Below are 278,499 nucleotides of genomic sequence, written 5' to 3'. Positions count from 1 at the left end.
AAGAAAAAAAAGGTATTTTCTGTATTGAACAACTTAGTGAGTTCCTTTGTACTGTTTTATGTTACAAAATTTTAGAAAATCAATCTGCTCATAGGTTATTTCTTATGTTGTTTCCGTGATTAATTAAAGAAAGATTTTAACAATGCATTTGGGATTGTGCTGTGAAATATATGAGTGATGTCCTCAGCCATGCCGGTCAAAACAACTGCGGTGCCTGCGTTCACCTGAACACATACCGAGAAAAAACTAAGTTTGATTTGACAATTTTTTGTGGTAAAAATCTTGGTAATCATCACCCAGTCAACTCGTCTGCAATTCTTTAAACTTATTTGTGCCCGCATGTTATGAACAATAAACATTGGATAACCTCTTGGTTCGTTCCAATATTTTAAATATAAGTGTGTGTGCATTTCCCGCAATTGGAATTTAAATACAGGGTAGTAAGTAATTAAGTGAATTGCTTTTGAAATGTAAAAGGCAGTTTTTTATTGAAGATGCCTTTAGTGTTATCTTTGTGCTCATTGTGAAAACGTATCACAAAGCGGGGATTTGTCCTGATTTTTGTTTCATTGCTTAGTTTTATTTAAAACGCAGTGTAATCATGTATTTCACGTTTAACTGTTGCTTTAAAAGAGACAAAGAGAGGTGTTTACGTAAAGAGATATGTTCTTTATTTCACATCATTACGAAAATTTTGTTTTTGCATGAATGCTTCACATATTTATCGTTTTATTCCACCAATGCAGTTAATTGTCAGGAAATAAATGTTATTGCACATTGTTTAATGATAGCTAACTGTGAGTTTTGTGAGTCATTTCAATTTTCAACAATATATTTTGCATGCTACCAAGCGTGGCCTTTACATGAGAGGAAAACCTGAGACCGAGTAAGATTTTCGGTAATTTTAGTCTTTTAGATATTGGACACTAACAAGCTTGAACACTGGCAATTTTCAATCAAACGGCGTATTTTGTTTTGTATTATTTTTAGTCTGGTTTTAATGCGTGTTGTTAATGTAAACACACAACGTTCCGAGAAGTTAATATTTCACTTCGGTCACATTTTATCTGTTTTATTCTTCACACAAAATACATTTTGCACAGTTAATCAAATCCAATTAAACAAATTTCGGGTCACATGCAATCTTAAGATAATAGTTCAAGCATAATAATTCATCTTCTTCTTTGCATTGAACTGATCCAATTCGCCGTTAGACACCTAAACCAGAAGGAAAAAAATTCACAGGCATTTAAGTGTAATTCTGCTTTTTCTGCCATATTTACCACAATTTCCACATGTTTTCTTGCATACTGGCAGAGCGAAAGGATTTATGTTGCACTTGGCTATCGTACATCTGCGAAAAATTGTTTTGTGTATGCATTTGCAAACAACATTACAAAAAAATGGGTCATTGTTATTTTTGATTGTGTTGTCTGGCGACTTTTTATTCAAACAGCTTATTCAATCTAAAATGTGGGTTAAAGTTTATTTTGATTTTCTGGTTGCCGACATATATGCTAAAGCGAAATTATGTGGATAAATATGCGTGGCTTAATGTACCCGAGTGGCCGACCAAGATATGTGTGCAGAAAATCAATGAAGTGGCGAGAAACAAAAATATGGGTTTGATTACGTTCTGACAAAAGGCTTGGGTACATAAAAATTGTATTGATTAACATTAAAAAACACATATTTACTTACCCACTAGCGATATCTTGGCAAACTTCTCTACTGGCAGTAGTGGTTGGATTTTCTGAGTATGATATGTAAACATTTGATAAGTTTCGGTGAGCAACTCGTAGTTTGTATGTGTTAATTAATACACGTAGAAGTTATTCATCCTGGGGCATGTAAGGGCAGGATCGCACCATTGCGAATACTCTTACTGAGGTATCTCAGCTCTCGAATTTAATCCATTTGGTTTGCTGGAATCAAAGCCATTGCCCGGCCAGTCTGTACGGCTGTTCGCCTAATTCGCCCTGTGCTGGGGATCAAAGCTCAATCTCTATTCGACTTGTCGGGTAATGGCTTTGGTCCAGCTAAGCATGATTGCGGTATTTATTGTAGATCCTATGTCACCCTGCTTTTTCTGCCATACTTACCACAATTTCCACATGTCCTCCTGCATACTGGCAGAGCGAAAGGATTTATGTTGCACTTGGCTATCGTACATCTGCGAAAAATTGTTTTATGTGTGGATTTGCAAACAACATTGGAAAAATTCGGGTCATTGTTATTTTTGATTGCCCTGTTTGTTTTCCAGTATGTATACAGTCTGGTGACTTTTGCACGAAGAGTTTTTTTTTAACCTAAAAAGTGAGTATAACTAAGATAAGTTACAGGGTTTTTTGCAATTTTTCTGTTCCTGTAGCGATTTTGTGTTGCGGCTTATATATTATGTTGGTTAAATATAATAAAAGCATATAAAAATATAAAAAAAAGTATTTACTTACCCACTAGCGATATCTTGGCAAACTTCTCTATTGGCAGTAGTGGTTGGTTTTTCTAAGTAAGCTGTGCACAAAATGACGGTGGTGAGTTAAAGCTACCACAGCGCTTTTTAAACGCACAAGAGATATTTTCACACCTGTGCAGGAATATTTTGTATTTAACTGGAAGAGATCTTGAGTGGAGAAACCGTCTCGTTGAGCGACCACACTCTGATTCGTTCTAAAATCGCAAACGTGATTAAATCAACTTTCAACATAGCTTTCTTTCAGCTGTCGAAAAGAAATAAGACTTCGACAGCTTTGGGCTACAACAGCTTCAGTAATACTTGTTAATTCCAGCAATCAGAAAACAATAATATGCTCACGCTTTGACTACAATTGTCGGCCCCTCTTTGTTGCTAAAGTAATTGCCACCGTACTGCATCACCGAGCTGAAATCATAAGGCGAACCGTAGGAATTCCATTGTTCCCTGAGCATGACATAACCAAAGCTTAACGAATGACCTGCGTGTTGACAACAAAGTAAGTTGGACCACAAGTAATAATATGGCGATGGTATTTCGACTTGCCTGGTTTCATATTCTCCCAAATTATTCTCACGTAATCGTCCCTGTCCGGGCGATTATGCTCATGCAGGAAACCAAGTGCGTGCATTATTTCATGCAAAGTATTTCCAATCTTATTATTGCAAGCGGCCGAGAGGAAGACCTAATGCAAATATTTTAGCTTACTAGAATTTTTACTACCATACTATAAAATTCAATCTTTTTTTGTCCATATATAAATAAAATCACTTCATTACATCGCTATGATGATGGTTTGTGTTGAGGTTTTGAATGGCATTACAGAGATCAGTGCGCGTGTAAAAATTTAGCATAACAATCATTTAATTTTTAAATTTAATACAGTCACTTCGTGTCAACTACCAAACCATTCATTACTTTTTGTTTGCCTCCAACCATTCCGACTGTCGCTGAGCATTTGCTGTTGTCCTCAAATTCGATGTAGTTCACTTCCGTCGTCCTAGGCACGAATCTAATGCAGGTTTTGTTGTGGTATTCCTCGATTCCTTTCATGATCATGTTGTAATTTTGGCTACCTGATAATGAAAATATGTTTCAAAAGTATATCTACACTTCGTTCCAATTAACACCTGCATGTAAAGCAACTTACCGTTGGAAATTGACGAGTGAAAGATATATGGTACCCATGCTTCTCCATTAACTATTGGCCACTCGTGCTCTGAAGACGCAAAGTTTGCCCTGTTTTCTTTGCTCAGATGGTCGGGAATCAACCCAAATCGACGAAAGGTAGAATCATACGTTTCATCTTCAAGGAAAATAAATTTGTATGGGTAGTAGTTCGTTAAGTGTAAAGTGTACATGAACAACATGGAGCCAATAACATGATTTGGGTGAAGTAAAGTGTATGTCAACAATCTGGAGTCAATAGTATGAATTTATGTAAGATGCAGATAGATGGCCACATTTTCGCCCTATATATCTCATAAATAGACGATCTTACCGACCAAACCATCACTCCACTTTGTGGACTTTACAGTCACTGTCATCCATGGGTGAAAATAGTGGCCGTCTGTCCGCAGCTCACGTAATCAATGTAATTAGCGAATAATTTTTTTTAGCAGCCATTTACTGTTTTTCGAAAACCACAAATGTCAATGACAGTCAATATAACATTTCACTCACCAGTAACCAATATATCACTTTCAAATATCCCATTTCGCTTGCACTTTTCGCACAGAAGACAGCCACGTTCATCCTTCTGGTAACCCAACGGGCACGGCTTACTACATTTTGCATTGGTGAGGCAGGCCACTAGTATCATACCACAGGCAATATGAGGTTATGTCTCAATATGTTTCTCTCGTGTTTAATTATGGTCGCGTTACCTTTCTCAGTGCTATTACCACCAATGTTCGATGATTCACCATTTCTTTTGATCGTGTTGGCTGAAAAACGTCAAATAGTGTTAGGGCTCAAGTTGTGGTGAGGTATCGAGACATAGGTATGAATGAAAAACAGACGGAATCGTGCTCGCAAAACCGTCGCTTTCGCATTACTGTGAAGTGAGCACGATTTATAGTAAGCCTGATTTCCAAAAGTTTCATGAACACAGCGAAAAGTACATCTCGAACATAACATTATCCTTTTACTCATCAAATATTGTTATTAATCTACAGTTAGATGTTCTCTGGTTGTCAAAACATTTCTTCTTTAAGCATCTTACCTACGGTTTGTGCAACCAAGTACAGTCCCACAACCGAAATCCACTTGTTCATCTTGTCTTCTTCTCCGTCTGTGTATGCTTGCTTCTAACATGGCAACTGCTGGTATCTTTATACTACAAAAACTTTGCGTCTAGTTTAGCATTTACATTGAAGCTTGTACAAACAATCAGATGTCTGCATAAGTATGTTATGATTTTAACTAGCATTTTTAATTATTCACGCGAAACGTCTTCGGACGCCGGTTCGCACTGCTGCATATAAGGTGCATAATTGCTACCAGCGATAAACCCCAAGACCTGTACGGCATATAACTAACAGAAACGATAACTCCGTTGTTTGTTGTTGCAAAATTTATCCCAGATTAATGAGTTGGTTATTATCTATTTGCTCGCCATAAAAATGCTACTGATTGTATTTGAAGGGTTATTGCTGGAAACTTAAAACACACGACATTATCAAATGCACAGAATATTCATATTGCTGTTTAAATGATGTGAGGCCGGTGCCTGATTTCTACATGATTTGAAAAATCTTGTCGGTCTAACTAACATTTCGATGTCATTGATCGATTTGTTATCAATTGAACCGAAATTTGCCTGTGTACAAGTAACCTACTTTTTTCGTGTTGAAATTTCCTGCTAAAATTATTGCACAACTGCAGTTTAATACAAAAATAACGTCTTCCTGTTACGCCTACAGAATCATCCACCCTTGTATACATATATTACAGATTGTAGGGTAGTGGGCGCTTCTTTATAGTTTAAAAGCGAAGCTGTTAGAAACGATGCCTTATTTTACCATAGTAACTACTCTGCGGGTAAAGAACACAACTTGTCGAGGCTTAAACTGTTGGGTTACTTTTCCCGATGGCTAACATTGCCAGAAAAATTCACTCTTTTTCATTCCATTAATTTGCCCTGTGCTGAATTGTGAAAGGGGCCCGACATATTGCGCTTTCTAAGAGTAAAGGTAAAACACTTTAAACACAGCAACGAATTTGTCAACTTTTTTGAAGCTTGTGAAGGAATTAATGAAGCGATGACCGTTTACTTCTTGAATCCTGAACATTTGCCAAATTATTAAGGTGGCCTGAATTGTTGGTCAGTCCAAAGGCATGTGCCCTGTTTGTCTGATGGTTAATCCAACCATTATTCTACCTACTCAGCTATACAATAGTTAACTGGTGCTGCATCATCACTTTCATACAGATTCTTTATCGGCTTGTCAAATTCAATCCTGTGGCCTTCTGATACCCTTTGCAATCAACTGTTACACTTTCGACGTTTAATTCACAGAATGGGACTATTGATCAAGTGTTCAAGTGTATCTGTTTATTGTATAAATAAGCATGACAAACACATAAGGATAAATCACGAAGTTAACAGTTAATGTCATCTTCTTAGGGAAGATTTGGATCCCTGGGATAAAATAGACGAATTTTTGTCGGGTTCAAATTCTAATTCTCTGTTGATCCGGATGCTAAAGGTGGTAAACGTTGGTTTGTTGTTGATAAAACTACACATTTTTCTTTTTACCTTGGCAGAATTTGGCTATGATGACTAACAAACTTTACATGTCTTCCTGCACGAGATCTTGACGTGATTAAAGTTGCACCAGGTAATAAAAGATGGACAAGTACTGCATTGAAAAACGGCTATCATTGATTTGTAAACATGCAGAATATATGTGCCTCTTACGGGTCTATGTCGGTGCATGCAGTGGTTGCAGTTTGTGCCGCTGTGGTTGTAGTTTGAGCTACAGTGGTGGTCGTTCGATTTCGAAAGTATGCTGCACAAAAACAAATATTTTTTTTGCCTTGAAAAGTCTTTGACTACGGAACGCGTTACCTGTGCAGCCATATTTTGCATTGATCTGATGGAGGTCTTCAGACGAAAAGCCATTTCGTTGGGCCACTACAGACTGGTTTCTTCTACAAATGTATACTGGTTCTTGATTAGCGGTCAAGATAACCAAGACATGGGCGCTCCGCAACCATTTTTTCACTTTCGAAATTTGGCGTCAAACATTTGCTATAGAATTACACAGATATATCTGGGTATCTGGATTAGTTGGCGAATCGTTCAACTGTTGCAAAGTCCAAAAAAATACAACAAGTTATTTGCAACGTTTTCAAAAAATCAAAAAATCTACGGTTGTTTTAACATCACGGTACACCTGGCTTTGTCTTGCAGTATACCAGTTCCTTAAAACAAACCTTTGTGTGTCCTTATAGGAGTTTATGAACACTTATATATATCGAATGTTTTATGAGACAGCAAAACGTTCTACAAAGACTGGTCAAAAAATTGTGACTGCTGCGTTAGAATTTACCGATTTGATGATGTTTAACAATCGTTTTTGACCTTAAATTTCTCGAAAGTATGTAAGATTCTCGAAATTTAATGACTTGCATGTTCGTACTTAAAACTGTACTTAAAAGAGTCACCTATTGCGAATTTAGTCCTAATATTCTTACAAGGCATCCACGATAGTAGGCAAGTGAGTTATATTCTTGCTGAAGTAATATCCACCGTAGTGCATCACCGACCCTACGTCATAAGGCGAACCATACGAATTCCAAACGCTCGGCGACATCTTTTGAAAGTTTACCGCTAGTCCTGCATGATGCCAACAATTTCAGTCGAACCACATGTAACCGATAAAATAAACACACAAACTGCGCATAACCTGCTTGTATATTGTTCCAAAGGATTCGTACGTAGTTATCTCTGTCCGGACGTGACTGTTCGTGCCAGAAACCGAGTGCGTGCATCAGCTCATGTAAGACTATACCAATCTTTTCACAGCCCGGCGAAATCAAAACCTGTTAACACAATTGGTATTATGTAAAAAAAATGTCATTTATCTCGTTCCGTTGTGCCAGTTTTGTATATGTTTTTTGAAAGTATTTGGTAACTTCATCTTTTTTGATGTAATTCAAAAAATTTTATAATATCCGTTACATTAATCAGATAATTCTCGATAAAACCCATTACTTTTTGTTTTCCTCCAACCATTCCAATCAACGATGAGCATTCGTTAATACCGCTGGTAAACTCAATATAGTTTAGTTCAGTCGTCCTTTGAACGAATCTGATACAGGTTTTATTATGATACTCCTCGATAGCTCTCATGATAACGTTGTGTTTCCGGCTACCTGAAAATGGAAATTTATATATTTGTATGCTTTTATCAATGCATATTCCTCTTCCTTGCGAATACGCCTTTTAGTGGCTCTAGGGCAGCTTACCTATTGGGATTAAGCTGTCAAAAGTGTATGGAACTGCAACACTGTTGAATGATGGCCAATCTTTTGTGGAATTCGAACTTCCCCTGTTTGTTTTAGCCGGGTTAAAGCTTTGCCCTTTATACTGTCGCTCAAGGTCGCCGTAAGTTCTTCCTGTAAGAGCATGACAATCTATATTTTTAAAGCATGATGGTGTATCGTACGGTCTAGGAAGCTTCAATTGCCCCTACCAAATAAGTTCGTCCTATACGTAATAAAGAAGTTGATTACAAATTATTTGTACTATATGTAATGAAATCATTTGCTACTTCTATTTAATGCTTTTGGTCATCTTTGGATAACGTCGTCAGAAGACACGTCATATCATAGTTTACTTGCCATCAATCCTGATATCAGATTCAAAGATTCCTTCCGTCTCGCACTCGCACATAGGGCAGCCACGTTTATCTTTTTTGTAATCCAAGAGGCAAACCTTAGTGCATTCTGGAGTGGTGGGACACTCTACTTACAAACAGCGGAAATAACATGAGTTTATGTTGTGCATTTGTATGCCTTGATAGTGACTTCTTACCATTCTCTGTTGCAATGCCGTTGGCTTCGTTCGCTGCGGCCACAGCAGTACTGATCTTGTAAGCTATAAAACCACTAGATAATTTTAGTTGCAAAGTTTCAGGCAAGGATTAGAACAAAAACACTAGACAAGTCGAATAGGAGTTCCCTGGGCAACGTTGCGCATTTTTTGTTAGAATTCGAGCCCATTGCGTAATTGTGGTCTCGGTGACTAATTTATAGAAATGTAGATGCACCCCTGTAGTGACGTCACATTCGCTCTCCTTTCTTAAGTTAAAAAAAAACCGAAATTGCTATGACCGTGTGACATGGACTTTAGGACAGTGACTTTCAACCATTTTGTCCTGGAGGTTTGTCCCCTTTGGTTACGTCAGGTTACACGCGGGCCCCTTTAGTTTATAGAAAATCCACCGAGTGGCATGTCAATGATTCAGTACAAGACAACAGCTTGCTGCTGCAAATGATTCTGTTTCCATTGGAATTCAGAAGAAAAACGTGGAATTTTAATTACGTAACACGCATCTTCTAAATTTACCGAGGATCCCCTAACAAAACTCTGGGGACCCCAGGGGTCCGCCTACCACTAGATGAGAACAACTAATTTAAGAAGCCAGTACCTCGTTGCTCTTTGAATGAATAATTAATTAGATTGTTATAAACGATTTATTTCAACACATACTATCTTAACACATACTATCTTACTGATGTTAAAACAACTTGCACTCGGTATACTTGACTTAAGAATCTTACCTGTGGCTTGTGCAACCAGACACAGTCCTACCACCGCAATCCACTTGTTCTCCATGTCTTTGTTTCCAGTTGGTTTGTGACATTACCGCCTTCCTATGACGAGCTTTATACACCCAAACTTCACGTTTGCTTTGTCATTTGCATAGAGGTTTATAGTAACATACATCTTCTGCATAAGTATGTTGGTATTTGAACCTGATTAGCATTTTAAATGCTTCGAGCAAAACATCGGTACTTCTAAAAATCACAACAACAATATTAAAGCCCAGTTGCTTTTGAAGTTTAGGCGTTTTTTTTAAGACATTTTATCATCAAACGACACTAATTCTGAAGTTCTTACCACAAAGCAGAAACTAATCACGCAATTATAATGATTTTAGGCCAATGCCTGCTTTTAAATATCTACACAAGCATCAGTACATTTCAACAAAGTTACAATATATCTTTTGTGCATTGGTTTGTTCCTATTCACGATGTATGATTTTATCATATTTGCGTGGTGGGGTGTTTTAAATACAAACCTCGACGTGAGTTTTAAAAGTTCGTTCCAACAATTTAAATAGAAGTTTGTTGTTGTTTTTCTGTAGTCCTGGACAAGTATTTTAAATACTTCTTGAAGTCATTTTAATGTAATGTTTAAAACCTGTTTGGTAATTAGGTTTACTGCCATTGCAGCCGTGCTGGATAAAAGCCAACTTTTTCCGAGTCGGAATCGGAGTGAGACACTCACATACTGGGTTAGTCTGGACACATTGCGGCCACGATACACTGACATTCAAGCTCTCCTTTATGTCGTAAAATGCGCTTGGCCTAAAGTTTCCTACAAGATTTCCGTTATGTTGCTGATTACTTTTGTCAATTTTTTTGGGTGAAAAATTCTTCTGTTTGAATGTGGCTCTTTGATACTGGACATTACTGTTATTTGTTTACACAGCATTTTAAATATATTGACAAAAAGAGCCATAATAATCATAGAGCACTGACTATTGGGTCTCGAAACAGTGTGTACACCTGTCTGCAGCCTAAATGATTATTATGGCTGTGAGTATTATGTATAATTTACGTGAAACCCGAGACATATTATGTTCAACGGTGTTTCATCTCTGGTGTTTGGTACGTATAGTTGGGTACTCAGCGGCTCGACGATTGGCCGGAAGATAAGTGAAAATCTCTGTGCCCGCTTTTGGTTTGAAACAGTGGCTCTTGAAGTTTGTGTCTTGGCAGACCCTTTAAGATTAGGTCAGAGTAGTCGTGAACCCCTTGAGATCTTTTATAATTTCGAAATATATGCTTCCATTAGGCTTACTGGCATTGTAGCCAAGCTCAATCAGCCACTTTTTGACGACAAGTCAAAACGAGATCGGAAACATCAAGGCTGTTTCAGCTTGGATGCTATATGCTTTCGTGCGTAATAATTTCGATACGGTAGCTGTGATCGCCTAGAAGCTAGACCTGCGCAGTGCGGCGATGCTGTCTGATCACGCGAAAGCATGGAACTCTTGCCGCCACCTAGATTAAAGTGCGGGGCTGAAGTCACAATGCGCATATCTCAGTGAAAATGACTCTTTTTTGCATGTTGGTGTCCCAGACATCGAAACTGCGGTACGCGAATTCCACACTAAAATTCCGGACATCAGGAAAAACGCATGTTAAACGTATTTCCAAGCACACATGAAAAATATTTTGAAGTAATGTTGCAAAAGCAACCCAAAGCTTACGTCGTTGGTTTGTGCACCTAATTTTAAACAGTGTGCTCAGTCTGCAGCTCAATAAAAGTTTTGTTTTTGCTTTCCCCCACAGCATAGAGAATTACCTTTTCGAAAACATTTTTTTCTTGAAGCAGAAATTTAGGCAAAATCAAATCACTTCTATTTTGCACGCAAAGTTGCTACGCGTATGAACGATAGACTTGATACATAAAATGGCATGGACAACGACAAAACCATATAACGGTTGATAATCTAGACTATAGTGGTTCTCACCCGCCGGTCCGCCTCAACTTTCCTGCCGGTCCGGCATATACATTACAATTTCATATCTCAATTCCAAATGCAAGATGCTGCCTTGCAGAAACTTCATTATAACAGCGTTTAACAGGTATGATATCAAACAGACAGCATTAAATTGAATTTTTCATACTTCTTTTGAATTGCATATTTTTGTCGTAATTACATTTTGGGTTGATTTTGAAAGTCCACCGGTCCGCAAAATTTGTTTTGAAAGTTTACCGGTCCGCAAACTTTAAAGGTTGAGAACCACTGGTCTATAGACAATATTTAAAAAGCAGCAACACGGGATAAACTAACACATATCTTCTCAGTTCAAAGGTCACCCTGATGACTCGGCCTTGTGTGGATATTATTATGGGGGATGTTAATAAAAAGTGACAACGCTAATTTTCCCATTGAAACCAACAAGAACTATGTTGTTATTCAATATATCGTGTTTTATTTTTATGGCTATAGATCAGGTTGCACACAGTGAGGACTTCACAGCATGTCGCAGCGGGATGGGTTTTTCCGCTTTGCGCATGTTTTGTTTTTGCATCGTCGCTTTTTCTTACACTGTTCTAAAGCAGGATTTTTTGAAACTTATGGTCGCTAGTCTGCATGTGGCCACCAATAAAACTTTTGCGTCGCGAAACAAATTGGCTTCTTATGGGTACAACTGTGTATTTCACGCTATTGTTTGTCATGAATCACGTAGAAATAATTAGAATGGGCACAGAACAAAAATTAAGTCCTGTTCTATATAAGTTGTCATAACGGCATGCTCTTATAGACTGTTCCTTTACTTGCAAAACGAATTCACTGCTTACCAAACATATACAGAGGTAGTCATATGTTGAACCTCAATACACTTAATACCTTTTCACGCGATTTTGAAGTTGTTTTGGAAACAAATATTTATAACAGTTTCGTTTCCTTCATCATACATTACACTTCTGACGATGAAAATTTTTTATTATCTTTTATCTATTACATCGCATCTGTTTAATCAACACGAATAATGACTATATGTGAAAAGTAAGGTTAGATATTTTCTGCTTCTGTGTACGATTAGAACCAATTTTCTTTCTGACACCTAAAAATGAGTCAAATATGTTAGGTCCGTATATTTGCAAAATACATTTTAATTAAGTCAGACTACACTAAAAGCTACTATTTAATAAAAATCATGTACAAAAAGATTTATTATAAATAAGCATGTAATATTTACAATAAACAATATAAAGAAATATTCCTTTACTTACGGTTATTAGCAAAGTTTGCATGTCTTTCCGCAAAATTGTCGTATAATATTGGGATATTCGCACAAACTTGTAAATCGGTAGCAAAGCCTACATTCAAAAGTGGAGATTATAATTTATTTTTGCCAAAACCGGACTACGCAAGTTGGATTTTTGAGAAAAAATGTAGATTTCTTTCTAAGTCAACAAGGCAAATTTAGTTGAAGTAAATCTTACAGGCTGATGTCTTTGCATGGTGCTGGAGTTGGTGCTGCAGTGGTGGTAGTACGATTGCCCAAGTGAGCTGCATAAAACACATTCCGTTATGGTTAAAAAATGCCAAACATACCAAATGCACGCTTAAGATTTTTACCTGTGCAGCCGTACATTGCATTGATTTCATAAATGTCTTCCGTCGAAAAACCATCTCGTTGGACAACTATAGGTTTTTTGGTACTGCAAAAAATATAAGCAGTGTCTAACAACATCATAATTTATCGCCTGGTCATTGGATCAGTAACAACAACCTAAAGATTTAGGGCCGTTTCGATGAGTTTTTTTTGTCTAGAGTATTCAAAATTATCTACTTGAAAAGAACACTTGATATGTTGTTTATATTCACACCAAACAGCTTCGAACAGGCGATAACTTATATTCTTACAACTTATCCACGATAGTAGGCATGTGAGTTCTATTCTTGCTTAAGTAATATCCACCGTAGTGCATCACCGACCCTACGTCATAAGGAGAACCATGAGAATTCCATTTGCGCCACGACATCGTTTCGAAGTTTTTCCATTGGTCTGCATTTTTCTATTGATTTCAATTAAAAAAGCAGCAGCAGGTAAAACAATACACAAACTTAACATCACCTGCTGGTATATTGTTCCAAAGGATAAATAAATTGTCTGTGCTATCCGGACGTGCCTGCTCGTGCCAAAATCCAAGCGCATGCATCAGTTCGTGCAAGCTTGTGCCAATCTTTTTGTTACATAGAGGAGAAAGCCAAACCTGTTCGTGCAAATGAATTACGCCAATTTACTCAAATTGTAATGAGCAACAAAACACAGCGTTTAATCGGCAATAGAATAGAAATAAATTGCCGTAATGACCGACAAAACTTTTCTTTCAGTGACTAAAGGTATTGCGCATTGCCCATAACTGACAATCCTGTTTAGTAGGCAAATAATTTTAGTTACAAGTTGTAATTCATTACATTTTGTTTGCCTCCAGCCATTCCAACCATCGATTGGCAAACGTCAGTACTGATAAATTCGACATAGTTTGTTTCAGTCTTCCTGTTTACGAATCTAACGCATGTTTTACTGTGGAATTCGTCGATTGCTTTCATGATCATGTTGTATGTCTGGCTTCCTAAATGATCAAATATATTTCAAAATTGCATTAGTTACATTTGTCCTTGCCCTGAGTTCATCAACAGAAAGTGAAAGACTTCTCACCTCTTGGGATTGAGGAATTAAAGGTGTAAGGTACCAGAACTTCACCATTCACTTTTGGCCAGCGCCCTTGAGAGGGCTTGCTGCCTCCTCCTGGCACGATATTGTGTCCATACAGATCAACAAAGGAATTATAAGTTCGACCTAAATAAACGTTGGATGAAGGTTATATGATAAGTACACGCAACAACAGTCAATTGAAGCTACACCAAGTACTTTTTTAATGTTAACTGACTTTCGTCTTACCTTTACGTGATTCTTAAATATTATGGTGAACTTACTGTCAATGAATATATCACTTTCAAAGACCCCTTCTCTCTTACACACACACAAAGGACAACCACGTTCGTCTTTCTTGTTAGCCAATGGACACGTCTTAACACATTCAGGAGTGCCAGTGCAATCAACTTACAAAAGGTGAAACGTTATGGGTTTATGTTGCACATATATTATTTTTTGACTTACTTCCCAAAGTGCCATCACTGGTGACTTCGTTTGAGGGACTGATCGTGAAAGCTGTAAAAAAAATCTGAGGTTATAAATGCCACAGTGAGACAAAATAATTTACATGAAAGATTTCTGAGTAATTTTTGTCCAGCTTTTGTTTAAATCTGAGAAATTTTTGTATGAATCAGCTCTGAATATTAGTTCAGAAACGTACCATCGGCGATACTGATAGATCTATAAGTAAACCAACTACGACTTCTAAAAAATGTATTTCCTTTTTTAAACTTTACATCTTGACCTTACCTATGGTTTGAACAACCAAACACAGTCCTACCACCGCAATCCACTTGTTCGCCATGTCTTTGTTTCCAGTTGATTTGTGACATGACCACCTTCCTATGACGAGCTTTATACACCCAAACTTCACGATTGCTTTGTCATTTGCATTAAGGTTTGTAGTAACATATATCTTCTGCATAAGGAAGTTGGCATTTGAACCTGATTAGCATTTTAAATGATCCGCGCAAAACATCCGTACTTCTCGAAATTTCAAACCCAGCTGCTTTTCTATTTTATGCGTGATATGAAGAAAGAACCGCAATTTAATACATCACCAAACGACATTAATTCTAATGTTCTGATCACAAAGCAGAAACTAATCATGTAATTATAATGATTTTCTGCAATTGTACATTTACACAAACATCAATACATTTGAACAAAGTTACATTAATATTTTTCGTGCATTGGTTTGTTCCAATCGACGATGACTTTATCTTGTTTGCGTTGTGGGTGTTTTAAATACAAACCTCGACGTGCATTTTAAAAGTTCGTTCCAACAATTTAAATAGAAGTTTGTTATTGTTTTCCTGTAGCCGTGACCAGGTGTTTTAAACACATCTTGAAACAATTTTAATGTAGTATTTAAAACCTGTTTGGTATTTGAAACCAAACTGGATCAAAGTCACTTTTTTCACGACAAGTTGAAGTGCGCCAATTATCAAGCCCCAGTGTGGTTTATAATATTTTTGTCACGATACATTGGCATGTAAGGTCACAAATCAACAGGAGAACTTCACGTTTTATGTCGTAAAATACGCATGGGCTAAAGTATCCTGAAAGATTTACGTTATGTTGCTGATTAGTTTTGTGGGATTTTTGGTGCAAAAACTCGTTTCTGAATGTGTCTCTTTGTCACTGGACTTGTTTCTCAATTGTTTACAAAGCATGGCATTACTTCTGCTTTGTTTACACAGCATTTTTAAATATAATTGCATGGTGACTCTATGGTGAGTACCACACCATATTTGACATCATCATTGGTATCGCAAGTCCCCTAGTGGTTTGAAGCAAGGTTACCACATCAAGTGGTTTGAAGCAAGGTTGCTACATCAAGTGGTTTGAAGCAAGGTTACCGCATCAAGTGGTTTGAAGCAAGATTATCACCGTCTGTCGCAGGATCGCATCCAGTTGCCCTGGGAGGTGAAGGGTTGCAACAGGCCGAACCTATAACGTTAGATGGCCTCCCGGCCGTGCTGCATGGCCAAAGCAAAACTCATTAAAAACCCAAAGATGACGTGTTGGTGTGTAATATTCATGTATATTCAATCTTCTATAAATTTAATGTAATAGACGTATGGTTGCGCTGTTAATATGAAGTTATGTACACATGTCGCAACGGATGCGTTTTTTTTCACCTTGCGTATGTATGCTGGATTTTTTAAAACTTGGGTCGCTAGTCTGCATGTGGTCACAACTGTAGCTTTTACGACGCGAAACAAATTGGCTTCTTATAGTTACAATTGTGTATTTCATGCTATTGTTTGTCACGAATCACGTAGAAATAATTAGAATGGGCACAGAACAAAAAAGAAGTCCTGTTCTATATGGGTTGTTATAACGGCATGCTCTTATAGACCGTTCCTTCACGTGTAAAACGAATCCACTGCTTACCAAACATATATAGGCATAGCCATGTGTTGAAACTCAATATATTTAACAGCTTTGCACACGACTTTGAAGGTTTTTTGGAAGCAAATATTGCAAGCAATTTTCTCCCCCTAATCACACATTTCAAAAAAGGTTCTTTCTTTATTATCTTTATCTATTACATCACATTTATTTACGAATAAAGGCTATATGTTAAAATTAAGGTCACAGCTGTTATGCTTCTGGGTATGAATAGGCACAATTTCCATCTGACACCTAAAAATGAGTCAAATGTGTTACAAGCGGGAATATGCAAAATACATTTAGTCAAATTAGAAAAGAAAAAAAAGGAAAAAAACAACCAACTAATAAAAAACCACAATGAAGACTTAAAAAACAAAAAAAAGTCTGTACTTACGTTATCAGCAAAATTTACACGTCTGTTTGCAAAGTATCTCCATTAATGGGCGGTTAGATTTGCACAAGTGTGAAAGTGCAATGCAGGATCTGCATTCAACGGTGAAAATTGTAATTTACTTTTGCTAAAATTTGAGCTGCTGTGTCAGGTGTATTTTTAAGAAGGAATACATTTATTGCCAAAAAAATACTTTCAAGTCAATAAGACAAATGTAGTTAAATCTAACCTTTTTTTCAAAAAGTCGTTGCATGGTGCTGATGGAGTTGGTGCTGCAGTGGTGGTAGTGGTGGTAGTGGTGGCAGTGGTGGTAGTGGTGGTAGTGCGATTTCCCAAGTAAGCTGTATAAAACATATTCTGTCACGGTTAAAAAATGCCAAGCATATCAAATGCACGCGTGAGGTTTGTACCTGTGCAGCCGTACATTGCATTGATCTGATAAAGATCTTCTGTCGTAAAACCTTCTCGTTGGGCAACTACTGGTTTTCTGGTTCTAAGTCATATATTAAAGATTTGACAAAGATCACTTCAGTTTGCTTTGACAAAGTTTACGTTCAATTAATTCAATTAAAAAAAAAGGACAAACAAACGATTTGTAACAAGATTGCAGTTGCAGACATCCCGGTGACCTTCCATGTCTAGGGCATTGAAAATTAGCTACTTGTAAAGAATATTGAATATGTTGTCTATATTCGCACCATCAGCGTGAATAGCCTTTGAACATGCGATACTTTATAGTCTTACAACTTATTCATGATAGTAGGCAAGTGAGTTCTATTCTTGCTGAAGTAATATCCACCGTAGTGCATCACAGACTCGACGTCATAAGACGAACCATAAGAATTCCATTTGCTGGACGACATTATTTTGAAGTTTTGCTTTCCGCCTGCATGTAGCCAATAATTTCAGTTGAAACAAAAGCAACCAGTAAAATAATTCATAAACTTCACACCACCTGCTTTGATGTTTTTCCAAAGTATTTTAACAAATTTATTTCTATCAGGTCGAGATTGTTCGTGCCAAAATCCAAGCGCATGCATCAGTTCGTGCAAACTTGTGCCAATCTTTATGGCACATCCTGGAGATATCCATACCTGTTTATACATCTCCATTACGACGATTTACTCAAAACTGTCAGGTGCAACGCAATAGATTGTTGACGAAAAAACTTTTCTCATAATCATTTTGGGAAGGAATTGGGGATGTAACTATTAATCCTGTTAAATTGGAAAACAATTTTACCTACAATTTGTACGTAATTACGTTTTGTTTGCCTCCAACCATTCCAATCATCGATTTGCAAACTTTATCCTTGATAAACTCGATATAGTTCGTTTCATTGGTCCTGTTTACAAATCGAATGCAGGTTTTATTATGGTACTCGTCGATTGCTTTCATGGCCATGTTGTATATGCGTCTTCCTAACATATTAAATATGCTTTAAAATTGCATTAGTTACGTTTGTCCTTGCCCTGAGTTCATTAACTGAAAGTAAAATATTCTCACCTCTTGGAACAGAGGAGTTAAAGGTGTAGGGTACAAGAACTTCACCATTCACTTTTGGCCAACGCCCCTGTGAGGGCTTGCTGCCTGCTCTGTTTCTTTTGGTCACGTTGTCCTGAGCATATTGACTCACAAGGGCTTCATAGGTTCGGTCTACATAGATAGGTAGGGTTTAAATGTCCAGTAGGCGCAATAAGCAGTTATAAGAAGTCAGTTTACATTATTTAACTTACTTTTTATCTTACTTCTACATGATCTTTGTAAACGCAGTAATATTTCATGCAATGGCATGATTGGCAGGACCGCCCCACTGCGCAAGTCCTTGCTTGCCGATCACAGCTAACGTATCGCGATCATGAGGTTTGCAGGCTTGGCAGCCCAGGCATTGCCGCCTAGTTGGATCAGCCACGTTTTTCTTTCAGGCCCGAGCAAGATTTAAAAAATCATCTCCCGGTGAGGTTTGAACTCAAGACCCTGCTAACCAGGCCCAACGCTCTACCAACCGAGCTACAGGAGCTCAGTGGTTTCACGAGGTATATTGTACATCAAGGAACACAGGTGCGCAAGCGCACAACTTGCCAGGCAACCTTCACATATGCATAGGGAATCTCTACCACCGTATCAGATCACGCAGTAATATTTCATGCAATGGCACATACCCCGTAAAACCACTGAGCTCCTGTAGCTCGGTTGGTAGAGGGTTGGGTCTGGTTAGCCCAGGGTCGAGAGTTCAAACCTCATCGGGAGCTTGATTTTCAAATCTTGCTCCGGCTTGTCAGGAAAAAGTGGTTGATCCAGCTAGGCTGCAATGCCTGGGCTGCCAAGCATGCAAACCTCATAATCTATGTAAATACATTTTTCAGTTTCTTTATAAATACTATGGTGAACTTACTGTCAACGAAAATATCACTTTCAAACACCCCCTCTGTCTCACACTCGCACAAAGGACAACCACGTTCGTCTTTCTTGTTACCCAATAGACACGTTTTATTACATGCTGGTGTGCCAGTGCAATCAACTTGCAAAAAGTGAAACGTTAGAGACTTATGTTGTACAATGACGAATCGTTTTACTTACTACTACCCGAGGTGCCATCACTGGTGACTTCGTTTGAGGGACTGATCGTGAAAGCTGTAAAAACATCTGAGGTTATAAATGATAGATCTATAAGTAAACCAACTACTGATAGATTTATAAGTAAACCAACTACTGACAGATCTGAATAAGTTGACCAACTACGATTCCCTAAAAATTGTATTTCCTTTCTTAACCCAAACGATTGCATTTAGTTAATTTTACATCTTGACCTTACCTATGGTTTGTACAACCAAACAAAGTCCTACAAACGAAATCCACTTGTTCATATTGTCTTATTTTCTTTTTCGTCGGTGTGGTTTGTTTGTCACACGTCCGCTGTGTTAGTTGCGATCTTTATACCCTTAAAAACTGTACGTAGCAAACAATTTTATGCATAAGTTTGTTTGGGTTTGAAACTGTTTAGCATTTTAAATTCTCCACGCCGAACGACGGTGGTCATTTTCATGTAATGTCAGGTGCATATAATTGTCTGGTGTGCTTATTTAAATGTCTAAAGGATGATTCTGACAACCACGGGAACAACATAATGTCCACTGACAGCGTGAAAAATTAGATTATTTAAGGGTAATACAAAGAAGTAGTAACATTAACTGTCATTGAGTATTTGTGTTATTATAACGGTTTTGGGCGTTGGTGTGTTCAAACATCGATACATGATAAATTATGTGCAAATATCATTGCATATCTTTCATTTGAATCATGTTCAGTGCAGTATTTGTTTGTGATTTTCTGTATTTTTTGGCCTATACACCAACATGCCTCAAGTGTGTTCGTACAATAAATTGTTTAAAAGGTCGCCACATTCAGGAATTTATTGTATTTGCGTTGTGGGTGTTTGTTAAATGCAGACAATCTCGTTGCCCGTTCCATTAATTCAAATTAAAGTGTCCGTTTTCATGCAATCTACTCTTTTAATTACTGGGTATAAGTAACTTAAATGATTGCTTTTGAAATGTTTACAGACTGTTTTTGTGGAAAATGTTGTAAGTCTGTGCTGGGTTTGTGTGCAATGTGTAAATGTATTACAAGGCGGTGGTGGAGTTTTTTTTTATTTTATAAATTTGTGTTTCAATGTTTAAATCTATTTAAAGCGCAATGTTACGATGTTCTTCACTTTACAATGCCGTATATTTTTTTCAGTTTGTAATACTTGGTTAATGGTGAAGTACGAAAATAATTACTGCTTTGTGACGATATCATATGTTCTGTAACAACGTAAACTTCCACCTTAATTTGCAACTTGTATAATGTAACGAAGTTTATTTCCTCCACGTCACCGTACACTTTGTTAGTTATTCTTATTGTTTGTATTTCGTTGTTTTCACCTTTCTTCCTGGCACCTTGTAATTTCACTATTTTTCTTTCGTTGGCACCACTTTATTTATTATATTGTTTTACCCACGCATATTGCTTTTAAGTATCGCACTTCACTTAATTTCATCACACTATTTTATTACCTTCGTCTCCCCTCCCTTTCATATTATTTCACGCTCGGTTTATTTTTGTGTGCCCCGGATGTGCCGCGTGTCGGGAAGGCGTATCCTGATTGGTTGGGGTTTTTGCGCGAACGATTTCTCTAAAACCTGAGGAGTCTTCTTCTTGGCGTCGCGTTGTTAACATCTCTGGTACAGAGTTGTGTGTGAATTGTCGGTATCTTTGCCAGTTACGTTTTTTTTGTTTTTAGGAGGCAGCTTTGTGAAAAGTACCGAATTAGGTAGAATGGTTAATTGGGGGTTAACATCGTCACCTAAAAAAATCTAACCGCCGAATTGCAAAGCTGCCGAAATAATTCGACAACAATAGCCTGCGCCGATTTGGATGGAATATGTCAGTAGGATGTAATATGAATTCCCAGTTTGTGGCTCCCTCGTGCCAAATTGTGTATTAACTAGTCATTCTTCCCATTCTTCATGTCGTGACTACTTCAATACATACGCGCTCGTTCTTGACTTGCTAAAGGCTAATGGCAAAGATTGTCATATGATGACGTCATGGGACAAGCAAGAGCGACTTTATCTCTCCTGACTCACGTTCTATCCAATCTTTTTGTGGCAAACGAGAAAGCCCCAAGTGTTTTTGTTGTGAGCCAATCATATGTGATTTCAAGCTCGGCTCCAAGGATTTTGCACCTAAGTGTTGTAGTTTTGAGCACCTAACATCATGTGGCGTCCTATTTCAACCCATCAACATCCAGCGCGGCTGACTGCGATTCTACGACAGAAAATGATTCTGCGTTGGGAAAACACCATCAGGCGGGTGCCAGGTTCATGTCATTCTTCGTGGCCGTTGTTGTCCTTCGTAGTTTTATAAGCAAAATAAAATTAATTTGCTTTGTTGTATTCATAGTTTTTTCGCGATGTTGTCTCTATAACACCAGGTGGTCGCCCGGCCGTTCTGGCCAAAGCAAAACGAATTGAAACGTAAAGATGATGCGATTATGTGAAATATTCATTTATATTCAATATTCTGCAAAAACAGAAGTCCCTACCAAATTACAACTTTCACACTTGCTGTATATCTGGGCAATATTAAAAAGCTGCAGCACGGGATAAACTAACACATATATTCAAGGTTCAAAGGTCACGCCGACGACTCGTCTCCAACATCACTTTTATAACTTAGGCCTCGTTAGGATGTTATTATGGGGGTTGTTAATGTAAAGTTACAACATCAATTTTCCCCATTGAAACCAGTAAGAACTATGCTGTTATTTAATATATTGTGAATTATTTTAATGGCTATGGATCAGGTTGCACACAGTGTAAACTTCACAGCATGTGGCAGCGGGATGCGTTTTTCCACTTTGCGTATGTTTTGTTATGCATCGTGGCATTTTTTTACTCTGTTTTAAGCTGGAGGTTTTGAAACTTGGGGTCGCTTGTCTGCATGTGGTCACCAATATAACTCTTGCGTCGCGAAACAAATTGGCTTTTTCTATTACATCACATTTATTTACGAATAAAGGCTATATGTTAAAATTTAGGTCACAACTGTTTTTAGGTCACAAAAATTTAGGCTTCTGGGTATGAATAGGCATAATTTTCCATCTGACACCTAAAAATGAGTCAAATGTGTTACGAGCGGGAATATGCAAAATACATTTAGTCAAATTAGAAATGGAAAAAAAGGGAAAAAAACACCAACTAATAAAAAAACCACCGTATAAAGACTTAAAAAACAAAAAAGTCTGTACTTACGTTATCAGCAAAATTTACACGTCTTGCTGCAATCAAACCTCATCGTTTCGGGGGATTCAACGCACAAAGGTTCATAAATCGCGCAAACATGACTGTATTAAAGGGTGGAGATTATAAATTATTTTGGCGAAAAAAAACGGACTATGTAAGTTTATTTTTGAAATAGTAAGTACGTAATTAAGTATGTACGACAACATTAGTTATAGTAAATCTTACGGGTCGTAATCAAAGCATGCGCTTTGAGCTGGTGGTCCAAGGGTGGTAGTAGTGGTAGTTGTGGTAGTGGTGGTAGTTGTGGTAGTGGTGGTAGTGCGATTTCCCAAGTGAGCTGCATAAAACACATTCTTTTATGGTTAAAAATGCTAAGCTACCAAACGTTTGAGGTTTGTACCTGTGCAGCCGTACATTGCATTGATCTGATAAATGTCTTCTGTCGAAAAACCATCTTCTTGGGCAACTACAGGTTTTCCGGTTCTGACGAATATACCGAGTATTTAAGAAAAATTACTTTAGGGGTTTCTTTAATAAAGTTTCTGTTCAATTATATCATTGGATTAACAACAACAACAAGATTTGTAACAAGATAACGTTACAGATATTTCGATGGCGTTACATGTCTAGGACATTCAAATTTATCTACTAGTAAAGATAATTTAATATATTTTCCATATTTACACCAAATATAGCCTTTAAACAGGCGATGACATATATTCTTACAATCTATTCACGATAGTAGGCAAGTGAGTTTTGTTTTTGCTGAAGTAATATCCACCGTACTGCATCACCGACCCTACGTCATAAGACGAACCATAAGAATTCCATTTGCGCCACAGCAATTTTGAGAAGTTTGGCCTTTTGCCTGCATGTAGCCAATAATTTCAGTTAAACCTAGACCAACCGGTAAAATAATTCATAAACTTCACACCACCTGCTTTGATGTTTTTCCAAACTATTTTAACAAATTTATTTCTATCAGGTCGAGATTGTTCGTGCCAAAATCCAAGCGCATGCATCAGTTCGTGCAAACTTGTGCCAATCTCTATGTCACATCCTGGAGATATCCATACCTGTTTATACATCTCCATTACGACAATTTACTCAAACTGTCAAGTGACACGGCGTTTTGTCGTCAAAAAAGAAAGAAAAAATTATTATGTTCACCAATAAAACTTTCCTTTTAATCACTTGGAAGGAATTGGGGATGTAACTAAAAATCCTATAAAATCGACAAATAATTTGAGTTACAAGTTGTCTGTCATTACATTTTGTTTGCCTCCAGCCATTCCAACCATCGATTGGCAAATCCCAGCCGGGCTACTGATGAACTCTATATAGTTTAGTTCAGTCGTTCTGTTCACGAATCTAACGCAGGTTTTATTATGGTACTCGTTGATTGCTTTCATGATCATGTTGAAGGCCCGACTTCCTAAAATAGAAAATTTATTAAAAATTAATTACATTTTTTCTTACCCTGAGTTCATCAACAGAAAGTTAAAGACTTCTTACCGACTGGAATAGAGCAGTCAAAGGTGTAAGGTACCAGAACTTCATCATTCACTTTTGGCCAGCGCCCCTGTGAGGGCTTGCTACCTGCTCTCTTTGTCATGATCTCATTGTCCTGGACATATTGACTCACAAGGGATTCATAGGTTCGGTCTACATATATAGGTGGGGTTTAAATGACCAGTTGGCGCAAGAAGCAGTTACATGAAGTCAGTTTACATTGTTTAACTTACTTCTATCTTACTTCTACATGATCTTTGTGAACACATTTTTCAGTTTGTTTATAAATATTATAGTGAACTTACTGTCAACAAAAATATCACTTTCAAAGACCCCCTCTGTCTCACACTCGCACAAAGGACAACCACGTTCGTCATTCTTGTAACCCAATAGACACGTCTTATTGCATGCTGGAGTGCCAGTGCAATCAACTGGCAAAAAGTGAAACGTTATGGGTTTATGTTGTACAATTACAATCGTTTTACTTACTGATTCCCGAGGTGCCATCACTGGTGACATCGTTGTTTGAGGGACTAATCGTGAAAGCTGCAAAAACAAGTGATTTTATGGTGCCACAAAATAATTTACACACACGTAATTTTGACCCGATCTAAAGGAATTCCCGTGTGATATTTTTCTCATGCGATCAATGCTAAAAGTTAATATAGAAACAAACTTCAGTAAACCAGTTACGATTCCCTAAAAAACGTATTTCCTTTCTTAAACCAAACGATTGCATTTTGTAAACTTTACAACTTGACCTTACCTATGGTTTGAACAACCAAACACAGGCCTACAAACGAAATCAACTTGTTCATCTTGTCTTCTTCCTTGTCGGTGTGGTTTGTTTGTCACACGTCTACTGTGTTAGTTGCGATCTTTATACCCTCAAAAACTATACGTGTACTTTGGCATTTACATTGAGCTTTGTAGAAGCAAGCAATATTCTGCATAAGTTTGTTTGGGTTTGAAACTGTTTAGCATTTTAAATTCTCCCCGCCGAATAACGGTAGTCATCTTAATGTAATGCCAGGTGTATATAATTGTCTGTTGTGCTTATTAAAATGTACTGACAACCACAGAAACAACATAATGTCAACTGACTGTGTGAAAAATTTGACGATTTTCGGGTAATACAAAGAAATAGTGACAATAATTAAAATTCGAAACATGATGAAAATTATGTGTAAGTATCATTGCAGGCGTATCTTTCATTTGAAATCGTGTTTAGTACAGTATTGCTTGTGATTTTCTGTCGTTTGTGGTCCATACACCAACATGCCTCAAGGGTTCTAAAACCACAAGTTGTTAAAAAGGTCGCCACATTCAGGAAATTATCGTGTTTGCGTTGTTGGCGTTTATTAAATGCAGACAATCTCGTTGTCCGTTCCATTAATTTAAATTTAAGTGTGTGTTTTCATGCAATCTACTCAAACAATTTAATTGATTGCTTTTGAAATGTTTACAGACTGTATTTTGTGGAAATTGTTGTAAGCCTGTGCTGGGTTTGTGTGCAATTTAAAGCGCAATGTAATGATGTGCTTCACTTTACAATGCCGTATTTTGTTGTAGTTTGTATCACTTGGTTAAGGGACGAAAAGTACGAAATATAAGTACGAAAATAATTACTGATTTGGGACGATATCATATGTTTTGTCACAACGTACACAATTTATTCCACCCTAATTTGCAGCTTGTATAGCCTGCGCGGATTTGAATGAAATCGGTATCAGTATAGCATGTACAACAAATTGCCCGTATGTGGCTCACTCGTGCCTAGTTGTGTATACAAAAGCTCTGGTCATACTTTCCCAATCTTCCTGTCGGACTACTTTAAATATAGGCACCGGTTGTTGACATGCTAAGGACTAGTTGCAAAGGTTGTCATATGATGACGTCATAGGATGGGTGACAACGACTTTATCTCTCCTGACGTCCTATCGCTACCCATCACTACCCAGTGCGGCTAGCTGCGATCCTTCGACAGACGATGATTCTGCGTTGGGAAATTACGATCACGTGGGCGCCATAGGTTCATGCCATTCTTCGCGCCTGTTGTTCGCCGTAGTAATTTTTTAGGCAAATTAAATTAATTTGCTTACATGTATTCTGGATAGCTACATATTTTGTCCATCAAACAGGAATCTAACGATATGCTATAAATCTTTATTGGATATAATTTTATTATATTTTTTCACAAAAACATACCAATCATTCGTTTTTAACGGCAAAATTAAATACTCTTTGTTCCATTTAAATACTGTTTACCACACATAATGCAAAATGACGGTTTCGTGCACCTAGAACAAGCCGACAGTTGATGTAATCCAATTCACTTTCTTTGACACCTGAAAGGTAATTGATGTTGTCGTGATATTGTTGCAAGTCATTTATAGCTTTGTGTCTTTTCATTGCGTTCTCTACGTAGGTAATTACGCGAAAAAGGACATATTTTATCTCACAACGTATATAAGTTATTGCTTCGAGCCCCAAGAATGTAAGGTCCCCGAAAAACAACTAGGCTTAATTTTGCAAGCATTTCTGTCGGTGTTGGCATTCTACAATCCACTCAATCATACGAACCTGTGCATAAACACCAGGCCTCTCCGTTTGTGCGCATCCATATCCCCACGAAACAACACCTACAAGGTAGTGTTTGCCACCAACGACCTGCTCCAAAGGCCCGCCGCTGTCTCCCTGAAGGACACACGAATGCGATGAGTTTAAAGTATATGAAATTTACTTGAAGGCACACAGGAAAAGTTTAAGCAAATGCCATTTAGCATAAAACACAATTTGGAAGCAACATATAAATAAGGTAGGTTCGCAGGCATAGCAGCCAAGGCGTTGCAGCCAAGCTAGATCAGCCACTTTTTCTGACAGGTGGAACGATCCTATTTTATCATGCAAAGTTATGAAAGATTTCTGCGTTATAAACAAGGTGTGAGACATTCAAAAGTGTTAGAAAATACATTTGAGTATATTTCGTACATGGCAGGCGTCCTTTCCGCCTTGTTGATAACCAGCACAGAACATGTTTGCATTCACGGCGTTGAAGGCGTGTTCGTTCTTGAAGAACCACTTGTTGCAAACCTTTCGATTGATGATACGCACTTTGGTTTCTTGAAGGGTTTTTGGGTAAGCGCTGTTCCCTGCATCATTACCAATACATTTCTTGTTCAATAACTTGTTGTAAATGTAAATAGGTTACGGAAGGAATGTTACGATTTCTATTTCTCAAAATTTGAAAAGGGAAGCAGGAATTTTTACTGGGAGATAAAATAGTTTATTTTGGACATAGCAAAGTCCTTTGATTGGAAATGTTGAAGCACCCAATGATAAATGAGAATGAAAAACGCATTGTAAGTTTTTTATTCCGAAAACAAGATTGAAATCAAAAAGTATGGTTTTATAGTCTATTTTACACTGATGTTTTAATGCAACTAAGATATTATTTTAGTTCAATAAAAATGTTTTTATCATTAAATAGTAATTTTTACCGATTGTTCCCCACCCACTGACGACAGCGTATGATCCGATCACAGGCATCACGTTCGCTTTCGGCAGGCAGATTGGTTTAATGTAGTCGTTGAAGTCGACAGCGGCCCGGAGCTGAACGTAAATAGAAAAACATTTTGTTAAATTTTACGTGAACTAATAAACTTAGTGGTCAGGAAATCTCTAATTTGGAAAGTAAAAACGCTCAGTAACCAGTTTTTGCCAATTTTATGCAAATTACTATTTATCACGATCTAGTGGTCAGGAAATTTGTAAAATATTGCACTATTTTAGTCAAAAATTTGTTACCTAAACACTTACATCCAAAACTTTAAGCATACGTTTACAGAAATTGATCAACACAACCTAATTTTCTTATGTCTGGCGTACATTGTAAATGCACAGACACTCATATACAAAGTGCCCTGATTTCAGGGCATACTGCTTCACAGCCTACGATTTGTAGGACGCGAAAGATGGTTTCAAATTTGAACACTTTTTTAAATTGTGAATCCTCAAGCTGTAAGTGCGACAATTGTTTTTGCCTACAAAGTTTGAAACCAAAACTTATACCTCTATAAGCGCAAAGTCGTTGTTAAAAGATCGGCTATCGTAATCCGGGTGTATTGTGCCATTAAGAAACTCAACGCGCTTCTGACCCTCGTCGTACACGTCCTGGGAGAAGTGGTGCTTGCCAAGATAAGCGAAATACTGATCAATCATCTTGTAGTGTGCTCTATTGGAACAAATATTTAGTATTTATCTCCTGAAATCCGCCTCTTTTTAACGCCACTTGTTGCGCGTGACACAGGTGGAAACGTCACATTTACAATTACAATACAAAATAATCTCGTGTCAAAACGCAATTATTTTTTTTCGTTTTCTGTATTAGAACTGATGATGCTTTTTAACGAAAGGTGTTTTCTTTAAATTAAAACTGCGTTTTGTCACGAGGTTATTTTAAAATGTAATTTATATTGGAACAAAAGCATATTACACACAGTTGTATAATAGTTACAGTAAAAGCCAGTACTCAAAATGTATCTATGAATGTTACCTGGAAAAGCAATGGGCTGCTGTGATAATAAATCTCATAGAAATAAGAGAACCGCCACAAATCGATTTTCCCTGTGGGTTGTGAATATTTGCAATCCAAGGTCTCGATTTGTAAAGCGATTGGACACCTGTACGAAATTGTTTAAAATTAAAACCGGTATCATGCCATCTGCAATAGTCTTTAGTAGTAGAAGATTTGTGCTATTTCGAATGTGAGAGCATTAAAGCAAAAAGTGGTGTTACGATTTGCTGGCTCCTCACCTCCCACAATTCGCTTTGAAGGCGAAACAACTGGAACACCGCATTGATCACTGATGCCTGCACAAAAAATCGGTTCATGAACGCATATTTTACATCAACTTTGACATAAACAAAAAGAAATTTCAGGATAGAAAGAACCATGTTTAGCTCTCGTGAACAAGTTTAAGCTTGATGTCGTAACACACCACAATATCCGCATGACTTTCTGCAGAATTTCCTCGCAACTTCTGGCTTGTTGTTGCATTCTGTTGCAGTTATTGGGCACCTGCAGAAAAACCACATCAAATCTTAAATTGTAATCCTGAATCATTTCCTTTGTGTATTGTTAATCTGCGCAGTTGCTTTTTTGAGCAAAACACACATGATTTGATTTGATTCTAGCATCTCATGGTGGTCTTCTGCCAACGTTTAGGTCGGGTCGTTTTGAACGACTAACGTCGAGACTCTTCGAAGGGTTTGCCACATGTAATTTGTGCGCCGCGAAACAAGTTGACTTTTATGGTAATAATTCTGTTGTTCACGCTTTTAATTGTTTGATTGGAAATTTCTCAAAATGGTGTCGCATAGAATTTGCAATTGCTTTCAACTGACTTTTTTGTTTTGCTATAACGGTAGCTAAAATATGTCAATATACTGACATTTATTAAAAAGTATTTTCTGTAGCTTTAACGTGGACTAAGTAGTATTGGTATACGCATGACCACTTACTTTTCGGATAAATCTTGACATGTAGGTGAACTGAGAGTCGGGCTGCAAACCTCACACGTTTTATTGCAGTATATGTTCATGTAGTAAGGAAGGCTTTTGCAGTACTTTTTCCAAGCCGGGCAATCCCTTTATCATGAAATACGCGAAAAAAAAAGTTTAGTAACTTCAGGCCTTGGTGCAGTTAAACACGAAAGGGTGAAATATGTTTTATTTCCAAATAATTAATCTTTTAGACGTTTCGGTTGTAATTGCAGTCACTCTTCATATGAAAGCTTACTTGTATTGGTCGATACATTTCTCGACTGCAACACATAAAAAAAGAAATAAGCAAAGTGTAATGTGTAAGCCAGAGTGTTCTTACATATGGCGATCTTGCTCTTCGCGCTTGTGCAGTAACGACAAGTTTTTGGACACAGATGTGTTCTGACGTACGCAGTACTTTCACAATATCCTCTCTCTTGATACAAGTGGCACCTTAATAAGGCAAGGTTTGTATGAGGAAAGCTCTAATATTATTTCTATATAGGATTACCAAAACAGACAATGTGTTGTCGATATCCATTCATATTAAGACACAAGCAATTCAATGCAAATTACTTTAATTCCACAGGAAAGTTCTGTCAAAATGTCGCTTTCATGTATTAATGGTGTTTGATTCAATATGAACCTGTGGCGCTCTTCTTGCATTCAACTTACACTGTTGAATTGTCGACACATGGTCCAGTAAATGGAGTTTGAGTGGTAGTCGCAGTTTCCGTTGTGGTTGTGATTTTTTCCTTTTTACTTTTGCAATACTCACAAGTCTTGGGGCACAAATGTGTTTTGACGTATGGAGTGGTTTCGCAATGTCCTTTCTCGAGATACAACTCACACCTTTCAAAAAAACAAAACTGCCACCAGTTGTGTTTGTGGCACAAAACTGTCACCAGAGAAATCAGCGTTGGTACTTTGACGTATTAAAAGAAAAAGAAGAACTCTCATAGTGGGTTTTTGTTGCCATATTTTTCCATATTGACTTACACGGTGGAATTGTCTATGCATGGTCCAGCAAATGGTGTTGTGGTTTCAATCTTCTCCTGTTCGCTCGTGCAGTATTTACACGACTTTGGACATAGGGTTGTTTTGATGTATGGATTTTTGCAATACTCTAAATGAAGCTGACACCTTAAAAATGTGACAAGTTTTAAGAGTCTGGCAAAAAAACAACGCTTTTCCACAATCTTGCACGCCAAGTATTTATCATACCGTGATAGGTTCTTTCTACATATACATCATGCAATAACTTACACATTCGATTGGTCGACGCATGGCTCAACGAATGGTGTTGCAGTGCTAGTCGTAGTTACAGGCAGTGAATTAACGGTCTCGGTTTCATTTTTGAGATATGCTTCACAGAAAACAAGTTAAAGAAACGTTACCATTGACAACATGCCTCCTGAATTGCAAATTTTTTTTCTTACCCGTACAGCCATACTTTTTGTTAATCTGGTAGAGATCTTGAGTTGAAAACCCATCTCGTTGGCCCACGGTTGGTTCGTTCGTGCTAATATAAAAGTACGGTTAATCGTCCTTTTTAAATTTTTATCAGTTTTAAATCTAGGAATTATTTTATTCAAAATTAGTTTACGTCATACGTGGGACGAGTAAATATTGTGGTCGCATAGAATTTGCAATTACTTTCAACTGTCTTTTTCTGCGATAAAGGTAACGGAAATTATTTTTTACATCATATGTGGGACGAGTAACCCAGTAAACTTTGATTGAATGAACATAACCCCACGTGGGTTAAGCAGGAATATAATCTGGTACGTCACAAAGTTGACGAGCCCCAGAGTAGGTTTTGTATAGTATATGTTGTAACTTCTCCCCAAACAGCAGCATTACAATTTATTCACGATCGTCGGTAAAATCCCACTTCGTTTGCTGAAGTAATATCCACCGTAGTGCATCACCGACCCGAAATCATACGGCGAACCGTAGGATTTCCAGGCTTCGTGAGACTGTTTCTCGAAGTTGCTCTTAAAATCTGCGTATTTTTGCAAACGTAATTTTCTTGAATCTCTAAAACTGCTGACTTCATACTTGGATCAATGTTATTCCACAACACTTTCACGTGGTCGTCCCGATCCCCACGTGACTGTTCATGCCAGAAACCTAGGGCGTGCATCAGTTCGTGCAAGGTGGTGCCAATCTTTACATCGCATCCTTGTGAAATCCACACCTGAACAACCAAAAACGATTGCACAGCAGACACAACGATTTATTCATTGTGTCAATTTTTTTCCAAACAAACTACAGTTCAGTTAAACACGCTGAATGTGCACCAACTATCAGGTAATCTCAGTGGTTACGTAGTAAATTGAACAGTCTATAATAATCACATTGAAATGCTAATCAATTAGCTCTATCGTAAACCCTTACCCCTTGTTTGCCACCAATCATTCCAATGTACGACTGACAGCCGGACGTGCTGATAAATTCAATGTAATTCGACTCAGTCGTCCTGTTCACTAATCTGATGCAGGTTTTATCTTGATATTCCTTGATCGCTCTCATAATCATGTTGTAAGTGTCACTACCTGGAAACAACGTTAAACGCAACGCATAACATATTGAACCATCATAAGTTGGTGCGTTTTGTGCATTTGCAGTTGGTACGAACTGCACACATGTAACTGGTATATAAAAATGCAAACTTTAGCGTCATATATTACCTGAGGTAAAAGTTTGTTTTGTTGACGAAGCAAGAATATGTAAGTGAAGTTGTTATGTACATAAGGATTAATTCAGATTTTTAAGGTGGCTCGAGATTGATATGTATCTTTTATATTCAAATAAATATCCCCTCTTTGAATATGCTTCCACGTTTTAGTCATCCACCTTTCCCACAGAAGGGAAACGGACGTGAAGAAGCGGCGGAAGCTGATTTAACGAAATGCTAATTTTGATTGTCCTGCATGATTCATGCCATGTATAGTTACAATGCGCAATTTAGTAAACCAACACGTTAAACTCCTGCAAAAACCGCTGTTTGGTGTAAGCGCGCTTGGAATTCGATTTATAAGAAACATACTTGTCCACTTTGGAATTCACCAACATAACTTAATAAGCACACCGTCTTTTTGGTATGTACTCACCCGTACATTCCTAACAAAGGAAAATCAAGTATCCTACCTTTTGCAATTGACCGGTGAAAGGTGTACGGAACCTTGACTTCACCATTAACTAATGGCCACTGGTGATCTAAGGACGCCATGCCTCCCCTGCTGGTTTTGTTCTGGTTTTCACACTTCACGCCATACTGACGTAAGAGACTACCGTAGGACCGAGCTAAAAACCAATCCAGTTATGCAAATAATAACGCACGCATTCGAGACATTTTGGTTACACGAAATGATTTGTTTCCCTTTACTGAACCCAATTGGGAATAAAATGGAATCAGTATAAATATACAAACATGACACAACACGCAGACATGCCTTTAATCATTTTTTTCGTTACTCGCGTTGTTTTAACTACTTACATAGTGTTTTACTATTTATTGTGAAGCATGCGGGTCCACTTTGACATTTTTATTCGTGCAATCGGGGACATTTTTATTCGTGTTTGCCAAAATCGTTGAAGTGTTAACTTACTGTCCACCACTATATCACTTTCAAAGACCCCCTCTGTCTCGCATTCTTCGCACAGAGGACAACCACGTTCGTCTTTTTTGTAACCCAACGGACATTTCATAAGACACTCTTCAATGCTTGGGCAATCCACTGTCATGTTGATATCCCTGCCAGTTTCCCTATCTGAAACTACATTGGTGCAGGTTACAATAGAGCATCTGTGGTTAAGTCGTTGTTTTCTTGCCTGTTTGATCGTTTTGGTCAACATATTTTCTATCTGTTGTTAAACGTGAACCAAAATCTCCTGGAACAGCTGAAACAATTGAGCATAAATTGTAAACAGTTCAGTGGAAAGCAAATTGAAACAAATAGATTTGTCTGATTAGCAACCAGGGGCTATATATGGAATATAACAAATAAAATATCGTGGGTATCGATAAAACCACGGAGGTTAAGTTGAGCACCCACAACACTAGAGAATAAACACGAACTGGACAGTGGATTGGCTAAAACATTCCCAAACGTTATTTTCCAAATTACGTCTTATGTTGATCCAGCCATACCGCTCAAAGTAGCTTTTTACGTATGGTCATCCACCAGACTTGGCCAAGTGATATAGTTTGTGGCTAAAATCATTTATGTACACTTGATTTTTCTTATCTTACCTAAACTTTTGACAGTCGCTACCAACAGTCCAATGGTTAGGAGCCACCCGATCATGGTTTCCTTTAAAAATTGCTTTTCTGTCAATAAATGGTCGCTGATGGAACTGGAGAGGTAGATGCCCGTATAAATTTAGTCTGTTGTCCCTCGGTATACCTTGTCGACCGCTCCTTAAATTTGGAACCTACTTTGCAATTCACATTGAGGCCGGCAAAGCAAAACATCACTTTTGCCTTATCATGCTTATTTTTGCATAGAATTTGCATTACAAAACTGGTATTTCCAAGTGCAAAGATGTTAATATTTAGATAATGCTTAGGAACACAACTCACGGGTTTTCTCATAATTCTGAGTATAAATAGACTGGCCCATATTGTTATTAACACTGTCATGTTAAAATAAGACGTTTCGAAAAAAACTTATGTCATCATCAGTTTGACTGACGCGATTGGTGTAGCTCCATCATTATAAGGAGCTGACCTGACCGACGTCACAGATAAGGCTCGCGCGGGTGGTGACGTCATTTTGCTATCGGCCACACACCACTAAGAGGCGGAAAATGCGCAGTAAGCGACGCAAAACGCAAAATACACAATAAACGGCATAAAACGCAACAAACACATTACACATTAAATAAAAATAGTGGTGCAGAAGTGCCGTCCACGTTGAGTTGTGGTTGTTGCTGTTGTATGGACAGCGACTCCATCAGCAGGAGACGGTACCTGTCTCTCGCCAGCGCAAGGATTTGTGGCTCACTAAACTTAACTGTGACGTTAAACTGTGACGTCGGTCAGGTCAGCTCCTTATAATGATGGAGCTACACCAATCGCGTCAGTCAAACTGATGATGACATAAGTTTTTGTCGAAACGTCTTATTTTAACATGACAGTGTTAATAACAATATGGGCCAGTCTATTTATACTTAGATAATGCTGTTCTGGTGAAACCTACATTTTGTATGCGCCCTGTAAGTCTTACTGGTGTTTAGTGCTGAGTTTCGACAACTGTATACTTTGTGTATTGTGTGTCCTCCTGTTTCTCTTATAAAGGTATTTTTTGTTCTTTGCAGAAGTATCCCTTTTTCCGACCGCATAAATCAGCAAGTCTTTCAACCCAAACGTAGAAAACGTTTTTCTCACAGCAACACGCACTCTTGTTTCGCAGTTTCCATAGATTATTATTCCAAAATAACTAAAAAAAATCACTACGCAAGAGTAAAAAGAACGGGCAGAAATAAATACACATATCATAAATAGCGAGACGGCGACGCGCTTCAGATTTACATACAGAGGGTACGCGCTGCATATATATTGCACTTCAATCAGTTTGGCTGGAAAGTCGCCTACAGGAGGACAGCATATGATGTAAAATTTTCAAAAAAACTACTCGGGCGCTCTTTGTCCATCTCTCCGGTTTCCTCACTGTTGCGTAACACCGTTTATAAAGTCAATCACTGCGGAAACCTGGACAAGAAAAAAGTGCTTTAATCAGGGTAAAAGAAAACAATAATCCTGCTAGGAACGATTACAAGAAAAAATAAACCATTGTTGGTGAGACTTCTTAATAAGTGAATAAATTTATTAAATATAAGCTTCTCGAAACTATTTGGGACACACAAGTCGTTGAATTCTTACAGGAAAGGCGTGCAGGACCGTTTCGACTAACTTTCAGCACTGACGTTAATTTAGGACTTGAAGGATGGGAAACTTTTAGGATAGTAAAAACGGTTTAGGACTTGAACCATAGCAAAAGAAGGATAGCAAATAAACAAAACAATTTGCTGCTTATAAATAAATTAATATAACAATAATGTCGATAGGAATCTTACCTTGGTATAGACACCGGGTTTTCTTTCTGCGGCGCAACCGTAACCCCAAGAAACTACACCAATAAGGTAGTGAGCGTTTCCTCGTTTTTGCACAAGAGGACCGCCGCTGTCACCCTGCAAAAGATATTTGTGTTTATAAATTCTCTGTGAATGGCTATGTGCTCGTTTTCAAATGTCTGGTTTATTGATGGAGACTCAGTTATGCGTCGAGGTTTTGCCGTGTTACTAAACGTGTTTCATCAACACAAAGTTTCAACTTTCCCAAACTAGAAAAAGCGAAAACTTTAGACGTAAAACGATGGTAAAAGAAAACAGTTTACTCAGAAACCCATTCAATGTTTTTAGATGCATCTTTCCGTTGATACTTAAACGGAGAGAGTTTATATTGTTCTGTCATGAAGTTTGTTCACTTCTCTATGAAAAACATACAAATACAAACCTGGCAAGCGTCTTTCTCGCCTTGCGCATACCCAGCACAGAACATGTTGTCGGTCACCTCTGTACGTCGGTTAACAGAAAACAGCCACTGGTTACACGTGACTGTGTTTATAATCTCAACGTCCACTTGAAGGAGCTTGCTGTTGTCCTGTGTGGCCGCTGTTAACAAAAGGTTGCAGTTTGATGTTAAGGTCGAAAGACTACGGAAAAGCAAACGTTACATAAATTCCAATCAAGAATGTTTTTTTCCTAATTTTAATCGGAAACTTATTTATTGAGGGAAAATGCAACGAAGCTATCAGGCTTCCTTAGGCTTGTTTACGCTGACTTAACTTGCTATTTCTCGCCGAAAATATCGTTTGACGTATATTTTAAAATAAATAGATAGTTTAAAAGTAAAAATAATCTATTAGTGTACGTGTTTTCTCAGAAAAAGGCTATATATCTTACACTTGGTGTCGCCCCATCCAGTAACGAGGGCAATGGTTCCTGGGCTCGGCTCTTCACCACTTGAGGGCAGGCAAACGGGGCGAATGTAATCGGTGTACGTCACATCCTCGGTAAGCTGAAGAACAAAATAGGTTATTTTTATTTTTATTTCCGCAAAAACACAATTTTGTGACGTGTATTTACAACATTTTGAGCCGACACAAAAGTTTTAAGTTTCTGCTGGCCTCACCTCAATGACAGCAATGTCGTTGTCGCTGTTGGCATGAACGTAATTCGGATGAATGGTGATTTTCTTGAAGTTAACGCGCTTCTGCCCGGCATCGACTACATCTTTGGAAAGTTGAAATTTGCCGAGGAAAGCGAAATATCGGTTCGCTGTTGGAGTGGAAGTCCTGGTGGATAAGTGAGTATTGCTATTCTGATAACATGTTGTCTGATTTATAGTGACTACGGAGGGCACTTTGCAAAAAAAGCAAAATGTAAATTATTGAGTTGTTGCCAGGCATATTGTGTTTCAAATGATCTGTTCGTTTAAACGTATACCTTTATTCACTGATGCTTTGCCTGCTATTTAACAAGGTTTCATCAGCGAAGTTAGATAACAGGCAGAACAGCCGTGAATAAAAGTATACGTTTAATTGTACCAGAAGAACAGATTAATTGAAATGAAATAGAAAGTGTTGAAATATTAACCAGCGCCCTGTGGCACTATGAAAATCTTACCCTCCAAAGCAATGTGCAGCTGTAACGATATACTTCTTGGAAATCAAAGCTCCTCCACACAAATCGTAACCGTTGGCAAACCGGATGCTGGCAATCCAGGGGCTTGCTTGATATCTAGCTTCCACACCTATAGAATATCACATAAATGTTGTTTTTCGAGGCTAAAATATGGTGTTTAACCAAGAAAACAAACCTCCAACAATTCTGTAGCTAAGAGCGACGGTGGGGATTCCGCATTCGCCGTGGTAGGCTTCTACAAACAGAAAGAAATTAGCAATGAAATCGTTGCTATCAACATATTATCTTCCATCTTGGAGCTTTGGCAATATCGTTAACGGTAGAAATGAATTGAAGTATGAATATCAATCTTACTTTGTGTCGTAGCGACCTGTGATGTGGACGTGGTTGCAACTCCTCCACCACATAAGTTGCAAGCAGCCTTGCAATTCTTTTGCATGTAACTGACGTATTGCTTTTCGCAGTACCCGTAGCTCTTCCAAGCATTACAACTAGACGAATAGTGACAAATTGGGAAACTTGTTCAGGCTTTGCGATGTAACTTAAAACTACTGAGCATAACTTCGTGTTTCAGTTCAAAAAGCAACGGGATGTGGGAAGATCTTACTTTTTGTTCTTGTCCGAGCACGCGGCAGCAGTGGTGGCTTGTGTACTGCAAAGACCGCAGGTTGCGTTGCAATTCTTCGCCATGAAGCTCACGTGCGTGTGTTCGCAGAATTCTTGACTTTTCCAGTACTGGCAAGACTGTAGTCTATTTTTGAAAAGCAAAAAACAAATATAAATATGCAAGTACAAACAAAATCGTTACTTTTGTGATATTTAAATTTGCTGCAAACAGTTTTCAATTACAGTTTTAGCTTCCTCATTAAATATTCTACGTAACACTCTTCAACATCTGTATTTGAAGGTGGGTATGAGCTGTGGGGTTCTATCTAACTTACTTGTAAACATCCACGCATTTTTTCCCGGTAGACGGATGCGTCACGACATTTCCTGAAACACAATAGAGAACTGCATTACATGGGCCTTGTGAAAATGTCGCTCTAAAGTACCACCAAAATATAGGACATCTTTGAGTATTGTAAAAAGGTTTTACCTAAAGCGTAAATTTAACACCTGTAAAATTATTGTGCAAAAAGTCTAAAAATTTGTCCACTCCCTGCTCTACAGTCTCACTCACAAATTTGTATAAAAGAACGTAATACCCATTTATCGATCACAAATAATTTGTACCTGTGGTTGTGGGAGCAGTAGTGGTAGTGACCACGTTGTTGCAATGGCCACACGATAGTTTGCAGTGCTTCGTCATATAGGACTGATATTTGTCTGTGCAGTGGCCTTTCTTCTTCCACGCCTCGCAATACCTGCGACGTATAGCACGGTTAGATGAATTCCAACGCATTTTTTCTATAATTCTGCTTGTATTCAGGACTTATTTGTAAACGTAGAGGCACCGATCAGTGTTTTTCATCAAACCCCGTGTCCCCAAAGTAAACCTTTTTTATCCGACTCCAGTTGGTTTCACGTTTGCCGATAGATTTTACTTGAATGAAGCAATGAAGCTAAAGTTCAGCGCGTCTCTAATTCAAGATGTTACAAGTTGCCAAAAGAGTTTAAGTTAATGCATTGTTAACATACTGGCTGTTGTCCCCACAAACTCCAGAAGCCACGGTAGTAGTGGTGGTTGTAGAGGCAGCTGCGGTGGTAGTGGTAGTAGTGGTGGTTGGAGTGGTGGTAGAAGTCGTAGTAGCTGTTAAAAATAAAATAAAATTAAAATATGACTCGCAAAAGAAGCCTGGACATTTGGTTGATTTGTACCTTTTGATGTGGTCTGTGAACCAGTGCATGTTCCGCACGATCGGCGGCAGAAATAGTCTTTCACGTAGGTAGAAGTGGCGCAGAGCCCGCTTGTAACGTAACTCGCACAACTGTATAGAAAAAGAAATGTTTGATAACTGCGACCATAACTTTTTCGAGGTAAATTTAGCTTCAAATCAAGCGCATTATGAAAACTTGCACTTACTAAATAACTCTTGTTTATGTCTAAATAGAGCTCAAATTTCTATCCTCTTAGTACATGCCAAATACTATTCTCAGAACAAATATATTTCGTCGAAAATTCTTTCAATAACTTACGATCCACGGTCGCTACATCCTCCTGCTGCAGTGGTTGTTGTGGTGGCTGCTGTGGTTGTTGTTGTACTAGACGGCTTAACTCCTTGATACCCTAAACAATTCCTTGCAATTTAGTCTTATTGCCAAATGGGAAAGTGTTGCAAAGACGAGGGATCTCTGTAAGTTTGATTTAAACCAAATCTGGGTGACTTGCGCGTGTATTACATTCGTTCATGTCCTTAAATAAATGCTAATATGTTTGTTTTGTCGGTTTAACCTAACTTACAACCATAAACTTTAGTCATATTTTTAGCCTTTGCAGCTGTCCCTCAACAGCAACTACATAGTACCAGGCAACACTGCCAAACAAAAAAACTCACCGGTACACTGATACTTGTTGTTTACTTGGACCAAATCCTGTTCGGAGAAACCGTTTCTCTGGGACACCACTGGTTGGCCGGTGCTAAACACAAGACAAGTGATTTTAAGTTTCGTGGTATAACCTTACCGCAACCCGGAAAAATGAGCCACTGTGACAACATTTGTTAATAGAGTTCGCATATAACTGTAGGTGGAACCCAGCTGCACAACAGAAATCCCTTCGTTTTAAGGTTAGCAATGAAATTTGTTTGTCCCATTTGTTATTCGTGGCCCCATCAGGCTGGTATGGCGCATCGGCTGCACCCCCTCTTATGGAGTCTCACCGCAACGCGTTTATCACATGATTTTACTTGCGAAAACTAATCTTACAAAACTGACCTAAATAATGTGTTGCGTGTTTACGCTTTGGATTGGCACTCACCTTCTCGAAACAATAGTTGGCAATACGTTCCATTGAGTAGAGAAAAAGTATCCCCCATAATGCATGACAGAGCCCAAATCGTATGCGGAGCCGAAAGCGTCCCACACGTCGGTAGATTGTTTCTGAAAGTTGCTGTCGAAGCCTGCAGTGTAAAAGTCGAGGTTTGAATAAATGCCACCCACTGATTTGCTTGATGATATCGATGAATCGAAAGCAGCAAAGGCGCGTTTACATAAAATAATAATCTCGGTACATATGAACAAAAATTTGATCACTTGCATTCTTATCCATGCAATAGTTTATGCCGCCAACAATTTATAGGAGCCATAAAAATACTAAGCAAGGCATAAGAACGCGCATCCAACAGATCAGAGGTCAAGTAGAGTTTCTAAATTACCTTCTTTGATGTTGTCCCATTTGATTTCAACGTACTGGTCGCGGTCAGCTCTGGACTGTTCGTGCCAGAACCCAAGAGCGTGCATTATTTCGTGAATGATTGTTCCGATTTTGCGGTCGCACCCTTCACCGATCCACACCTAAGCCAACATCGTGGGTTGCAAAGTAACGAATTTTCAAATAGATCCAAATAAAATAATATTTAGTTTCATAACATTGAGTTATTATCAAAATAAGTTAGTGTACAACGCCAACTAGAGGGTTAGATTCTGGAAGAATTAAGGAACCAGTTTTCTTTCGTTGTACCAATTTTTTCACTAATTATCACGTTAACGAATTTCCAATATCTCCAAACTTTATATTACATTATCGTTGTTGGCGTGTAATAATTGTGGCCTACACACTTCGGTACACCGCGATATTGCGCCATAACTTACCGGTTGTTTATTTCCAATCATGCCCACGTAAGACTGGCAACCAGAGGTACTGAGGAACTCTATGTAGTTGGTTTGGGTCGTTCTTGCCACGAATCGGATACAGGTATAGGTGTGGTACTGATTAATGGCGGTCAAGATGTTTTGTCTTTTGCTCTCATCTGAGGAAAAAGAAATGGATGTTACTGTGGCATGAGCTGAACATCTAGCGTTTCTCGTCGCTGTTTTGTAAGTCGTTTTTAGCCCGTGTTATTGAATTTAGTATTTGTCCAACCATTCAAAACTTCAGATGGGAAAGGATCCATTTCATCTACTTTTTACATTGATTACACAAGGATTTCTGAAATGAGTGAATCGTGCAGCAATGTATTTTCCTACATGCACGATGCTTAAAAATATCTAGAACATCCACGCCACAGTACAACCATTTGATACAGCACCAATACGTTGTTATCCCCAATGTTTTTATGGTGATTATGATGATGACGTAGGCAAGTGACGGCGTATGATTCGATGCATTTACGCAGGGGTGACAACTCGACTTCTCTGCAACTCTGTGTCACGTGTTTTCGAAGGTCTCTATGACTCACAAATCGCCTTACTCGCCCTTACAAGGCTGGAGGTACGCGTCACAGTTCTGTTTCCAGGTTTACGCCACTGGCACTGTTGTACGTATGACACACATATTCGCAGCAGTGTCCTCAATTGGCGACATGATTGCGATTTTTTTTATCAGGCCAAAACACAAATCTACGTCACTATCTTATATGTCTCAGTGTCACGCATAAAAATCTTGGCCTTTTGTGACAATTTATTATATTGGTAGCCGAAAATACAGTTTTTAGAAGCAATAAAAGACAGGTGCTTACCCACGGAAGATGCGAATACGTAGGGTACTTCAGGGGAACCACCGACGTTTGGCCATTGTCGTGAAGTATCTTTCATTCCTCCTCGGGTTTCCTTCTTTTCGTTCTCACACTGGGCGCCAAATTGTTTCTTCAGGTCACCATAGGTTCGTTCTGAAGTAAATACCCAAGTTAAGTCACATGTTACATCGTTAGAATAACTTTCCGCAATGACGGGATACGCATTGACGATTTTAAGGCCCTTTGAAAACGCGCCATTAAAGAATACTTTTCGATATTTAAAATAAGAAAAATTGTTGTTAAGATAGTCCAAGTGAGAAACATTGAATGGTTGCATCTCATCGGTATACTGATGCTCACAAAAACCCCTTTGTTAAAAAGAGGCAAAACGTACCGTCCACAACAATGTCGCTTTCGTACGTTCCCTTCTCCAAGCAATTATCGCAATCCGGGCATCCCATGGCATCTTTTTTGTAGCCGAGAGGGCATTTGTTCATGCACGCCTTGGGGCTGGAACATTGGTCAGGAACTCGTGTCTGTCGCTCAGTGTTGCCTCCTGGAGCATAACGAAATTAGGTAAAACGACGAATTATAACTTCAGTTGTATTATTTGAGGAAACGTTTATCTAAGAAAGCGTTTCCTGTTCAGAAAAATATGCCAGCTTACGGATTATTTCGTTGATGACGTAGATGTCATCTGCATCCGCATCTACGGGCGGTGGTGGTTCGGATAAAATTGGAGATCCTTAAAAAAATTCGAATATGATATTGTAAAAATTTAAAAATGAAGAAGTTCACAATCAATTTGTGAAGAGCATGCAATGTTGTCATTCGTTGTGCAAAAGTATGATTTCAGTAATATATTTGTGCCACTTTTTACAATAATATTTTATCTAAAAAAATGAACGAAGATGAGGCAAAAATTATTATTAAAGCGTTTGTTTAATAACAACATATACACCTTGAACCACTTCATTATAACAAGTCCGCTTACGTGTTTGTGTTAAATTATATTCGACGTAAAATTGACGAAGATATCAAACTAAACTTACCGAAAGTGGCAGCAATGCAGAACGCCCCAATTAAAAACAGGACTCCGTGCATATTATCTTCTTCTTGTTTCCGTATGTTCAAAGCAGGTAAAATCACAACAATTTTTATAGAATTATTAACTTCCTTTTCGTCTGTGTGCAAGTGCGGAGTCTTAGCTCGAACTGTTGGTCACTGGTCGTGCGAGCTCAGATATATACGCCAAACACGTGCATTGACGTCACATGCATGCTCGCTTATTTGGAGCGTGTACCTGATATCTAATAAAGGGACGCGCGTTCAAGAGTTCAATGAAGTGCCTGTGGATATTTTAAGACACGCCTTTTCCGGGGTTTTCGGAAACAAACTTCGCTCCACTTTTAGGTTATATTTGATCTCATTTACTGGCATGCTTATTTTGTTGCTGTACCCAAACTGAACGCGCTAAACGCGAGTCTTTAACCTAAATACAAGGTCGGGAGTCTTATGTTAAAGTTTACAATTGTTTTCATACATAGAATTGCAAGGATGTTAAACAAATAAACCGCACTTACATTTTAACAAGTTACATTGTATTTTACCGTTTAGGGGTTCGCCGCGAAGAATGGAGAAATCGAAAACGTTTACCAAGTTGGGTTCTGACTATTTTTAAAAGACCCCACCGCAAAAGGCATGCAGAGCGAGTTTTGCAGGGCATTGTGCTAAAAGACTCGTTAAGGCGAGTCTAAATTTACCATTACTCCAAGAAAGCGCATACAACTCACACCAGTACCTGTTTAAAGACTAGCGTGACGGTGCCGGTTGCAAAACAACAACAGTCCAGTGATTTCATAGCGGTCATTTCACCAAGGAAACGATTTCATACGTTATATGTCGATTGCTAAGCGCTGAGTGATTTGATTAACTGCGCGTCATTCGGGAATTGCCTTTCAGCTGTATCTACTGCTTGTTGGTTCCAAATAACACTTTGTTACAAGGATGATTTTTTTGTCTAAAGTGGTTTTGTTTGGGGTTGAGCTTATTTATTCAGATAATGCCAAGATGCTCACACCGGTTGCTTGAACATTTAGACATTGTTACAAATGATTTGCGCAATTTAGCAGAACAAATAATGTTCAGCCCTTTATTTAAAATTGTGACATTTTATCGTAAAGGGACTTTTCATTTTCCGAATCAATTGCAATGACATAGATTGACACGAACGACTACTATTAAATCTGCATAAATTCGTCATGCGCGGGATCACAATTACGTCCACGAAACTTTCCGCATGTAACGTTGTAATTGACAAAACTGAGACATACGGATATAAATCGCATACTTACGTACATACAACCAGCGCTGTGAGCAGTAAAATGGGCCAAATGATGTTGAAATGAATTAAAAGTAAACGCTCCCTAGCCATTTTGGGGAAAGTCTATAAAAACTCAACCTACAAAGTATTGGCCATAGTCGCGCTGAGAAACAATTAATTCAACACATTTTAATGTTCCATATCGCGTGTGACATACAGAGTAATGCGTTGCTCACGTCATGATAGCTGTGATTCATACAGCACCGATGTGATCATTTTTCATCGTGTTTATTGGGTTCAGTTAGGCGTTACTGGCGCTTTCTAAAACGCAGTCACGGTGTTTTCCACCATCAGCTTTCCTTCCGTATTTGCAGGAAAGAAAAATGCACCAAAAGCCCGGAGAACCGGAGAGCTCCTTTGTCACGTGACGCGTCCCTAATAGGCCCAGGCTTCCGGCCGAATTAAATCTTCGTGACACACGCCAATGCCCTGTGACGTCACAATCAGGCTTTGTGACGTGAAACACGCAGGTTGCAGGGGTTCGTTGACACCGCTCTGAACTATGGGGAGCGGAAAACCAAAGTAACCGAGCAGAAACTAGGGGAAGTGTTCCTGAAATAGTCCGAGCACGAATAATTTCCTCGAATAGATGTAATTTAGATGATAGTAAGCCCTTAAATGACGAAAAGCGTGGTCTTAGGCGGTTGCACAATGCTTGTCACCTTTAATGCAAAAGCAAATCGCATTCGACCGACAAATTTATTAACAAAATGTTTTTTTAAAAGAACAGTAAACCAAAGACTGTTTGATTCTAGTTGAATAAGCGACACTAATGATGTCAAAAGTATAGGGACATGTATATACAAGCCGCATATCAAACAAACACCTTGTTGCAAAACAACACCGAGTTTTTCTGTAAACAACTTTGATCGATCGATGCCTCATTCTTCAATGATTTTGATAGAGAGTAACATTGCGGTATTAACTTTTCTTCGTGATGTTCGCTTGCAAGGTGTGTCTATAGCAAGTCACGTGACACTTTAACTCCTGCGTGTGCGCTTTGCAAAAGGTTGTCTGCGGCGCCAAGTGTTTCTTTGTAAGAGAGCGCACTTGTCCGTTACCGGCGGCGGAAATCAGTAATTACAGGGTTTAAACCGCATGCACTATTGTCTTTGGCAATGATCAGCGTTTATTGGTAAGACAAAAACGTTAACTGTGATTTGAACAGCATTTGCACAAAAGCTGTACATGCTAATATATCAGATCAATATCCCTTAGCCAGTAAGTTGGACCAGCGCTGATGTGAAATGCAAAATCTTCCAAAAAAGCATTTTCGCCTCATCATAATGACTCAGAAATCTCACTGCCTACTCGGCGAATCAAATATGGCAAAACCTTTCAACAATACTAAGTATTAAAAGTTTTTTTGAAACCGCAATTACAGGAATTGGAAATCAGAACTGTTCTAAGAAGCTCAAAACAAAAACGAAACACAAACCCATGAATTCCACCTATTGTTAAGTTAAACTTTCTGCAATTTATCTATCAGAACAAACCAAAATTTACTTTTCGTCTCGTCTGAACTGAACAAACGACCTTCTACTTCCCTGTGTAACACGCACAGGCGGAAAGTTTGGGCATTTTTCCCAGTATAAGCATGTGACAAAGCCTTGTGATATATCTTTAATAATGACTCAAAACACGATTTCTCGCACCTGGCTCCACTTCGAGTTCCTTTAGACAAGCAACAATCTCACAGCGTCATACGAGGAACCGTGTCATTTTTCGAGGGACTCGATTTGCCCAGTCCATGCGGCCTTTTTTGGCCGCCAACACCGGGACTTTATATTTTTGCGCAAGACAAGTTTGTACCGCGAGCATCCCATGCACATCCCGAATTCGCCGAAGCATCCTGCATTCGATTGCACAAACTTCTGCAAAAGTTTTTGGAAGCGGTCTACGGAGTCTATATTCTGCATCACCATGTTTTGTGTGTCGATTTTAAAGTCTATGATACACGGGTTGCCTAAACACGTTTTAAAGAGATGCCGTTTTTAGATCCTTGTTCCCTTATACGTTCACTGCTCACTCGTTAGGTGCACGATCGCGCGAATGCCGGGAACTAAAAGCTTCTGCGCCGAATTTCAAATGTTCTGAACAATATGAACCAAACAAAACGCGTTGTTTTTTTAATTTTGATACAACATGACGCGTAAAGTGCTTTACATTACAAACAGTCAAGCTTGGTGATAAAAAATCTGCGTAACTATACCAGAAAGAGTTTAAAATTAAAATCATATACCAGACCTTCATAGAAGTTCCACCCGATTTGCCCCTGCAATAACGTAATGATACAGACAAGAATGCTGCTCAACTTTACAACACTGCATTAGCTATTCGTTGACAAACAACTGCACACAAAACCCTGCACGCACGCTCTACATCGTCAACGCAACAAACCGGTACAAAAGTAGTTAACCTCAAAACCCAAAAGAAATGCCTATTTTCGACCCAAACATCAGCCTATAATAGCCTTTCCTGCCATTCTCGTCAGACACAATGGACACACGGCACTGCTGGACAACTACATTATAACCACTAATTCCCGCCGCACCTGAAATAAAGGCGCCTGGTGTCAAAACGGATTGTACTGTGTGGCCCATTACTGACCCATTAATAAAGCGCTTGAAGGGAAAAAAGGCGTATTTTGCGGTTGTGCGAGGCGTTCAACTTACATTGTCAGGTGCGCGCTTGCAGAAAACAGGATTCTATATTTAAAAGTTCAATTTCCGCTAACGATTTCTACTCAATTCTCAAAGCCAATTGTTCTATTTAAAACTTCACTTACACCGCGTCAACGTGTTGGAGAAAACAAATGACGATTTCAAAATTATTATGCTGTGAACATCGCAGTCGAAGCGCAAGCTCATCTTTTGCACCTTTCTACTCATTTTAAGGTGAACGCCCTTCAGAAGGAAACGCGCCGAGCATTTCCTGTACATTAGTGACGTCACATCTTCGCCATGCACACGGTCATCTCCCCTGCATAATCGTTTGTGTTTCCGTATAACCTTGTATGTATGTTGGCGCGTCGTCGCTCATTACAATTCCGAACAGACTTTTACCACAACAAATCTCTTTGTCGCTGTTGCTGCGCAACGTGTTGTGTATAGGTCGCCTCTAGGCCGTCTCAAAGCACAAACGTTTCGAGACAGAATGTTGGCTCACTATATAGGTTTCTTAAGTTTTCCGGTCCCAATCGCAATAAAATTTCTATTCAGCAAGTCACTAAAAATTGAATTACTGTCAAGTACGAAGAGTAGCGAGTTGGGAAGCCTGGAAGTTTAATGATATTTTCACTTCCAGGCTTCGAATTGTCAAATAATTGTTATCAAAATGTGAACAGGTAACTTTTTCGAAGGAATAAAACTTCTAAAATGAATGTGCAACGTATGCATTTGTGAAATTTAGGCATTTTCTCAAATATCCTACCATTCTCATCACTTCCCTCCTCCAAATCATTGCCCAGTGTTAGCTAAGAAACTGCTGCTACACAGAATACAACACCGACACCAAAACTGTCAAAATTATGTTGATTAATTTAAACAGTGCATTTCCCCTGACCAGCAAATAGTGACACGTAATTATGATGGTATCCGTCGCAAACACTATATGACGAAGGTGAAACAGCTCAATCGATTTCCGGTTAACCGGTTATTATGATGGTAGGCAATACGTTAGGTAAACTGTGATGTTTGTTACTGGAACAATTTACACACGAGAAAGAAATAATCTTAACGTAACCGCACTGATCAAGGTTATCAGGGTTTGTTGCGTCATCCTATTGATCACGAGGTAATAAAAACAGACTATGTGTTAATAAACGTGTCAAATGTAGCCTGTTTATTATGACCAGTTGTTGATAATTCTGGTTTTGATGCGCGATGCTTACATTGCAGTCATCGGCGGGGACAATTTTCTAGTTGTGTAAGGCATCAGACCTCGTTCGTCAGTTTAAACTCTCACGCCAGTTCTCCGTAACATAATGTCCGTATTTTTTCGCGGTTTACAGCAACTTGTTATAATTGTTGCGCCTTCCAATTTTTTACCAATCACGTGACGCATGTCGTTTTCCCCTTTTTATCATTTTGTGTGATGTTGTGTGACATACGTATAATTTGCGAGACACTAACGAAGTCTCGACGTATGACAGACGAAACGTTTGTTGCATAAACACTCATCTAATTTAATGAAATGTCCAATTTTCCGTTAATTTTACTATGCTTTCTTATGACCTGGCCATTCTAGGAACCTACTGGAACAAACGCGCGCAAATTATTGAATTAGGTGGGAAAACTGTACCATGGAGTAAAATGGAGTGAAATAATTGGTAGTAACATTGAAGGAGCTCTGTTTGCATATACGTGGAAAGAAATCTCCATTTATAATTAAAAGAATGTAAACTATACACTTAATTGGGATATACCTGTAGCATCGAACATAAAAATATTACGAAGAGTACCATTCCACGTCATGCAATGAAACAATGACATTGTGTTGGAACGCAAAGGATGTCGACGCCACATTTCGTAGCGGAAGTCCCAAAGTGCGCTTAGCAAAACACGTGTTAGCTTGTCACCAAATTCTGAATGATATTCTATGTTGACAAGTTGCGCTTCACAGAAATTGACCAACGTGAGTAGGTCACGAGCTTTTCTCCTTTATGGGTTATGTGGCAAGTGAGATGAAAGTCCACAATCAGCCCTTCCGACAATTGCCAGAAATAACAAGCTTGTAATAAATCTGGTTTCAACGTTTTTAAATAGACTCAGCAAAACATAATTCCAACAAAAAATCCGAACGGAATCTCAAAAAGTAATTCTTGGTTATTCACGTTTGTTTTGGTCGCCATTGCCAATATCGCTAAATAAGGTTTGATTTACATGTAAGAAATATTATATGGATACTGATAAGTAGCCTGATCATTTCTTGCTGGTAATGTCACGGCACAATGTAGCAACCGATACAATACAGGTTTGGGCTAATTTTAGTTGGCCGTCAAGGCTTTTACCTTTGACATATGTAGGCCGTCTAATATCAGATGCTCACTATATTTGAACGCATTCGTGTCGTAGTGTCTGGATTTCAAATGTTTACGCAGCATAGGTCAAAATATACATTGCGTTTTGCCAGAACAACTGCTTTATGACCACAAGGAAGCAAGGGCATCATGTATTTCGGATTAATAGGTACACGAGATGACGACGCACTTAAAGTCGGACATTGTAACTTAACAGCAAATTTGTGCGCTTGCCAATAAGCATCCACACAAAGTGATGGAGCAAAGAGAACACAGGCATTACTTCACGCCGCTGGCTCGTTTGCCAACAGCTGACATTCGCCGTTTCTATTTTCAACCCTGCCCTCTGCGTATGACGTCACCGGGCAAACAATTTGAGCATCCGTTCAAATGGCAAACCGCGTTTAATGGAAACGATACGAGTGTTCTGTTAAATTAGCAGCAACAAAATTTTGCCATTGTTTTAGTCTTGATTAAAAGATATTCAAAAATCATTACATATTGTTGCTAAATAGAGCAGCTGTCTATCTTTTAGGTGTTGTTTTAAACGCCTGGTGAACATAATGGGCGTCTGGCATTTGTCATCGTAATCAGCAAGGAAGTGATTGCAACGACCAGGCGGCGCGAGGTCTTTTCTTAAGTTGATAAACTTGCCTCCCGAGCAGTTCTCTGCCATACAACGTATTGCTGTGGACCAAACAAGAACTTGTCAGATGTAAGTCGGTGTTTCCAAACTGAGAATGCGCGTATTTTTCTTTTGGCCTTGGACTAGATTTGGTTGAAGGTGGAAGTTCGTTTTGATGTTATTTTTGATGAGAATGAGGTTATCTACGAACTCGGAAAGGTCATAAACAAATTTATGCGATGAATATTACGGAGAAACAGTAGGTTCACTGGTATCGCAGCCAAGCTATTACGGAGAAACGTACGCATAAAGTACAGAAAAGGCTTTTGTGTTTGGGTAACTGAAAAATAAATGCAAATGGGCGACGACGCCGTTGGCTTCTGTGCAAACGTTCTGCAGTGTTTTCCCAGTGCCAACATTACAGAAACCTTGCCTTTTTTTGCTTAACCCAGGTAATGGTGTTGGACGTGTCAAGTTCAAAACAGTTCTTACGTAATCATCGCAGCTGCTTTAGTCCATACGGAGCCAATCGCGTCATCACCTCAGTTACGTGGCTGTCAGTCACTGGGTAACTAATTTGTGACATGTGTAAAGTCGATGGATGGGAACACGCATGCTATCTTCGCATAGAATGGAAATCCCATCGGGGCTGCAACGTTCGTCGACTAAATTCCAGCTTTTAGTGAGCGAGATACATTGCAATTTATATTGTACTTTTTCTGTAGTTAAGTACAGGTATTGGTCGGTAGTTATTTATTCGAACGGTGATACAATACTTCGCTTACTAAGTGATGGTTTGATTCGACACGTTTAAATTTGCATATAAGAAGAAACTGGTAATTAAAGAGTAAAGGAAGTTGAGGCAATTAAGCGCTGGGTAAAATTGGCGTAACGAGTATGCATTGCGATACGACGATTTTCTTTAAAACTGCCATTGCTGTCAGTGGTTCTCATTGTCACGTCCAATGCCAGTCTTTGTTAATTTCGGATTAAGACGCTTCGAAAGTTTGAAGATTGCCAAAAAAGCATAAAACGAACATGTTTTTGCACCAAGTATACAACGCTTGCTTTATCATTTTAAGGTGTTATAGGCGAATGCTCAGTAAAATAGTGCGTAAAGATTAAATTCGAGTGAAAAAAAACTTTCTGGTTCCACAATGCCGTCCAAGTACCCCGAGGAAGATTTGTATCGCTATGGAAAAGACGATTACGAATTCTCCACCCGTACCAACACGTCACGTGACTTCGCCCGCCAACGGAGGTATGTGGTAGTTTGTGGTGAAATGTGGAAAGTTGTTGAATCCATTTCCAAGACGTTTGAATTCAATTACTGTAATTATTGGAAGCAACATAAATGGCACATTGTCAAACGTGACTATAATATTAATAGTCTTTGTTTTCGCAAATATTTTGTCGTAATTACCTGGAAATTGCCCATAATGGCCGTGGCGATTGTATTTGCCATCAAATTATTGAACAAAGGCTTCAAGGTGTTCCTTATAACTTTAACTTTCAGTGATTAAACTTGTAATTGGTTTAATGTGCTTTGGGAGCAATTAAACTTTTGTGAAAGACTCTTTTATTTAAAATGGTGTTGGGATTTATGATTTGCAGGTTCGGACACGAAGATTGGGACAAAATAATGTCGCAAGTGAGCACACCTCTCAGAGTGAACCAAATTGATCCGGTGCCAAGCAGGAAACTTTCGCCATACGGAGTAAGTCCTTTGTCCGATATCAAAACTGCCTGTCTGTTGTAGTAATTAGTTGAATGCACTAGGGTATTCCGATGTTCATGGGTTGAACATTGGCTTATTGTAACATAAATGGTAATGTTGTTTTCATTGAGCCATTAATTGTGTCGCCAAACACTCAAAACATACGCCTGGGACCGATATTTACACAGCGTTGGTGGTTTTCACTCAACTATACCCTGGCACACGCCGTAGGAACTTAGCTCCAATGGTCACCGCACGCCTTTTGATCCCCAGGGGACTTATAATATTTCCTGCCTTGTTCATGCAACAAAACTCGCATGTGTTCGTTGTAGAATTGCTCATCGAACAGCGATTCGCCGGTGCTCGACCACAATCGCTCGATGCATCGTCACCGTGACCTCAGCACCCCAGTTCGTCACGCTTTGACCTACATGGATGAGTTGGACACCGAAGAGGATTACGGCATGCCGTTGCCACCGCAACCGCGACGCCACAAACGCCATTATGACGTTGGCTACGGCTCAAAACCGTTACCCCAGTACAAGCCCTCGCCTTACAAGTGGGATGAGGATTATGAACATGCCGCGTCATCGTCACGGGCGATGACGTCACGAAGAAACGACATCGACTCTCCACTGCATGACGATTGGTGTGAAGACAAGAAACAAAGGAAAAGGGAGATAACGGATTACACCATGCCTGTGTCGAAAAGGTTTGTCACATGATTTTACATGATCTTAATGGTAAAGGAATACAATACTTCGCTTACTAAATTTTACCATCATTCATTTTTCTGAAAATAGCTGCATTTTTAGACCTCCGCAAGGTGGCGTAGCAGAGGAAGAGGACGCTATCCAGGATGTTGCGTCATACATTGCCAAAAGAAAACAGTTTGCAGTGGAGGACGACGACGACTTGCAGCAACTGACACATCGGAAGTATCAGTAAGTAAAACCTGACAGGAAAATAAATCGTCAGTTTGTGAATTACATCAAGTCTAAACATGATTTATACCAAACCCGCGAATGTAAAGCAAACTTAGTGGAATTTTTACAGAAAATGTTAAATTGGTGTGTTTGTTGGCAGGTACCGGACACGTGGTGACGCTGCACTCGACGAAGAACCGCGTACATATCGGTCACGTGACGACCTGCATCACGCGCCAATGTTCATGATGAAGTTGCGAAGTCACGTCATCTGGGAGAAGGTGAGACTCATAACTATATTCATTTTCATTGGGTTAGAGAGGTGGAGCATAAAAGACACTTTTCATGTAGTTCACTGGGACTTTATTGTACACATGTTTCACAAAGTTGAACTTAAATCTATGTTTCCTCATATTTTTACAGATGTACGTGAAGTTCACTTGCACCATCCGGGGAACTCCCCCGCCCAAGGTCACGTGGTATCACGACATGATTCCGATTGAGCCGATGTTAATGGAACCTGGAAAAGTGAAGATCTCCAACCAGTACGGTGTCTACACACTGGAAATATTCAAGTAACCACCATTGTTTCACTCTCTATGTTATAAATTGGTTCTTTTCTTGAAATCGACATTTAAATGAAGGAACCAAAGTCACCTTGTAAATGTCGATGAACTTATGATTTCCAGGGGAATAACATGTATAATAAGCTGAATGACAACATGTCTAACATCCTTGTGCACAGGGCCACCTTGGAAGACTCTGGCACGTACCGCATATCGGCCCAAAACCACAAGGGGGAGATCTCGAGCTACGCAACGCTGCTGGTGCGTCGCTATGACGACGGCAAGGTCGGTTACTATGACATCAAGTCTGGATACAACATCAGGAAGCCAACCGATTACCCCGACGTCGAGAAGCTCAATGTACCAGGTTAGTGTCTGAGTGACGTCACCATTGCGCATGCGCAAATCGCTTCGAGCGACCCATCTCGCATCGCTTGTGTCACGCGACCTTTTTATGGTTAATCTTGGAATTAGATTAGACGCTTTGCATGATGGTCACAGAATCAAAACAAGGTATATTGTGGAACCCGAGTTAATTTATTTTTTATCAATAAATTTAGGAGCAGACATTGGTTGAGAGTTCAGGAATTAGATTTGAATTAAGCCTTGCTCAGCACATTGCACAGAAAGCTCTAAAATTTTTGTTTATTTTCGATGTCGTTCCTGGTAAGACTTGCCAGCTTTAGCTTGAAAGGATCTTGCAGCTCCACATATGTGCTGTGAGGAAAACTTAAGTCAGATTACAAATATAACACAGACTTACAGTTAGTTTTGACAGTTGAAAAGCTGCTTATTTAAAATCTTCATGTCTCTGCACACACTCCATGTACTCTTCATCATCATATTCATCATTCATGTGATCTCGCCCTGCAACACGGTAAGTGATTTTCATGTGACCATAATTTCATTTCATGGGCATGTATGTGTGTGAATGATCTTTAACATGCCGCTTTTTTTCCAGAGGCAAGCGAAAACGGGAAAGAACATGACATTGATGAGGTACGAGCTGACGTAAGTCATGCGTCATCGAAATCTGTGACGTTCAACGTGGCCGAGCCGGAGATTGGGGAAAAGAAAGCCGACGTTACTCATACGTCACAAGCTGTGACGTACAAAGGGGCGAGTGCAGAAAAGGCGCAGGGAAAGTTCGAGAGCGTTCTAGAGTTACGAATTCCCGCCAAAACCGAGACGCACAATTACGTCATAGTCAAAGAAAATGTCATCAATCCAATTCGTTCAAGCCGCAACCAATCAGATACCGAGGAAGTTGATTCCGTGGCGGTAAGAAAAGGGCTGAGTATTGGCAAAGGTAAAATCGATGATATCAGTCAGTGCCTTTCCGAAATTTTATCTAATGACGTCACAACAAAACGCAACAATGACGTCACTGAGAATGTGGTAAGCGAAGAAGTTATCTCGAAGACCGAGAGAACGAGAATGGAAGAGGTTGAAGCAGAAAATCAAGTATCGTAGAAAACAGAGCCCCAACTCGGGTGGAAGCGAGATGGTTTGAAAAGAACTCGAAGAATTCGTTTATTGCCGATATTGACGATCGTCTGCCGTGTTTAATTTTCTTGTCATAAATATTATTATTTTCAGTTGTAATGTGTGGGATTGTGTCACATATTTTCACGCTTCTGTTGTTTTTTTGTTGTTTCAACGTGTTGTTTATGGAAAGAAAAGGCTTGGAAAGATGGTGTTTATGTTAGTTTAAAACAGTCTACAGCTAATAGGCGCTTGTTGTCCAAACAAAACGTCTGGGAGTAATCAATTCCTGTATTTCCTTAAATTCCAATATATCGATATTGTTGTAAATATGAGAAACGCTTTGGCTTTGCAAACCACATGGGTTAAGTGCCACGAAATTCTGTTTAAACCCGGGGTTTCAACAATATTAGGTTATCCACGATTTGTCAGCCGACTCTACAACAAGAAAGTGACAGAAGGTGGCGCTGTTGTGATGACGTGTGAAGTAAGTGGAAGGCCTTCACCCGAGGTGTTTTGGACTCTCAACGGTAAGTTCTTGTTCACCATTTAACCTTCTAGGGTTCAATACACTTGTATCGTTTTTTAAATTTTATTTGTATGATTTAGAAAAAATAAATTATATTATTACTGATAGTATTTTGCATCAAAAACAGTGGGATTCCTAGATGTATTTAAAAGGAAATGAAACTTTTCCATTATCAGAGCGTAAAAGTTAATGGGTGAAAAGTGTTCAGTCTTTCTCCATTAGTAACTGAATTTTATGTGTTAAGTGCAAGGGCAAGTTTTAAAGCTGGAATTATTCTCATCACTGTTAAAAAAACTAAATCTTTACTACCTCGTTCCTGACTAAACTAACAACTTATTTTTAGGTCGTAACCTTGACAACAAGATCAACCACGTCCAGACAGAATTCGATGGGAAAGTTGCTTCGCTTACAATCCTTAAGGCTTACACAGATGACGAGGGTAGGTTGGAACAGATCAAATTAAAATTAAACAGGAATTCTGGGCTAATGTTGCGCTCCCGCGTATCTTAAACTTAAGAACCAGTAAGTTATCATAACACGGCAAGGAAAAATACCCTAGATTGCCAAGAAATAATTTGAAAAGGTGAGAAAAAGTTTTTCATCTACTGGTGTGTGTTTAATCTGCAATTTTTTAAGATGCTTATTTAGCGAAACATGTATTCTTGAAAATAAATGCGTTGACATCAGGCTATTTGATGTTGTAACTTAATCTCATGCATCATAAGCGAGGTTTTGGAAACTTAAAAGTGAACTAAACGTTGTAGGAGAGTATGTCTGTCGGGCTTACAACTCATGTGGTGCATCGACGTCACGTTGCTTCTTAAGTGTGCTTGGAGCCAACGCACCTCCTTCAGCCCCGACTGACGTGCAATTTGGTGACGTCACTCGTAATTACGTGGTTCTGAGCTGGAAACCTCCAGGTTATCGTGGACATTTCGGTGGAGCACCAGTAGAGGGATATTGGATTGAAAAGTAAGTTGTTTTCTAGAATATTGGCTGTTTTTCGACTGGTTTCTGCGTAACATTCTTTTATAATGTACTGGTTTCGTTAATGCTTGCAGCACCCTGCCTTCAACATCAGATTTCTTTTGACAAATTATTCCATAGTGCGAATAAAGATCATCCTTTCTCAATTCTAATCCAGCTTTTTGCCAGGGTCGAGGCTGGTTCGAACATTTGGAAACGAGCTACTTCCAAACCAGTGGCTCTTACCAAAACCCCTGTGGCCGATCTGACCGAAGGTAGCGCCTACTTCTTTAGAATTCGTGCCTACAACCGATGGGGAAAAGGCCCATCTTCACTCCCTGTGGGACCGGTGGCCATGCGGGACCCTGGAACCCCACGACTTGACGTCGGTAAGTCCATTTACATATAAAGACAAAAACTACTATCAGGTTTATTTTTGTATTTTTGGAAGAGCGTCGTTTTATTGTTTTTTGGTCACTATAATTAAAACAGGGGTTGTCTAATAATGGCACAAGAGACATCCCAAAGATTTTGGTGTCTGTTCTACTTCTTACTTACATTTTGACTTCTGTTTGCTTCCATTCAGAACTAATGGACTTGGTCTCACCGGAAACTGACGACATTCTTGTTGAAGAAGAAGACGCCAGTGATGTACCAGGTAATATGCAAAACGAATTTAAAAAATACTAATGTTTTTATTTTTAATAATACGATAAAATTTATTTGTTTATTGTTGTTTTTCTGAAAAAAATGTTTTTTTTGAAACGAATAAATTTGTAAAGTCACATTAATATGTTGCGTTGAAGGCATTCCTACCGACACACAGGCAACACTCACACCAAGCGGAGACTGTGTTTGCGTTCAGTGGGTGGCACCAGAGAGCAACGATGCAGACGGTTACCACATCGAATACAGTGACGCAGAATGCTTTGACTGGCGACGCGTAACCAGTGACCCGTTGCAAACCACTGATCCGTATCCAGTCATGGGTCTGCAAAATGGAAAAAGTTACAAGTAAACAACACACATTTTTATAGCCAAGTTTCACAAAGTTTCTTTCGACTTACCTTCAAAACCTGTATAGGACACGAGCGTTTATTGAGTAAATACTGCTACGTATAAAAGTACACATTAATAACAATATGCTTGTAATTATGAGGCAGATTTGTATCACTTGACTCTTCAATAAGGAAACTGCCAGTTTGTCGCTTCGCGACATTTTGTTGTAAAACACCCCCATATACATACTTTATCACCGCAGAATGTTCCGCTATGAAGTTTTATGAATTCAACTATAAAGGACTCGTTTCATGAAAGCCACCTTAAGCTACATAACTCGATTCCAAACTACTATTCTAGGTTCCGCGTGTTGGCTGTAAACGGAGCTGGTGCAAGCGAACCAAGCGATTTGACCGAGGCCGTGACCATAAGCTCGACTGAGAAAGACAACTTCTCGCAGTTGAACGATCAGGAAGAGGTTGATTTTGTGAAGGCAGGGTCCGAGGAATGTTTCCAACAGGAAAAAGTCGAGACTAGACGCAAAGAGAACGTAAAGCACAGAGGAGCTCCTACGCCACCTAGGGAAGTCGAAGCATTAAAGGTATGAAAGGAATGGGAGTTCCTGACGCTTTTAATTTCAGTTCTATATGTGGATAATTGTCCTTCGGAACTTTTGGTGAAGTTTCCATAAACTAAGAGAAGCCAATTCGACTCGTTATAAACCTGTCAACCACGATTTTATAATGCAAAGCCAGATGTATTGCCCACAATATAAGAAAATGATTCAAACTTTGATGGCACTTCTTTAGTTGACCATAGTGGCATGTATTCAGGTGCAAGCGTAAAAAATGTCGCTCTAGTTAATGTATTTTGCTATTTATTATGTTGTTTGTGTTATTATGCAGGCAACTCGTGAGTTTATTGAGGTTGGCTGGATCCCACCAGCGCACTCTGGTGGCGAACAAGTTCGCTATTACGTCGAATATCTGTTGCTTGGCTCTGATGTATGGACTGCCGCCAACCACACACCAGTCAGGTGAGAATCGTATAGCCTCAATCTCATGTGAAAAATATTTCGTAAATTTATAATATTTTTAATGATTATTCAAGGCTGAATAATCCTGCCTTACTTGGTTTAAACGGTTTTGTCGACGGAATTTGCATTATATTTTATTTAATTTTCCTGTTATCGTTGTATCTTTGTACACATGTATTTAGCATTCAAGTATTGTTAAGTTCCAACAAACATACACAAATTTCTTTGGAATCGTAACTTTTCTGTTAAATGTAAACAAATATTATACATTACTATGATTTTAGCTCATAGGTGAATCATCCGAGTTATTTTACAGATACACCCGATATCCGGTTGGAGGTCTTTCCTCTGGTGAAAGATATATGTTCAGGGTGAGAGCTGTTAATAGCAACGGAACAAGTCCGTTTTCAGAACCCAGCGAAGCTGTTCTTGCAAGCGACGGAATTAGTAAGTCTTTCTAAGAAACAATAATTCTAATGTAACAGTCGTTTGCCCAAGAATGCAATGAATTTTATACAACTAGTAATGTTCCCGGTTCCAAATTTTCCGGATAATTTTCATCAAATCCGGCCGGGTAATTTTAATCCGACAGTTTGCTTGCCCCAATTGAAAATTGTATTTTTCCAAGGTGGCAAATATTTGACATCTGAAAGTGTGATTTGTTAATACCTTATCACTAATAAGAGTAAGGCGTATACAACTCTGCGACCACAAAGTATTTATTTTACTTACCCTGTAATTCTGTCACTCCTCACTGCTTATTTTTAAAACCACTTAATTTTAGAACCCCCAAACTGGTGGGGAGGTGTGCAAGGGTTGTTCCGCGTGGCTGACGACAACGGCAAGCCATGCGTGACAAAGAACTCGATCAAAGTTTGTTGGGAGGCACCGAAAAGTGATGGAGGTTCGAACATTACTGGTTATTTCCTGGAGAGGTAAGATGGACATTAAGGATTACTTGAAATGATTGTCGTAAATGCCAACAATTATCATCGTACACTTCTTGTCGGATTTTACTGCTTAGATTTTAGTACCTACTAACTACTTTCGCGTGCGCTATCTGTGGTGTATGCATACACACTACATGTACGTGTGTGTGGGAGAATAACACAAAACCTTTATTTTCATTTCTTTCATTTTTGGCGAATGCTAGAAAAAAACATAAACAGCATTTGAGTTGAACTTTAGCACATTGCAGTTGCAAGTATTGTGACTGTGATTTTCATTCAAATTTTGATCACGTTTCTGCCTTTTATTCGCTATAACATAATCTCTTTTCCTACCAACCTTTTACTTTAACCCTACCATCTGTTTCTCTCTCTTTCCTCGTGCCTGCAGTCGTCCAGCCGGAGGAAAGTTTAAGCCTGTGAACAACAAAGCTCTCACACAGCGCCATTTTACTGTGGGTGATTTAAACCCTGGGGAATTTTTCGAGTTCCGGGTTCGAGCTTGCAACATTGCCGGCTTCGGGGAGTGGAAAATGTTACCCGGGGAAATTCAAGCCAAGGAACCAGGTCTGAGGAACTTTTCCGTCGACTATTCCTTCCCTTTTCTCATTTGAAATAAGAAGCTTTAGGTTTCGTGTGAAGTTTTATTAGGTGGTTTCTCCTTTTCTATTCAGTTGATTTAAACTTGCTGTACTTTCGCTTTACAAACAAGTTCCTCGAAGCAGACTGTTACAAAATAAGGGTTAGATATTTATTAAAACCTCCAACTTACTGATTGAGAACATTGCTGTCCAATATTTACTAATTACAATTTTTGTGTGTATAAATGAAGTGATTCTGTTTACAGATCGCCCTAACGAACCAACCGATGTCACCATCGTTAAGCTTACTGAAGATTACGTGGATTTGACGTGGAAAAAACCTTCGAACATGGGATACGGCGAGTTTCTTGGCTATCTTGTCGAACGGTAGGAATGTTTCCGTTTGTCTAAGATACTATTAGATGTAAGCAAGCTATAATCCCTTTTTAATACGTCCTAATTCACCAACCATTAAAACTTTGCAACATGTTTTATGCCGTTTGCTTTTGCTCATACTTGTTGTCTCTTAATTATTATTCCAATAAACGTTGGTTTCCAATAAACACTTTAGAAACTAAGTGCCAGAAGAGCAATTCTGATTAATTATTATTGTTTCTTCGTTTGCTTTCAGTTTTTGTCTCTTTAAATCGTACCACTAACTACTCCTATATCCGTCATAAAATCGCATCAACTCAAAACCCTTACGAATTTACAGACGCAAGGAAAATTCGGAACACTGGCTTCCGTGTAACAAACTCCCTGAACAAGTGAAGCAGGAAAAGTACACTGTTGGAGGTCTGGTCAGAGGTAATGTGGCCTTATTTGTACAAATATGGAATTGAAGATTATTGGCACTATTAGCATAATGAATCCATTACATCGCTGATATGAAGCTCGAATTAAAAAGCACATAACTTACCACATTGTTTCCATCAACAAGATTTCAATATTGTATCATTACTTTCACTTTTGTCTTTTTAGGTCAAACCTACTTCTTTCGAGTGCGAGCTGTCAATCAAATTGGGGAGGGAGTGCCCTCGCTCCAATCATGTTACGTCACGCCCGGAGAACCGTGGGGTAAGATTTTTGGTTGTTTGTTTTATCTTAAGCAAATTTACCGACTAAACGTGGTGCAATCTTAAGATGACGTCAACGAACGTCAGGAGTTGATCCGGGAAATAGCGAGGAAGAAAAGAGAAGCGGAGTTGGAGAGGATTCGACTCCTGGAGGAGAAGGAACGAAAAGAAGGTAAAGGGCCTTTTTTACTTTTACTTAAAATAAACAAAGTATAAATTTGTCCTAAACCATCCCAATTAAAAATCTAATCATAAATAATGCTGATATTGTTTTTTCGATTAAGACCATTTTTGCCAATTTGTTTGAAGTAAGATCAATATGCGAGGCTTAATCCACATTTACAGATATATAAACCAATTAAAACCTTCCTACTTTCTAATAGTCATCTCAATCCATTTTTTCCAGCATTCGTGTTTAAGATAGAGGACTGCTTCACGCAAGTTGGAGGAAAAGGTTTTTTCGAATGCAAAGTAAAAGATCCCAAGACCAAAGTCACTTGGTTCTTCGGCAACAACAGAGAGGTGGGTTTGTGTTTGACATCAGTCAACATTTTTACGCTTTAAAATCCTTAGTTCTATGTCGATTGCTTTGTTATGTATTGACGTGCATCCAAACCAACGTGGAAATTAAGCATGCATTTGTTTTCTGCTATAGTTATAGTTCACTAAATCTTTGTGAACTAAGTATTAGAAACGAACGTACCAAGGCGGTTGTGAACCTACAGTACTTTCAATATTTCATGATATAATTTTGTGCAGACTCAAGTCACCCCCACTGGCAAATATGACATCATCAGCGTGGGAACAATCCGCTCTCTCATAATAAACGACTGTCAAGCTGATGATGTCCAGGTTGTTCACTGCGTGGCGCTATACAACGGGTGCACCGCCACTGCGGACCTTGTGGTCGGAGATAGTGAGTTTGGACGTTCTTTCAAACACATTTAAAGCTTTTGTGAAAAGGAATTTTGCTTTTCAATGACAAATATTCCAATGAAGTCATTAGATTAAAATAAAATAAAACTGAGACATTCTAAATTTATCGAAATCATACTTTACTAGAAATTTTGTTTGAGGTCAAAAATTACCTTTAAACCCCTGTGTGATGACATTAAGGTTTGATTTGTGATGTGTTTTCTATACATTGTAACATATGTTTTTGCAGTGGAGCCGGCTCATTTCGTTCGCACTCCAAAGGATGTTCGAATAAGAACAGGAGAGACAGCTGTTTTCGACTGCGTCTTCACCAAGCAACATGTTAAGGTAAAATAAGAACGCCCCACTCGGAATCCACAAAAATCCACGAAGATATTTGTTAGATGATTTTCCTATAAAGAATATTACACTAATATAAAGAATAAATGTCAAAGTCTGACAATACAACACGTACAGAATCAGCACAAAATGGAATACAAACTGGCGAAGTTCCATCCCCTTATATAAGACATATTTCAACACATCACTGTTGCAAATGATCAAAATTCTTCATACGTTTTTTATTGCTCCAGATCGAATGGTTCAAAAATGATTTGCCGCTGGATATGAACGAACCCCGTTACGAGTTTGTCACACAAGGTGGCGCCCGTTCTCTCATTATACATGACGTCACTTCTGATGACATAGCCATGTACCACCTGACGGGTCTCGGTGGATCCTACACTGCTAATCTAGTTGTGGATGGTGGTAAGCCAGTTTGTCCTTGTCACCCTTGTAGGAGTGTTGTTTGTATTTTCTTTCTTAAAGCAGGTTGCATGTAGGAATGCATGTGAGATTATTTAGGATTTATTCATGTTTTTCTGGTGATAACAATCAAAAAAGGTCATGTTTACTGCACGTTTAGGTTGTTTTTCACTTATGTTTTCTTGCCTGGACAAGTTTCAAACAACTTTCATCTTTAGTTCTTCCTGTGAAATTCAACGAAAAGCTTCGCGACACCGAGCTCAATTATGACGTCACTATGGCGACATTCGAGTGTCTCGCCGAACCCTCCCCGCTCTTCGATGGGCGCATACCCCCGTGTCAGTGGTACCATGGCAACGAGCTTATTGACTCCGGAGACGAACGATACGAGCTTGTATCGGTCGGAAATAAACACTCCCTCAAGGTAGACATTTTCCACTTTTGACAAATAAAACTTTTGAACCCCTGTTTTCTTTATGGCCAACTAAGACTTTGTAACAGACTTTCTAACAATTCCCGCAAATAATCCTCGAACAAACGACTAAGGATTACTTGCAGGCATTATCCCAATTTTGAAGTTAAAATTGAGACAGTTAAAGGTTTACGCACCAGGGTTACGGAAAGAATATTTTTCCCCTAGGCCGTGAAGGCAAGGGAGGTCTAGATTATAAATGGTTTGCTGGTCGACAAGGCTTTGTGGCTAGAAGGTTGCCATACATCACTTACCAGACGAAAAGATTTAAACGTTTTTCTTGTTGACGTTCTTGCATGGTATTCCTTACTCGCGGTTTCGTTCAAAAGGACGAGGAGAACATTGTTCCGAAAATTTAAACTCAATGTTTGCTCGCAGATCATTAAGCCGACCTTTGAAGATAACGGCCCGATCACGTGCATCGTGGGTGGAGGAAAAACTCTCTGCAACATCCACGTTGAAAGTAAAAAACGAAATAAAAAGATAATTGCAAATGAAAGTTATTTGCTGCACAGTGCCAACGAATCACTTTTTAGAAAAAATACATTGTCACAATATGGCACGAAGTAGCGTAAACGACAGATGATCGATCAATGTGAAAAGTTATCTAATTTGTGTGTTTATTTTAGAACCTCCACCACCGCCGCCTAAACCCGCCAAAGCCGAGGATTACAGTGAGTCTTGCTTTACAACTTTGATAATGTTTTGGAATCACGAGCTGAATTTCAGCGCTTTAGCCAGGCGATAGCTTTGGGCTTTATGTGTAGCAACAGTAAATTAAGATTCTTTGTATCTTTGTTGAATCATTTTACGAAATATAAAAAAAAATTGTTCCGTTCTGCAAATGTAAGACCGTAGGGGGCAGTTTTCAAAAAGTACGAATTTTCGCTTCAAAACAATAATTTAAAAAACGTAACACGGTTTTTAGTTCTTTTCTCATACTGTAAAGCTTTTTAGATACAGTTTTCAAATGCTTTTTCGTTTAACCCGTCATATTAACTTATCTTGTGTGTTTCTCCAGTCATCAACTTTCAGCAAGGTCTTCGCGCCGAAGCACTTTCTAATGCCGTTCGACTTTTCTGCGTTGTCACGAAACTGAGTAACGATGCACACATTATCTGGTATCACAACAACAACGAGATCCCGGTTGATGATGAACAGTACAAGGTACCTTAGCCAGAGTATCACATTTTGGCAAAATTTGTTTGACTTATGCCAATAATTATTATGATGTTTGTAGCAAAAAACAACTGTGTGTACTTACATCTGTTTTACGTCATAGTGTTACAATGATGTGGAAACCGGTTTGGTTTCTTTGCTAATCTCACCAATATCACGTGAGCATGCTGGAGGAAAGTTCACTTGCGAGTTCATAACCCCACTCTCGACCTTTGACACCAAGGTCAACTTTGAGTTCGACGATGACGGTGGGTTTAGTTATATTGGTTTAAATGATTGATAAAAATATTCGAAAAGAATACAAACCTTAGAGCGAAATGTTCGTGAGGGTCAGTGCGACTAACAGTCACAGCCGTACTGGCCAAGATTACTCTGTATATGTTTTCAATATAGGGCAAAGAATATAAGTTGTCATTTTTCGATTCCAAGAGTTTCCCCTTTTCCAAAGTGTCGGTCAGTAGACCAGTAAATGTAGTGAGGACTTATTAGAATCGCTAAATTGGTGAAATTTGGGTGTGTTTCATCCTAAGTTTGTGAAGTTGCGTTTACGCATCTATATATTCAACCACCAGAGTTTGAAAAGATTATGTCGGAAGCTGCTCGACTTCTTCAAGAAGAGGAGGATGAACGGAAAGGGAGGCAGGAGGAGAGGAAAAGGAAGAAAGAGGAACGACTTCGTGGTGATCACGATAATGTACGTACACCCCTTGTATATTACAACTATCCGAAAACTAAAGTTTGGAGAATAATCATCAGGTGTGCCACATACTAAAAAACAAAGAGCCGACAGTTCTGCATTATATTTTAATAAACCTCGCCAGAGCGAGGTAGAAAAATTCGAAAAGACTCATTGAAATGTTCCTCCCCACGGAAATCTTTAGTAAAAGGCGAAAGATTTATGCGTGTGAAGAGAAACCAGAGTGAACTCTTCAAATACGCGACTCGAACCTATCAAAAAAATATTATTTCCTGTTCGTGGTCTTCGAAAACGTTGGATGAACGTTTTCGAATTAGACCAAATTTTAAAGGGGTGGTAACTTTTCAGGCAACGGTGACAGACACACCATTGGCTAAATCTGAGCCAATCGCCATTGAGGAGGGTGTACAGTATGACGTCACAAACGACGGAATGCTTAAATTTATGGTCAAGGTAAGATCTTCGCTTGAGCAAGGTTATTTCGATAATGCCGTTGAGATGTTTTTTTCCGTTGTGTTTTGTGCCTAACTGGATACTTTCCCGGATTTTCTAAATACTGGAAAAATATTCCTTGAGAAATATTTTTTGAAATTATTGCTACAAATAACCCCTGCATAAAATGGCAGCATTTGTATTTCGTCTTTCCATTGAGCTTTAAATTTTGATACTATCGAAGGTAAATTCCGTTGGCGAGCAATCCGAAGTGACGTGGTTAAAAGACAGCATGCCGATCGACGACGAGCGTTACGTCATGGTCAGTGATGACGTCAGCGTGACTCTTTTGATCAAGGTTCGCTATATTTTCTTTTTGTCTGTGGTCACAAGCAATGCGATTATTAACATTTGATCTTTGTTTCAAGGAACCTTGCGCCGATGACGCCGGAACCTTTACTTGTCAAATTAAATCCGACCAATCACAAGCCGAAGCTAGTGCTGACGTCACCGGAAAAGGTGTGATAACTATTTGTAATAAGTTCGAAAACAGGCCGCATGGTAATCGTACGCACTGAAAATAGTTCATTGTTCGAACAACTTGATGCAGCAATATATCAGCTCTGTTGGTCTCTTGACTTGCGTTATTAACTATAATTAAATTGTCTCTCGAAATTGTAATCACTTTACTCAGCATCATGCCAAGCAACGGCGTTGGAAAATGTCAGGGCATTTAGTGAAATCCAAAAACAAATGTGCAAATCCCATGACGGAAAACCTCAAGAACGAACTTTGAGGTTGATCGCTCGTATTATATTGTACAGTGTTCAAGCAACTTCTGCTTAAAAGTGCCGACATTCGAACCTCTCTCCCAAATGACGTCACAAAAGACCACGATGCCGTTATAGAACCAGAACAATCGGGAGAAATAATGGAAGAGGCGGAGATTCTCGAGCGAGATGACGACGACTTGGAAGTCCCGGTGAGTTTCATTACTAAAAATAAAAAACGAGCGATCAAAAAGTTGTCGGGTCTTGGTTTTTGAACGCGAAAATTTACATGAAATTTGCTGTGGTGGTAGATCTGATGTTAATGCTTTAGGGCAGTGCTTCCCAAACTTTTTCAGTTCGCGACCCACTTTTAATGCAAGTTTTATTGTGCGACCCACAATAAGATATGACCAAACGTGATCTAATAGAAAACTGTAACATTTAGAAATGCTTCGCGACCCACTGGTTGGGAAGCACTGCTTTAGGGTATGCAGGTCCTTCAAATTGACGCGGTGGCAATGAAACATGTTTTGTTATCTAATTACCATGTTATCTCTTTGTATAATTAAGTGCGTTTTTTTCTGCAAGTACCAACGTGTTGTTATTTAGGTTGCCAACACTTCCGACGACCAAGTTGTGACACCTGATGACGCAGGAAACGACTGTGACGTCACAGAGGATGAATAGGTTGTTTGTCATAAAGTTACATGCGTAAATCAAGTGAAAAAATGTTACAATTACCTTTTGGTGTTTAATTACTGTATACAAGCTTTTGTGTTATCTGATTACCCAATAAAATTGAGACCTGCTGTAAACATTGAATACCAATAGCAGACAATGCAGGTAAATTGACAGATTGTTAACCTCGCCAGAGCGAGGTAGAAAAATTCGCAAAGACTCATTGAAATGTTCCTCCCCACGGAAATCTTTAGTAAAAGGCGAAAGATTTATGCGTGTGAAGAGAAACCAGAGTAACAGCAGGGGGGTATCAGAAATTCTCCAATGACGCAGTACTCACCTTCCGTTTGTGGTGCCCACGCCGGTCATAAGGGCAATAAGGGGTCATAATATCAATACACGTGATCTGATGCGGCCATTCGTTAGGACTTGTTGACATTTGTTCTTGGTCAGTTACAACCAAGTCATTTGCCATGTGAATCACGGCGCATCGGCGTTCTCAAGGCCCAACGTCGGTACCACGTAAACACACTGTGACGTCATAAGGCAAACACAACAGGCACTTGTTGACGCTCCACGCATGAATGACTAGGGAGGACAAGGCTGGCCTTCAGGTCAGAGGGCGTTTTAGCAATTTTATTGAGTGGGTTCGACTAAACGCATGCAAATGGTGCTGTTGGCAGGAAACCATGTCACGTGATGTCGACCCTGACGCGCAATGTGATACGTGACGTCACACTTGAGTAGACACAGTTCTGTTCACTCGAACCTTACGGGATTAGCGCCCGCATTAAGTCATCCGTCGCCTTAAACTACATGTTTAATGCTTGTATTTCAGTCCAGTACCGCGATTCGATGTAAACTTGAACTAATGCCCTGCTGGGTTTTGTTTCGCGCAATTTAGCACTGAAAACACGCACCGACGAACTGTTCAAACAATAAACACTTATTCGACCAACGCCATACTTCAAACCTCCGCGTTACTGAATAAATACTCAAGGGCCAGAGCAAGCATCGTCGTCGCATATTAATTTACGTCATCAAGCTAAAACGGGGCATGCCACAGATGCCTCGGCGAAACCGTAGTTAACCTTTTGTGAGACCTATTGTATGGAGGCCTTTACGCATTCCCGCCCATGAATGTCTTCGCCATGCAAACTATTGTCAGAGTTGCAATAGTAGCTGCTCATTGGACCGTTTGGGGCAATGGTTGCCGATTACCTAACAAAGACCACAGAGCTGCGGTTTGCCTTTCCTCGGGGCGCTCTGCAAACGTACAGCAGTCAGTCCGCCTGCTTGTAGCAGTAATGCACTGGCGACAAGGGTTTTTTCTGCAGCCGCTACTGATTTGCTTCAAAGCGGCGCCACCCGCTTTTTCGCAAGCTGTCGCAAAGCATTTGCGTCCACAACAGCGACGACACTGCTCCAGGGCTTGAGATTGTGTTGTTGACAAAATGCAAGTTTCTAAACTTGCTCGAAACAGGAACAGCGTTTAGAAAAAGGATCTAAGATTATGCTTTCAGTTGAAAATACAGGAAAGTTACCGAGTCAGAAACTTTTGTAGTAGCTTATGTTAAAATCAATATTAAAATACTTGCAGGGCGGCAGCAGCAGATGAGTTCAGTCGTCGCTTATGTTGCAAAACCCGAGCGATGGTATAAGTGCTCGTGGCTTCCGCATATTCTGCAAACGTATGCAATCATGCGTCAAAGTGTTTGACCGTTGTCGTGTCACGTACTACCTACCTGTCAGTCATCCCTCGCTTCGAGCTGCCAATATGTTGAAATCAATAACCATGTTTTTCATGGCCCTCAGACAAACAGCAAAACGTTTATGAGAATAGATAGCGGAGTACACTCAGGATCGGAGAAAACGGCATTGCATTCCATGCGAATTTTCCTTCAGGTTTGCGACAGGTCAGGGCCAACGAACATTTTCTGCGATTGATTTTTGCATTAATTTAAAAGTATTTTTGCGTCTGAACGTTGACTCGTCCACGTTAAAATCTTGGTGGACTCTCTTGGGGACGGTTTTAATGAAGAAAACCCGACGCAGGGCATTAATTTCGCATCTGCTCGTGTTCTGGGAGGGAAACGTTTGTGCCGTAATACGCTTGTCAAGGGTTAAAAATTCTCCTGCGCACTAATAATGCCTTTAAAATATTACATTTATTGTTTTATTTTATGCGCTTCGTTAGTCTGTCGATTTTGGGGAAAACTCTTTGTATTTTGCCGCAAAGTAAATTTTGGCACGCCCTGTAAGCTGTACCAAGCCGTCTGGATGATGGTCTGTGGTTTATATTGCTCTCAGCCTAGGGAGGTTTCAGCTTGTGTGCGTCGGTTGAGCTACAACCTAAGCGCTTTGAGTTTATCATCTGATTGAAGACAGACCAAGGGCATTTCCACAAAGTTTTTCAAAAGGAAAAGGGCAGTGAGTTTGTTACGTACATTGATTAGCTGTAGTCTCGAGGCAAGACTGATTGTGAGCGTTCGAAATTTCTTCATATATATATGGAAACCTAGTGTTCTGCGAAGAGCCTTTATTTGTCCGTTGGATCTGCAGCAATAGTCACAACGTTAATGATAATGTTACTTTGAAACTATGCACAAACCCTAACAGCAGCCAGGTTATTGTATATTGTAAATCATAAACCTTTGTCCAAACAGCACAGCAATGGCCTAAGTTAATCAAATACTTCCAGTTTACAACTTACACGTTCGGGTATGGCGCGATTGTTACATGGGCAAACACACCTGTGGTTAAATTTTACTTAATACAGTGCTCAAAGGCGTGGCTACTCTTGATGACAAGTTTGGTTTGCTCAGCTTCAAAAGAACAAAACACGCAGTTCACCTGTGTCTGCTCGTGCGTGACGGGCTTCGTTCCGCTTCGTCAGACTTGTCAGGGAGACAGTGCGCAAATCCTCACTGTATTGGATTCGTTGAAAGTGATTGCAAGGCTCTTTAATTGGCATTGTAAAAAGGTTTATCTTTATTTAGTTTTGTAAAACGGTGGTTTGCCATTTTGACAATTCCTTGTTAGAAATTTCGAAAAGTTTTCGCACTTTTGTAGAGCCAAGTTTAGCGAGGTTAATTATGCAACCCACATTTTCCAAGCTGCTATACGTTTCATGAGTGCGTTGTCTTGGGTGCAAACATCAAAACGCTTACATCAGGGGCTCAATCACTACAGATATAATCCCATTACTTGATGCAGGAAGCTTGTTCACTGTCACTGTTAGGTTGGTTGAAGCAGTCCACGGAAGTTACAAAACATCAGGGGAGATTTCCGCCGAGTTGCTTTAAGGCATAAATATGCTGTGGATAAAAAAATTGTAAATTCATTTCATCTTACAGTGTGTGCTTGGTTACAGTCGAGATGCTTTTGTACGGGCATAAACATAATAAAAGTTAAATGCATTCCACATACGTACACCGTGTTGCTTACCCTATGGGAAAAGCTAACGAATGTTGCGTTTTACTGTACAAGTACTGTTAACTATGAGTTTTTTCTCACTTGTTACAGAAACTGTAAATGACGTCATTATTTTGAAATGCCGTGGGTTTCGTTGTTATATATCCCAAGGCCTTGGCGGTTTGCGAGAAATGTCACACGCAAAAAGCTGCCTTTAGTTTTATTTTGGCCAGGCGTACTCTGACAGATATTTGATAATGGACGTTATATATAAACGTGGCTACGTAATGATGCAGTGAAAGGGAAGTGACCAACCAGTTCCTGACATTTGTCAATAAAAGGTATAAGTTCCTGCTGCGACGTTTGCTTTTTTCTGTTTAAATAAACCTACCATCACTACATGTTGCCATTGGGTGGTCGTTGTTGGTTATAATTTTCATTACATTGGTAATAGACAGATGAGGCTGCAAAAATGCCTGCGCATAGCTTGTTTTGACGATATAATGTTATGGGAGTAACAACATAGCGGTATACGTTGCAGAATAACTGTCGGCTTTGAAATGGATGGGCACGTTTTTTTGTAGAAGGCATTATTTTAAAGGTTTCAAAGAAAGGGTTTAGTCATCAGTTCAAAATAGCTCGATTTTTAGGAACTGATATTTGGACGGCCCCAATTTCTATTTCTGTCGATAAAGAAATACAAGTTCCGCAACTAGGGACGTTATATGTTCAGTTATATTACTTGGGTCTCGGGTGGGTTCTACATGCAGTACACTGTCATAATTTTGGATGGCTTGTTTGCTTGTAAGACAAACGTTTGCAGGTTAACTGCAACCAAAAAGTTATTGCAGGACATGTTAGGGAAAGGAATTAATTCAAAACAGTAAGTTGGACTTTGGTTGCCAGACAGTTGTCTCCTTTGTGTATTTTCAGACTCAGAAAATAATTCCTTAATTAAAAGGTATTTACTTTCAAGCTTAGATTGAACGTGACGAGCGTATTTGTAATGACGCCGATGCAGTCATGCATGAAGTCAAGACAAGGGTTCTCATACAATGAACAGTGCTGGTTAACGCCTTATCACGGTTTGGCACCACAAATATATGCGCCTTTTTGCCAGAGACAGTCCCATTTGCATTTATACTCCGACGCTCGGAAGCACAGACCGACGGTTGTGACGTCACATGCTTCTCTGTGATATCATAGGCCTGGGCCGGCGCAAAAGAGCGGAAACGCTGCTTAGGCTCAACGACTAGCAGTTCATTCATAGGACGGTATGTTGCGGTGTTTGGTGCGCTGTTCTTGTTTGACTGTAGTCGGTAAGGTTGCAGTGGGTGGTTGCTTGGTAATGCAATGTGTTTACGGGGGCGCTTTTCCAAGCTAACTCAATGTTGTTGCCTCTGACAGGTCGTTTAAATTTGTGTAATTGCAGTGCACTATGCTGAAGAAGTCAGCATTTATCGCAAGGTTAAGGTTAGTATGATTAATATGTTGTATTGTTGTTTTTATAATAATCACATTTTGTGAGTTAGTGGAATGATTTACGTAACACAGGAGTTGCCGACTGCCTGTGTGTGTGTGTGTGTACGGTGATCTTGCTTTGTATATTTGCACTGTCTTTTTTGTATGGGATTGTGTTTACGTCACAAATATGTACTTGTCACTGATAGTGTCGTAATAACTCGTGCCTGTCTAGTTGTTCTCCTGGTTAGAAGATACGGCTGACTATTTTGGTCCGATGAATACACGTTTGACGTTCATATTACGAACAGAACAGTGCAAGTCCCTGTTTAGAAGCGTTAAAAATAGTTGTATCCCAAGGTGACTGGAGGGATAACATTTACTGAACTATAAAATGGCGATTGATTGATTGCTATATAAGTTATGTTGCCTATACTACATAGCACTAAATGTAGATACACCATTCGATTCGCAGCATATGATTATGTATGTGAAGTTTCAAACAAGGTTTTTTGTTGGCATTATTAAAAATGCTAGTGTTGTGTATACTGGCGCACTACGTGGTTGCATTTCTTACAACAATTTTACCCTAAAAGTGTTTTTTTTGCATGGAACCGATACTATTCGTTAGTGACACGAAACAATAGTATTCTGCCACACAATATCGGTGCGTTCCCAGAGGCCCAAACAAACAGAGTAATCTTTTGTTTTATTACAGAGGCAAGAAAAAGAAACCTGATAACAATGAGAACGTGGTGACCCTGAGTGTGACACCCAAGGATCCAGAGCTGCAGAGCCAGCCACTTGGTTAGTGCAATACCCCTCATTTGAACTGCCTTAACTACCAGGCAGTTAATGACAATACACGCGTAGTCGTAATTACCGCGTGTACACGAGTTACGATGTTTTGTCGTTAGTTTGACAAACCGCTGACCACGTATATCCGGTCGCTGATGAAATGTGGCCATTAGATACAATAGTTTATTTTGTTCCTGCCGCTGCCTCGTGTTGGGTAACCCTGCGTTTTAAGCAATACATGAGCGATTGTTTTGTCCCATACTGTACATCTTGAAAACCAAATTTAATGAAAATTTTCGATTAGGGCAGGCCTTTCACCTAAAAAAATTCTTAAAAATAATTGTATTTTAGGTGCAACGCGAAGGCGTGGTCTTTTTGTACTTAAAGTCTGTCATTAGCTCACAGTCAAATTTTCAGGCCGCGACTGAAACACTGAGTTTGTTGCAACATCCTTTCGTTTAAGTGGAAATGTTGGTAAAGCAGCACGTAAAGTCAATAACGTTGTCGGGACGTGTTAGACTGAAACCATACATAGATTGGCTAATTGTGTTGCGCCGAACTAATGAAGTACTCGTCGTTGAATTCACAAGAAAGCTAAGTTGCACAAATTTAGCCCTCAGACAATTTTGACCGTTCCCATGTTGGTTTAATTTAAGTTTTTATACAAATATCGTTAAGAAAAAGCAAAACTCTAATTAGATTCGTATTTATCTGTGTTCATTAAATCGCATTTAAACGTTTTTGTTGCAAACACAAATTTGACTTGGTGTACATTTTCCTGCAGGCAATTCGCGCAATTCGTCGCAAGCCTCTTTTACGCCCAGCACCGATGACGTCAGCGACCCTAAGCCCAGCGATGTTAGCGAGCGGGAAATCCCCCAAATATTGACCGACGAGGAGGAAGACGTGGGGAGTTCCCCTCCCCGACCCGAGAATACGTGCGTCGACTCCAAAGATTTAATGGAGAATTTTGTGACGAAGCACGCTGACGAAGATCGACTGTTTAGAGCACAGTTTGAGGTAAATGTGACGTTTTCTGTGGCTCAGCTGTATTTCCAACGTCACCCCCACGTTTATGCTGGCCTCGACACTTGTTTGGGCGTATGTTGTCCAGGAGACACACACTTTAACGGACGGTTGTTTGTAATTGTCCAATCCACAGCTTTACCACCACACAATCATTGAGAAAAAGCTTGACTCGGAATCTGTGTTTACGATATGTAGTTTGTTGCGCCAGCCATTGTTAAAAGACCGCACTTGGAAATTTCGGTTTTAAATGTTTATTGTTTTGTTGTGTGATTTGGGATATTTATTCCCTTCAAGACTACACATAATTTGATTCGTAACTGCGCAGAGTCGATAACATCTGCTGATATAATTGTTGGGCATATTATACACACCAGGATTTTAGTTGTTTAATAAGGGTTGTTTGGTTAGTTGCTTAGAGAAAACAAATCCACGTTAACTTGATATAGCCGGCAACAGTACGGGGGTAGAAACCTCTACTGTTCAGGTAACTGCCCTAATATGGAGCTAAAACTCACAACCGTGCCTTTAAAAACAGACCTAGGCAAATTTATGTCAACGTATTCCATTGTTTTAATCCACATCCACTTCCTCCTTTTGTATTTCAGATGATGCCTCCAATTGTTACGTCACTGAAGCCGAAATGCGACTACGCCAAACGACCTGAGTTGAAAGACAAAAACCGTTATAGAAATATTGTTACCTGTAAGTATTCTTAATATTCTTAAACTTTGAGTGGTTGTCGAACAACCTTTTAATGACGTAACAGGCGACGACAGCCGCGTCATTCTGTCTAAGACGGAAGATGACGAGCATTCAGATTACATCAACGCGTCCTTTATCGACGTAAGTTAACGTACGCACCATAAAATAATGCCACATTTGGACTAACTTTGTCAGACAAAAACCTTGTTCAGTCATAGGCCTCAAAACTATTGCATCACATTGCTTGGTACTATATATCATGCATAAAATGTCCAGTCTTCTCATGTAAGTTTGATAAAACATTTAAAAAATGATTCAAGCTTTAGAGATTTTACAATGCAATTTTCCAAAGCAATACAAGCAGTGTTTCCCAAAATTTTTCTCGTCCAATCTTCAAATCAAAATCACAATATCACAGGGTTACAAGGCGCCGCGAAAGTTTATTGCTGCCCAAGGACCCAAGGACAACACGGTGAATGACTTCTGGAGGTTGATATGGGAACAACGTTGTTACGTCATTGTTATGATTACCGAACTTTGGGAACTCGGACGAGTAAGTCACGTGATCGGTTAGACATGAACTGTTTGGAATATGCTTGTTAGTTTAGTAAGAAATTGAACCTAGTGTCTTTGCCATTCCTGTGGCAATTGCACACCATGTTGTGTACGCTTTAGGTGAGAACACTTCTGATGCATAAACACTTATTTCCAAACACTTTTTAGCAGTACACCATATGGTACCGGCGTCAATTAAGAGCAAAATGTTTGTTTTTAACTTCTTTAGTTTGGTCAATACCGCATACCGTCGCCCTTCCAAGGAGGACAGGTAACACCCCTCCTCAGTTAGTCTGTACCTGGGGTTGTCAAAACGGGGAGGGGTCCCGTGCCCCCCCTCAAATAAACCCCAATCGTTGTGACCAACTTTTATGTTGCCTTTTGAGTCTGTAATCGTCGTGGGTTTGAGCGCTTGCCGTGTAGTTATTGTTTTTGTTTACGTCATCCATTTACGTTCGCCTGCGTGACGTCACGGTTATTTTGGCCATTACGTCTAGCGGCGCGTTGACGTCATACGTGTGCTCGAAAACTTTTTTGTTGATTGACTTTCACTTAGTACTGATTGATATTTTCAATTTGTAACAAGCTCAGTTGTTAAACAGGATGGGGTTAAAATGTACAAAAATATAACCAACTGGAATATAACTATAAACTGCAATGTTTTCACTGTCCATGTGTCAGCGTGTAGGTAAATCATACACAAAAACAAACATTGCACTAAACGCTATTTTTTTCTGCAAGGCATCCACGCTTGAATTTTGCCTGTGTATTATGTTCGGTATGCGCATGCGCAGAAATTTACGTTTTGCAACGATTCGCAGAAAAAGTGCGATCAGTACTGGCCGACAGAGGGCACCACGGAGTATGGAAGGGTGCGCGTCGAAAGTGAATCTCTCCACGATTATGGAAGCTTCACTAAAAGGTTACTCAAGGTCACACACAGCGACGCACCGGATGAGGTATGTTCCAGTCAATACCATCAGGTTAACTTTTCGATCAACTAATGTTATAGGACAAATACTCTGTGGACCCGGATAGTTTTCTTGTGGTCACTCAATGCCAGCTGAGTGTTGTGTTGTAGTTTGATTGTCGTTTTGCATTGCACTGGACAGCTGTATTTCAGACAAAGTGTTATTTTGTTGCGGGAAATCTGCCCAATACACTCTTGTGACAGTTTGTACAAATGAAAAATTTGGTATAGATATAGATAAAGCTTATTTGGCTGCGATTATAAGTTGCGTGACCTTGGAAAGCTGTTTTATTCATGTTGAATGCGCTACGCTGTTATGCTTTGATGATAAATAGGCCCGTTTGCGATGTACCTAATACTATTTTGTTGAAATTTCAGTCCCGCACAGTGTCGCACTTTCAGTACCGGGCGTGGCCAGACCATGGGGCCCCGAAAACAACATCTGAAATATTTCGGTTTCGAAATGCGAGCCTGGAGGCGCAACCGGATTTGGACCTTGCTGGCCCCATCCTTGTACACTGCAGGTATTGCATGGTCACCAACTGTGACAGCATTTTGGGGGAAAATGGTTTTAGCTGCAGCTTTGATACTTGTTTTTGCAGCGTTGTGACATTCCAAAGCGTTGTTGCATACTACAAAATTAATTATTTTAATACGTTTCTGTGCTACTGAAACCAATAGGGAATTTTTTTTTCATTCGTATTTCCCCCAAACTTTTGAGTGAACGGTAGGCTATCTAACTGAGCACTGACTACAATCGCAGCGCTGGCGTTGGGCGAACTGGAACTTACATCGCCCTCGACATCCTTCTCAACCAACTTAAAGAGGAAGGAAAGACGGACGTCTTCAACCTGATAGTGGAACTTCGATTGAAAAGAACCGAAATGGTTCAAAGCTTGGTAAGTGTTCCTGTATACCAGAGATGTAGGTCGGGCCGGATTTTTGCGTCTGGTTTAATCTCAAGTTAAAAACAAATCTAGCCTGACATTAATTTCGCTTAACTTCTTCTTAAAATCTTGTATTTTTGTATTTTGTAAGCCTCTAAAATGCTGGGTCCCTCTTGCAACCCCGATACATATACGCATTATGCCAAACTAATATTATTTTTGTTTCATATTTGATGCTAATGCATTAGAATATACGTTACAACGTTTATACATTTTCTCCACAGCCCTTTATCATCCAGCTTTTACACACACTACTTATCATTTATATGGTGTTGACTGTTTTACTCATTCCAGGACCAATACGTTCTGCTTCACAAACTTGTTGCCGAGTTTCACATGTACGGAGTTACAGACTTGACTGTTGAAGAGTTCAAACAAAGGATTAAAGAAATGGTGGAGTAAGCACAAATGTTTTTTTTTGTGAACTGTCACGTATACTGCGCAACTTAATTCTGAATTCTAACCTGGAACATCATTTGGCATTTTTCCGAGTATAGTTACTTCTAATACATTTATTTACTGTGATAAAGTGTTAATTACCCCATGCAAACGTCATCATGGTGTTATTATTAATCTTTTCCAAATCCAGGTCGGTGTTTTTGAACATTTAATTTTGTGTACATTTAAGCAAAACGCACCATGCAAAGAGGCATCAACCAACCTCTGTAACCAATTTTCCTTTGATTTTCAGGACTAATGAAGAAAGTGGTGAATCAGGATTCGAATCCCAATTCGAATTGCTTTCCAACTCCAATTCGATGAACGGCAGAACCGGTTCGGGTGGTTTAGAAAAGAACAAAGCCAAAAACCGGGACCAGGACGTGGTTCCATGTACATGACTATTTTTGTTGCTTTGACAACCGACACCAAAAATGCGTTTTCCTTTAAAGTCCGATAACAAATCGTGAACTTACTGACTCACGTGTTTTTGTTGCACGAAATTTTCGCATTTAAAAGTGCATTTTAAGAAATCTTTTGAATTTGAAAACTTTTCGGTAAACTGAAAAAGTATGTCTTACAAAGTTGTTCAAATGATTCTCGTTAATTGTTGATTCCCTGTGTCTTGAAATAACAGTAGAAAACCCATCTAATGCCATTCATTAAAAGTAACTTTAATCTCAACAGACGACCACAGCAAAGTATTCGTGGGAATGCGACCAACGGAACAACTACCTTTATACGTGAACGCCTCAATTCTTCAGGTAACTTGCTAAACTTTGCTGTACCTTGTTAATAGCGTTGGCACTGTACGTAACAATTGCTTTGATTTGCCAGGGCTATGACGTCAAACGTCAGCTCATAGCTGCTCAGTCGCCTATGGCGGAAACAGCAGAAGATTTTTGGCGTGTCGTCATGGACAATAACGTCACGTGCGTCGTCATGACGACTCCTACAAATGTCGGCGAAACGGTAGATTATTAAGCTGTCAGTAAATATCCTTCTGTTAATGTAACAGACACTTGGTACATTAACTGACATCGCAGCCAAGAGCATTGCATCTAGCTAAATAAAAGCCACTTTTTGTGAACCTATATGATCTATAACCATACGATAGCTGTGATCGTAAGTAAGGGCACTCGAATTGGTGCGTTCCTGCCTTGTAATGCGATGGCGTGTTGCACTTCTACATATGGTTCGTAAGGTTATCTCGAACTTATAAATACATTTGGATATTTTTTTAGAAGCTGTGTCATCCCTACTACCCCGAGTCGGGTTCACTTGAGGTCGGCGAGTTAACCGTGCGGAACGATGCAGCACGTGACCACGACGGCTTCCACGAATGTTCATTAACCGTGACAAGCAGCGAGCGTGACGCTGTAAGATATTTATCGTTATGGTTTAGAAAATTACTTTTCTAGACAAATATTTTGATCATTGGCAGAAATCCCAGACCATAACTCACTTGCGCCTCCCAGCGTGGGAAGACGCTGACGTCCTTTGTCCGGCGGGTGGCGCAAGTTTAATCTCGGTTCTTGAGATGGCGACGCGAAAGGTCGATGAAAAACGTCTGGAGGGCAGTAAACCGAGATTGTTGGTCCACTGCAGGTGATGCTACTGTCAATACTGAAACTATTTAACAAATAAACTGTTTCCAAGCTAAAAGAATATGATTCCATGCACATTACAAAGTATATTATGACCAAAAACACCAGTTTTATCAAAATCCAACAACGTGTACAAGAGTGCAACTTTTCATATGATAAAACCATTTGCACAAAGCCGTGCCAGTCTCTGTTTATTTCACCATAGTTTTATAATGTTTTGTAAATACAACTGTCCATGACAATTCTGTTCAAGCTGCTGGTTAGATTGATTATATAAGATCCTTTAAAAATCCAAACCAAACGTTAAGTTTTAATACAGTGACGGAGCGGGCCGCACTGGAATTTTCATCTGCCTTTTAAACCTGATCGAACGATTTCAACGTGAGGAGAGGATCGATGTCTTCCGAAGCGTCAAAGATGCCAGGGATTACAGACCAAAGATGATAAGGACACATGTACGTTGCTTTATAAACGTAGACTACCCTGTTAAAACCTTTGCACCTCACACTATATGTCTTATCACGTTATATGATTTTGAATGGTGCGGGACATTTCCCTTTTCTCCATAAAAATTGTGAAATTGCATATTTTTATCTTGCAGGCGCAGCTAAAGATTTGCTATGAGGTTTTAATGCAGTACATAGATTCAAGACATGAAGAGGACTGAAGAAAAATGTCACCAACACAACTCATTTTGTCACAACGATCTATGCAGTCCATGAGTCTACGCAATGCACATGTGTTACAATCTCTTGGTACTGTTGCAGTTGGTCTAAAGCCTTACCAATAATTTAAATTCGAAGGCTTTCAGTAGCAATCTATTTTTCGACTGTATTTTGGTTTGTTGCTGTCGCTGGAAATGCTAGCTTTGACGCTGTCATCGAAGAGATATTATGCGTGTAGTTATTTCGAAGCAAAATGTTTTAAAGTTTGAGCTGTCCACGAAGCTCGTTTCTTGTTCTTTCAGCATTATCAGCGTATTATCCAGCTCTATCGTTTTGTAAACTGGTCTATTGTCATTTCTTCACCTTTACAAATTCTCACCGCCTGTGCATTAGTGGTGGTCGTTATTTTTTTGCAAATACAATCCTTTATTCCGTAGTACTGCAGGCGATGATGGAACGAAAGTCGTGATGTATAGTTGTAATAAAATACATTTTACTACTAAGTTTGAGTTTAATAAATTAAGTTTCTGCTGCGATTACTGATAACATAACCAAATGCGGTGTCGTCACCTGCTTATGTTCAGTTTGCTAGCATGCTGCAGTACTGCTCTAGTTCCAAACAACACGCAATTACAAACTATGCCTTTTCTGTTCATTCAGTTTAATATCAAGTCTTCCAGGGTAGCAGCCACAGAGAAACAAGTTGGCCAGTTGTTGGGCAACTCAAACCCCCTTTTTATATATAAACTGCTTCGGTCCGGATTACGCGAAAATGTTCCACGCTGGTTCGCGGATTTGTTTTGTTTTGGTTGCTGATTGTTCAATGGTATTTCTCATGTACTTGTTGTAATGGACATTGAAGATGGCGAAACTGCTCCTGGTGGTAGCAGCCAGATATTTTGCTTGCGTTGGGTAAAGCGTGAAGCTGCCAAATTGGTTCCCGATAAAATTCAGCTTTCTAAAGATGAAGTACAACAAGCAATTGAAGAGGGAAGGTAAAATGCAAATTGTTAGCATTGTTTTAGGCACATTATTTTTCACCAAAGATTGAAGGGAAAACTGTTGTGTGAATGATAAGATGTGAAAGTATTGTCAGATTAGTTGCTGTTGATTGTCTTAATCTGTTCAATATGCATTTCATTTAAGTTTAAAATTGGCATCATAGTTTTGTTAACTAGGTTAATGATAAAATTTAATGGAAAACTTGGTGAAATTTATTATTTCAGCCCATTAATTTTTTATAGTTCCAAACTCAAGCAAGACCCAGATGAATCAGAATCTGATGACAGTGATGAGAGCGAAGCAGAATCACAAAATGTGTGACTTTCTTGTGTGCACAGTTGAAATATTACACCTGCTATGCCAGATTGAAAAATTTGTTTTTTGCGCGGAGGATTTTGTTTTGGGGATCGTTAATTGTGCAGACGATCACAACGTTTTTTTGTATGTTAATGCATTAGCTAATTAATATTGCGCGGATTATCGGTAAAAGAGGATTTATTGACATTTTTTGCAGTCTGGCTGCTATGTAGGTCTATCTTAAACCAATACAAAATCGCTTTTTATGTGTAGATCAAAACAGAAGAGGAAGATTATGATGATTTAAAGGAGTTTGATTTGGACAACTATGACGATGAAGAAGGTTGGTGATTTGTTTTTGCTTTCATTGGGCACTTAATGCAATTCGGGTCTAGTGTACAATTGTGCATAAGTATTCTCTAAATGCTGTGCCATACAACACCAAATGGTCTAATGTGAGAATCACTGTTAAATCAGGGTAGGTGCGTTTTTTCACATGTATCATAGCTCAGTGATGTTACCCAACTGGATCTACATTTGTGGTTTCTATCATATGTAGAACATCATTGTACACTAGACGCAGAACCTACAGGTGCATTTCATCACTGAGATCTAACTGTTAATGAATTTTATTAGATGTTAGCAATGAACCTGGTCTGTCAAGCCTGATTGTCTTTTCAAACAATGACGACGACCCATATCTAAAAAAAAACAAGGATGCTTCTGATGAGGTTTGTTCTCATGTACAGTTGCATATGTTTTTTACAACTGTTTTGTCCGCAGTCTGAAAATGAACTTGTCGAGAAGGAGGCATTGAAATTAAACAAAGGTGACAACCTTCTTGTATGTGGAAGATGCGAAAGGGATTGCAGCTTGCTTGAAATACATGGTGGGGTATTATTTGGGTTTGAAGGAATCTAATGCAAAAAAACTGTTGTGACAGCCTTTGTGCATTAACTAACATCATTACCCATTAATATTTATTGTTTAAAAGATGATGATTACATATGTTTACAAATCATGCGTACAAAAATGTCTGTAATGGCATGATAACAGTGATATGTGTCTTTCAACTTTGGCTTGCAATAGTTTTTGGTAATTTAACAAGCAGATGGAATTAATATTATACATGCTTTTATGTCCTTACAGTGTATAACAAGGACACACATGATTTCTATGTTCATCATGACATTCCTCTATCTAGTGCCCCCTTGTGTATGGAATGGATGGATTTTGATGCAGGAGCAGAAACAGAAGAAACCAACACAGGTTTATACCAGGCTGCATTTTCCATTTTATTTCTTCTTTATCTGTGATTTATGTATTTACAAGGAAACTTTGTTGCTATTGGAAACATTAATTCCTTGATTGAGGTTTGGGACATTGATGTTCTGAACACAATAGAGCCAGCATTTACACTTGGAGTGAAACTGGTGAGGTTCAAACTTTGAACTTCAAAGTGTTTTTCATGTAAAGTTGTTCTATTTAAAATTTTAATTTTAACAGCGAAGACAGCGGAAGATGAAGCCATCTGTATCTTGCCATTCAGATGCAGTGATGGATCTGGCATGGAACCCTTTAGCCAGGTATTGTCATATACCATTAAATAATGAACTGTTCATTGCCGTAGTTGGAAAATGTTATCACCACTTGCAGAAATTAATAAGATTAGATAATGCAACAAATTTAATCGGGCAAAAAGTGTCACAAAAAGTATTTTGGGGTCTTTTAAACTGTGAATTGCTTCTCTGGCTAAAGAGATGCTAAATAACTCTACATAGTGATGAATATTTAGTTGTGTCAATTTTAGGGGAATGATGTTTTATTGTTTGAGTTCTGCTGTGCAACGAACACTGTCTGATAACTTATGAGCAATGGCTGTACCTTTTCTCCATCTCTATATAATTTACTGTCTGTGGAGTGAAATATTAAAACATAAAAAAAAACTCTATGACTCTTTGAAAGATGATCTTTTAATAAAAATTTCGTCTAGGTTTCTTGTGGTAACACTTATCAGCGCGCAGACACGATACATTTAACAAACAAATCAACGTAAAATGATCACATTTAAACACCAGCTAAAATCACACATATTATTTTTGTGTTGTTTTAGACACGTTCTGGCAAGCTCGTCCGCCGACCGCACGGTGGCGCTTTGGGACCTGCGCGCGGGAACGCAGTCGCGTGTTTTTCGTGACCATCGCGAAAAGGTACGTTACGCGATATGACGTCATGATGTTATAGCGCTGATCAGGTATCCGTTGAAGGTGATGTAGTTGCCATGGTTACTGAACACAGCGTAGCCAGGTGCGTTGTAGCTGCGTAGCCACACGGTGTCGCCTTGGCGCAGTTTGAGCATGACGTTCTGGCTTTGCATCTCACGCCGGTTCGATTTGTTGTCGTTGTATACGAGTATCTGCGGGAAAAAAGCCACGAAATTTGATTACGTTAAAAAGTTTTCGTACTTTCTACTTTGCACGTATGGGTTAGTAATTTGGAGTCAGTTTAAATATGTAGTCTCCATTGTAGCAAGAAATTCCAATGGATGACAAAATGTCGCCTTGAAGTTAAGCAAATGTTGCCGTAATTTGTAACACCGCAGTACAAAATACAAATATGAACTTTAAAACCAACGACATCACAAAGTTGAATGCAATAATTTTCCTAATTTTTCGCACGATAGCGCCACCCATCACCTGAAAAGTGTTCTCGTTCTTCATGAGGGCAACGGACAGGGTCTTGCGCGGGTATTTTCCCACCGTGAAAGCGAAATAATAAATGCCGCTTGATGGCGCCTCGAACTGGTTTCGCTCGCGGGAAAACCCCTCTCCCTCGTTGACGAACACGCGATCGAAGGCGATCCTGCCGCGGTTTCGTATTGCGCGGCCTTTTCGGGAGTCGTGGAAGTCGTTTTGTTCCCCGCCGATAAAACTGGTTGTCGAGGCCACGGAAAAAGCTATCACTCCGCTTTGGGGGGTTTCCCCTCGAACTGCGTGACGCCTGGCCTTGGTTTTGCCCTTTCCACGATTTCTATTCAATCCACGCCGTCCTTGAAAGAAGAGTGAGTTGCCACGATACAAACTTAACGATTAAAATAGGATTTCGTTTTAAGTGTTCATACAACTACGTTTCTAAATCAAAACTATAGTAAGGTTTTCTGAAATGAAATTTCAGCGTTACCTTTCGCATGACACCGACTACCAATAACTTTATTTTTACGATTTACACTAATAAAAACTGTCCAACGATGCAAAGTTTTTGAATATTTTGAAGTTTATGTTTTTAAATAATTGTCAACAATTTGTAAGTTCAAAAGTGGATTGATCTGACTTTATTAATTTCCCAAGACAAACATTACATACCCGTGACGTCACCGGCGCCTGTCTTGTCGTGTTGTTTTCTGTGATCATGCACCAGTATATATGTAATTCTATAAAGACGTGTAAACAGGTTAAATGTAATTCTAGAAGAATATAACGGTGAAATTTCAGGAGAGAAAACCGTAACCATGTGTACCCATTCACTGCATTCATTGCTCATATAAACTTTAATCGTTGTCATCTATTCAAATATTAAGCAAAACAAGTTGGTTTGGTAAAAAATGACAATTGATAATCAATTTATGGGGCTGACTACAATCGACCAGCGATGTTAACGGTTGACTTGCCACGTTATAGCCATAAAAGCACTTGCTTCCGTAGGGATAATTAACGTATGATTGTAGTGAAATAGCATTGGGGTCGATGGAATTTTTGGGATAATTGGTTTAAATTGTTGATCTACATTCGCACAGCTGTCTGTAACCTTATAAGGAAAACGTCACTGATCCTGCGTGATATTAACCTCAATTCCAAAGTATTGAATTATCGCTTGACCTTGCTATTAAAAACCCTTTTTCACGTGAAACCCATACGCATCCAAATAAGGTCGGCATAACGAGGAACCAGCTGCGGTTCGCAACCACTCTCTTCTGCCCGACCTGCCACGAAAAGCATGCGGTTTATGCCCGAACCTCAGCGCCCGCCGAAAATTTCGCTGCTGTCTGGACGCACAAAGCCGGCGGCACGTTCCAAACCGTCTCGGGCTGAACGTGTTTCGATGTTTGCAGATCAAACCACAGAAGTCGCGCTTGTGCTCGCCTTGCGTTGTCGCACCCCAAATACGTGATGTCCGACCAAGGCTTTTCAATGTTTGCGCGTGCGTTTATCGCTATTACAGCGAGGATTTGGAATACTCATAACGAACGGCGTAACTTACCTCACTTATCACATGCAAAAATGTTGGAATCATTGTTGGAAAGTGAATTTGTAGCACTTTTTTAATTATAAATGCTGAAATCTTATCAAAATTACTGTTCGCATAGGGAAAGCTTTCTCGGAGGTTGTTAAAAGTTTCTTTAACGCAAAAAATCTTGGAAAGAACCGCATGGTGCTGTGTTGTCTGCAACGGTTTCCGGTTTCTTGGTCGTGACGGCCGTTAGGTTTTATCGTACGATTTTTATGTGTCGTAAAGTCGCTTTACGGTAACCCCAAAAACTATTTTCAAACTTTATGGTAAGGTATCCCGCAGTGCACCACGTACACACACGGCTGTGGTACAGTATTACTATATTTTATTGTGCAGAAATGGGGTGTACTTAGCCATGTTTAAAATATTATTTTAATATTATTTGGAATTTAAGGGGTGATTGGTATCGGTTGACTGTGTTAAGTGGCCACATAATTGGCGATAGGTTTTTGAAAATCAAAATCAAAAACAAAAATATAGGCATATTTACTATACTTCCAAAGCTATATTCTATCAGAAGTCTATGTTGCAGTGGCAGAACGTATATGTGTTGGAAGAGGGGTTACAATCATGTGAAAACTTTTCTGACATTGTTGACCATTGTGGTACTGCACGTGTCCCAATGCTACAAAACGTTAAAGAAAGTTTGCGCATTCCTTTAAAAGTTAGCGGCACTTGAAACCCAATTTTAACGTCTTTGTTGCTGTGGAACAATACAGCGGTCGGCAATACCGCCCAGGCGGTTTGAAGCAACTTACAAACGCGCCGCTAATTACCACTAAACCCAACCTCTGTTGGGCAATCCATCAAAAAAACGCTCGAGCACGACCCGCAGTCTCACAGCCCACCGCGAGTTTAAATCCCCACGAAGTTCGAAGGAAAAGAGATGATCTTATCGCCCGAAGTCGCAACGTTCCAAGCAGCTGTGGTTCTACCTCTACCTCCAGTTAAAAGTTTACGAACAGAAGTGGTTCAATACCGGGATTTTGTGCGTATAAATGTCAAGGCTCTGTTTTCGCAGAATCACAGCGCGTTTGTGTTGCAGTTTAAGAGCATTGTTTAACGCAGGCAAAGTTAACTTTCACTGTCATTACCTGTCTCCTTGGTCTAAATAATATTCCCTCGTCTTGGCGTTTCGCTTCCGTTCGTGAAACCGCACTGTTTCCATCATTTCGACGCCGTCCGTAATATTGACGGCAAATACATCTGTTTTCCGCTTTCTTTTCACTGTGAAGGTGTAAAAGCCGTCGTGTGGCACCGCAAAGCTTCCACAGACTTTGGTACGCGCAGTATGGACGAGTTTGGTTTTAAATACATCTCCATCCGCCACATCCATTGCAAGCGCAAGTCCGATGTGTTTTCCAGGCTTTGAAAAATTTTTGCGGGAAGTCCTTAGCGCGGCAGATTGACTCTCGGTTTTCCGAAGTTCGCTTGCAAGTGTTATTGACATGATAGTTATCACAGTTAAACACTGACACATGCGCTTTAAGGCCATTGTCAAACCAAATGCTACGCCGTCCAGCTGTTGTGATCACTTGTAAAAAGAAGGTAATATTGGTAAATAAACATCTTATCCACAACTTAAAAGTTCATTGCGGATGCTGCCAGACATATTTATTACATCTGTTCTGTTAAATATAGTTGTGTATTTCAACATTTCGGTTGCTATGCAGCAGAATGTGGCACATCGAAACGTTGAAACTGTTTGCCAGAAGAGCCGTCTCATAGTTCTAATTTAATAGCGTTACAGGAAAATGTAACGGTAAAACTACTCACTTGTCACAGAAAGTGTTGGGTTAGTCATTAGCTTTGTTTGGCAAACTTGCGACAATGTTGCGAATGCGTGAGATAAGTTAACATGTTTGATTTACCACCAAGTCTGCCAAAGACACACAGGTGCTGAACAAAGTTAAAAATCGTATTCCTCACTCAGTTTTCCCACACACACATGAATTGCTTGAAATGAATGTCTGTTTGTTAACTGTACACGCTTGTTCTACGTGAAAACTTAACCATTCTGTCTCAAAACCTTCGACTTGTGCCACAAGATACACACGAGTCAACACTGTTTATGAGCGACCTTTCAATACGCCATGAACCAAGCCGTAAGTGGGCGACCTCTTCATCAAAAAAACTCATCTCACTGTCAAGACTCCGACACTGCGTTCTCAATACGAGGCGGGCCACTATTTACAAGTGCTGAGCCGAACCTTCATCAAAATTCCGCGCGCTGTCGTAATACACATACGCCGAAGAGATTTACTGTTTCTTGTGTTTGCGTACGCAGCACAAGCGAGTCGGGCCAGTCCTAATTCAAACCATACCCGGCGCCCAATTTCTCATGCTTAGACCCCGCAGACGAAGTTGGCCGATATATTTGTGAGTTATTGCGTTTCGCTGCCGGCGCCCCGTCGATTACAGGGTGCGTCCGCGCAATTGAAGTCAAGTTTGATTTTTGCTGGCGCTTTGTTAGCGAATATATTCCATCGATCAAGATCTCTTGTGTTTCGAATAAGTCGTTTGTCTCCTTTAAAAATTTAAAAATGTTTATAACACCAACAACTTCTCTTATGTGCATATATTTTTGTTTATCTGTGCACAAAACGAGCACAGGTTTCTGCCCAAGTACTTTTGCCTTGCAAGAGAAAGCGACCATAAAAATAGTTTTTTTTTTGTTAAGTGCTATTGATTTGTGTGAACTTCTTCATAAATTCCACAATCCGAGAACTAAACGATGCATGTGACCACCCTGGGAACTTATCATACACTTCAGTGATTTCGAATTTCCGTGGTGCGGGTAACTTCTCATTAACCATACTTTCCTTTGTGTTAGAAATTCTTTCCGCCCACACAACTATAAAGCGATTACGTGTTGGTGGATTGCCAACGTTGCTCCGGTTAGAACGAGTTAAATCAAGGTCGTTTGTCAGTACAAATCCCATTTTTCGGTCTTGCCTGCGCTGTGTCATTTACGTCATAACATTCGCGGACACTTGTTTTTTTCGCTCCTGTTTGTGTGCTAATTTTAGATTCATTGACAATTCCTGATAGAAGAAACATGTTTTCATGAGATTACGAAGGAAAGTCGTAGCAGCGCGATGCGGGATTGATATTAACTAACCAAGGCAAATATAATTAAAAGCCAAATGATTGTACGCGTATCACATTTCTATCAGCTACCGCTGTTCTGTGCTCTCTCTTAAACTCCACTCCACTCTAAGATCTCCCTACTTTCCTCGTTACAAATTACCCTCATACATAACTTTCCGAAACTACCTTTATTGCAAGCCACTAATACGAGTGTTGAAATAAGCTAGTACCAGCATCCCTAAGCACTCCTTCCCTTTCGCTGCGAGTAACATCCAACTCGACTACCCGCCAACATCACGTCGCGTGTTTGTCCTATTATTGCGTAACCCCCAACCGGTCTCTCGCGGTGAGAATTGTGACGTCGACGCCATTGTGATGCATGTGCCGTTGACCCGGTTTTGGTGGAGTCTCTCTGTGAGGTGGTCCAACCTCCTCTGTGGATGGTGTTTAGTGGTGTCGTGTTTGATGAAGATGCTTTTGTATGGTTTGTTTATTTTTAGGTAGCCAAGTTCATGCAGTTGGTATGTCATTTTTTTGTATTTTCTGCTGTTTTAACTCCTTCCATACAATGCTACATAACGTTGCACCACCTTCACGGTTTTTCATCAAAAGGTTTTTGGTTTTACGGATGAAATTACATGAAAGTTGTTACACGTGTAGTTGAGTGTAGTCAGGATTTCGTTCCGTTCAAATTGTGTGACGTGATACAATTTCACTGCTATTGAGTCCTTGTTGACATTTGTCTGCCGTCGAAGTGCCGTGTATTGGAATACAGTATCGATCACTTGGCAAATACATGTTTACCACTGCTTGTTACACATACCGAGCTTCCGTTGTACAGTGCACGAATTTGTTTCAACGCAGGGCGACAAAGATTTGAGGTTGCGAAACAGCAATTTATTACAAGCAAATGCCGCCATGATGAAAAGCAGCGCTTTCCAAATATTACAATCCGCTCCAATACAGGATTTAGGGTTTTAAGACGTGTCACAAATCCTACATTTCCTTTATTTGTGGTATAATTTTCTGCAATTACACCCAGTTGACCAAAGTTTCCGCTAAACTTAGCTATTAAATTTCACTCCAATAGACTTATTGCACCTAAAGTCCGGAGATCTGGTATGGATTAAACTGAAGGTCAACAGTTTTTAATTCTCTTTACAATATTTTGAGGCGAAGCAGAAAGTCAGACATAAACAGTTGGTTTAGGGGATTTCAGGGATTACGCTCACAACGATTAAGGGGCAAGTTGCAACAAATCCTCGACCATCTAACAATTATTTGCGCACTTTGAATTTTTAGTGCTAGTTAGTCATAGTGGCAGTTTTAAAGCCGTACCATAAGCGCGTTTAAGTCGGCGAAAAGAAGTAACGAACACAAGATTATGTGATGCCTCTTACTTGTTTCCATAGTCTTGCGTATAGTCATAGGTTTTTATTTAAACTGTATAGATTAGGGAGATTTGCTTGGCGCTATTGTTTTGACGCAATTCACTGTTTTCTGTAAAAAACTGCTTTCCCCACACCCGCAAGCACCATTAAAACGTGCACCCAATGTCTTTAGCAACTGTTTCAATATGCATTACAACCTATCCCTGGCGAAGATTGTGAGTTTTTAGAAGTGCGACAAAATCTACAAATGTACAAAATCTACTTCCGCCAGTCAAATAACTTTACGCAAAACAAAACATTCAAAACCTCCGGAAAACACCTTTTTATGACGTGGCTCCGATCAAGTGGAATCCCAAAACACAAAGAAACTTTTAAAGGGATCCGATCCCTCCTTTTGTTGACAAGTTGTTGGCCGCACGAAAACATACCTCTCATCTTATCTTGACTCAAATTGTGACGCCACAAAGGGTTATTGTCAAACTCACGTCTGAAAGTTTATATTTGCGTCTGAATGTGGTTTATTCGCGATGGGAGAGGACTTACTCACACCAAAACTGTGTCACTGATTACTAAGAAGGCCAGACCACAGGCAAAACGCAACTTACCATCAAAAGCGGACTTGTAAATTGCGTCTTGTTTGGCCCAAGGGCGCTTATATTCTGTTGTTACTTTGTAAAACGTGCCCAGACCTGTCCAGTGTTACGCATGAAACACCGCAGTTGAATTTTTGCACAGTACGTATTTCAGCTAAGTTGTTAGAACGCAATACCCATGCTTCTTAACCGTAGTTGCGGATCGCTCACGTTTAAATGTTTGTTTTTCGCAAGCGTTTAACGTAAAAGCGACGACCAGTTTCAGCCACCATGCTTGTAGCCATTTGTTATTGGTTGATCAGAATAGTTGTTTGTTTACGTTTCGGTGTGCTTGACATATTTAGGATTTGACCATTGTTTTTTACGACGATCTTCTCTCCCTGAATCCGCGCTACAGTTTCGAAAGACGAAACAAGTCAAGACCCAGGCAGACAAAGTTTACATAACCCTGCCGGATTGACGGTAAATTTTACGACGCCATTACGTGTCCGTCGAGCATGTGACCTCTTGGGTACCCACTGAGCCCACTCACATTAAATTCCTCACATAACCGGATCATTCCAGAACGCCCTACCCTTGCCACACCCTTTAACAATTGTGACGTCACAATCACAGGCGGGTCTGACGTTTGTGCGGTTCGCGGGAGTCAGCGTTTGGCGCAAAAATGGACTCGGGGGCGGTTTGAACTTATCGGTGAAATGTTGGAGGCACAGAATTGGCAACTGAACTGTTCCGTTGTCCTACTACTGGACAGGCGACGTGGGGCCATGAGCAAACCGAAAAAAAAACGACTAAATACTTGTGTGGAGAATAGACGTATTGTTCTTGAAACTTGACGAATGTCAAAGCCGGGTGAAAAACCACAAAATTGTTGATGTGTGTACTTATAAGTTCTTTTTTTGAAAAGAACAACCATGAGGTTCAGTAGCAGTAGAAGCCAAACGCTTGACAATGTTTTAATCACGGCATATTTTTTTCGGGTACGTACTTGGTATTTTTGATAAATGTGTCGTTTGGCTTGAATTGAATTCAGAAAAACTCGGTACACTTTATAACAAAGCACCCGCCTTTCTTATTCAAACAAAACGAATCCTACCTGTCAGCAATATCTGTTACTTGAAATAGAAGTTTGTCCTATTGGGTTTGTAAATGTTGAGCTCTCCGTTTGTTGGTTTGCATCATAAAACGCGATAAACCAGATGTTCGCGAAATAAACTAGAAGTTACACACGAGGCAACGGAAGCTATTTCTTTTATCTCCTAGTTCAAACGATAAAACGTGTTTGCGTTGCAATTACCGACGTGCTCACTACTTAGTTACATCACAGAACGGTTCTGTTGCGTCACACTTGGTGTTTGTTGCAGGTGCAGAGCATCGAGTGGAGACCGGGCGAGGTCACGTGCCTGCTCAGCGGAGCGTGCGACGGGTAAGTCATGTGACATTAGTATTATTCACGTCATTTTCTTCACAGTAACCAACAAGCACTGAAACCAGTTTATACTGTTAAGTGGAGTAAAGTTTATTTTGGTGAAAAGTTAAATAGAAATGTGACAGGAAGTGGATTGTTGGTTTCGGTCGAGCCCAAAATGCGTTGAAAGATTTTAGGGCGCTACCGGCGCACGCCATCAAAGCTCTGTCGACACGGTCAATTTGTTGACCCGTCATATACTGTCCTCCACCAATATGCAATGTCTGATATGTGTGTTTGGGGCAAAGCGGACATGCAGGAATTTGGTAAAGCTCGGTTTACGTTACTGGTAAGGAACAAAATCAGTGCAATAATCTTCTGTTGACACCAATCCCTGTATTACGCCCTGAACACAAAATAATTAAGATCCATTATGGGGATTTGTGCATCCGCCATGACACAAGTACGATGTAATGCTTAGAATAAATGCACATATCGTACACCCTAAAAACGAATGTTGAAAAACGTCGTGTAAGTCTACATTCATAAACCACATAACCATGTCTGTCAGCATTCGTTTCGGTAGTTTGTGCTTTTTAATTTCTAACAGCGGTATACCTTCATATTTGTGTAGTGACTGATACAGCAAGTTACCCAGACCAGCAAACACGCCGACGAATGAACTATTTAAAGCCAGACGCGAGAACAAGTTGACTCTATCCCTTTCCAATGTCGTTGATACAGCGTAAAGTGTGAATAATGGGGTCAGCAAGCTTTTGAACCTATTCCAGTTTACAAAATGTTAATGACTTCTCGTGCCCACACACACACGCAAACCAAAATACCTTTTTTATCACCATTGTGTCGCGTTGCCCTAATTATTTAGATTTTATTTTGATTGGCGTTTAAATGATTTTAATATATAAAAAATGAGACTAATAAATAGCACCCAGTTTTTAAAGTTCTTCCCTGACTGAACAAATCCCGGACATATAGAAAAGTATTGAAGTATGAACTCATAAACCACTTATACCATATATAACCATCTCGCGTGTCATTAGTTTCCAACCCAAGATGGAAATACTTCGACAAAGCACCATAAAATGTTGATAAACCGGTGTATATCAACTTTCACCTGATCGCAAATTCACAAAATGTGCTTCTGTAAAACTACCCTCCCGAAACAATGCTATACCTCCAGCATAGCAATGTCAATCATAAGTCTTCTACGCTGACCCATATCGTCTCACCTGCCGCAATACCTCTGCACCAAATACTTGCTAGTGGCCACAAAAAGTTGTCTTCTCCGTCGCGTCTTCGCACCAGACGCGGTTTTTCGTTTGTCGGGATGTAAAAATGCGGAAAAATGAGAACGGATCGTGCAGACTCGCCGGCACGCGTCTAGACCTTCAATAAACCAAAAACCTCCGTCGCTTTACCCACTTTCGCCTCGCTGGTGCAAAAGGAGGTCGATTGACTGCATTTCGCCATTCTGCAAACGACTGGTGTGGTTGTGCGGAAAGCTGAAACTGCGAATGTTTGAAGACAGTCGCTGATAAATTGTCATGAAATGGAGAATGTCAGTCGACTTTGGCGGCGGTCGGCGCTTTGAAAGATCATTTTGTGTTCCATTCATGTACACTTTCTATGTCGTTTGTGGGTAGTGAACCATCTTAAGGTGTTTGTATGTCTCAGGTAAATGCAGTTCTTGGTATCCCGGGAAACATTGATGTTAATCTTTGAGAATAAACAGCACAAAAAATGCAAAACAAAGAACGCTTGCAAATCTGCACACCGTCCTCTAACGTTGATCCCGAAGTTAATGTTGGATAAACACTTTGTAACTAATACCCATGCGCGTTTAGCATGGAAAAATAAATTTAAACCAATTCAGTCTTCAATTAAAATCATTTCTTTAGGTTTCAATAAATCTGTTCTGCTTTTTTTTCACATTCGCGTTGCCAAAACTCACGCAGTGAAACATCGTTTTTGGGTATTTTGTTAAACAGCGTAACGTATGCGCTTCTTTCGTTTTATTGACAATGAGAATGATATCAAGTCGGCCTAAATCCATGGTTTTTGGAAGTCGGCCTAAATCCATGGTTTTTGGAAGTCGGCCTAAATCCATGGTTTTTGGATGTGGTCACACAATCTCCATTTCAATCTCGTACCACGTGGGTCGTTGCCTCCAACTCAGAATAACTTTCATCGGAAACGTTGCCTGGAGTTGAGGAAGGGGTTGGTTGTTAACAGACGGTTGCGGAAACCTGACGATGATACAAAAGTGTAAGAAATGTTGGCCAATTGTGTCCGGGAGAAACGTATTATTGATGTATGACATTTCTTTCATGACGATAAGCGGTTTTAGCTCTATTAATTCCAATTGTTTCCGATGGAAATCCTGTTATAGTTCAATTAACATGCGTTTGCAGGATTTGATTCTGTTGGAAAAGGAACTGGATTGCATTCTTATACGACCTGTAACACATTTAAAGCATTTTACCAGTGACGTAACGTGGCATTTGTTCTTTTTTGTGAAAATGGGAAAGTAGACTTTTACGTAGATCGTTAAAGCAAAGTTTTAGGGCGACACAAACTCAGTTTAAAGGTGGTGAAGTTGATGTAACTCGATCAGCCGCAACCGGCACGCGCCAAAGTAACCGATCCCAGTATAACCAAACCTCAGGTCCTCGACAACTCGTGTAGTTTCACCTTGAGGTTGACCTCGCCACGCATCACTACACAGAGGCGCGGTACACGGACAGTTACCTTCATCCCAGGGTAAACAGGGCTGTGGGCGTCGTTTTTTAGGTTAATACCTTTGCGAACTTGCGGCACTTGCGCTTATGGGCGACGGAGGAATTTATGGCAATGTCTGACTTGGTGCAGCACGTGACGTCATGCTTCTTTTTCCAGTGTATCAAAACAATTGCTGAGGTTGTGACGGTTCATATGTGGCGTCTCCTCTGCAAATATAAACATTTTTGAATTTATTTTTTTTCTCTGCTCCTTGGTTCTTAAAGAACAGCATGGTTTCGAAATTTCGCTAATATGGTTGTGTCGCCAAATGGTGCAAGGTGCGTTGCATTTTTACGACCATGGTGGTCTGCATTATTGTAGCGATAAGTTCACGTTAAAGTCCGTGAAGATCAAGTTAATTGAAAGAGAATTTTCCGTAAACATCATGAAAAACTGACACGAAAGTAGATCAGGACATTTTCAATGAATATTAATTTTTTTTATGAACAAACTAATGTTTGTACATGAGATTAATAACAAATGTATGCAATGCCTTTACTTTTTCACCGGTGCCCAAACTTTTCACACAAAAAAAATATTGTTTAATTCGTTGTTAGTTGAGGGTATATAGCGTATTCTCAGCTGAAACACGACGAGTTCAGACTTTGACCCCAAGAAGCAGCCTTGTGTAAACCGGTCGTACAACTCTCGAAGGCTGCCTGTCTAATCACTGTTAATCATGGTGAGCTCCGAGCAATTAAAACATGGAAACCGGATCAAGTGTATTGACACACGCGAGGCCCCTGTGAGAGTCGGTCGACCAACAGTGTTGTTTAACATGATGTAAATCACTAACTGAAAAAACCCTTGGTGTTTTTGAGCCAGTTTAATGAAGATGGAGGGTGTTTTAAGTTGACAGATTTGGTTCGTTTTCACTGTGACATATTGGTTTGTTTGTAAAAATATCTTGTTTTGTTGGACTGTCTCGTTGAAACGAATCTGTTTAACTTAAGAAATTTACAAATTGGCATACACCGCGTGTTATAAGCTTTTAACTGCAATCACTGCACATTTTACCATCGATACCACATGTATAATGTAAATTATAAAAAGTTGGCAGTAATCCACATATTGGGGTTTAAAACTAAAGGGGGTGGGTTATTAGAGAAATGTTCATTTTACTCTTGTATATGTCACATTTTGTCAATAAAACGAAACTTCTGTGTGGTCTAACAACAAAGCATAAAGGTTGGCCGCTTTCGTTTTCGTTTGGATAAAAATAGTCACTCGTACCCACGGTTTGTTTTACAAATACCCCAACTTTGGCCCTTTTGGCTCAAACCAACTTCATGTTGTTGCAACAAACAGGGTGTGCATTTCGGGAGCGTGCATTCTGTATGCACAGCTGATCACGCATCCGGTATTATACCTGCTTGCTATCTTAACAACATTCCTAAACCTTGAAACGTTTTAGCGATAATCGGCCTAATCCCCTTTGCGGGCTAACGTGCACTGATGCAAGGAGCAGTTAAACTTTTAAAACCAACATTTGCAACCCGTAATTCACTTTCAGCTCCTAATTGACCGTTGTGCATTTTGTTTTTCCCGACTGTAGAAAAGTCAGGAACGTCCAAATTAACAATGCGTTGTACCATAAATTAAGTGACCTATTCTGGTTTAGTAATACCTTCTGTTTCGTTCCTTTGGTGAAGGTATAGATTTCATTACATTATTTTTCTCTATGAGAATGTCCTCTTCGTAAAAGCAATCGGTTCACAATGACTATTTGCTGTTGAATTTAAACGCAAGAGAAAGCACGTGGCCATCATTAGAAACCGCATATCGGTATAAAAACTGGGTTATGTAGGAGCAAGTTCAATGTGTTGCGCAGCTTTAAGATTTTCTGTAACTATTCGTTAAACCATTTAAGTGGCGCAAATGCATCGATTTGTTTATTGAGCCCCAGCTGCAGATGTCCCGCGATTGTGGGGCATGAAAACGGTTAACAAGAAGTTGCTTTCTCGATCTCCGCGTATCTTTCATCTGTTTACGTAAAGCGAAACGTTTAATGTGTGTTCGGCGCATTTGGAGAAAAAACGTTTTTATAAAAGCGACGTCTGCTTCTGGTTGGGCTGGTTTTGTGGAATGTCGGCGGTTTTTTCTTGCAGGATTGGTTAATTGAAGTGGCTGTTTTGACTGCCTACGTTCAGTTACGAAACCCGCATATACTTTTGGTTAATTTGCATCCAAGATGTCAAAACCTGAACAACGGTCATGGAGCAGGATTGTGAAAGATTACTTGTCGGCTAGACTGGGCGTTCTTCCCACACTCAATACATTGGGTTGGAAATGAGAGAATATATTGCAAAATGTTACTTCCTTCAATGCCGTTCCGACCATGCTGCTCTTGGATGTCCTGAAGATTCCTCGTAATGTTTTGAACTCTTTTTATCGCAGACGCGTTCTTTTGCTCGATGCAAGAAGTGAAGAAACGGCAACAGTTAAATGGAAAATAGACGGAGAAGTGGAGAGACTGGCTTGGAATCCACAACAAACCACATACTTTGCAGTGAGTATGACCTTAGTTTGACCCAAGCATATTGCGTCACAAAACAAGAGATTTTCCTTAATGTAAACCGAGGCCAAACCCTGAAGTCACGTCAATAGTTCAACAAATGAGCATAAGCGTTATCCGAAGAGAAAACTACCTGCTTTCAAAGAAAAGGCCAGAAAAATCCCGTTAATGTATGGCGGAAGTATTGCATAACACTAATTGAATTGTTGCAGCAAAAAACACACGGACGCTTTAGCGATAAACTGCTTTGGATTTTGCAAATTTCCAATTACACTAGGATGTCACAATTTGAGTAGGATGCTTACTCGTATTGGGATTCGGCCGAATCCTAAAAACTGATGTTAACCCTAACGAATTTAGATCCGTCTATCACAATATTCTCAAGCTTAAACCTGAATTACTTACAGGGCAGCAGCGACAGTGGAACGATCTATTACTTTGACGCACGGAGGCCAAAAACCCACTTAATGAGTTGGCAAGCACACGATATGGCCATCCCATCCCTTACCATGTCGTCCGGTCTGCTCTTCAGCGCCTCCAGCGACGGGTCGTTAAAGACTTGGAGGATTGATGGGAATAATCACAATTATACTTCACTGCTGGAAAAAGATTTAAAAATGGTGGGCTTGTTTGACACAGTTATGTTATAGTTAATAAGACAAAGGCTTGTTAAGTGCGTTTTTTTGTGTTAAAAAATTCAACTGTACAGCACGAAAGCAATACTTTACAAACTGTTTTTTTTTTGTTAACAAGCGCAACGTAACGGTCAGTTCAAATGCTTAACGGCAACAAGGTCTCAATTCCAAATGGTTACAAAATTTTCAGGGCATGGTTCATTGCTTTCATGCAAACCCCGACGTCAAAGGAATGCTTGCGATTGGTGGAGAAAAGGGCGGGGTCAGGTTATGGAATGGCCACTCCCACGAAGAAGGTTAGAATCGGTGCAAAATGTATATAAAGGCTAAATAAATGGGCATTACCCGTAACTTTGGTGAACGCGACCACGTTCATTATTTTTGTATTTCAAGAAGTATTGGTACAAGCATATATGTGAAATCACTGGCGGATAATTCAGTCGTTAATTGGTGTCCGTTCGTTTATTTCCAGTATTAAATTTTAACAACTTTTCCAAAGTATCAAAGCATCTGATGGAAAACAGCGACGAAGTTGAGGAGCCGAGGCAACAAGTTTTTGACGTCATTGAGACGAAACCAAAAGTTACAAAACCGAAAACGAAGAAAAAGAAATTGACGAACAATGTTGCGCGGGCAGAATCCATGCAGGTCCCGAAGCCTCCCACGCCAAAGTCGATACGTCATAAAACGAAAGACAAGAGACGTTTAATCTCGAAGAAGCAGAAGTTAAAAGCCCTTTTGGCGGACAACTAAAAATTCATCATGTTTTCTTTGTATTTCTCATTTTGCCTTTAAAATGAAACTGGCAAAGAAATGAATCATAATAATATGAAACATGCGTTGCAAATTGTTGGGGAGTGCAGTAGTTTTTTTACAGTAAATTTCGAGGCTGTTAGTAACGAAACAAGCATACAGTTTGGTAGTGGTTTGAGTTGATAAACAATATTGCAACATGAAAATAAGGTAGGGTTATGAATTTGCATGATGCCTGGGACAGAGACAGCAAACGTTATTTCTGGTATCTCAATGACACAAAACCCGCACTGCTGCTGCTCCAGAAACTTATACTCCAAAAAATTAGTCTAAATTCCCCTTTGTCTTCACTACTCGGTCACCAAACAGAGAAGTAGTAAAAGTTTATTAAAACATCACCCACTGCCAGTTATTTTAATCGGACTTTGTCTTTAGCTACAATAAACTTGGGGTTCTTGCTGACTTTTTTCAGAAATAAAGCTTTCAAGTCGTTTTCGGATTTTACACGACTGTCTGTCTCATATGTGGAGTACTCCGCCAAAACCTGTGACACAAGAAACACGTGAAAATTTTCATACATGTTTGTTGCTGTATTTTTCCATCAATACCTTTTTGCGCAGCTTTTTGATGGACATTTCAAGGTCAGAGGTGTTCTTGAGACAAGCGCGAATTGTTTTGTTCCAGGGAAATTTTTTTGCACTTACTGTTTCTTCCACTCCATTTTCATCTGATCAAGGATTACATTTTTAAAAAGCATTGAGGAAAAGATAATTAAGAACTATGGTAAATGTTAGTGCACAAAAATGCAACTAATGTTGTAACAATATGATGTTAAATATGATTTTTAGAAAATTCCAGATTTTAAATTCACCTGGTTCAGCACACAGTTTTTTTGAATCAAACATCTCTTCTGAGTCAGCATTCTTCCTCTTCTTCCCTTTCTTTTTCTCTGCTGGCTTGTCTACCTTGACATTCTCTATAACAACGTTGTTTGATAATTCATAAATTGGAAGCAAAAATTAATGGAAGCAGTATACTTGCAGATGAAGCTTCTATTTTGGTGCAAAAAGTGGAGTTAATAACTTAGAATAAAAAAGCCAAAGCTAAGATTAACAGCATCTCAGCTTTGGCTTTTTTATTTAAAGCTTCTATTTTCTAAGCAAGTTTAAACTGTGGGTCGCAAAATACATTTGCTTATATCTGTGCAGTGGTTTAGCTTTCAGGTGTTTATATTTCACACAAAATTGGTAGTGTATGGGATATATACCCATTAATGAGCCAACACTTTAATTTAAAAATGGGATCAGAAAAAAGTTAAAGAAGCTCTGATATAAATGCACTGACCTGGTTGTTTTTCAAGCACTTGGGGTTTATTTGCTGATGAAAATAATTCCCACACTTCTTCAGTTAACTTTGTGTCATATACCCTTAAACTGTTCTTTAAAAAATTCTGAAAAAGACTTTGAATGTTTTATATATGGACGTTAAGGGGGTCTCATAAAGACTAACATGTACCAAAAATTTGCCCCTTTTTCTTGGAATGTTGCTGTAATCTTGGAGTTTCGAGAGTAGGTCTTTCACTTTGGGATTGTTTGAACTACAATCGCTGGATGCCTCTTCAATCTTTTCGGACAAAATCATTTTTAGAAGCCAGAGTCAACACACATAAATATTGCTTTTTTCTTTACCTTCTTCATCCAATCTTGCTGTTTCACTTCTCCTTTATTGGGTTTTGCTTTGAAACCAGCTGCGGAATATTTCTCCGCCTCTGATATACAGCTTGTGTGTTTCTTATAGTCATCACCCCTGGAAAAAATACCATTTGTGGTTTACTACCCAAAACCATTGCATTAGTGGCCACACGAATTACACAACACAAATTACCAGAAGTCTTTAGAACAGTCAATGCAAGTCAATGATTCGCAACTTCGGCAGAAGCTGACATGTTTCTCGACTTTGTTTTTCTTCAAAGATTCTCCACAACCATTGCAAGTAAAAAATACCATCGTTACATGAATTGTATGAAAACAATGCAAAAGTACAAACAAAACGTGTTACTTTCACAAATTAAATGGGACAGCACCATTTGGGACAAAAATCTAACTATATTTTTTCCTATATTCGAGAGTACAAATGTTAGGAATGTCACTTTTACTGTGCTAAGTGTACCTCCAGCATTATTTTAACATGTTTTTGACCTATTTTGCAAAAAAACTATTTTGTATTTTTGTGAGCAAAAATTTATGTCAGTAACCTTATCTGCTCCTGGTGGTCCGGAATACGCTTTGCCGGGAAATTGAGTCTAAACACAGAGCAAGTCTAAGCGGTTAGTGGTGATATGAGTTTCTGTTGTACGAATTTTTAGTTTTTTTCCGGTGAAATGGCGACTCCAGTTCCCATACACTGGAACTCTGAAACTGAAGTTATTCTTTTTTATGCCATGCGTGGACAAAAGCCAGTCGGTATGTATGTAAAACACATTGTTTAATAATTAGCAACAGCACTATTCCCTATACTATTGATATGTACGTAGTACATACGTGTCTTGCCTGTATTGTTTTCTTTGAAAAGATGTATTAATGTGAATAAAAGTTATTTTTGTGCTTGAAAAATGGGCACTGTTTTTTTTTTATTTTTTTTACCCTTGGCTTCAATTGTAATTACAGCAATTTCAAATGTGGTATTAAAGTTTATAGCTAATGGCTAAACATTAATGTCATCTTCTAATATTTTTAAATGGTTATGTACAATATTGTGAAAAAAAAACTGCTTTGATTCGTGAAATTGAAAAAGATTTCTTTTAGGTATAAACAAACATTTTCATATGATGTGCATTCATCGCAAATTTTGTGAATCCCTTGGACAGACAGTGTCAAGTGATCAACTATGGGAGCATCTTGGAACTATGTATAACCTTAAAGCTCTTGTACGTAATAAAACAATAGCAAACTAGTTTTTTCCCTGTAATTTTTTTCTATGCAGGAGGAAATTTTTTGGCCATTATTTTTATTGGCATTGTAGCGACCTAAGGTGTGCAGAACGAAACACTGCCGTTTATCTGACTCCTAAGACTATTAAAAACATCTGCCAAAGAAAACCTTTGTGACAAATAAGCTTCGACTACCTGAGTTTTTTAAATTTGTGACACTAAAACTTTAAACTTACCTTTAAATATTTAAAACAAGATTTTGTGCATGATATAAATTACTATTTTCTGGTTCTTAAAATCATATAGTGCTTTATACACTTTGTAATGTTTGCAAACATTGCATTATACTTTTTGTCAGGATGAATCCGAGGTGACACCATTCAAAAACACACGATCAGAGTTTAAACTTCCACCAGAAATACTGAATTGCAAAAAAATGCAAAACATTGATGACAATGCTGCAGAGGAGGACGGTATGTTTTTCAAAGTTTGAACCCTTGCAGTTTTGTAACAACTTCACAGAAATATGCATAAAAATTGAAAAACAATTTTTTTTTCGTACCAAGGTAATTATTAGAAAACAGGAAAATATATTGATACAAATTATATTTAGTGTCCCATCAATGGTGGGTGAGTATACTAATTACTATTTGTAAATAAATCAGGCACACCAGCCACAAAACCAACGTCCAAATCAAATCGCAAACGATCAAGACAATCAGGCACCAACTCTCAAAACCCTTCTAGTCCTGCTGTTCCAACTGTAAAGCGACGAAGACAATAAAGACATTGTTGCAGGACCATCTTAACTCTTGTTTGTCTAATTGTGCATTTTGAGACAAAAAAGGTTCATAAATACTTTATTGCAAAAAATTTTGTGGCAAATCAGAGAATGGTGAGACTAAGAGCAAGGTAACACGTTGTATGTTGGTTGTTGTGGACATGCCACAGGATTATGCCAATGGCAAACATATTTTCGCGAAAAGTCAAATATGGGGTTTATGTGAAATGTTACCATTTTTTCAATACATTGTGTATGAATTTCATGCAGTTCCAGTACTCAGGAACTACCTAACTTTTCGTTTTGTTTCATCATTGGGGCAAATAATTTTTCCAGGAATAAATTATCTATTGCAGGACCCATCATGGGCAATTTGTCATTTTCTGCAACACCGTACATTTTCTTAAGCACCAACTGAGCAGCATCTGCCTCTGCCAGTTCTATAGATTCTCCAGCAGCCTCTGTTAACAATTCCTTGCCAGAGAACAGAGCTATGAAAAAAACTGGTGTAACGGTTCCAACGCCAGATTGTCTTACCAGCCTTGCTTCAGGAGCTGGTTTTCCCTGCTTTTCAAGTTCTGCAGTCAGAGTTTGCATCGAGTCTGCAGGCCTCCAAATGGAAAATATGCGTTTGTTAATTAAACCTGGAATAATGAAATCCAGTATAAACTTCCCTGCAGCAATTTGTCCACCTTCACCCCGTGCAATTGCCTCAATGGTGGCAATAAATGATTTAACCAATACACCTCTTTTTGGTGGGTAAGGTCGACACTGAATGAAATCTCTATAACCAAGGTGGAAAGCAATATGTTCGAGCTGTTCTTCACCACAGAGAAATTCCAAAATACCCTGTTTTCCCTCCTCAGGTAGTTTTTCAAAAGATAAATTCAAGTAGTGTTTCACAAATGCAGTCATGAACATTCGTCCTTTTTTGCTCATTTCACTATAATTTACAACATCATCTCTGTTTGGCAGTGGTTGTGTGAAAACTGCTCTTAGATCTTTATCCGAAACATCAATCTGTAGTCGTAATCTAAAAAAAGTGAAGCACAAAAATCTGATAATTTAGAGTGTTTTGGGGGCTTTATAATCACACAAATTTTAACAGTTTTGTGTTTTCTCTATGGCATTAGCTGAAATAGTGCTGTCAACTTCTTGGACATCCATAAAAGTTATCCATAAATGCTTGAATCATTTTTTTTAAATTGAAAAGCTTATTTTACACTGTGGATTTTTTCATTGGGTATGTTATCCGAATAAAATTTCAATACTGTGCAGGATTCATCCTTTCTAGGTTCCAAGTGAAAATTCACAATAATACTCACTTAAATGCGGAGAGTTCAGCTTCATAATTCCAATTTTCTCTTGCTGATCTTGGTTGTGGTCTTTCCCTAACTTCCAGCTTTTTTTTGTAGTCCATGGTCAAATACCAATGCTTTCGCCAGCGAGGAAGTCTTAGTCCATCCTTATTATATGGCTTTATATTCGGGTTACCGGGTTGGACAGCATAATTACGAGAAGTAAGGGCAAATATTTGATTGCAAATTGGTTGCTGCAATCTTCTCAGGAAGTTCATGGTAAGCATCACGACTTATTTTTAGATTTTTTTTCTGATGGGTTTTTGAAGCCAGAACAACAGACTTGCTCAATGCTTTTATACTTTTCACAGCACTTGATTAGATTCTCTATTTCTTGTTGACATTTACTTTCTTGATAATTGTTTCCTGAAATGACAGAGTTAATAACACAGAGTTATATTATGCCAAAAAAGAACATTTTTATCTTAATTTTTTTTATTGCCAATCCATGCAGAAATGTAAATTACAAACTTTTCAATCTACTAGTTTTGGTGGTGAATACTTGGGACTTGCTCTACTGCTTATGGACATTATTTAAGTGTATTATAAAGGTTAATAATTTTTCTTTAAAAAAAATGTTTTTATTTTGCATTTGCTTTATAAAGCTCACATGCGATCCATGAAAGCTAAAAATATATTTATTAAATATATATATTAAAAACAATATATTTTTTAAATATTTTGGTGCCCACAGTTTTAACAAGTTTACATTTTATATTAGGCCTACGACTTGAAACAAAACTACTTACTCTGAAGGCAATCTTGTATTCTGCAGGCATAGGTTAAGCAAGGTTCGGTCTTCGGCATAACACAAACAATCTAACAGACGTTTGTAAAAAAATCAAAACTTTCCCAATAAGTGCACATGGTCGGAGCAGGTTGCATTTATTTGTCCGACAAATTAATTTCCAAATTGCAAGGAATTGAAAAGAAGGAGAAAACTTTACTTTACCAATATTTTTTGTGATAAAACTCTGAATAAAAGTTTGTTTTTTCGTTACGTGATACCACAATATTTACACAAATTAGGAACTAAACAAATATCCTGGAATGCGCATGTAATCAAAAACATAAAATCATATATCCACGTAAAACATATTTTTTGAGCTTTTAAATATATCAACAAATATATTTTTTGAATATCCTTTTTATTCTTGTAATCATAAGCATTATATTTCAAATTCTAATCGAGTAAACTACGTGGAATAAACAATATTCACGACAATCTGCGGTCTGGATGTGAGTAAACGTTGAAATTGTTGTTGGTTTCTGTTAGTTATTTGTGCAATGTTTGAGTTTTGTCAATCGTGAGCAACGAGTAAAACTTATATACCTACAGTTTATATTTCGTAAGTTTTTATGACGCCGAACACGCGATGCCGCGATACGTTACGCACGAATGACCACGTTGTCCCAACAACCAATGAAACTTGGTAATAATGTCCTAATTACATTTGTTGCAGGTGTGCAGTTTTACCCACCTTAATAAATTTTGATCACTATTTAGGTGGTAGTAGATGTGTTGTCTAGAATCTTAACATCCATTCATTCAAACTGTCAACAGTTTCGTTTTTGCTTTTATCGAAAAAAAAGAAAGCATGAGATCATGTTTTAACTTTAAGCCGATTTTAAGGTGCAAACAAGGTTCTGGAGTAGTTTTTGCTGAGTTACCATGATGAAGCCGAAGAAACCCCCGATGAATTTGGATGACACAGAAGATGAGGAAGATGATGCAATGTTTGAAGAGGAAGAGGCAAGAATGAAAGCTGCACAGCTGGAAAAAGAACTGGAAGAACAAAACAAATTTGACTGTCTGTGTGATGGTTAGTTGTTAGCTTATTGTAATAAGACTTTTGGAACAATTTTTACCCATTTAATTTGGTTTATCTATATAATTACTTGCTGGTCAACAACTACCTTGAATATTACAATAAAAAGCTTCATAGCATTTTTATGTCTAGAAACCTATGTGATAGTTTTTGTGATGTACATTGCATGTTTTTTGCAATAAAATGATTGTCTTGTGTGCAGGTGTGATGAATTGCTTATCTCTGGTCGATACATCTTTCAATGAACTGCTTGAACTTAAAGATGAACTTCTGCAACATGATTTACCACCAAGTTTACAAGTTGCAATCACTCTGAGCATGGGAAAGATGTTTCGAATGTAATTTTGGTTGGAAGTTGATAATGGTTTCAACATTCCAACAATAAGCAGTTTGAAATTATTGCAGGATAACAGATTTGCACACACCGATTCAAGAGTTAACCAGGTTGGTAAATATATATTCGATTCCATGGGAGCAAAGGAGTGAAGCATTAAAGAAGCTTCACAATGGTAAGTGCATTGTCTTTTTGTCTGCAGACTTACTCAATGATGTTTCAATTGATGTTGTGAACACGATTTTTTTTTACCAATTAAATAGTCCTGCAACATTTTTCGCACATAGTTTTGATAGGATAGAATTAAAAATTGTACTTTGTGTAATTTGATTTATGCATTTATCTAACTTCAGTTAACATCTTTTATCCCAAGTTCATTTACTATTGTGAGAAAAAAAAACATAGTATTGGAGCCATTCCGTTTAGCCATATGCGCTCCCCAGTGGTTCATCTCTGTTGTTCGGTACTCAGTATAGGGCACCCAACAGATAGACGTTGACCGAAAGGTACCACAAAGTGGAAATTAGTGTTCACATTAGTGTAAAAGCTAGCACAATGCCATTGTCAACAGCTGCACTGATGAGACCGTACAGGTCAAAACAGTGCATGTACACACCCTGTCTACAGCTCTCCGAAATGCTGTATGTTCCACAGATTATGAAAGCAAGCAAAGGCAGCTGAATATTGCAATACGTAGACTTCAGTTAATTGATGCTCACACAAAACGACTTGACATGGAAAAGAAAGTAATGAACTGGGAAAAAGCATTTGCAAAGGTGAGTTTCAGAATTCAATTAAAATCCAAGCATTGGATGCATATTTCTATGTTTGTTTCATTTATTTCTGAAGGTGACAAGTGCAAAGTCTCATGGCCGTCGGTGGAAGTTTATGATTGAGGCATTTAAAAAGAAAATTCAGCAAGGGTAAGACTGCATGCACTGGGTGATTTCATGCTTACTGATATTCCACAGGTTTGGTGATATAATGTAAAATGCTGAAGGTTTCTTCTCATTGTGTATCAATAAGGAGTTGTTTTGATTTTTGTGGTGTACTAAAATAGGAAATGTGTTATTAATTGTGTATGCGCTTACTCTTGCAGGGTCAACTTGAGTGAATTAGATGTGGAACTCAGCGATGATGAAGATGATATTGATCAAGGTAAATTTACTTGACATAAACAATCATTCAAAATTGGATGTTCTATAAACATTGGTTGCATAACAATTGCACAGGCGAAGATGACAACATGGAACAAGATGATGGAGTGTCTGAAAAGCAGAGATTTATGCTTTCTGTCATTGCAGCATCACCACCCGCTGAGGAAGATGGTATAAATTATATCTGTGTTGGCTGTGATTACCTTTGTACCTTCTACAATATTTTGTCAGTGTAAATGACATTTTTTATTTGAGATAAAACTACAGCGGAATAAAATCTTTTGTCTACATAGGAACTCCACAAGCTGGTTCAGATATAGGGAGTGAGGGTGATGGTGTTCCCTCTGAAATATCAGACAGCACCGCTAATGTAGAAGACACATCCCCTGACATTAAGGTACAACCTATTGTCAACTTACAATACTTAATTTATATTAAACTTTTTGCTTTGTTCTGTTTTAGCAGAGAAGAGGTGTAAGCTTCAGGCCAAGAGCTGAAGAGGTGCATGATGTTGCCGTTGAGATGAAGCCTGATATGGAAGATAGAGCCATGTGGACCCATGAACCAGAGTACGACACACAACTTGCTGTAAGGTTATTCAGACCTTTGTCATTGAAAGGTGAGTTGAACAAAAATATTGTTTTACTACATTTATCTAAAATAATTGCTTCGTACACAATATGCCATTTTCTAATTTTTAATTTGCATGCATATATATAGCTGAAGGATTTGGCTGTTCCAATATATTTAGTTCCTATATATATGTAGTCCTTTTTCTGTTTTGTTGTTCAGACGATGATGGGTCAAATGTTTCATGTACTATCAGTTATGCTGGCATCAACACAAAAACCTCAGCACTGCCATTTGCAAATGTTACTACATCTCAGAATGATGAAACTCAGGCAGCAGTTGATGAATCAGAAGTCGTAAGTTTTAGTTAATCTTACATAAATGTCAATGTACCCTGGCAAGTTGTGCACTTGGTAAACCCTGCAACTTGACCACCAAGCCTCTCTAAAGGCAACCTGACCGAACAAAAGCTCCTTTAGCACAGTCTATTGAGTAGTGTTTCAGAATACCTAGTGAGTTTAACCTCATTGTGAGTTTAACCATCATGATGTAAGTGGTTTGGTCCAGGTTGGGTATGATACCGAATAAAACTTTTCTATTTTGTAAACCCTGGCGCACGGGGTTTGCAAAATTTTTGTAGAAAAATCTTATGAAGCCATTCTGTGTACAGGGTGAAGCAAAATTGAAAGTAAAAGGAAAAGCTGGCAGAAGGAAGTCCATTGGCTTCGCAAGTGGTCCAGCCAGCCCACCAGGTGATATTCCAATACCACAACACATCAAATCCTCAACTATGTTTCATAGAGATTACAGGGCTCATTTTCTTTTGCAACCTTGCTAGTTTTTGTATACTATCCCTGGTATATAGTTGTTTTTGTTAATATAATTGGATATGGTTATGAAACAATCATTGAAATTTACCTTACCAAAGACATGTTGTTTAGCCATGTCAAGTCCATCAAAGAGTATGCTCAAGTCAAAGCCGAGCAGCATTTTGAAGAAAGCAAAGACCGGTGATGAGGAACAAGAGCCAGAGAAGGAGAAAATAAATCGTCAAAAGTTTGAGGAGGTGACGTTCGATGTACCTCCGAACTCATCTGAACCAGTAAGCTACTTGTTGCAGATTATATTCTCACATGAATTATCCCTACCTAGTAATACTGAGATAATTTTATTATGAAATATTAACCTTCAAAATATATTGTTCTTATACAAAACGTTTTTTTGTCATTTCAGGTCAGGATTGCTCTGCACCAAGGAGAGCAAGATAAGATGGTTGCCATGGTGACAGTAACATGGGATGATTTGATAAATAAGGTAGATGAAAAAACTTCATTTTGCAAAATTATTCTCATTTTGCTTCATCTGTGCAAAGAATTGACTCAAAATTTTTTTTTCTTGCACATTGCAGTGTTGTACATTTCCCACAAAATATTTCTATGGCTATATTTTTCAGGATTTTGTCAATAAAATAATTGATGCCAAAGCAGAGGCCGAAAAACCAAACAGTTCTGGAGGTGAAAGCAAGGAAAAGGAAACCGAAGAGAACGATGAACGACCAGACAGTCCTCCAGAAGATCTGGATAAGTTTAAGGAGTTTGAAGATAAGTTATCAGACCAGGAACTAATGATGGTTGAACTACAAGGAATTAAACTTGGCATAGGTAGGTGGCCTGATCAAAAAGTTGGAGAATTGCAGTGTTATGTTTTGGTATTATTTTTACACACATTGTGACCTATATCATTGACAGCGGTTAATTTTCGTGCGTTCTGTCGATTTTCTGCCGTCCTTTAGTGATAACAAAATGTTGTGGTGATTTTTTTTTTGCAGGTGGTCACAGTCATGGTGTTATCGGTCAGCTACCACTGCTGTTTTATTGGGTAAAACGTGAAAAGCCAAGAGTTCTCAATGCTGACGTCAACACGGTTGGTGTAAGAGAGCTTATCTTGGAAATTACAGGTTTGACTCTCAATAATTCTTACCTAAGCCATGCACTAATCGTAGCTATTGTTTCATTTCATCCAATTTCAGTAAACTTTCAGCTAATCATTTTTTATTTGTGGACGTTCGTATGTCATGTGATTTGACATACTGTGGTCGTTCGTATGTCATGTGATTTGACAGGGCTTATCTTTTTAAACTACCGTTTGTAATGTCCCTAATAGCAATACAAGTAATGGTTGACTTGTGTGAAGGTGTTGATATTGACAACGTAACTAAGGAACAACTCGTTGAAATGTTGGGACGGGAATACCACGATGTTTCGACCTCTGCTATGTCCTTCGTGTCATCCTCTTCAAATAAATCAGTAAGGCTCTTTTCACCACTTTTTTTGGGCCTGCCAAAGGTTGTTACTGAAACATTGTAAACTATCAAAAAGATTTATGCACAAAAGCTGTGGAGATTCCGTTTGATTAAACTGTGCCGGAATTAAGTTTGCCTTTTTGGCATAGCAGAAAGTAAATACATATAGTCAGTAAACAAACAAAACACCTGTTCGTCTATAAATTCCTTAATACCAAAGCGTTATTAAAAAACGTAAAAATATGCATTTAATCCTATTCATTCTCAGGGGTACATACCGCTGGAGGAGCTAGAGGTCATTAGGGAGCAGCACGATCTGGAGGTGAAAAACATACAAGACGAGTACGAAGCTAAAGTGCAGCAGTTGCTCGCAGAGGTTGGGAAACTGCAAGCTACACAACCTGTTCAGGTTCACACACACTTATTATTAAATCTGTTATGTACCTTTGTCCACACTGTGTTTGTTATGATCGTACTTATAGGAACAGGGACAAAACTATTTTTCAAAATTTTTGTGTGTCTTGTTTTACAACTTCAATTGAACTAAAACAATTAATCATTGCTGTATTGGCCTTGTAGGTAACCCAAAAAGTAATTTTATGTTGCAATAAAAAAAAAATAATTTTGTTATTGTATCAAAACGTTTTTAAACCTCTTAAAGTTTTATTTTCTGTCCTTCCTATGCTATGTTTAACCAAAGCTGTCCATATTTCAAAAGAACTGAAAATAAGTGGATCATTTTACATAAGCCTACGTATTTAGTCACGTCCCGAAACCAAAACCGAAGTTTTCCAATTTTTTTGCAGGCCGGTGGTCAGCATAGGACTTCTGAAGTAACCTTCGGCGATGTGACAGCGTTCGCAAAACAGCCTCATTTGCCAGGTATATAGGAATATAAGACCATAAGGCCAATTCACTGCAATATGACAGCTTAATCCTTAAGGGTTGTGCAATGTTGCTTTACTCACTGTAGATATACAACGACAAGAGGAAGGAAGACCCCAGTCCGGCGGGGGCCATTGGAGACCCCCTAAAATTCCCCAGTTGCCAGATTGGGGAGCCCACTTGCCTAAAAATGTGGGTACATTTAGTTTCCAGATCCACAGAATGCATTAAATTATAAAACCACACGAAATGTAATCATACTATGTTTAAAAACGTTATTCTGCGGAGAAACGTCTTGCGGCTTTTCAACATTAGTTTGTTAATTTATTTCGCTTATTCTTCTTTCACTTTTGTTTCTCCACCAGACAATGATCATTGTTCTCAACAGGTGTGGGAACGCATGAGGTTATTAACGGAGGATATGATGGTGAAGAGAGAGCAGCTCGACCAGAGGATTCGAAACCACATTGCAGCAAACATCGAAAAGAAACTGGCATCTCAGTACAAGTAGGTTTTCAACGAGGACACACTTTACTTTATTGCAATCAAAGATAAAAGCTGTAAGCTAATGGTTTAAAAGTATACATTGATTTATATTTCTATGAAAAGTCTAAAATTTAATAACATTTAAAGGAAATGTAACACTTGGACATAGCTAAAAAACAGAGGCCAGTACATGGACAGATAAAAACACCATATTTTCAGATTACAACGGGCTGACACAACTGTCCGAGGTCCTCTCCAAGACGTCAGTCTTCCAGCAATCTTCATGCCGTCCCGTGTTGGGAACGTTTACAATCCTCGAGCTCACCAATACTTTCATCCCACTGGTACAAGCGGCGATTTGAGACTGACACAACCTCCATCTATCTTCCAACTACCGCCTTTACCGGATAAAGCTGTATCCTTTGACCTGCTGAATTTCAAGATTAAGCTAATTATGTTAAATTCATTTTGCTTACGTGGGTGTTGATAATGCCATTATTTCAGTATCTTTGTACAGTTCCATAATAACTGAAATACCCTGTCGAGGGGTTTTGCGACAGTGGCTTATTGTAGCCCCTGTGGGGGGCTTTTACTTGCAATCTGCGTTTTTGTGAAAAAGTAGGTAGTTCATTTGCCCCTGAACGTACTATAAGGGGCCATATAAGCACATTAGGTTAAGAACCATTGTTATAAGTTATTTTTCATTTTAATGCATTGTGATGAAACCTACGTATGAACATCACTTCCAAATTTAATGGAATAAACATTAAAGAAAATTGATTGAATCGATTCCTTAGCTTCAATCTTCAACTACAGAAAATGTCAGTTGTCAACTTATTTGAGCTGAGCAAGAATTTCCAAAACCCTAACGCCGCCGATTGGTTGAACAGAATCGCTTCGGCCCGTTCAAGAGGCTCAAGGGCGACCACTGCCGGATCGCGGAGAACTCCAAACACACCGGCTCCCACTGCAAATATGCAGACCTCAGACGTTTATACATAGTTTTGCATATTCGTTGGTCGTGCAATGTTTTTGTCTACTGTGATATCTGACAACGGTGTTACCTGTTACTGATCGTGTTTTACCTGTCGCTTATTTTTTTACCTATCGTGCCTTTGTGTTTGGCTTGTCGTTCCAAGTTCATCCTGATTGCAAAAAAACTTGATCAAGTCTTATGTAAATCAGTGCAGCGTCGGCGATTAATTGACACTGTTAATACCGCCTAGTGTTTCAGAGATATTTAACAGTGTCTCGATGGTGTGAGTGCGTGAGTCTCTAGATCTGGTTTGATTTCTTCTACTGTATCTGACGTCACATTTCTCGTATGTTATGTTGTGTTTACGTGGCATCTGTATTTTTATTAACGTCGAACAATATGCCACGAACCCATTTCAACCCATACTGCGCGCTGTTAATTGTATGCACGGAAGACAGCCTAATATCCGGTCAGCCTATTTCGTAACACTTCGAGCAACAAGCTGTCTTTTTAAATGAGTCACGTATCAGTCCGAACCCAAACGACCCTGTATTGCGTTTTCTATATAAGCCACACATCTTTGGGTAAAACATAGAGTCATTAGGGAGTCATATGGAGAAATATAGAGAAATATAGAGTCACGGAGAGTCGCATAGAGTCATTTTTAAGTCAAGACATTAAGTCGATAATTTTCAAGACAACAGACATACATTTTAGTACGCGTGGTTTGTAACGTTTTATTGTAATATTCGTGCGACTGTTATTTATGCATTAAACCGACAGATTGACTTTGGGTTAGAGAGTAGCCTTTTTATCAGGAGTCAGATATACGGCAGTGTTAATATTTTGTGTAGACGTTTTAAAGAACGCCCTACATAAACTTGGTGACCCCGACGTGATATTTGAATGGGCATTTAAACCTTCTGATTAATATTCTGCGCAAATTATAGAACTAACTGTAAATATGGGTAATTTCTTCTTTCTACAAATTAACATTTGTACTTACCAAAGATTTTTAACCATGTCAAACAAGTTTTTCAGACATTTCTCGATGTTCTCCAGCAAGGACAAAGCTCGAAACAAACATTTCGAACAATAATAAGGTATGTCGTTTGTTTTTCCCTTTGATTTTATGCGCCTGATTGTGTAAGAAAATGCCAAACTGCTGTTAAGTATGTTTTGTCAAATGTCAAACCGTTTTTATAGTTATAAGCGTAAGCCTGACCGTAGTGGTTATGTCAATCTCATTTTCGTTGATATTATAATGTTGTAATAACGCTGCATCTCAATAAGTTTACGTCACACGCGAACTCACCTTGAGAAGTGTTTTTTAGATTTAATTAAATCATGTCCGAAACGTGAGATTATTTTCTTTAACATACGTCACTGCTGGCAACTTAGGGTTGATTGTGGAAAAATGGTCATAACATTGTCTGCTTAGAAAGTCCTCACGGAGGCATGACGTCAGCTAAGGGGCCTGACACGTTATTTCTTACATTGCGCAAACGAGGTCGCCCAGCCTGCATGCATTTTTTACACATTTTATTTTGTCCCTCATTAGGAGAAACCCTCGTGCTAGTTTAGGGGTTGTTATGGCTATTCGAAGCAAGAGATCACTGATTAACAGCTTTCATGTATGATTTTTCGGCCCATTTAATAATTGACATGAGCTTAATGCAAATCTAAATCACCACCGTTTACGTCTGTAAACACAAACATTTCATTCATGTGAGGTAGCTGTAACGATATATCGATTTGCAACGAACCGCCTGACTTTACCTTGTGTCCCTTGTAAGTAACTGCCAGAATCGTTGAAGGAAATTGTATAACAGTTATTCTAGATTCGACATGGCTACGTGTTTCCAAAACGTTAATGTTTATGTAATTTTTGAACTTGCTGAAGGAAAATAGCAGGAGAAATGCACAAAATGGCGCGAAATTGGTGTTACAATGCAAAAGCATTTGGGCAAGCGCGACATCTCGCGACCGTGTCCCCTCGACACAGACTGAATCCTTTTTTATTCACCGAGCAAAGACTCGAAGAGCATATAATTGCTAGTCGCAAGGCACATTAACACGCCACATTTTTCGCAAGTGATCAGACGTTACAAACTTGATTACTGAGCACTGAAGCCAGGCTTGGGAGCCGTAGGTGAAAAAATAATTCGCAGTGATTAACCTACGAAGTTCCAAATGCACTGGTAAAATTAAAAAAAGCGACTTATTTTACAGACCGCAGAAGGCATTCATCACTCTCTAAATACTGCGTGTCTATACAATGCAATGTGGGAGATTTGTGCATACGGCCAAGGCGCAAGTTACATTTCACATTTGCAAATCCTTTTTAGCCCACACTGACCGTCAAACTTTGCCAACTCTGCTCAGTACAAAAGCTTGTTCGTTTAACTAATTGGGATTTTTGAACACACGCCTCATGTCGAACCTATCTGTATTGGTATGCACGACCTTAACGGACAGTATAGTTACTCACAAGTTATGATAATCGTGTTGATTAATTTTTTCGCTGTGACGATATTAGCGCTATAGTGACCTCACATGGCAACAATAAAGTCCCTTATATGACTCGTAAACACGGGCAATTCAATGTCACTCATTCATGTCCCCTGCGCGTCACAGTAGACAACAGAATATCTTGATGTACTATATTATAAATTTGTTTGTGAATTATAACTTTTATGTGTTTTGTTTTGTGTTAACATTAGGCCTAGATATAACGGCAGGATGTTCGAGTTTTTTTGACAGATACGAGAAGATACGTTGATGATTACGTTCGAGTGTTCTGCACGGACATCTCAATATGTTCGATTTTGACAACACAACGATCTCTGACGATTTCCGGAGTTCGATTGACGCATATTTCGACGGCGTACGCAAGCTTACAATTTTCAACGATCACACCGTCAACACTCGTGCGGAAGTCACAGCTGCGATCAAAATACGAGTACAACCAGGAGTTGAACAAGGAAATCACATCAAAAGATTTGGACCATTCGCAACAAGAACAAATATCCAATCTATCAAAGGACCAGATTATTGTTGCGGAACCATGAAACACTTGTTCGGAAAACATTTACGAGGACCGGGAGTTATGTATCTGACGTCACATTTCTCGTATGTTATGTTGTGTTTACGTGGCATCTGTATTTTTATTAACGTCGAACAATATGCCACGAACCCATTTCAACCCATACTGCGCGCTGTTAATTGTATGCACGGAAGACAGCCTAATATCCGGTCAGCCTATTTCGTAACACTTCGAGCAACAAGCTGTCTTTTTAAATGAGTCACGTATCAGTCCGAACCCAAACGACCCTGTATTGCGTTTTCTATATAAGCCACACATCTTTGGGTAAAACATAGAGTCATTAGGGAGTCATATGGAGAAATATAGAGAAATATAGAGTCACGGAGAGTCGCATAGAGTCATTTTTAAGTCAAGACATTAAGTCGATAATTTTCAAGACAACAGACATACATTTTAGTACGCGTGGTTTGTAACGTTTTATTGTAATATTCGTGCGACTGTTATTTATGCATTAAACCGACAGATTGACTTTGGGTTAGAGAGTAGCCTTTTTATCAGGAGTCAGATATACGGCAGTGTTAATATTTTGTGTAGACGTTTTAAAGAACGCCCTACACTACCTCCTCTGGCATAAGTAAGCAGACCCATGCGAATTCTCTGGGTAAATGTTTTCGATAAAGTCACTAGGTTCATCAAAACTGTACATGACGAAGTCTTCGGTTGAAGTTGCAATTACAACTTGAGAGCAACCGTCAATTCTACCAGATTTTAGTAAACTGCAGTAGAACAGTATGAAATTGCAGGTGCATACTGGATAGGTCTCTGTTGATAAACAGGATATTTTTTCACAGCCTACACGTTAACGAAGGAAAACAGGTAAATATTAAATCATCCGGTGCATTTTTTGAGGTTATGTTTACATTTAGGTCGGTAGTTATAGGAAGTTATAGAGCATACAACACTGGTGCAATTAAGCTGCAAATGAGGCATCACCTCCCAAACGCGTTTGTGGTTTCTTTTGGGCGCTTGTTACACAAAGAAAACTGAAACATCTCTATATAATTAAGGTCTTAACGGTAGGCATGCAGGAGGGTTAATTACCATCCAATATCGTTTTTATGTTGGTAGACATCAAACCTAAACTAAATTGCCCAAAATTCATACAATGATAAAAAAAATAATTGAACGATTTAGGCTATTTCATTCAACCGGATTAAACAATCAGATTGTTTGATCGTCTTCAATTTTTATAACCATACAATGTTTTTAAAGCAGTGTTTAATAAGGGGATTTTTCTGAGGCAGTAATTTTCTATGGCACGTGTTTGTTTAGTAAACTTTCGTTTAGCATTAAAACATTACAGCGCCGAACTCTAAATAACTAGGGCTTGTTTGTCAATTAAAACTGAACATCTTAACAAACTACCAAAGCGTGTATTTTCCTAACAATGGATTTAGAAGATGTTCACTATGTCAAAGAAAAGTACATCGAAACTGCGTCGGGCAACAAAGTCAGTCGTCAGTCTGTACTGTGTGGAAGCCAAAACATCGTCCTTAACGGCAAGACTATTGTCCAGTCTGAGTGCATTATACGTGGAGACCTCGCCAATGTAAGAATCGGCAGAAGCTGTGTGATAAAAAGTCGTTCGGTCATTAGACCGCCATTTAAAAAATTCAACAAAGGCGTGGCCTTCTTCCCTTGTATGATCGGCGACCACGTATATATTGACGAAGATACCGTTGTCAACGCAGCCCAAATCGGATCCTATGTTCATATAGGCAAGAACTGTGTCATAGGCAGAAGATGTATCCTGAAGGATTGCTCCCAAATTGCTGATGGTGCAGTTTTGCCCCCTGAAACTGTGGTGCCCCCCTTTACTCTGTGGGATGGATCCCCAGCGTCTATGGTTGGAACTCTACCTGAATGCACACAGTATCTAATGACCGATGCCACAAAGCAATATTATGATCATTTTAAACCCGGTCCAGCTTGATTCAAAATTTTGATTCTTTTCATAAATCTGTGTAAACATGTTTTGCAATATGTCTCCATGCTTTTCAATAAAAATTAATTAGCTTAAATGTTACAAACTGGGTTAGGAGTATAGTAGTGATGCATCTTGTTTCGCATGTTGCTCTGTGCTAAATGTTTATTTGGATTTTGAATGTCATGTTAATATTCAATAGTAGGTTTTAGTGTTGTTTACTTATTATCTCTGGTCCTCTCGCATGATTGTTTGTGTTTCATTTTTAGATTGTAGGCCATTCAGCAATGGAAGATCGACATTTTATATTTTTGTTATTCCTCGTTACTTTTGTATTATATTTCTATGCCTTTTTCTGTGGATTCGTATTTGATGATATATCAGCAGTTGTTCACAACAAAGATGTCCTTGGGGATTCACCTCTTCTTGATCTTCTGTACAATGATTTTTGGGGAACTCCAATGACAAAAGTACACTGAGTTCTTTTCTGTGTTCATAAACCTATATTCTACCATAACCTAGCAGTACCAAATAAGATTGCTTAGTGCAATTCTTTTATAGGAAAGCAGTCACAAGTCATACCGTCCTTTCACTGTTCTAACATTTCGAATCAATCATTCACTGTTTGGTGGAGCACCTTGGTCATACCATGTCTTCAACGTGCTTCTGCATTTCATAGTGTGCTGTCTAGTTTTCCAACTAAACAAACTGCTGGTGAAAACATGCTTCACCACTAAAACGCACACTCCAGTCAAGTCCTCCGCTGTGGAAAAAACACATAAAAAGCTTGGAGCAACTGTGAAAAATGTTCCTGTGCATAGTGTAACTGAATCTCATCAATGCTGGATGATTCAAAGTGCTACCTTGTTGTTTGCTGTGCATCCTATTCATACTGAGGCGGTAAGTTTAAACTATCAGTATATCACTTTTTCCATAAATATCACACACAAAACAGTGTAACAGGCAACTGTGTGGATTGAAGGTTTCCATTGATGTTACTTGCATGTATGCTTCATATACATTTTATAATTAGGTGACGGGAGTAGTTGGAAGGGCAGAGTTATTATCTGCAATCTTCTCCATTCTTGCCATATTGTGCTATGCAAAATTCACTGTGAAGTCAGTGGTAAGTTCAATGTCATTATTAATTAATAAGAAAAAAAACTGTCCACGAAAGTAACATATGTAATGTGTTAAGAATAAATCTGTGTTTTTAGGTTTCTTCCTTTATGTTTTGTGCCCTTGCAATGGCCAGCAAGGAGCAAGGGATCACTGTGCTTGCTGTACTACTTGTTTTTGATATCATGTTGGTGCATAAAGTAAGAAAGCCATGTAGTTATGGTTTCTATCATAGAGATTGTCATATTATGCACCTGATTCACTTCCCAGTAGGATGTATCATCTGCTTTCCATCATTGTTCTGATGTTTTACTGAATCTATTTGTTCATGCCCTTGACCGTTATATACATTTAATTTTCAGCTGTCGTTGGATGACTTTTGTTTGTTACTTGTCATGTCTGTGTCATCACCCAAAAAAGTCCGCTACAAAATGATGCTGCTACGTACCATCTTCATTATTTTATTTGGTTCCTTTTTGCTTTATGTGAGATTTTTAGCCATGGGCAACTCACTGCCTCATTTTGAAGGTACGTTGTTTTTTTCTTTTAAATGAAACCCCTGGACTTTAAATGAAACTTAGTTGTTAGTTTGTCAAAAGGAAATGTGTCAAATTCAGAAATAATTACATTTATGTGCACTTTTGTGCAAACCAAACTACCAAATTAACATCTATTCACGTTGTGAAACTTTAAAACAATATTGGTTATTTTTTCACTTTGTTATCATTCCTCATTAAAGTATTTGTAAAAAATACCTATTTTGTCTCTTTTCAGTGTTTGACAATCCTGCTTCTGCTGCCAGTTTTCCATCTCGCCACTTGACCCTTAATTACCTTTTACCTGTAAATGCTTGGCTTCTTTTAAACCCTAGTAACCTTTTGTGTGATTGGACAATGGGTACTATACCTGTAATTACAAGCATCATGGACTGGAGAAACATTGCGACACTTGCTTTCTGGATAATATTTGTATCACTAGGTTAGTGCAGATAATTTGGAAAATTTTATAATTAGTTTCTTTCAAACAAACATTGTTCCAGATAAACTTCACACAAAACTTAACTTAAAAAACTTACAAATCTGACTTTTTAAACTGTGCTGGACCAGAAAAGTAGAGTTTAGTGTCACAAGACTGATACATCTCATTAGATAATATGATAAAAATAAATGCAATTTCACAACCAATTCATCATCTCGTTTCAATGAGATTATTTTGCAGGTGTTTATTCATATTTTGGTGATTCCATTACATGCAAGTTGACGGCTGTTAGTGTTGCAATGACAACTTTTCCATTTCTGCCTGCATCGAACTTGCTTTTTACAGTTGGGTTTGTGGTGGCTGAAAGAATTCTTTATGTTCCCAGCATTGGCTTCACTTTGCTGGTGGCCTTGGGATTTTACAAGCTTTGCAGAACATTGTAAGAGTTGGTTTTTGGATTGAATTAATACCTAAATGTACCTAAATCATCACAAGAATTTCACATAATGATATTAAATACTGTGTCACCTTTGAACTGCAATTTACTTTTTACTGTAAAGGGATTTCTGAAACTATTTTGTTCCACAATCCCAATGGATCTTTATGAAAATTTTCTTAAAGACAATAACTTGATTTGTTTTAGGAAGTCAGATAAGGTGATGTTCATACTTTTCTCTGTGGTACTCGCAACACATGCCATTAAAACAGTACAGAGAAATTTTGACTGGAAGGATGAACGGACATTATTTAAAAGTGGGCTCCAGGTATTTCATTGAAGTGTGCTGTTAAAATTACATTAAATCTACTCACTCTAAGCATTATTGTTTCATGTCCCCTTCATTTGTAGATTACTCAATCTAATGCCAAAATCTGGAACAATGTGGGTCACACATATGAAGGTGATAAAAACTGGCACAAAGCCTTAAAATATTTTGAGCAGGTGATGTACTTTGTGACAATTTGTTTGATGTTTACCCTTAAATATATATTGTTGAATTTAAACATTTTAAATCAGTGTTTTGAACTGCTGGTCCGCATTAGTTTTTCGACCAATCCCACAAAATAAAGTATGTTTTAGCAATTGAATTTCATCTGATGTGAAGTGCATCGTTTTGCCTTTTTAAATTTTTTTTTTATCAGTATGTCATTTCCATTGCACATTTTCTGAGATTTTGCAAAATCACTGGGCCATAAAAGCTTTTTTTAATGGGCTGCAAGTGCAAAACTGTTGCGATCAATTGGTTTAAATTTAAACTACTCTATTCAGGCAGTTATAGTGCAGCCAGATGACTTGGGTGCTCACATGAATGTTGGGCGAATGCTCGAAGCTTTGGGGAGGTTTGAAGAAGCAGAAGCTGTCTACTGGAAAGCCAAAGAACTTTTTCCCAAGGTAACTTAGTTTTGTTAACATTGTCATGTTTGAATGTAAACAACAGTATGGGCCAGTCTATTTATTCTCAGAATAATAACTTAGTTTTTTCTTACAGGTGGAAACAGTGCATGTACACACTCTGTCTGCAACTGTCCAATAACATAGTTTTATTATGTAAAAAGCTGCAGTATGTCTAATTTAAGTATAATGTGCTGAATGCTCCATATAACTTGTTTGCTATGCCACACTACAAGTAAAATATTTCTTATTGGTTCAGCCCACACCAGGAAGGAAATACACTGCTAGAGTGGCTCCCAACCACTTGAAGCTTTTTACGAGACTAGGAAACATTATTAAAACAAATTCTTCAAGGTTTGTAATGTTGCAGTTAACAAATAAGTGTATTATCAACTTATTCAGCTATTTTTGTGCATATGGCAACTGCTAATGCATATCAAGTGTTTCTTAAAAATTCCTTGCTATAATATAATTTTGAAATGATTTACCTTGAAGATACTGTAATGCATGGTTGATGTATTTTTGCATTTTTTACACATTATTCTGCATACCGTAGGCTTGCAGAGGTGGATCAGCTTTACAAGGAAGTTATACAAATGAGAAGGTCCTTTATAGATGCTTACTTAAACAGGTATAATAATAACAGTTGCAAGTGTGTACTGCTAGCCTGCAAAAAGTTATGGTTTCACAGTTGTGGAAACTGTTGGATATTGTGATGACAATCTGTTTCTTAAAGATATTTATTCGCTGTTAAAGTCATGTCAGACAGTAACAAATTCTTGTGTATAATATTTGCAGAGGTGAGATATTGATGGAAATGAAGCGTGAGAAAGAGGCCATTGCTTTGTTCCAATCTGCACTCCAACACACAGAAAACAAATCTGACATATACTTTAACATAGGTGTGCACATTTTAAGCATGTGTCATTTATCATGTATGAAACATGTTTGATTTTACTTTCAGGGGTGATGCATGGCAGTTTGGGGAACAAAACTGGTGCAATAGAAGGTTATACATACGCCATACACCATAACCCAAACCATGTTAAAGCACTTTACAATTCCGCAGTCATATTTCAGGTAAGTTGGTGTGTTAAATTTTTAGGAAAAATGGTGGTAATTTCAGCGACAGTCAAATGTGTTATTTACTTCCCTTCGTAAAAATTTGTTTCAACAAACAGTGTTTCATTTGTGAATTGCACGTGTGAGATTAAGTAGACCTACCTGTATGTAATGTACTGTAGTTAAAATACCAGTGAAGATGTGACTTTCACTGTTTATCTTGTTTCAAATGACCTTCAACAAGATCTTCTTTCTCTCCAAAAATGACATTTCTAATTTGTTTTTCAAAAAATCAGGAGACACGAGATAAAGAATTACTGGGCCGAGCCAAAATTCGAATTGAGCGCGTGATTAAGCTTGAGCCGAACAACTTGCTTGCTCAAACATTGTTAGGGTCAATCCACATGGACTTGAATCAAAATAAGGAGGCAATCCAATGTTGGGATGAAGTTTTAAAGGTCTGGATTAGCATTTTTTTTAAGTTTGTGTGAAACGACTTTAAAACCTGTGCTAACCTGCTGTAGTTGACATATTTTGAAGCTTTGTGTGTTTATATACTTAAAACCTATTCATATGTGCAGATGGAACCCAGTCAAAGGATTAGTTTGTTCAACAAGGCATTGTTGCTATCTAGAATAGGTAAGTTTTTTGATGTTAAATGTTTATAGCAATATAATTTATTGGTAAAGTGGAGTGCTGCTTGTGTGGTCACTGATGCCTGTGTTATTATTTTTGTGTTTCAGATCCCAAGAGTTCTGCATGTCTTAGTGCAATTGAGGAACTTCTAAAACATCATCCAAACCATACCAAGGGGTTGCTGCTCTATGGAGATGTAATTTTGAACCAAGTTAAAGACATACAAAAAGCTCTCAGGTAAAAAAGATGTTTGGTTTATTGAGAATGACCAATAAAACTAAAGACCAAAGTATCACAGACAGTCAATATAACAAAGACAGAATTATATTTTATAATTTGTCCATATTTAAACATTATCCTAGTACCCAAATTTAAACTGTACCTCTTGGAATCGTGGACAAGTGGTAACCTGCATAAATCTCCAATCGTTTTATATTTCTTACATGCGATTAACGGAGCTGGAACCGAACGAACAATATTTACCAAGGAAAGATTTGTATTTTGTACTTGCGTGCATTTTGACTGTAACATTTGTAACCTAATCTTCCACTTCAGTTTCCTTAATTTATTCGCAGCATATACGGACGAATATTGGAACTGGAACCGAACAACGCGCAAGCAAAACACAATTACTGCGTTGCGTTGGTGCAAGATGGAAAACTGGAAGAGGCGGAGTCGTGCCTGGTGGAGGCAACAGGCATGGCACCCAATGAAAATCACATGAAAGGTTTGTGTCTGAATTCAGGTTTTTATGATTGCTGTCTGTGGCGTTTTGTTTGAAACTACCGGCTAGGCCGTTTTGCTTGTCAGTATAAAATTGGTAAAATACAATGAATGCGCAAACAATGGGTTACAATAAGGGCAGGATAAATTTTAAAAGGAATATAGGCTCTGTATTTGCCCATAATATTACGAAAATATGAATGCGGTGTCCTTGAAGTATTATTTATTGTCATGCAATTTCCTTGCGGTGTTTTCTGTGTATTAAAATGTTTCGAGTTTTGATGGTTTAGTTTTCTTTACTTAATCTTTATCCATCGCAGAGAATCTTGCTATTGTTCGTCACCGACTCGCGCTAAAGAAAACTCACAATCAGGAGGAAGAAGGAGTGTTTGCCAAACAAGAATACGTTGAACATGATGTAAAACATAGCGACGAAGGAGTTTCGGAGTCCAAGGTAAGTTGGTTGGCGTGCAGTTGTTTCAAATGAAGTTTGAATCGCCGACTTTACTTTTTACCACAAATCTCTTTTGATTTTGGTTTTTTGATTTTTTTTGTTGAAAAATGAATGCGCAAATTGACTTTTATTTTTCTCCTTCGGTATTCTAACAATCTGGTGTTGACCTCACAACCTATATACAACGAGGGTGCTGTGTTTTTAATTAATTAGTTGATTTGCGCATTCATTTTCCAACAGAAATAATCCATTGTTAAGCATTAAATAGGTTTGGACGCCAAATGCGGCGCTCAGAAGTTAGATAACCATGTAGGACCGGTGCTCGCATTTGACCGATTTTAACAATTCGTGGGCAGCTAAACCTTCATGTCGACATGCGTAATACCGTTTTATTGAATTGTTAGGAACCAGTTAATGACGAAGAAATATTCGTCGCAAAGCCAGTAAAGCGAAAAGAGGAAACCCTCTCAGAGCAAGCCGAGAAAGTTCTGAAGAATTTACGCGGGATGAACACAGACCAGATCGTGGATGTGAAACTTGCCCAGGCGAAAAGAGCGGTTGAAAAGTTGAAGAAACTCAAAACGAAAGTGGACGAAAAGGCCAAGGAAAACTGCGCGGTTGAATCCCCAGCCGAGAAACAGCCGGATGACGTTGAGTTGAGGAAAAAAGCTCTTAAGGCGCTGGAGGAATTGGAAGCGCAGTTGTGATATACGCATTGTTACGTGCGACCAGGTGTTCAGAAATCTGATGTGCAGAGGGATGTATTTGCCGTTGAGAATTGAACTGCCTTGCAAGTGTTTCTACTCATTAGACTGTTCTGAAAAAGTATTATACCAAAGATGGTGGAATAAAGCGTCACATACGAACTTTTTTTTCTATTTACCAATGGTGTTTCCGAAGTATTTTTTAAATAAATTGTTGCGGACTACCTTCAAAAAGTTGTTTAGATAGTGTATTTGTGTTTATACATTATGGAAAAAAATAATAATGAAGTAAAAAGGTAGATCAGTTGACGGAGAACTGTAGGAACAAATTCAGATCTTTAACATCCGAATCCCTTTTTCACTCACGTCAAACTATTTCATCCCAACCTAAAGATTAAACTAACGGGCTGTTAAATTGCGATAAAACTCGTCTAACTTAAAAGCTTTTTTGTTTAGGATGCAGTTCTAGCGACACACTCGTGTGTGTTGTCCACAGTCAAATAACGAAAGCCAAAATAAAAAATACAAGTTTTTCTCTCATCCGATATATTTTCCCGCTATTTTTTGTACGCGCCAAAAATCGAATCCCAAACCATTTTCCAAATCCAAACTGAAGCGTGCCTGTCTAACTTGTTCGTTAGTTCTTTTTGTGTTTCATTGCGTTCTTTATTGTAGAAAGTCTTGATATTTTGTGACCTAAAGTCAGAACGTAAATGGTGGACTAACTAAACGTAAATATACAATATACAGTTGTAGGGCAGTTTACTTGCAGATAACGCCGACGAAAAACAAGCACACAATACAAAAAGTGAAGTATAAAAATAAACATAACTGAGATGAAAATTATATTTGAGACACAGTCATGTCACTGGTATCTATACCAGTAGATCCCAGGTGGCAATGTAAAGATATCATAAATATTATTCTAACATTAAAATCCATGAAAGTGTTTGCAACAATAAAAAAGGAACTTCTAAGAATGTAGAATGGAATGTTGCAGGTAAAAATATTTTACAGAAATACAGTTGAAATTAGTTGTTTAAAATGCTATTGATCCAACGAACTTTTTCTGCAACCTAAATAAAACATAACCAAGTTATGAATTTAGGTAATTTCAACACATCACTAGTATCTGTACTGCAATATCTTACTTTAGTGTATCCTCCAGGTCTTCTACGCCAACCACATCTAAAGCCAAATGATGCGATTCCAGTAAGTACATGACTTTGTCCTTGCATAGTTGTGAGTGGTATGCCATTATCATTCTGTTGATTATCAAACAATATATTGTACTTTCAATTGGCTTTTTTTAAGTCATATAGATCGTAATATTACTTGGTTCCTTTTTTAAATTTATTTTTAACATGCCAATCAAAGTTTAAGTGAGTTTCTCACCATACACATATTTTCTTTCACTTCTGTGTGACTGGCGCAAAACACATCACTAGTGATTACATCTGTATTTAATCCCAAGTTTCCAATATATGTTTTGCACTGCTCATTTGTAATTGTTTCCACCTCAACTTGCTGGAGGTGAGTAGTTTCCTGACCTTCAAAATATTACTTGAATGTCATACTTTTTAATGTTGCTGTTATTAGAAAATACTTTGGTTTGTCATTCAGAGAGATTCTGAGCTAGTGTGTATTTTAATGCAAAATAACACAGGGGTTATGAAAATAGTGTAGGCCTATACTAACTTAGTTAATTGAAGAGTTTTGCAAGAATATATAAAATAATAAGTATTTACCTTTAGTCTCAATCCAACCACTGATGGAGCCTTGTTTATCAGAATGTTCTCCTTGTCTTGGAAGGCATATCGGTCTTATGCGTCGTGAATATGAAACTGGTTGTGATAACTGCATTGAATTTTAAGTTTAACGTAGCTCATCAAAAATAAAATGTAATTATTATATACCTTAACAATGGCAATATCATGGGCATTTGTGCTGTAATCGTATTTTGGATGCCTTGTAATGTTGGAAAATTTGACCTTGAATTGTCCTTGTTCATGGTTCTTTTCATTAATTTGGTTCTTTCCCAAGTATGCAAAATATATGTTGGAATTGAGCTTGCGTGCACTGAAAAAAACATGTGAAACTTAGAACAAATACAAAAAACTTTTCCCATTGTTTTGAAGCATAAACGAATGCTTTTGCCTCTTCTTTCCCCAGAACTAATAGAGTCATTTTTGTCCAATGCTAAAACAGAAATGTGAGAAACGCAATATCCCAAATGGGCTTGGGGCGCAGTGTTAATCGTTCTCAATGGAATAAAGACGTCCTTTTAGCGATTTTGATTCCATAATATCAACAGGTCATTAACCCACACGCGACAAGCGAGACATCAAAAACATTTCCCACTTAAAAACACGTCGCTGTTTTCCAGGTCAAGTCAGCTTCTCTACGCGGCTAAGACTGGCATGTTAATTAACGAAATTTCCCTGCGCGTGCTCAAGGGTTGTGCAGTAGTATCAGATAACTTAATTTTATACCAACGCCCTGCCGCACCCATCGGTTCTTCTAAACCACTTTACCTCACCAAAGTGACGCGTGCCCCGTTGCGTGGACAACCAGACAAATTAGGTAGTAATTAAAATTCGTTCAAAAGTGAGGCTTTTAAGTTCGTGCTGATATAACTCCATTCTTGTGGTTTAAGCTCCGCACTCTGATAAGAGCCTTGGTTAACCCAATATTGCTGGGTTCAGTTGGATTGTATCGAAGTTACGTCACATTTATTTGCATGTTGCTTGTGAAACGACTAATTCTACACAGCGCGATAACCCAGGCGATTTTCTTTGATGCAACGTTTTGCAATGCAGATTATTAGGACCTAAGTTAGAATCTATTTAACTTACTTTCCAAAGCACTGCGCAGACGTCACTAAATGTTGTTTCGAGATAAGCGCACCTCCACAAATGTGTTTTCCATTAAGAGAACGGATGCTCGCAACCCAGGGACTTCTGACCACAGCTGTATCGCCTGATACATACAAAAGGTAAGGCACACATACAACGGGGGTGGTTGCATATTTTGTCATATACCTGTGATGGCTTGGGCGGTGACTCCGCACTGTTCTTCGTTTGTTTCTGTAAAGGAAAACTTCCATGCTTACTGCGCTGTGGTATAGTTAGACGAGAATTTTTTTAATAAAAGCGATGGGACCAATCGGTTTTATTGTTACTATTAACCCAAACCACTCAGGCATCCAACTGATTCTCCGAGGTAAGCCTATGCAAGCATTTCAACAAATTAATTTTAAAAAAGCGAACCTTTACCTTGTTGCGTCTCACAGAATCCACATGATTTCATGCATTGTTCCTTCATGTATGTACGTTGTGACGTGCAGAAGCCAAGTAGTTTGTATGCTTCACACCTAAAATATCGCGTTCATTGCATTTACGGGGACGATAACACGACAAAGAACGTCGAATTCTTACGTTTCAGATTTGTCGTCGCATGTGTTAGCAGACTTTCTGGCGTTTTCGAAACACAGGTCACAGCTCTTCTTGCAGTTTTGCGCCATAAAGTCTATGTATTCACCGCTGGTGCAAAGGCCACCTCGACTCCAGAAGGGACAGTCCCTAATTTACATGAATTTATTGAATGAAAATGTTCATCGCCAAGAAATCATGATGTTTGATAAAGAAAAGGTTCTTTTACCTATTTCCGTCACGACACAAAGGTGTTGATATTACCGCGGTCTTGGTCGTCGGTGCTGGTGTTGTCGTTGTTGTTGTTTTGGCAGTTGTGGTTGTTGTAGTGGAGATGACATCTACATAAATGTAATTATTCACCAGCGTATGATTGTGCGTTGTGTTGCACAACGTAAAAAACTGCTTTAAGAATGATAATTTTTAAGTATGTGAACTTGTTAAAGTTTATGTAAAGATTATTTCTCAGATTGGTAATTGGTACACGACAGGTATAAGTTACTTACTGTTGCACAGCTGGCAACTCTTTTTGCACTGCGCACGCATGAAGGTCACGTATTGGCCGGTGTGGCAAAAATTCTGCGACGCCCAAAACTCGCAGTTCCTGTAAAAACATTGCGAGTTGTCGTATGAGACTTAAAACCACTGGCGGAGGCGATATTGCTCTTAGGAGACTCACCCCAGTTTATCAGCGCAGCCAGAAGGAGCCACAGTTGGCTGTGTAGTTGTAGTTGCTTGTGTTGTGGTTGTTTGTGTAGTTGTGGATGTCGTTGATGCTGGCGTCGTTGTTGTTGTCGTAACAACAGGAGCTCTCGTTATTTGTACGACATCTGTAATATTGGGTGACGTATGTAAGCGATTACAGCATGTACAAATGATTAACAAAGTCTTTACAATCTAGCGCTTGGTGGATTAAGTAAATCTTCCTGTTTTCGATTCACGTTGAGAAACGGCATGTACTTGTAACAGACTTACCATAGCAGAGGTTGCAGCTTTTTCGACATTGCGTTTGCATGTATTGAACGTGGGAGCCGATTTGACACAGGTTGTGGGATGCCCAGAATGCACAATTTCTGCGAAAAACATATTTGTTTTTGTATTTTATTTTTTCGTCAAACAAGTACTTTGAGAAAACCTGGTTGAAATGCAATGATTTTTTGTTAATTTAACATAGGTATTTTGTACACAGTTCGCACTTTAAAGGAACGCATTCGTCATTGTCTTATACGGCCAACGTTTGCTAAAAAAAGCTTATTTTATAACTCACTGATTTCTGTCTTGACAATTCTGAACTGGGGCCTTTGTTGTCACCGTTGGGCCTTGAGTAGTTGCAACTGGGTCAAAAATAGTAATATTTTTTGCAAATGGGCTATGTGAAATAAGATTTTATACGGAATTAGTTAATTTGTGTCCAATGACAGTTGTTTGTACAATTGTGCTAATACATTTAAAAAATATTTCAGCAAAAAATAGCTATCACAGATTCAACCCAAATTCACAACATGTCGAATTCTTGAATTTGTCGAATTGCTTCAACAGAGTAGAATGAAAAACATATCAGACCATTTCTCTATACCCCACAATAGCCTATATGTTGCTTAAACAAAATACGCTACAGACGATTTTTGTGTGTAAGTTTGTACGTTACTCGTGTATTGTTGGTCTCACAAGTTTTTCTAACCTGTGCATCCAGTGCAGGATTTAAAGCAGTTCTGTTTCACGTAATCGTTTTCACGACAGTTGTGTCTTGATGTAAGCAGATTGCACCTGAATGCATTTAAATATAAAAAGCTACTGGAAAAAAATGCTCAAACCAACACACACTTTGTTGGAACAAGATGCTGGTTATATAATACAGGACATCATTTATTTCAATCTCAGTTAAATTAACTTAGGATATAGCGTTACGTTTGTACGATTGGCAAAGCGGAATTTGAGTTGTGGCCAAACTTTCCATGTGGTTGTTGTCTTTCAAAGGTAATTAAAATGTAATTGTTACCTGTCGATTTTGTCAACGCAAGTGTTCGTAGTTGCCGCAGCGACATGTTCACGCGAAACTTTCTCGTCAAGAAAATCTGACAAACAAAAAAAAAATTAAATCGGTAAGTTGCTGATGAAGCTGTTTTCACACCATCTACCTGTGCATCCATACTTCATGTTGATCTGAAACAAATCTTCTTTGGTAAAGCGTTCCCGTTGCGCTTTGATAGGAACCCCAGTGCTAAAAAATGTAATATAACATGGAAGTTTGTAACATTAGGGTAAAACTGGTATACAGTGCTTTCAACTGATAATAAACGTTTTAGCTTAGCTGTAAATTCAGTTGCGTTGTAAATGAATATTAGCGAAGTTGAAGACTTTGTCGTGATTTCAACCTTCACTGTTATGTTTTGTTGTGTTGCGATAAACCCACATCATTAAGTTGTGTTTGGAGTTTTAATGGAACAAATTGGCTTAAATGTTTACGCTTAGAAAGGTAGACCATGTCGTCAAATACACTGCGGTAACACACACGCAATTGTGTAATGTCTTGATAAACAAATTAGCCCAATTTGTCGTATGATCATGCTCTACTATGCTGAGGCAAGCGCATTAGGTACGTAAATTAGATTGCAGTTTATTTGATAAACCGCGCGACCGAAGCGAAAATGAACTTTAGTTTCTTATTTAAATTACACTTTTTCCACTTACAATTTGTTGACAATGGTTGGAGCGACCCCGACTATTTTGGAATTGTAATAACCGCCGTAGTGCATCACAGAATTGTAATCGTACTTTGAACCGTACGGATTCCAGTCTCTGACGATCTTCTCAAAATTCCCTTCAGTTCCTGTCGAGAAATTCATTGTTGCTCTATGTACTATAGTTTGTTCACTGTTGTGTGATTCGCATTTAACGCCAAGAAACGGCGTGTTCTTGTTTGCGTTCGGTAACTGCAACTTTGAAGTTTGTATCAGTTTCTGATTGACTTCCATATGACAGCACTATGGAGTTATGTGATTTACTTTCAAAAAACAAGTAAGCCATCTGCTTTATTTAATACGTAAATACATCATTTGATTTGCTTTTGATATACGTCATTCGCTTTAGACACAAAGTGTCCATCGGAACCATCTAACAAGGCAAATATTAGAACGGTTTGAGACCTCTGCTGGATTAGAGCGCCAATGTCAGGACAATTATCTTGGCAAGCCCTAATTGGGACACGTTCTTTGGACAATACGTAATTAAATACCTGGAATGAGGTTTTGCCACAGGATGGTGATGAAGTCGTCTCTGTCGCCCCTCGATTGTTCGTGCCAGAAACCAAGTAAGTGCATAATTTCATGCAGGACTGTTCCGTGTTTGATGCAGTTCGTGGCCAAGTTCACCTGCATAAGTACGTATGGTGTCATATCGCGGCTATACAGTGTTCCCAAGTAGTTGAAATTCCACAGGATATTGTTTAAAGGTGTGTGTAACTTTTGTCACTGCTGCTGAAGTGTATTGCAGTGCTGCACCAGTTACCTATACGTGTTAAACGTGTGGAACATAACGGTTCTTACCGTCTGAGGTCCGCCTGTCATTCCAATAAATGAATTGCATCCACCGAAGTTCGAGAACTGTACATAGTTGCTTTCTGTGGTTTGTGGTATAAGACGAATGCACGTTTTTGCGTCAAACTCACGAATTCCTTTCAAGATTGCAGCTCGTACACTGTAAGCTAAAGACAAACACATTGTTTACCAAATTTCACTCAAATAAGGTGTGACGACCCTTTTTTCTGGGAAAGGCGCTAAATAAGGTGTAAGTATTGTAGAATGTGGAAAATGTTCAGCCAAGACTAATAAAATTTTTCCGGTTGCACAAAACTCAATGACGTGTTGGTGTTGACCGTGTTTATAGCGTTCTTCAACCTCAATGGTCATAAACTTGTAGTTGTTCCCTGACATTTAGTCCAACATAACCTATATATAGCTGATGGTTTTTGCTGTGTCGTGGTGTTAAACTTACGCAAAAACCTGTGAAAAACGTAAGGGACAGGTACGAGTTTGCCAACTTTTGGCCATTGCATGGTGACGTCCCTCATTGCTGCCCGTCGTCTACGTTTCTGCGTCTCCAAGTTTGGGGAATATCGGTATTTTAACGCTGGGTACGTTTTATCTGTAAGAGAAAACAAAAAAGTCAAATTCAATAAACGCTGATCATTACAATGGCCTTGAGCACAGATTCACTTAAAAATATGCTTTATTGCGTGACTAAAATTGCTTGCTTTATTACAAAAATACTCAATCATGCTTTATTGCAAAATAAATGTTGCGAAATAATTTGCTATAAATATTCTACATGAGTTTCTGACTCATTTTATGCCTTCATCGACCCTTGGTCTATATTTGTCCGATAATATCCTTGGGTAAATCCCGGGTCCTTGTGCAATGAAACGTTATTGGGTTCTTATTGCATACCATTGACGAGAATGTCATCCTCGATAATTCCGTTAGTTTTGCATTCGCACAACTCGCAACCTGCGTCGTCTTTCATAAAACCAAGAAGACAAACTTGCTCACATTTCTCTTCTGGGCATGCGGCTGCAACAAAACACACGCGATTGCAAATTCCAGCAATTTATTGGGAGAAAGAATTGCCCAGCCCCCAAATACGGCTGTTTTTAGTAACACAGTCAGACCCCGTTATCCTAAATGCTTGCTGGTGTAATCACATAATGTCGGTTTGGCAATGTTTCGAGATAATTGAAATTGTAAAACAAGGGTTAACGCACGAAAAGAAATACGTTTTCACAATTTTTAAATCGACTAACTGTATTTTGGTCAGCGAGTTTTTGCATTGCAACTTTTGTTCATAAATGCATGCATCTGGGATTAAAAAATTACACAACGGCTCAAACAACACGCTTTTCTCGTTGGGTTGCAATAAATTTATTTTTATGAACATGTCGTCGTCAGATTTTCATTCATTTTTGGATGATTTTTCCTATTCAGCTGCTTAACAGTTGTCTGTCAACCGCTACGTATTACAAATTAAACGACATTTACAAAATACCGCGCCTAACATAGTACTGACGTCACAGTTTAAAATTTATATTTATCTAAAACCGCAGTCGAAAGAATGATATATACGACTTAGTTTCTTCTCACCTGTTACCAGTGCACACAGCAAAAGTCCTGAACATAGAATAATAAGTCTCATTGCCATCTGCGTTATCCAAGATATTGAGAATAATTCTACAGGTCTTTTACCTGTTTGAGATTTTATTTTGTTAGATTTTTGTTACAATATGTATGCTATGGCAAACGCTCAATTATGTAAAACAGCGCGAATCTTTGAAAGTGAATTGCGATAAAACGAACTTCCGCATCAACGAGCAACTGACTTCTGAAGCTTTAGAGCAGCGCGCGCGGGTTTTAAATGCGCGTCCGAATCGGTTTCGAACGAATGGCCGCAATTAAAGTGACGAAACACTAACAAGAGATCAGTGCCCCTTTCTTGGCGTCTGTCTGATTGCCACCAAACGCTGCCAATTTGCGGTCAGCCTACTTTAACCCGCCATGGCTTAATAATTACACCCTTCCCTTGCCTCTATATCAACGATTTGAACGTGTACTTTCGTAACCTTGACGTCATAATATGATTGTTCGGTAATGGCTGGGGATTAGAAGGGTTGGTGAAATGCGATGATCATTTTGCTGGTAAAGCGATTTGAATATACAGTAAATTTCTTTGTATGCGGTTTGACTTGTTAGGGCAGGTGCTTGTTTTAGAACATTTTCCAATAAATTAGAGAACCCTTGTCTGACTCGCTTCTCAGCTGTCCAACCATACATGGAAACTTGTGACATACGGGTAGATTTTGTCAATAAACGCAATCCCCGAAATGTTTTGTTACCAAAGTTCTATGCAAATACTTTGTAAACCCCGCCCCGTGGCCAGCACCATTGTCTGGAAATTTGTTGCGAATCATTATTCTGTGGAAAACCTAATATATATTTTGGGGCCTTGGTTTGGAAGCGCATATTTCCCTACTGATTAAATGACTTAAAGTGTTATGTTGTCAAAGCAATTTACGATGCGGCATCGGTTTGCGTTTAGTCAGCGCATTGTCGTATTTTGGTACAAGCGGAATTTGATTGGTCACGTTTGTTGTAAATTGTGCAATTCCCGAATGCGTGGGTGTCGGGTATTCTCTTGGTTAGTTTTTTTTTATTGTCGTGTGTAAGTTGATTGGGCAATGCATTCGATAATGACCTAATGCAAGCACATGACTGTTGCCGTGTGTAAGTTGATTGGGCAATGCCTTCGATAATGACCTAATGCAAGCACATGACTGTTGCCGTGGATGTATGTAATTTTTTTACTTTGGACATGTGGCGTAAAAGGTTTTTATTTAGTTTGAGACCTTTGCGCTTATAGAAGATAGGCAGCTAATAAAAAACATTGTCATTTCTTAAAAGATTCCCTTGTAACAAAAAATAGTGAATGTCCAATTAAGATTTGCATACATTTGCGTGAAAAAATCCTTAAATTTGCTTGTTTCTAGTTTTACCTCGAATGCCATTTTCAAGGCACGTTTAGTGTGCATGCCCATACTTGCTCATAAATGGTTGCTACACGCGATTGCTGTAGATGTTTAATCAAACTTTAGCAATTGCTGTTATATAAAAATTCCAAGAAACCTCATCCGTGCAGTTACTTGGTTTCTACTTTGACCCAAATTTAATGCGATTTATCGAAGAATTCTGCGAAAGTGTGCTTCGTTCTAAGAACACGCGCGAAGCAGATGACAACTATCATGTGATAGTGTTTTCTAAATCCGGATGGGCCCAGACCAGATATTTTAGGTCGGTAACTGTGGAAATTTTTCTGCAACTGCAATCAATGCAATTAGCTTCGATGCGGTTGCGTCAGCAATCCCACATGTAAATGATTTCTCGAAATCGTTTCGATTTTTGTTTCGATTAAATATAAATAAAGACACCAGCAGCCGCCGCCGAAAGCAGGAAAAATTGTTTCCCTCGTATTGGTGAGTGTTTGCCCAAACAGAGTAGTATGTGCGTACAACTTCATAACACGTTTTTAAACAACTATATAGTTGTGTCATTTCAGCGATGTGTTTTTCGATTGCCTTTAATGGCGAACATATGGCGTTGAATGAGTTTAATATGTGTAAGTTGTGACTTGTTGCAAACAGCCTATAGTTCTTTGAACAATGGTAAATTACCAGCACATATTGGCGTAGGTTTCCACAGCAATAAAATGTTTACTTGCAGTTACACCTTCACACAACCATCGTACTGCCTTCGTCGCATTGTAATTGCCAAGGTTTGTGATCCAGCCGGAAATCGATAGAAAAATCTCAGACGAGGCATTCTTGTCGTGTAAACATAAACGTTAAAACAAGAGGATTTACGTCAACACGCCCTTGTTACTTAGTTGAGCACTCGCTTGCCCGACAGAATTCGCGCCAACCGGTAACGATTGGGGAAACCCCCTTTGAAGTGTCTCAGGCGCCTTCGGTGAAGTGACGCAAGATTGTTGATGTGGGCTGGGTCCCTTTAATTTGGGTTTCTTCACCTTTTCCCATAGATTTTAGCTTTTAGGTTCTCAATTGTGGTGAGGTTTTCAATGGCGAAATGGCACGCGTTGAAGTGGGAGCTTTTAAATGAAAGGAGCTAAATATTATTATATTCAAGCAACATTGCACGTTGCGAAACATTTCAGCCATAGCATGCGAACCACAACGTTGGCAAACGTGATGTCTGAAAGTTGAACAGAGTGCAGACCTCCACGGTGTACATTGTTTCTCGCAGGAAAATAATTTTGAAATTCTGTGTGAATTGCCATTACGATGATATTGGCACTTATAGCAAGCAAATATATCGTCTCGTAATGCTGATTTGGTGTGGTTAGTGTTTGAAACCGACGTCTTCGCAGCAGACGCGCCATTGCAGCAATTATCCTTCCTTTGTTAACATGCAAATACCGTTGTTTTTGCGCCATTGTTAGGCAATTAGCGCTTGGCATACGCTGCTCTTATCGGATGTTTTTCCCCCACCGCCCTAGACTCTTTTAAATATATCCAAAATTATCCTTGGGAGATATTGGTTTAATGGGAAAATAGGATTCGCAACTTGTATGAGTAAGAAACGCTTTCCCTGTTGCAAATCATATGCTGTCCTGAGCCGTTGTGTTTTTTTTTATGAAGCGTTCTGTTGGTCAAAACATTTTAAACACCACCCTCAAATAAATGGTTTACTTACGTCCATATTTCGTGTGTTGTTTCAAAACCCTTCAATTTGAAAAAATGGCTTTTGTTGAATGCAAAATAGTTTGATGCTTCCGTAAGTGCTTTGTCTCAAACATGAACGAAACTTTGTCTTAATGAGAAAATTTCTGCAACAGTTTTATTTTTCTTCACAGTGCGTTCTGTTTTAAGTACGGATACAAAAATAAATACCCTGCATATTCATACGAACAAATACAACGAAGAAAAAAGTAGGAGAAACACTTTGCTTGTCGTTACTGACACAGCCCACAGCTCTCTTTGCACCACGCTTCCATCAACATTTTGTAACGTCCGAGGCAGAACCCGTATCTCGCCCACGTCCCACAATCCCTAAAAACAAACCAACGACGTATTATTAATATGACGTATTATTCTTATTACTTAAACAGAAAATATAACCAGATAATAAAAAACTCGGAATTTCTCTTCTGGCACTTTTTTCTTGTGTTGTTCTAACGTTTTTCTTGCGTTTTAAGTGTTTATGCGCTTGATGCATTATTGTTGACACAACCCTGGGGAAGTCTCGCCGGATGGCAGACGAAACGTCGGTTTCAATAAACACTTTAGAAACGTAAGTGCCAGAAGAGCAATTCCGATTAATTAGTATTCCTGGCAGCAATAACATAACAGTATAATAAAAAACTCGACAAAATCAAGGAGAAAACTAACTCGTGTTGGTCTTTGCACGTCTTGTCAAAAAACTGCCCTTTTCTTGTGGTTGTAGTTGTTGTGGTAGTTTTCGTCGTTGTGAGCCTGGTGGTCGTTGTTGTTGCTTCTGTGGTTGTTGTTGCTGCTGCTGTAGTTGTCTTTGATTCAGCTAGGAAATAACGAGTGTATGTGATATTGACTGAATCCGCTTAGACTGCCCTCTTGTGGTATATGTAGAGCGTAGGCAACGTATATTGTGGAATTATTGTACACTTAATATTGATTGCAATTACTGTAAAAGTTTATGGGAAAGAGCAATTTGAATGTTTTTACTACCCAAAGCAATACCGCTATAACTATTTCGTGTCATTGGCGTTACGTTATAGAAGTTCTTTGTCCTCCAACAAGTGATGCAACTTACCACTGCACTTGGTGCAAGTCTTCACACACAGTTTCCGCACGTAGTTTGAGACTTCACAGAGATGATGCTTGGAGTATTCCTCGCACCTTTACAGTAAAAATTCAACATTGGTCAATGCAACTTTGCAAATTTTCCACACAATCTTGTGTTTCATCGTTTTAATAAAGGGTGGATAACTTAGTATGGTCATTAAACTTGGCACAGAACCGAGATTGCGAACCACAACTTACCGTATGTCGTTGTCCACACATGGACTTGGGCTCGACGTAGTCTGCTGCGTCGTCGTCGTCGTTGATGTCGTTGTTGCCTTTGTGTTTTGATTATTTCCAAGATATTCTGCCAAAAAGCAAAATCCGTATGATTTTGTTAAAATATGAGAGACAGCAACTCGATAAAGCATCTACAAATTATTATTTAAGATTGGAATGGAGTTTGACTCATTAAAGATCATAATATTCAGTTGCAATGAACAATTGAGTACAATTTACCTGTGCAGCCGTATTTGACGTTTATTTGATACAAATCTTGTTCGGAAAATCCGTTTCTCTGCGCAACAACAGGTTTCCCAGTTCTGTTAGAGAAATATAACAATGTATTTTGTTTACGTGTAAATGGCTTTGGATGTTTCTGTTGATTAACGTCAATATAAGCATTGAGCAAAACCTTATAGAACAAACCGAACAAGGTTCGCATGTAATGTGACGTTAAGCAAATTCACACCTTCTATTTATGATTGTTGGCCGCCGTCTCTCGTCAACAGAAAGATAATAACCGCCATATTGCATCACTGATCGCAAGTCGTAACTTGAACCATACGAATCCCAGTGTGTTGTTCGTTTCAAGAAATTATTCTCCAAACCTGTAAAATCACGAATATTTTGTCATTACCTGCAAAGCTGCAATATTCACTACTGCACAGAAAGAAACGATGATAAATTTTTAAACAACAATGTAAAACGACTTAAAATTTGGTAAAGTTTTTTTCACAATTTATTTATTTATTTTTTTTGACCGCACCGGGATTTGAACCCTGGATATCCTGGGCACGAATACCGATCAGGCTTTCTTCTTGATATAACTTTTTTTTTTTTTTTTTTTATTTTATTTTTTTTTTTTTTTTTTTTTTTATTGAAAAAGGACGCTAAAGGCGTACAATTGAAGAAAAGGCTAAGCAAGAAGACAAAAAACAATGGTTAAACACAATGGCGAGAAATCAGCAAAAGAGAGTCAAGTTATTTGGGTATATGCTTCAAGCAGCGTAGGACCACTTTCTTCTGTAATAATTCGTTTCGCTACAATATTTTTCACTGGCGATGTTTAGTTCTATAGATCTTGTTTTTTGCAACATGTTAACAAATTCTGTTATTGTTGGTTTCCTCTTACCGTATTTGCATCGATAAATCACAAATCTGGCACAAAGAAGAGCGCAATTTAAAAAGCATTCAAAAATATTGTTATTTTCATGTCTACCAAACAGTAAATGCGCACGAGAAAAATACAAGGGTACACGGAGTTTAGCGCTTAGCCAACTGCATACATTTTCCCAGTAATGTGCTGCGATAGGACAATTTACAAATAAATGTAAAACCGTTTCCTCGGCATTTTCGCAAAAGACACATGAACCTGTTTCTATAAACTTCAGATCTTTTAACTTTTTATTGGTCACAATGGCCCTGAGATTTAGCTTAATTTGAAAACTTATTAATTTAGTTTCCACTGTAGCTTGCGGTATATTTTTATATATTTGCCTCCAAGGTACTCTGTCATTGACTAAGGATTCCCATACAGCTTGTGCTTTGGGTTGAATTATATTGGCGGTTTGAAGCCACGAATACAAAGCCTTTGTGCTCTCGCAATGTGTCAAGATATTTTTTAAAACGTCTGTCAGGTTTTTATGTGTAGGCACTGGTCCATTGTCCCACTCCTCGGGCATGCATGCTATAAGCTTGAGAAACTTAGTGAAATCTGTTGTACTTGGGTCAAGACTAAATTTTGTAGTAAGTGCATCATATTTCAAATATTCCCTATTGTGGTCTAGTAGGTCGTTGTGGGCCATTACTCCCGCATCTATATATGTTTCGAAATAGAAGGGTTTACTGCGTTTTTTTAATGCTTTATTGAGCCAGAGAGGTCTGTTGCATGCGTGGTCGGGGTTTTTGCTCAGGATTGATTTCGCAATGTTTATGTTACAACGGAGGGTTCTCAATGGGATGATGCTCCTCAAGATTGTACTTGATGGGCCGACCGTCGCGTTTAAAAGTGTCTCCAATCTGTTTGGGTGTAAGAATGGAGTTTGAAGACCCGTTATATTTTTTGTTTCCTCGCAAAATAATTCCCTGAGCGCTTTAAATTTTAGAGCCAACATATAGTTCTCAATATGTATCATGCCCGCCCCACCGTTATCCAAACTTTTACACAGGTTCACTCTTTTAATTCGTTCCCAAGATGAGCCCCATATAAATTTAAATAAGGCTCGGTCGATTTTACAAATGCACTTTTTTGGGATGATCACTGGTAGGACGCACAGTTTATATGTCAATAGAGGTATAATGAGACTCTTAGCTATTGTTATTTTGCCGAGAAGGGTTAATCCTCTGGACGCCCAAAGGTTCATTACTATGTTCGCTTTTTTTAGTGCCGGAGAAAAGTTTAGTTCGATAAGTTCCTCATCTTTGTATTTTGTGAGTGGTATTATAACCCCAAGGTACTTAATAGATTCCGAGGGCCATTGAAGACCATCCTTTTGAAATGGTTTGTGATGGTTTGAGCGATTTGGACCTATGAAAAAGGCACAGGACTTTTCCATATTTACTTTGCAACCTGTCATTTCGCCGAAGTCCTCTAAAATTTGAAAGATTTTGGTGAAATCCGCATCAGAACCTTTAGTAAAAACGAGTGTATCATCCGCAAATAAGGATGTTTTGTATTCTTTGTCGTTTAGTCGTATGCCTTCAAAATCACCCTGTCTAAGCGCAGTTGCTAGGCATTCGATGCAGAGCACGAATAACGTTGGGGAGAGTGGGTCTCCCTGTCTGACCCCACGTTCTATGTCAAAAGATTCTGAGAGAAAGTTGCTATTGGTGACTCTCGCAGAGGCATTTTGGTAAAAGCATTTAATGAGATTGACAAATCTGACTCCGAACCCGAACGCAGAGAGAGTTGCGTAGATAAATTCCCACCTTAAAGTGTCAAAGGCTTTATAAATATCTAAAGACAGTACTGCCCCAGGAACGCGGTAATGGTCCGTACTGTCAATCATGTCGAACAGCAACCGGATATTTGTTCCTATATAGCGGTGTGGAAGAAAGCCGTTTTGGTCGTTGGATACGATATCGTCGATAACACCGCGTATTCTTGTGTTAATCACTTTGGCGGCGATCTTATAGTCAACGTTTAGCAGGGTTATTGGGCGATAATTTTGGGCCTGTAAAAGGTCTTTCCCTGGTTTGGGAATTAGGGTGATGAGTCCTTCAGATTGGCTCGCGGACATTTTACCGGTTTCAACCGTAAACTTCCATGCATTTAGGTAGACCAGTTTGATATCATCCCAAAATATCTTGTAAAATTCAACCGGGAAGCCATCCAAGCCTGGCGATTTGTTTTTTTGCATGGTTTGAATCACATTTAAAAATTCCGCTTCCGTTGTCTCCTCATTCAGTTTTTCCGCTTGTTCGCAAGTAATTTTTGGCAGCGCGAGCTTTTCTAGGTTACTTGTCAGCAGGGTGTTTGGAGTCGAACATGGAGGTTTCTCATACAGGTGGGTATAAAAGCCAGCTAGGTTATTCAGTATTATTTTATGGTCAGTGGATATAGTCCCGTTGATCAATAATCTAGAGATGGTTTTTTTTGCGACATGTCGTTTTTCTAAGTTCAGGAAGTATTTTGTGTTTTTTTCTCCTTCTTCTGCCCAACGTACCCTACTCCGAATAATAGCACTTTTTGTTTGTCGCTCTAAAAGGGTGTCCAAGTTTCCTTTAGCTTTTGAAAGTGCTTCGACTCGCTTCTGTTTATCGTCCCCTTGTAGGTTGGTTATCTCAGTTTCCAGTGACGTAATTTGCTTCTCTAAGGCGTTATGTTTGACGGTTAATTTGCGCTTTAATACGGCCGCAAATCGGATCGACTCACCCCGAATTACTGCTTTTAATGCGTCCCATCTGGTGTGGGGATTTGTGTCTGTTTCTGGGTTTTCAAGAATGAAGTTGTTGATGACTTTCCTGATTGTTGCCCTGTATTTTTCATCTTTTAAATGCATAGTATTTAGCTTCCAGTAGCCCCTTCCTTTCGGAGATGGGTTTATTGCAACATCTAAGGTTAGCACACTGTGATCTGACATAATTCCTGGGACAATGTCAACGTTTACTATGTCGCTAATTAAGCTGCGATCGACAAGAAAAAAATCAATTCGTGATAGTGACAGTGGCGATTTCTGAGTGCGGGAGAATTTTTTTGTTGAGGGAAATTTAAATCGAAAAATGTCGGTAAGATTCGAGTGTTGCATGTAGTTTTGTAAGGCCTCCTTTGCTCGTTTGTTGGGGTGATGGGCGTTTCCGGTTTTATCAAGTCTTGGGTCAAATGCTAGGTTAAAATCCCCCCCCATTATAACTGGCGCACCAGAAAAGTTTGACAGTTCTGCGAATAGGTTGTGGAAATATTCTGGGGAGTCGTTGTTGGGTGCGTAAACATTAGCTAGGGTTATTGTTTTGGAGTTAATTTCTATTTCAGCCAAAATGAATCGGCCATCGCGATCGGATACGGTGTTTTTTAACGTATAAGAGAGGCCTTTGTTGAACAGGATTCCTACTCCCCTGCTGCTCCTATTGCCATGTGACCAAATAGCTTCCCCGCCCCATTCTAGTTGCCATAATTTCGCGTTGTCAGGACTGGAATGGGTCTCTTGCAAAAAAGCAATGTGACACTTGCGACGCAAAAAGTTAAACACTGATTTTCGTTTGATAGTCTTGTTTAGGCCCCGAACATTAAAGGAAACAATATGGGACGCCATTATGACATTATTTAATATTTTTTCAGTCCAATCTCGATGTCCCACTCAAATTCCATGCCGCACGGACAACGAAAGGGTTCGCCAGGGTTTATGAGCTGCGCAAATACTTTGCCACAGTCACAGTTTATTATTTTATGTTTACACACAGCATTACAACAATCAATGCTCATCGTTGACTTAGGGACGCGATTCATCGCGTTACATACACATATGATAGAGTACCTTTCGCATTGGATACATTCGAAGGTGCCCTCCTCCTTTCGGAATTCTGGTTGAAAGTCCTGACAACATGGCATAAGCCGCATTGTGCTTCGACATGTCGGACATTTGCAGACTTTACTCCCCACTTCCACAAGGAACAGTTCATCTCTGCAACATTGTACCGCCACAGTCCATTCTTTCGAGCATCCCCAGCAGCGTGTTGATTTAGACTTGGAGGTAACCAAGATTTCCTCTTTACATTCTGGACAGTTCAAGGAAATTACGCTTTCGCAAAGACTAATTGACTTGCTTTTAGGCAGGTCTTCAGGGCTTCTTGTTGGTCGTTTTCTGGTGGACCGCTTATCGATGGGCGTGCTTGCGTGAGGTGATTCCGTGGCTTGGAACTCATCGGTCAAGTTGTAATCAGCTACAGTGTTTGGCACTTTGGCACTATCGCCCTTTGGGCTCTTATCAGTTGTAGTCGCAGCTTTCTTATCAGGTTGCTCCAGACTTGCACCTGGTGCTCCGGGATTTTTGTTACCTTGCTTTTGCTTCAATTCTGATGTGTTTGCACGTTTTGATGGCTGAACATTTGCAAGCTCTGGGAAATCCAATTTACGTTTTGGACAAACGAATTGTTTGTGACCCTTTTCCCCGCAGTATTTACAGGTTGCTACCTGACCATGGTAGGTAACATAAAATTCGCAGTCCAAAATTCTAATATAGCTTGGGATTGGGTTATCTTCTAGGTCGGATACATTCATTGTGGCGATACGCATGCCTGAAAGCAAACCTTCTCTTCCTTTACGATGTATCATCTTGGAAACATTCCCATATTTTTTTGTCAACTCTTCTGCGATTGCCTGGTTTGGAAAGGGTATTGGAACCCATCCTACAGCGACATTAACTTTGTCGCTTTCATAAAGTCGTAGGTGTTTTATCCCTTCTAGGGTACTAAGCTTTGCATATAGGTCGAGCACATGTTCTCTAGATGTACAGGTGATGTCAAAAGAGTTTCCCCTCATTTCAGCTATTCCAGTAAGCTTTTTGATTGAGTACTGTAGATTATTAAGAGTTTCTAACACATTTTCTCTTTTCAAAATGCCTTCCGCCTTCAAACTTAGACAGTTTGGCCTTCTCCATTCGGCCGACTTTTTATATGCTACTTGCGCGTAACTTGGCTTTTCTGCCATTTCTCGCACGTCCGCACACTACGCGTGCTACAGGTAGAATGTTCTTCTTGATATAACCGTAGTGTGAGCGCGATGAAGGACCGGCAGCGCCGCTTAGCGGATAAAAGCTACATGGAAGTTTATCCGTTAGTTGGCGGTAGCGCACTACCTGGCAATACGTTCTCCCATCGGATTTCAACGTGTGCGTCACGATCACCACGTGACTGTTCGTGCCAGAATCCAAGTACGTGCATCATTTCGTGTATGGCAGTGCCCAGCTTCTGGCACCCGGACCCCAACCGAATCTGCAATGAAAACAAGCATGAAGTGTTGTTGTCTGTGATCTGGAACAGGGACAAATTATGCCGACAAAACGAATATCGTGACAAGGCGTGAAAAGATATTTTTTCTATTGTGAATTTGTGGACGTCTAGCAAGTTCGTGGCGTACACAAAGCCACTCGGAAATATAGCTTGGAAATAATTAATGATAATTTCGAAACCATGCTCGCTGCAAGAATATTCATATTAATTCCTGGGCGTGGAAATTTGTGATTATTTATTTATTTTGACTTTATTTTGTCACGCATTATTTTGCTGTTGGTACTTTCCTGATTAAACACAACTTGTCCAAAACAAATTTGCGCTCAAATTTCCTTAATTTGCAAGGCACGTGACATTTTCAATTTGTAATACATGTCACATGACACCAAAATAACGTATATTCCTATTATACAAGTTTACGATTTTATTATCTGTCTGTTTCGTGCCCTTAAAGTGACCTCCACCCGCCCACTCCCAACTACGTGGTTTGTTTCCCCACGTATCGCGTAATTACCAGTCACAGGTCGTGTTGTAATTTAATGCAGGGGCGATCTGACGCAAGAGACGGGGTGTCTTGTTTGGGAATCCGTTTCAACAAACCGATTGTTAAAGCCGAGTTAATGGCAGAAGCGTGCTCCTAGGGCATTTACGAAATTATTTCTATTTCTTGCTGTTTGGTGGTCACGTACTTGTGCGTTTTGTATTGATAAACATTGCGATGGTTTATTAGTATAGTGTAGTACTCGATTTTTGTAAAGTTTGAAGTTATGTAGGAATGACGAAACAAGCTTCTAAAGGGGATTTTGAAACGTGACGCCATAAGTGATTGCGAGTTTACACTCCATATACTTTGTCACAGGTCCGAAAATGTGTTGTCTCAGGAAGAAAATTGGAAAAGTGCCTAGATGTTCAGGAATTGCACGAATTTTGTTATTAAAATTGATATAATGACGGGGTTGCCACGTAGAAGGGACTTGAAAAAATTTCAACGTATTTCGATGTGGGTATAGGTTGGCACGCGAAGTCATTTAAATTTTCACATAATTTATAGACCGGCCATACGACGCTCAAAAGGTTGCCGTTATCCCCTGTTCTATAGCAACCTGACTACATTGGACTGACCGCACATTATGCAAACTATTTAATTTTGACCTACCAGTTGTCTGCCTCCGACCATTCCGACACTGGATGAACACGCCCCTCTTCCTCGGAAATCCACAAAGTTTTTCTCTTGTCTCTTTTCAACAAACCGTATGCACGTCTTCTTGTGGAATTCATTCATCGCCGCGTGCACGTTGTTCGTCATTTTCGAGGCTTCAAAGAAGATTTTTTCAAATTTTATTTTAACTGTAGCAAAGACCAATACGGAAAACGTGTTGAAAACTATTTGTTTGTACATTTACCGCATACCTTAATTCAATTAAAATAATTTGTGCAAATGTAAAAATAAGCTTTTCTATGGTAGCTATATGGTTTATTGCTGTTTTTTTTTTAATGAATGCTCTTTTCCGTGTTGGACAGAAAAGTCCATTAGGTGACGTACTTAATTTATTACTTGACATGATCAATTATGCTTTGTAATTTACGACCGACATTTGGCAAAAGATTAATTGGAAACTCACACATGTATGTGAAAATGAAGGGAATTTCCACAACGCTCCCAACTCTGGGCCATTGTTTCTCCGGTTCATCGAGAACCGATCGCTTCTCTAGAGAATTTTGCTTGTTGTCTTCATATTCGTACTCCAGGTTTTTGTAGGTCTTGCCTGATATCAAAAAACCACCATGACATTAGAATCAAGAGTTGGAGTTGGGCTTTTCTGTGTCTTTTGGCCTATCATCATTTCAATATAGACCCAGTGACGTTGAGTTTTGGATAATTGTTTTACTTTCTGTACCCTCAGCTTAACCAGTCACAAGCATACCTATTCACAGGGTTGCCATGACCCCTTTATTTTGAAAATCGACGTCTTAGAAAATACGAGCGTCCTTATTGCTAAGACTTGTCTGTATTTGTGGCTGGACGTCATTATTTTTAAGCATTGTTGCTAAATAAGATGTCGTTAGGTCAAATTTCTATAAAATGCAACATCGTGGAAGGTAAATCGTATTCATTTTCGCATCATTACTTCAACAACCCTTTTTGCCCGAAAGCGATTTGTTCGTGTGTACAAACTAGTTTTTGTTTTGCATTAAAGGAAATCATATTTGTTTATTCATCGCATGAAAACCACCGGAAAATCACAACTTCCGAGTGTTTCAACGCCAGACTTTGTCTCTGTGAACCTTTCATACCTTTAAATATGAGTTTCTTTCAACCCATGTTAAAAGTGTCAACCAAACAACTTATAATTTGGGTTTTCAATGTTAAAACTATCATGCATTTTTTTGAAAGGCAGAATATTTCACTTAAAAAATGACAACACGATCTATGGGCAAAGGTAACTTACTTGTTACAATGATGTCGCTTTCAAACACTCCAGTCTTTATGCATTGACCGCACAATACGCAGCCACGCCTGTCTCTGTAATATCCCATTGGGCAAAAGGTGTCGCAGTCCTTTTCCTGCTTGCACGGTCTTCGACTTGCCATCATTTCTGCCAAACACAAAGAATAGAAATCCGTTCACTTTTACAATGTTTCAATTGGAAGGACAGAGTTGCGTTATTGAAAACTCTCATACAAATTTTCTACCTGTAAAGAAGCAACTAAACTCCATCAACAGAAAACTTACCTCCAACAAAACTAAAGGCCAGAATACACAGAATCCTCAGTACTTCCATCTGGTATCAGTAACTGTAAATGTTATGCCGACAATCTTCCAACACCTTGTCTCACTGTCGTATCACCTGTGTTCTGAAAGCCTCTTAAACTCGTTCAAACGATCCTATTGTGGCAACTAGCTTGTATGCATATGAACAATAATGGCTCCTTTCAAACCACCACCATCAGCGTTTAAACCGGCGATAATGAGAAGTTGCCTTTTGTCGTCGAGGTTTGGGCTTGTGTGATAATGACTTCGGATACGCTTGTCCTGTGCTTTAAACGGTCTGTTTAAGGGTGATTTCGCCTTATTATCACCACGCAATTTTCGAAAGGTCGACGCGTAATTTTGGCGATGGAAAAATAGCGTCGATATTGTGACTGAAAATTTGCGTCGACGTCTTTTAACGATTTGACGCACCACTGACCTTTCGAAATGCGATTACGTAAAAGTGATTCGAAGAAAACAATTCTATATTTCTACAATTTATCTATTTTATTTATTCCACTACAATACACGTACGTGATTAACCCGAAAGTTAAGCACGACCGTTTAAATAAACCACGTGTTGCTACTTCCAAATATTTCCGCATATAACTTGAATGTCGTATTGGCACTCAGATAACCTTGTTATGTTGCGTATTGATTTAAATTTGAATGCGAATGTTTCACCAAAAACGTTGTTATTGCGAATCCCAGCCGGAAATGGAAATGAATCGGTCAAGAATATTACCGCGCCTTACCCAGAAACCAAGCAATTTATGTAAATACGTGAATACAGAGACGACTTTGTTTGGGCGTTAACAAATAATATGCACATGTGTACATTATGTAAATGAGAAGGCCGCCGTCTGCGGAGAAAAATGATCAAACTTGCCGAGGGCGGTATGATTACCGACAGGCAACCGTAACAATTGAGCGTTTTCACAAGAATTCCTACGAAAATTTAGAAAAGTTACCACAGAAAACGTTTTGTTATGATACAGTGTGTGACGTCACAACGTACGATTCGATTCCTTGGCCAATCATCTCCGGTTCGTAACTTGCCAGGAAGTACTTATATGTGTATAGGTTTGTTGTATTTTATTGAGTGAAAGACCTTAGTCATGTATATTCCTGCTCGTTACGTCATCGAATGACGTGCTACCGGTTTGCATTAAGGGCGCCCAACTTTTTGGTGCCTCGTAAAAATTTCCGGATACTGCTGATAAATTTAGCTGGCCCCATGCAAAGGCGAAAACGGCAAACTCAATTAATGACTTTCTCTGTTCAATTCACTTACAGCTATCCGGGAACCTGTATTGTTCCTGTGGCGTCATTAGTCGTTGGCAGCTTCGGCCACCGGTACCTTCATATTCCTCGTTAAGTAACCTATTATGGTAAGATAAACAATATATTTGAAAAGTTCAAGTCGTTTTTTATCAGACTGTTGGTGTGAGATTTCGTCGATGGAGGGGTTAGTGGTGGATGTATAATAATTGTATATTAAACAACAGCATTTGTACCCAAGACAACATGTTTTCCTACTTCCTCTGCTAAGCAACAAAATGGAAAAACTTGAATAAGAAGTTGGTTTTTCCGAGGGTCCGGTATTTTTGAGAAAAACTTTTCCAACGACTCGAAAAAATCGGTTCCCGTTTGAATACTGTTAAAGGAAGTTTCGCAGTGTCTTACACACGACCACTTACAGGATATACGTCAATGATTGATCGCCATTTCTGAGCAGCCATTGTTCCTGCTGTTGTTCGACGAAAAACGTTATTTTTCATCTGTGTAGTTTTTTTGCACGAAATACAAATGCAAACATTTAACTCGCCAAACCTTGTCGAGGAGAAACAAAAGCAGCCTTTATTTTTTAACCAACGAAGTCAAAACATAAACAAGAGCGACCGACACTCGCGCGCCTGCTGGCGGTGTTACTGAAGAAAGGGATCAGAAAAATTATTCACATGCGGCCGGAAAATAGGGAGCGTTAGGCGGGAACACAACGGCAAAGGAGTGGGGGTAGTAAAAGATATGCACAAGCGAACAACAGAAATGTATGCAACGTGAACGGAAAGCATTAACAGTGGTATTGAACGCGGAAAGTTAGAAAATATATGCGAAAAATCGTAAAGCACCGAACGCAAAGGTTAATGTCAACAACATATACTGTATGCATGTATATATGACGCCAGACGTACATGCAGAAATGAACAGAAATACACGCAGACACGCTGGCGGTCGTACAGAGCGACAGTAAAAATACGAGCCGGACAAGGTAAATTCATTTTGATGCGTCAACATAGGCTCTCAAAGGTTTTGCAAATTAGAAACGGGCGGACGGTAGAGGCAACTTGACAACATACAGCGCACGTTGGCTGTTTAAATTAGACACAGTGCATAAACAAAAGGCGATTCTTCAGTTGAAATTGCGTTGATTTTCGTGATACTTTCCAGTGTTTAGGCTTTTGACAACAGCTTAGCGGCGGACGCTTGGTGGCGCGCAGGTTAAAAGAGCATCATATTATGTGAGCGTTTCCTTTGGGGTAAATTAAAACCAAATCCAGCGTTCCAAGTAGTGTGTGGGGAATGGGAAAGTTTCAAAGCAAATTCATTTCATGAGCCGAAGACGTGACAGTTTCGAACGTGACAAACTGGGGGTAGTGTGTAGTGGAGGACAGGCGCGTGACGTAACAATACACGCCGGCGTTCGATCGTTGCTACGGGACATAGGCGGTGACGTAATAAAAGGAAAGAGGCAAAACGTGAGTTTGTTGCCGTCAACAAGTGAAACTTTTTTTGCCGAAGACAAACGATACACCTGGGAAAACTGCATCCGGGTTTACTTCCGCGAGCGCACGGGGCGTGGGAAGAAAACAAGCAACTGCTCGGGCGGCGAAAACAAAAAAAACAACGTCAAACTTAACGGTTCGCAAGGCAACATACAAGTAAATGCGACACGCGCCTGTAGCTTGGCGTACGCCAGCAACACATGTTGCAACGAAAACGCATTGAAGAAACTCAAAGAGTGTGTGAAATACGTAAAGGTTACACTGCTCCGCAATTTTCCAAGGCATTTTCAGTTAAAACTTGCCTGGAAATTTGATCATGACGTCACTGTTGAGCATCAGCACTTCCACTGGTCTGGCCTGAAGTGGTCGGAGTGTTGGTGACGTTGCTTCGAGCCATAGTAAAACCCTGCAAGCATAAAATATTCGTAGGTGTTTAATAAGAGACAGACGTTCCAACATGGTGCGTCATTTTAATGTTGGGGCGTCACAAGCTTACGTGGAGGCTTGGAACAAATTTTGTTTTAATAATAAACTGCGTGAACTTTTAACTGTTGCACTGTAATCAAAAATACGAATTAACGTATCACGCAAGCGAATGCGTCTCTAAAAATGACCGGCCAACGCTATAAATATTTGTTTAAAAGGTCACCATTTTTCGAGTGCGTCGTGGTGACATTTTGTTTGGAATGAATTGCGTTACACGGTTCAAGAAAGTTGGGAACGTCCGGATTAAACGAACTTTGGTTTCTAATTTTAAAATCCTTTTCAATACAAAAGCCATGCTGTGCACTGTCTGTTTGCCAATTATGTTCATAATGCGTCAATAGCCAATCAGTAGGTTGTTTACCGTAGCATTCTCAGTGGGTCCTCTTGGCTGGCGAAGTACGGACACCGTTGGGCCGCTCGTCGTGTCGCAAGTGCTGCGGAGGCGAAGTCTTTCTGGTCGCTGTTGTTTGGGAAGAGCGTCGGTAAGTCTGACCCGGGAAGCCGAAAACTTCCCTGCAGAATATATAAGTTTTAGTTAAGATGCTGCCACGAGCTCTTTTGTGTGATTTCATAATATGGCAAACTTTGGAATGCACTTTCGCATTGATCCTGCGTGGAGCATTGAAATCAATTTCCTTTTTTATTTATATGCCCGAAGGCTCAAAGCATAGCCACAAACAACACCACTACATACGTCTCCCATGCATGTTTAGTAGACCAATCGACGAGGCAGTGTGCTACTACGTTATATTTACGAAAGCTGTAAAAAATGTTTCCACATTGCTAATAGGAGATATTGATATGTTAACTTACCGCTTCGTTGATTGTAAATGACCGAGAATTCGACAGTGGCACCAACTGTGATCGCCTGCATCGTGTCCCGAACTTCAGACATGTGGAAGAACAGTTTTCCGCTCCCACCGTCACTTCCCTTCACCTCGTAGTTGATGAAGCCGAACTGAAATGCACGACACGCCCTTAATGTTTAACGTACGTTTATTATTTACAAACCTAACCAATGTAATAGGTCTCTGCAGCGAGCTTGAAGAGTATCATATGGACAGAATATCCATATTTTGTAATGGTGTTTAATAAAACTGCCCAGGTTATTAAGTGATAATAATCTACATTTTTACCATAAGTTTTTTGAAACAGCAACCATTGCAAACTTACATCTCCCCTCACGCTGTCCACGGTGGCACGAACCGTTTCCCGACTCACTTTCACGTCGACTGCTCGCTGTACGTTGGTGCCAGACACAGTGCACACCTAAGTATATGTCAACATTATGTTTTTCCTTCGAGAAAACCTATTTTATTCGTTAGTTATTGATACGTATCTTGGAGTAATACATTCAGGGCTACTGATAAAATTGTTTGATGACGAGTTTAACATTAAGAACGATCAAATTCTGTCGGTGAAGTAATTGCAATGAACTAACCTGGAATGTAACTTTGTCTCCGATTTGAATGAAGTCTCTGCGATCGTTGAGACTCAGGGGACTGAACAAGATCGTCTTAATGCTGGTTTCGTCTGCAGACAAAGAACAGTAAATGAAAGGGGTTTTATCTATAATGCTACACCTGGAACCTGAACATACTTGCTACATAGAAACGCATGCGAGGTAAAATATAAACTTGTATTGTAACCAAAGTTTTACTGCGGTTTTACATTGTGTTTTAAGAGGTAAGATCCAACGGGACTGGAAAGCAATGACTCACTACCTTTATCGTTGGTTTCCTTGTATTCGATCAATCCTTGGTAACTGTTCTGTCCCGGATTCACCGATTTGAGAGGTTTCAGCACTTTGCCTTTAATCGCTTTGGCGTCGACAACCTCTTGCATTGGAATGTCGCTTTCCGTCAGTTTGATCACGTGCAAGGCGTAAGCTTTCTCTTCTGCAAAGGGTTTGTTGGAAGTTATTGATACTAAGCTAGATAGGATAAAAAGGTTGGTTGCGAAAATATCGACACCACAGTTTGTTCTATGACGAAATAAAGTATGTTGACAAAGTACGCGTTGGTAAAAATGCACGTGTAATTGAAATAAAAAAACATCACACACTCTTCAGTACTGGTTTAAACCCCATATCTTGACACACACACATACATACAAGCCTTTGGAGAAGTATGTTATTCCAACTCAAAACTTACCTTTCGTGGTGCAGGTGTAAGAAACTGGGGTGGCAACCTTGTATTGGTCAACAGGTGACTGCATTTCGCTGTAATGAAAGAAGATTTCCGTGGAATGGTCAAGCGTCTCAATGAACCCGAACGTCTCCTTCAAAGTGCTAACCCAGCCAAATAGGCGACCGTCGTCGACTCCGTTATTATTGTCGGCGCTTTTTTCTTCTGGGGTTGTCTGCGTGACGAATTTAACGTTGAATAGGAACAACACGCCTTTACGTTGACAAACAAGCCCATCATTGTGACTTGTGAGAATTTGTTGCTGGCAAACATTTAGTTGTTCGTTAAAACACCGACACTCTCTAAGGCTAAGGCTTTGCAGCAAAATTAACAACAAAGAAGAAGGCACCACGCAATCGGGCAAAAATATAAATTTAAGGTGAAATATGTCATTCGTGTTAAAATCAGCTGTATATAAGGAGCAGTATTTCACCTGTGAAATGTCCATGTCCACTTCTCTGGGCGATTCCTCTTCAGTTTTACTCCCACCGTCGCTATCGTTGACGCTAACTTTTTCCATCTCACCATTCAGCGCTTCGCTGTTATCACCTCTACTTCGGTCGGGAGAGGGCGCACTATCCGGTGCCCTGTACATACATAATTAGGGCTTATTGGTATAGCTGTTGAGATGCATTGTAAATACCTACAAACGTTACTGGATATGTCTTAATTTTGATCATTTTCACGGATTTTATTGGTAATACTAAACGTTTGTCTAATATTACAAACTTGTATCGTCTGACCTGGACCACTCATAGGCTAAGTTGTGTACCTAGGTTAATTAAATTGACCAAAATTTGGCCGACCTACAACGTTTTGCTTACCTGATGGTAACGGGCCGAGAGACTGGTTTCCTCAAAGGAACGTTGTCCAACGGGAAAAGTGGAAGATTCGCTGAAAATAAAAAAGGTCAACTTAGTGCTCACAAAACAACGTATAACACATAGATATGAAATCCAACAGCTCCCTCTCAGAGTCAGCAATGTTACTATCAACGAAATAGATTAAATACTATTTATATGAGTGGCTTTAAACCAACGTATATAATAAACACCTTCAGAGTGAACGGTGTAAGATCTTTGGTCGAAAGAATCGCTTAGATGGTTCGTCGTTTCCTCGAATAAGGGAGCAAGTTTGAGAGCGGATGATGACAAGGAGCTGGAGAATGTCCTCCTCTTGTTTCCCTGCTCCTCGGGAGCACTTCTTCTTCCTAACAACCGCAGGTCGACCGCGTTCTGGGCGTTGGTTCTTTTCACCTCGCAGATTTTAAAATCGACCTGGAAAAGTTTCAAAAGGTGAGATTATATTTTGAACTGCCACCGCTGACGTTAAAGCGAGGTCAAAAGATTGCTAATCGGAATACAGTTGCCAACCTGAAATTTTTGAGCGAAATAATTCATGGGCTTTTTTTATCCTTCAAGAAGCTGAAAACAATTAAGGATGGCAAGTTATTTTCTTGAGAGTAAATTTGGGAAATTTTTGAAAAAGCCGAAACTTAAAAACCTTAGAATTAGAATTTTGGAACGGGGTGTGAATGTTTTAGCTGGAAGGCGCTTTTTGGTGCTGGACAAGAACGATAAAAGTGTTAATTCCTGTTTGCGATGTACAAAACCAACTCGCGAATTGACCTCCAACATGAACTAACCTTATCGCCAATTTTAAGAGATAGCGCGTCCATCCAATCTCGAAAATCCTTTGTAGCGAATGGAATCCTCGCCAGGCCGTCACTTGCTTCATCCGTTGGGTTGTTGTTCACAGAATACACGATTATTCCGGGGTTGGGGCCGAGCGCGGGGCTAAACAAGCAGTCACTGGGGCTGCGTTAAAATAAAATCTTTTATAAATTTAGGTCAAAGGTTTGTAAAATAATAAACGCTAATTGTAAAGCAATTTGCAATGCAATTTCTCTCTCTGCCAAGAACTGGAAATAAAAAAAAAACGATTTAATTTTTTCGTTGCTAACAGTAATCACATGTTTTTGTCCAAATATGCACAATAGCAAAAAATAACGCACCATGCAAACATACTACTAACTTATCATTAGGTCTCACCTCTTTGGTGGCACATTGGGGGAAGCCCCGGGTAGTGCTTCAACGATGCCGCAGTAAATTGTGTCGGAGATAGTGTGGAAAATTACTGAACCTTTCGGAAGGATCTGAATCCTGGTAGCGTGCATTCTGCTTGGGAACAATGAAGGTTACGATTGTACGACCTTTTGGCTACGTAGCAGTTCGGTACGGTTATCGCGTAACAGTTTTTGTGTGCATATTGAAAAGCAATTTACAGTATAATTATTGTGCGTGACTTAAACTCTGACTAAGCCGTAATTAATTAAAGATGACTAAGCCGTAATTAAAAATAATCAGTAAACAGAAAAAGGCATTTTTATTACAGAGCTCTTTCGAGAATTTATCTTCAACGGCGAGACATGAAGTTGACACGTGACTTTTCTCGAGGGCAATCACCTTAAGTCATCTCATCACAATTGTCGACAGAACGAAGAAAACGACACAAAAGTACCAACCTCTGTTTCTCTGCGACGGGATCTAGAAGCACAGTGAACTCAACCTCATCCGACATCCGGATGTGATGAGTCGGATCGAGGAGCTCACAACAGTGGAAGAAGAGCCGGGAATCTCTCTCCACGCATTTAATGAAACCGAAACCCTCTTTGACAGCAGCTACAATGCCCTGTTGCAACGGAATTCAAAAATCTTTACCACGCAACCGACCATAAGTATACGATCCTTTGGGACCCATTGCTAGTTACAAAAAAGTTGCTAGTCATTGTTAAGGATTGATATTCACTTGTTGCGTTAAATTATCCAGTGCAGAGCAGAACATACACTCTATATACGTAATCATATCGTGTAGTCGTTTAACTATAGTGGATGCTTTCGATGTTGCAACAAAGAAAAATACAACAAGCATATTTTTGTACCTGCTCTCGCCTCTCTTTACTGCTCGTCAAAGTTTCATCCAAGAGAAGTGTGACGCCTGCTGCCCTCTGCTGGCCGTTTCGTTTGTCAGTGATAGTTAAAAACGACACCTAAAGATAGAAAAATTAAACCAAATAGAAATATTCCATTTGCTTGAACATAAACAAATACAGACATTTCCATGGAAACCAATTATTTTATGAAGAATAAATATCGAAATCCTGGCTCCAAAACAGCTTTATGACTGCAAACGAATAAACACATATGAAACTGAAATAGGCGCACAATGTTGAACCTAAGATGTCACGCGCATGTATCAAGACGCACTACCAATTAAAACGTGATTCACCTTATCTCCCTGCCTCAATGTATGGAGGCAGTTTGCTGCTCTGTCCTTTTCCCCGAAGCGAATCCTGCAAGTTTCGCCTTGTGGGTTAACATAGCAAAGTACGCCAGCTAGCGAGAGAGACGGTTGTTGAGGCGGCGATCCGTTGATTGAGATTTCCTTGTTGTTTGGCGATGTGGCGTCACCTCCGGCGTTGGTCGACTGCAAGATTATAGATTGTCAATCACAATCTTGGTGTCGTCACAAAGCAAATCTTGGTGACGTCATAAAGAAAATGTGTCGCCGTGGACACCCATCCACAAATATAGACTGGCTTTTTGTGAAAAAAATAGCCATACAATTCTCCACAAAACCTCTTCTGTTTTAACCGAACGTCCCATTCCTTTAGGTTAAAACTTCGTGGCTGACGTCACAATTATCACGCGATGCTGTGGTCGGGATAAGTCTTCCCCTATTTGGCGAACAAACAAAAGTGCGCGTTTACCTCGTTCACCACTTTGTTTGGAGCTTTCGCCGGCAGCGGTTTTTCGATGGTTCCAACAAACAGATCGTTGGATATTTGCTCCAACTGCACCGATCCAAGCGGAAGCAAACGTATGTCGGTTGCCACGTCCTTGCTCTGTCACAATGGGCGTTTGTTACGTCATCAACCGAACAACAAGGCCCCATATTGTGGGGAAAGTCGTTTGACACGGGTAATTTGCGACGTTCGCATTGGAAGTAATCTTATGTGGTTTTCTTAAGTACTAATGATTGAAGAGGTATATCTGGAGTCTTAAAGGATTATCATATTTTTTGTTATCATACTACGTATGTGAAGATTGGTCGTCAGTGCGGTGATATTAGTACTAAAAGTTACCCATCGCCTAAATCAGTGCTTCCCAACCAGTGGGTCGCGAAGCTATTTCAGGTGGGTCATGAAGCATATATGTTACAGTTTTCTATTAGATCACGAAATTATTGCATCATAATTGTTTTTTATTCGTTTGGTCATATCTTATTGTGGGTCGCACAATAAAACTTGCATTAAAAGTGGGTCGCCAACTGAAAAAGGTTGGGAAGAACTGGCCTAAATTATAATATATATGCTTTAATAATTAATATAATGGATAAATCCTCACGTTTCTCTCCTGAATACTAAATTCCACGTGATCACCAACATGGAGATCTGGAACGTTCGACGACACCTCGCTATAGTGGAAGAAGATCTGAAAATTTGCAGATACTTAAAAACTTTTTTGTGTGTCTATCGTTTCGCAATCTTCGTCACAATCAATCTATCTAAAGGTACATACGGATGTTGACATAGATAATACAGGTCCTAGAAGTTAGTTTTACTGCCGGTAAGCGGTATCTTGAAACGCAGCCAAGTTTATCACTTCAGGTGCGGCCTCCAGCCCAAGTATTACTTTTCCCCTTCATGACAAGACGTTTTTTCGCAACGCCAAAACGCTTGAATGCCGACAGAATGGAAGTGGTCGGATTTGAGTACGCAAGACCCATTGACCACAATTGCGGCATGACCAAATCGCTATGTGTCTGTGCTGTAACTTTGAGAAACCGTTTACAGCAAGCAGTTATCGCTAGATTTGTTAAATAACCAAGCCTGCTGGCCTGAGTTAAAGTCGTATAGCGTATCCCACATTTAATATTTAATTTAGATATCAAACAAAGGTCACTATCGTGACGTAACAATTACCTCTTTGACGAGATCAGCGCGCTCGATGAATCCAAAGGAGTCTTTCATGGCTGTGACTATCCCAGTAAAACGCTTTGGCGGTGCTCGCTCCACAAGAGTAATCTTTCTCGCTCGCATCACACTCGTTCTGTGACGACACAAAGGCCACTGTGACGTAGGGAATATAAGGGCGTCACGATTGGCTGGGTGCATGTAGTTTGCACAAGGGGATAGGTATTACCATGCGTGAGAATCACTTGGAAAACAACGTTTACGAATTGAGGTGGCACCGATGGTATCATTTTGGTTAAAACCTGTACTTACCCCAAACATTGTGCTTTACATAACCCTTGTTCATGGTACAAACTGACAAGATTTGCATACCTTGTTTAAATTAAGGTAATACAAACATTAGGATAACAATTTATAGGTTACCACTTTGACACATAAAAGACTTAAGAAAAATTGTATGCAACATTATTGTTTACGAACTCATGGCAATGTAAATTGTAACCTTTTATCTGTGGCAATGTTGAAGGAAACTTTATCCCCTGGTTGTAGAATGAGATTGGGGTTGGTCAGGTCATTTGCTGAATAATGAAGGAAAAAGTACTCCTGGAAAACAAAACTTTTTGTAAAACCCCAAGCAGTTCACTGAATTTGAATGCCACTTTGTGTTATCACATAAGTTGTGGAACGGAAAAGGGACAAGAAATATTTTCCAGAAAAATGGCCTGCAGCACCCTGTTACAGACTGCCCTAATTTGGTCCACATATACACGTTTTATTGGCCATGACAGATACGATTGAATCTTTTCAAGGCATTTGCTCCATTAAGTATTTGATGATTCAGCCAATGTTGCGCATTGTTGCCTAATAACAGTCAAGGGACAAGGCATGTGGGATGGGCAAGAAAAATGATTATGAACAGGTAATTGCGTTTTACCAAAAGGCCATGGTTTGCTTAACAACAATTGGTGGAGTCCATTTCCTGTTTGGAAGCACAAAAACATTTATTTTATTTAAATGCTGTTTGTCCGGAAATGGTGCATGAGATTAAATTGATTTGATATGCGGTTAACAAAGGTTGTATGACTTGACAATGTGTCCCACCACAATGAGCTCATACGTACATAATTTTTGGTAAAATTTTCCACTAGTTTAAGATACAAAAAAAATTGGCACAGAACAGTGGATAAATTTTTGAAATTAGCCATTTTCTAAGGTATATGCAAAGTACCATACTGCATAGTGCACATATACAGTTTAATCCTTAAATAATTAGGATCATTTTCTCTACTTACTCCCATCCGTTCATAAGAGAGACTGCCCAGCTTTCGTGAGACAATTGGTTCCCCTTTTTCACTTGGTTTGTACCCGTGCCCAGCCACAACTGTGGTGCCGCCTGGAACTACGTTAAATGAGGCCTGTCCAGGCACGAGAGAGAGGGGAGGGGCTGGATTGGTCACTTCACCGAGGATTCTTTCTTCACTTAAGACTTCAAATACCACAGTTCCTTTTTGCAGTTGTACTACTTGGACTGCAACCGGCTTGCCTGTCCGTGTGTCCATTGATACTTCAAATTCAACCTCATCTGAAATGTTTGGTGAAAGTTTTGATTTACTGTTTAATGGTATTACGTTTGAATTGCAGTGTTAAACCACAATGAAGTTCCATTGCATGCTAGACAAAACATTTCAGAAATTATTGTATAATACCGTTAATTTATTGCCAGAAGATCTATTGTAAATTGCAACATGTATGACAGCAATAGTAGTGCAATACTATTGTTTAACGATAAATTGCTTGCGTTTTGATAATTTACCATTAATATGCAGATGTTGTGCTTCGCCGTGGTACTGACTGTAGTGAAAAAACAATCTTCCTTCTCTATCCGCACACTTAATGAAACCATATGAAACGAGAAGCTTCTCAATTACTCCAGTCTCGCGGCTTCTGTATCCATTGTTAAGGCCCGGTGTAGAGGCAGGGGACACAGCATTGGGTGATGACGAGCCAGAAATATTGACAGGATTGGAATATGGAGGGAAATTGAGAATAGGGTTGGAGTCAAAGCTGGTGGATCTCTAAAGTATTGGGATAGCTTGTGAAAGGCATATGCCAGAATAAAACATTTCTCTGATGTGCCACATTACTTAACATTTGACAATTGATTTACTTAGAGTGGGCATTTAACCATTTAAACATTACACATCAGTGCTCTCCATTTGCTACACCATAAAATATTGATGTGACCTTGTGTGAAAATGGGTACCTGCAATGCTCGGTGTTGGTTCAAAGCTGATGGACGAATACTGCCATTTTGAGGAAAAACTCCACAGCTGACTGTTCGTGTAAGTGAACGGCGGTTAATCATCTGATAGACAGGAAAACGTTCATCAAATTATTAGTGCAATATAAATAAAAAAGTTTTTGGATTCAACACAAAAGAGGGTTCAAAGTTCGGTTTGAGAAATTACATCAATAAGACAAAAATACAATTATTAGTCGAACAATAAAAAGTTTGTAAAAAAATATATACAAGATCTCGTTGCAACTTCAGGCCCTAACCTGTCTTTCTTTTGCTTCTTGCTGGTGCTGTTGAAGAGCGGCTATTCCTCCTGAGACCAGCACTTTTTGTTGCTCAGAGAGATTTACATGGTTGGAATCTAAGCATAAATGAGAATATGGTTGTAATAAAGAGAGGTAAATACTTACGTTATCCTAGTTAAATACTATTATAAAAAAAACACTATTATACAGTCAAAGGAAGGAAAAGCTCTTTTTTGAGCTGCATACAGATGGCCACTGTTTCGAACTATAAGGTCTCATCCGTGCAGAAAATGTTGTTTTACTTACTGTGAAATAGGGACGATTGAGGTCTAAACGGCTGTGCATCAAGTAAGTTGCTTAGTGATGTGCTTACTGGCATGTTGTTTGGTGTAACGCTATTTGGTGACCAAGCGTATGGTGACCTGGAGTGCCAATTTTGCATTAATGTTGAACTGTAGCTTAAAGTACGAGCAAAACACAAAGTGAAGTTTACCTTTTCATTGTGCAAGTAAAACAAACAAATAAAAGCACTACAAAAGCAACAGGTGCGATAAAAAGGTGATGGTGGTTTCAAGGCAGTACTGTAAAATAACAAAAGTGGTGTAAAATCAAACAAATCAACTTAAAAACACCAAAAATGTACACCCTGCATTTAGGAAAACTCTATAACGGTAAGATGGGTATTTTTCAAAATAAAGCGTATTTCACTTTAGCTTATTGTAACAAAACTGAAATAAAATCAAAACACATTCGTTTGCACAGTAACAGTCAAACTTACGGTACTTATTGGTGCATTCTTAGAAATTGACTGGCAGCAACGTTTTTAATGACGAATACTTGCGAACATGTGCTGTAAAACAAATCTTTTACTTGTAGCATCTTGTAAAAGTAACCAAACGATGTTATTTAACCACACTTTAAAAACAAAAGTGCCTAAAACAAAAGACGAAACCCGACTTACCTGAAAATAAACTATTTTCTGGAACAAAAACGGCTTTCATACAATATATGTCGGAGTCGGATTGTAGTATATGGTTTTGCGGCGTGTACTGGTTATTGCAATCAAAATACTACAAATACAGAACAAAATGTTGGCTTCAAAACAGCAGCTTGAAGTTAAAGTTACTTGCGACGAGACGACTGTACAGTGAATTGAGAATCGCCGGCGTGAAATGCAGAACTTCGTTCCAACGAAGAGAACCTTTTTCTTCCGCAGGGAACAATAAATATTTCAAGCGCAAAGAAGCATAAAATTGACCACTCGGAACTGTAGTCACAAACCAACCCGTTGTTTACAAAGCGAATTTGAAAAACAATTCGGTTGTTGTGAAATAATCGATTGTACTGTTGTAAAACAAAACGCATTGTTTTCTTGTGACGATAGGGAAAAAATGAACCTAATTTCAATAGGCAGTATACGAGTGATCTTTTTGAAAAATATATATCTGGATAACTTAGCTTTCTGGAAATAATGACCACCGCATGCGTATTCATATGTTTAATGGCAACTAAGGGGTGTAAAAAAAGGTTTGTTTAAAAATATTTGTATTATTATTGGTCATTTAAAACAAGGGAGATGTGCCTCCGAATACCTTCTGTTAATGATTGGGTTATTAGCATAAATACCTTAGTTTCGCTTTAGAAGACACGTCCCTTAACCTAACAAGGAAGTGGCTTTGTTTCAAGTAGGGGCCCTTGGAGTACGGCGATCCTGTGTGCGTTGTCATGCAATAACATGAAACACTTTAACCGTTATTCTTAATTATTGCCTGTGCCAGGCTTCTCGACGATAGCCTATATTACCCCACTGGGTAGCCGCGAGTCGTCCACTCATAATGCGTCGCATAAAACTTTAAAATTAGTTTTGTTTGGCTTAATTTTGTATGCCGTCTAACAAGGGGCCAGCACAAGCTTTATGTAGAAGTGCCATGACGCACAAAAGGTTAAGAACCACTGGTCCATGCTCGCACCAGATCCTGGCAACAAGTTGAATAACGCAGTACACTTTCCAAAGGTTTTATTTAGCGATTTAGACTGTTTATTGCACAAACAGAGAACTCCAAATCACGAAAGACAGAATATGGAATACAGGAGATGACATATTAATGTAATGTGATGAACTAATAAGAAGCAAACACAATCAAACAACTTTGACAAAGAACAAGTTTATTGCGTACCCAAAAGTGACAAACGTGTCTCAAAATTGGAGATGAGCAAAGAATATAATAAGATTGAATAAAACAACTTCACAAGTGTGGTCTTTTGCTTGTTAGTTTTTGGAAAGTTTTGGTGGAAACCAGCTAAGTTTTGGCATGTCGTTTCCCAAAGGGCGGTAATGAGTTTGAAGTAAACATTCAGACAGCAATATTATGAGCACATATGGTGCAACCGTAAAATTTTCCACAGTGCTGAAATAATCCAGCAAAAATTAGGACAGGAACTTTCTGTTCTGATTCTTCCCAAAAAGGGTCTCTCTAATTTCCGGCATCATCTGAAAGAAAGTACAAATGCTAATTCTCTGAGATGAATGCAACTTTTTTGAGTTTTTATGAAATGACACAATATACAAGACATATGGGGCAGCTTAAACCATTTGGCAATTTGCGAGGTCATATAATTAATATTTGAAGTCTATCGTTGTATTTACAGCAGTAGTAGATAAACATTAAAAATTCCAACCTTTTTGTAATTAGCTCAATACTTCCAATTACATTTACAATTGAAGTTATAACTTATATACAGAAGGGCTTACTACATAATTCAAATGATAGTTTAAACATCTTTTAATAATAAAGAAATATGTGTAAGTATGGTTGAAGTTTACCTGTTGTCCCATAAGTTCCAATCTGGAATCAAGTGTGTTTTGTACTTTTATAGCACCATTCTTGCTGGTCATGATAACCCCTCCACAAGTGTCCACATTCAGAAAGTCCTGTTCATTGATAACAATCTGTACATCACGACCAGTCTGCTTCTTGTACTGAGTTTTAGCCTTGCCCGTGGCAGTCTGTTAACAGAAAAGAGTTTTTGTACCGTCTGGTAGCTCATTGTCAATGTAAAAAACAGAATTGCTTTCCGTTTGGTCAGCAAAGTCGTCTGACAGTCACAGCAGCTGCACTGATGAGACCTTTTAGGTCGAAACAGTGGCCATCTGTCTGCAGCTAATACAGAATTGCTTTCTTATAGCCAGTCTGTTGACAGATGGTATGAATAACTTAGGTCTACACAAAAAGGTTTACCTTTACAAGTTCAACATCACTCTGCATGCAGTACACAATTACAACATCTTCAAGAATTTGAAACAATCCCTGAGCAACAAGCCCTGCTAACAGTTCAGTGTAACGAGTTTTGTCATTTTGGATTTCATTAAGCCTTCCCCTTGCCTCGTTCAGGATTGCCTGCAAATATTGGTATTTATTTAAAATTACAAAAACAATGTTGTTGGAGTTAATAATTATGTTAAATATTTTTCTTAGCATAGACGGTGTTTGGTTCAATACCTCAATGTGGTCTTCACGAACTTTGAGAATTTTTAACCGTGATGCATTGATCAGTTGTGACTGTTGTCTGTTTAAACACAGATAAATTAATTAAAAGAATTTAGAAAGTAAACATTGGTATCAAATTAATACAACTTACACTTTCTTGTGTTGTTCTAACTGCTTCTCTTTCCTTTCATAAAATGATTGAATCTTTTGCCTTTGTTGCTGAACAAGTCGACTTTTCTCTATTTCAAATTCTTCTTCTGCCTGTTGGAAAAAATATCAAACAATTATATTCCATTATGTTTTGAAAAGAACTTTTTAATACGCTCAAATGCTAAACTTAAATATTAAGAAAACAGATATGCATTATATTAATTCAAAGCTATTGAATTAAAATTTGCAAATTTGTTCAGACTGACAAAAGCATTTTTTTAGACAGACAAAAACATTTACCTTGGCACTGATTTCATCAACTTTTTCATCTGCTTCTTGGTCTATAAATGCTATCATATGCTCAATCTACAAAATAGAAACAAATAAGATATGGTCAAAACTGTAATAACGTATGAAATAAAGTGATAATTTAGAATACATCACTTCACAAACCTGCTTTTTGACATCAGAGTCACTTAAGCCCATCTTCATTCTAGTTTTCTTAGTTTTGGTACAAAAAACTAAAAAAGAACAAACACATGCGTTGAATTTGGCAAATAACTACAGCATTATTTATTACACAATCTTTTCCTATACCTCACAATTACCAATAACATCACATTTATTACAAAATAAGCAGCAAACTCGACAATAAACAAACTCTACATATCTCGTCGTTTATTTTATTGGCCCTCATCCGCTCTAACGAAAAAATTGTCATGTGATGTAAATTCACAATTGTTCATGCGCATTTTCTTGTTGTAGAGAATACATCCAGAAGAAAGAGAAATTAAATGCTTGTAGATGCAACTATTTTTTTTAAGTTGGCACGCCACAGAAATTACAACGTGCATTTTCTCCAGCTATTAAAGACGTGCCCAAAGCCACATTTAAAATGTCTTTACGCTCGGTTTGTTTTGCAAACTTCATTACCGGTTGTCTTAAACATCTTAAAAAATACGTACTTACCGGAAAGAAATATTTCAAAAGATGTCTTCTGACAAACTGTAAACTTCAGCGGTTTTAGTTGCTGTAGTTATGCGACTGTTGCGATATTAACTAATCTATTTTAGCTTTCACGTCACATTAAAACAGGATATCTCGTGACTCTCAATAAGGGTCGGCATAGAAATAATGATTGGAATTGTATTTTTGTGATAAGTTAACAGTGATATTTAAGGTTGTTTAATGGATAAACAGTCCAAATAGGTAAATTTTCGTATTTTACAATTTACATGTTGTTAAAACTCTGTGCCATTTATTTCCGAAATTAATTCCGAGATAACAAAAACTGAAGCTATTTTTACCGCATTTCACAAATTAAATATATTTTTCGGCGTATTTTTAAAATTATTAAAATAACAAGAAATATTTTAATTGCGGCCCAGAAAAATATTTGACAGCAAGTACTATAGGAAGACTACAAGTAGGTCACCAGACATTGCTACTCAGAGTTTCTTGGAGGTTACCACCAGTAGCCCATTTGTTATGCCAGTTTTTAGCATTTATTTTTCAGAATTTTAGAACTGAAGATGCTTATTTTTAGCGAAACATGTATTCTTAACAATAAATGCGTTTGACACAAGGTGATTTTATATTGTAATTCTACAAGTAATAGGGTAGTCAAAATCGTTGAAACACAGAGCAGCGGGCCAAGACATTAAAATGAAAGCCTTGATTGCAAGCCGTGAATAGAAACCAAATTATTGTGAGTCTCTTCCGAATAAATTCGACAATCACGGAGAGCTCTCGCAGTATCCCATGATGAATACAGTGGATATAATCGTTACGTCTGATGTGACATTTATTGAATAAGTGTATTTCAAATTATTAACGTATAGCAAAATCATTGAGGTTGTGGCCATTATCGCGCAAAAAAAAATGATTTAATTTGCAAAAACCTCAAATATACATGTTTTCGACAATGCAACTGCTGTCCATGCAAGAATTTATGAGAAATACCTGAGAGGTCCATTCCGCAACATGCTGGTGCCTTCTGCCCAAAGCAGACATTATGGTTCCAAACTAAATCACATATATTTTTTAAACACCGCCCTTGAGGCAACGCATAAACAATGGTGCGGACTTCTTCCAAAGGCACACATTTGTTTCAACGTACTTTTGTGCGATGTTCGGACACGGTCTCCCACATTGCGATGAATTTTGCATTATCTAATACTTATATATTCGACTGAAACCTACTAAGGGGTGAGATTATTGTTTTTGACAGAAGTACATTTACATTACATTTTTTATGTGAACTGATGATTTACATTACCTTAAGTACGCATAGGACGGCTAGATTATACTATATATAAATTGATGACAAATTGCGAGACTGCACGAAGTACAAATTTTATGATGTGCAGTGAGGATTTCGCCTTTTCTACTTTCACCGCCCCATTATTCTATCACAAGCATCACGAAGGTGATCGTTTGTAACAATTTAACTTGGACCGCAATTCGTCGGAAAAATTGCCGAGCAAATTAACGTCATGGTAAAATTTTAGTTTTTTACCACGCCGGGATTCGAACCCACGCTATCCTAGGCAAAAATCCCGATCAGGATTTCATCTTAATTTTGGGCAAAATTAAAAAAAAAAATTCGATACCCATTGGTGCGAAGAACGCAGCAGCTTGCGGTTCATTCTTTCGCTGGAATACGAAAAACTTTCGCACGCTTGCGGTAACGACTTTTATTTTACGGATGATGACTGCTGGTTAACTCTCTCCAACTTCAACCAATTCCGCGCGGTCGGTCTTAGTAGAGAGTTAACCACGGTCGAGGCAGCGAAAACAGAACAGTCGATAACAAACGCAAAAACGTGCAAACAAAACCAAAAACTCTCCGATCCAGGCTGATCTCGCCATCCTTCCTTATTCATGAGGTCTGCGAGAGGATGTTAGTAAAAAAGGAAAAAAAACATTATCCGGGTCAGTGCCGTTATATGTACTTTTCAGGCACTTTGCTTAAACAGGGGAAACTATCTGATTGACGGAAGCAAAAGAGGAGATTTCGTTGCACGCAACTGCTTGCTTATAATACACCGTTATGCGTTTGTTGGTATATCAAAGGGTTTACGTGGTTCTTGAAGTTGGGAGGTCTTCTGTTTCGCTATTTTTGCTTTGCACAGTTCCATTACCACACAACGGGTTAACTATCGTGATACAGCAGTGGCAATAATCCTACGACCAAAAAGGTCACAAGCATATACACCGATAACAAGCCATGTTACAAGTCGACAATTGTGGTAGCGTTCACATGTGTATGGCAATGCAAGTGATCGGTTTGACATATAAATTAAAACCAAAGTCGAGCAACTGTTACTGGAAAATTATAAAACTTTGAAACAAGTTAATTTGGCCAAAACTGAGACGATACGCCCAGATTTGCCACCCAATGCATTCCGCCAGGTTTTGCCGCCCCCTTATGTCATACATTTCTGCCGTTATTTCAGTCGGCGTGGGTTGAGACAAAACACAAACATGCCACCTACGTGAGATGCAATACTGTATGATAAAGCGTGAGTCACGAAAAAATTGCCTACGACTTCTGATAAAACCGAGAATTGAGATGACTGGGATGTGCAAAAAGAAGAACTTCTATAGACGCATTTTACGCCCAAACCATTGTCACGCGCATATGACGGAACAATCAACAATGCGCTGAGCTTTTTAGAGACGTGGGAAGCACAAATGATCGTCCTATGAACCTTTAAACACAAAACGATCCGAATCCAGGAAATTAACTCGGATCCGAATACAAGGTATCGACTTCAGATCCGAATTCAGGTATCGATTCCGGATCCGCCATACGACAAGTTGCACATCATCTCACGAATTCGTTAACTCGACAAATGCACATTTGATCACACAAAGGACAATGCCCACATTTCGTCTACAAACGAAGCAAGTGACGTCAAAAGTCGCAAAGATGACGTAATCACAAACAAAGATGGGTGCGAATTGTAGCGGAGCAAAGAAAAGTTGAGGATAAAGCAAAGAGATACGCACAAGCACGGTAGGTCAAGGACCCCGAAGTCACAGTCCAACGCCCAGATCATGACTTCACGTCAAGTGATACAGTTGGAGGGCGCTACTGCACACAGCAGCTGTTGCCATTGTCGCGCGACTTTAGGCAGTATTTCGGCCTGTACTTTTCCAGGTACTGTAATTGTTTGCTGTTGATCGCGCCGCGCCGTTTTCTGCGTGGAAAAATTTCGGTTACAACGTCACGTGTGACGTCAATAGTCCTGATGGCACCAATAATTAGCGTTTAGGGGCCATGTTATATACTTTAGTGGAAAATAGAAAGGGCTCTGTACGTGGAACAACAGACATCGAAGAAAAAACGTTACTATACCAAATAAGGCTTTAAAAACTTAACTAATTATGAAATGTGCCGTATCAGTCTTATGTCTACAACTGAATTGACCTGTTTTTTTGACAAGACTGACTTTTATATAATAACATACTAATTTTATAAAAAAACTAAACTAGTTTCATGGAGAAGTAATGCCATGCTTACGGATAGCAAGGCGGGATCGCCCCACTGCGCCAGTTTCATGGACTTTGATCGTGTACTTACCGACGAATTAGTTCGACGGCGTCTTCATATCTCATCCCACTCTCCATCAGAGCGAGGGCAACCAAAACCGGAGCCCTGCAAATTTAAACCGGTCTGGTTAGTATTGTTTAGAGATTTAGACGATGTTTTTTTTGTAGCCCAAGGTTTCCCAACTAGTTTGGGTCCGTGCCAATTCATTAAACCTAATTCCCAATAATATTTCAGGAATGTATATTTTTTACAAAATGAACTTTATCATTTTAAGTAATATTGTTGGAGAGTGCTGCAGACCCCCAAGCCTGATCAACCACTTGTCATGCGGTAGCATGTAACACTTCAGAAGGCGAATCAATACATTCGATTCCGAATCTGGATCGTATTAAAGGCAGTTTACTAACCTTCCGAGGCCCGCAACGCAGTGGACGGCAATGCAGTTGCCCGGGTTCTCTTTGTAATGTGCTTTGAGCAATTTCAACCAATCATCGACAACGCCTTTCGGCGGGGCAGCACCGTCATCGAAAGCCCAATCCTAAAAAAGTATGAGGTTTACATGACACTGGGATTTCTGTGCGGTTTCAATGCATTGTCAAGATATCCCTCCATTCGGCCTTCCGTGCATTGCAGAGTTTAAATACTCTTGTTTGAGCGTGTTCAACACCAGAGGTTGGGTTTATTAGTATAAAAAGCAAACAAGTTTTTCTAATTCGCTTCATCACAAGGTTATGTGTGATGTGGTTAGCTTCAAAATATAAGGATTAAACACAGACGAAGCAGCTGTTTCGGGTACAAAGGGATTGAATCAACATTGATTGATTAAAAAGTGTTGGGAAAACGAGAAAAAGGGCGCATGAAAGAGCGAATGGAACATCAGCTAATGTGCGTCTTTTGGCGACTTTGCGGACATCAATATGTTGTAATGAGCTAATAAAAATTATCGATCCATACAAGGCGGCATTGGAACAACGTTCAACTGCTGGAATAACCTGTTGAAACCGACAATCTGCCTCGTCCTTGGCGAAAAGCGGACGCTAGGGCATTTGTAGAGGACAGAAATGACGGCCACCTTTATTCAATAATAGATATGTTAAACAAGCGTTTAATAACAAGACGGCACGACACTAGGCATTATCAGGGTAAAAACAACTCGTCTTTGACCTTGCCCTTGCCCTTGCCCGAAAAGAACACAATGACATTTAGGTCAATAAAAAATGCATTTCTTCATTCCAGATGATCCATAACATATAACGCCACTTATACACATCCAACTGATGCGATGAACACTTCATATTGGACGTAAGCAAAGCCTTGGTAACAATCACATTTATAGAAACCTTACACGTCGGCACAAACTGACTTGGATATATTTGGTATGTGTAACATTGTCGCGTCACAAGAAATTGAAGGTAGTGGGAGGCAAAACAGTGACGTTACAATTACAATGCGAAACCTTTGAGAACAAGGAAGTGTGCACTGCGGCCATAGCTATGTGGCGAGCAACGATCTGTTTGCCTATTTTCGCAACCGGAAGAGTCCATCAAAGTCCCAAACCCAAGGTGATTTATGAAGAAGCAGACGTATTGTTACGCGGTCATCAAACAGAACGTGGATAGGATCGAAAATTAATACAACAGGGCACACTGGGTCGTTTCACACGAATGGAATCAATCGACGGCAAACAAGAGTTTTCACTACACGTAAATGAGGAATTGATTTTACCGTTTAACATGCCAAGATTATCGTTCGTTTTGATTTTTGAATAATCGCCTAACTCATATTTTCTCCGCGTGCTAAGCAGTGACCCCTGCTGTTCCCTTAGTAGAAAGTCCGATTAAATAGCCAGCTATCGATCGAAAGTCCAATCTTCTGCCAACGGTCTCAGTAGGCAATTCATTATGTTTAAGTTACGCGGAAACCACGAAGCCCGGGATCAGCCTTGCTTTTACAAATTCCTGGACGATTTAAATTGAAATATTTTCCGTTGTTTATGTTGTTTTCTGTGTGCCATACTGTAGTAACATAACGTGGGCTAAACCTTCGCACCAACCAAAACCAAAAGATTACTTAATTACAGGTGTTTCCTAATCTTCTTGCTGTTCTTCAAAGTTTCAGTTCTTTTGGCAATTTCATGAGCAACACACAACTAACAATTTTAATTAGCTTTGCACTTACGATTACTTGGATGCCTTTAGCAGCAAGGGGTTCTTTATCGTATGTTGATTCACACACTCTCACCACTGTGTCTGCGCCGTACTGTATCAGAAGCTAAACAAAAAATAAAAGTGTTTAAAAGTTTATTGATTACAAAAGCACGCATAAGTAAAAAATGGGCTGTCAAGCAGGATAACGGGGTACCACTAAGTCTAAACCAGTAGTGTTTCCAAACTTCCCAAACCTATCGTAGAGCCCTGCAAGGGTATTTAAGTCGATTAGGAACCCACTGAACTTTAGTAGAATGCCAAGGAATAATTTTTCGGCTACATCGTCGTTTTCGGATTTGTTTTCGTGCGCCTGTCAAGGGACATATTCATTGATTTAGTCCAAAAACTAGATAGCTCAATAACCCCTTATATTGTGCTTTGAAATCCTGGTGTCACGCGGAACACACACTTTAAATAAAAGTGCATATTATCAATAAATATTACCAAGCAAAGAAGCTGCGAATAATCTGATAATACATTTCAGAATGCAGTGGGTGTCAAGTCAAAACATCCAACGCACCAGAACCAACCAGGAGCTTGAAACGCAAATCAAGTCAAAACTACACGGCGCATTACGCTGTCCCTACGTCAGCAAACCCTGTTTATCTCCCATAGTAGCATCGACCGTGGGGATTCCCCGGCGTTGCGCAACAGGGAATTACAGATTTTATTTTCGTGTTTTTTTTCTGTTGTTGCTCTTGAGCTTTCGATTAAATGGTTCCGTTTGGGACTTTCACCGAAAAAAGCACATCCTTGAACATGGCAAACGGCGACAGTTGCATTAAGGCGGCTAAAAACGTTTTTATGAAGCAAGAAAGACAATACAGTTTGAGCCATTCCTACTGATATAGTTTGCAACCTGACAAGCTTTATTAATTTTGTCCATTTTCAAAAAAACACATCAATAAACGCACGCAACTTGACTTGTTTTCAAGTTTCCAACCGAAAGCTAATGTTGAGGTTTGCGGTTACATACAAATACAAGTAACTACAGTGTAACAAATGGTCTCATTATTCCCAAGGCGAAACAACGGTAAATTTTTGAAATAAACAAAGCGTAGTAGAGACTATGGTCGGTCAGTCAAAAACAAGAGCAACAGTATAGCGACAAGAGCGGGACTGGCGCCGAAAACTGGATCAAACTGGTTTAAACACAGGCCCGAGTGGGTTGCAAGCTCTTGCGCAATCTTCAGAGCTGCGCTAAGCTCGTTCCAGCAATTCCTTCTCATAAAAGAGCCGTTATTACGTAGAACACAGAGGCCATGAGGAACTGCAGTTTGTTAGTCAACTGAACGATAGCAACTACAAGGTAATAAGCGATAATTGGGTTGGGATTTTTCGCGTAATTCCCCACGGGTGAAGCCTCGACGAAATAAGCCATTATGTAAAGAAGGCTTAACGAATTGCACCGAACCAGCTCATAGGGTGCTGATTGGTTAAAAACGTTGACTCTGTTTCTGGAAATATAATAGACTGGTCAGTTTACCAAGGTTCTAATGCTTTTGTTAATTTAAAAGATAGTGCACTGCAACAAAATGGAAACCAAAACCATGTGCTTTCAGAAAATTACTTGGTGAGATTGAATTATAATGCAACATTTCAAGCAATGGAAGTGGTTTGATGCATTTAACTTGCAACTTATGGGTCCATTGCCTTTGCATTGATTGTTACAATACAATTAAGCTCCCCATAAAAACATCAACAGAAAATTTTAGCAACCCAGGCACATTAAGATAACCATGCAACACTTAATCTTTGTAGCAAATATTAACATACCATAGAAGACAATGGGTACCTATAAAACTCAACTCCAATACAAACACTTGAATATTGAGAAACGTGAACACATAAAGAGTAGTGACAGGGTAACTGTCATTGACGGCACAGCACAAACAGGGCCCAGCATACCATACATGTTTGCGTAAGTTTATAAGGCTCCCAAGAGAAGTGTAGTTTGGTTGCATTGTGTTAGTAGTTCTGCCTTTATTTCACTTTCATTTGACATTATTTCACTTTCAATTGGGTGGGTATTGTTGTATGGAAGTGTGCCTGTAGTCACATTTACTTTGCAAGAAATGTGCATTTTTTTTCTAAGTGTATGCCATTAAAGGGGTGCCAATCCCAACTAATTTAAAAAGTAGTTGCATGGTTTTGTGTCACAACATGTAATGCATTGAATAAAAAAAGAAATACATTTGTCAAGGCAGAAAACATATTTGTAAATTTCAATGCCCTTGATGCCTTCACAGTGCGACGTGACAACACTGTTGTGCCAGCAATCACATGAACCAAGTTGTGTATTACACACAGCTCCCTGAGAGTGAGTCATTCATAAAAATAGCCAGCACCACTGGAGGCCGGTTTTTGTTTACTTGAGGCTCACAAACAAGTAAGGACAAGTCATGGTAATAAAACCAGGCTGTTCCTTATTTGGGAGGAAGCATACCTGGTCCCTAATGGCAAATGTAATGCAACATATCTTGTGAAGGGACGTAAAAACTTGTGTATGGGGTTTTCCGTTAGCAACGAAGTTTCTTTTTATTCATGACTGGTGTTTAAGGTATCATGTTAACTTCCATGGGTATTGAAAAATAGGTTAGAAAAATAAATTAAACATTTAGAGACCACAGCACAATTAGGCAAAAAAAATCAGTGACTCAATGCTTTAAACTAATCCAAAAAAAATCACAAACAAGCAATTGGGGATTAAATGAATGTGGCTTACTTTTTTTTGTCATTTGTCATGGCAACATCATTAGTGAAACGAGAATAACCATTTGCATGGAGCAGTCATTAACACAACTCACAACCCCCTTATAACACAATTCACAACCCTCTTTATGCAGATTCAGTTTGTGTTAAACCACTGAGCTTATAAAATCTGCCGTTTCATTCAAAGTCGACAATGTTGGGCAACAATAACACGACCATATGCAATGTTGGTGGTATGGAGGAAAACCACGCAAGTGCTACAGCTACACCCACAAGTTTGACAACAAACAAATATTTTACCACTGCCTTCCTACTAAGGTTGCTTCAAACACAATTTTTTAAGGTTGAGATTGGAGAATGCAAGGGTTCCGAAGAGTGTGCAAAGCCTTACTCTGAGATACATGCACAGGAATATATGTAAACACATGCTGTTCATTGAAGTAATTTGATGAAACTTTGTATTCATGTGGTGTTCGTATTTATGCAATACTGATGACAATAATGAGGAATAATCAATGACAGCACATGGATAAACATGTGCTCAATGACATTGTCAGGATACCAGATTTCAGTAGGTACCCATAATTTTGACTTAAATGCCTAACAGACACCTACATATCTTACCTCAACAAATCTCTCCATGGTTGCATTTGTGGGGTTGTGAGTGATGAGGAATCTCATCCCCTTGTATTGCAGCTCAACTGGGGCTGGGCGATTCATTCGAGCCATTTACTATTGCAACAAATGAACAGACAAATGTCCAACTGCATTTAAATAATAGCAATAATAAATATATGGAGATAACAACATTGCCACACAAGATCACAAACATAAATTTACAACTTTTAACAACACCCTGTCATTCCATTCCAATTTATTTTGAAAATTCCAACTATTATACAAAAGTCAACCATTAATGTTCGGCGACATCTCCGCTTTTCTGTTACGTTTTGTAACTTACAATCCTGACAGCTGTTTATTACAATTTAAGATACACTTACATGTACAACAAATCATAGTCTTACCAGGCAATAAACTGAAGTAGACGCTGTTAAAATGAAAAGCCTTTGAAGGCAATATTTCTTGGAAGTAGAAAAGTGGAGCAAGTAGAGTTGAGGCAGCGATTTGCAGTGTTGTCGCTTTCACTTTATGAAATTGTTGGGAGTTGTACCGCACCTTTACAACAACTCACAAGATGCAGAAATCGGCAGGCCTCACCCCATCGGAAAACCTACAAGCAACAAAATAATTTTTTTTAATCTATTAGAGAATATGTCTATAATCAAACTGTTTGCAGTGTCGGTTTAACCTTCATGGAGGTATACAACATTTCAGCAGTGAAATCTATAAGGTAAGTGCTACAATATAGTCAAAAAAATAACATGAGAAGTACAAGACTATTGAACAGTTCTGATCAAGTTCGAGGGGAACTGCAAAGAGCCCATAAGTCTATCTAAATTGATCAATGCTGACACAAAATATGGCTAAATTTATAAGAAATGCTGACTGTATCTTTTTTGCTATCACCAAGCAATGCAATTTATTTTATTACAATTATGAAAAGGTGATTATTTGCACACAATGCTTCCCAACTTGGACTCTGTGTCATCGAATAATTGCAAGGGAATTACATATTTACTTCAATTTGAGGAGCACTGAAATAATGTAAGACTGGTTGCACTTAATACCTTTAGTTTAAATAATGATGACTTTAAGGTCCAGAACAAACAAACAACATAATGAAACCACAACGGTATGTAACAACTTAAAACCTGCAATAATAAAACTGGTGCACCATACTGTGATTAAATTGGATCATGTTAGTGTCTTTTCATCAATCATAAAAACCAAACAAACCAACAAACAGTGCTCAACTAAAAATACCAGTGTTTTGGTATTTCAACAGCATCAAAGATGACTCAATATCTACACACCACCCATTATCTGAAGGCCTTACATCACAAGGCATGAACAAAAATTACACAAGTAGTGTCATCCTCTTACCACATATGCAGTTAATTACTACCTCAATGCATAACCAAAACATTTAGGCAACATACTGAAAGCCTAATACCAAAGTTTACAACTGTTGGTTTCAACATTCCTCCAATTCATGCTTGCATTACTGTAATCTAACCACAACTAAATTTCCATTGCATAATAACAACATTTGTTTACTACCTGTTGTGCAAAGGCAATGATCAGTTTACAGAGTCATGCCCTTCAAGAGTTAAGTCAAATGATGTGACACATGCCACTGCAATCTGACAACATATGAGATTACAAGGATTAACAAACAGTTTCCTAATCCAAACTTCAATGTCATGAGTACACATGTGAGTGCAACAAGGGCCAACTAATGTAAGTTAGTTGTTCATTCAGTTTTTTCTGGCAGAAATTTCATATTGGAGAACTATTGATATTAGTCAACCAACTGCTGACAAATTAATCATTTTAATAAATCGGTAGATTTTGTATCGAATGAATATATATATATACAAAAGATTCTTCATGTTGAATTGATTTAAATACATTTATCATAACAGCTCTCTGTAAAATGCTCTGAAAGCTTCATTCAACAGGGTTTTCAAGCAAAAACTTTTAATCATCACGGCCTTGCTTTACAATTAACTTCTTTGTCCTGTGGCTAGAAAGTCTAACATTCATATACCAATACCAAGTTGAAGAAAAACCTTTCAAACTGGACCACAGTTAATCAAATAATTTTTATGATCAACTTACTTGTATAAAAATAAGTAGGCGAAGCGATTCACGGTCTGTGTTGTGCCTCGCAGGTGAAGAAGAAAACTGTTGAACACTGCAGGGGTCGTGGGAGCAGCAATGAATATCTTGACAGGTTGGACTACAAACATAAGAAAAACTTTGTCAAAGAATGGTGGTAACATTTTTTTTTCAGTATATGTAATGTAACTGAATGGGTACTTTTTTGAATGACGCTGAAAGTATAATATGTGTACAAGTGAAAGGAATTTTGATGTAACTATTTTATGTATGACCAACGACCAACCATGTTTGTTTGACACATTAAACATGTAGCATGTTAATCTAGTCATCGACAAGCGCTCATTTGTTTACTATTAAACTTGGCACACTTTCAACATACTTATGAACCCACATATTTATTGTTGGGCGCAGCGAAATAAGGGTAGCCTAGCAAGTAAAATCCCAACAACATTTTATGAACTTACCACTGGTTGCAAGACAAACATTTGTGGAAGATAATAATCCCGTTTCTGTCCCAGGAGCACGCAAAAAAATAATATCAACACACAAGAGATTGCACAGTAAAACCCTGTCACGTAAGAATAATTCAGTACAAGCACACCCTTAAAAATAGCTCCAATATCGAGCACAACAAAAATTCCAGCCTGACAACCTGACATTGCTAAGAAACAAGGAAAAGAGTCGATTTCGTCATCAACTCTTTGGCGCTCCCAAGTGCCTGGTTGTGCTAATCATCATTCTAAATTTGTTGCATAATGTTAAGTAATATTAAATTAGGGTTACTATATATGATACATCATGATCCCTTTCGATATATGTCAGTCACCTTGACCAATTTTAAATGCCCAACCACATTTATCATGGCATTATCCTACACACAAAATGTTGACCTTTTTTGGAGACCCGCACGCTGCGACGCCCTATATTTAGGAACTACGTATTACGCTAATTACACAGCCAACAGCAACACAAATAAAATATCAAAAATCTTTTATATATAACCCCTTTTTTCTGACTAGGATTTCAAAAATAACATTTCATGTAAAATTACAAGGTATGCCAACCCAATGTTAAAGCGTTGAAAAAACTTTGAATGGTGTTTAAATCAGTGCTTCCCAACCAGTGGGTCGCGAAGCTATTTCAGATGGTTCGCAAAGCATTTCTAAATGTTCGCATTGATAGCAAATTGCATGTGTATACATCGTTTTTTTATCAATTAATTGTTTTTCATTCGTTTGGTCATATCTCATTGTGGGTCGCACAATAAAACTTGCATTAAAAGTGGGTCGCGAACTGAAAAAGGTTGGGAAGCACTGGTTTAAATGACATGATGTTGCAAGCGCTTTTACAAAACAAGTCAAAAGGGTTTTCTAATTTTTTTACTGTTTTGGTTGGTTCGGTTCCGGTGCACTAAACATCACACGGGCAACATATGGAACACTGCACTTGCAAAATACGCTTATGTCACGACTAGGAAGATAGGATGGGATAAATACTTGCAAAAAATAGTACACGATATACAATAAAGAACAGAAAATGTTTTTGTTAAATTATTTTGCGGTTGTGTCAAGGCAAGGCTCAAACCCAAGCCAAAGTGTAAAGTTCCGGTGCACAAGCTATGTTTGTAGCCACAAAGCCAGTAATTAGCCTTTAGCGCTGTACTGCTTGTGGCCTCAAATTGTTGCCAAGAACCGGTTTAGTGCAGCGCGCTGCATGCACAACAGTCACCGCATTTTGAACTGGCGATCTAGGTCACTAATTGCTACATGTGCTGGTCGAAACCAACCTGAATCAAAACCAAGTCAAGGCACAAGCATCCTGTTGAACTTGCAGTGGAGTTCATGGCAAAACGTTGTTGAATGTCGAGCCAATTACTATGCTTATTTGCAAGTAACTCTGGTTGGGGAAATGTTCTTCGATGCTCGCAAATTTAAAATTAGGACAAGTCAACTTCGAAGTTCTTGAGTTCTACGTCGCCATATAATTCGAGCTTTATTCAAAGTTTTCTAAAATTCTCCGATTGAAGTTATTACCATACAGACGTCAATGGAAATAAACTTTATTGCAATTACGCCGTATAAGTAGGGAGTAAGACACACAACAATCAAACACACATATTTTGCTGATTAGCCGAGTTGCCGCAAGTGATATCACCGCATCGTAGGAATGTATGGATGGCAGACATAAAAATCATACTGAAAGAAAAACACATATTTTAGTCAAGTGCTTCAGGCGGCAAAATTTCTATGTTTGCTGTTGAGTGTCCTATCTTTAAGTAGCACCACTTTCGTACATTTATTACATGAACTTTGGATACAGCCTATCCACAATTCATTTATTTTTTATATCTTTTTGATGCTCTATTGGGAGAAATACCAGAAAAAAGGATTTGGTAACCACTGTAGGAAGAAGTTTTTTTCAAAAACATTCTTATTGTTGTTCAACAAAGACATTTTTTACTGGGAAAAAGGGACAATAATCATTCCTATCTCTATAATTTCATTTTTTATTTTTTTTGGCCGACAAACCGTTTTGTCCATCACATACTATCACAGAACCAACACATTCTTTGTGTTACAGTGCTAGATGGAAAGTTTCCCTACTGCCAATTGAATTTCTCCAAAATTTAACACTTGAAACTTAATAAGGTTTTTTTAAGAGACTTGGTAGACGCAGGGTGTCCAAATCGCTGACTACAGGCGTCATCAACGTTTTTTAGCCACCAAAATCACTTACGGCACTTCATGAAGACGTCGCATATGCTCTTGTACACAATGTCAGGTGACTGGGCGGCGCTTATCTTCGTGTGCAGTCCTTTTCTACTGTAGTAATCCACTAGGGGCGCAGTCATCTTGTGGTAGGCTTCTAAACGCGTCTTGAGGGCGGTTTCGTTGTCGTCGCCGCGCCGGATTAAAGGTTCCCCAGTGACCTACATTTTAAACGAGGAATTGCCATGAAAAGGTTGTTGTGTTGCAAAATAAACGCTGCAGGTGAAAAGAGCACAAAACATGTCAATAAACAATTTTGTCGGACTGACATTGCTAAGTGTAATGCGGAAATACCAAGTGTTTTACACAAACCGTACAGTTGTAGAATGAAGGATAATTACCGCCTACGATCACTTGGCTTTTATAATTACTGCTTTATTGCTAAAAACCATATATACGCTGTACTTGTGCGTTATTGGTTACAGTGCATCGAATCGCTGACGGAAAATTTACAGACAACTGTTTGTTCGCAACAAGAAAACGAACACTTTGCTTACGTCATCAGTCATTGCTTTCTTGGGGGGATTGAATTCGGTGTGGTAACTTCTTCCGCTTGGCTTGTGTATTAATCTGAAAAAGCACAGCACGAAGTTTCAGGCAATCGTTTTGATCGTGATGGCGATTGTCCTGTGGTTAACTTGTATCAAGAAATGTAAAATCAACAATGAATCAAGTTAATTGCGCAATTTGTGTTAATTGTTTTCAATTCCTTGTGTTCCACAACAAAAACAAAATCTCGTTGAGGCATGCCAAGTTTCACCTATGTCCAATCGCCGCGCAGCCATTGGGGGTCTGTGTTTTGTCTTTACCAACAGGCCGAACCAGCTATGCAGACAGGCAGCGTTGCACAAACAATTAGTCTTTCATTCTCTAGTTCTGCATCGCGTTGCGCGCCAGCCACGTGATATCACTTTGGCCATACTGTCTGTTACTTCAAGACAGGCAGTATACAACCACTGTGATGTCACAATGCCAGAGTACGGAATCTGACCCCTTTGCTACTTGCTCGAGTTGAAATACAAACAGGGCAAAATGGCGACTTGACTAACTTGTCTCTTTCTCAAGATTCGTGGAATGTTCTAAACTGACAACACAACTCTTCCAAAAAACGTTTTACAACACGGTTTTGCGGGCGAACGCCTTCTAAAACGTGCGGGTCGGCGACGGGGCAGAGGAAGCACGTCGCAATGCAGTAGGAAAGTAGGACACGGAGTTTCGCGGTTACTTTCCTATAGCACTGTGTCGCAGTTCCCTGCAGCGGGCGGACAACTGGGACGGAACGAAACGCGCCCACAGTTCGTCACGGCGCGATATGCACTGGAATGTTAAGAAGCGGTTCTTTGCTTGTTGTTAGTACTCAGCGGCCCTGCCCTCAGGCCTGGCTCTGCTGGATTCCGACATTTTTTCAGTCGCCTCCGCGGTTTAAGTCGAAAATGCGCTGCAACTGGGCGAAGCTGTGGTATGCCAGCGCCACCTATTTTAAAGCGCTATTTAGGGTCATTACACCGATGGGCATGAGATTGCAAAAACCGCCCCAAAATCTAGCTGCCAAATTTAACACAATGGCCTCTAGGCTTGTAGCGTTTTTGTGACATTTGGAATGTTTGTATGTATATAATGATTGTGAAGCCTTCCAAAGTTAACTTAAATTCAGGTCACCTGGAAAAGGCTTTATTAATGTGTCAACCACAATAGGCGCCCAAAAAACTACCCTAAAGAGAGCATTATTATTGTCCAACTAAGGATAATATTTGATCTTTTGCAACATATTTTTTTTTTAACAAAAACTGGATTGTCTAATTGGAAGTTCTGCAATTGCAGTTTGGAATAAAATATATTAGAGTTATAAATCCGAAACAAACCTTCCACAAATTCTGCGAACAAGAAGAGAATCATCAATATTAAATTCAACAACTGAATCCAGTGCCCTGTTCTTTTTTTCAAGAAGTTCATCAAGCTGATCACAAAAAAAAATCTTCATAAAAACCATATCCAGATCGACATGTAATCATGATTAATCTTATTTGATTGTATATATAGGTGTCTATTATATCAGAACAAATTGTACAAAGGTTCTTTGTTACTCATTGTTTCTTCATTTACTTGCACATATCATTACATGCAAAGAGCCGTGTTTGTTTTAAAGACTGAAAAATATTTCATTGCAAAAATGTACCAATATTTGCAAGTAGCAGCACACATTAAATCATAGCTCCCTAAACATCAGCAGTTGCTTGGAAACATCTGTTTGACTCAATGAACATGTATTAGTGTGACAAGGACAGATATTGGTACTTAATGTCAAAGTGGCCGACATTAACATGGTAACATATCCTACTACAAGCTTTACCTTTTCAGCTTGGACTGTAGTCCTTGGGAAACCATCGAGCAAAAACCCTTTACTGCACTCGGGCTTGTCCAAATTTTGATCAATCATTTCTACGACAAGTTCATCACTCACAAGCTTGCCTTCATCCATCACCTTAGACAAGAAAATTATTCAGCTAAATAGCATTGTTGTTTTACATCTCTAGTTTTGCGTAGTGTCATGATGAAAGATGCTTTACATTTTGCTTCGCTAAATAACATTTTTTTTTATTTATGATTTACAGTTTAAAATCGCCCAATTCCATGCAAATCTTTGGTAATTTTAACTATATACAAGTTTTTGTTCATAAATATGATATGTATATATATGCATTGAGAGCTGCAGACAGGGTTTACACAATGTTTCGACCTGACAAGACTATACATTATGGCTCTTTATGCACAAATATGTATATGTATGTCCAGAAACTAAGACACAAACTTGTATAACTTCCAACAGGTACTTCACAAAATGAATGAAACACACTTACAGATTTAACTTTCTTTCCAAGAGGTGAACCACTGCCTATTAATGCGCGAAGCATATCACCTGTAGCAAGGTGGCAAGCACAAAACCTTTCCGCCAGTTTAGGAGCCTGAAGAAATGCCAAGTTAATGTATTAACAAGTTTTCCAACTAATGAGACCTATTTAATCTGACAAAAATACATTTACATCTACAAGAAAAGCTTGGTTAACACCATTGCAAGTTACTCATTGCTGCTGCCCCCTGTAATTTGATGAAACTTATTGGCACACTTGCATACATTGCCTTGAAAATATACATATATATATATAATGTTAATACTAAATACTACTTTATACAAAAAGGGCAACTTTTTTATGTGAATTGTGATAATTTTACCACAAGTTGTGTGATGTATCAGTTTAATAGAACTAGTTGCACCAAACATGTTTTGTTAAGTGATTGCAGTGTTATGAAACTTTAGATCTTACAATGGCAGACCTCAACAAAGTCAATCAGAAGCCATAAAACATTTAAAATAAAGTACTTGCCAAGTTATTGGCAGAATATATCTCATTTAATTTTTAAATATTCAGTGAATTACCCAAAACGTTTTAGGTTTTTAGTAACTTTGGATATACGTCAGTGAATAAAAGATATCATTGTACTTGGTCAGTATAAAGCAAACTGGTGCTGATAATCTATTGATAAATTAACCCTCAAACCACAGGAATAGATAAGAAATTATCTATATATAGTCAGATCAGAAGCGCACTGAAAGCAATTTGACATTTACTCTGAAGAAAAAACTGAATGCATAATTCTCAATGTTGTTTGTGGTGTTTTTAAACATACAAGAATTTTTGAAGTTTGTTAAGTATTTATACCTGTGTACCTTTTCCAGCTCCCGGTGGCCCAAGAAGAATGGCTCGGATTCCTCGACTTTCTTGTTGTGAAGGAGCTGACCGAGGTGCCATGATGATGAATTAGTGGGGTTAACAGGTAAACTTTAATTAAAAAACTAGTATTTACATGCAGATATCTACACTTATACACCTGTGTTAGCCAAAATAACGTTCATCATGCAGTAATGTTGAATTACCAACTAACAGGCAATTTTCCGGTTGATAAAAACCCTTGCATTTCCTGCATTACTATGTCCAATCGACAGATTTTTAATTTTAAACATTATCAAAGGTGCATAGTTATATTGTATCAACATAAAGTTTTTGATTGTACTTATTTATGCCCATTTTACAAACACAAGTTTACTTAACATAAAGAAAAGCATTTAAAACAACTACTCTACATCATTAACAACAAACTAACAAGTAAAACCGATGGTAAAAAAAACGAACCGCTTTCAGCTTCTTCCATATTCCCTCCTTTTGCACGTGGCAAGACCGTGTTCACTCAAGCGAAGATTTATTCACAACGTTTCAAATATTTTCATTTAAAACTAGCTCGATCGCGGATTTTCTTTAAACGGTTTTTTCGGTTAAAGTTTTTTTGCCCACTTTAAAAAAACAAAATTTAAACGACGAAAGGATATTTTGTGTATTTGCAGTCTCCATTGAACGAATGTACGACATAAACGAAAAGAAACGCACACAGGAAAAATATCCACGGTGACCACTTTGCACCGACCGAAAGGCAACCAAATAAATACACGACCAAATACAGATTGTTGCACAACGAACTCAAAACGCATCCCACCCTTAAAGTCGAAGACGAAATTCACCAAAACGTAATTAAAGAGTGGTTCGCCGGAAAATTTGCAAGATAATTTGAAGGAATCAGTACGTCAATTTGGAAAAGAACATGAAAACTTTTGAAGAATGGCGGGTTAAGTAGAATACACGAAGCACACCGACACAGAAGTTGTCACAGTTTCAAAGCAACGAATTGTAGTTGGTACAGTTTGACCCCAAATATCGAAGCGCAGCTTGCAAGAGAGACAAAAACAGTTTAGTTTTGCTTTGTGTCATGAAAGTCTTCGTAACCTGTCGGGCAAAAAAAACTTCGCTCGGACAATAAAACTTATCATGGCATACAAAATATAAATAGTTTTGAAGCACAGTTTGCAAGCTTTCGCTTGAAATCGGAAGTCACCAGCGAGATACAGACCAAGGGTGGCGATAGCAAAGCGGCGGGAAAAGCTTTTTGAAACTGGTCGGCGAGAAGCGAACGCACTGGCACCGATGGATGGAAAGAAACTAAATATTTTGTTTTGAAAGCGACAATCTATTGGACAGATGCAGCATAATGTAAGGAAGTAACACATGTGAAACACGTACAAAGAAAGCAAGGGTGTTTTAGCCAAAGATTTAGTGAATTGCACGTTTACAAGCACCTCCAATGGACGTGAAATTAAAGGTAAAATTTCTGTTCGTTGCAGCCGAAATTATGAATTTTTCATTGTACATGCGATAAATAAATAAAAAAAATAAACAATTTTTATTTTGCGAGGGCCGAAAACATGTAATGGTAACGTTTCTCAAAAAATATACAGGTATTACGACTTTTTATAAAGTATATTACAAGTATACGTTGTGAACCATCTTACGTATTTAACACAAGTATCGACATGTAAAGGGTTTTATCATTTTACTATTATAGACAACAGGTAGATGTCTCAAATTCTATGTACAACATAAATGCAGTTAGTACCAAATATCTTTAATTGTGGCTTTTTACAGATTCGGAACTTTATGTATGAGGGTTTAATGAAGATTTTCACGCGGAAAGGAAGTGTAGTCTGCGTGGTGGCGCCACGGAGCAAGACTATCGACAACGAAGGGAACGAAAATATGAAAGAAGAATGGGAAGGCGTGCGAAAACGTGAAGGCCCAAGAGAAGGTGGAAATCGTACAGTGTTGGCGGACAAATAAATATAAGCATGCCTTAAATAATCATATTATTAAGTTCTCAGGTTGATGCGCCAAGCACAATGCCAGATAAGCATGAAAGAACATTCTGCGTGTTTCCGCAATCCCAAGGGCTCACGCCGCACGATCTGAGCTGCTATCAGTAAACTAAACAAACGAAAGACTAACTAAGTAACAAGAAATGAAAAGAAGCGTCGGGGGCAAGGCGGTGACGTCGTCAAACGGGTCGCAGCTGGGGAATACCCATGATGCTTTCCCCGATTCCCAAGAAGTAAACGGATTGGGCGATGCCGAAGAGGGGGGCGATAGCGACGACGCGGGGCCCGATTCCACGATAGAATGATCGGAATCCCTCCTCCCTGTAAATGCGCCTGAGGAAACGAGAAGGGGGGTTGTTAGGTGCGACACGAGCTTGAATTGTTGCTATGATAAAATGAATTTAAAAAAAAAATTATGATAACGTTGAAAGGCGGTCGTTTTACCTGAAACAGTCGATGATTCCCTTGTAGTTGTCAGTCGCGCGATGTATTGACTGGAGACGCGTTTTCACGACTGCAAAAGGTCAAGCAAGGTCAGTTTTTGTTGCTTGCAAAAGGTCATTGCAAGGTCGCTTCAAAAGAATCAACGCGTGAAAGAAGGTCGGAAAACAACAAGCTTGCTTCATGGCGTAAACACATTGCTTCTTGCAAAACAAACCTCGAAATATTTTCAGCCCGAGTTATGGCAGGTACGTTTAGGACAGAATGCAAACCTTACTCATACCGTTTTTACCGGCGATGTGCTGAATAGCAAAACGACATTTACATAAACACCTTACAGATTTTCCCTTTAAAACATCAGTGTGAACGAATTTAATGAATAGTCATGGCATACAGAACATATACAAACCGGGCCGAAATAAAGGTATAGCAACAGATGTTTTTCTGACACTTACCATCAACTGGATTAACTGCTACAGCAGCTATGGCTGCTGCTGTGACACCAGAAGTCAATGACACGATGAAAGGTGAACGCGTTGAGTCTTCAGTTAGTCCGAACTTGTTGAATTTAGCGAAGAGAGGGAAGTAGATCATTGAAAACGGGACGTCCCTGTTGAAATTAAAAGAATATGACACTTCCACGGCAGTGCTTTTCAAGCCGTGCGTCGTTTTAATTTTTTTACCGGCATCGCGTAGCAATGGCACACGCGGGAAAGTTTCAGGACTACTATACGAGTATTGGGTTTCGAATATATTTTGTTTTGAAGGCCATTTTCACCTACAAAACCAACACAAACAACAGCACTTTATAAAAGAATGTATACGATACACAGAAGCTTGAATTATCTTCAGTACATTACCATCAAAACACCAAATTAGACTAAATGGAAAATGCAGCACGAGGTTGATAATCCCTTAAGCCCATGCTTTTAGAAAAAACTATTCATAAACTTAAACTCTCATGATCCTGCGTTTTAACCGTTGGGCACATGATAAACAAATACGGCAATATTGCATGAATTATAATTTTTTAGGATTTGTTGTAAAATAACTTTGGCAATAAAGTCTATGCTGCACCAAAGACAAGAGTTTTGCAGCAAAAACATGCAACGGTCAGCAAAACATAACAGCGCGAGAGAAAATAAAACGTTACATTACACAGCAACGGATAAACAAAATATAGGGCAACAAGTAACTTGTAAAACATGTTCAAGGGATGCTAAGCACTCGCTGTACAGCGTGCCACTTGTACAAAATAAGAAGATACAAGTTTATGGGACCAGAATAAGGTCAACGTATTTACCGCAAGAGGGTTGCAAGGAGTCCCTTGTAGAAGCCTCCCAGACCGTATCGTTCGTACACGACCATTACAGCGTTCTTGCGCGCGCCACCGATTGCTGCAAAACACAAACATGTTTTTGTGAATAACAGAAGTGTCAACGTCACATAGTCATCAAAGACCTTTATAGGTCGAAACATGGCTGGGGGGTCTGTCTGCAGCTCACTCCGAAACGAAAGCATTTGTGGTCGCTTTTATTAGATTTTTTGAAAAAAAAACATTATAATTGCACGTTTTGAAGTTACTACATACGAGCTAAGGAGGCATACATATCCCAGAAAGCTATAACGTTTAAACACCGTCCAATCATTTTTAATTGCGCATATAAAGTGCCTTCGTAACAGGTCAGTAAAATTTTTAAAACCAACTGCGGAATTTTCAAGATACTGAAATTAGAATTGAAACAAATCATGAATGTTACAAACTCCGATGTGAGGAAACATGTTGTGGGGAACCCCCATAAAGTATAATATATCATACAATATGGGTAGTTGTGTTGTTTGGTCCAGCACAGCAGTGCTTCTAAAAAAGTGCCGGTGGGTATAAAAGTTATCAGATAGGTGCCTGTTCATTGCCTAAGAAATACATAAATTTTGACCCCAGTTGTAATAACAGGTGGAGTCAAGATGTGCTTGCAGGTTCTCAAAGGCATCGTAACAATATAGTAAACCTTAAATGGATTTGGAGACCCCTTTATTGGAGGTTTAGAATGAACTTCGTCTCTAAAGGCACTGTTCTCAGGGAAAATACTACCGACCCCTCGATATTGTGCTGATGAAATTGCTGGTATAAAATGTGAGTGCAAGCATACAAGTTTTAAAGCTGTGTGCCTGTTTACTACCTAAGAAAAACGTAATGCAGTTTTTCGAATCGATTATGTGAAATAACAAATCGCCTTTTACCACGATTATACTTTGGTTAATTTGCGTTAAGAGTTTAATCGATCGTTGGTCGGTGCTGGCAATTGAATTAATGGTTGCAGTGGTGTTAACGAATAATTAAAGTTGCAGTAAGAAGCTAATAGCCCCCCTTTCAATTTACAGCCTGAAGAAAGTATTTTTTGCTGCGATAACTGAAAAACTGGTCGATCAACAGGGTAAGACTGGGCTATTGACCTCATGATGTTCGAAATGGCAAAAGATGTTTTCATAGTTATTACTTACACGACACTGCCTTGATCCTTCCAGCGTCTTGCCCGTAAATCTTCAACATTTCCATCGGTGCCGTCACAATCACCTGCATTGTGACGCAACAATTAACTTACGACGTTCATAAAATATACATAAGCCGTCTGACTTGCGTCATTGCGCGCAATATTGGGTCCAGGCCACGTCACAGAGCTATTCACAAAAAGGTCAAAAACAATTGCGCCAGTCACTTTTACAGCATTTCCCTAAATTAATCTGTTGTCGTCGCCGTACAAATGCAATATTAACCCGCACTCTGTTCTCACAAACTTGTGTTTTATGCTGAGATAATTATATTTACTTCGGCGAGAGATTTATTTGAAAATCACAGGGAGCGATTAAGTGTTAAATAAAGTTGTTCAGTATACATGGAAAAGTTACTTGCTTTTACTGTCGATATATAGCACCCATAAGCAATGGAAACGCTAAAGACCAATGGCCTTAAGCAGCGCCACATTCTTTGCGCCCCTTTTATTTTTGTTTTAGTAAAATTTAATTTTAGTTGTAGGTGACCCAAATTTCTGATACACTTTTCCTGTAAATAAGTTAATACTATTGTTTGTTTTCAACAGCAGACAGCATGCTATTATCTCTAGAGTTTAGTGCGCAACTTGAATTCGTGGCAAACTCGGCTATAGGACTTTAACCTAGTGTATAGAGCCTCTCAATTGTACTGATGTACATTGTACAACCACTGTGGATTTATGCAAACCACTTGATAAGCGAACAGGATGTGCTTCTAGTGTGCCACATCCTTTTGGTGGTCGTATTACAGCAAGTTATGAAACAAACGTTGGCTTAATCGTAAGTACAAGAGGCGAAGGCGAGCGTAGGTTGCGATTCAATACAATAAATTACGCAAACTGAATTAGTACAATATTTTATGAAACTTTGTACATATAATAGTATTTGTGTTTATATTTCCCACAGCTGATTTTGCGACTGAAACTATGGACCTTGTTGATAATTAACTTGCCAGAAAATACCAGGAAGTGTAAATTAATACTTCTGTTAACAACCGGTACTGTTTATATAATCCTACCGGATGATCACATATTTCGATTAATCGCATAAAAAACATGACAATTCGTCGATGTTATTAATCGGATTCTTCTGTACAATGACATGGCACTTTATTACCGGGTTGTCGTAAAATTCTCTCGCAGCCACCGTGAATCAGCAGAAAATGCAGTTTATTGACAAGGAGAAAATCTTACAAAATTGCCCAATCATCAAGCCTAGGGCATCAATCAACGCTTGAAAGAGAAAGTGATTCCCGTTGTCATACATAGACGTTTGCAACATTTAACATTCGAAATAAGATCGATATATTGTACTACACGAGTAGAAATAGAGACCCACGACCCTCTTGAATTTAATCTAACATTTTAAAACCAAGGCCTCTGTTTTGTGAATATCGTGCGGTAAATCTCCCCAAAGCTACATCAAACTGTTGTAGTACAAATAAGTGAGAATTGTAAACAAAACGTCCACGCCTACAGATAAGTCACACGGGCCTGACACAAAATCGCGAGATGTTTTGGCTTGCTCATTAATGATCGTTAATTTCGCTAAATGAAGTCGGTAGCTATGACAAATCAATTTATCAACTACAGGTTGTTCCCTCTTTGGCAAATGGTAAACCGGCGTTTGAGACACACCCACAGAATACAATAACGCCCCTTTTGGTTATTGCGAAATCTAAAGACGAAAAAGACGGAAGGGCGTGAGTACAATCAGGCGGTTGGGGAGATGGAGACTCCCCGGGCGTGTATTGCATCAACCCATCATAAAAAGTGATATCATATTCCACGCAGATCCGCCGGTCTACCGAATGAGATTTAATGTAGATTAAAATTGATTCAGGTCCCGTCGACGACAACTTACAAAGTAATTAACGAATCAATAAGACCGCGAACTTGGGACCAGGCAAATATGCGACAATAAATCGATACGCGCTACTTCCGTTGTACTTTTCCACATGTTTTTCCGGCCCACCATGTGCGTCAGGTTATTGATTATATCGCACGAGGTTCGTGGTCTTAAACAAACCTAAAGATACGAACGACGTACATTGGGTTTTGCAGTGAAAGAGTGGCTTTGTTTCGTAAGACTTTACGACGTGCCTATGCTTGTACATGACAAAGAAAACGAATAGCGAAGGGGATGATTAACGTTCGGTAACAACGTTTTTCAAATCATGCATTTTTTACATGATTAGGTAAGCCTTTATTACTCACAGGGATCCAGCAACCACAACAGAAACACTGGGAAAATCATCAACCATATTTATATACGTCGGATGTGTTGGAAATATTCACATTAAAAACCCTGTGCGAACAAAACGACGTTCACAGTGGCAAGCCAATATTATTACCAATCCAAACTAAAAAAGCTCAAGGACACTCGACAACACAAAGGACCCTTACCACAGTAGCAATGGCCACCAAATTTGGGCAGTTATGTAAATGCATAACTGTGTAACACAAAAGGTGATGGGCACCTTTTGCGTACTGTTGGTTTTGGAAAAATATGTTCAAAATATAGCATTAATTAATGGGTTAATGTGTAACATTATTTGGTATTTTTTTGTATTATTAATTGTTTACTTGTTAACAAATGAAAGAGAGCATGTATGTCAAACCTGGCACAATCCCGCGCCTGCAGCAGCAAGTAGTTGTTGTCCAAGAGTGATGCTACCATTGGTGCTTAGGTGCCTTCTCAGAACGTCATTAACTGTTAATTTGATTGTCTTCTCAGGAACAATAAGCACAAGATTAGGAATGGCTCCTGCAAAAGGGAGGTAAGAGCATTAAATATTGATAGAAAGTAAGCCACTTTGCTGCACCGAAACTCTGGGGTTCCTGCTTAAAACACCAGTAATTGGGCCAGGATCTGGAGATAAAGGGGATTTAAATGTCAGTTTTTTTTTATGGTGGTTAAAAATTATATATAAATTATTCTAACCCAAAGCAACAATACACAGTGTTTTGTCAACAATACACACTCTTGTACTTGAAGTGTCACATTAAGTATACAAGACAATCATGTTGCAGACTGTGCCTCTGTTATGGATATGAACCTTTTTGCTTAAATGTTTAACAACACAAAAAGATTAAATATGAGTAGATAAGCATGTAAACAAAACCGACCTCTGTAAAGTCCAAAAAATCCCTCACTTTTGAAGACTTTCCTCAAGCAGTCGAGCCTACAAAAACAAAACAAACTTTCAATTACAACTGAACAGAAAAAATGTCCTCAATCACGACAAGCCAAAAGTTTGCACAATTTTTCCTGTGTAATAGATATACTTGTTTGTTGCACATGTATGTAAGTAATGCGTAAATTGGTTTACATAAAAGTTAATGGTTCAGGATTTAGGGCTCGATAAAGTTGAGGAAATTTGGGTTTATATTATTATTTGACATTATACAATGCTAAAAAGTGGTCAGTGGTTTCAGTGTTGGAAAAGGGATTAGAAAAAAATTAGGTGGTTATCACTTTTAATTAAAGGCCACACACAATATGTCATATTTTATCACCGTCACTGTTGATTTTTGTAATGTTAGAACATGGGCCGTACACAAAGTTACCACAAATGCAAAGTTATTACAATGCCGCTGTGTCCGTTTGTGCTTAATAAACAAGAATATACAGAGAAGCCTTGCATGACCGTGTCGCCGCCACAACTGGAACCCCATCACTGGGTTCACCAGGCATTCTTCGGTCACAGTCTGCAAAAGTAAACCAATCAGAGCATAGGCCTAAAATGTCACCTCTTGCCCATCAATTGGCACAGAAGGGTCGACAGCACAAGACTTTGAAGATAGTGTCATTTGCATACCAATCTAAGCACAAAACAGTGGCCAAAACATTTGAAGTTAACATGTACTTTCGGAAACATAAAATTCAATGCATTTTAAGTGTTTTTTAAACATTAACCTATTTGTATGAACATTAACCTATTTGTATGACTGGGATTTTAATACATTGCCTTTTGGTCTTAGACACTATGCGGAAGAATAACCTTATTGCGCATACAAAGGTTGGTTTATAGCATATGCAGCGCTATGAGTGGGAAGGCACTACTATAGACCGGATGCACTCAGTTCCTGTTAATATCAATTCAAGCCAGTCACTCCTGTAGTGGACTACCGCCAGTAAAACAGAGAAAAAAACTTGTTGCCTGTCCCAACCAATAGCACAAATTATACTTGTTTAACAAAACTAGACACCGATAAATTTAAACCCTCTGGATAAGAGTGTGTAAGTTTTTGCCAATTGTGAAACACCTCAAAACAATTACAAATGTTTTGGCCACTGTGTTGTCACCAAGATTAAAGGCACTTTCAAATAACACATATACGAAAAAGGACAAAATAGAACAAATTAAATACAACCGAAAATGTGTGTATACTTCCTGATTTATATATACAACCAAAGTAGGTACATAACAAAAAAATGCCAACACGACTTACATTCCCCGGTACATTTTCTTTCCATTTTCATTTGATTGATTTTGCAAACGGGTCTTAGATAAGTCTATGGGGAATGTTGTTAAAACACCTGTGAAACCGGCCACACCACCATTCACTACTGCAGCATACCTACAAAATAATAGCACAATATTAATACCACTTTTTTCTATATTTTTTGCAGTTACTAAAACTAGTTAAAAAATCAGTTTGAAAATGGAATTTAGCTCTGGTTCTATATTATGACAGTCCAACATGAAGGGAGAAAAAATTAACATCTCAGTAACCTGGCTACTTACTTCAATAAGTTTTCTGATGAGTTTAATTCCATATCAACCACAAATGTTGAAGAAAATGTACTTTCTAAACAAAAAGAAAGGTACATATTAGATATTGCCAGTAAGAAAATTACATTTGTAGGTTATTACTGACACCTTAATTACTTTATCACAAAAATCAAATTAAAAAAAAACAAAAACATTTCAATTTTACGCTAGTCTTACCTTGTTGCTAAGCTGCAGCAAATATTTTGAGACAAAGCTTTTACAAGGACAATAACAATACAAACAGGTTCCTAGTTTAGTTCTTTTTTTGCAAAACACTGGATAAATCTTCAGCTATGAATATTTGTTAATTCTGAAATATTTTCTTTAAACAATGCCATAAATTAGATGTCAAATAATATGTGATGTTTTTTTGAAATGAACCTTACAGAAGTATGGCAACCTATTTAACTTTAACGGTCTGCTAGTGATCCAAAAAGTTAAATCCAATAATTTTTATTAGGTTCCATAACAGACTATTACGTCGTTCAAATGATGACGACCCTACACGGCTTGCAGTGCACGGAGGTGTTGTCTCGATAGATAAACAGCTGTTCCACTTATTTAATGGGTTTTATTAATTGAAACATCTGTTTAATAGATTAAATTAATTGTGATGATTGACCTCGATCTATGTACTACACCTTTAGCCAACGTAATTTACACGTATTGCATTGTACCTCATGCTATAGTAAAACCGCTGGCTTAATCTTGTCTTGTGCACTTTTATTCCATAGTTGTATAAAAAAAACTGCTTAAAATCAACAAACATACGTTCTAGACAAGTTCGCAGATATTCCAACCTAAAGGATCGCAAACCCCCTTTTTTAACAACCCACAATCACAAACCATCTGACGCCGGTACTGAACTGAGCCGGCTTTGAAATTGGCCGCATCGCCGGCCTGGCACGCGTCGCTAAGTGACGCAATAATGACGAAGAAAGTGAAAAAGAGAAAAAGGAGCGAATTCTCTCGAAATTTTGCGGGCGCCACCAAACGTTTGTGTGTTTGTCGAAAAATTATAGCTTTGCAGTTATAACCAGTATTATTTTGCTTACTTTTCTTTGCTTTATTAACCATGGTATCCCAAGTATACTACAATATATATGACGGGCTAAAAGTTTCAAGTTAAAAGTTGACCGGAATTACTGTTTTCTGGACGTAGTACTAATAACATAAACATGTCACCTGTTCTAAGGGTACAAAAGGAAGATCCGTTATTGTTCCAGTTTGATAAAAACCTGTTATTTCCAAAAAAACGATGACTTACTTGACCCCCAAACAGAAACCAAAACAGACATTTTTTATTCGGCCGCGATAAAAATATGTTGTCGGACGGCTATTGGTATTTTGATAAATATATGTTTTCATTATACCATCCGACACTATATCTATCACAGCTTTTTGCCACGAATGAATAATTACGTCGGGATATCCAGCAATAATCATCAAACGAAACTCCAAACATATGTTATATAACCAGTGTTGCCATACCGGGTTTATTTCTGTGATTTGTGCTTATTTTTGAAGGTGAAGGTCCTGTTAATATACTGACATTGTCCTTGAAAATACGAAAGTGTAAAAATAATATCACGAAACTAATAAAGCGCAACAAATAACAAGTAACGAGCAAAAGAGAAAGGCGACAAACAGCATGGCGACGATATTAATCCGGTGCTCTACAGTCCTTAAGTTTTTGACAAAATTAACAGGTTTATGATGAAAAGGATAGTTTTTGCTTCTTGTATTTTTGTTTGTGGCGACGGGGAAATTAATAAATTTAACAGAACCCAAATATCAATCAATTTAAAGTCAATTTTGAAATAAAATGCGATGGTTCAAATTAAATCAAGCTAAAATACGATTTGTAATTTGTGGACGGCAGACTTCAGTTGTTCACATAATTGGCACATGCGTTGATGCGGTTTAATGATTTTTAGCATCTGGCGCTTATAAGTTCGCCACTGATCGTAACTTTAAGTATTGTTGCTTTTCATGGAATAAGCTTGGCAGTACATTTTGCTACTAAAATGACTTAGGAATTAAAGTTAGGTTTCAAAAAAGGATAAAGTTTGCGAGCTGGTTATAACAATCAATACAGGATGGCTGTATATAGCGCAAAATCGTAAGAGGTAATGTCAAATACTTCTTTAGATGACACAAATAGTTCTTTTTTGTGATCATTAATCGTTAAATATTGCAGGAAAACAAACGAATTCTTATTAATGCTTTTCACTTCCAGGATATGCTATATGGATTGATAATTATTTTGTACCAAATAGATCATGATGTTACGTCACCGGCGCGACAACTGTGCCAACGCGAGCGTAAACACAGTGTATAGTGTCTTCAAATGATGTTGAAATTCTCCGCTGAACTTTGTCATTTCCTTTCTTTCTTTCAAATATTTTTTCTAAGTTCTGTGCCTGGTATTCTATTTTATGGTTGCCACGTGAACTGCTATATAACAAAGAGATAAGTTGTCGTGCCTGTCTTGTGCCCCGTTTAACGGAACTTGGTAAGAATAAAATTGTTAGTATTAATTGGAAGACTGAGATCATTCATAATCGAATAAGATCAGAATATATGACCCAAAATATAGCTTTGCAGAAAGTGAAGTGCCACCTACTTTGCCGATCGTTGTATGCTACATGTTTTACAACGTTTCGCAGCCTTAAATCTGCATTTAAATTTTCCTATTAAGCACATGTAATCTTGAACGACTAATTTGAACTTGTTGTTTGTAAATTCATTTAACATGCTGAAGAATTATCATTGATATTAAAGTCGCTTTGTATTTGCCTACGAACATTACGAGCAACGTTTTTTTAAAAATACATCCTTTTAACAAGCAGACTTTAGAAACAGTAGTCCCAAAAAATTGGAAATGTTTGGACGTAATTTTTTTGCAGCTATTCGCACCCAAATTGAGTGTTCAAATAACAACAAAACTTGAATTTACCCAAAGGTCTTTAAAATTCTGTGATATCCACTTTTGGACAGTGAGCTTACAGTTGGGTTGCAAAACGCGTTGGTATATATAAGATCAAAATAACACAGCAATAAAACGTTAGCACAAAACCACAGGTTGTGTATTTTTGTGGTTACTCTGGATCATATAACGTTAGTCTCGTGGTTATGACTCTCACTCCACCAAGTTTGAAATACATTTTTTTCTGTATTTACATCAAAAACTCGACCTTGCTCAGTCATATGGCGCAAATGGACAAAAAAAGTGGAAAAACAATTAATTCAAACCCATTGGCGAAGAAAACAACAACAAAAATTCAAAGGATAGCAAAACAAGAAATAGAGGAACATCTGATATCAGTGGAAAAAGTGCAAAGCGTGTAACGACTTAAAATCGACGATTCTATACAAGCAGTATAGGCCACGGAAAAGAAAGGAATTGGGCCAGCTTTATCGATGTGTCCTATTGTACTTATACTGCAGTTGTACTCAAAATATTTTTTATGCTGAGCAGGAAAGCTTGAAACTAGACAAAAACTTGTTTCTGTTAAGTGTCGAAAACGTCAACCCCGACCACCAATCGGACCCTCAAATATGTCAATGCCACCAAAGTCTGGAACACTTCCTGCAAATATAAATGTAAATTTTAAATTGTACGATGGTTTTGGTAGCATTTGGAATAGGGACATGTTAAAGGATGTATAAGGCACGTGAAAGTACTTGCATATTATTGGGTGTAGCCTATACGGATTGGTGGATTTGTGAGTTTGTAAACATGCAGATAAGTTAATATAGGGTGCCGTACACTTGCTTACAACAGAAATATATTCATAGCGTACAGCCATAAAATTGTATTTGGAATTGAAACAAGTGCCCCAATGATGTCACGTGACCACAAATTGAAATGCGCGGAGAAGCTTTCAAACAAAAGAACCAGAACGCGAACGCGTACCCAAATAGTCCGCCCTATAACCTAAAACTCTTCCACAAAGTATTTAAATAAATGTAGCCTGCGTTATGGTTCACTTAACCAGTACAACATGATAAACCTACTTCTGCATTGTGGGAAATCCCCTTGCCACGTTCCAGTTTCCAAGCAACGCATTTCCCTCTGGCCAATGAGTTGAAAGCCAACGTCGCAACGAAAAGTTACAACCAGCTCGGTAACCGTATCTCTCGTCACTAGGTGACTCCCGTGAGCCATTTCTGGGATGTCGGAACACGGAATTTTTTCTGAGAAAAAAATGTTTTTGCAAACTTTTGGAAAATGGTTATTCTGGCTTTATCCGAGCTTTAAAATTTAAAAATATTTTCACTTATAAAGTTTTCAATCTTTATCGATGTTCCTTACTCGATGTACGATCAAACTAAATTAAGTTTCTTTCATTAAAAAACAAAATTTGAAAATATTGAATGAAGAACATCAACAAAAATAAAAAACATATAAGTTATTGCAATAACATTTGGTTATATTTTGAATTAACTGAATATGTTTAAATAATGTAGCCTGATGTAAGCATCGTTGAACCAACCTCAATGCGTAATTCGTGGACTTGAGAAATATATCGCTAAATCACCGCAAGTAAGCCTACATAATGCTTCTGATAAGAAAACAGTATTGTTACGTCACAGTTACCGTTGTTGATACAAGTTCATGCAGAGGTTAAAGCGATAATGTGACTCAAACTTTTTCTGCGGTCAAAATTGGCCCCGCAACATCGTGGGTTGAGTTTAAAAGTTCATTCAAATACAGGAAGAACTGTCGGTTTGCAAGAAGGTTGCATTATCAACGTTTGCAGAACAAAACGACTTGAAAATTGCTTGTGAAACGGCCTTGCTATTTTTACGACGACACGCAGTCAAAGATATAGGATAATAACTTGGGAACGCTTTTGAGCGAAAATCACCTTTTTGTTACTTGTTGCGTGATAGGATTATGAAGGAGCATTGCTGAGTGATGGTGTAAACTTATACTATAAAGGACGTTGCACATAAAGTTAAAACTATAATATGTCGGCATTATATTACGATCTGACACAATTTAAAAATCCTCAGCCCTTCGCCGTGCCTCAAAATCACATTACAAACCCCTAAGGGACTGCGGACCAACCAAAAATTGTTTGTCTCCGCCAGTTAAACGAAGTCACATGATAAACAGATACCTCTGCCACGAAATCGTTCTCACGGCAAAATGCCTAAGTACGAATACTGCAAACACTCGGAATCCTATTAAATCGACGCCGCGCACGCGATGCAAGCGCAAAACAATGGCCTCATGTCAGATTTTCGGACGGTATTAACATTGTGTGGCCGGTTACCAGCACAAAAGCTAATCCCGTCAAATTGAGGGAAATTCCCTCCGGTTGATCGGCTTACAGCAGTAAACAGAATGCGCCTTGAAGGCGAATGACGATGACATAAGAAATGACCGAATCAAACGCTGATGATGCTTGGCTAGTTATTGGCAAACCGGGGTTTAATATTGGCCACAATTTACCTCTGCACATTGGGATTTCGTCAGACCACAAGCCCGTCTTGCCGCACGTGATCAGTGCCGAACCAATCAGAACAAAATTTGTGTTGCAAGAAAATTGTGCTGCCAAGATTTCGTCGCTTCTAGTGACAAAAAATTGTCCATTTTCCGGCGCTCGAAGTTTTGGACAAGTTGTCGCTGCCACTAGATTGGGGAAAGTTTAGAAAAACAATGTTAAAACAGGAGTATGTTTAAACAAAAGCATTAAGCCGAGATATAAAAGCGTATCCAGTTGTGGCCCGTGAACACTATGGTCCCATATATTGGTAGCTCAAGAAAATCTTTTCAATTTCTGACTCTCATAACCTAAAGTATGCTTTCTTTCTGGCGCATAAATTATAACTTGATTTCATTAGTGTTCTGGATCTAAAATAGTATTTTATTTGTGCGTTTTGTAAACACCCATAGACCTTATAGAAAGTTTGACTTCAAGGACGAAAATTCCGTTATAGTTTTACAGGCTACCAACCTTGACAAGTCGGGAATTCCGGCCAGCGACCTTCACTGCACATAACAAACTCATGGCCGAGCAAAGCGAAGCCAAAGTTGCACTGAAAGCGTGCGAATGTACGAGGATAACTCCCAAAATAGACCGGATAAGTTGCATTGCCATTGAGAGGATTTTTTGGAATTTCACATTCGCCTAAATAGAAAGCGATTCGTTAAAAGTTTTTTCAAGCACTAAAGCTGTTCCGGGTGTTACACACTTTTGAAAGGCTGGTTGCTTAATTTTGGCAGAATCTAGCCCTCGATTGGGTATTTTTTATTTCCAGCCACGCCAGTTTTTCGAAATAGGAGTTAAATTGTTTGAAACAAGATGTTTTGGATTCCATAGCAAACAATAAAAAAATCGATTTCACCTAGGTATCATCAGTGTCTGCAAACTGTTGAAAGATATAGGAATTTTTTTATGTTTATCACACACTGCTTGGACAACTGTTTTTGACATGTAAAGGCAACTAAATACCCAATGCTGTACATAGATATGTCTCTACATATCTATCTACGTCATCCTACCTTCGCACGTGGGAGGGGGTGAACTCCACGATCCAGATGATAAACACTGAATGGACTCGGGACCGTTCAGCTTAAAACCACGCTTGCACGCAAACTTCACCTCCGTCGACTCCTGCACAGGTGCAGTGATGGTTGGCGACATTTCAACGTCCCTGGGTGCTCGGAGTGCAGGACAAAACGCTTGTTCTGACGACAAATGAGTGGGTTAAATTTTAGACCTTGCTGTGATGATTGCTTTGATTTTATTGTATGAGATTCCTGCTACGTTTGCAGCCGCCTTGAAAACGTTACATGCCAAATAACATATTTAAAAAATTTAAATTGTATTATACAAGAGTAGTGGCAGCATCAAATCTTCATCCCCTTTTAAGTTGACACCAACTACTATATTTTCCTTTCCAATCTATTAATTTAAATAAGGAATCTTATACTTACTCAGGCAACGTGGCGTCCTTCCCTGCCACCTTCCGTTAACACAGAGGGAGATCGGGTCACCAACCATGGTGTAACCACTTTTGCAGATGCACACCAAAGCCGAGAGGTGTTCGTACCGCGGTACAGAGTTAGCCCAGTACGTGTAACTATTTGATATCGGTCTCCGTTTTAGGCAAGAAGGCATTTCTGAAAAAAATACCCTCGTAACTCGTGGAAAGCGCAAGGCAGGAAAAATGCATTTATCTAATGTGACATAGCATAATGTGATATATGTAAGGATTGTATTACGACCAATGTAAAAAAATGCTAAAAACATTTCGACGTATACGTCAGAGCTTCGTCCCTTTTGTACTTAATTTTTAAGTGAAGGATAACTTTCCATTTATATGATACGGACGAAAACTGGATTGAGTAGATATCAAATACATTTACATAGTCAACAATAAAACCACTGGGTTACGAAAGACTAAATTTGAACGACGCCGCCCCCAGCAAAACCAAGTGAGCAGCCCCCAACTGCTCCACAACCCACACAAAGACGCAGTGCAGCCATTGGTGGTTAAAAAAACCTACTTTTGCAATTGGGAAAATCCCCCGTCCATTTTCCACGAGGCCCGCACGTCACCGAGGGAGTTCCCCTAAGTTTGTATCCGTCCCTACAGCCGAATCGAATCCTGGACAGGGGCAGTGGGGGTTCTACGTCACCCATGACGGTGTACTTGCCATGTCTGGGGTGCGAGGGAACTGGACACGGACTGTAATCTAAAAATTATACCTGGATAATTACTTACTGATTCAACGGGTATACACCAGCAAGAAGTTGCTATAGCTCTTTTGTACCTGAGCAGCCTTCCAATGTCTTGTTCCTTTTGGATTTCTTTATCGGAGTCATGGTCAACGAACCAATTTGGACGTCGTCGATTGTTCTGCATGGGCCATCAGCTGCAAACGAGAAAGATTGTAACCAACAGTACACCCTACTGTTGGGCACATATTTGATATCAGAGACACACATAGTTTTTTATCACGCGTTGCATTTTTTTAGTTTGGGTAGCTTTAAGTATCTGAGGGTATTTACCCGCTTATGTATTAGCAAGTATTTAATGAACTATTAGTCGGAAAATCACAGCCTGTCGGTTTGGTGTTGCAACATAAACAAGATTAATCCGGAGCGGAAGAATAATAAAACGCTTACAATGGATTGAACAGATTTCAGAAAAACAGGTGACGTCACATACAATTAAGCAGGGTTTTGTGTAGTTCTTAACTGCGTGAAAAGCAGCTCTGGGATTTTGGGTTATTTGGATTAAATTTGGCCTGCAGACCAGATCCAGAGTCTTTGCAGTCTCACGAGTAATTCTTCGCGCTTACAGCTTATACGTAATGTATGCTTGTTTGAACAATTTAATGTAACTTTAGTATGTGAGTAATGTACAAACATGTTTGATAGTCAAGTTTGTCCTAAGAATTTACGCCATATTCTATAGTATACTTACGGACACAGAAGGAATTTTGTAAACCCCACGTTGCGTCATCGTTGCAAAAAATCTCTTCTGGTCCTTCCAGGCTGTAGCCAGGGTCACACATCAGTCGCATGGTGTCGCCCTTACGTACTAGACGGCCGCGAGGGGGGTCGGATGCCGGCGGGCAGAGCACTTGACCAAAACACGACAACGATTAAAGGCAGAGGACAAATTTAACACAGTGTGGGAACCGAATAGAACAAAGAAGGCTTAAGCACTCTGATCCGCCGAATCGTAGCTAACGAAAGCACGTTGTTTTCTTGTTCGTGACTGCATGTAAGTAGCTATCAAAATCATGGCAACAGCGTAGTTTCCATTCTACCTTTGTGTGATATCGAATCGAAACCGCGATACACGGGACTTTTTTCCAACACAACCAAATAGTGCTGCCAACTCAAATTTTGCAAAACTGCCATTATTTTAAAAAACCTGAATGTGATTTAAGTTTTAGCGAGAATTAACATCATTAAAAATGAACAAGGTACGAATCTACAATGAGTTAGTGACACAGAAGAACATTAGGAAACAAATCACCATCACCAAATACTACTAAAAGTTGATCTTACATGTGCAAGTTGGGGGTGGGGTCGACCAAACTCCTTCTGGTCCACACGTCGATACTTTGCTTCCTGGCTGGTCCAATCGGAAACCACGGTTGCAGGAAAAAATAGCCGTCAATGTCGTCTCTTCATTTGAAGAGCTCGAAAGATAAACGTAAACTGATCCATTGTCGGGCGAAGGAGGACGACTGCACGAACTTTCCACCTCTGGAAATGACGAAAGGTTTACCAGATATTCTCTGCGGTCATACGCAAAGCAAGTGTTTAAATATTGTTATACTGCGTTGTTTTATTTTGACTTGTTTTATGTCAAAAATATGAAAATGGTAAACTGTACATGTTGACTGCCTTGCTATAAGGGCACGGTCGAAAAATGTTTCATGAAAACCAAAGAGGAAAACACGTTTTTCCATACATTTTAAAAATCTAGATTTTATTATACTAGTTATGTTTTGCGTTGTTTGATTAACTTTTTTTATTTGAAATGTTTTATACAATCGAGGTTTTTGTTACTTACCAACACATTTGGGAGTGGCCATCGGCTTCAATGTGCCCTCCAGACAGAATTTATAAAAGATGGCCGCATCCAATACGTAACCAGGGTCACACTCCAGTGAGAACATTGGAGCGCGACCAATCACAGAGCCGGGTTTGGCCAATACCGATTTTGACAGGCCATCGATGCCCTTTAAAGTTTCCAAGGTCAGTCTTAACATCTGGACGAGCCTTATTCTCCGATAAACCGCTGTCAAGTCTTGTGCGCGGGTTGTCATGGCAATGAGCATGGCAAAGGTCTTTTCTGTGTCCGGTTCGTCTTTTTTTCTCACCATTTCTGCATTGGTAAGTTGGCGAAGATTGCCGTGCGGGGGATCTTCCACTCTGGGGCACTGCCGAATGTCTAAGACACAGACAAAGTGTTTTATGTACTTTTAAATTTTGTGAAGGTGCAACTAAGGTGTCGTAATTTTAGGTTAAATTACGACACCGTTGTTGCACCTTCACAAGGCAAAATCGGAAAATTGACTATAGGCCTATTAATATTAAGCTTTTTTTTCTAATCTATTAAACTGACATAATCGCTTCATAGTTAATCGATTGGGAAACTTCATTGACATTGTGTTAATACAAAATCCTTGTTATTGTGCACCGATAGCTTTTCTCAGTTGGGCGGCTAAAAAACAAGATACCAAAAAAAAACAAGAAACATATTGTTCGTACAAGAAGCTAGAAGGCCAACACACAAGTCACGTAACACACATATCACGAACCCATGCATCGCGGCTTCCCGTAAATTACGATTCCATCCACGCAAAGTGCGATACACTGGCCGCGCAAAATAAACCCATCATTGCAGGAGAATCTGAAAGTCGCCGTGTTTCTGGCGAACACGCCGGATGAAAGCACCTCCAATCTTCCGTTTGCCGGTGGAGCAACGTTATGGCACGACCACCGTGGCATAGCTGAAATTAAAAGCTGCTGTTTACATGGTGTAGTGGCGCAGATGTATTTATCACTATATACTGTATTTACAATGTACATTTCTGTCTCCCTGCCTTTTCGCACATCTTTATATTCACACCTAACGTCGTATTTTGACGGTTATGTGAAAATCACCAGCAAGAATTTAAAATTTTACAGCCATGGCATCGTATGCAATACAATTGGTATTTTAAAATTGGTTTCCAAATCACCAGTTATTTAGGCAAAAAACTAACGCGTCCCTGAAGGGCACACTGCGGTCACTTGATGTGACCTTACGGTTTTACGCATGTCATGTAACCGCGGTTGCCCTATGACAACACTAAATCCACCACAAACAAACATGGTGGAACGTCCTACGCATTTTAAACATATTTGCCATGTTTCGGATCACTATCGGTTGTGGAAGTAAGGATTAAAATCTGCGGTGAAATCGATATATTCGGATAAACATTGAAGTACAAAAATTTTGCCAGTTATTACAATCTCTCTACATCCATTTATCTTGCCAAAACTTTTATTTATGGGCGTGGTTGCAGAATAATAAAAATCTATGGTAAACTTGAGTTAACATACTTCAATTCACAGAATCCGTTTTTCTGTTGGGTATGAAAATACCGGTAAATATTACCGCAGATTTTGTACAGAATACTTGGAAGCGGTATTAACCAGAGTTGTAACCAAAAACATGTGAAAAACCCACCTGATCCCATTCCGAAGACAAGAAGCAGAGAAAAGAAGGCAACTATTGCTTCCATTCTTAGATGACGTAACGCTTCTGTGGTGTAACAAAGCCTATTTCCAAGTCACCCAATTTATGTTATGGATATGTTAAACCAACAATTTACTTAAAAAAGAAAAGCAAGATGTGAGTTGCAAAAGAACAAACTCTTTTCGTAATACAGAAACGAACTTTTTAAATCTTTAACTGTAAGGTATCATTATAAGGTCAGACATGGTTTTAGAAACGTGCCCTTGCAATAAGGGGTCAAATACAGCAGTCTAGTACTGAAGCGGTGCTGCAACTAAGAGCCACAAGTGTGCCAATATGTTGCTGGCGTGCGCCGCTGGGCAATATTTGTCGTAAAACATTAAATTACTTAAATTAAATTTCCTATATCCTTGAAACTAATCTGAAACCTCGACTTGGGTCATATGGTTGCACCATGGTAAATAATTTGCTGTAGATTGAAGCTCTCTCATGTATCATGTGCCGGTCTGCCTTGGTATGACAACGATGACAGCACTTTTGTGCTTTTGATACATTCATCAAAGATTTCATTGCCTTCACCTGAAAACTAGCCAGTTGTGTTTCTTCGCATTGAAGCGCTGAGCAAAATGCGTTGAACAAGCAAATTATTCGGATATTTAACGACATGAAATATTTTGTTTTGGTCCCACTTAAAGTACCACACGCTTTACCAGTCCTTATTAGGAACCTGGTTCCTAACTTATTTCTATGGCAACAAAGGCCCTGTGTATTATAAGGCACTGAATGCCATACCGCCAAGGCAATTTGAATACTTGAAAATAATTTGCTGAAAGCTCGTCAACCGGCTGTAATTGCTGCTAAAACACTTCGGCCAGATGATGCCCAGCAAATTCAAAAGCACTTGTCCGCCCTGGACGCTTGTAATCTTAAACAAAAGGCGTTAATTTCGTTGGTCGCTTGCTATAATGACACAACACACATTGGCTGATTGCACGGTGCCGGTTATGCTCATATCCGCTAGGACGAAACGATTTTTGCTTCGCTTTTTGCGGTTTATAAGTGCAGGAACCTAAGACTAGACGAAAACATGTTGCTTTCACCCGACTTACGATGCAATTTCTACGTATGCCGATATTTTTTTCGAGTTTATGTGGAAAGCTCGAAAAACAAAAAATACCAATTACAAAAATACAAGGGTTTCTGGGAGGAGCCAAAACAACATCTACTAAGTTGGTTTATTCTAATCCATATCTGCCCTCTAATTTATCGGGTTGTACGTCACCAACGCACAAAAACGAAAATACTTTTTCACAAAGAACGCGTTTCCGTACTGCGACGAAACGAACCTGGTTCACATAAGCTTTCATTACGACCCTCGACGAAACGAGATTTCCGAGTATCTCGGCACAGTCGCGTCAATACCAGTCTGCGCTTACTCCTGAAAACATCATCACAGGCCAGCGATGACACTGCCTGACCCCGAAATGGATACTGTGTTGCTTGTGGGCTGGCGCGCCTTGATAAATTATAGCAAAGGCCTAATTATTGCACCCGTTACCATATGATGGTACCGCCCTGTGAACACAGTACAATGTTACTGGGAACCAACATCGACTGATGCCCAACGACCTGCTACAAAACCAACTATACCCTATGTTTTCCATTGGAATCACGATATTTTTGTCACAAAATATTTTTAGGCAAGGTTACGTTCTTTTTTGCTAAGTTGGCTCCGATATGAACGTACAAATAACAAATTTACTTGAAATCCTATTTTTAAGTTTGCTCTCACAATGTACGTGTCGTACAATGTTCGTTTCGTCGTCAGCAATGTGTATTCAAAACTAATTACATGCAAAACAGCTGAAACTCTTCAGGCGCACCTGAATTGTCTCAGGTTAAGCGGTAAATGATAGGGCATCGCCGTGTCAAGCAAAAATTACATCTGTCTGTGTTTATTGAAAACCGGTATTTTTCTTTGTTGTTCATTTGGGCAAATTAGATCTCGAAAGGTGGCTGTGTTAACAGATCTTTTGTGAAAACTTTCAATGTACCAAAAACTTTCCGTAGATCCGAAATGACGATAAATCGAGACTTACACTTTACACATTTCTCTTCTTAGCTTACAAACTGCACTGTGGTTTCAAAGCCAATTAAGCGGTCCTTCTGCCGGGAAATAGGGCCATCGACCCCCTCAACAACACAAACCACAGTACTTAGCATTGACCGCTACTCCATCCAAGTCCTATACTAACCAGCAATTATGAATAAAACACTCTGAACTCCGCGGACTAACATCGACCGAAGCTACACGGGATCCATGTTGAACACCCGAAATGCCACCCGTTAGTGGGAGGGCCTACTGGGGAGTATTGACAGCAGCGTGACCTTACAGCGTGTTGGCTAACTCGTGTTGTTTACCCGTGACATGACCAGGATGCAATGTAGCTGTGAACGTATTCGTAACAAAGTCTGTTGCATTTTTCCTGGAAATTCGGCTTCTGCATTTAAATATAACTAAAAATTTGATACATTAATTTCCATAGTGGAATAATGAAAAATTGCCGTTTTTTTTTGCGAAAACGTCGCGAATGTTAAATAGATTTACGTCGTCAATGCAGTAATCTGGGGTTTAAACGTCCCACTACGCGTATTTGGCTAAAAAACTAATATTTTACAATCGTTAACGATGCATCATTAAGTTTCGAGAGCAATTTTTTTTCTGAGGAAATAATCAATTTAGAAAAAAGCTCTTTTGAACTACCTCAAAACTCCAACAACTAATTACAGTGTTAATTGTTAAACTTTCACTCCCATGAAAACAAAACTGCAACCTCGCCTTCGCCAAACGTGAATGGGAGGGAATTGGTGACCAAACGCGTTCAGTTGCAAACCAAGCGTGAGGAGGTCTCGCACTAGACGCCTGACCGCCTTAGGCAAGGCCATAATTCGGGACTGCTCAACAATTTGCGAACTGGCTCTTATATGTGCCTTGTTTTTCGCTCGAAGAATACGTTTTCTAGACAGACTGATGTGGCGCCTCATTACAACTAGCGCTTATGATACAGTTACATTCACCGAGCAAGGATAGACCGATTGGAAGGCGCCCGGTGTTTTGCGGTTTTCTACAAGTGTTGTTTCAATCTTCAAGGTAATGGATACATGTAAAAGCAACTTGTCACATTATCGTTTGCAGTATATGTATTTCATGAGACGATTTTTTTTTAACATTTTCAATTTACAAAAGACCAGGCGATTTTTTTGGGATTATTTAAGGACCTCTAAGTATAACATTTCTAGAAAATCACTTATAAACGCGATTTTACCTCAATACCCTCAATTGTATTCTATAAAAACTTTTTATCTTTTGTAGCTCCCAATTGTAGTTGGTCTCCAGACGATGACCTTTGACCATCTTCTCCATATGCATCCTGTCAATTTTCCGAAGTCTGGATTTTTGCATTACGTGAGGGTCGTTGAACGGACGCAGCGGAAACTTAAATGCTCCAACCTAAAAACGGCGTCTACACTTAAAGTGGGACCACACGTAGATTTTAAATATACCGAAAGATGACAGAGAAGTGAACGAATTTTATCTGGTTTTGTCAATAAATGTTGACTATACCAATAAAGCCACGCATTGTCCATGTAACAGTTTTTTCTGGTCAGTATTTCCTCTTTGGTGATCGTTTTCCTTTAAGTTTCCGGTAAATTTGTTGGCGCAGGCGACAGCATGTATTTTCACGTAATCCCTACACAAGTAAACAAACGCACAAGACATGACATAATCTTGTTTTTAAATCGCCTCCTGTCATGAACGCATATAAAATTACCAAATACAGACTGTAGCATTCGTAACCCTGTACTGCTAATGTCTGCGTCGTGACCAGAACGTTGGACCGTTCTGCGAATCTTTTGTATCCCGATTGGCTGGAAATAATGCAATGACTGATGCTTTCCAAGTTATGTTACTAAAAATAGCTCCCAAGGAGTGTTAAAAATTCGTGTTCAGTGTCGCAATGACGGACAAATTATTGGACTTTAAACCAATTTTTGTCATTCCACAGAATGAACCATTGCCAAAATTACTTTTTGTTGTTGAAAATACATTTTCAGACTTTGGTTGAAATACTGCATGCGAATGCACGTGAGTTTGGGTACATACGGTCCAAAAATGAGTTTACTGCATGCTGCACTCACCTTTCCTCAATAAACCAACACCAGCAATCTTGAACACTAAGCGATGATAAAGTCATGCCGTCGTCTTATGACAAGTCTATACGCATAGTTGTAAATGACGTTTTAAAAACAAAACTTTCTTTTTGGCCTCACTGCGTGAGTTTAATCAATGCACATCAAAAGAAAAAAAATGATATTTGTGGTTAGAAGAAAGTTGGTAAACAAAAAGAAGGGTTTGAAGGCATTGGGATAGGTTGGCAATAAGGAGATTTTTGAACGTGACTTGTGTCACGCATCCATGGGAATGAAACTGTCCGACGTACCACGTAGGTGAGGTATTCGTTTATGACGTCATAAACTGCTCCTACGCTAGGATAATGTATTTATCCAGATAAAACATTGTGTCACAGTTGTGGTGAAACAATGTGCAAAAAATGACGTACAGTAACTATAAACATAGGTTTTGCCTAAGTATATGACATGATTTGCAACATCGGGATTCGAACCCCGGATGTATATATGACCGATGTTGCCAATTGAGAACGATATATATTTTTAATACACCGGGATTCGAACCCGGGCATCCAATGCACGAATTCCGATCAGGTTCTTTTTCTCATGATATGTAGCTTGGTTTAAGAAATGCTGCCAACCGCCGTCGTTTGGTCATATTTTGGTTCCTCAGCCCCACCTAGTGGACAGAATATTTCGGTTTGCACCAAAATGTTGTTTTTCATTAAACCCAGAACCTTTGATTTCAGGAAACAGCCGACATTCACCAAGATGATGTATTAGCGAAAATTTACACAAAAAGTTCAAGACAAGTTGGATCTGTTGCAACGTGAAATGAATGCGTTTGATGGCGACATGAAGCTGTTAGATGTCTCTGTCTAACGGATGGGTTTGTATACGTCCATCTATTAAAACAAAAGTGGCCGAATTGTTATATCGAAACGAATTATACCGAATAAAATTTAAACAGCAAAAGTTACAAAAACCCATTTTTTAGCATTAGCACCAATTAAACCTTATATCGATTTTGAAACGATTGGAATCATCTGTTGTGCTACAAACTGTTTTGTACAGTTTTCTGAACTTAAATATTTTTACTGTGTCAAATATAATAAACTGAAGACAGGATCACTGTTTCGACGTATTATGCCCGATCAGTATAGCATTAGTCACTCCCAACGATCTTATTAGATGCATAGACAAGCAAGACTTCCACTTTGTGGCGACGCATACGCCATGATGGAAAGTCACTTTGCTGACTACAGAACTGACAGGATCGTCGCAGTGTTACCAAAGCTGCACAAACAAGCTGTAATTATCCGAAACAATGGTTCTGTATGTAGACAACCAAAAAGAGTATATTCGTTATCCATCAAATTCATTAAGGGGCAGCGAATGTAAATTACTGCCCATTTGGATAAGTCTGTTTATTCGATGCGCAAAGAGCCATAATAGTCAATGAGAGCTACAGATAGGTGTACACACTGTGTGCTTGCTAGTCTACCAGCTAGCCTGTGCCACAGTCACCAGATGCACTGATGACACTCTACAGGTCGAAACCGTTTGTACATCCTGTCTACAGCTCTCGTTGTCTGTTTAATCAGTTACAGGGTCAATGTTACCCGTCTTCTAAAACATAGCACACGACTTACCTGGTATACATCGAGGTGATTTGTCCCACCTGGCCTTGTCACCAAGCTTTCGGCAGTACATAACGGATCTACCGACTAGTTTGTAACCAGGATCGCAAGAGATTCGGACGAAGCTATCGGACCAGAACGTGGTGAAGCTGCTTTGTATGGTCGAGTGCATCATTGGGCGCGGAGGTGGACAGACCGGTTTTGCTGATAAAGGAATTATAGGTTTTTTGTTGCTGGCAAACCATGATATATTTATACGACACAATTTGAATTAAAAAGACTGCAGTAGTTTCCAAGTTGTGTTGGGAAAACGGATATGAAAAAATGTTTTAAGCACGCACAAATCAAGGCCACGACCAAAGTGCAAATTACACAACAATAGCATTGCCCCGCAATTTAGCACAATTCACATTTCACTAACGCGAATGATGGTGTTCTTGGTGAAAATGAAATAAACAATGATTCGATCACAACAATACCACACAAAGATAAAGGCACACATGCTTTACAACTAGTCACACCACGTACAACTCCCAGTTACTTGTAAATGTGTCAGCATAATGAATCTTTGCTTCAGTATTACTGCGCGATGAAACATTTAATGGGAGTTGTTCTCGATTTGATAAATTCCGACGCAATGTTGCTCAAAAGTGAAACAACAATAGCGCGTTGCTGACATGCCTATTACAGCTAGATAGTACGAATTTTTATCACAGTTTGCTTCTGCCACGTGTGTCATTGATAAAACAGATTAGTACTTCTGTACTAATTTAAACTAAACTTGTTAAAACGTCCAAGTAACCATTAAAAGTGGCCCTGCCCACAGCTCACTAAAAATGAACACAAAAGTTTAAATTGAGAGTATATACCCGTTTCTTGATTACTACTATCAGTCGTGTTCAAAAGCTCAACCGGGCGGTAACAGTTAATTACCTTTGCACGTTAGTGGTTTGTTCGACCATTTTCCACCCGGCTCACACGTGCGGTATTGATTCCATCTTGGATCAAACCCTGGGTTACACTTTACAACCACTGTGGAATCCACCTCTGGGACTGGCTTTCTACTCCATGTTGTTTGGTTCACAGATGCGTTAGGAACCGAAGGTATCGGACAACTAACGTTTCCTATGAGAAAACAGCCATTTTTTATTATTTTAAAATCACAGTAGTTTTTCGTGCTGATTATCCGTGATTATTTTTTAGGCTTGTCTAGGATTGAGTTAACGTTAATTCACTTGTGAACGTTCTGCCATATCGATACATACGGTCTCAGTTACGGCATTACGTCAACTGTCTCCAATGAAAATGAGATCAAACACTCACGAGCACAAACCGAACGCCTCGAATGAGTCCACGATCCCCACTGCCTACAAGTTATTGTTTTCTCTCCAAAGTAGACAAGGCCGTCGTTGCAAGCAAAAGTTGCTACTGTACCCGGCCTGGGTTCATCAGATCTATCGTTAATGGTGATGCTTCCATCATTCGGTGGCATAAGAGGAGGACATCGTCGCTCTGAACACAAGATTTAACAATTATTTAACATACAAGCTCAAGACGTTCCTTCACACAAGAAAGGCTGAAGTTAACTGCATTATTTACATATTCGCACTTGCTGGTTTTTCTAGTAGAGTGCATAAAATTACCAATGTATTCATACATAACTTAAAAAAACTTGGATTGGAGGAACATGTTGAAAATACTGCTATTACTTACATTGTACCTAAAGAAGCACTACTACCTGGAAATGCTTACACACACCTTTACATATTGGCAAGGGACCCTGCCACTTTCCACCACTGCAGAACAACGTTGATGGACCATACATGACATGGTATGTTTCCGCACATCTGAAAGATATGATGGATCGATCCTCATATGTTGTGCTGATGGGCAGCATATTAACACTAGGATCAGGCGTAGGGACCGGGCAATTGGCATGCACTGTGTAAAAAACGTATATTAGTAATTTAAACCTGTGTTGGCACTAAATAATTTGAGGCAAAAAGGTTTCCACCTTGTCTTGTTTTCAAACCAAATTTTGATTTTTTCGCTATGAAGAGTAACTCTATCCAACAGGGTAATGCAAAATTTTAGTTTAATGCAGTGCCTCGAAATTAAAAATTTGGTTGTTTATCTAAACATACCCACGCATGTTGGTACTAGATTTAACCATGTTCCTTTTATACATCTGCTATATTCTGTGCCTTCCACCATGTAACCCTCATTGCAGTAAAATAACACCCTCTTGTTGCCTTCGTTGGATGAATACAATGGTATGTAGCCACCATTAGCTGGTGTTGGTAAGCTTGGACATCGCATTGTTCCTTAAAATACATTGGAATGAACTAAGTTCCAGTGACATATAATACAAAAATGTAATTCTGAGTATAAAAATACTGGCCCATATTGCTATTAACATTGCCATGTTTAAAAACGTTTCAGCAAAAAATAAGTTGCTTAAAAATAGGTTTTTGGCGTAATGTATTTAAACATGGCAATACTACTCAGAATTATGAGGAAATCCGTGATTTGTGGTCCTAAAAATGTAGAAAAGCCAATGTTTGTAGAAAAGCTCGAATGATATCTAGAGGTGATTTAAAATCACACAAGGACTAAATTAAAGATCAATGCTTTTTGACTTTCAATTTTATTGGTCAGTCACAGTCATTGAACCCTTACTTTCACATGTTGGTATTTCATCATTCCAAAACCCAGTTCCATTGCACCGAAGTCTTTGTTCTCCAACCAAGTGATATCCAGAATAGCATTTAAAGCCAATAACAGCAAAGGGGTCTTGTAGTGATGAGCCTTCCAAGATTTTAACTGTACCATTTTCTGGTGCTGGTACTGGATCACATGCAGTCATGTCTGTAAATTTGTTGAAAAGTTTAATAAAAATTCAAACTGATGTGTATTTGTGAAAATGAAAAATATAAGTTGGCTGATAAACACAAATTTAATAAAATGCCACAAACGTTTTTTTAACACAAAACTAATATGCACTTACGTTTACATAATGGAACACTATTTGTCCAAACACCTGACTTTCCATCACACCGAATAACAGGATCATAAAAATCATCCAGCATATAACCCTTTTCACATCCAAATTTAACCACAATAGTCCCATCAGTAATATTGAATTCGTAACTTTCAATAGCCCCATTGTCTGGAGGTAGCAGGTTGCTGCACCTCGATACATCTGAAAATATATAGATATTTGTTGAAGTCCATTAAAATGATGTCACAAAACAAAAATATTTTTTTTTGAAAAATCTTGAGTTTAACATACAGAGTCATAGGGAACAATTAGGTTGGTACACATATTTGATTGACTTTATACAAATTAAATCCAAAAGATGTTTTGGATTTGTATTTTTACTTTGTACTGTATTTCAGCATAGAATACTAAAACACTGTTTCAGTAATAAATAGTTAAAAATAGGTTTATTTATAAGTACCCAATTTTAGAAATATACCAATTATTTTTTACTTACTTTGACAAACAGGTATTTCATGTGACCAACTTCCAGACACACAAAAAATTGTAGCTTCACCAAGAATGAACTTTCCGGGAGCACACATAAATCTTATTTCTTCTATTCCAGTCTCCCCAAGATACTTAACCATGGAACCATCCTCAAAATTTGTCACATTTGGGCAACTGCCCGAAACTGCAGAAACAAATTTAAAAAAATATAACATCAGCAATTTAAAAACTGCATTTGCTCTTCAAAAATGAGTATTTTGAAAAAAAAGAAATTTAAACAACGGATATATATTTCTGCAGTTCTTCTTTACGCGCCAAAAATCGTTTAAACGATTTCAAAAATTTTGGCTGCAATGAGAACATACTATTTTTGTGTGCAACGATTTTAAAGTTGCAAACTATATTTTACAATTTTTTTAATACTGAACAGAAAGCATAGAAAAAATATCCCAAATATGACTTTCTTACCTGCCCAAACATTGACGAGAAACAAAAGTAAAGCAACCGATTTCATTTTACTCCACACAACCAAATGTACAGAGAACATAGAAGAGCTCTATTAGAAATATAACACTTTGTGATGTAATACAGTTCAACAGTTTTGATGCGCTTCATGTACTAAGCTGGCAATTAAAGCGCCTCAGGATGTTACAAGTCGTAAACATTTAAACATGACGTCATCGATCGAAAAGCATTTCCCTTCAGGACTCTATACGCTACGCACGTAGCCACAGATAAACTGCTGGATCGTATTTATTGCTTTAATTAATACCTGCCAAAGCACATTTTGGGCGGCCTAAAAGAGTAATTTTAAAATTACGATGTGTCGAAACCAGCTCGGCAACACTATTTTTCTTCACTAACAATAATTTAACTTATCGGACGATTAAAATTGTAAAGTGATTTGCCAATGCGTTGATTTGCAAAAGTTCCTGACAACACTTGAATTCGGCATAAACGTAGTTATATACAACACTTATCTTAGCTTCAGCACGCTATGCGCCCGTTGTTTTTATACTGCGCTGCAATAAGGCCTTTCTTTTTTTGTCTCGACTCGGTGCTAATGGCTTGACTGTCTTTTTTGTTTACAAGGCATCCCAAGGCACCTCAGTTCGCCGTATTGCCTCTGGCAGAATTCAATTCCACAGCGCAATAAATTGACCTATTTCATAAACTATTGTACCAAGTGATAAAAACCTTTGTTATCTTATAGTTGAAAGATTGCCCTAAACTGACCTCTTTAATCGACCATGCAATACTTGCTATAAAGTTACACAACATATTGGCACAGTAGTAACTTGAACCGCGTCGATATATTTGGACGTCACACTTAATTCTACGGCAAAATATTACAGGTGAATAAGGGCAATCACGCAGGGGAAGTGGCAACTACTTTGAAATACTTCCGAATGGACATTTTGTACGTACTACTTTGAAAATGATACGCAAGCCAATTCTTTGCTGTAATTAGGAATTAAAACAAATGTAGAAGGCAAGTGTGGCTACAGTTACACTTCTGTGTTTCTTGTTTGCGTGCATTTTATGTTAGGCAAAATGTATTATTAGGATATTTTGGAATGCTTGTAAAATCGGTATGTAAAAAATGTATGTACGTAAAATATGTGAATCATGGTAAAACACTCACGTTAAGCAAGTTTCGTTGGTCCTGCATGCAAATTATATAAACAATCTTTTTCGCTACGAAACTAGACTACAACGACACAATGTCTTCAATTGACCCTATGAATGGCTGGGCGGGTTATGCCAGCTTCACAATTTCGTGTGTTTAATTTTACACGATAATTACACACAAAATAAATTTATGTTGAAAAACCAATCGCATTGTGAACTAAACCGTTTGCGGGAATTGGCTTTGGAAATTTTCAAGAGTGTCACGTAAAAAACACCTAAAAATATTGTCATCAACCTTTTGTAGACATGACAAACAGTATAATTCCACGAAACAATCAACATTGTGTGACAACAAAGGAATTGTTAAAACAGTACTAAACATTTAACACGTCAATAGCGAAAAAATGTTTGATTGAATGCGTGGGGTATTCGTGTTAGGGCAGTGGGCAGGCTTAGCGCTAAACCCTGTAGCACCTGTGAACATTGAATATGCGTTCCAAGACATGTGTATTGTTTTTGATGTTGCAACTGGACTTCACAGCATGTTTGCAGGCTGGTATTTTCAGCACTCAACTAGAAAATGGACAAACAACACGTTTTTCCAAGCGTCTGGACAAGGGTGCTGAATTGAAGCTTGGTGCGAGTTATCAGTGCGACGATAAGACTGATCCCATTGTTGTAAAATGGACATTGGCTGGGATTGACTGCTTTGCAAGGTACTGTTAATTGAACTTATCACTGTAGTAAATCCAGTTTATGGTATTTGTTGGAAAATGTTGTGCTAAATTTCATTACAACTTGACAGCTATAGGTTAAACCATTCGGCATAATAGGCATACTTTTTGTCAGTGCGTTATGCAATTGTGCTGTCGTTTTGGTGCAGAGAGGAATCACTTTTAGATGTGACAAGTTGGTTTTACCCTTCGTCATCAAAAGTAAACGAAGTAAGAATCCTCACCAATTACAACCAATCACACAACGATACTGGTGACGTCTTAACTTGCAACGTGGCTCCAAACATATTTATGAGAAGCAGATGGGAAAGCAAGCAGTATTTACCACTATATCCAACACAAAAACTGCCCACGATTTCGAATTTAAACATAAACAAAGATGACGTAGACCTTCACAAGATCGCTACTATACCGAATAAAGGTTCTTATGTGATATCAATACAAGTAGAAGGTGCTGCTGTTAATCATCCAAGTGGCGTGACTTTGACGTTGCTCGCATCCAATCCAACTGGATGTCTTTCGCCAGATGAGCTGCCGTTACTGTACGTGCATGTTTCAATGATGGCGCTTATTTCTTTATGTGCCTTTGCTTTGTTGCTGAGTTCTCTGTCCAAATGGGACGAAGGTGCCCCTGTGCGGATTTTCTTGGTTGTTGTACTTTGTTTTATGTTGGCCTTCCACGCAACGTCATTTTCATACATGAAAAGATTGAACCACTGCGAAGGGGCAAGCAGCGGGGTTGAAATGTCCAGATTTGTTCTCAATGACGTCAGCAAAACTTTGATTCGATTTCTTTTACTGTTGTTATTCGGAGGCGTGATGGAAAAGCATTGCTCGGAGATGGCAAAGATTTTACTGTTTAGCACGGTGTACCTTAGCACACAACTACCCTTTACGTTGGTCAGCCAACTTGTGCCAAATCTTGCTCTAAATCAAGCAATGCTGTTCTTTTCTGTCATGGGGGAACTCTGGATGGTCTACTCCATTTTCAGTGCGTTAATGTATTCATACACAGGTGCATTTTCCGTTATTTCGGATATAAACCTTCCGAATACATTGCGAATCGTCAAAGGTACAGGTTTGGTTGCACTGGTTTTAACTGTGGCTGTGGCATGTGCAAGCCTAGACCTTTGCTTTTCTGGTTGGTTTCTTTCTTGGTTTTTGCCCACCATGGGATATTCACTTCGTTTCGCGATGCTAGCCTCAATCGGTGTGATTTATCGAAGAAAGGGTGAATCATACAAGGCCAGTGCATTGTTTTTCAAATGAAGTTGTTTGCAAGTGTGCTTCTCGTTGCAATACACCAGTTACGCTGCGATTTTTGTTGGCATATTAGTTTGCACAATTTTTAAAACGCAAACCTTTTCGTGACTTAACGTGTAGGCTTTTTAGAGAAAGTAGTTTTTATCATTCTTTATGTGTTAACGCAGTAATATTACATGCAATGGCATGATAGGCAGGATCGCCCCACTGCACAGGTCCTTGCTTGGCGATCACAGCTATCGTATCGCGATCATGAGGTTTTTAGGCTTGGCATCTTTATGTGTTGTGGGAATTTCTTTGGTTTTTAAATGGTTTAAATAAATACATGAAAACTATGAAACAATTATTACGTTCAACTCTGGGAATTAAGGTTTAAACGTCATTTTGAACGTTAAGTATTTACGCTCAACGGCCGCAACCAATGCATTGCGCATTGATAGGCTACGCGACAAGCAATCTACGTGCAGAAGTACGCGTTTCTCCAAACCAAACTGCGCACCAGAAATCGGTAATTGGAATGTTCAACGAGCCAGGACGAAGAATCGGACAAAAATCCCCGATCCCCAGGCGACCAGATTCGTCGCAAGTAAGAATCGCCGGCGGTACCGAAAGTTTTTTTCGTAATTTCATGTTGCAAGGTGTAGTAACTCCCAGTGCGGTGAGAAAGAGTCAGAAATTGAGTAAGGGAGCAAGAATTCGTTGTGAAGTTTCTGATGCCGCAGTTAATATCTCACACAAGGAATAACTACATGCTAGAAGATACCGCATTCAAAATGCCGAGAGTTCAACGTGTTCTTTCCACAAAATCCCACTAAAGCCGTGACGTTACCAACAGACAACGGGTATCACAAAAAAACATCTCATACAGAGCCGATAATGCAAACGATTCTATACAGTCAAGCTAAGTTGAAAAGAGACCATATTTAAACAAAGAAATAAATTTGGAGAAGACCGCAAAGCTGCAATACATAAATCATAGTTTTTTTTAGTTTTTATCAAAAAACAGAACAGTGGTGCCGCCACGTAAAAAAACAATTGCTTAATCTGGTTTATTCGGCTAAGTGTCGTTATGGAATGCTACTTTATATTCACCGATTATTAGCAGCTATAATTGAAATTCCGGACACATAACTACTTTTTGCCCTGGATTGTAACATAAAAAAAACTAAAACTAGCAATTCGCAATTATGAAAAACGACATTTAGATGACAAAACTAAGCACGCGAGTCCAAAATAAGCTCGTTTTTTTCTTAAAATAAGCACATTTGTATGTTCTACGTCACTTCTTTCGAAAATATCCACAATTGTTAGAAACAAACACCGCGTGGCAACCCTGGTAAGAACAAAAACAAAGCTGCAAAAAACAAAAATCGATTATTTTCTGAAAACTGTGGGTTTAACGCGATGTAAATGAAGTTTTTGTTAACAATTAAAACTATGCAAATAGAATGTACAGAGCCGGCAATTGCTACGATGTATTTTTTACATTCTTTCACCAAGCGGAAACCACCAGTGTTGTCTGGAAACATATGATTACCGTTAGGTGCCGTGATGGAGCAGTTTGCCAAATATTTAAAAAAAGTCTTTGTCTGGCTATTTGGCCGGCAAGATCGTCAAAAGGCACATCAAGCTGCACTGATAAGACCTTACAGGTCGAAACAGCGGCCATGTGTATGCGTCTCACATAATTTATGTTGTTAGCTCCATCCTTATAAAATACGTTTGTGCCCAGGTTAGATTGGTTGGATTTGAGGGCGAATACAAAATAAAACATAAAGCGTTTCTAACTATCAGGGAGAGACGAAAGTTGATTATTATTCAACTCTTACTCTAATTTGTCCTCTCTATCATTTAAAAAAAACTTCATGAAAATCAGTTTTCTTTTTACCGCCCTGGAGATTCCAACAAAGATTATCCTGGCCAACAACGCGATCAGGTTACTTGGTATATGGGTAGGACGCCTTGACTGCCGATGCCGTTTTTTTTTACCACACCGGGGTTTCTACCCACGATATCCTGGCCACATATGGGTCGGGCGCTTGACCTATGCTGCCAATCGCGTCAGCAGGTTTAATCCTACTCCACCACGACACTTAACGGATTTTATCATATGTTTCCAAGCAACACTTGATGGTAATGTTTTTGACGAAAAATAAAAAACAAATCGAATTTAAATATTCACAAACAAAACGAAATCAAAACAATGTTCTATTTGACCAGTATTATATTTTACATGCTTTGTTTTGAGTTTGAAAGCATCATTTTAGGTAGGTTATTAACACCAAATTGCCATAATATTGTAACCGGTTTTGACTGGTATTTTTAGTGAAGATACAAGCACTTGGTTCATGCACGTACAAACAACAAAGACAATCAACATTGAAGTTGGATGTAGAAAAAACGGAAAAAATAAAATTTTTGCAAGTAAATAACAATTTAGTTGCTACCTGAAATACATGCATGCTATGACGTCACAATGCAGCCTCGACATGTCTCCATATTAGGCGCGAATAGACCGGGCGATGCAATCGTCACCTTGATGGCATCGGTGAGAATGCCTGGCGCGATGCCAGCAGCTGCTACGTCATCTGTTCTTTCTTTTCATTCGGTTGGGTATATAAACCACCCAGTAACAAACAAGAAGCACATCGCATCGCAAGCATCAACAGCAAGCAATCAGCATCTCAACCTACCTTCTCTTCTCATCTTTCAACCCATACCAAGTAAGTCACATGATGTGCAGAATTTTGACTACTTTGATGCAACTAAAAGCAGCACTTGTAAATAACTTTTTCATTTTCTTTACAATCCATGACGGTTGAATTTAAAGGCTCTCCTTTTCTAAATTTATCATAAAATCCGTTCGTCCATTTAACTATATTCATAAGTTCATCGGTTATGGCAGTAAGGTCAGATCTAAAGCAATCTAACATCGCAGAAGCAGAAAATCTAATATGTCGGACTCCGAAGAAGATCAGACCGCACTCGTGTGCGACAACGGTTCCGGATTGGTCAAGTCTGGTTTCGCTGGTGATGACGCACCAAGAGCCGTGTTCCCATCCATTGTTGGACGACCAAGACATCAGGTAAGTTTTATTCCAAATAAAAAGTATGTTGGGCTAATCTATTAGGTAACTTTATTTGCTTGAAACGCAGAAATGGGTGTAGTGTTCTTTTACCGCAAAAACATAGCGCATCATTCAATGCACTAAGCGAAGAATCTACGACCTAAAACGGGTGAAGAAGGAATAAAAATCGTTAATTTTCAGGGTGTCATGGTCGGCATGGGCCAAAAAGACAGCTACGTCGGTGACGAGGCCCAGAGCAAACGAGGTATCCTCACCTTGAAATACCCCATCGAGCACGGCATCATCACCAACTGGGATGACATGGAGAAGATCTGGCATCACACCTTCTACAACGAGCTCCGCGTCGCCCCCGAGGAGCACCCAACTCTTCTTACAGAGGCCCCACTTAACCCCAAAGCCAACCGTGAAAAAATGACCCAAATCATGTTCGAAACCTTCAACGTGCCAGCTATGTACGTTGCTATCCAGGCTGTGCTCTCTCTCTACGCCTCTGGACGTACCACAGGTAAGGCGACCTTAAACATCCTAAATATTCAAAATACCCAAACGATATTAAACACCTTACAAAGATCGACATCACTCTTTAAAGTTTGATAGCTTAAACCGGTTGTAATAAACGATCTTGTTAAAACGATTTTTTTAAATAACTCAAAAATGTAATAAATATGAGACTTTTTTACCCTTTTGCCTTTTACGATAAGTTTAAAGCACAGTAAACTAACCATCTCATTTACTACATTCAGGTATCGTTCTCGATGCTGGTGACGGTGTTTCTCACAACGTCCCAATCTATGAAGGATATGCGCTCCCTCACGCTATCGCGCGTCTGGATTTGGCCGGTCGTGACTTGACCGACTACCTCATGAAGATCCTCACTGAGCGTGGATACTCATTCGTCACAACAGGTAGGCACTAACGCAGCATGAGCTATAACTTCACCGAGCATAATGAGGGAACCAAACAATGTTTCGGTCGATAAAAATTTTAAAACAGCTGAATATGAAACAATGTCAAAGGATTAACATTCATAATAATATCTACCATCTATCTTGGCAGCCACATAAACACGTCTTGTTCCCACCTTTTGAATAAAGAAATCTAGGTCTATAACGTGATAACAATATCGAATGTGCAGCCGAACGTGAAATCGTCCGCGACATCAAGGAGAAACTCTGCTACGTCGCCCTCGACTTCGAACAGGAGATGGCAACCGCCGCCTCCTCCACCTCCTTGGAGAAGAGCTACGAGCTTCCCGACGGCCAAGTTATCACCATTGGCAACGAGCGATTCAGATGCCCCGAAACCCTCTTCCAGCCCTCCTTTATTGGTGAGTTGAGATTCTTCGTTCACTTTCCTTTCTTGCTGTATTTTCTCCTTATTTCCTACATCGCATTTTCTTTTAAGTGGAAATCAAGCAGGCTAATTTTCGCTTGAAATATCGCTGTCTCCCACTTTTATTTTCCTTATACTTTATTTTTTGCACTTTTTGTTTAAAGTTTCTCTCTGTTCTTTCAACTCGCTCTAGTTTTTTCTTTATTTTTCTCTTTACCTCTGTTACAGTTTCCCTTTTACTGGTTAAAGTTTCCTTTCGGCCTGTAAAGTGTTTCATCTTATTTTTGTTCTCCAGCCTTAAGTTTCTTATTTTTTGCTTTCTTTTCCGTCTATGCTTCTTTTCTTCCTCACTTTTGCCATCGTTCTCCTTTCTCCAAGATAAACATTATTTTCTTCTTTTATAAATCATCAATTTTTCTCTTAATACCGTTACTTTTTTCATCAAATCTTAGTTTCCTCAATTCATAAAACCTGTACATTTATTACTGCATACCATTTAGTGACTATATTTTTAACAGTAAATTCATATCTACTTTTTGATTAAATCTCACCTTTTTTTCTCTTTTGTTAAAACCTCAATTTTCATCTTTTTTATTTAGTCTGCACTTTTGCTAAATTACTAAAATCTACTTTTTCTCTTTATTTTTCTACTTTTTCTCATTTCCTTTAAATCTCTACTTTTTTTCCTTTCTAACATTCAATCTCTACTTCTTTTTTTTAATAAATCTCTGCTTTTCTTCTTTCTTTTATTAAATCTCTTTTTTCCCTTTCTTTTAATCAATTTTCACTTTTTATTAAATCTATCCTTTTTTAATTAAATCTCTACTTTTACTTCTTTCTTTTAATCAATCTTCACTTTTTCTCCTTACTTTTTATTAAATCTCTCCTTTTTTTTATTAAATCTCTACTTTTTCTTCTTACTTTTTCTCTTTATTTTTATTAAATATCTACTTTTTCTCCATTTTTATTAAATCTTCACTTTTTATTAAATCTCTCCTTTTTTTCATTAAATCTCTACTTTTTCTCCATTTTTATTAAATCTCTACTTTTTCTCCATTTTTAATAAATCTCTACTTTTTCTCCATTTTTAATAAATCTTTACTTTTTCCCTTTATTTTTATTAAATCTCTACTTTTTCTCCATTTTTCTCTTTATTTTTATTAAATCTCTACTTTTTCTCCATTTTTAATAAATCTCTACTTTTTCTCCATTTTTAATAAATCTTTACTTTTTCTCTTTATTTTTATTAAATCACTACTTTTTCTCCACTTTTAATAAATCTTTACTTTTTCTCTTTATTTTTATTAAATCTCTACTTTTTCTCCATTTTTAATAAATCTCTACTTTTTCTCTTTATTTTTATTAAATCTCTACTTTTTCTCCATTTTTAATAAATCTCTACTTTTTCTCTTTATTTTTCTACTCCTCATTTCCTTTATTAAATCTCTCCTTTTTTATTAAATCTCTACTTTTTCTTCTTTCTTTTATTAAATCTCTTTTAATCAATCTTCCCTTTTTCTCCTTACTTTTTATTAAATCTCTTCTTTTTCTACTCCTTCTCATTTCCTTTATTAAATCTCTCCTTTTTTTCCTTTCTAACATTCAATCTCTACCTTTTTTTTATTAAATCTCTGCTTTTCTTCTTTCTTCCATTAAATCTCTATTTTACTTTTCCTCTTTCTTTATCCAATCTCTTCTTTTTCTCTTTTCTGTTATTATTTCTCTGCTTTTCTTCTTTCTTCCATTTAATCTCTTCTTTACTTTTCCTCTTTCTTTATCCAATCTCTTCTTTTTCTCTTTTCTGTTATTATTTCTCTGCTTTTTTCCCTTTCTTTCAATACATCTATATTTTTTGTCTATTCTTTTAATAAGTCTCCACTAATCTCTTTTAATAAACTTTCCATATTTTCTTCAATTAATCTTTGTTTTTTATTCTTCTTAAATTCTGTGTATTTTCTCCTTTTATTGGTTTTCTAAACTTACTTCTTTTTAATCTGTATTTTCACCTTTATTCTTAAATTTCTGCTTTTTCTTATAACTCTTTTCTCATTTAATTATCTGTCTCCTTTTATTCTTTCTTAAAGTTTATTTCAAGTTATTTTCTTCTATCAAAAAATCTACTCGTTTCTCCATAACCTCCATCAACTTCTGTTACTTACTTACCCTCCACATTTCACCTCTTCCCTTCACCTCATGTTCCTGCTTCCTGACATTTCCGCTCACTCGCTCACTTCTAATCCAACCTCTTTTTCCTCCATAGGAATGGAATCTGCCGGCATTCACGAGACCACCTATAACTCCATCATGAAGTGCGACATCGACATCCGTAAGGATCTCTACGCCAACAACGTCCTCTCCGGTGGCACCACCATGTATCCCGGTATCGCCGACAGAATGCAGAAGGAGATCACCGCTCTTGCTCCAAGCACCATGAAGATCAAGATCATCGCTCCTCCTGAGCGCAAATACTCCGTCTGGATCGGAGGCTCCATCCTCGCGTCTCTCTCCACCTTCCAGCAGATGTGGATCACCAAGCAGGAGTACGACGAAGCAGGACCCAGCATCGTCCACAGAAAATGCTTCTAAATTTAACTGGCACATGCAAAGTTTTTTGTACGAATTCGATGCCGTTGGTAAATTAATAAATTATTGCACACACTATACAATGTTCCGTTGTTTTCGAGTAAAGAGTAGCGGCTGTGGCCCCACAATCCACATGAACTTGAGGGCAACACATGTATTAGAAAACCATTACAACCAATAATATCAAGACCAACTTAAAACTGTAAAGGAATCTTGATGTCGGATTTTGCATAAAACAATAACATTTGCGAGTTAAGGGATAACTTTATCAACTCCACTGTACTGCAGTGCAATTTTGGCTAATATTTTTAGGGCAGGTTGAAGTAACTGCAGCGTACAAGTTTCTTTGATCCAGGATGACCTTTTCAGGGTCACTTGAATCACATGGAAAGCAATCGCGACCTTCAAGTTATTTCACCACCGTCGTCATGTCACTTTAATCATATCACGCAACTTGAAGAGCATCGTGCGGTTGTTACGTTTTGCAGTAATTAAAGCACACCAGTTGACGTGCTTAAAAAGAGGTGCGAAATGACGTAATATTGGTTTTGAGCATGTGCGGTTGCGTAATGAGTTGGCCGCTGTACGCACTTTCGTATCGTGTACTCGCTAAACTTTTAAATATTAGTGGAATGTCCCCTATACACACTATCTGTCCTTGGAAGTGTTTGACACAAAATTGCAGAGACATTTGTATGTTAATTGGTCTCAGCTAGTGAAACAAGAATGTACAAGAATGAACACTATTCCTCGAATTACAAACCTGTATTTACGAGTATTAAAACTTATTTCAAGAGTTTTAACTATTAAATCGTTATACGATATTAACAAATAACACGGGTAGCCCATAAAGCATACGTTTTCTTTGTTATAAAGACGAAAATTTCTGCCGACACAATTACCAAAAAAAAAGACCCAACGACTTCTGTTATTATTACGGTAACTCTAATACGTCTATTAAAGGTACATATTTGACGATTTGAAAGTAGGGACAATCTGGAATACAAATATATTAAACAGGGCTAGAAACGTTTGCGGAAAGGGGAAGTTGGATGGGGATATAAGCCAACCGTTAATACTCAATCTTACACGGATGACACCCATTAGGTTGCGCACACTAAACCAAATGCCAAACAGACTTCATTAACAAAGATCACCACAAGAACAACAAAGTAAAAGCCGTGCGCCCGACGACGCAGACATGGCAATTCCGTACAGACGACTTGGAAAACATACGAAAGTCCTTCTAACGACCTTGCGTTTTGCTGCATCACGCCGAAAAGATTCCAAAAACTAGCCTGCAGCCACCGCGCATTCCGTCTGGCTTTGTTCACACAAAGTAAATTCTTGTTGACGGTGCGTCATACTGTGATTTGGCATAGATAGCTATCATTTCCTCATGATTAACCTTTGAAACCCAACTATTTTATGAGGATTTTTTTTAACAGACTCTCAAACTATAAAAATGGTCAACATCTGGTGATGAAACGCGTTTCACAAAATTTTCGTACCATCGTTGATTTAAGGGGGAGCACAATGCCAAAAACTTACAAATCTTAACATTTCTAAACTGCAACTATAACGTATAACATTGCGTCAAGCGTTTGGATAGCCTTGTTTATCATGGCTAGCCATTTTGGTAGAAAGTCTGTCAATGGAATGTATTTCAAAGTTCATTTGCATCCGACAATAGCTTATGATTGAAAAAAGCAAGTATTTTCACACATAAAAACACACCTCCTTTTTAAACACCAAAGGACTGCGGATAAACCCAGCATTGGATGTAGGAGTTGAGGTGTTAATTTACAAAACCATTGTGAGTCAACAACTTTGTGACATCAACTATACACCAAAAAGCATTAACAAAGTTATTACGTCAGACATAGTTTTTCCATACAAAAGTTGTATTACTCAATCGATTACATCATCATGCGTGATTGCGTTTGATGTGGTTGTTTACAGGCAAGTTCTTTCAAAAGCGTGTAAGCGCAACGTCAAACAAAATACCAACAATTATGTCCACCAGGTTACGGGCAGTTCAACGCCGACACCGACGGTTACAAAAAATAGGTATTGAAAGTCGCAAGAAACATGACCTTGTTTCTTACATATTTATTTTGCACAAAAAAGGCAAATTAATGAATATTCAGACTGCCAACCACGAAATAGGAAATGGATTTAATTACGCACGACACCAAGTATCCTACTTTTTAAATTTAAACGAACGCTAAGCTTTTGTGGGTAGGTTAATTTAAACAACGATACAGTGATCGGTGATAAAATAGGTTCGAAATCAAGTGAAAACGACATGCAACGAAACGTCAAATGATCACGAACGCAATAATAAGCGTGGTTGGACCGACGTCACGAGTACGCATGCGAAAATGCTTTTAATTGTATCAGGAAATAGGGCATATTTAACGACAAAAGATACGTTGCACTTATCACGTGAATTTTTTCACCAATTATTAAAATATTTAACGATAAGATTTATTATGGTGGGAGTTTTGTGGCCAAGTTAGTGAGTTTTTGATGGGGGCATAGACGATCGATATAATCGTACTGTGAAAGTTTCTAGAGTAGAAATCTCCTCCTCCTCACTTTGTTTAAAGTGTCAATTTGTTGCTGAAAAAGTCTAGTTAAACTATGTTTTTGAAACATGCGCATATTTTCTTTATTGCACACTAAATATCATTGCATTGCCTTTTATTGACATAAAAGCTGCCGTGCCCCCAGTCAAAAGTTCAACCAACGCAGCATAAAAACCAACTCCACAATTAAACCCGTTTGACTCTCACCTAACATTCCTCGACAACTTTGGAATGTGAAACACGTTTTCAGGTTGTCTAATACATATTAGGAAACCCCATGTAAGGATATAGCCTGCATGGTAATACCGGTTCGACCGGTTTGTCTGTTACAAGAGCACGTTCGGTATGTTTAACCTTTAAGCCGCGAGTTTGTATTCCAACCATATTATCGGGAAAACAATCGACACATTGCTGACTCGGCCAAAAATAATCCCAGACGCATAATACCGCCACATGTGTATTGACAACGTAAACTAAGACGCCGGCCGGCTTATTCCTTTTACGTGCATTCGCGGGATTAACAAAAAGGTGAGATTTATTCAAATCAAAGAAGAAGGAATGAAAAATATATGAAATTTGGACATTTATGAGGATTTTTTAGCGTTGAATGTGAAGATTTTAAGGATTTTTTATCTTGTATTTTGAAGTGACACAATCACGTTTATATATATATTATATATTTGCAACAAAACATTGGCCACTTTTAATACGTCAACACCTGATTGCGAAGTTTCTGCTTCTGTACCCCGCAATTAGGTAAATACGCAGGGAGCGAGTATGCGTGATCAAGTCCAAAAAACAACACGTCACAGTTTCCAACTGTTCACGTCACAAAGCATGTCTGGCCAAGTTTGCCTGGGCGCATTTTTCTCGAGTGAATATAACAACAGATGCACAGAAACGAACCTTGGCCACAAGGCGCTTAACTTTGCGCACCTAAATACCAAACGTCACGAGTACCTGCCACAAAAACAGGTTTAAAACCTGGTTTCTGTGAACTGTTCAGCAGTGACCTTCTCATTAGAAAGTGGCAGTGTCACCTGAACTTGTTAAAAACGCAGCATGGTACAATCCACTGAGACATGGACACGCTAAGTGGAGTCAATTTGATCGCAAGAAACATTGGCCCAGGTGGGGTGTAGAACTAAATACGGGACTAAGAAAACGGCACCTATATGTGTGGGCGGGTGGTGCAAGCTTTTGATCTATACGTGAAGTACGTATTTGTCAAATATTTGGGTTTGCCTGTATATCCGGGAAAGGACAAATGTTATTAATAACGTGTGAAGGCCTTCTCACACGGCTCGATAGAGAGGATTGTTTTTTTTTAAATTATTGAAAATTACAAATTGTTAATCGAATTCGCATCACTTCACTACAATTCATTCATTCTGCTTCATCGCGATTTGTTCGTTAAAAAAAAAAACCTTACAAGTGTAACAACCTGCGCAGGAATCTATACCAGTTTCGGAGGTAAAAGCGCAACTCGTCTGACGTCACAGATCACGTGACGCGAACCATCCGTGCCGAGAAGAAGCGTATCTGGTACAGACGTCATCGATTAATGTTCGTGTGCTATAAAATGGGGCTCTGTATAGTGTTTAGCGACAGTCAGTGACAACTGTTTGTCAAAGTGCGAACTTTGTTGTGAGATGTTGTTGTGAATTGGCTTGAGAAATATTCTACTACCGAGACCTAAAAATAAATAAAACTAAGCGTTTTAAGATAGTTTTTGTATCTGACGGGCAGCGCAGCTATACTGATAAATATATCAAAAGAGCAAAGAAAACGAAACGAAAAAACCATAGGTTTGTAAAAAAAGTAACACGTTTGCCTCATAGAATAAAACAGTTTAAGCATCAAACGCAGAAATTGCAAAATCATATAGGATGATTGCTTAATTAATAAAACTGAACGCTGCAAATAACAAGTTCGGTGGGTTTCGGCAGTCAAACACGACCCGTGCATGGAGCACGTTTCATGTTGTAAACAATAATAACCGCATCAAACGTTCCAAGTGGCGCTACTTACAACAAATCGCCAAGTTGAAATGGTTGTAAATTCGAGCGAAGCACGACAAGAATTCGTTGTCCCAAATTGCTAATTGCAGCTGCTCTTTTGTTGTGGAAATTACGAGAAGCTTCTGATTGTCCTTTCTACCTTAAACGGCATTAAACACTTGTAGAGCGTATGTTAAAGCGCGCTTAATTGTGTGCATGCCTGATTTCTCGCTTTCTCCCACCGCCGGCTCAATGTTTCGGCGAAGATCCAATTTAAACGTGCGATTGGAGTTCGAATGTCAAGTGTATGATTAAAGACCAGTAACAATGTCGTATTTTCCCACCAGACTTGTGCGCAATCCTATATAGGGCAACGCTACACTCACACTTACCAGATAAGCTGACTAAATTCAAAAGTTGATAACATGATGAAAGGGATGTCGAACCTCATCCGAATCTCAACTTTGTTCTTGATTGCAGCCGCCATTCTTCCACGAATGTCTAATGGTAAGATTTTATCTCATTATAACTTACAGAAAGTAAGGTTGTGATTTTTATGAGAAGAACATATTTGTTTAAAAATAACCCGAACAGTTTTGCACGACATATGAAATTTATAGGCAGTGCTTTTTTGGAAAATACGATATTTTTTTGACATAACTCATTTTGAGTGACATCAAAATTTGACTTTATTTGCTGATTGCATTAAATATCGTGACATTTTATTGAATATTACATTTAATTCTAAATGTATTTACAATGGGAAAGACAAAATTTAACACAATGCTTACGCCAACGAAAGTTCGGTATGCATAAATGTAAAAAAATTCGTAACGTTTCTCACAAATTTGTAAACTTTTCTTTTTTATTAAGGCATCAGCTGCATGGTTTGCGAAAACGCAAACAGTTACGAGGAATGCGACAGGAAAGGAAAGATCGAACTGTGCGGACGAAACGAGGTGAGATTTTCTTATGCCACGATTGTTTTCAACCTTAAACAAAATACTTTTGGTGCTCGAAATTTTTACACGTGCTTTTTGGAACTAAGATGCAAATTACAGTTTTGAAAATGGCATTCGTGCGTTCGTCGAGTGTCAATTACCTGTTGTGACAACGTGTAATTGTTTTGGGCGCTATGGTGCCAGACCTGGTACACCGAGCGGAAAACGCAAAACGGATTAAAAGGCAAAAAGTTCGATCCTGCGTCGGCGAAAACGCAGGTTTGCGCATTTGGCTTGAAATTATTAGTCTGGAAAATTTCCCATTTTAGAACAACACTAATGATACAGAAATGGACGTTTTAAACATCGCTGCCTGCGCCAAAAAATCGCTTATTAAGCAATGAAGGTGATATTGGAAAATTTGGCGTAAGTTTACAAATTCAAGACTTCTGCAATCCAAACGTGATCAAAAAAACGTTTGAAAGAGTTGAAGTAGATTAATTAGGTTGTATTAGAATATGTGTTTTTGCCACAATATTTTCGGACCGTGCGCAGTGTTTCACGAAAAATAATCGCCCGCTGATAGCATCTGGCGATCCGTGTACCGCATCCATATTCGGACTTGTTTAAAAAAAAACGGAACATTCCAGAAACGTTACCACGCACGCGATGTCGTCTTCGGATAAGCTGCCCATTAACAAAACCTCGCGAGCTTGGCTTTGTTCGAGAACAATAGATACACGAGATAAACGGGAAGCACCAGCGCCGAGAGCCTCGGGCAAACGACATGATGACGGTGCAAGGCTTCTCGCCTCCGCACGTAATGTTTTGATGCAGGAACAGGGATAGGTACGGGCCGGCGAAACACCCCTGGGCCACGACGAAATATAGACTTCAAAAACATTTGGCAATTCCGCGGGTTATTAATAACGTGATTTCAACATGACGCAAATTCGGTTTCATGGCGAATTTTTCCGGCTATTTTCAAGTTCGAATGCGTTTCGAAAATCGCGTTAGTTTCGGTCATCTTTGTTTTATTTTTTTCGGATGCAAGCGTAAAAGCCACTTTCGTCGTTGATTCAAAACCGGGTAAAACCGATAATTGAGCAAATTCGTTCAAGATTGTTTGTGATGTCATTTAATACGGTTTCGTTATTCGGGAAGTCTGCCAACAAAAAAGTGCGACTGAATCCCGGCAAAAGATACCACTGGAATGTGTTGTTTCTGTCAAAACGTTGCGTCTGTATATCACGAAACTATTTCATACCCCGAAAAAGTACTATAAAGCGTTACGAGACGAGTGCGACACAATCGTGCGCCTCAGTCACAAAAAAACGAAACTTACGTGGGTATTTAGAAAGCGCCGCAGTTGGAACCTCGCCCATTTCCCAGTAAATGTTGACGAATTGTATGCGTCGGAATTACTGGTTCAAAAAACCGTCATTTTTCACCAGACAATCAAAACACTAATTGTTACCCGCTGGAAACATCACGGTTAAAACAATTCCTCCACAAAACCAAACGGCCGCCACTCTTTCGCCAAGTAGCAATTTCTCGCCCGTTGTCTGGGTGGTAACAATGACAAATACAGTTATTTGAACGGTTTAAAGTCGCAGTCCCGTGATTGCAGACAGTGCCAGTGTCGCCATTTCCCACTTCGTGTGATTATGACGCTGATCCACAATACCGGGCAAGACTGTCCATTCCGGTCAAGCCGGACCCTAAAGCAGGACGCTTGCCGGACAAATTACCGTGTAGTTAAGGCTAAAGGAAATGATAATTAGACATATTTTGGAACTCGCTTGATCGGTAGGGGTGTGGGATGCCGGGGCTTCATTTTATGCGATAGGCGAGGTGTTAACGCCTAATAATTGGTGGTTGGCTTTTTCAGGAAACCGCTAAACGGTTTCAAAATCGTATTTTCGGAAGGATGTTGCTATTAAACAAAACTTTGTAACACAAAAACCTTACAAATATAGCGAGTTCGTGACTCCAGTGCTCATAATCGAGAAACTACTTCTGACACGCTAATTGTTTATTCCAAGAAAACAAATCATTGAACCCATATGCAAAGTAACAGGTGCCGTTTTAAGTGGCGGCCTTTGGAATTTTACGTTAAAAGTGAGAATGTGGTAAATATGGTATGTCTAAAAGCCGGCCCGAACAAATGAACTTTTCACTAGTCTGTGTGTGGTATGGGAAACTTTCCGGGTGGCCAGGTATAACCAGACTGTAAGCTACATTGTGTTGCCCACAAACATACGCAGCATGTTTTTGTGAATAAAAGTAAGTTGCGTTTTCCTATTAAAACCGACAAAAATAGCAATAAACGGGACAAATAGTTTCAGTCCAAATGGGATCTTTGGCAATACATTGAAATAAAACAGTCTTTTATTTTCCACAAACGTTATGCAAATCTGTTTTTAATAACTCTGCACAAAGGTCTAAAGTTTAAGGGATTAAAAAACTTTGGATCCGCGACACTTCAGATCCCGTACAAACTTTTCCGTTTACTTAAAAGAATTAATCTACGTGCATAGACATCTGCTCCGCGAAATTATTCGATCGGGAGTCGAACGTGACACAAACGCACGCGTTAAACCGTTTTTGGACCGAATCACATTCTCTCTGCCAACTGTAGTAAACTATCGGTCAGCAAAATATTTCGCAGAAACCTATAGGCATTAACGATGGTTGGTGTATTTTGCAGGACTCGTGCCAGACCGAGACCAGGACCTTCGGCAGCAAGGAGAAGCGGTACACGGTGATAAGAAAATCGTGCAAGTCGGGAAGAGCTTGCAATCGCAACTACGGACAGGTGACGACTTCTCGAACACAATTACGGAGTGATTAAATTCGAGCGAACGTCGTTGAAAGCGCGGCGAATTATAAACACATAATAAACGCGAAGCGTCGAGGACAAAATTTATGGCGCGCTGTTGTCACGATTTCGATGGAATTCTGTTTTCTGTGTAAATTGTAGAACGGATCAGGCGCTATTTTGACTCACCGGGCAGTAATTTCTGCTTCGGTAAGGCGGTTTTGTGTAAGAAGATAACGTCAGAATCACAATAGCGCGATCGCATCTTGTGAGTTTGAACTTTTCACAAGACAAAGACAAGAAACAAACTTACATGAAAACTTGCAATCGTTTGAAAGGTCGGTTAATCATCGCCGTGTACGGCAAACAAATGTCTTGCCGATAGGCACCATCGCATGTAAATGCCACCAACCTTATTCTTTAGAAAAACGATTTACGTTTACTTTAATCTTTCTTATCCAGCCAAAAAGTTTATTATCAACCACTTTTTCATTCAACTTAACTAATTCCAATACAGTATTTCATATCATAGATTTTTTTTTATTTAAATGTTAAAATTGCTACTCCAAAAAATCGCAACAAATTAACGAATTTGCAGCAAAATAGAAAACTATGTACTAATACTATTATATGTTTACGTTGTAGAACCCTGGACTCGCGTGGTCGCCCACCCAGTGCAATCAGGCTCTCATCAACTCCGTGTGTCGATGTTGTTGTGCCATCAACGGATGCAACATCGGAAAGTCCAAGTGTTTTGGAGGTGAGTATTGAAAACACACGACTGGCGGCATACGCTGACGCATTGGATTATTTGGGATGATTTTTCAGTGAGCAAGCAAATTGGACACGAAATATTGCCTTGATTGTTATCTTTTCGAATAAATTGGCGCGACACGATCACAGACGCGGCAAATTTATCGCAATTGAAATCGCTTAGAATAATATTGGAAATGTATCGTCTAGACTTGGGAAGATTCCTTCAAACGTTTAGACAGCAATATTCAAACTCGCAATTTCCAAAAACTTTTCTTACTAAAATCTGGCAATAAACACCGTAGTAACCGAATTCTAAATCGCAACTTTTGTATTTGTATTTTCTACAAACACTTCTGTATGCAGACAAATACCTAAACATTATGTGACAAAAAACTTCACAGATTTGTAAGTGCCAAAATAATTGAAGTTAGGTTGTGTGAAAACACAAGGGGTTTACACCAATAATACTTTTTAAACCAATAAACACGTCCTTGTTTATTAACAAATTTTAAATTCGATTGAATGACTTTCCTTTTTCGGTTGTCAACGGCATTTTATCATTGTGTATGCGTTTGTAGGATGTCCGTACACCCACACCGAACCCGAACACGGCACCTACAGTTGTACGAGCGGAACAGGAGAGGGAAGCGTGTGTAGATTCCGATGCGACTTTGGTTATGTAGTGAGAGGATCGGCCGTTTCAAGATGCGGTAAGTAGTTGTAACGACTAAGTGTAAATTTTTTTTGGAGATTAGTTTTGGAGATTGCTGCGCACAGACACAAACCACCATGACTTTGCCTTTGTGTTGTCGAGCGAAGTGGTGGGTCGTCCAATATTTGATAAACTAAGGAGAAAAGCTTTCAAATTCGTTACAGTGTTTTATGCAACCTTTAGTATTCTCCCAAAACCTACAAACCAGTTTAAACATTTCAATTAAACCAACACAAAAATTAAAATCGTAAATAGGACAAGCACATAGCGCCATTCAGCAAAAAGTACGATAACGATGCCTTCAGCATGGAATTCTGTCGATCGTGGAAGCGCAGTTTCCTTTACCACACCACAAGCACTTGAAAGGACACGAAAACTGGTTGTTTCACGCGTGCATGGAATTGTCGCATATCTGACCAAGAGAGCACTGTCACTTTTAATCCGTTTAACATTTGGCGATAACTTGACCTCGGTTAAGCGGTTGGTGAAAAACTACTCAGCACCGAGTAAAACGCCAAGCCGATGTTAAAACAGTGCGGTTTAGGCTGTGATATCTTTAAGCCAACCAATTGGGCTGGTTAAGTGGATTAAATAGACGCAGGCGCAATGACAAATCCTTTGATTTGCGCAGCTTGGTGATGATACACGTGTTGTTGCGGTTTCCATTGCGTGACCGTAAGTAGTCGGACTCAGTTACGCAAAACAAACACAAGTCCAAGCAGTGAAGTTTACGGGTCAAACCAAAAACAACGTAAGGTTTGACGACAAACCGCTTGCAGTGAGTTCCAGCTATCTCCCGCTGTATGATTTCGCGCAATTTTTCTTTAGTTCCGGAATCTGGTTAAAGGCTGTGGTTGTTTATGAGATCAAAACCTAACTATGATGGATAGGGTTTAGAGCTGCCAGTATTGCTACAATACGTTTTCCGCGGCGAAGGTCAATTTTGTTTGCTGCGATGACAAAGCACGAGAGTAGAAAATGTATAGGGTTATCCACCGTTTAAACAAATAATAACCTATTTCACCGCCTAAAATATTGAAGCAAGTTACCAGTAGTTTTTGTCAAATACCTTTTGCGGGGCAGCAGCAAAAATTTAAACCCGTAGCGTTGCTCAACATTGACGAATGTTTTTAATTTAAACAGGTAAAAACAAACAATGGTCATCTCCTACCCCGACTTGCCGCAAGGTGGCGTGCAACCCCGAGGTCACAGCTCCTGTTGACGGTAGATTTTGGTGCACGAGAAACAACAACGTCGGAAGTGTCTGCAGGTTCGTTTTCGTACTAGTTAAAGAAAAATCTCAAGCATAAAAACACGAAAACGATAGAAATAAATCAAGAGAAAATCGGATGAGCTTACTGACGTCATCAATTACGTCATAAAAAAAAACATTTTTTATTAACGAGAATCGCGTATTATCTAAACAGCCAAAAATCACGTTTCGTTACGCTGACTTAACCTTCAACAAAATAACAAAGAAAGCGACTCCGAGCGCTCATCAATGTTTGAATGTCGGCCAACGTCATTTAACTACGTGACAACTCGCAACGAGCCGCAGCTCTTACGGCAAGGGTTGTGCCATAACGTGTATCAATCTGCGCAATGACGATGAGGTTCATCATAAAGTCATAATGAACTCCAGATTCGTTGGCCACTGTACCCCGAAGTGTAATACATGCGAGTTTCCTTTTCGTGACTTAACCACATGGGTAACTTGCGTCAGCGGAAAGAACAACCAACGAGAATTGGACGCAAGTCAGAGTCAGAGACTTTGGATTGCGCGCAAGATGACTTGTGAAATTCCGGGAACTGTTCGACTCCACGATAATTTCGCGTGAAAAAATTGCAAAAAAATTAGGAATGCAAAACATTGAAATTAATCAATCACATTCACGTAGGATTTTCAGATTTAATTTTGAAAAGGCTTCCCATGCATAGCTGATCAAAACGAGGCTTACCGTATACGATATGAACTCGCCACAATGTTTCCGCTAAAAAACTTTGCGTAAATCTTAGCTGTATAAAATTTGAGCATCCGCAAACTGAATAATAATTCCTGATCACATATTTACGACAGAACTTTCCTTCCAGGTTCTTTTGCAACGAAGGTTTCGAGTTATTCGGGTCCCGTATGGCGATTTGTAAACAGGAGAAACGGGGAGCTCGGTGGAGCGACGGGCAGCCGGTTTGTCGCAAAACTGTGGTTGAAGTCGATCCCAACAGACCAGATGGTAAGGAGACTAAACTCAGTTATGGTCGCATCATGAAAAACACAGCCAAAATCGTGTGAATCTTCTCTGGTCGCTTGTGTATTGCCACCCATGCCAAAATACGTCACAATAGAATTTATTACGTCGCAGCGTGGACGTTGTGACGTCAAATAACAGACAACCACTTTGAAACGTGATTTACGTGCGGAAATAGTGATTACCGAGTGGAATTTCCACTAATGTGTGTAAATGTGACGTATTTCAAATAGAATTGGAATCAAAATTGAGAGGAGTTCGTCGTTGAGTTATATTAATATTGCCAAACTCTTCGGAACACAAAAACCCATTTTTTGATGGGAAGACAATGATAACAAATACAATGGCAACAGCAAAATTATTCCTACTTTACTATATATATTTCTACCCAAATTGCAAATACAGCACTAAAAATACTGTAGGTGGCAACAAAATTCCACTTTAACCCAACATTGTTACGCGCAGACTCGCCGCTTTTTGGAATGTGCACACAAGGCAACTTGCCTAAAGTAAGCCACAGTACAGTCACATGCGACCAGGAAGAAGCAAGGAGCTACGAACGTGGAACTGTGTGTTCTTACACCTGCGACGAAGGACGAATCCCCACCGGGCTTATGGTTACCACTTGCAGGGGTGTCGAGGGCAGTTATTACTGGAGCGAAATGGAATTTACATGCCAACGTGAGTTTCTTTACGCGTAGCTTGAATTTTTTTCTTATCGAGCTTCAACCTCGAATAAATTGCCAACAATGTCTAAACGACCACATAAATGTAACCACAGATATGTGTGCGTACCTATCACTACTTTTCACATGACACTTGATGACTTACCGCCTACGCTTATTTAAGGGCGTTGCCCTAGGCGCAGCGGATTAAAATATAGCTGATCTGACAAGGTTTGGTCACCTGCTGCCTATGATGTGCGGTTACAAACACCCGTAGCATCACGTTAGAACGTTTGCAAATTAACCGAGGTTGCCTGATACGAACACCCACGCATTATTGAACAGACACCTACTTAATAAGTTACACCTTGTTCGTACGAAGTGGCTGATAAAGAGTTGCATGCCGTTAACTTGTTTGATCGGTGCAAAATCAGGCTTACAAAATTGCTTAGTCACGAAATATTAAATCGGGAAGCAGCTGTGCGTTTTTGTGAGTCTCAATCTTCTCAACGGAAACTTATAAATTACACCCTTTTTTTACATGGCCACGTTGATTACCACAAGAATAACCGAGACTTTTGCTTTATAGCTCAATGTCGCCCTCGTGCGGTCACACTGGAACACGGTACAGTTGGTTGCGTCGGCGAAGGACCGAATGAAGTCTGCACGTTCGAGTGCAATTATGAAGGCTACTTTCTCAGGGGGGCTGACACCGTGCGGTGCAATGTAGATGAAAGTGGTGCCGCTAGGTGGAGCGAAGAGTTTCCAGTTTGCGACCACGAATGTGAGTTATCTTTACATGTTTCAATAACAAGCTTCGATACAGGTTCCCTTGGGAATTTATTTGTGATTCTGATAATGTAATGCCCTCTGTATAGATAATAGACTGCCTCATGTATTATGGGGCAGTATATTTATTTTTTTAGATCTGGTGACATTGTCACTAAGCACAACCGTGCAACATTCTTTGAAAATATCAACAACATATTATTGTTGCAGTGGTTTGCGATGCGCTTGAGAATTTGCAACACGGCAGCGTGCAATGTACAAACTCAATCTACAACCAGGGTACGACTTGTACTTTCGCTTGCGAACCAAATTACCGCTTGGTGGGGTATGAAAGTTTGGAGTGTGTCACGGAGATGAACGGAGAGGATCAATTTGTGGCGTGGACTCACGAGACACCAACTTGTGAACGTAAGTAGAGCAATTACAACAGTTGAAAAGTGATATATCCATCACGGTTCAGACAAACCCAGCTAGTTTTAATTTTGTTGGATAAAACAGATGACAAGTTAACAAGGTATTTGAGCACACTCTATTTCCAGAAGTTATGTTTTGCAAATGCCAACGTCCTTGGCGACTTAACCAACTGCAATATACGCCTTCTTCAAAATCTCATCTTTACAATCATAATGTTTGTGTACAGTGGTGATGTGCCAAGTACAAAAGCTTCCGCACGGAACTGTGAACTGCACGAACGGAACAAACATTGGGTCGGAGTGTTCCTTTACATGCGAAGAAAACTACGAACTAATGCCTGAAACTTATTGCAAGAACAAGTGCATGCCCACTGGGAAATATGACTCACATCCGGCCTGTTGTGAACGTAAGTATTGTTTTTGGAATGTAGCAAGCCATTGAATAACATTCATCAAGGCATGTTTTCTAAGCCAATTCCATTGAAAACTAAAATTGCTCTTTATCTAATGTCGTTGTTAGCAATTCTTTGTGTTCCAAAAAGCGAGCGATAACACAAAATGCTTAAATTTAGTTGAATAAAACTGGTTTCGAATACCTTGTTACAATCATTCAACCCTTCGGTGGTTATTTTTGAGGTCTTACGCAACAAAAATCTTGTTTGCAACCAAAAACCTTACTTTTTTGTCACATCTTACTAAACATCTTACTTTTTGTAGCGATTTGTCCACCAATGGTTCCTGGCAATATGTTGGTGCTGATTGAAGCGTCAGAAGAAATGGACATGAAGGATTGGAACGGATTTGTATCAATCGTTATTGACCTGCTAAGGTAAAAACAAACTTTTAGGTCGCGTGTATGACCCACAGACCCTTGTAGAGGAAAATATTACAACAAATAAACAACAGTCCCTTCTTTAAAATCTTTGTGTTTCGCATCAAAGTAATAGCTATGTCAGATTGCAAACTACAGCGATCCAATCAATAAGATATGAAGAAAGTTTCGGACAAGATAACAACTTCGTGATTTACTTACAGCAATCTGGTGCTTGGCGACGAATCTTTACGGGTTGCGGTTCTGCCCTTCAGCGATGGACTGCAACATTCTCATTTCATCAACTTCACGAGCGATCACGAGCATCTCGTGCATCAAATTACTCACATGAACTTCCGTGACGTCAGAGGAGGTGGGAAAGCATTTAAACAAAGTTTCCACTGAGAAATATTCCGCAACTTTTTCTGCACTTGGGAGCAGATTAACGCAGGCATTATTTTTACACACTGTCCTTTAGGTGTGGTAGATATATACAGCATAAATAAACGAATGCAAAGAGTACATTAGGTGCAACTCTCCACAATGCTCCATTAGAAATAGCCTTGCTTGTGCAAGATTATGCGGGGTTATTGTTGCCTGAATCAACCAAGGCATCGTCTCTCACCTAGGACATTATGCGAATCGAGAATAGAAATCTTTTCAACAGGATTTACGAAGAATGAAATAATTTAATGTGCTGACTAATTTCCATGGCAACAACAAGTCGCAAACTTTAATATAGCATGCACCAACTTTTTAGATTCTGCACTACATTTGGCGCTACAGAATGTCCCAGATTACTTTTACAATCTTGCACCACGTGTTGGTGGATCGGACGACCAGCTGGCCTCAGTGCTGGTTTTCACCACAAGAAAATCAGCCAATTCCGAGCAAAACAACCTCATTAAAGCGGCAGCCGATGAGCTCAGTGATCATTATGAGGTCGGTTATTTCACTCAGACTTTTGCAAACAACTGCAAACATTAAAAAAAATCATTTAGCATATCAGCTAAAGGAATAAATTATACAGTGCCGCTTTTCAATGGTGTAACCATCAATCCTGCTACTTGTGGCAAGGACAAACTTCATGTAACCGGTCTTTCATGACAAACAGCTGCAAACCGTTCGTGACAAACGCAGCCAGTACACTCTGTCACGGTTGCCATGCCAGTCACACATCCTAATATTGTTGTGTTTTGCAGATAATGGCAGTGGGGTACGACGACAAAGAGGGTGACATCGAAACTGTGTTGAACTATATCGCCGGGGGAGGCTCGTACGCCAAACTTAAACGTGGTCGCTGCGTGTCGTTGTGGACTGACCAAGTTCTTGAGCTCATGAAAAAACGTCTTTGCCGACAGAGAACCTGCCTGCACAGAAATCACGCCCATCCACACGGCGTGACGCTCGTACCAGTTTAAAACGTTTGAGGTTGTGTAAAAAGGCATATAGTCATTGTACCTACACAGCGCTGCGCCAAGACGACGGACTTCCGCGGGACGCTTTACTTTTTATACACTGAATGCTTGGACAAATCGTTTCACTCGGATCGTGTTTTACTCGAGATTTGATGCAGCTCTCCACAAAAAATTTAGTACAATTAAGATTTATAGTGCGGTTCAAGTGTGTGTTTTTTTTGCATCGACATTTCACTAAAACTTTTAGTCGATAAAGTTTTTCTTTTGTTTCAAAAAAATACAAGCCGACTACAAGTGATGTGGCTTGAAAACATCACAACAATCACAGTCATACGTTCGGCACAGTGCATGTAAGTTCAGACACTGACTGGTGCACTCATTAACATGGATTATAAATATTTTAACAATGTTTATAAGGTTGTGCATTTTTTTTGTTATTTTTTCTTCTTGCTGTGGTTTCTTTGGTCCTTAAATGAATTTGTGCAATAAATTATTTGCGTTACTCTATTCTTGCTTAGTTATTCCTTTATAACCATAAGCGTGTCCATATTTGCAACTACTTGAGAAGACAAAGGGGCTTAACCGGATTGAGTGACTATAACAAACAGCAACAGTCTAGTTTCATATAATAATTGCATGCCAAATGCCCATGTAAATACAGTGATCAATTAATAAGTATCGCCTTTTAAAACAGTAGCATATACTGCACAGTAGAAAAATTAACCAGAACACAGGACAAACTAAATCTCGACTCACCCCAAAATGTTTCTTTATCTTCATTTCCGGTTTTACACACAATGGATATTTCAGAATTTTTGGTAATTTACAACTTTACACAGCAGAAGCAACTTTCTGTAAGTCAGCATTTATCCCTCAAGCACAAATGGCTTCGAAAACGCAGCAACATGAAACATCACGTCCAATCACAACTACACTGTTCCTCACGTGATAGTTACGTCACAGAAGACCTGTGTTTTATTTTCCATTACTTTTATGGTCTGATGTGTAAATATAACGTTACACAGACTCAAATCTTTTAATTAGTCAAATAATGCGAAATTTGTGTGTTTTATTAACATCTAGAATTCGTGAAAAACATAACCTTAATTGGAGAAATTTCATAAACAAATACTTTGATTGTGACGATTTGATCCAAAATCATTGATTTAATCGTTGCTTCTATGTTGCGTTACCAGAAAGGGACTTACCCTAAGTAGAGGGCCATAGAAATATTTTTTGGTCAATTTGAACACATTTCTTTTAGTTATTTGTTTGCGCACGTACAAAGTATTTTTCTGCGTAGAAAAACATGTAAAGCTGTGCTATATGCTCATGTGTCAATTAATTCTTACTATCTGAATTCTTTTCGAGGATTTGGTGTATTTTGCGGAAAATGTCTTTGGAAGTAGTTAGGTGCAGCATTTCAACAAACTCTGCAGTTCGTTCTATTGCATTTTGCCCATATGAAGCTGCTTCAAACCTGCTAGCGTACTCCACTGCCACAATTCTTCAGATAAAATCAATAGAATTTTCAATAGAAGTTGAAGATGAGCACCAAAAGTTGATTTCACAGGAATCTGATGTTCATTCATTTACTCTAAGTTATAATGGTAAGGTATATGTTGTTCTAAAGAAAAAAAATGACATGCGTTTAATGCAGGAATTTCGTGTATATCATGGTCTGCTTTGAGCAATATGAAATACCTTCCCCGGGTTGCAAAGCTTGCTTTTGGAACTGACAATGGAAAAGTTTGTGTGCTTTCTACTGATTTCAAGGAGGACACAAATACACTAGTAGGTTATGGGAAAGTACTTTTTGAAATGATTTTGAAATTTGTCATAATAATAATAGCAACAAAGATTTATTTCATGTGACTACTAAAATTGAAAAATTGGGATCTTACCAAAACCGCAGATGCAGGCGTAGCGAATACTGTATATTTTCAGAATCACACTAAATTCACACTATATTTCAGAATTTCAGAATTACTGCTGGATCAGCCTGGCTTTGATTTTTTGACAAAAATTGTTTTTTTGATTTTTTTAGTTTATTTCATGTGAGACTTTCAAGTGAAATAATGATAAAATGTGCTGTATTATTAACATTTCACTTATGAAATTAATTTTAGTATCAATACAAGAGTGGTAGGAGAGAAAACAATGAAAGTGTGGGATTTGTTTATTTCAGACTTTGACTGGACATCAGAAAGGGGTAAATGCAATCGCATTTAATCCTGGTGCAAATGAAGATCTTCTTGTGTCGTGCAGTGATGATCACACTTGCAGATTGTGGGATGCTGACAAGGGAGATATCATAACTGTACTTACACTACAATATGCTGGAGTTGATGTAACATGGCATGTTTTGGACCAAGGTATCAGAAAACTTTTGCTGCCTCCAGAAAATTTTAATGAGGAGCCAGAGTGACTTGCAAAATTGTTGTCTATTCCAACAAGTTTACTTAAGTGGGTTCATGGACAAAGCAAACTATCCACAACCGTTTCAAACGTAGTCAATGTTGCATACAAATACTGGTTTGAGAGTATTAGCGGTAAACTTGCGTAGTATATATAAAATATTCTCACCATTTTGGTGATAAAAAGTAGATTGAATGCTATTTTATTTACAAAGAAAAGCTTATGGTGGCGGAACTCTGTGGAAAAATTCGATTCTACGAGTGTCAAAACACAGAAGTTGAGTTTAGCATTCGGCCAATTACTGTCCTGGAATGTAATAAAGGGACCCTGGTTTCGGCCGACTGGTGCCAAGCCAACACCCAGAAAGTTGGGGCTTGTGTTGGGAATGAATGGGTGGTCTGGGATTTGTCAAAATATGGGTGGGTTGATTTCACTGATGTTTTATCAAAGTATAAATACAGTAAATTATTAAACATAACCCAAAATTCAATTCAAATAAATTTAAAAACAATAATGTTGCAAGTAGTTTACTTTTATATGGTCATTCTTCAATGTGTAGTTTTCTGTAATGCAGAATTTTGTATTATATTAAACAAGAAATAAAATTTGTGAACTTCTGTCATTCAAAGTTTGCCAGAGGAAAGCAAGCAATGTCATTCTGGTGGTGCTACTAAGTTCAGATGGTCGAGACACAGTGAAGATGTTTTCCTTACACAAGGTCGACCGAAACATACTGTTAAAGTTCAGTGTCTTGGTCAAAGAGAGGTTGGTTAAGTTTTCTTTGATCGTGTATGACAAAACATTTTGTTGTGTTAGGTTTTAAAGCAAAACTTTTCATTTCCAACAAAGGCATAAATGGCGTGGTAGCATCAGACCAGTTCAACAGGACAACTCTTATTTGTAATAATAAATGGCAAAAACTAGCACAAAGGGCTCTTTTGAAACTATTTTTTGTTAAACTAATACCACCCTTATTGCCGAAAGCTGCTGGAAAGTCGGTATTTGCACATGAAATAGTGTCAGAAGGGCTTTTCTACTATTCCATGTCTGGTGGCATTTACAGCTTGATAAAAAGCTTGATTTTTCAAAATTATTTTTAAATGCTGATAAAGTAAAAAAAATCCTCGACATCTCATTGCCTAAATTTGTCCGTAAAAGGGTGAAAGTGAATGCTGTCAATGTTACATGTCAGATGCATGAAATAATGTTTTGTTATAGATAATGTACCACGAAGTGAAACAAGTTGGATCTGGTGTCAGTTGGCACAGCAAACTTCCCTTGTTTGCAGTAGCTGGAAATAAATGTGTAGAATTTGTTGATTTGGGTTCGCTCAGCATGGCATGAACTTCAACTCAACTCCCATAAAATGAATTGTGTAACTGCGTATGAGTTTCAGTTTGCTAACTGTCAGAAAGTGAATATTACGTTATTGTACAAAATAAATTAAAACCATCTTCAGTTTGCAGAACGTGAATAATGTAAAGTCTGATGGTTTGATGATGATTACATTTTCTTTTCTACAATAATGTAAAACCAAAATGAAAAACTTGAGTTCTTTTGTTGAATATGTTTTGCTAAAACCTGCTCCATGTGCATTCAGTCATTATTTTGAAATTTGTATTCCTGAACTGTTTGTGCTTTTGCCAATGGAAAACAACATTTTGTATTATTGTTTTCTTGTGTTTTTCCCACAACAATGCCAAAATCATTTTCTTTTTAAACAGGTGCAAACAAAAATATTCTTTTAAATTTGAGAACAATTTAAAGTATAGGAGTGTAACTTAAGCTGTAAAATGGTGCATAAACATATCCTTGCATCTGTTGAAGAGGTTTCAAGGTTTTCTGCGAAGTTTGTGGTCGACACTGCCAAAGCTGCAATCAAAGAAAGGGGGATATTTACTTTGGGTAATTCCAATGTAAAAAGATTGTAATGTTCAGATGTAAATCATGCACACATTTGTTTTTTGTTTCTGTAGGTGTATCTGGTGGGAGTATCATCAACATATTGGCATCGAATTTGGCGGGAAACTCTGATGTGGATTGGAGTAAGTGGAAAGTGTTTTTTTGTGATGAGAGACTGGTGTCTTATTCGAACACAGACAGCACATACGGCCAATTCAAGGTAAAAAGTAGGCATTTTATTTGTGTGGTTCAATACTTCCTGAATCATCCTGTTTACAGTAATTACTCAGGTGGGAACGTTAGATTGTCGGGCAATCAATATGTAAAGCTTATGCATCCTGTGACTGGCAGATAAAATATAAACAACAAGCTAAGTGTTCATTATACAACAGCAAGAGCATAGTAACAAATATTTTTAGCATACTTTTTACATTTTAGGACATTTATATTTAGTTACAAACATTTTAGTCCTTTCCTTTTTGAAAAAAGGGGTTGTTTTTTGTTGTGCCAACCAGCACTGGAAACAAATCATTTGCAATACAAAAAACTGTCATCTCACATTATTGTGTTCATCTCACATTATTTAAAACAGTAATGTGTTATTTTTCCAGGCTAAGTTAATTGACAAAGTTGGGTTTCAAGACTCATGGGTCCCAATCAATCCTGACCTGTCAGTGGATGAATGTGCAACAGATTATGAACTGAAACTGAAAAAGACTTTTACTGGCGACTGGCCACAGTTTGATCTCTTGCTACTGGGAATGGGCCCAGATGGTCACACATGTTCTCTGTTTCCAGGACACGAATTATTGCAAGTGTGTATTTTTTATGAGCTACACCCGCATCTTTACAATTTGTGCAAAGATTGTAGTCATAGTTTGAAGCTATATTTCATAAAAAAAAGTAACATTTTGTAATTTTTTCGGTGACCGAGTACATAATTACGAACAAACTCTAAGCAGCTTGCATCAGGTATGTGGGTGTTAGTTTTACTATATTGGGAGATTTTACAGAACAAAAGTTACTCTGCTGCTTATGGATTACCTCTTGACTGTTTTTAAAGGAGACACAAAAGTGGATTGCTTCAATATCTGATTCACCCAAACCACCACCGTGTCGTGTAACGATGACGTACCCAGTGATAAATAAAGCTCGAAATGTAGCTTTTATTTCGGCAGGCAGCGGCAAAGCTGATACAATAAAGGTTTGTGTTAATTAAGTAATTTGGACAATAAAGCCAAAGCTAGTATGCTAGACATAGAGCAGACACCCACCTCTTTGCGCACCTGGATGCAACTGCTTGATTACAGTTAGCACTTATGATGAGCACAGAGTTGTTCAAAACATATGCTCTATGTATAGCATACTAGTTTTGGCTTTCTTGTTCAAATTTGTAACTAATTTTATGTTTTAACTAAATTTAAAAGAATGTAATCTGGGCAGGTGATGTACAACCTTGACATTATAGTGTTTAAAAGGTGAAACTTTAACACACTATAGTGGCTAGCTTATTTCTGTTAAGGGTGAAACTTTAAATAATTTAAAGGTCAGTGCCAAAAACAAATAAATTAAATGATGCACACAAAATGGTATCGGATATTTTGATGATGAATTTTGTTTGTGTCTTACCTTTCTGCAACAGTTAAAATTACCCATGACCAAAATTCATTATTGATAATTCATTGTTGATGCATTTGGTATTTGTACCATTACACAATCGTTAGTCATTACAATGAACCTTAGTTTGCAATTATGTTTAAAGCTATACAGCTAAGAACATATTTGTTTCTTGTTCAGTAATAAAAATCTTAATTTGTCCAGGCTGTGTTTGCTCCTGTATCTGATCCTTCCCAACTACTTCCAGCGGCTAGGGTCCAACCAGAATCCGGCTCCCTCCATTGGATCATGGATGAAGGGGCAGCCAGCAAGTTGTGATTATTTATCAAAATTGTCCGTGTTCTTCAAGCAATACCACCACCCTCCTATTGTCACAACTAGCTGTATTGTGTATTATAGTAAAAGAATCATGTGCTTTGTAAACATTATTTACACTTGCAGAATTGTATGAAACGAATATATATATTGTTTACCACAAACCGACTGCAGGTACCTTTTTGTCGTAGAAACATTCGTTAAGTTGCAAGTGCAGGTATTATCTATGCAGATGTGTATGATTGCATTAATGCTTTGGTCGGAATAAAACAGTTGCTCGCTAGTAGTGGATAGTCTTTCTTTCCTTAGCTTTTAAAGCAATGCTGAAATTGCATATTTCCAATCAGTGGAAACAATGGCGTTAAAACAATATAGTCTACTTTTAGGAGGCAAATTTCTCTTTTGGTACAATGGGTTATAAGAAGAAAGGAAGGCACGTGATTCGCACCGCAGTCTGACAAACGATGAAGTTCCCATATGGGAATTTCCCTTTCCTTTGCAAAACGAGCTGTGTCAACAAATACATTTAGTTCCTCTATTTGTAAAGCAGACGGAGGATTTACGTACAACCTACTACCGCGCGTCATGTTTGCAGTTTCGATTCGGTCGTCGAAAGCGTTTTTTTAGTTCCGTTTTGCAGCAGTTTGTCAGCTTTGTGCGCAACGCTTTGTTGCTGTTTTCTGATAGCAGAAACTATGGAAGTTCAATCTGCACGGACTCCGTCAACGGCCATACAAAATACACAACCTCATGAGCTGGATGTAAGGGGTATGTAGTCACAGTAGTGTAGAAATATAGAAGTAGTTGTTCAACACCTTAATGTAATTATTTTTAAAGTGTTCTTTCAAGTTCAATATTAAATTTATTAGCCCCTAAGTGTAGAATGATCACACAACTTGTTGGTACATATTTGTGGTGAATGTGTGAATAGTGTGATTACGTTTAACTATGCTATGATTTGCAGTTGTTGTTGAGGTTTTGGCAATGACAATTTCAAAGCCTAAAATTTTTCTTATTACTACAATGAATTTGTGAGCTATTGGTAAAGCCATTTGTGTAACCACGCAATATGCTTTAAGAATATGAATATGGGGTCACACATCAATTTCTTTGTGAAGAAGATAAGAAATTATGGGCATCACTGCACCATGAACAAGCGAAAATTGGGGTAGGCAAAAAGTGGTGAATTGGAATCAAAGCTTAATTCAAAAACCACTGTCATACAATTACATGAATAGTTTAAATGTAATGTGTGGTTATCTTGTGAATCTGTAGTTATCTTGTGATTGATAACACCAATATCTAAAAACATAGAGGCATTGTTAGTTCACATAAAAATATAGATTAAAAACATATATTGCTACTTAATTTGTATTTTTTTGAGAAGGAACGTAAGGAGTTGGAAAGTTTGCATAAAAAACTAAGAGAAAAATATGGATCCATGCCCAAATTCGAACATCTTTGGAAATTGCTGTCTCGATTTCTAGTCGGGCCAAACAACAGAAACATCATGGATGGTATATAATGCAAAAAATAATGTAATGTGTATTGTTATATGTAAGCTTGAAGATTATTTGTATCTGTTTGTTACATTTTAACTTTTAAATTTTTTTAACTTGGAAACTAACTATTTTGTTAAGGTGTTCCTTTTGTTTACAGGGTTTCTGTCAGTAAGCGGTTTTATTGCAGTTACAAGGTGGTTTGGAAGTTTTAAATCAATTCCCAATGGTGACAGCTGTTATTGCTTGCAGCAGGTTAAAAGCTGATTAAAGATTAAAACAAAGTGCATGTTTTCGAACAAACATATTTACTGACTGCAATTAATATCAATATCTTAGTGCAGTTTTTCTTGTAAAACCTACATTGTTTGAAAACAAAAATAATAAGTCTTTTAGCTACAGATTAAAAAGAAAATGTTATTTATGTTGGTATAGATTGAAAATCTGATGAAAAAGGGTGGAATAAAGAGAGGAAGATCATTTATTAGGTAATAAAAATGTTGCACACCCACAAAGGTAACATTTTCATTTGTAAACATTGTTTTTTTGCAGTTGGTTTGCGGGTTTCATGACCAGCGACGAGGCGCAGACAGTTTTGGCTAAACAACAATGTGAAACCTATCTAGTGAGATTCAGCGAATCTCTTCAAAGCGAGGGTAATTTTTGCTTTGTAAAGTTACAAACTTGCTGAATCTAAAACAAACAGTCCCAACAGTAAATGTTGAATCGACCAATTGTAAAGTATCTATCTAATTTTGATGTGGTTTAGGAGGATTTGCTTTGGCAATAAAAGGAAAGGAAGAAAATGAAGTCTACCATTATCATTTTAAGGTACCCTTACTAAAAAATGTTCATATTCAGTAAAGTGCCTGTGTTGGTGCCCAATATGGCGCTCGCGAGCCAGACGTAGCTCTTTAAATGATGGCTCGCAGATAAATCTAAGTTTATTTCAGTCGCTTGAACTTGTTTACCAAGTGTTAAAAAATATTATATAACTCTCGCAGAAATACAATTAAAAATAAGTAGCATTCATGGCTCCTTTGGCCAAAAAAGGTTCCCAACCCCTGCAATAGACCAATGTTTACTGCCAAGTATACAAATTTGAAACATTTGTTGCTTGACTAAATAATTTTGTTCTGTACTTTTGACCAACAACTAACTGTATAGGGAGACCCAAGTCAAGCCTGCAAGGAACGTTTGTACAAAGCAAGACTCAAACTTCAATCCGAATCAAAGGAGATTTCGGCACTTGGTCCTTACAACAATGTTGTGCAGTTAGTAGATGATTTAAAAATTAATGAAATTGATGGGTTAAACCTGAATATCATCTGCCCCGAACTTCCTTTAAATGCAGCGTTTCAGGGGTACAGATAAAATTAAAATTGTTAGTTAGTGAACTACTTGCTTGCTTGTACACATGACAATTTAGCAAGCCATTGTACACAGCAGTGTGATATCCAGTTTTTGTCATTCTGCTTTTGCATACATTTTTAAAACTCATCCTTTAGCTTTTATATTGCAAACATCAAACATACTAAAATTGCTTGCTTCTGTGCTCTTTTTCTCATCAGTAATGTGTACAAAATTTGTCTTACACCCACCTTCTTCAAACCACACTGCTCCATTTATTTTACCTGATATTACAGACCAACTTGCGTGAACCAATGTTATACTATGGGAGGATATAAGCCTTAACTAGCCTCATTCGTAGTCCGTTTAGAAATTTTGCATTGCTGCATGACGTAGCCCTAGAATGTAGTTTCCATACTTGCCCGTAACTCCAGTGCAATGTTATGTCCGGACAAACAAACATGACAAAAAATTTTCCAGCTACATTGATTCAAAATTATTTAATTGGCTTTGTATATTTGATTGAAAGTTTTTGCTTGTGGAGATTATTGTCTGAATTTATACTTGTTTTGTATTTGTAAATATATTTTGGTTGCTTATTATGCTTGGAGAAATGTTATTCCTGTACACACACTGAAAAGGAACAGCTTATTATTCGCGGAGTCAGAGTATATCCCCTGGGTAAATGGTTTCAAGAAACTTTTTTTGCTTCTGTCGACTAATGTCAGAGCGACGATTTGAAAAAAATTCCCACGTGGTTTTGACGAATCTAGCACAGCTAACATTTTCCGCTTACATTATGATTGGGTCAGCCAAGAGGACTTCAGAAACACGGTTTTGAATCAGTTTTCGTAGTTGCTCGTATACACAACAATATCAGCCAGCAAATCAAGTCACGCTTACCATAATGCGTGTAGACATTACAGTAAGGGTTTATTATTAGGGCTTAGGTATGAAGATTATCGGCGGTTAAGGTGCACAGCACCGTAGGCTATGTGAAGCGTCGAGTAACGGCAAGGGTCCAAACCGCAGCTCACCTACATAACCGGTTAAACGCAAATGCAGAGTTCGTGGTAATATGTTGTAGTTGTTAATACTGGACCGCACAATCAACAGAATTTTACAGAATGTTGAGAATTGCCTTCACCGCATTTTTGATCGTCGTTGCGATTTCATGTAAGTAAGACACTCGTTGTTTGTAGTGATCTCCGCTGTATTTAAACCGCGCAGCTATGTTTTTTTTATCAAGAATGTAGTTGGCCTATGACAATACGCCGTAAACTGCATGTCAAAAACTTTTTAGTGATTTTTTTTCATATGTGTAGGCTGTTAACAGTTAATCATATTAATAATAATGATGTGTGCAAAAGAGTCATAATAATCAATTAGAGCAAAAAAAATGCAACTGCACTGATGACACCTTATAGGTCTTGGAGCAAAGGCTATAAAAGTGACTTTATTTTCAGACGTTGTACTGGCAGAGCAATGCAAGGACGAAGTTTATTGCAAGGATCTCGTCGCGTCTGTTCCTGACTGCTCTCACTTGAAACCATTCGAGCGTGAAAAGTGCCCTCTCGCATGCAAATTATGCGTTACAGAACAACCACCGACATCTGGTAAGCACCATTGCTCAAAGGTTGCTTAAAATGTACAAGACAAGAATTCCATTTTGGTTAATTGCGTTTATCAGCAGAAAATTTGAAATGTTTTCTGTAGCATGTAATTAGCTAACCTAACGACGATACTAACTATTTTGAATGAGTTTGCTAAACACAAAATCACAATTAATCCCGGTAAACATGATCCAAAAGTCCACCAATTGTAGCTGAAAGTAAGACGGAACGGTCCGGCAATATTAACAAGTCTTAAAGGTTTCATTTTAACTCGACAGCACCTGACAGTGATCTCGTTTACAAACTTTTACTTAATTCCGACTACACGCCGCTGTATCGTCTTCTCGGATTCCCGAACACGACTGTGGAAATGGGAAACCTTCGTGGCATCCAACAGGCCGGCGTCAACGTATTTTACGGCGTCCCGTACGCCCAACCGCCTGTCGGGGCCCTGAGGTTCCGCAAACCCAAGTCACATACTGGATGGACTGGAATTAGGGACGCTACTGTTCCTGGCTACCGATGTATGCAAGAAACTGGAGGTATGTTCTATGTTTTCTTCATATAGTATATATGGACATAACCTGCATGGGTAAAATCAAAGCCCTTAAAGAGACAAACCGGCACGAGGACCCCTTTTTCTGGAGATGTATAGAAAATCCAGCACCGGCTCCACCCCCCTCTTGTGGGGCCTCGGTTAAAGTGGATTGATATTTTTTTTTGAAACTAGGATATAATATATTAAAAAAAACATAACGTAACGCAATATTTCTTTTTCCCGGAACTCAAAAAAAGAGTAACAGACGATCAACTTAGTTTCTGAGTTTTCGGGATATACTGATACGTACAAAGACAAATCCGTCATTCAACACAGACCTGCACAGGCTAATTCCTGTGGTCATTCATGACCTTTTTCCTTGCAGTATTTTTTGCCTTTCACAATTGCAAAGAACCTGGACGCCTGTTAATCACGACTGTTATCTCTCCATATACAGTAGCTATACGCGTAGTACTATATGTAGTAGAGGAGGTCAAAGCAAACCTTATATATTGCCGACCGATGATGTCGTCAGTCGAAGTCTTTTGAACACTGGGTCTTTTTTTACAGACATTTCAAAAAGTGAATTCAGCGAGGATTGCCTGACTCTTAACATTTATTCACCTTCTCAAGCCAACACAACGCAGAGCTTTCCAGTCGTTGTATATTTTCATGGAGGCAACCTTCTATACGGATCGAGTAAGTAGAAATCTTTTTCACCTCTGAAATCCACAAGCATAGAAATTAGAAATAAAGATGCTTCTGGTTACGAGCAAAATACGTTTGTCTTATATATCTAGACTGATAGATTTTAGCCAGGAAATAAACGTTTCATCGCTTTTGGTTACGAGATATTATTACTTGTGATACAAAGGCACGACTTACGACGCTCGATCGCTGGCTCTGGATGCAAACGTGGTTGTTGTGACTGCAAACTATCGTTTGGGTTTCTTCGGATTTCTGTCATCCGGCAACGACATTGTGAAAGGTTGGTTAAACTCTTTGCTTTCAACTCTTGTTTGAGATTTGGTCACTATGAGCGATGAAAATTGTTTAGTTTTGCCAACGGCTGCGACGAACAAACCTATGGGCATTTTTATTGTTATTTTGTGATTCCATTTTGTGTTGATTTTGCATGTAGACACTGTTGGGGCGAATATATTTTTTTGAGAAAACTGTATAAATTAAGCCCCAATAAAGCTGAACTAAAAATGCACTACGTTTTTGAAGATAAACTTGTTCTGTTCCAGGCAATTTCGGACTTTACGACCAGCGCCTTGCTTTACAATGGGTAAAAGAACACGTTGCATTGTTTCATGGAAACCCTAATGCGATCACAATCGTCGGTTATTCCGCTGGAGGGAGCTGTGTTAGTGCCCAGGTAAGATTTAATAAAACAGGCAGACCGATCCATGTACCAAGTGGAAAACCTGACCGGTATTCTCGCCCATTCGAATCCAGGTGTGATTCGAATCCCCGTGTCATAAAAAAATCTGGTGATTATTGTGATCAATGATCCATGTGCCTTGTAGAAAACTAGTGGTATGACGCTAAAAAGAATACACGATAAAAATTAAAAAAGGCAAAAAGCTCATCCGGACAAATCCAGTTATTCTATAGATCAACATTCCAACAGCAAAATTTAACCGAGAAATTACCTCCAGGACAGACCTATGTTATATGCATGGAGCAGATATGTGTAGATTGAAAGTCCGCTGTATCATATGCACTAAGTTTTGCACTGTTTTCCTGCAGATTATGTCTCCATTAAACAACGCAAGTCTTTTTCGACGTGCGATTATTCTGGGAGCTGCACAAACCAAACATGCCGATGTAAAAAAGCAGAGGGAAAATTATCAAAGAGTGTTAGGTAAGAATACTGGCGTGCGGTTATTGGATTGTCAAGATTAAACAAATATACCCAATGCTTAAAAACAAATTTACCTAATGCTTAGGATAAATAATTCCTCTTGCAGATTAAGGCGGTGTATGATGAGTATCTTCACTCTTTAACTGACTTACAACAACATAATTCACTTCAAACAGTTTTGTTGTATTTTAGATTTGACATTTTGCAAAAACTCTTCTGACGAACTTAGTTGTTTGCGATCGAAAAGTGCGGAGGAAATTGTGAGAATCACCACAGAAATACAAAGCAGGAAGATTCTGGAGGACATCATCCACTTCAATTACGGGGAGAATTTCCTCCCTGGGCTCCCAGAAGAGTTTTCCTCCTGGGCACCTAATGTTGATCAGTGAGTTTTAGATAGAACTTCCCACCAGAAACTATTGTTGTGTTCACAATGTTTGTATTTATAAAATCAAAAATATCATGTTCTGTTTTTCATAGGCAAGATAATATGTTGGCCCAGTAAAAATAACTTTAAATTTGATTTTGGATTATTTCAGATACAAGGTAGTGTTTGGCCTTGATGAGCTGGAAAGTTTAAAATACATTGGATTGGCAAATTTCAACGTAACGATAACAAACGCCGCGGCTCTAATATTGAAAGACCAACATCTGAGTCAGTCAAAGTTTGAATTGATGTCTACACTGATGGAGTTTAACTACAAGTAATTATTTAAAAGGGTTTTTCTGAAGTTTGATAACATTTTACTTGTGTTGAAATGTTGGATAGTTGGTCTGTGGTCATCTGAAGTTAAAAATTAAGATATAATTTTGCTTTGTTAAAAAAGTATAAGACACAAAACACACTTTTTTGCATGTGGGTATAGAAATTACGACGAGTCAGATCCAAAAACGTCCACAGCCCTAAGTCTGCTCAATATGTTGAAAGACTGGAATATTGTTGTTCCTTCCATCACATTTGCGGACAAGCTAAGACAACTAAATGTTACCACGTAAGTTATAGCCTGTAACAATACAAGGTGATACAGAAAATCTCATTGATTATTTGTTCGAGATTCAAAACAAACCGTTTCTGACCATTTACTATTGGTTTGTGGTCAACAAACTCACAACAAATGGCCGAATTTTTGTCAATGCAAAAACCTTGACAATATTATCACAACAAAATGTTTTCCAACGGCATTGTCATTAGCAGATAAATACTCGGCTCGGTGTGTGTAGCTCAGCATAATATTAACATTCGCCATCTTATTTCGGCAACATAAATACATCAGAAAACCATTAGAGACCCGGTAACTCTTGTGGTTTTATTTGTATCCACACCACTTTATGTTTCATGTTTACTGGTCATGTGCGTAGTATCTATGAGTGCAATTTATTTTATGTGATTAATAAATAAAAATATTAATGAAATGAGAGATTCTTGCAGCTATTTCTTGCGTTTGGATCAACCCGGTCTGAATTATTTTCTTCAAATGAAACCGCAGCGTTTGCGGATCAACTTACTTGAAAAAGGTCTTCCAGGACGTTTTTTCAGTGTCTCCTCCATTCTATCACAGGATGGTGATGACGTCAGCAAAATGCTGATTGGAGCGCTTGAAGGCTTTCTACGCATGGGGTAAGGATACATTGATTTTTCGGTACCGTTAGTTTTGATCGATTGCTAACGGCTTTAAAGGTTGCTTTGTAAAAACAAAGCCATCATCATTTACTGTTCATGGTTTTTCACAAACGAGCTGTAGCGAGTAGTTTTTTTTTACTTTTCCGAAAACCGGTTAATGTGGGAGGCTGTGTAGAATAAAGATGAAAACTGCATAAATCTGTACTTGTCAAGACAAAAACCTGAACTATTCAGAAATATTACCTTACCGGAATCCAACGTGCACTGGAATGTTTACGATCCAACGACAATGGACACCCTCGTTATTGGAAGCTCCTATTCCATGCAACAAAACTATTACCGTCGTGCACGTGACCTGTGGAAGAACGTTGTGCCTTACGTCATCAACGACCTTTCGTGCGATGACGCAACATCAACACCTGTTCCACCTACGGTATGAATTCACGCTCCGAAATAATTTTTTGTACAGTTTTGCGTGACTTATGTTTTTAAAAATACTCTGCAAGAATTGATTTATTTTTTGAAAGCTACTGTAAAAATCATCAAATCTGTATTGTATGAACTCCTGTAACTTGATCAGTATTATTGTTTCCAACTGCAAAGGTTCTCCTGTCCCAGTTTCCCTGGACAACCTTCTGACTTGTCAAACCAAATATGCAATTTGAAAACCACAACTAAATTAAACACGCCGTCCATGTATTCAGAATCCACCAGAGCAGTGCGCTGATTTGGAAGAATACCTCGCCTGGAAAGAGGAATACGTATCCTGGCTGTCCGATTACAAAACATGGAAGGCTGAGTTTCAAAAGTAAGGGACTTTTTCGTATGTGTCTCTTCTCGCGGCGAAACTTTCTTCTTTTTAGATACAAGAAGTTGGCTGACGAAGGCAAAGCGTGCCGACAGGCGGAATAAAATAGTATTTATTTGTGTTTTGTTTTGTGGACAATCTCAGTACGGCGTTGCCCGCTTATAAAATGAGAAGCGTGTTTTTCAATAAAGTTGGGCCAAGCACGAATAACTTTGGTGATAAAAGTTATACACAACGACAGTACAGCGTAAGTTTCGCGTGGATACCAAGTAGGGTAAGTATAGAACACATTCCATGGTAACATAAACATCACTTCATTAATGCTTTTCTGTTGGGTTGTATACAAACTTACTGAAGCGCAACAACAATTAAAGCTGCAAAGTCGCGCGAACCGCCTGCGGCGCTCGATATAAACAGTGGCAGTGCAATGTTGCCAACTTTCTGCTGGTCATTATGATACTTACTTGTGTTTGAGCAAGCTAGAGGTTGAATGATGTTGGCCGGAAGGAAAATCAACGGTTTTGTTTTGTGTTTCATGATCACTTTGATGAGCATTACACCGGGTAAGGAATGTTTTTTATGTTTTAGTACCTGCTGCATGTTTGGTCTGCACGGTTAACCTAAATGGAAGGAGGAGATAGTTTTGGTTTCAATGGTATCACTTATAACTATAACAAGTTTCAACATCTTCTCAATATGAAATACCCGGAAATACTTTATTCGTTTCGGAATACTTAAAACTGAGGGGCTTTAAATCTCGTAATTTACATTCTTACTTGCGTAATAGAATATGTATCCTTTGGCGATCACATGAACTTGTAGTTGAAACCTTGCCTTCACGCCAGAAATCCTTTAGTATTGAGACACACAATAGTGTTCGTAGTCCTCCTTTTAGTGTGACCAGATTGACATCGGATCTGGCCCCTATCTCGTGGGGTTTTACAAGCCTTTATTTCGTCCATTGTGTGATACCCACGCCGGCTTTGTTACAGCTTCAGCAAATCCGATTCTGCAGCTGCTTCAAAAACCGGATTACACCGGAATATTCCGCCTTCTCGGATTCCCGAACACGACTGTCGAGATGGGAAACCTTCGTGGCATCCAACAGGCCGGCGTCAACGTATTTTATGGCGTCCCGTACGCTCAACCGCCCGTAGGGGCCCTGAGGTTCCGCAAGCCTGTTCCACACCCTGGTTGGAATGGAATACGAGACGCCACTGAGCCTGGTTTTGGATGCATGCAGTCCATATCCAGTATGTAGAAGTCTATACTATATCTTGAAGCCTACTACATATGTTTTATGTAAACGTTTTTTGTCTGTCTAATACTGATTAACCTATTTTTTGTTATTCATTGGGTATATACGGCTTCCACCGGTGCTGTGTGTCTTCTAAGTTTTTATTATTTTTTTATATTTTTTACTTTGTGTTCACTGATAATAAACAAAACACGCATACCTGGAATACATAAATCCCAATGCACACTTCCATTTCAGCCACGCTGTTGTTTCCTGGTCGACTAAGTGAAGATTGTTTGACCCTGAACATTTTTGTACCTTTGAACACGAACGCAACTCATCTTCCAGTGATAGTTTTTATACATGGTGGAAGTCTGCTTTACGGTTCAAGTATGACTTGCTTAATTAGTCCTCGGCCTTGTTAACTCGTTCTATGTTTTCATTGTGATTGCAATTGTACAAGCTACCAATTCAGACCCTATATTGAAACATAACTGATTTTACTGAACTTTACGCTCACAAGCCAGTAAAGTAACGATAAAAATATGCTCATAAATAAAAACATTAAAGTGTATGAAGCTGCATATGTGTTTTTGTTAAACATGGGAGATTCTTGGATGGCAAACTCGTTGATTGGCAAAAGATATTTCACGAAGTATGTTTCTGTTTAGATCTTATTTACGACGCCCGTTTCCTGGCATTAAACGCGGGAGCAGTTGTGGTTTCGATCAATTACCGTTTGGGATTTTTCGGTTTTCTCTCAACTGGAGACGAAAAACTTAAAGGTAACGATTGTTTCCACTTAGCCAGAAAGGTTAACATAACATTGGACACAAGCTCACTAAAATAATAGGAAACAACAGTCCACTGAGGGATATAGTTTTTAACTATCGTCGCGTCTGAAACATGCGGGACGCGTTCGTCGAAACCTTGACCATGAACACAATTGACGAACATCACCATTAAACATTTGCATTTCTGTTGCGAATCGCCATTTTACGCAAAGGCAAATTGTCTTTTGTAGGAAATTTCGGCCTCTACGATCAGCAACTTGCCTTGCGTTGGGTGAAGAACAACATAGCTGACTTTCGGGGAAATCCCAATGAGGTAACGCTCATCGGACATTCCGCTGGGGGTCGCGCCTGCACTGCTCAGGTAAAATAACTTTGCATTTAACTAAAATCGTTTAACCATTTTCCGTCAAGCCGATGCCTAACAAAATCACGTACAAGGCATGTATTGTCCTTTATAGTTGCTTTCAATAAACAGCAGTTAAATCAAAGTATCCTCAATGTTGTCACGTTGAAGGTTTTGAGTTGACAGTGAACCTTATACATGTAGATAATGTCGCCACTGAACAACAACACTCTATTCAAACGAGTCATCCTACTCAGCAGCGGAAACAAACCAAGTTCAATGTCCTTGAGCAGACGCAAGGAGGTCTACAAAAATCTGCTCGGTGGGATTTAGAGATGGAATTTTATTTTTTGCTTTAAAAAAAAGTTTTCATTTCGTTTTATTTTGAGTGGAAGTTCGTATATTTATATGACGTGATTCAGAATCCCCAAGGCGCAGACAACAATCTGTTGGTTGGTACCTAGTTGGGTAGCTAACGATTTAACACATGGCCCAGTAGACACACTTATAGCCAACAATTTAACATATTCTTCCAAGAGTCAAAAATGAACGGATTTCGTTTAAAACTGCATAAACGCTGGCACGCTGACCAACAAAGCAAGGGCTTGTAGTGCTTTTTTAGTGTGATTAAACTTGTTTATTTTAAATTTTTAAGAAATGGCGGTTTGCAACAACACCGCGGACGAAGTGGATTGTCTGCGTTCGGTCAGCGCCGACGAAATTGTAAGAATTACTGGGAAAATGTTGGAAGGATGGTTCTTTGGATCATACCTGGGTCTGACGTATGAGGAAGAATTTCTTCCTGGAAAACCGGAGAATTTTCTCGAATGGGCGACGAACATTAATGAGTGCGTATTAGATCAAGCCTTAAGCACATTGGGAGTATGTTTTTCACGTCTTTCGTTTTAAACAAAAGAAGTTATTTAAACAAAATGAAGATAGTTTGAATGGTTTCCACGGTAAACTACAATTGTTTAGTAAGTTTTGTGTATATGGGCCTATGAATTTATATAAATTTGTAATTAAATAAGAACTATTGTTTTTGTCACAAATCTGCAATGAAAAAAACACTTTTTGTGCGTCCGGCTAACACAATTAAAGAAATCTTGAATTTTAAACCTGCAAACATAAGCAATGTATTTCAATTGGAAACCTTGTGAAACGAATCGTTATTAGGATTTTATACAGAAGTTATAGATTTTAAGCTCCCTTTTTAAGGTAATTATGCGTCCGGGGACATTGTTTTGGTTGATATTAAATCTTTCCATCCATAGTTACGATGTGATAATTGGACTTGGTGAGTTTGAGAGCTCGATCTACACCGGTCTGGTGGATCTCAATCAAACTATAGCTGATGTCATACCACAAATGTTGCAGGAACAACAACTTTCATCAGCCACACTAGACCAAATCACGAAGCTGATGGAATTTAACTACAAGTAGGTTAACATGGTATAAACGGTCCATATAGTGCCTGAATGGATTGATTGTTTTAATTTGCAGGAAATATGACGTCATGGACGTAAAAGTTGCTCGGGATTTGGGAATGCTGGAAATGATATCTGATAGATATTTTAACGTTCCTTCCACAGAGTTTGCCGACTATCTTAGACAAGCAAACGTTACAACGTGAGTCTGGTTTTTGCAAGTATAGTTAAAGGAAAGGAAAAAGGAAACTTTTGGCATTGTCAAACGATATAAAGCAACCAAACTTTTCATCTGATATTGTCAAAAATACCCAAGTGGTGTAAGTATAAAGGCAAAAAATGGAAATAATATTTTTCCAGCCCAAATGTTTTAAATCATGTGTCGAAAGTGTTTCTGTCCAATGCAATATCACCTAGAAGGCCAATGGGAGAAAGTTTAGTGCTATATAATTCAAAACGCCCGATAACAAAAGTACCAAGCTACTTAAGCTAGCGTTAAAAACCATTTCTGCCTTATGTAAAACCTTGGAATAGTCACAATTCCACGTTGTTGCAATCAAATTGCTTGTATTTAACATCAAGGTACTTCTTCCGCCTCGTGTACCCCGTGCTCCAATCTTTACTTGTTCCTCGCCCCGAATATTTGAGAGGCAAACTTGTTCATGAAGACGTGGTTGCTTACTTGTTCGGGGCTTCCGCCATCATTTCACCTCAGGGAGAAGACATGCAAGTCACCAGAAGCTTGATCGGGGCAGTACGCAGTTTCATCCACACTGGGTAAATTGTCGTACTTCAAAATGAATTTGTGCGGTTTTGTACACACACGAGGAATATCCAAGGCATAATGTTGTTGCTATATGAGTGCAAAAAGATACGTGACGGTTTTTATGGATTGCACTACAACTTTTCGGCTGATGATGTAACATAGCATCAATATAGGTTCCACAAAATTGGAAGCTATTCCGACATGAATGGCCATTATTGACAATTGTAACACAAAAAATAATTTTTTTAATTGTGCAACTTATGAAACATTGCAGACGAATCTTTGACAAATTCCGTGTCATGCGCATTTTAAAACATAAAGTTAGAAAAAACTATACACCAAACTGCTTGAAGAATCCCTTTGCAGTGCATATAGCACCCTGGTCTCGTTTCAGCAATAAAATAGTCATACTGTAAATCGATAAAAAGTAACACCACAGTGGCAACAAATGACATAGTGAAAACGTCCCAAGAAGACCAATGCCATAAAGTTAATATGCGAATGTACACATCGTATAGCGTTTTATGACTGCATTTAAAGTGTCGCAAATCATTTTTACCAGCAGTGCCATGTTGCAGGGTGGTAGGTCTTCCGGATTCGTCGACTACATGGAACGTATACGATCCAAAAGTGATGAACACCCTTAAAATCGGACTCAACTACACCAACGAATACAATGTATTTGCGAGATCACGTGATCTCTGGACAAATGTAGTTCCATACGTCATCAATAAAGAATGTGACGACGGCACTAAAACGGTTTGTAAGCTAAGTGGGCATTTATGACTTGCTTGAATTTCGAAAATTTTTATTGTCCGTCATGCGTTGTCTGAGCAGTTTGAGTGTTTGTCTCTCTTTGTGCTAAAACCTTGGGTAAACAAAAACAGTTAAAAGATTAAAATTGGCAATAAATGTTTTTTTCCATGCAAAATATAATTTATATTTCAAGTTAAAAACCATTCCAGATGCCTCAAGAAGGTTGCGTGGACACGGCTGAATACACGTCATGGAAGGAACAATACCTAACTTGGCTTCTCGACTACAAAACTTGGAAGAAGGAGTTCCACAAGTAAGTACAGGGTTTACATATTTACCGGGTTTAACTGAAGAAAGTTTGTCATCCTTGTGGCGTGTCTGAAATTTAAACTTTGTCACGTAAAATGGAAACGCCTGATGTCTGCGGTTTTAAAGTAAACTCCTCCCTTCAGTTTCACTCTTGATTTCTTTGCTTAATAATTAAAATATCAACGCTTTTGTTCTTCGCTAATAGTTTGGTGATAAAGGAAACAATCATGGTTTAAAGTTTGAGCAAAATCGTCTTGGGATAACTCACAAATCATTTTGTTATTCGAAGGTACAAAAAGCTAGCAGACGAGGGAAAGGCTTGTAAAAGAACTGGATGATGAACGACCTCATGTTTATCGTGCACTCGTATAGACCTACATTGAAAATATAAAAATCATACACATTGAAGTTTTGGAGAGTTCAATTGAGTTGACAAAACCAGTAGTTCGCATACATATGTTTACACCTATTTTGTTTCAAATTTTCAGATACATTTTTATTACTTTGAGTTTTATTGCTTAGTTACAAAGCGTTGGTCTCGTAACAAAGTTTCAATTTTAACTAACATGGCGTATGGAAGGTTGGCAAATATTTAGCTAATGCTTTGACGTCGGAAAAACTTTGGCCAGTTGACATTCCGTCATATAAATGTTTAACCAACACTCAGAGAACTTTAAAAAGCATGTGAAGCCAGAAATAGCGGTCTGGTTACAAGCCACGTTGGTTGGAAATGGTTCGGATTGCAAATGTGCAGTGTCACCCATAAATAAAACCACTTTCGCATTATTTAGTTTAAGCACCTGTCATACGCTTGTTTGAGGAACAATTAATGAGGGCAAAGTCATATTTGCTCATAACTTTTCTCGCCTGTGCACGTACACATATAACGTATGTGGTTTCGAATTCGTGCTACAAGCATCCTGCTGTTCTGACCCGATACACAAAAACTTAGCGTTTTTCATGAAGCATCACTTCTTCTCTATCACTTCTCTTTTATTCACAAGCATAATAAGTCCCGTGTTAAATTTTTCACCAAACATGTTGTGCTTTTCATTATATTAATACGTGGTTTGGTGTCACTCAAATCAGTGGTATTCAAACTTTTTTTGGAGTCTCGGCACACTGTGATCGTCTACATTGGTTTGCGGCGCACCAAATTTCTGTTCCAATTCCAGCATTATTCAATCAACGCTATATACTCACTATAGGTTCCCTAGTAATGATTGGAGTGGCAACACCTGATCCTACATCAAGACACAGAGTTTGAGAAACCCTGACTTATAAAATTACTCCAATGTGGTTGAATAAACTGTCGCGAAAGGTGTTTTAAGGCAAGCATATGAACAGAGGTGTAACTGTATTTTTTGCTCAATCAAGAAAAACTCGCACACAAACACGCAGTATGGAAGTTATTTACACGTGAAAAAAGACGACATCGCTTACATCAAGACAGGTGGAGAAAAAAAGGCATATATGAATCATGACGTTCGTTTCCAATACAAAAAACACATCCAAAACAAATTCGTTCCATATCAACACAAGCAGGTGCCAGTAACCCAAACATTTTTATGGCACTGATGATAAAACATTCGGTTGCATTTGAAGCTTCGAAACCTATCGGAGTCATTTGAAACGTATGCTTGTGGGGGTATGGGTCACGTGGGAAGAACACACAGACACTCAGTTGTAAAAATCACTGCTGAACATTTTCCCATATTACTCGTTCAAAACTTTTCGCTGACCCAAGTCTTGACATAAAAACTTCCGCGATGGTCACAGCCATAAAGGTCAGTACGTTCTCCCACGTAAAAAGCGCCAATGTTTATCGTTGACCCAGCTTACAACTTGTCAAACAAAAAGGTTTTGCGGAAAGGCAAATATTGGATCCAGGTAATTTGAAACGTTGAGTCAACCCATTAACTTTAACGAGTCAGTAAACGTGCAGATGCAAGAACATACACCAAAGCCGAAAACGAAATAAAAAAATTTGGTGTAAACACTGCTTTCCTGGAAGCAGGCGCTGTGTTGCGAAAAAACAATTGGGTGACACTACTGTTGAACAAGCTCTACAAGTGTGTCAAGGCGCGTTGCCAACACAGAACACTGATGATTGTTGCGTCATAAGGGCAATGCGTGAAGTACTACATGAGAGTTTGAGAAGGACTTCGCTGTTCGGTGGAAACGCACGCGTGAGCGAACTTTAGAAAGTGATCGAGAGGAATATTTTCGCTTATGGTGCAGGTTTACCACAAAAATACAACAAACTGTTTCAAGGGAGTGTTGTCAAACCCAAATGCACCTCAATGCCATAGCTTTAAACCATAAAACGCGACGAACAAAAGCACATCGTCCAGCCGCACCTACAAAAAACATTTCCGACTAGAAATGACGCCCTAGAGACCACTGTGACGTCACAAGCAAAACGCAGGCAACACATCGATTTAATAGCGTTCGATCGTGTTTTGACGCGCGTGCGAATAGCCTGGGGCGGGTGAATGGCGTTGGATCAGGTAATTACGTACGTGTAGGAACGTATGGACATTATACAGACCACATTACTATGGCTTTGTATTATACAATTCGTAAAATGGCCCTGGCTGTGTTGCGATGTTGTGTCGTTCAATCATTGATTAGGGGTTGTTAAAAGTAACATTTTGCCCAAATTATCTACATTATAGGATAAACAATCCAAGTCAAAACACACATGCCAACATCAGCAAACCTTGCTTCGATGTAGGTTTAACCTTTGAGCAGATTCTCACGATTTTTGAAATTATTTTACAAAAACAAAACAACTCCCAATGCCTTGGGGTCAGTCAAAACCGGTTTGTCTAAAAACAAATCAGTTTTTAGAAACCGCTGGTCGCCAAAGCTCGATTGTTTTCTGCGAACCACCGGCCGGAACGGGACTTTCTCGAGTTAAGCACACAGGTGTTAAATTGATGGCGTCAGATTGGGCAATAAGCAGCTTTATGGCAAACGTGTGTACTTTACAAAGCAAAGGAAGTTCAATGTTGCTTAAAACCCAAGATTCAAATTAATACGATTGCTATCGCAACAACGAACAACACCTTCGAATGCAACAATAGTTTCGAAATTGAAGAAAACTGAACAAAACACAACAAAGCCAACGGCCAACCAAATCATAACACACACGGCCAATAGGAACGCGCAATATGTCATACGTCATAACGATCACATTATTAAACCCGACACGTGCTACGTGACATCACAAAGGTCGATTTATGTCTTTCAATTGCGTCTAAGCCGCTTTTCGGGTAAGTACAGTTGGCGAATCGACTCTAGTTGCAGTTGACACATATCGATCTGGTGCGTCACAGCGGGGGTCAGGCGGCCACAGCAGGACATGTGCGGTGGACAATGCCGCTCCCAATATTAACTGACTACAATCGGATTACTAACATTGATGGCGTTAAGCTAGATCTTGTGGTTTGGACGTTGATCCGGAAACGCAGAATGACCACTTACAAGAATTACGTGTATTGGTTAGTCGACACACTTAAAATGCGAATAGTGATCACCGTGGCGTAATCGATTTCAACAGAGCGTGACATCAGTGCCTCGTATTTTGATTCCCCGACAAAAATTTGCATCTAACATTTTCAAATGTAGATAATTGGCGTTTACGATGTTTTATAGTGCGACGCATAGACCAAATGCTTGTAGTAATTTTACGTGGCGCCGGCAAGCGAAACAACGCAACTTTTAAGTGCTTGTGACATCACAGCAACACACAGTTCTCAAGTAGTCTGAACCACTCGGAAAACACATGCGAAGCGGTTAATACGCGTCAAAAAGCTGTTTTCACGACCTTCAGTCAAAGGGTAGACGACTGACCGTTAAAGGGTGTGCAATTCAAAACTCATACAGCATAACCTTTGAGGCGCGCCTGTCGGGCGTGGTGAGCTGGAATAACTGTCTTTTGTGCGAGCCCAGCGCTGTGGCGCAATATTAGCGATGGGCGTAGGGTTTTCCTCTGGGCTTGTTGCGGTTTAGTTGGACGAAATGATCCAAGCAAATAAAAGCCCAACTTTGAGTTAATTATTGTCAACGCGATATGTAGGTCCCACTTAGCACCTTCGAATGAATTAAACGCCCTTCAATACGTGTTGAATGTGATTAGCGCAACACAACATAACCAGTAGTCGCGGGTGCCATTTGGTACTTTCTACTGTAATACAAAACCTTTGGCGTTACGCAAAAGGCCTTTAATTCCCGCGCTGGGCTACACGAGTGCTGGTAGTGAGCTGATCTAATTACAACGGGGATTTGAAAACAATGAATAATCAAGCTACCATTTATAGCAGCACGAGATTTCAACGTTACGTCACTTTCATATACAACTGCCCTCACCACATACGCACTATGACATCACAGTGGTGGTGGGTCATGCGACAGTAAAAAGTGTGTGTTCGGAATCGCTTTTTATGGTGATGGACAGATCCATGTTCGGTGAGAGGAGTGCGGTGAGGTTTAAATAAAATAAAGAGGAATTTTGCCTTTGACAGACATCCCTATTTATACCACATTCAGTTCGAACAAACGGAAAATAAAGATATATGAAATAAATCGTGTTGTAGTACGTATAGCGTACCTAAGTACCATAATGTAACGCCTTAGCACCAAAAGGAAAAAAAACTACAAAACCGAGGGGTGTGAGTGAAAAAAGTAACATTTGCGGCGGTAAAACCAAAACGTAGAAAGCAAAGCTGGAAATAAATTAAAAAAACACGTAATGTTGTTCGAGACGCAACGCAGTCACATACCGCATGATATGAAAACGCAAATGTACGTTTAATAAACTCAACGCGATTCAATATTGTAGCGCAGCTTTGACATAACGCGCCAACACTGACCGTAATAGCTTCACGCAAACGACTATGTACAACATACAAACACATTTACATCACACAAAACGAGCCTTTTACGTGTAAAGAAATAATAAGAAGTCAAACATCATGGCAACTGGTAACAAAATGAAATGAGAACTTAGTAACACACCCTGGACTGGTGATCTCTATCTAGTATTTGTAGGTGAGTCGTTCGTTTGATCTTGCGGTGTTAATTATATCGTTCAATTCCATTTCCTCTCGGTACTTCACGTCCTCATACACAGCCAACTTTCGTACCATTTTTATGTAGGCATAGTTGGCCGACAAACACATCAGGAATTGTTTCTGGAAAATTCAAAATTCAGCATTATTTCTTTTAAATCAGCAACGTTTTCAAAGAAATATTTTGGGCTATAATGGGATTAGGTCATTTTCATTAGATTACCCAAAACACATTTATCTTTGTCAAAGGCCACATCAACTATTGTTCACAATGCATGTTAAGAATCACATGGACTGCAAAATCATAGCTAGTCTGGTAATGTACAGGCTGGACAAAAACAAGCCATTTGCAAGCCTGACAGAGACCTATGGACAGCTAAGCCTTAGGGAAATGTAAGGGCTCATTATTTTAAGCTGGCAGCACACAGATTCTAATCAAGCCCTGAAAGGACTTCAATTTAATGTAGAATAACCTCAGGTAGCAGAAACTTAAATTAAATCCTTGGGTGCACTTAACTATCAACATGATATGCATTGCATAAAATAAGAAGCATGATGAGCTGTATTTTGAATGCACAGCAAATCAATTTAGCTCATTATAAATCTGCGTCAGCAGCTAGCAGCGTACATGGCGCAATACCATTGGGCCACAGAAGGGCTGAGTTCTTTGTCTATTTATATGCGACAAAAAGGTAGATGATGCAGCGTAACACCCTGGGGACATAATGAAGGTATGTCACAAGGTGACGGAGGTACGCATTGCCACTGTTGGCATCTCAACATAAATGGGCAACCAAAGACATATAAACCCAACCTTATTTCCTTGGTGATGACTGAGTAACGCAAACAAACTAAATACGTAGCTTTTGTCAATTACAGACAATTTGGCAGCACTAAGCAGAAAGGTCAGCCAAGCCCACTGCAAACAGGTCAGTAGGCACTGGGCAGTATCAACAAAAGAACATTAAAGTCAACTTTGGCAACTGTTAAACAAACATATCATAAACTAGAAAATTGTCTGGTTAATATTTTCTCAAACCTAGCCCCTTTGAAATACACTTAATACCCACCCAATTCACACAACAGTGGACAGAAAACCCAATGATTTGTAAACATGTGCACAAAGTGAATTATCACAAGAATTATCAACACACTGGCAGTTGCAGATATGGGTCATAGATAGTTTTTTTTTATATGATATAGCAATACTATAAGTTACAAAACCAAACCTTACCATGCTCAACAAGGTGACTGCAGCTCCAACGAAGGCAATGACATACAGTTGATAAGTCAGGTTCAGCTAAAACAAAAAAAATATAATAAGAGACTAAAATTGTAATATTGCCATTTAATAAATTAGTACAACATCATCATGTTACTAACATTTTGATCATCACATAGTGCTGTCAAATCGCCACCGCACAAGCGACCATAGGTGCTGTCACTTCCACTTGGTGGCATAACACCTACAAACAGATTACAGTTAGAAAATCTACCCTACCCAATATTGTTTTTCTCATGATTTTCAAAATAAACCATATATGAACAGCTGAGCATGTCACATTGCGAAGGATAACAAATCAATCATTAAATTACCCAGTTGCACAAAATCAATGCATGTTGATGCACCACCAGCATTGGCATCACACTGATTCCATATGATGATAAACACATATATGGGTATTGCTGCTCCACAACAGAGAAGAATCCATCCAACTGTTATCAGATAAGATACGAATGTGGCCTACAAATCAAAATGATGTTGTTTTTTATGTTGAAGCAAAAACATTAGTATTTTAGTAATTACTGCAAATGTATATTTTTAAAAAGCATTGAAAAATCACTTACAAAGACACCAATGCATATTCCACATCCGGATGTAATGCACCCTTCTTCATAATCACTTTTCACTGCTTTAGTAGCAAGTAATCCAAAGATAAAGATTAGCAGAGTGAGACCAAACATGCAGGCAGCAATTCCATAAGTAGCATACTTTACAGGTAGCAACCTAATAAAAACAGTTTTTGATAACAATAACATGTAACAGTCATCTGCATTTAAGAACCACACTGTGGTTCACTGACACATTCTGATCAAAACAGAAAATTAACTCACATTTCATCGAATGAGGTAATGTTCCAATCGAAACCGGGAATACTAGCATTTTCCAAGATGTCAAATGTGTACGTAATTGCTTCGTGTCCAGTGCCACAAAACACAGCTGTTCCAGCCCAACACATGACTGTGGCAATAAGTGATGCCCATGGAACAAGACTTAGACACCGCACACATCTGCTGAAGCACCCTGAAAAACAAGAAAACATTAAGAAAATAGCATTCAATTTGGTTTATATATAATCTTCATCATGATAAGAATACACACAATTACATAAGTAAAACCTGCTTCTCAAATTATATTGCAACTATATGAAAAATTTTATACAAAATCGTTAAATCATGCTGTAAATTCGAATACTCAACTCACCCATCATGTAATGATATAAATCGAATGTGTACTTCCGCACTTGTGTAAATTTTATCCTTCGGAAAATGTGAAGTAACAAGTTTTAAAGTTGCTGACAGGCGCCTTTATAAGACAAGATATATTGTTCCTAATGCAGCAAAACTGTATGGGTAAATAATTTATTAATCCCAAAACTGAAATAGAAAGCACTAACCAAAACAAACACTTCTCGCGCGCACGTCGCTCGACGCGCTCGGTGCTCAAAGCGTACTGCGTGCTTTTATTGTCAACACACAACACGGCGAAAAGAGAAAAAAAGAGGCCGTCCTCTGGTGGTCATCAAACCGTTTTGAAAATGAATTAACGTTTCCAAACGCACAATCAATAAATTTAATAGCTTGTTTGGCGTAAATAACTAATAAACGTAATAACTAAACAAATTGCTAGCATATATTTGCGTATTATTAAACCCCAAATAAAAGAAATGTGCATTCCGATCATGCGGTATGGTTTCGCGGGTTTTTGAAACATAAGCACCAGCAAAGCTTTGTATTTGCATTGTTTGTTTATTGGTATGAAGGTTATTCATTTCCTCATCACTGTTTGCGAAAGGAAGTGCAATTAGACTTTAACATAAAGCGGAATCGTCATTTGACATTAAGGCTACCACACTGCATGGCACCACTACAGGTTTTTCATATTGTCTGTGTAGCTATATGATTTAAAGATTTTCATCTGGTTGTAATCATTTCACTAAACGTTATTTTTAAATTGAAGAAAAACTACATATAGGCTACTCGCTTTTCAAAGCCAACACTCAAAAAGTTTTGTTTTCACTTTTTATGTATACTGGTAGTAGATGATAATTATAAGTTGAGATGATTTTACTCAAAGTCCAAGCTTTCTTATTTAATTGTACTATTTTGTTCCTAACATACTATCTGGAAAACCGATGCACTTTTTTCTGTATGATTACAATTTCTTGTTACAGGAACATTGGTTTATTGGATAAAGACTCAAAAAATCAAGATAGGGATCGAAAATAACGCCCACGAACTTGTGAAAGTATCTTTGGTTGCAGAAGAAAACTCGTATGTATGCATATAACCTATATTGTAAATATACACGTTGTCAGATGCATTTACAAATATTTTACGCATTGCGCAGTGGAATTAAAACATTTTTGTGTTATTACTACCAATACCACCTAATCCAACTACAGCATTTGTACATGATGGTCATAGGCACTGTACAATACGAAACAATATTACAAAAATTTTACTAATTTACAGAATAATTTATGTCTGTACTATGGCGAATGTAAAGTGTGCTATTGCCTTTTGAATCAAACGCATTACATTTCGCGAGAAGAAACAATGCTGATATCGTTCGCAATCAGTGGGTTTCTGTTCTGGCCCGCAGTACTTGGTATGGTGGGCGTAATGCTTGTGGTCTGCACTTGCCGTGTAGACGATTTAACTCCGCTGCGACACCAAGGGGCAAGCATTTCTCTCCAATTATCAAAACAGCCGACTGTAGCCAGGAGGTTAATTGAGAGATTTAGGCTGTACAGTGCGGTAATGTTGTTGGTGCTTCTGCTGAACAAGGTCACAGTCACGACTGTTGCGATAACATCTGACAACAGACAGATGCCTGTAAGAATAAATGCCCTCCTCACGCGCCTGTAGATGCGCATATAGGAGCGACTGGGTCCTGCGCTCTTCGTTCCTCGGTGACCACGAATAGAAGTCCGGTTCAGGATAGGATTTACGAAAAGCCACAACAACACCAGTTGCATTAGACAAGATACAACAACCCAAGATATAAGGACAATTTTGAACACCGCAAGCGATTGGCGCTCCACTATGCATCCGCCTGGTGCTGCGTATTCGTGTTTGACCAATACGGATTGAACTGACGCCACCGGTATGTAGTATGCTAACCAGAATATCAACACTGAATAGCTGAAGAATTTCACACGGGTGTTATTGAGTGCTGCCAGAGACGGGTTGAGGTAAAAAACACTCTGTCGGGCCCATAAAAACAAATAGCACAACCCGGTGGCTATTGATACGATGAACTCTGACGCACGAGGTAGAACATGACAGAGGTTTCTCGACCATTCGTCAGCAGTCACCGAGTGTGCGGCGTTGTGCTGCAGTGCAAGGTTCCAAAATTTTATACAGCCGTGTGCGACTGACATAAGAGCAATGATGCCACTCAGAACTTTAGTAAATGTTGCCAGGCGCTTTTCGCGTAACGGTCGTCCGCCACCTTTTCCCCTTCCGCCCTCGAGCTTCCGCGCGCCGTGTGTGACTAATGCCGCGATGACGTAGCATGACGTCAGCGTGGCAACCGCGACCAGAACGACGTCAGCAACCCAAAGATCATGACGATGCAATTGGCCAACAGGGACCCCGGTGTTGTTGTCCATTGATTTGTCTGTCACCCTACAGTCAAAAATATTCCTAGAATCTATAATACAGAAACAAAGCGCGGTTATGCGGGTTTGAATCACTTTATTATTTCCGTTACTGTGTTCCCCGGCTTTACATTATCGCAGCTGAGGTTTTCACACACACAGAACACTGTGATGATTCCGAAACATTTGTTTCGATGCACTTTGGACTTTCTAGACTTAGAAATAGAGTTTATTTTTTATTTGTTCATTAATTTCCAACCCGGTTTTCAAAGAACAAACTTTATTTTTAAAAAGTACTAAAATAGCAAAGAAATCGGTCAACTTTAGATGCAACGAAGTCCTACAGATAACAATGTTTGTTGATAAATCTTTCTGATACACTTGAAGCAAAGCTGTGCCTACGGTTGTTTCACAATAATGTAGTCATATTTTAATACAAATCTCTTTGTTTAATCGACTCTGTACCTTAGGGTGTTGCCTGATCAAATAGTTTCATTAAAAAAAACACCATTTTAAAACACGGTTGCCTCTCACTGCCACAAAACGCCAAACAAAAATAACTTCTTGTATGACTTTAAAGTAGCTTTGTGTAAAATATTCTGACCAATTGTAGCACTTTCTGTGTCCTATAGCCAAAGGAAACCTATCAAGGATTAATCTTATAAACTCCACACATGAAAGCGTGGCGGATAAAAATTATTTTCTATCTCCAACAATCTCTTAACAGCGTAACAATCAATGATCCACCGCACTCATTTGCATTGTGAAAAATTAACATTCCTCTGTTTGCCATATCACTGCAGTCGCCATCATGGTGTGGTCACCGATTCGACCCTTCTTTCTGCTAACTGCTCATAAATATGGTCTGTGCGTAACATGTACAACCTGCCACTCAGGGGCATACTTGTTTTCAACAACGCGATGATTCGACCACTGCCCTATTGACATCCTTGCATCAAGCGTAAGCAATTGGTTTGTTTTAACGACGCATCAGGTGATGATGTCGTGTTTGCGAAATTTACGTGTTAGTGTTGTAGTAAGGGGATTTAACCCGATCATATTAGTGTCTGCGTCTGACCTGCAGTACATTCTTAGAATTTGAATGACATAAAAACCTTGTAATTAAACTTATTTGCTCTTTGTGACATTTCGATTGGTTTTTGAACCCCAATGCACTTCGCAATGAAAAGTTTAATTTACCAAACCACTGTAATGCCACTGTCAGGTATATAGAAAATATAGATGCACTTTTAGTACAAGATCTTATCAGAAGGTCGTTTCACTCACTATGAAGTGAGGCTTTCTCAGGGTCATATACGTAGGCTGTCGAAATTTCGGCTTTAATAAAACCTACGTTAACCCAAGTGCCAGAGGAACTGTCATTAGAATCTACTTCTATTAGCTTTTCCCTGAACCGGCCTATAGATTAGGCAGATGTTGCAAAGGTTGTGTCGCAGGTTGAACCCTGCTTGTCACGAGATAATGTCGCTATCACAGGCTAAATAATTAAAGCTGTTCCTATAGACCGCGTTAACCTATCCATCAACTCACAGCAAAATCACTTGAAAAATTTTAACGTGTCCAATTGCTGGTTTTGCACGACCCAAACCCATTATGGTCACACTAAAACTATGTAGCTATTTTGTTTTTTTCCTTGTCACGCTTCAAGAAAGCCAGTCACCAATTTACGTTGCACGAGTGTTTTTACATGGAGTCGCTAAGCCGAGCTTATTCCCACAATCTTAAAGATGATTTGCATTTATTGCTGCACGCATGTGATCCTGCGACACGGCTCACTTTCACGAATCAATGTGAGCTGTCACATTTGCTTAATAGGCGCAGAATGCCGAATATACAAATTGGCATATCAAGTATTTTTGCAGCGTATAATAAAAAACTCTTTGCAAATAACTTTGCACAGACAAAAAAAAACGTCCTTCTGCCTTATATACCTTGCAAACATTATAAGGAAGGTACCAAAATGATGAGGACATTCATGCCTGTTGCCACAGTTTAGCCAAGCAGGCTAAACGTGATTTTTCTACGTTTACTTACACCGTATACAATGCCCTTTGTGAACACCATCTGCAGACACGAATTGATGCCATGTCACATTTGACTAAAACTTTGACAACTACTACATACATTAGTCTCCTATGAGAACTTTCGTTTTGTACTCCTGATAACCGCGATATCCACGTGCACCCGCTCACCCCGAAACGTTACAACTGCTCACATGCAATGATAACCACAGCTCTCACTTACAGACACGACTTGCTTCCCCGCACCCTATCACGTTCCAGTTTGTTTGCAGGAACTAAAGTTGCATGCTGGACGTTGCGCACAATATAATATGGGTATTTTAACAATAACGAGCTCTCCGTGCATATCCTTTATCTATTAAAACGGTCACCTCGGTGAACATGAGGGCCCGATAAAACGATAAAGGTGTATGTAGAAGTTCAGTAGTCCACATTAAAATCGAGTTCCCGTAAAAATAACCGAAAATTCAAAAGCTTTATTCTGATTACGCATTTAATTTACTAAACAAAAATGTTTTTTTTTCACATAGGAAAACATATTTCTGTCGTTATTACCAGGACACAATTTTAATGCTGCTTGTCATTTGTCTTATCAACCAAATCGTCACAATTGACACCCTTCGCCGAAAATCGTCTGCTATACTTGCTGATGTGCACCCACTATCGTTATTTCCACGTACTTTTTGCGTTACTGCGCACACAGGCTAAAAAGCGGAACGATTGCCACAATTTCGCTTGCTATAATTTCCTCCATTAACTATATTTACTTTCCAGAGGTAAAAGTTAGGCTTACCAAATCAAAGCTCTTATTTACAACAAACATTGCCGGGTGTCGGTTTGCACCAAAATTTATTGCCGGACATTTAGGAGACCTGTTAAGTAAAGGAAACGTTCGAAGTAGTGAGGACATTGTTAAGCAATGTGGAGCCAATAATATGAATTGTGTATAAGCTGCATACATTGTTGTTACGCTTGATTTCATGCCATTATTGATGACATACTCGATTTACTCTTGTGACCTCGTGTTATTCAGTATTTTAATGCCACCCATTAGTGTAGACCTTATATAGTATCAACCATAATACGTTCGCATTCGTTTAACTCAAATTGTAAATACTTTTGTTGCGCTTGGTTGATTGTTTTAGAGTGTTATGTACTTTATTATGAATATGCGCATGGAGGTATAGGTATTCGATTACTCAACTAAACTTAAATATTTATGACGCCTTCCACGGTAATAACTTTGGAGTAAACTAAACTTGTCATTTCACAAACAATCTTCGTGTTTCGCGTATCAACGAACGCACTTCCCAAGTTCTTCCTACGTATTACATCTCGTTGTTCGATTGGAAATGCCTACCCAACGCGTTGCGAAGTCATCATATCTGTAGAAATGACACAAAACCACATATTTCCTCTTGGGACACTTGCGGGCTTTGTGGTCAAGATGGCTTTATGACTCACATTATTGCTCTGCCTAAACTGACATTATAAACGTTACATTCCTACTTAGAAGCCTATTAGGCTGATGTGTTGCTCACTTCATTTTCTCTTTTTAGTCACGCCTCAAATGACTTACATCACTACTGTTTTACAAACCAATTTTGCTTCTACATTTTGCGACGTAAAAAATCTTGCCTATCTGCTGGCTGACAAATCACGATACCATTTCCAAACCACTTCAAAGGAGTATAAGGAATATCGCCCACGCAACGGCGAGTTAAACATATTGCTGAGTCGTCTGTTTCCTGTTGTCATTGGAAATTGCGTCAAGATCGATCGGTAATTAAGACCACAAACTGCGCATTAGGACGGGACATGTCGTCAAATTGAAGGCCACGGCGCAGTAGCTCGTTTTACGTGCGCATAAACTCGCGTGCAGAGATAACTTTGTTTCAAGTTAAGTGCGTGCATTTGCTCGGCTTTCCAGTGCGTAATCTTGTCAAAATAGGATTCGATAACTTGTGGAGGTTTGAACCTACTTGCCCTTCTGCGGTTTCGTAATATGCGGAAAGACTTTATTGCCTCGTGGTTATCGAATTGGGGATAGTTGTACCCAATTAGTCCACTCTTATTTGTATCTTGCTTACCAATACTGTCTCATTCAGGTCCCACAGGTTGAAAGGCACTCTCATTTAGAATTGATTGTCTCATCGGTATAGAATTGTGAATATTTTTCGTTGAGGTTTACAACAAAGGAAACATTCGCCACGATTTCTGCGCTTTTGTGTATATTCAGACTGTATATTGTAAACAAACGACTCTATAACCGGATAATTTGCCACGGGGTGTGACGTCTGCATGGTTACATCCGTTTAAATTAGGTGAATCACCTTCAGGTGTGACACCCTGTCAACAGCTTATGCTGTTATGACAAAGCAACCACGTCTGTCATTTTGATGTTTGTCACCCTACTTTAAATAGAAACAACGTTTAAGTTAGGTATCATGTTGTTTTTTTACCACTGACACGTGGACATATATTCGCGGCTGATAATATAATTTTTACTCTTTTTTCTTGAAATTGTGATTTTTTTTTTAGTGAAGGAGAAAAGGCGTTATCGTAGCTGAGACAAAATGACACATGACATCTCTGTTTTCCAATTTATTGCTTGATCGGCGCCTGCGGTTGGGATCCTTATCTTATTACATGTACCACAGGATTCAATAACGCTGATGTTTGGCTTTGGATTCCTTGAAATGTGTTTCGTAACCAAGACATCGTCGAAGATGACATTTTCGTGTAGTTTTATCGTTCATACGCAAACTAGGAGGGAATATGCTGGATTTTAGTGTTACTCTCCTTTCTTTGGTGTTAATGTTTATTATGCAATCCTCCACACAAACACTTGTACAAATGAAATGAAAATAAGAGAACAAATGATACGACAACTTTTGTGAAGATTGTTGCAAAACATATTTTTTTCAAGTATTGTGTACGTAATACGCAGTAAAAGCAGGAAATTTGTAAATCACGATGTTTATATGTATTTACAGCATTTTCTATTTTTGTAAATGTTTTTTCTAAACTAACAAGATAAAACGAATCCCGTTTTTGCTGTTCAAATTTTTTCAGTCAGAATGCGCAGGAACCAAATATACACATCAGTGCAGCTGCTGTGACTATCAGGCGACTTTGCTTGGCCCTTTGGACATTTTTGTTATAATTTGCGCATGCATGCTTCGTATTCTGACACGTACCGGTAAAAAACTCCAGAAAAATTTAAATGCAAAAGTGTTTTGGTCTAATAATAAAATGGATTTCCACAATAACAAATTAAAACTTACTGCATAAATGACTTATCAAACACATTACCTAGCCACGGTTTTGAAACTTTAACTGTAGGAGTTATATCGTCCTCACGCATATATGGTTTAGCCTAAATCAAAAGCTAAACCAATGTGGCTCTCTCACCCGCCATACGCCAATTTGTCGACATTCTTCTCAACAAGATAATTCATACTATTTTTTAACGACCATGCTAATTTTTGTGAATGACACTCTCGTCCATCAGTGGTTCGCGGAAGCTCGATCACGTTTCCCGCTGGACGGAAACGGTCATAGTGACAGCAGTTGTTAGGGACATTCTTGTTGTGTTGCACGTTGTTTCGATGGGTTCGGGCCGGTGTGATGTCATTACAACAATTAGTGAGCGTTACAACGACCTCTGACTAAATGATGCTCAAAAACCTCATGCTTTTTATTATCAACCATGAGTTTTTTAATGTCATGCTTTTTATCATCAGACCTATATGCGCCACAATTGGTTCTCTTACAAACGTAACAGAAAGCGCAGGCAATACATGGGTTTAACAACACGTCATTTGACGAGGTTGTATAGGTCTCGGTGATTTATGGTACTAACCAACAATGCGCCTAAACGGAAGTAGAGATTTTGGTAATCCCACGTAGGAAATAGCAAACGTAGGCTATATTGGTAAACTCCCAAGCATTGGGGTTTGATGTAAAAACCCTCATATCAAAACCAGCTTCTTGGCGCAAATTTTTGTTTTAGGGTTAAGTTAACAATTTGACACATTGCACATATTTTGTCAAAGCTTTCTCGAGTTGAAACCCCTTGAAAAACTTTTTGAGTTGAGCGTTTAAACACGTTTTAAACCCACCCTTGTAAAAAATCGTGACAAATCGTTCTTCGATTTTTCCGCTCGACCCTCACGTTTGTCGAAAAGGGTCATCAATAACCGACGTTGCATCAGCGTTAAATCGCCAGTCCCCTCAACAGGATGTGGCTCCATACTTTGTATCAACAGGTGCCAAATCTGACAAATACTGTCTTAGAATTTCCTGTAAGCTGCCAAAAACTGATACAACTTTATGCCCAGAATGTGCGGCATTCATCTGTTTTTTGACTTTAACACTTTTCAAACTGATTTGAACTTGTTATTAGTCGACAAAAACGGCTTAAAGTGTTATTTTCTTTTACATCAGTTACAGTGATTTAGGTTTACTAAAACTATCATCCACACTATTGTCAATGCGAGTAAGAAAATAAATTTATACAAATCTCTTCGTTATCAGTTTTTCACAAACTCTGGTAACGAACACACAGGAAAAATGCAACATCACGAATCGCACAAAATTTTCCTTAGAGCACGATTAATTTAATATGTTGCACCTTCATTATACCACACACCCAAAACCAAAATATTATCCTCACTACGTTAGACAATGCAATGCGTTGTGCCATATCTCGTGATTTTGATTTGAAACATCAAACAACACCAAATCCCAATTGACGCAATATAACACTCTTACACTGCTTTGCATCTTACCACGCAGTTGCCCGTTATATGGGTGACGCCGCACACTCGTCAAATGCCACCAGACCTGCTCACAATTGTCGCGTTGAATTTGAAATGACAACGATGCGTGTTTAGTCTGGGACTGTAGCCTACAATCAGCGACATTGTAGGTCACACAATGTAAGGGTTCTTTGTAATGTTTTATTTTCCCATAAATCACTTAACCTAACAACTTTCCCATCCTGGCCAGGTGATTACATTCAGTGTAATTTGCCAAAGGAATCCGATTACGTTGATGGTATTTAACGAAGATGTCACAAAGCGACATCCGTATCAGCCATTGACTTGGCGTCGATCTGCTCCCCGCAAACAGCAATTATGGTCGCGAAACATCGTATTATGGCGTAAAAGGTCGTCAAATTACAAGGCCAAGTAGCCACAGAGCATCATATTGCGTCGCCGTGTTGTCAAAATGGCTTGTTTTTGTCGAGCCAGTGGGTTATCGACGTATACGTTCACTTGCCTTACAGTTTCCAGGAAAACACTAATTTGCAAGAGACTTGAAATAACTTTCAAGAATAAATTATTTTTGCCATGTACACATAATGTATACATTTCCTTTTGAGGTGTGATTACAAACAAATGCGCATCAACCAGCAATAATACAAGTATTACTTAAATTGCATGTGACACGGAAAAATAAAACATGTTAATGATTAAAATAAGAGATTTTCATAACTTTAAAATATTTTTTACGAAAAAAGAGCTTGATATGGCGACTGGTTTCTGAGATATAACTGATCAAATTCGCATTTTTACTGCTGCGAACGAAATCGTGCGAAAGCGAGATTATTGTTACGTGACGTCATGGAAGGCGCTTTGGTCGTGCGAGTGCTGGCAGCAAGCCTTATGAGTAGGAATGGAAAACATTGTAAAATAGGCTTAGTATAGTTTTGCATTAAACAGGAATCAACAAGTGAACAAGTGCAACAAACGGATTTTGATGTTAATTTAAGCTGCTGACAGATGGCCGTTGTTTCGACCTATTATGTCTTATTTAGTTGTGTAACAATAAAACAGTTACTGTTCTTGTTGTTACTGCATTTATGATCGCTATCGTGATACATGAACTTTTGAAAACACGACAGAGACAAACCTTCAGTTTAGCATTGTCGTTTTGTCCACACACAGCAAAAGATAGAAGTAGATTAATCGAATTTTGAGGCTGGCAAAGACTGCCAAGAAAGGCCGACCAAATTAGCTGATTATGCAACACAACACTGTTATTCTATCATAGTACCACTTTTTGAGTTCGCGTCATAAATGATTTTTTTAATTCGCCGCAATCAACCACTAATGTATTTTTCGCAATATAGTTCGTAACTAGAAATGTTGGAATCATCAAATTAAAGTCAGAACAAAAGTAAGGTTAAAGTTATAATATCACACCCAAAATGACGTCATGTAATGTCACTGAGCAATGAAACGCACCATTCCCGCCTTATCGAAGTACAGAGTAATGTCGTTGCTGCTTTACTTAGTCACAGTGATATATTTTTGTGTGATGTAAAATCTTGTCCTGACTTTTGGGGCCCCTATGTTTGAAGGCGCCTTCTCCTATCCAAAAAATGCATTTTTTCGACACGAGCGAAAAAGGTTTACGTTTTTTGGTCGCCGCTACTTTTGTGAAGTTTTCTACATTTTTTAGTTGACGTAGAACCGAAAAACTTTGGATATATGTTTGTTGTAGATACATTTAATTTTACGCAAAGTTGCCATGGCCGTGTCATATGCACTTTAAGTGCGAATTCGTATTTGGAGACACAAGATTTTAACAACGAGTGCATATGAAAATGCTGGACTTTTCTTTCCTGGCAAACTTTATGTATTTTTTCTTTATATCAACCAACCAGCCAGTATTTCCATGCGGTTTGGCAATTTTATGTCGATACGGAAACAGCTCTTATAATAGCCAAACAATTAACCTCAGTAAAAACTAACGTATGTCTAACAGCGATTTCCCATAAAACTACAGCTGTTTGTGTGTCGGAGACAATTTTTAACCAGTAATCTTCGCCACATGTAACGTTTGTTCTGTGCTTCTTCATCTAC

The 278,499-nt window shown here is 38.7% G+C and overlaps 33 protein-coding genes and 2 non-coding genes across 44 annotated transcripts; 15 read left to right on the top strand and 20 right to left on the bottom strand.

Annotated features, from left to right (window-relative positions):
* Positions 1-22,306: 22,306 nt before the first annotated feature.
* LOC145912242 (hatching enzyme 1.2-like) lies at positions 22,307-24,884 on the bottom strand. Its single transcript, XM_082999657.1, has 11 exons — positions 24,810-24,884; positions 24,533-24,589; positions 24,349-24,474; positions 24,047-24,196; positions 23,803-23,966; positions 23,469-23,607; positions 23,258-23,399; positions 22,932-23,014; positions 22,757-22,868; positions 22,541-22,632; positions 22,307-22,397 (listed from the first exon to the last, which is right to left on the bottom strand). Exons 1-10 carry the CDS (start codon positions 24,859-24,861, stop codon positions 22,545-22,547), a joined length of 1,113 nt encoding a protein of 370 aa, XP_082855783.1. The 5' UTR covers positions 24,862-24,884; the 3' UTR covers positions 22,307-22,397; positions 22,541-22,544.
* Positions 24,885-26,343: 1,459 nt separating this feature from the next.
* LOC145912094 (uncharacterized) lies at positions 26,344-33,337 on the bottom strand. Its single transcript, XM_082999516.1, has 20 exons — positions 33,202-33,337; positions 32,741-32,896; positions 31,988-32,145; positions 31,649-31,787; positions 31,451-31,592; positions 31,027-31,109; positions 30,854-30,953; positions 30,587-30,730; positions 30,263-30,439; positions 29,928-30,040; positions 29,844-29,868; positions 29,567-29,692; positions 29,044-29,123; positions 28,859-28,915; positions 28,599-28,725; positions 28,115-28,277; positions 27,544-27,655; positions 27,035-27,195; positions 26,627-26,740; positions 26,344-26,391 (listed from the first exon to the last, which is right to left on the bottom strand). Exons 1-20 carry the CDS (start codon positions 33,335-33,337, stop codon positions 26,344-26,346), a joined length of 2,361 nt encoding a protein of 786 aa, XP_082855642.1.
* Positions 33,338-35,058: 1,721 nt separating this feature from the next.
* Positions 35,059-43,093, bottom strand: LOC145911227 (zinc metalloproteinase nas-15-like). Its single transcript, XM_082998502.1, has 22 exons — positions 42,966-43,093; positions 42,581-42,658; positions 42,308-42,469; positions 41,917-42,066; positions 41,051-41,208; positions 40,615-40,753; positions 40,218-40,359; positions 39,796-39,878; positions 39,437-39,527; positions 39,119-39,228; positions 38,939-39,050; positions 38,534-38,664; positions 38,242-38,293; positions 37,908-38,051; positions 37,655-37,791; positions 37,476-37,535; positions 37,283-37,409; positions 36,789-36,951; positions 36,560-36,674; positions 36,111-36,268; positions 35,672-35,785; positions 35,059-35,306 (listed from the first exon to the last, which is right to left on the bottom strand). Exons 1-22 carry the CDS (start codon positions 43,015-43,017, stop codon positions 35,262-35,264), a joined length of 2,523 nt encoding a protein of 840 aa, XP_082854628.1. The 5' UTR covers positions 43,018-43,093; the 3' UTR covers positions 35,059-35,261.
* Positions 43,094-51,027: 7,934 nt separating this feature from the next.
* LOC145910697 (uncharacterized) lies at positions 51,028-66,799 on the top strand. The gene is made up of 37 exons (XM_082997892.1): positions 51,028-51,202; positions 51,556-51,658; positions 51,991-52,370; positions 52,474-52,602; positions 52,745-52,865; positions 53,008-53,159; positions 53,330-53,517; positions 55,049-55,165; positions 55,508-55,603; positions 55,929-56,136; positions 56,320-56,519; positions 56,717-56,788; positions 56,937-57,144; positions 57,490-57,730; positions 58,035-58,165; positions 58,482-58,612; positions 58,950-59,100; positions 59,504-59,679; positions 59,960-60,080; positions 60,409-60,500; positions 60,675-60,770; positions 60,837-60,941; positions 61,176-61,291; positions 61,529-61,685; positions 61,935-62,032; positions 62,278-62,452; positions 62,668-62,873; positions 63,300-63,384; positions 63,551-63,595; positions 63,943-64,088; positions 64,204-64,348; positions 64,673-64,794; positions 65,146-65,250; positions 65,474-65,587; positions 65,658-65,748; positions 66,054-66,211; positions 66,609-66,799. The coding sequence occupies exons 1-37, from the start codon at positions 51,099-51,101 to the stop codon at positions 66,684-66,686; spliced, it is 5,163 nt and encodes a 1,720-aa protein (XP_082854018.1). The 5' UTR covers positions 51,028-51,098; the 3' UTR covers positions 66,687-66,799.
* Positions 64,912-65,024, bottom strand: LOC145912767 (U5 spliceosomal RNA). Its single transcript, XR_014403318.1, has one exon. It is a non-coding gene; the product is annotated as a U5 spliceosomal RNA (small nuclear RNA).
* A 62-nt stretch (positions 66,800-66,861) lies between the features above and the next one.
* On the bottom strand, positions 66,862-66,974 carry LOC145912769 (U5 spliceosomal RNA). The gene has a single exon (XR_014403320.1). It is a non-coding gene; the product is annotated as a U5 spliceosomal RNA (small nuclear RNA).
* Positions 66,975-71,379: 4,405 nt separating this feature from the next.
* Positions 71,380-79,715, top strand: LOC145911194 (receptor-type tyrosine-protein phosphatase alpha-like). 2 transcript variants are annotated; one of them, XM_082998455.1, is made up of 18 exons: positions 71,380-71,564; positions 72,271-72,359; positions 73,135-73,370; positions 73,985-74,081; positions 74,146-74,222; positions 74,500-74,634; positions 74,866-74,907; positions 75,458-75,595; positions 75,985-76,130; positions 76,370-76,505; positions 76,848-76,951; positions 77,245-77,384; positions 77,679-77,755; positions 77,829-77,963; positions 78,236-78,370; positions 78,436-78,599; positions 78,918-79,053; positions 79,200-79,715. In XM_082998455.1, exons 1-18 carry the CDS (start codon positions 71,530-71,532, stop codon positions 79,263-79,265), a joined length of 2,088 nt encoding a protein of 695 aa, XP_082854581.1. In that variant the 5' UTR covers positions 71,380-71,529; the 3' UTR covers positions 79,266-79,715. The 2 variants fall into 2 exon arrangements, with proteins under 2 accessions (XP_082854581.1, XP_082854582.1); XM_082998456.1 differs by lacking the exon at positions 74,866-74,907 and having other exon boundaries at positions 71,387-71,564.
* A 371-nt stretch (positions 79,716-80,086) lies between these two features.
* Positions 80,087-98,110, top strand: LOC145912644 (periodic tryptophan protein 1 homolog). Its single transcript, XM_083000188.1, has 14 exons — positions 80,087-80,258; positions 80,508-80,580; positions 80,836-80,905; positions 81,199-81,293; positions 81,346-81,451; positions 81,712-81,831; positions 81,895-81,995; positions 82,069-82,148; positions 82,676-82,772; positions 91,288-91,349; positions 96,528-96,639; positions 97,053-97,265; positions 97,471-97,576; positions 97,780-98,110. Exons 1-14 carry the CDS (start codon positions 80,113-80,115, stop codon positions 98,031-98,033), a joined length of 1,635 nt encoding a protein of 544 aa, XP_082856314.1. The 5' UTR covers positions 80,087-80,112; the 3' UTR covers positions 98,034-98,110.
* On the bottom strand, positions 82,769-86,380 carry LOC145912645 (uncharacterized). The gene is made up of 4 exons (XM_083000189.1): positions 85,944-86,380; positions 83,925-83,992; positions 83,259-83,611; positions 82,769-82,978 (listed from the first exon to the last, which is right to left on the bottom strand). The coding sequence occupies exons 1-4, from the start codon at positions 86,342-86,344 to the stop codon at positions 82,793-82,795; spliced, it is 1,008 nt and encodes a 335-aa protein (XP_082856315.1). The 5' UTR covers positions 86,345-86,380; the 3' UTR covers positions 82,769-82,792.
* Positions 98,111-98,420: 310 nt separating the features above from the next.
* On the bottom strand, positions 98,421-100,078 carry LOC145912646 (cell growth-regulating nucleolar protein-like). Its single transcript, XM_083000190.1, has 7 exons — positions 99,918-100,078; positions 99,722-99,839; positions 99,549-99,656; positions 99,378-99,483; positions 98,905-99,009; positions 98,642-98,760; positions 98,421-98,577 (listed from the first exon to the last, which is right to left on the bottom strand). Exons 1-7 carry the CDS (start codon positions 100,037-100,039, stop codon positions 98,443-98,445), a joined length of 813 nt encoding a protein of 270 aa, XP_082856316.1. The 5' UTR covers positions 100,040-100,078; the 3' UTR covers positions 98,421-98,442.
* A 257-nt stretch (positions 100,079-100,335) lies between these two features.
* LOC145911106 (MRG/MORF4L-binding protein-like) lies at positions 100,336-101,768 on the top strand. The gene is made up of 4 exons (XM_082998355.1): positions 100,336-100,495; positions 100,838-100,959; positions 101,321-101,435; positions 101,628-101,768. The coding sequence occupies exons 1-4, from the start codon at positions 100,414-100,416 to the stop codon at positions 101,744-101,746; spliced, it is 438 nt and encodes a 145-aa protein (XP_082854481.1). The 5' UTR covers positions 100,336-100,413; the 3' UTR covers positions 101,747-101,768.
* Positions 101,769-101,806: 38 nt separating this feature from the next.
* On the bottom strand, positions 101,807-103,328 carry LOC145911105 (large ribosomal subunit protein mL44-like). The gene is made up of 2 exons (XM_082998354.1): positions 103,069-103,328; positions 101,807-102,776 (listed from the first exon to the last, which is right to left on the bottom strand). The coding sequence occupies exons 1-2, from the start codon at positions 103,326-103,328 to the stop codon at positions 102,023-102,025; spliced, it is 1,014 nt and encodes a 337-aa protein (XP_082854480.1). The 3' UTR covers positions 101,807-102,022.
* Positions 103,328-103,976, bottom strand: LOC145911107 (cx9C motif-containing protein 4-like). Its single transcript, XM_082998356.1, has 2 exons — positions 103,851-103,976; positions 103,328-103,467 (listed from the first exon to the last, which is right to left on the bottom strand). The coding sequence occupies exons 1-2, from the start codon at positions 103,906-103,908 to the stop codon at positions 103,328-103,330; spliced, it is 198 nt and encodes a 65-aa protein (XP_082854482.1). The 5' UTR covers positions 103,909-103,976.
* Positions 103,977-104,739: 763 nt separating this feature from the next.
* On the top strand, positions 104,740-112,390 carry LOC145910965 (uncharacterized). 2 transcript variants are annotated; one of them, XM_082998192.1, is made up of 22 exons: positions 104,740-104,924; positions 105,133-105,268; positions 105,336-105,439; positions 105,919-106,040; positions 106,114-106,187; positions 106,364-106,422; positions 106,497-106,592; positions 106,715-106,818; positions 106,887-107,040; positions 107,214-107,347; positions 107,662-107,743; positions 107,933-108,093; positions 108,225-108,305; positions 108,445-108,652; positions 108,820-108,948; positions 109,185-109,297; positions 109,562-109,702; positions 110,100-110,175; positions 110,267-110,370; positions 110,567-110,685; positions 110,884-111,079; positions 111,481-112,390. In XM_082998192.1, exons 1-22 carry the CDS (start codon positions 104,774-104,776, stop codon positions 111,664-111,666), a joined length of 2,730 nt encoding a protein of 909 aa, XP_082854318.1. In that variant the 5' UTR covers positions 104,740-104,773; the 3' UTR covers positions 111,667-112,390. The 2 variants fall into 2 exon arrangements, with proteins under 2 accessions (XP_082854318.1, XP_082854317.1); XM_082998191.1 differs by having other exon boundaries at positions 106,884-107,040.
* A 3,624-nt stretch (positions 112,391-116,014) lies between these two features.
* On the top strand, positions 116,015-116,940 carry LOC145912511 (dynactin subunit 5-like). The gene has a single exon (XM_082999994.1). The coding sequence runs from the start codon at positions 116,134-116,136 to the stop codon at positions 116,677-116,679; it is 546 nt and encodes a 181-aa protein (XP_082856120.1). The 5' UTR covers positions 116,015-116,133; the 3' UTR covers positions 116,680-116,940.
* On the top strand, positions 116,940-123,970 carry LOC145912510 (protein O-mannosyl-transferase TMTC3-like). Its single transcript, XM_082999993.1, has 20 exons — positions 116,940-117,140; positions 117,232-117,570; positions 117,704-117,796; positions 117,888-117,989; positions 118,152-118,317; positions 118,564-118,767; positions 119,008-119,206; positions 119,411-119,531; positions 119,615-119,707; positions 120,035-120,157; positions 120,417-120,511; positions 120,714-120,788; positions 120,956-121,059; positions 121,122-121,237; positions 121,516-121,677; positions 121,801-121,858; positions 121,963-122,092; positions 122,431-122,582; positions 122,899-123,032; positions 123,437-123,970. The coding sequence occupies exons 1-20, from the start codon at positions 116,958-116,960 to the stop codon at positions 123,737-123,739; spliced, it is 2,952 nt and encodes a 983-aa protein (XP_082856119.1). The 5' UTR covers positions 116,940-116,957; the 3' UTR covers positions 123,740-123,970.
* Positions 123,971-124,767: 797 nt separating this feature from the next.
* LOC145912093 (uncharacterized) lies at positions 124,768-132,360 on the bottom strand. Its single transcript, XM_082999515.1, has 23 exons — positions 132,303-132,360; positions 131,613-131,735; positions 131,161-131,310; positions 130,713-130,870; positions 130,403-130,538; positions 129,859-129,997; positions 129,306-129,388; positions 129,167-129,242; positions 128,849-128,934; positions 128,435-128,501; positions 128,143-128,240; positions 127,847-127,997; positions 127,674-127,771; positions 127,397-127,508; positions 127,174-127,317; positions 127,012-127,109; positions 126,778-126,822; positions 126,592-126,715; positions 125,653-125,815; positions 125,485-125,593; positions 125,132-125,286; positions 124,888-125,001; positions 124,768-124,812 (listed from the first exon to the last, which is right to left on the bottom strand). Exons 1-23 carry the CDS (start codon positions 132,358-132,360, stop codon positions 124,768-124,770), a joined length of 2,532 nt encoding a protein of 843 aa, XP_082855641.1.
* A 3,781-nt stretch (positions 132,361-136,141) lies between these two features.
* Positions 136,142-145,998, bottom strand: LOC145912092 (zinc metalloproteinase nas-4-like). Its single transcript, XM_082999514.1, has 10 exons — positions 145,950-145,998; positions 145,666-145,812; positions 144,838-144,981; positions 144,372-144,529; positions 143,062-143,197; positions 137,238-137,376; positions 137,006-137,088; positions 136,748-136,853; positions 136,518-136,603; positions 136,142-136,254 (listed from the first exon to the last, which is right to left on the bottom strand). The coding sequence occupies exons 1-10, from the start codon at positions 145,996-145,998 to the stop codon at positions 136,142-136,144; spliced, it is 1,161 nt and encodes a 386-aa protein (XP_082855640.1).
* On the bottom strand, positions 141,531-142,913 carry LOC145910637 (uncharacterized). The gene has a single exon (XM_082997827.1). The coding sequence runs from the start codon at positions 142,911-142,913 to the stop codon at positions 141,531-141,533; it is 1,383 nt and encodes a 460-aa protein (XP_082853953.1).
* Positions 145,999-147,809: 1,811 nt separating the features above from the next.
* On the bottom strand, positions 147,810-160,112 carry LOC145912466 (cold shock domain-containing protein E1-like). Of its 2 annotated transcripts, none has more exons than XM_082999937.1 (27): positions 159,903-160,112; positions 159,720-159,791; positions 159,435-159,522; positions 159,248-159,363; positions 158,960-159,057; positions 158,664-158,765; positions 158,214-158,475; positions 157,693-157,982; positions 156,903-157,003; positions 156,410-156,536; positions 155,832-155,918; positions 155,195-155,329; positions 154,714-154,911; positions 154,367-154,474; positions 153,950-154,116; positions 153,477-153,605; positions 153,071-153,242; positions 152,480-152,702; positions 152,250-152,319; positions 151,859-152,012; positions 151,393-151,600; positions 150,964-151,137; positions 150,681-150,772; positions 150,413-150,508; positions 150,053-150,197; positions 149,601-149,752; positions 147,810-149,159 (listed from the first exon to the last, which is right to left on the bottom strand). In XM_082999937.1, exons 3-27 carry the CDS (start codon positions 159,440-159,442, stop codon positions 149,076-149,078), a joined length of 3,498 nt encoding a protein of 1,165 aa, XP_082856063.1. In that variant the 5' UTR covers positions 159,443-159,522; positions 159,720-159,791; positions 159,903-160,112; the 3' UTR covers positions 147,810-149,075. The 2 variants fall into 2 exon arrangements, with proteins under 2 accessions (XP_082856063.1, XP_082856065.1); XM_082999939.1 differs by having other exon boundaries at positions 153,477-153,602.
* An 839-nt stretch (positions 160,113-160,951) lies between these two features.
* Positions 160,952-163,617, bottom strand: LOC145911139 (V-type proton ATPase subunit E-like). The gene is made up of 8 exons (XM_082998389.1): positions 163,549-163,617; positions 163,033-163,100; positions 162,880-162,945; positions 162,581-162,690; positions 162,442-162,508; positions 162,181-162,339; positions 161,766-161,948; positions 160,952-161,432 (listed from the first exon to the last, which is right to left on the bottom strand). Exons 2-8 carry the CDS (start codon positions 163,069-163,071, stop codon positions 161,370-161,372), a joined length of 687 nt encoding a protein of 228 aa, XP_082854515.1. The 5' UTR covers positions 163,072-163,100; positions 163,549-163,617; the 3' UTR covers positions 160,952-161,369.
* A 1,649-nt stretch (positions 163,618-165,266) lies between these two features.
* On the bottom strand, positions 165,267-175,433 carry LOC145912587 (protein tyrosine phosphatase type IVA 3-like). 2 transcript variants are annotated; one of them, XM_083000111.1, is made up of 8 exons: positions 175,266-175,433; positions 174,799-174,919; positions 173,082-173,287; positions 172,681-172,820; positions 169,316-169,408; positions 167,545-167,675; positions 167,168-167,242; positions 165,267-166,784 (listed from the first exon to the last, which is right to left on the bottom strand). In XM_083000111.1, the coding sequence occupies exons 4-8, from the start codon at positions 172,783-172,785 to the stop codon at positions 166,676-166,678; spliced, it is 513 nt and encodes a 170-aa protein (XP_082856237.1). In that variant the 5' UTR covers positions 172,786-172,820; positions 173,082-173,287; positions 174,799-174,919; positions 175,266-175,433; the 3' UTR covers positions 165,267-166,675. The 2 variants fall into 2 exon arrangements, with proteins under 2 accessions (XP_082856237.1, XP_082856236.1); XM_083000110.1 differs by having other exon boundaries at positions 172,681-172,788.
* Positions 175,434-176,844: 1,411 nt separating this feature from the next.
* LOC145910716 (adenylate kinase 2, mitochondrial-like) lies at positions 176,845-181,793 on the bottom strand. 2 transcript variants are annotated; one of them, XM_082997913.1, is made up of 8 exons: positions 181,760-181,793; positions 181,289-181,408; positions 180,428-180,532; positions 179,920-180,051; positions 179,432-179,526; positions 178,067-178,139; positions 177,538-177,730; positions 176,845-176,996 (listed from the first exon to the last, which is right to left on the bottom strand). In XM_082997913.1, exons 2-8 carry the CDS (start codon positions 181,376-181,378, stop codon positions 176,992-176,994), a joined length of 693 nt encoding a protein of 230 aa, XP_082854039.1. In that variant the 5' UTR covers positions 181,379-181,408; positions 181,760-181,793; the 3' UTR covers positions 176,845-176,991. The 2 variants fall into 2 exon arrangements, with proteins under 2 accessions (XP_082854039.1, XP_082854040.1); XM_082997914.1 differs by lacking the exon at positions 181,760-181,793 and having other exon boundaries at positions 181,297-181,408.
* A 169-nt stretch (positions 181,794-181,962) lies between these two features.
* On the bottom strand, positions 181,963-191,913 carry LOC145912651 (mitochondrial glutamate carrier 1-like). 2 transcript variants are annotated; one of them, XM_083000195.1, is made up of 10 exons: positions 191,773-191,913; positions 191,069-191,132; positions 190,773-190,901; positions 189,447-189,502; positions 188,939-189,084; positions 186,271-186,343; positions 185,072-185,165; positions 184,224-184,378; positions 183,772-183,841; positions 181,963-183,660 (listed from the first exon to the last, which is right to left on the bottom strand). In XM_083000195.1, exons 2-10 carry the CDS (start codon positions 191,098-191,100, stop codon positions 183,507-183,509), a joined length of 909 nt encoding a protein of 302 aa, XP_082856321.1. In that variant the 5' UTR covers positions 191,101-191,132; positions 191,773-191,913; the 3' UTR covers positions 181,963-183,506. The 2 variants fall into 2 exon arrangements, with proteins under 2 accessions (XP_082856321.1, XP_082856320.1); XM_083000194.1 differs by lacking the exon at positions 191,773-191,913 and adding an exon at positions 191,273-191,412.
* A 2,492-nt stretch (positions 191,914-194,405) lies between these two features.
* Positions 194,406-202,455, bottom strand: LOC145912224 (P-selectin-like). Of its 2 annotated transcripts, none has more exons than XM_082999636.1 (13): positions 202,313-202,455; positions 201,399-201,590; positions 200,648-201,028; positions 200,137-200,337; positions 199,544-199,702; positions 198,888-198,989; positions 198,621-198,809; positions 198,048-198,233; positions 197,613-197,798; positions 197,065-197,238; positions 196,560-196,739; positions 195,116-195,295; positions 194,406-194,687 (listed from the first exon to the last, which is right to left on the bottom strand). In XM_082999636.1, the coding sequence occupies exons 1-13, from the start codon at positions 202,365-202,367 to the stop codon at positions 194,626-194,628; spliced, it is 2,247 nt and encodes a 748-aa protein (XP_082855762.1). In that variant the 5' UTR covers positions 202,368-202,455; the 3' UTR covers positions 194,406-194,625. The 2 variants fall into 2 exon arrangements, with proteins under 2 accessions (XP_082855762.1, XP_082855763.1); XM_082999637.1 differs by having other exon boundaries at positions 200,137-200,335; positions 200,652-201,028.
* Positions 202,456-207,280: 4,825 nt separating this feature from the next.
* On the bottom strand, positions 207,281-227,277 carry LOC145910931 (P-selectin-like). 2 transcript variants are annotated; one of them, XM_082998155.1, is made up of 11 exons: positions 227,259-227,277; positions 212,111-212,198; positions 211,650-211,826; positions 211,160-211,354; positions 210,832-211,020; positions 210,297-210,476; positions 209,911-210,093; positions 209,476-209,664; positions 209,086-209,277; positions 208,165-208,356; positions 207,281-207,417 (listed from the first exon to the last, which is right to left on the bottom strand). In XM_082998155.1, exons 2-11 carry the CDS (start codon positions 212,187-212,189, stop codon positions 207,377-207,379), a joined length of 1,617 nt encoding a protein of 538 aa, XP_082854281.1. In that variant the 5' UTR covers positions 212,190-212,198; positions 227,259-227,277; the 3' UTR covers positions 207,281-207,376. The 2 variants fall into 2 exon arrangements, with proteins under 2 accessions (XP_082854281.1, XP_082854280.1); XM_082998154.1 differs by lacking the exon at positions 227,259-227,277 and adding an exon at positions 226,898-226,938.
* LOC145912283 (uncharacterized) lies at positions 213,716-215,326 on the top strand. Its single transcript, XM_082999705.1, has 2 exons — positions 213,716-213,990; positions 214,158-215,326. Exons 1-2 carry the CDS (start codon positions 213,764-213,766, stop codon positions 215,275-215,277), a joined length of 1,347 nt encoding a protein of 448 aa, XP_082855831.1. The 5' UTR covers positions 213,716-213,763; the 3' UTR covers positions 215,278-215,326.
* On the top strand, positions 218,226-222,278 carry LOC145910550 (actin, muscle). Its single transcript, XM_082997714.1, has 5 exons — positions 218,226-218,357; positions 218,541-218,865; positions 219,104-219,265; positions 219,496-219,687; positions 221,953-222,278. The coding sequence occupies exons 1-5, from the start codon at positions 218,226-218,228 to the stop codon at positions 222,276-222,278; spliced, it is 1,137 nt and encodes a 378-aa protein (XP_082853840.1).
* Positions 227,218-238,938, top strand: LOC145910929 (E-selectin-like). The gene is made up of 15 exons (XM_082998153.1): positions 227,218-227,373; positions 227,740-227,825; positions 230,518-230,625; positions 231,274-231,388; positions 231,963-232,094; positions 233,240-233,366; positions 234,188-234,327; positions 234,808-235,023; positions 235,597-235,791; positions 236,007-236,204; positions 236,437-236,616; positions 236,927-237,038; positions 237,245-237,393; positions 237,781-237,962; positions 238,223-238,938. The coding sequence occupies exons 1-15, from the start codon at positions 227,292-227,294 to the stop codon at positions 238,439-238,441; spliced, it is 2,241 nt and encodes a 746-aa protein (XP_082854279.1). The 5' UTR covers positions 227,218-227,291; the 3' UTR covers positions 238,442-238,938.
* Positions 238,939-239,720: 782 nt separating this feature from the next.
* LOC145911120 (nucleoporin Nup37-like) lies at positions 239,721-242,228 on the top strand. The gene is made up of 6 exons (XM_082998368.1): positions 239,721-240,048; positions 240,099-240,232; positions 240,627-240,813; positions 241,071-241,275; positions 241,486-241,621; positions 242,075-242,228. The coding sequence occupies exons 1-6, from the start codon at positions 239,832-239,834 to the stop codon at positions 242,198-242,200; spliced, it is 1,005 nt and encodes a 334-aa protein (XP_082854494.1). The 5' UTR covers positions 239,721-239,831; the 3' UTR covers positions 242,201-242,228.
* A 331-nt stretch (positions 242,229-242,559) lies between these two features.
* LOC145911121 (6-phosphogluconolactonase-like) lies at positions 242,560-244,959 on the top strand. Its single transcript, XM_082998369.1, has 5 exons — positions 242,560-242,761; positions 242,833-242,978; positions 243,370-243,573; positions 243,822-243,962; positions 244,580-244,959. The coding sequence occupies exons 1-5, from the start codon at positions 242,650-242,652 to the stop codon at positions 244,691-244,693; spliced, it is 717 nt and encodes a 238-aa protein (XP_082854495.1). The 5' UTR covers positions 242,560-242,649; the 3' UTR covers positions 244,694-244,959.
* Positions 244,960-245,197: 238 nt separating this feature from the next.
* LOC145911436 (uncharacterized) lies at positions 245,198-248,132 on the top strand. The gene is made up of 8 exons (XM_082998768.1): positions 245,198-245,458; positions 245,770-245,858; positions 246,078-246,207; positions 246,350-246,444; positions 246,625-246,677; positions 246,742-246,845; positions 246,959-247,020; positions 247,357-248,132. The coding sequence occupies exons 1-8, from the start codon at positions 245,386-245,388 to the stop codon at positions 247,561-247,563; spliced, it is 813 nt and encodes a 270-aa protein (XP_082854894.1). The 5' UTR covers positions 245,198-245,385; the 3' UTR covers positions 247,564-248,132.
* Positions 248,133-248,614: 482 nt separating this feature from the next.
* LOC145911827 (cocaine esterase-like) lies at positions 248,615-254,185 on the top strand. Of its 2 annotated transcripts, none has more exons than XM_082999266.1 (14): positions 248,615-248,715; positions 249,006-249,155; positions 249,431-249,694; positions 250,261-250,389; positions 250,565-250,678; positions 250,941-251,071; positions 251,446-251,560; positions 251,753-251,945; positions 252,100-252,264; positions 252,427-252,552; positions 252,990-253,178; positions 253,416-253,614; positions 253,886-253,989; positions 254,045-254,185. In XM_082999266.1, the coding sequence occupies exons 1-14, from the start codon at positions 248,667-248,669 to the stop codon at positions 254,091-254,093; spliced, it is 1,977 nt and encodes a 658-aa protein (XP_082855392.1). In that variant the 5' UTR covers positions 248,615-248,666; the 3' UTR covers positions 254,094-254,185. The 2 variants fall into 2 exon arrangements, with proteins under 2 accessions (XP_082855392.1, XP_082855393.1); XM_082999267.1 differs by having other exon boundaries at positions 249,431-249,719; positions 250,283-250,389.
* Positions 254,186-254,273: 88 nt separating this feature from the next.
* LOC145911741 (carboxylesterase 1C-like) lies at positions 254,274-260,081 on the top strand. The gene is made up of 13 exons (XM_082999168.1): positions 254,274-254,552; positions 254,982-255,242; positions 255,485-255,616; positions 255,898-256,011; positions 256,251-256,381; positions 256,568-256,685; positions 257,019-257,211; positions 257,638-257,802; positions 257,867-257,992; positions 258,373-258,567; positions 259,135-259,315; positions 259,522-259,625; positions 259,911-260,081. The coding sequence occupies exons 1-13, from the start codon at positions 254,480-254,482 to the stop codon at positions 259,957-259,959; spliced, it is 1,842 nt and encodes a 613-aa protein (XP_082855294.1). The 5' UTR covers positions 254,274-254,479; the 3' UTR covers positions 259,960-260,081.
* An 886-nt stretch (positions 260,082-260,967) lies between these two features.
* LOC145910473 (neuronal membrane glycoprotein M6-a-like) lies at positions 260,968-267,318 on the bottom strand. The gene is made up of 7 exons (XM_082997609.1): positions 267,182-267,318; positions 266,812-267,001; positions 266,545-266,704; positions 266,293-266,440; positions 266,080-266,162; positions 265,931-265,996; positions 260,968-264,819 (listed from the first exon to the last, which is right to left on the bottom strand). The coding sequence occupies exons 1-7, from the start codon at positions 267,186-267,188 to the stop codon at positions 264,664-264,666; spliced, it is 810 nt and encodes a 269-aa protein (XP_082853735.1). The 5' UTR covers positions 267,189-267,318; the 3' UTR covers positions 260,968-264,663.
* Positions 267,319-278,499: the final 11,181 nt, after the last annotated feature.

Source organism: Ascidia mentula, chromosome 8 (genome assembly GCF_947561715.1).
Source record: "Ascidia mentula chromosome 8, kaAscMent1.1, whole genome shotgun sequence".
Taxonomy (NCBI): Eukaryota; Metazoa; Chordata; class Ascidiacea; order Phlebobranchia; family Ascidiidae; genus Ascidia; species Ascidia mentula.
This window is presented reverse-complemented; position numbering and strand designations above follow the sequence as displayed.

Bases quoted from the DNA above. Each gene is read 5' to 3' on its own strand.
- LOC145912466 (XM_082999937.1), bottom strand. The intron at 157,004-157,692 runs GTAAGTAGAGAA...TTTGTTTTCCAG, and splicing joins TCTCTTATGAACGGATGGGA to GAGTACTTTTTCCTTCATTA. The intron at 153,243-153,476 runs GTGAGACCTAAT...ATTTTAACGCAG, and splicing joins CCCAATGTGCCACCAAAGAG to CCCCAGTGACTGCTTGTTTA.
- LOC145911107 (XM_082998356.1), bottom strand. From the start codon at position 103,908: ATGCCGAAGACCGAACCTTGCTTAACCTATGCCTGCAGAATACAAGAT. The intron at 103,468-103,850 runs GTAAGTAGTTTT...CTGTCATTTCAG, and splicing joins AATACAAGATTGCCTTCAGA to GAAACAATTATCAAGAAAGT.
- LOC145911120 (XM_082998368.1), top strand. From the start codon at position 239,832: ATGTCTTTGGAAGTAGTTAGGTGCAGCATTTCAACAAACTCTGCAGTT. The intron at 241,276-241,485 runs GTGGGTTGATTT...TGTCATTCAAAG, and splicing joins TGGGATTTGTCAAAATATGG to TTTGCCAGAGGAAAGCAAGC. The intron at 241,622-242,074 runs GTTGGTTAAGTT...GTTTTGTTATAG, and splicing joins AGTGTCTTGGTCAAAGAGAG to ATAATGTACCACGAAGTGAA.
- LOC145910473 (XM_082997609.1), bottom strand. The intron at 266,441-266,544 runs GTAAGTGATTTT...TTTGATTTGTAG, and splicing joins GAATATGCATTGGTGTCTTT to GCCACATTCGTATCTTATCT. The intron at 266,163-266,292 runs GTAATTTAATGA...ATCTGTTTGTAG, and splicing joins CATTGATTTTGTGCAACTGG to GTGTTATGCCACCAAGTGGA.
- LOC145911139 (XM_082998389.1), bottom strand. From the start codon at position 163,071: ATGAAGATGGGCTTAAGTGACTCTGATGTCAAAAAGCAG. The intron at 162,691-162,879 runs GTAAATGTTTTT...TTTTTCCAACAG, and splicing joins TTGATGAAATCAGTGCCAAG to GCAGAAGAAGAATTTGAAAT. The intron at 161,433-161,765 runs GTAAACTTCAAC...ACTTTCTTTCAG, and splicing joins TGGAACTTATGGGACAACAG to ATGATGCCGGAAATTAGAGA.
- LOC145910697 (XM_082997892.1), top strand. From the start codon at position 51,099: ATGCCGTCCAAGTACCCCGAGGAAGATTTGTATCGCTATGGAAAAGAC. The intron at 60,081-60,408 runs GTAGGAATGTTT...ACGAATTTACAG, and splicing joins CTTGGCTATCTTGTCGAACG to ACGCAAGGAAAATTCGGAAC. The intron at 66,212-66,608 runs GTGAGTTTCATT...GTTGTTATTTAG, and splicing joins ACGACGACTTGGAAGTCCCG to GTTGCCAACACTTCCGACGA.
- LOC145910637 (XM_082997827.1), bottom strand. From the start codon at position 142,913: ATGGCAGAAAAGCCAAGTTACGCGCAAGTAGCATATAAAAAGTCGGCC.
- LOC145911227 (XM_082998502.1), bottom strand. From the start codon at position 43,017: ATGCACGGAGTCCTGTTTTTAATTGGGGCGTTCTGCATTGCTGCCACT. The intron at 41,209-41,916 runs GTAAGCACCTGT...CTTTTTCCTCAG, and splicing joins CGTATTCGCATCTTCCGTGG to ATGAGAGCAAAAGACAAAAC. The intron at 37,410-37,475 runs GTTTGTTTTCTT...GATATTCTATAG, and splicing joins TAGCTACAGAATTGTTGGAG to GTGTGGAAGCTAGATATCAA.
- LOC145910931 (XM_082998155.1), bottom strand. From the start codon at position 212,189: ATGTTCTCTGTACATTTGGTTGTGTGGAGTAAAATGAAATCGGTTGCT. The intron at 211,021-211,159 runs GTAAGTGCATAT...ACAAATTTACAG, and splicing joins TAGTGTTCCATTATGTAAAC to ACATGACTGCATGTGATCCA. The intron at 210,094-210,296 runs GTATGTTTAGAT...TTTTTTACACAG, and splicing joins TCTAGTACCAACATGCGTGG to TGCATGCCAATTGCCCGGTC.
- LOC145912242 (XM_082999657.1), bottom strand. From the start codon at position 24,861: ATGAACAAGTTGATTTCGTTTGTAGGCCTGTGTTTGGTTGTTCAAACC. The intron at 24,475-24,532 runs GTAAGTAAAACG...ACTTTTTGCCAG, and splicing joins TGATGGCACCTCGGGAATCA to TTGATTGCACTGGCACTCCA. The intron at 23,608-23,802 runs GTAATGACAGAC...ATGTATAAACAG, and splicing joins TGGCTGGAGGCAAACAAAAT to GTATGGATATCTCCAGGATG.
- LOC145910716 (XM_082997913.1), bottom strand. From the start codon at position 181,378: ATGGCACCTCGGTCAGCTCCTTCACAACAAGAAAGTCGAGGAATCCGA. The intron at 180,052-180,427 runs GTAAGTGTGTTT...TTCTTGTCTAAG, and splicing joins TTGGAAAGAAAGTTAAATCT to GTGATGGATGAAGGCAAGCT. The intron at 177,731-178,066 runs GTAAGCAAAGTG...TTTAAAATGTAG, and splicing joins AGAAAGCAATGACTGATGAC to GTCACTGGGGAACCTTTAAT.
- LOC145912092 (XM_082999514.1), bottom strand. From the start codon at position 145,998: ATGGAAGTACTGAGGATTCTGTGTATTCTGGCCTTTAGTTTTGTTGGA. The intron at 137,377-143,061 runs GTAGTGCGCTAC...GTGATTTTACAG, and splicing joins ATGGGAGAACGTATTGCCAG to GTTTGGAGAATAATTTCTTG. The intron at 136,604-136,747 runs GTAAGTTGTGGT...TTTACTGTAAAG, and splicing joins TGTGTGGACAACGACATACG to GTGCGAGGAATACTCCAAGC.
- LOC145912093 (XM_082999515.1), bottom strand. From the start codon at position 132,360: ATGGCAATGAGACTTATTATTCTATGTTCAGGACTTTTGCTGTGTGCA. The intron at 130,539-130,712 runs GTAAGAACCGTT...GTACTTATGCAG, and splicing joins TGACAGGCGGACCTCAGACG to GTGAACTTGGCCACGAACTG. The intron at 129,998-130,402 runs GTATTTAATTAC...ATTTCTCGACAG, and splicing joins GTGGCAAAACCTCATTCCAG to GAACTGAAGGGAATTTTGAG.
- LOC145910965 (XM_082998191.1), top strand. From the start codon at position 104,774: ATGATGAAGCCGAAGAAACCCCCGATGAATTTGGATGACACAGAAGAT. The intron at 110,371-110,566 runs GTGGGTACATTT...TGTTCTCAACAG, and splicing joins GAGCCCACTTGCCTAAAAAT to GTGTGGGAACGCATGAGGTT. The intron at 111,080-111,480 runs GTATCCTTTGAC...CTTCAACTACAG, and splicing joins CGCCTTTACCGGATAAAGCT to AAAATGTCAGTTGTCAACTT.
- LOC145912644 (XM_083000188.1), top strand. From the start codon at position 80,113: ATGGACATTGAAGATGGCGAAACTGCTCCTGGTGGTAGCAGCCAGATA. The intron at 80,581-80,835 runs GTGTGACTTTCT...TTTTATGTGTAG, and splicing joins GCGAAGCAGAATCACAAAAT to ATCAAAACAGAAGAGGAAGA. The intron at 80,906-81,198 runs GTTGGTGATTTG...GAATTTTATTAG, and splicing joins CAACTATGACGATGAAGAAG to ATGTTAGCAATGAACCTGGT.
- LOC145911105 (XM_082998354.1), bottom strand. From the start codon at position 103,328: ATGCTTACCATGAACTTCCTGAGAAGATTGCAGCAACCAATTTGCAAT. The intron at 102,777-103,068 runs GTGAGTATTATT...CACTTTTTTTAG, and splicing joins GCTGAACTCTCCGCATTTAA to ATTACGACTACAGATTGATG.
- LOC145912283 (XM_082999705.1), top strand. From the start codon at position 213,764: ATGCGTTCCAAGACATGTGTATTGTTTTTGATGTTGCAACTGGACTTC. The intron at 213,991-214,157 runs GTACTGTTAATT...GTTTTGGTGCAG, and splicing joins GGGATTGACTGCTTTGCAAG to AGAGGAATCACTTTTAGATG.
- LOC145912224 (XM_082999636.1), bottom strand. From the start codon at position 202,367: ATGGAAGCAATAGTTGCCTTCTTTTCTCTGCTTCTTGTCTTCGGAATG. The intron at 200,338-200,647 runs GTAAGTAACAAA...CGTCATTTCCAG, and splicing joins GGCCACTCCCAAATGTGTTG to AGGTGGAAAGTTCGTGCAGT. The intron at 198,990-199,543 runs GTAAGTATACTA...TCTCGTTTGCAG, and splicing joins ACAAAATTCCTTCTGTGTCC to CTGATGGCCCATGCAGAACA.
- LOC145912094 (XM_082999516.1), bottom strand. From the start codon at position 33,337: ATGACAGTGGATTGCCCAAGCATTGAAGAGTGTCTTATGAAATGTCCG. The intron at 30,954-31,026 runs GTAAGAAAAAAA...TTTTCTGTGAAG, and splicing joins CAAAAAGTATGGCTGTACGG to CATATCTCAAAAATGAAACC. The intron at 30,041-30,262 runs GTAAGTTGAATG...TGCCTTATTAAG, and splicing joins TGTGTCGACAATTCAACAGT to GTGCCACTTGTATCAAGAGA.
- LOC145910550 (XM_082997714.1), top strand. From the start codon at position 218,226: ATGTCGGACTCCGAAGAAGATCAGACCGCACTCGTGTGCGACAACGGT. The intron at 218,358-218,540 runs GTAAGTTTTATT...GTTAATTTTCAG, and splicing joins TTGGACGACCAAGACATCAG to GGTGTCATGGTCGGCATGGG. The intron at 219,688-221,952 runs GTGAGTTGAGAT...TTTCCTCCATAG, and splicing joins CTTCCAGCCCTCCTTTATTG to GAATGGAATCTGCCGGCATT.
- LOC145912511 (XM_082999994.1), top strand. From the start codon at position 116,134: ATGGATTTAGAAGATGTTCACTATGTCAAAGAAAAGTACATCGAAACT.
- LOC145911741 (XM_082999168.1), top strand. From the start codon at position 254,480: ATGATGTTGGCCGGAAGGAAAATCAACGGTTTTGTTTTGTGTTTCATG. The intron at 254,553-254,981 runs GTAAGGAATGTT...GCTTTGTTACAG, and splicing joins TTTGATGAGCATTACACCGG to CTTCAGCAAATCCGATTCTG. The intron at 256,382-256,567 runs GTAAAATAACTT...TTATACATGTAG, and splicing joins GTCGCGCCTGCACTGCTCAG to ATAATGTCGCCACTGAACAA.
- LOC145910929 (XM_082998153.1), top strand. From the start codon at position 227,292: ATGATGAAAGGGATGTCGAACCTCATCCGAATCTCAACTTTGTTCTTG. The intron at 233,367-234,187 runs GTTCGTTTTCGT...CTTTCCTTCCAG, and splicing joins AACGTCGGAAGTGTCTGCAG to GTTCTTTTGCAACGAAGGTT. The intron at 234,328-234,807 runs GTAAGGAGACTA...TGTTACGCGCAG, and splicing joins CGATCCCAACAGACCAGATG to ACTCGCCGCTTTTTGGAATG.
- LOC145912645 (XM_083000189.1), bottom strand. From the start codon at position 86,344: ATGGCCTTAAAGCGCATGTGTCAGTGTTTAACTGTGATAACTATCATG. The intron at 83,993-85,943 runs GTAATGACAGTG...ACGTCTTTATAG, and splicing joins TATTTAGACCAAGGAGACAG to AATTACATATATACTGGTGC. The intron at 83,612-83,924 runs GTATGTAATGTT...TCTTCTTTCAAG, and splicing joins AGGCGCCGGTGACGTCACGG to GACGGCGTGGATTGAATAGA.
- LOC145912587 (XM_083000111.1), bottom strand. From the start codon at position 172,785: ATGGCTCGAATGAATCGCCCAGCCCCAGTTGAGCTGCAATACAAGGGG. The intron at 167,243-167,544 runs GTTAGTAAACTG...TTAAATTTGCAG, and splicing joins TGCGTTGCGGGCCTCGGAAG to GGCTCCGGTTTTGGTTGCCC. The intron at 166,785-167,167 runs GTAAGTACACGA...TTTTCCACGCAG, and splicing joins GCCGTCGAACTAATTCGTCG to AAAACGGCGCGGCGCGATCA.
- LOC145911827 (XM_082999267.1), top strand. From the start codon at position 248,667: ATGTTGAGAATTGCCTTCACCGCATTTTTGATCGTCGTTGCGATTTCA. The intron at 249,156-249,430 runs GTAAGCACCATT...TTAACTCGACAG, and splicing joins AGAACAACCACCGACATCTG to CACCTGACAGTGATCTCGTT. The intron at 251,072-251,445 runs GTAAGATTTAAT...GTTTTCCTGCAG, and splicing joins GGAGCTGTGTTAGTGCCCAG to ATTATGTCTCCATTAAACAA.
- LOC145911106 (XM_082998355.1), top strand. From the start codon at position 100,414: ATGGCGACTCCAGTTCCCATACACTGGAACTCTGAAACTGAAGTTATT. The intron at 100,496-100,837 runs GTATGTATGTAA...GATTTCTTTTAG, and splicing joins GCGTGGACAAAAGCCAGTCG to GTATAAACAAACATTTTCAT. The intron at 101,436-101,627 runs GTATGTTTTTCA...TAAATAAATCAG, and splicing joins CAATGCTGCAGAGGAGGACG to GCACACCAGCCACAAAACCA.
- LOC145912646 (XM_083000190.1), bottom strand. From the start codon at position 100,039: ATGGTATTTTTTACTTGCAATGGTTGTGGAGAATCTTTGAAGAAAAAC. The intron at 99,840-99,917 runs GTAATTTGTGTT...TATTTTTTCCAG, and splicing joins GACTGTTCTAAAGACTTCTG to GGGTGATGACTATAAGAAAC. The intron at 98,578-98,641 runs GTATTGATGGAA...CTTGTGTCACAG, and splicing joins TCAAAAAGCTGCGCAAAAAG to GTTTTGGCGGAGTACTCCAC.
- LOC145912510 (XM_082999993.1), top strand. From the start codon at position 116,958: ATGGAAGATCGACATTTTATATTTTTGTTATTCCTCGTTACTTTTGTA. The intron at 117,990-118,151 runs GTAAGAAAGCCA...TTTAATTTTCAG, and splicing joins ATATCATGTTGGTGCATAAA to CTGTCGTTGGATGACTTTTG. The intron at 121,678-121,800 runs GTCTGGATTAGC...TCATATGTGCAG, and splicing joins GTTGGGATGAAGTTTTAAAG to ATGGAACCCAGTCAAAGGAT.
- LOC145912651 (XM_083000195.1), bottom strand. From the start codon at position 191,100: ATGGAATTAAACTCATCAGAAAACTTATTGAA. The intron at 185,166-186,270 runs GTAAGTAATAAC...TGTGTTTTGCAG, and splicing joins AAGGATCAAGGCAGTGTCGT to CAATCGGTGGCGCGCGCAAG. The intron at 183,661-183,771 runs GTAAAACGACCG...TCGTTTCCTCAG, and splicing joins GGAATCATCGACTGTTTCAG to GCGCATTTACAGGGAGGAGG.
- LOC145911121 (XM_082998369.1), top strand. From the start codon at position 242,650: ATGGTGCATAAACATATCCTTGCATCTGTTGAAGAGGTTTCAAGGTTT. The intron at 242,979-243,369 runs GTAAAAAGTAGG...TTATTTTTCCAG, and splicing joins GCACATACGGCCAATTCAAG to GCTAAGTTAATTGACAAAGT. The intron at 243,574-243,821 runs GTGTGTATTTTT...CTGTTTTTAAAG, and splicing joins CAGGACACGAATTATTGCAA to GAGACACAAAAGTGGATTGC.
- LOC145911436 (XM_082998768.1), top strand. From the start codon at position 245,386: ATGGAAGTTCAATCTGCACGGACTCCGTCAACGGCCATACAAAATACA. The intron at 245,859-246,077 runs GTAGGCAAAAAG...TTTTTTGAGAAG, and splicing joins ATGAACAAGCGAAAATTGGG to GAACGTAAGGAGTTGGAAAG. The intron at 247,021-247,356 runs GTACCCTTACTA...CTAACTGTATAG, and splicing joins TCTACCATTATCATTTTAAG to GGAGACCCAAGTCAAGCCTG.
- LOC145911194 (XM_082998455.1), top strand. From the start codon at position 71,530: ATGCTGAAGAAGTCAGCATTTATCGCAAGGTTAAG. The intron at 75,596-75,984 runs GTATGTTCCAGT...TTGAAATTTCAG, and splicing joins ACAGCGACGCACCGGATGAG to TCCCGCACAGTGTCGCACTT. The intron at 79,054-79,199 runs GTACGTTGCTTT...TTTATCTTGCAG, and splicing joins CAAAGATGATAAGGACACAT to GCGCAGCTAAAGATTTGCTA.